General features: G+C 40.0%; 6 protein-coding genes across 7 annotated transcripts in view; 5 read left to right on the forward strand and 1 right to left on the reverse strand.

Annotated features, from left to right (window-relative positions):
- The first annotated feature begins 13291 nt into the window (after positions 1-13291).
- Positions 13292-27135, forward strand: LOC128743105 (cytochrome P450 4C1-like). The gene is made up of 8 exons (XM_053839627.1): positions 13292-13587; positions 15009-15206; positions 15635-15823; positions 16108-16177; positions 16353-16479; positions 24953-25153; positions 25888-26192; positions 26496-27135. Exons 1-8 carry the CDS (start codon positions 13413-13415, stop codon positions 26770-26772), a joined length of 1542 nt encoding a protein of 513 aa, XP_053695602.1. The 5' UTR covers positions 13292-13412; the 3' UTR covers positions 26773-27135.
- A 37341-nt stretch (positions 27136-64476) lies between these two features.
- LOC128740621 (uncharacterized) lies at positions 64477-153999 on the forward strand. The gene is made up of 11 exons (XM_053836183.1): positions 64477-64636; positions 67948-68543; positions 116297-116506; positions 124902-125856; positions 125959-126194; positions 135899-136010; positions 144299-144465; positions 144548-144667; positions 152132-152323; positions 152390-152525; positions 153214-153999. The coding sequence occupies exons 2-11, from the start codon at positions 68468-68470 to the stop codon at positions 153266-153268; spliced, it is 2259 nt and encodes a 752-aa protein (XP_053692158.1). The 5' UTR covers positions 64477-64636; positions 67948-68467; the 3' UTR covers positions 153269-153999.
- Positions 154000-170552: 16553 nt separating this feature from the next.
- On the forward strand, positions 170553-234430 carry LOC128741626 (CD109 antigen). Its single transcript, XM_053837577.1, has 8 exons — positions 170553-171120; positions 227017-231200; positions 231275-231461; positions 232084-232478; positions 232539-232732; positions 232801-232975; positions 233030-233135; positions 233201-234430. Exons 2-8 carry the CDS (start codon positions 227046-227048, stop codon positions 233413-233415), a joined length of 5427 nt encoding a protein of 1808 aa, XP_053693552.1. The 5' UTR covers positions 170553-171120; positions 227017-227045; the 3' UTR covers positions 233416-234430.
- A 17073-nt stretch (positions 234431-251503) lies between these two features.
- LOC128743072 (probable 39S ribosomal protein L24, mitochondrial) lies at positions 251504-252491 on the reverse strand. Its single transcript, XM_053839591.1, has 2 exons — positions 252263-252491; positions 251504-252203 (listed from the first exon to the last, which is right to left on the reverse strand). Exons 1-2 carry the CDS (start codon positions 252353-252355, stop codon positions 251541-251543), a joined length of 756 nt encoding a protein of 251 aa, XP_053695566.1. The 5' UTR covers positions 252356-252491; the 3' UTR covers positions 251504-251540.
- Positions 252492-255140: 2649 nt separating this feature from the next.
- LOC128742378 (geranylgeranyl transferase type-1 subunit beta) lies at positions 255141-257033 on the forward strand. 2 transcript variants are annotated; one of them, XR_008412257.1, is made up of 6 exons: positions 255141-255387; positions 255457-255652; positions 255708-255858; positions 255916-256233; positions 256293-256879; positions 256957-257006. XR_008412257.1 is itself a non-coding variant. In XM_053838721.1 (5 exons), exons 2-5 carry the CDS (start codon positions 255534-255536, stop codon positions 256800-256802), a joined length of 1098 nt encoding a protein of 365 aa, XP_053694696.1. In that variant the 5' UTR covers positions 255141-255387; positions 255457-255533; the 3' UTR covers positions 256803-257033. The 2 variants fall into 2 exon arrangements, 1 of the variants encoding a protein (XP_053694696.1); XM_053838721.1 differs by having other exon boundaries at positions 256293-257033.
- Positions 257034-273925: 16892 nt separating this feature from the next.
- LOC128741321 (thioester-containing protein 1 allele R1-like) overlaps positions 273926-288358 on the forward strand; it is a 19032-nt gene continuing 4599 nt past the window's right edge. Inside the window, exons 1-3 of the mRNA XM_053837053.1 lie at positions 273926-274045; positions 287990-288176; positions 288238-288358. The exon at positions 288238-288358 is cut by the window's right edge and continues 242 nt beyond it. Coding sequence (XP_053693028.1) covers positions 273984-274045; positions 287990-288176; positions 288238-288358 — 370 coding nt within the window. The 5' untranslated portion in view covers positions 273926-273983. The remainder of the gene's footprint in view (positions 274046-287989; positions 288177-288237) is intronic.

The following is a 288358-nucleotide window of genomic DNA, read 5'->3' on the forward strand; positions in this document are numbered from 1 at the left end:
AGTGAAGTTGGATTTTACGATCTCATTGCACTGTAAACGGGTGAACATGACTCGGCAGTCAAACAGAGTTTCTACTTACTACTACTAGGAGTAAGAGCTGTGTCAAAGGAAAATCTAGAGTACCAGTCATTCATTCACGCTCTGCTAGCGTTGTCGGTAATATCTGGCGGCAAAAAGGGTGCTCGGGTTAGTAGCAGAGGTTTTAAGTGGAGCATATTTAGTATGGAAACTGTTATGAAACTACATGCTATGAAATCAAAAACGAATCTCATATAAGGTATGTAAGAATTTGCTACTCTAAACGAAAGGCAGACGAGTTATTGCAAATGACAACACGCGTACTCGTTTCTGTCATCTCTGAAACTGGAAGCAGTGAAAGATGTGTAGGCAAAGACCATTTTATCGCTATATCGAGGATAAGATGTCGCACTGAAATAGTTGTAAACGATGTAGAGTGCCAATAAAAAGTTGAGTACATTTCTTGAGATAATTCTCAATAAAACAGTCTCAATTCATACAAACTAGAAAGACATCTTTAAGTACGCGGTTTGCTGGTTAACGCTGCTTTTAGAATCAGTAAAAAGAACGAGAAACAATTTTAAAAACGAAATAAACTTTACGAACAAACCAATATATGATCCACTCCAGTAAAGTAAATACCCTTATCTGCACTTAAAACATTTCACGCTGTTAATGAAATGAAAACATTGTTTGCGCTTTCCTCCATCAGCGTTCCTGCTCCTGCTGTTGCTGCTCTGCCTGCCGAACCTTTGAACTGTGCAGTTGCACATTTAAGCACAGCACAGCTTATATCAATATTATCACCGGCAAAATTTTGAACAGAAACTTCGGTAATGGGAATTCCCATCATCTTTTTTTTTTTGGCCTCTCCTTTCGTAACTTTCCCTGGAGTGAGGCTTTCGTTTTTCATCATTCCACACCACCCACACAGAAATCACAGTGTGTAACGGTTGGGTAAAATTTTGATTGTTATTATTGTGAATTGTGGACGAGAGAAACCCTGATTTTGGTTTAATTTTTAGAAGAATTTTCGCTTAAATGTCCAATAACGGGTGTCAACTAAAATTTTTGATTTTTTTTCTCAAGCTGTCAAAAAAGACAGAGATACATGAAGAATATCTGATTTACCGAAATTAAAGATATATTATCCATTGTTGAAAAAAAATTAGTGTACATTTGAAAACGATCCGCAATCGGCTGTTCGGCGAAGCTTCCGTTTGACGTCGAAACAGGAGCGTTGTACGGCCTTCATGTCAACTTTGCGAATGCATCTCTTGATTCTACCAATCAACTGTTGACAATTCGTGGTTCTCCAGTTATTTTTGTACACCAAGGAACTAAAAATCCTGAAGAAATCTTCGATTGGACGCACTGAGACAAATTTTTCGGGTCGTGGTTTTTGGGTAAAAATGGGATTGAATGGGTATTCAGGAATGATTGTGTTTTTTTGGCGTAATGCGATGATGTTCTATCCGGCCAAAACACGTATTGCCCATTTGCATGATGTTTGTATAGAAACGGGATCAAAATTGTGTTCAAACATTCGTCTGGTGTATCTTAATTGATAGCCAAACCAGAGTACTTGTTGTTGAAGAAACGAGAAAGAGAACGATATCCTTCTGCGTCCATAATTTTGGCTGGTCTTCCACTACTTTGCTTGCGAATAGTTGTTGGGCATCTTAGGACATGGTAAACAGTCGAAGCTGTAACATATTTGCTTTTTTAATATTGTACCGTTTACTTTTTGCCGAGATTTCTGTTGCAGTTCGTAGAAGTGTACAACGCGCTCCCGAAATGCTTCTTGTTTCGATTTTTAGCAAAACTGGGGAAGCAGAAACAAAACAAAAAATATTAACAGAAAAGAGAGAGAGAGAGAGAGAGAGAGAGAGAGAGAGAGAGAGAGAGAGAGAGAGAGAGAGAGAGAGCTAACACAACATACTCTCATTTCACTCTGAGCTCCTTTGTTGTTGAGCATAAGGGCCGCGAAAAAAGCATCAGTTTGTTTGGAAAACCATCTTCGTGCATTATCTGCTATAGCTGGTCTCGACTGTATCGTATGCTGCTTTAAAGTCAATAACAATTGGATGCATGAGCATGTTATACTCCCGACATTTCTGAGATATCAATCGCAGAAATAAAAAAAAAATCGTTCGTAGTTGCGCGAGCTTATACTATCAGTAAGAGCCGGCGTACCAAGATCTGGGAAAGTACTCTCTAGGCGGCGTTTACCAGTTGCAGCAGCCGAACACATGACCCTTTTTGTAGATGGGATAAGCAGCAGGAACATAGGTTCCATCGATTCTTCCGATAACTTCTCCTACTCACAAAATTGTAAATAGCACAGTATATGGACATAGTCAGTGTTTCTCGGTCAGATTTATAAAGGTCTGCTGGTAGACGCTCCTTACCGACGGCGGCGGTTTTGTTGGTCTTCAACAACTCGAATTCTCGTTTGACTTTCTGTATATGAAGTACAGGGATTTGACTATCTTACACGCACATTCCTAGCTGGTCCGCAGTACAGCTACAAAGTAGGAAAAACTTTTTTAAATCTTTAATATATTCAAACTCATGTACCAACTACTACCCTTCATGACCGTAATATGTACACTCCTAAAAACAGAACAAAAAACTAAATGATATTACCCCTTGAAAAAGACACCAACAAAGTGTCGAAACGTCGGGAAAACATCAAACTTCAGTCTTGATAAATTTCTCCGAAGACTGCCCTGCCAAATATTAACAGTTAAAAGAAAATATTACTTAGAAATTCTTTCACGACACTAACCTCTATAGTAGACTAACTGAAAGCGATGGCTTTTATGTATGACGGTGCTTTAAAAGATCAACTTCATTCGAAATTTAAAAAAACAGGCGACGGATATTGTCTCACTAGTAGAAATAATCAGCTCCAAACAAAAATTAGTTTCCACAAAAAATCCTATTGATAAATTAAGCAAAATAAGAGTCTAACAAAAACGAATTTCAGAATTCGTTTTAAGGAACCTGTTTCAGAAGTAACAAAAGCTAGGAGAGAACTTCTTGCTAATTATACTTCCGACAAGATCGTTCCTCTCATTTCGATGGCCGCTCGCCGGATCACACCTTCGATAGCGATATTGAATAACATACAAGAAAGTCCATCTCCTTGTCGCAACTCTCTGGGCGATTCGAAAGGACTCGAGAGTGTCCTCGAAACGCGCACGTATCACATCACTCACTCCAAGATAACTTTGATCAGCCGCGTCAGTTTATCCGGAAAACCGTTCTCATGCATTATCTACCATAGCTGTTCACGTTCAACTGTATCATATGCTGCCCTGAAATCCACGAACATATGATGCATGAGCATGTTGTAAAGCTTGCTTCAGATAGTATTGGAACAAAAACAATTGCGTGTATTTCAGTTATTTATAATTGAATTCAAGATCTTTTCATATACAAATGAAGCATTTTCTCAATACTTTTAAGAAGAAATACGGATGGGGTTAGTCCTGGTGTAGTGGTTAGCATTCACGCCTCTCACGCCGAGGACCCGGGTTCAAATCCCAACCCCGCAGAAGTCACGAACGACCCAAGCTGGTTGAAGTGACTATAATCTAACAAACAAAAAAAGGAACCTAAAAATAAAAAATAACTACTAAGACGCTCCAAAAAGTTCAGTCAAAAAAAGGAAGAAATACGGATAAAATTATTCGTCACTGTTTCGAAGAAATTCTCGAACTTTTCCTGTAATGGCTCATTAAGCGGCGCACACTTTCTTCGTCCATCGTTTTGGCTATCTTATTCCACCAAGTCTTCATCTGATTGATGTCTTTGACAACTTTTCCCTTTGCCTTGAGTCTCCTCTTCATGATTGTCCAGTATTTCTCAATAGGACGGAACTGGGGGCAATTGGGTGGGTTAAGGTCTTTCCGAACAAACTGCGCCCCTTTCTCTGCATACCATTCTTGAACGACTTTGCCATAATGACAGCTTTCCAAATCTGGCCAAAACATCACGGAATGGTAGTGGGATCGAATGAACGGCATAATTTAAACAAATTTAAATTTGCTTAGAACATCCCCCGAGCCGTTGCCAAGTAAAATTTTTGACCTGGCATCTGTCCGAAGTCAGCCTTGACATAGGTTTCATAGGCTTTCGAGCACGGATTTTGGACACACTATTCTGTTTTATGGTTCGGTTTGGTTGTTTGCTAGCTCGATACGACTCGATTCCTTCCCGGAGTCGAATTGTCCTCACGGTACTATGGGCAGCATCGAATTTTCTAGCCAAATCACTGTCCGACAGATTGGGATTCCTCTAGATGGTCTTCAAAATATCACCACGCAGTTTCCGGTCGACAGTTTCACTCCGATGATTAGCTTGAGGCTTCCGAATCGTTGTCAATGTTTCCTTATATCGTTTGATAACGCGCCGTACGGTGTTTCAAGGCAGTTTCAGATGTTTAGCTAGCCTAGATGCAGACCACAATGGATTTTTCAAATAACTGTGCACAATTTTTTCCTTCTTTAGACTTCCATGTTGTTTGTTTACAAAATATAGTCGTTTTGCGTCATGTCAAAAATACATAGGTGAAGCTAACAAAATTTCCGACACGTGGCCGCCAAGAACTTCCAAAACCGTCCACCAAGAGCGCCACAATATGAGCAAAAGTTTTTCCAATGAAGCAAGCTTTACCCCCGACATTTCTGGAGGATTTATCGAAGAGTAAAAATATGATCCGTAGTAGCAAGAGCCCCTATTAAGCCCATCCAATACTGCCCTTTGAAGTACATCCCATTACTTCCGTAAACATCAACATTCTCCGCCCTGTCAATGATACTTGCAAGTTGGATGATATCGAATCTCTGGAAGCTTTTAAATAATTAAGCGAGTGGTAATATTGTTCCACTTCAGTGACTAAAATTGTTTTTGGGACATTGCAACCAGTTTGATATTCTCTGATGTCTACTTTTGTTGTGTTTTAAATAGTAGACCAAGCTGCAATACCGTAAACAGTCTGAGTATTGATATAGAAAAAGAGCTAATATCATGCTGGTAGAATGAAAGAAATAGTGCTACAATCCGCTTTTGAAACTCGGCCTTCTGTTTTTATTCGACTGACTTTGGAGCCAGCTGTTAGAGTACATGACAGTTGCGGGGCTAGTGCTACGATTATATTGACTCCTCCTGCGTCTCCCAATATCTCGAGGCCAACTGGAAGGGCCAGGCTGTGGGGACTCCCTAGTACCGACAGCCGGTATTTCGGTACTGAGATCATCAGTATTCAGGTTTTTTCTTTCCTGTAGAGCCATAACACCACTGCGTCCATTGGTCAGGGATATACTGTACGCTGTACTTCGAAAAGTATTGCAGAGCTTGTTGAAATGTAGGTCTAATCGAACTCGTTGCAACTAGTGCTGCCTTTAGCCGCTGAAATATCCTTTCTAGTTTCTCTTCAAAGGGCCAGCTTGTCATCTTAACTTCCACAATCAACGCTCAATGAAAAGATATTTTTATTTTTCTTATTTTTGACGATTTATTTGAATTTGAATATTTTCGAAACACAGTCAGCAAAATTACTCGATGCTAAACAAGGTTGCTGACATAGATTTTAGTCACGAAAAATAGCATCCTACCGGGGGAATAATAGTACCAAACATCTTAGAAATTTTATGGTGCTTCAAAATAGCGTCTCACGAATTTTCGCTCCATTCGCACCTCGTACCGATACCAGTGTGCGGTGAGGCATATTTCAGCCGTGCTCTCCTACTGTAGCACCACAAAACCGATCCTGCATCGGCTGCTCCTCCTAGATATGCACCCCCGATGAGGGTATGCAGCTGCAGCATCGGCAGCAGCAACAGAGCGAAGTAGAAACGCTTAACTCGCCTGGTAGCGAGCGAGAATTTAATTTCAAGTGCTTCCATACATAAAGGCTCCATCAAAATGCAACGGCACGAGTGGGGAGACGTTTAATTAGCGCGCGCGCAAATTGCATTTATTAGATACGGATCGTGGCTGCTGCTGCTGCTGGTATAGCGGTTCATACGTGGCAGTTTCGTATTTTCCGAGTTTCATTTTCATTTCGGCACTATGGTTTTGTGAATAGGGCCCATTTCTCCATTTGGAATCAGTGCAGGTGGGCCGCGGGAGGTGTGCCAGAGACAAACCGAGTGCATTCTACTGGGAATGATTTCCTTCTGTATTTCCAACAAAGTTTCAGCCGCCGCTCAACGCGCAAACTAACCGTTTTGTATAAGCTCCAGGACCACGAGTACTTGTTACTGTAAATTACGTTTCATCGCTACCGGTCATCACGTCATTATTTATTTAAAAAATCGTGCTTTAGAATGATGGTGGGACCAGAAAAAAAAATGAAAAAAGCATAACTCAACTTTCCTTGATAAAGGGGTTTTATGTTGGCTTTAGCCTAATATAAAAAAAAATGTAATGGCGCCTGATCAAAGTAATTTCAAATGATAAACTGCGTCCATTCGGGGAACAAAAGAGCCATCGGACTTTAAGAGGATTCGCGCAGTGAACCGGAGTTGCTGCGGGGAAGAATTATCGTACGAAACCCGAATTATTCGCAACCTTCCGAAACAGATTGCTGGCGGGTCCGTCCGGTCGCGTCAGGAAGCCAACAAGCTCTCTTACAGAGAATGGCATGAAGGTTTGCGGTGTGTGGGCTGTGGGTACTGCCCGCTTATCGCCAAAGTTTCTGCCGAGATAGCCTTAAGTAGGGGGTTTATTAGCGATGAATATTTAACAGCATAACGTTTAAATCAGGTTAGTCTAATTTATGCTCCGATAGCACCGCAGTCCCAGCTGCAAATTTTACGTAGTTTATCAATCGAATACCGCTTTGGGCATTGCGGTTAGTGCGTATTGGACTTGCTCTTTTGGGATTGCCGTTCATTAGGACTAATTGATAGATAGCGGTAATTGCAGATGGCCCCTTTGAAATTGTTTCGATCGGTTTAGTATCATCATTGTGACACTAACTGGACAAGTTTAATCTACAGATGGAAAAAAATGGGAGAGACTAATTGAAAACATTACACAACACAAGTTGGTGGTATTAATTGAACATGACAACATGATAAAAAATAAATTTCATATCGAAGCACCACCTATTGCCACTGGCAATTCTCTTCACAAGGTACGGTTCCTTTTGAATCACACGACCAGCAATGCCAATGGCATATTGTGGACAGTGACAAACTGCCCACCAAAAATCGTCTGACGCGGATGCCACCGTAAAATGGTTTCTTTGCTTGAAAAATCGTTAAACTGTCAATCAATCTAGCCGGTGCGTCCATGCTTCGTTGAGCAGCCTAGCCTGAGGGATCGGACGGAGTGCAGCAATTTCGTTTACCAAGAAAATAGCTATTGACCTGCCGGCAAATGTCGGTCCTTTAGCGCATTGCAGCTACTCTCACACCACTTTGTGGACTTGTGGTCTGCACTTTAATATTCGTCGTGCTTTTGTAACCCAGATTTGATAAAACCTAACATTTCAGCACTAAGCAAATTTTCCTTTCAAAAGTACGAGCAGTTAATATCCATTCCTTTTTTAATTGCCGTGTATAAAATGTATGTGAAACAAACCATAAACTAGTACATAGGACATGGCATAGATAGAGCACATTCCTACGAACGTTAAAATTCCAACTCAGTCACTTTTTCATTCGCGTATATTTCTGTCTCTGGGATACTGAATATACTCTAAAACATGTTGGTTTTTTTTTATTTTTTATGATATTTATTTCTGTTGAAGAACGACTTGACTCATTGTGAGGTCAGCATTGTTTAGTGACTGATAATACATTTCTATCTCATGCACACTTTCCTATACAAATGAACACAAATTACACAAGCATGTCCGTGGCTTTGCTTCCTCTTGGGTTTGTTGTAAATGGTATAAAAATACTATCAACAAAGAGAAAATTTATACATCTTCAACAAACAGAACTCCACTGCTGCCATCGGAAAATAGAACAGACAAAAAGCGAACTAGAAAACCATGTCAGAATTCAATTTCCTGATCAAAGCCAAAGTCAAAGCCATTTACCAAAGCACACGCTGCTACTGATTGTATTAAATGACTATGGAGTGATAATGAGATGTGTAATTTATGGGATTAATAAAAAATCCTCTTTCCTGTGCCCTGATGGTTCGGTGGGTGAGCGACGAGGCACACAGTAGGGTAGTACATAGTTTGCTATTGGAGCCATTACGACAGATAGACGTTTGCTGCCATCATTTAGTAAGAGACGACAGGACAAGCCAGCAAAAAAGTGCAACTGCACAGAAGCTCGCTCTAGTTGTTGCTGTTGTTGGTGCTCCCGCTTCAGAAGATAATCTTTTTATCTGCCTGACTGGTGTATATAATAGCTTTGATATGGTGCTGAAGTTAATGGAATTACGAATTACCGAACTATAAAGAGTGCGTGCGTGCGTGCGTGACTTGGAGAAACGCAAAATGGGGCAAAAATATTCATTTCAAACGGGAACCAGCTTCAATTAAAGGATCCGTTGAGTAATGGCTTTACACTGTGTGAAATGTGGACGTTATCGCCGCCCGTAGATCAATTTAAATGGCTACGTTTTAGTGTATATTTATACTACGTTTATCAACCCGTTTTAAATTATCAAATGCGGGAATTAAAACTGCAATATATTTAAACATCCAACTGTAACAATGACTAACAAGCCCTAGCCTAGCCCTAGCCCTAGCCCTAGCCCTAGCCCTAGCCCTAGCCCTAGCCCTAGCCCTAGCCTTAGCCCTAGCCCTAGCCCTAGCCCTAGCCCTAGCCCTAGCCCTAGCCCTAGCCCTAGCCCTAGCCCTAGCCCTAGCCCTAGCCCTAGCCCTAGCCCTAGCCCTAGCCCTAGCCCTAGCCCTAGCCCTAGCCCTAGCCCTAGCCCTTGCCCTAGCCCTAGCCCTAGCCCTAGCCCTAGCCCTAGCCCTAGCCCTAGCCCTAGCCCTAGCCCTAGCCCTAGCCCTAGCCCTAGCCCTAGCCCTAGCCCTAGCCTTAGCCCTAGGTTTAGCCCTAGCCCTAGCCCTAGCCCTAGCCCTAGCCCTAGCCCTAGCCCTAGCCCTAGCCCTAGCCCTAGCCCTAGCCCTAGCCCTAGCCCTAGCCCTAGCCCTAGCCCTAGCCCTAGCCCTAGCCCTAGCCCTAGCCCTAGCCCTAGCCCTAGCCCTAGCCCTAGCCCTAGCCCTAGCCCTAGCCCTAGCCCTAGTCCTAGCCCTAGCCCTAGCCCTAGCCCTAGCCCTAGCCCTAGCCCTAGCCCTAGCCCTAGCCCTAGCCCTAGCCCTAGCCCTAGCCCTAGCCCTAGCCCTAGCCCTAGCCCTAGCCCTAGCCCTAGCCCTAGCCCTAGCCCTAGCCCTAGCCCTAGCCCTAGCCCTAGCCCTAGCCCTAGCCCTAGCCCTAGCCCTAGCCCTAGCCCTAGCCCTAGCCCTAGCCCTAGCCCTAGCCCTAGCCCTAGCCCTAGCCCTAGCCCTAGCCCTAGCCCTAGCCCTAGCCCTAGCCCTAGCCCTAGCCCTAGCCCTAGCCCTAGCCCTAGCCCTAGCCCTAGCCCTAGCCCTAGCCCTAGCCCTAGCCCTAGCCCTAGCCCTAGCCCTAGCCCTAGCCCTAGCCCTAGCCCTAGCCCTAGCCCTAGCCCTAGCCCTAGCCCTAATTATCAGGGAATCTAATCACAAACGAGCGCAAGCTGTTGGAAGCAGTTCTTCGATGAACGAGGTTTCATCCTAGATGTTATCCTAGGAGTGCCTTGGAAGATAATATTGTCCCAGCACCTGATCTCCCAGGAATCAAACGAAAAGTCGGACCGTTTACCGGCAGAGCTTTTTAAACATGGTCGAGAAACACTGATACTACACTGGGTTATTTCTAAAGCTGGGACGATGAGAAGCTACTAGAGGAAAGCATGGAAGGAGTGGTTTGTCTAATCTACAAAAAGGGCGATCGGCCGGACTGCTACAACTATTGCGACCTAAAGTTGGTAAATGCCGCCTACAAAGTACTTTTCCAGATCCTGTTACACCGGTTATCACCGATAGCAAATGGTAGGGAATTAACACGCAGGTGCCATGGCGGCTCACGCAACTACGGTCCATATTTTTACCACCCGACAGATCTTGCAGAAATACGATACAGTCGGTTGAGACCAGCTATGGGAGATAGTGCTGACAATGCTTATTTGCAGCTTGTTACCGACAAGAAGAATTTAAATAGAATTGTGGATGCCAATTTACAACAGCTATGCAGTCAGAAAGCTGATAAATAGCAACCTGCAGTATAAAACGCCAGGGATGCTAATAAACGATTGATTTAATGCTAATACTAATGCTTATTGGTTACCTGGATACCCTTAAAAAGTTATGACGCGTTTTTGACGCAATAGCGAATGATTGCATTTTTGCGATTCGGCACCACTGCGCAGTGTTGTAATAGTTACTTTATAGTGTATTTATAATTATTGGAACAATCTATACGTAATTCCTAAAATTTAAATGCATTTTTAGCTATTTCTAAGGATGAAAAAATGAATCTCTCGTAAAAAATGAATTCAAAAACAAAATAAATGCCACCTCTGGATATTAAAATCCAAATAAAATCCTATTCAAAAGTTAGTCACATGCTCCAGCGGACGAAAATTAAGAAATGTAAAGCTCAAATAGTTTTGGTAAAGTCCCCCAGTACCGGACACTTAAGGATTTTGACAAATATAAAATCACCACTCAGCATAACTTAAGTTATTATTCGCTCGAAGAGTAATTTAGAAGACTATTTTCCAATAAAAATAGGTTACACGTACTTGCATCACTAATGAACCATTTCAGAAGCCAAATGAGAAATCGATAAAAATCATTAGAGTAGGGCGGGGCATAAGTGCGATGTTTGAAGTTGTCATCAATTTTCGTGAGATAAAAAGAAGGACAGCAACATAATATATTTTATAGTGATGCAGTAACTCAATGTCTTCACATTCAATTATAAATCAACTGCGGTAATAGTGTTCTGCAAAATAAATTCTTCTTTCTTCTGATCCAGTGCCGATTCGCACTTTTACCCCACTAGCGAGGCAAAAGTGTGAATACCGCGGGGCAGACGTGCGAAGCTCGAATCCATGAAATTAGCACAACAGTAGCTAATAAAACCATGTCGTCTTCAATCTGCGTTATGTTTCGGTAAAGAATATTCTCAATTTGCACCTTTCCTATTTTGCGCTGGTGTATTGCAGCCTCCGTTAGATCGAAACTTTTCCAAATGTTTGTTTTTTGTTTCTTCAGCGGAAAAACATAGTTTTCCTTCGGCCAACATCTGTAGAGCACGCAGTTTTCTGCAGATCTTCCATTTCTACTATCTGTAATATAGTGCCTAAAGCTGTATATAATTAGCTATACATTTTTGCCTCGTCCATGAAAATCACACTTTTACCCCGCTAGGCGCTTGACGGCGTTAGATTAAATTACGGAAAAGCCAAATATATTTTGTAGATTCTTTTCATCGAGTTTTCAAAACAGATATGTGAATGATGTAAAACGCTGCCCCAAATTTTAAACAAGTAATATCCTACTGTTGATATCGTATTTGCCGTACAATGGAAAATTACATCAAAACCGCCCTAAAATAACATTTGCACATAACTCAGCAACTATGCTTCGTAAGCAACCAAAGTTTACGTTAGATTCAAGCTGTCAAAGTAGTCACCCATCCATGCCAATGTAGTCAATTTACTAGGAATCTGCACCGATAAATCATTGAATCGCACTTTTACCCGCATCGCACTTTTACCCCTCCTTACTCTACTTAAAAATTGTGCCTCCCAGTCTCCCATAACATAAACCAATTCAGGGCTTATAGTTCTGAAAAATACATATCAAAAGGATTATAAGAGATTTTAAGAGATTTTACTTGCATACTTGTTGACTAAAGAAAAATTGCTTTGCACAAAAATTAACAGTTTTTTATCCACTACCTCGAAGCCCTTCTGTTTTCTTCGAAAAATTGATCATCAACTGGTTTCTTTGTTGTTGTTTTTCATATGTAAGATAACCGGTTCAGTATAAGTGATGTTTTCATTCTTCTCGATCTCTTTTTTGCAATATCTTGACTTCATTCAAGAATTTGACTGAACCAATCAAAGCATTTTGAGCATTTTGCTGTCCGGTATTGGGGGATGGCTCGGTGCCGGTACTGGGTAACGGGAAACACTGAGAACAATTTATAGTTTTTGGCTAATTGAATATCTTTGTGGAAAGATGAACTATGGAGCTTGAAAACTATTTAATGAGAGATATTTTATACACGAAAAACGAAATTTTATACAACCGAATAGTATGTACTGTAATGCTGATCCGAAAATTAGCCGAAACATAACTATTCGATCGGCTACCACCGATAAAAACTATCAAATATCTGTTTTCATGAATGATTCTGACCTATAAAATCACACATGGTAATTTGTTGTGCTTTTTATTGATTTTATCATATTATCTACTAAGGTGCACCATTTGAACTGCGAAAGTCAGAAATTTCTGGTATTGGGAGCTGTCCGGCGCTGGGTGACTTCCCCCTACGGACTTTTATATAGTTACAACAGTTTAAATGAAATTCGATTTTGTAATTTATTCGGTCATTATTTTAAAAGCATGTCCGAAAAAAAATGTTCTTGGGGTTTGCAACCATTTACAGAACAGTTGGCCTTACAACAAAAACACGAGTGCTAAACAACCCAAGCATGACATGACAGATCCCTGGATTCAAAGTCGTGCCCACGATTCACTATCGACAAATAAACACAACGACCGTAACGACCAAGTAAAATGGCAAAAAAATGCAAACAGGTCAAACAGGTACTGACTAGAAGTGGTATGCGTGCGTATAAATCTTTCGGATGCTGAAAGTAAATCAAAACAAAGTCGCGGCGAACACTGATCAAATAAAGTGTGATAAGGGTCCGCAATTAAAACATTGACTAGCATAGGTGCATACTTAAACGGCTCAAAAATAACATGAAAGAATAAATACCTACCACTTTGTTTGATGTTTATTACTTAATATGCTGTTTCAATACTTCATTCATCATTCGATTCGAAAAACATTTGTTACTGACCATAGTCAAAGAAATTTTAGTTATAGGAGGTTCCCTTCGAATGAACACCACACACCTACTCTGGCAAGCATCGCGGTCACATATATGCGCAAAACGTTCACCGACGCGAGAGATCGAAGTGATCTCAAGTGTAAAGCAAAACTCACTTTTTAATGCCAGTCATCATACTTATCGGGAGTAATCCAACGCGTTGATAAGACGCAGTTAGTCAGTGCACTCTCGGAGATCGCCGCGAGTGGAGAAGCGTGCTTGATTAACTGTGCTGCAGCAGTACGCATAAAACCATGTCCGAGCTAAACACTATGCTGTACGGCATATTGACGTTTCTCGTCTTTGCCCCATTTCTGAAATGGCTCGTAAAACGGTTCCAGCTGGCACAAGTGATCGACAAAATTCCTGGACCGAGGGCCTATCCGCTGATCGGAACAACGTACTTGTTCTTTGGCAGGAAACGACATGGTAAGTTACATTTTTGTTATTACCGTGTTAAAATTTGTCGAGAAAAAATATACAATTTAAGTTGTGTCAAGTTTGGAAAAGTTGTTCGTAATCTCAGCACCTGCAAGGAGAAGGACAGAAATACTGCCGTAAAAAAATGTAATTAACTAAAGCTCCCGTAGACTACGGGCCGTAGTAGGTAACGAGTTACGAACTAAGAAGATGTGATGTAATATACATACCTACGCCTTTTATGCGTGGCATAAAAACTAGTGCTATGTAAAAATAGAACTTGCTGCTCAAGGAGTACTTTGGACTTTGCACTTACAGTACTGAAGGATGCGCTTGCATAATGTTTTGTGTGATATCAAGTGGATTCATATGCCTACCTACATACAAAAAAAACAAATCTTTTCATTCGCTCAACTTAACGGTGCTTTCACCCATCACTCTAATGCAGCCGGGCGGTGAAAATATGTTCCTTTCTCTCGTGGCGGCTACCCACGCGGTCTGGCGTCTGATATAAATATTAATAACTTACTTATTTTTGTTCACAATAAACTGGTGAAGAGAACATAACAATGGAAACAGTGTAGCATTCAAAATAAATTCAATGAAATTTGATAGAATCTGATCATTCCTACCTTACTTTACCTATATGCAATTGTTATTCAAATCTATACTATGGACGAACTGATATATAAGAACTAAAAGAATAAAAATAACGATATTATACTATTCATAATAGGGTACGGGAGGGTATTTTCAGCAGGTTTCCAAATTCGGCCTAATTACCTTTTCTTTCGCCAATAAATATACTTTGCCGACATACAATGTTAATATGTTATAACTGTTTTCACAAGACTGTAAGTAATCTACTATTTTTTATTCAAAGAATGTCAAAACCACCTGTTCTTCCACTAGAACTAGGCCATATGTCGAAAAAATATATGCCACCGCTTAATAGGCTGAATATACCCTCCCGTACTCTACTTGTTGGTCGAACAAGATGCATGAAAAATATTAATTTTGGAACGAAAATGACTTCTAGAATCTAAAAATCGATATGAGATGACATTTGGAAGTAGGTACAAAGTGGCGAAATAAATTGAACAAAATACTTCAAAAACCTTAAAATGCGAGAATTTTTGAAACAGGAATGACTTGTGGAATCCAAAACTCCATGTCAGTCACAAGTCTGAAATACTAAATATAGATATTCTTGGAACAATAGTGGCTTTCCAGGGCTGTCATATTCTTTGTGCTCTGATTTATCTTACTCGAATGTGTCCCCTCAGTTTTGTATGGAACACTTGGAGAGCTAAATATTGGCTACAATATTGTTAAATTGGGTATTGCTGCTATCGTTTTTATTTTATTTCTGATTTACAAATTTTATAAATTTCTTCAAAGTTTCTGTACTTTTTCTATCGATTGCGCAGAAATTTTCTACGTCATTGATGAACGTACGCGTCGCTACCCAAACATCCACCGTATCTGGACCGGATTGCAACCGGAGGTGCGAGTTACCAAGGCGGAATATGTGGAAACGATCATCGGCTCGAGCAAGCACATCGAGAAGTCCAACGGTTACAATTTCCTTATGCCCTGGCTTGGCGAAGGATTGTTAACGTCAAAAGGTAATTCGTTATCCTAATTTTAAGTAAATGTGTATTTGAATCCGGTGCAAAATGTGCGGTACAATTAGGAAGAATCTCCGTTGATTATTTCAGGGAATACAAACAAATTGTTTTGTTAAGATAAGCTTTTATTAACTAGAGCAACAACTAGAGATACTCTTTATCAACGAGCATTCAGATAGACAATCATAATTCTTAGGCTCGTGCCATTTGTCCGAAATTAAACAGCCCGAGACGAAATTTTGTGGATTGTTATCATCCGGTAAACGTCCAACAAATTTGTTTTTATGGCGCCAAACACTCTCAAACCGATAACGCCTTAGGTTAAAGTCGAATTGAATTCAGCAAACACCAACGCGCACCACCGCAATTTGCAACAAAATTCGTAGATTATTACCGAATCACTAATGAGAGTTTCCACTCAACAGGTGAACGGTGGTTCAAGCATCGTAAGCTCATAACACCCACCTTTCATTTCCACATTCTGGACAATTTCTGCGATGTGTTTGCGGAGCACGGATCCATCCTGGCCGAGTGCCTGGCACCGTACGCCGATACGGGAAAACCGTTCGATGTGTTTCCATTCATCACCAAGGCGGCACTGGACATCATATGCGGTAAGGCACATGGCAGAGTGCAGTGGAATGGGTGGCCGAACTGAATATGTCTGATGAATGGTGGGTAATTTGGCGGTCGGTTTCAATAAACCACCCCGTCGTCGTCGTCACAGGTGATGTTGTACACGGTGGTGGTGGAATGACGACCCGCCTCTAGCCGGTGACCGATCACACGTCTCGGCAGGGCAGATGGGATTTATGGAAATCGGAATGTTATTTTCCGGATCAGCTAAGTCAGCCCCAAAACTAATCGGATGTTTTCGTTATTTCTGCTTCGCAAACAGAAACCGCCATGGGAGTGAAGGTCAACGCGCAGACTGAAGGCGAAAACGAGTACATTCAGGCTATCTACGGGTAAGTATGGAAAGGCAAATAATAATGCCAAAAAAACGAGGATTGCAAAACTCACAAAACATGGTTAAACTTATCTTGCGAATTTAAAATGCCGGTAGATAACTACCGTAGACTTACTTTCAATCTCAAGAGTTTCAAAATACAGACGCATTATATCAGATACGTTTAATTCCAGCGTAAGCGAACTATTTCTTGTAAGGCTAATTCGACCATGGCTATATCCTAATTTTATCTTCGAACGGTCATCGTACGGACGGCAAAATAAAAAAGTTTTAGATACTATCCATGGATATACCAAAAAGGTGAGTTTATTAAAACTAAGTCAAATAAATAATCGAATATCGGGATACAAACTAAAACGCAGTCTATTAAAACTAGTTTAAAGTTTTTTATAGAATTAAAAAATCTAACCATAATAATCCAATGACTAAGGTTATTTTAAACATCGAAAGTCGGTACGATAATTGGTTGATTTCAATCGATCTAACACTGACAATTCTAATTCAAATAATTTAAAAAATTTAGAATAAGTCGTTCAGATTCTGCAGGAGACGAATTATCCCCTCATCCGGGATATCCGCGCCGTCTGAGAGCTAACTCAGGAACATGTAGACCTTCGGCAGAAACTTGATATCATTAACGAAAGTCAAGCTTGGCTTTATTCCACGGTTTGAGGATTATTGCCGGTTTTTTACCCATATGAGCGCATCGCGTCAGTATATTCAAAGATCAACCAAGATCATTGTTGAGATTGCAACTTTTGAACTTCGGTCTAATAGTTGATCCTCCGTAATCGACAACGTTTTATCAGATAGACTTAAGATGCTCCATTGAAAAGAAGGAAAATAAAAAACCATCAAAAATAGAGGTTGAAGGATGCTACCATAACCTATGGATAAATGGTAGCCATCAATGGTCGTTTGGGCGCATTAATGAACGCCAAATCCGATGACCTAAAGAAAGAACTCTACTCTATAATCTTCTTGGAAAGACGTATGAAGACTCTTCATTGAAGAGTATCATGATATTAAGGTCTTCGTCGGAGGGCTACCCACAGTAGCTATTTTGTATAATAGCTGGAGAGGCCTGCTCGCAGATTGACCTGTCTGAACGACGGTTGCCTCTTTTCAGAAGTCACAGACGTGCGGTATTTCTATGGCTCGAATCACTATCTAGTAGCATTTAAGATTCACGCCCGGCTGTCCAACGTATTCAAATTAAAACAAACTAGAAAGATCAAACTAAACATCCAGCGGTTATCCGCGGCGGGAGATACCACCGAGTACTCACGAAAATGAACGAATGGATGAACAGGTTGGAAAGAACCTGAACGTGTAGCCGAAACATATCCCCAATACCACAGTACCAAAACCATTGGAACCATTACACAAGCATTGGACTCATCTACTAAAGCCACGTCCAATGAGTGGTTTGATTCAAAGTGTCAATTTATTTATTTATAGGCTTAGCTCCTAAAACATAGCCTGGTGAACAAAATTTCTCCAATTAACTCGGCTGTGGATTGTCGTCGCTCTCCAATTTCTATAACACGCACACTAGCCATCGGATCTTGCTTCCCCTGGTTCAATAATCTTGCTTGCCGTGCACCTACGTCGACGTTTTCAATCGAATTTAAACCAAGCAAGCATTCTTGCACCATCTCGTCCATTCTTTTCGGCCGATGGGATCATATGCAGCTTTGAAGTCAACAGACCAATGGTGTCTACAAACGGTCTTTTTAGAGGCTCTGGCGCAACGTAAATATGTAATTTATCTTTTTTCAGACTCAATAAGCCTCCCTTCGATACCATCCTTCCCAGCCGATTTAATATCCTTTAACTGCTTAATGACCATCTTAACTTCGTCTATCAGCCGTGGGCCGCGGGGCTCTTCCACGTTTATTGCACGGTCGCTATTAGTTTCCCCGCTGTACAGTGGTCAAATTTTGAAAAATAGCGGACATTAGTAATTGGGTAAAAAATGCTTAATTTTTCAAGGGTAGTGTCTTCGGAGAAGTTAAATAATAAAATATAGCGCATCTTTCTGCACTATTTTGGTGACTGTGAATTCACCTATTAGGGCGATACGAACTATTATTTTTTTTAAATATTCTCAAAAAAAATTTCTTTGTTATTCAGTATGCTAAAATACACATTTTCACTGAAGACTGCTTGGCGCTAGGACGCATATTCAATAAGTTATAAAATAAATTTAAAAAAAAATTGCAATATTGAAAAAAAATAATTTTCAATTTCGGGCCGCTTCGCACAAACCAGACTCTTCGCATTAGGTGAAAGAACTATATTTTATCTATAAAAAAAATATTTCCATCAGTAGATCTCCAAAGGAATCTTAGAAAAATCAATTGAAAAATGTGTTATTTTTTGATAATTTCTTTTATAACTCATTAAATATGCTTACTTTACTTTAGTGGCAACGGTCCGTTACCGATCCTGCGCCGAACGAATTATGGTCCTCCAATACCGTCGGTCCTGGGCTGCCATTCTCCAATCCCCACGAAAACCAGCTGAACGTGCATCGTCTTCGACAGCACGCACCCACCGGGTGCGGGGTCTGCCTCGGAGTCTCCGGCCTCTTCCTGGTTCTCTGCTAAAAATAGTTTTGGATACTCTTTCGTCGGGCATTCTGGCCACGTGTCCAGCCCACCGCAGCCTGCCACATTGCACTACCTTCACTATATCAGCGTATTTGAATACTTGGTACAGCTCGTGATTCATGCGTCTGCGCCACACTCCATTTTCCATTTTGCCACCAAGTATAGATCGCAGAATTTTACGCTCAAAAACCCCAAGCACTCGCCGATCAGCTTCCTTTAGCGTCCATGATTCGTGTCCGTAAAGAGCCACCGGGAGGATTAGTGTTCTGTAGAGCGCCAGTTTTGTGCGAATTTGCAAACTACGGGACTTCAGCTGGCTACGTAATCCGTAGAAAGCCCGATTCGCGGCTGCAACTCGTCGTTTCACTTCGCGGCTTACATCGTTGTCACATGTCACGAGTGTACCAAGGTATATAAATTCCTCCACTACTTCATAACGTTCCCCATCTAACTCCACCTCGGCACCATCACCACTTGGGATCCCACGTTCCCTACCAGCAACCATGTACTTCGTTTTGGTGTTAATGGCAAGTCCCAATCTCGCCGCTTCCCTTTTAAAGGGCCTGAAGGCCTCTTCCATTGCTCTACGGTTGATTCCGATGATATCGACGTCATCCGCAAAACCAAGAAGCATGTGAGATTTCCTGATGATAGTTCCATTCCTTTCCACGTTTGCCCTTCGTAATGCACCTTCCAAGGCAATGTTGAATAGCAGGTTAGAGAGTGCATCTCCTTGCTTCAGTCCATCCAACGTCACGAAAGCAAATGAGGTCTCACCCGCTATTCTAACGCATGATTTGGATCCGTCCAGCGTTGTTAATTTCGTCGGAAAACCATGTTCTAGCATTATCTGCCACAGCTCATTTCGTTTAACTGAATCGTACGCCGCTTTAAAGTCCACAAACAGATGGTGTGTCTGCAAGTTGTACTCCCGGAACTTGTCTAGCAACTGACGCAGGGTAAACATCTGATCCGTCGTGGAGCGACCCTCACGAAAACCAGCTTGGTACTCGCTGACGAAGGACTCCCCTAATGGTCTCAGTCTGCAGAAGAGGATACGGGAAAGCACCTTGTAGGCAGAATTGAGCAATGTAAGTCCTCGATAGTTTTTACACTCCAGTCGATGTCCCTTTTTGAAAATTGGGCAAATGAGGCCATCCAACCACTCCTCCGGCATTTGTTCTTCCTCCCAGATCCTGACAATGATCTGGTGAATTGCTTCGTATAGCCGCTCGTTCCCCGCTTTTGGAAGTTCAGCCGGGGTACCGTTCTTCCCAGCAGCCTTACCGTTTTTCAGCTCACTGATTGCCTTTTTAACCTCCTCCTGTGTTGGTGGCTCCACAGCTTGACCATCGCTTACAATTCCTATCCTATCCCTGCTGATCTCCGCATTTACCTCTCCATTCAACAGTGTCTGCAAGTGCTCCTTCCACCTGGCTGCTACCGCCGTTTTGTCGGTAAGCAGGTTGCAAGCACTATTATTGCACATCACAGGCATGGCAAAATTCCTGCATCTCACCGTTTTATAGAAACTCCGTGTGTCGTTGCTGGCGTATCGCTCCTCTGCGCCGGCAGGAGCACGTGCTCCTCGTACTAGCGTTTCTTTAGACGATGGATTCTTTTTTCCGCAGCTCTAGTCTCTCTGTATCTCTCTCTGTTTTCGACGCGTTGCCGCAGTGAGCATGCGACTTCTGGCCTGGTTCTTTTCATCTGTCACTGTCTGGCATTCGGCATCAAACCAGCTGTTACGCTGTCCTCCACGCGTCGTGCCTACCACCTCTCTCGCTGCTGTTTGGATGGCACCATGGATGTTCCTCCACAGCCCATTTATATCTTCTTCTTCTACCTGCTGTTCTGCGATTCGCTGGTCAAGCTTCCTGGCGTACTCTACTGCTACGCCGTCTGTCGTTAACCGCTGGATGTTGAAACGCAGCGTCCTCTCAGTGCGAGCTTTCGCCGTGTTCGACAGCCTTGCGCGAATCTTACTTACTACGAGATAATGGTCATATATTTGGTCCCCGTCGATATTTGGTCCCCGAAAAGACCGTACATCGATAACAGCCGAAAAGTGTCGACCGTCATTCAAGACATGATCGATCTGAGAGCTAGAGTCTCCATTTGGATGCCTACAGGTGTGTTTCCGAATATTCAAACGTGGAAAGTAGGTGCTACAGATGGCCATTCCTCTGGCCGCGGCAAAATTTATGAGCCTCAGACCGTTATCGTTGGTCGACAGATGAAAGCTATGTCTTCCAATAACTGGTCGGAAGAATTCCTCCCTTCCGATCTGCGCGTTTGCATCTCCGATGATGATTTTCACGTCGTGTTTTGGGCACTCTCCATAGGTCCTCTCAAGCCTGTTGTAAAACTCGTGCTTAGAATCATCGGATTTATCATTTGTCGGTGCGTATAAGTTGATTAGGCTGTAGTTGAAGAATTTGCCCTTAATCCTCAACACGCATATACGGTCATCTACGGGCCTCCACCGGATAACTCGTTGCTTTTGTTTTCCCAACACTACGAAACCGACACCATGTTCTGCTTTTTTGCGGCCACTGTAGTAGATGTGGTACTTGAAAGAAGTGCCTGCAATAGGGTCTACTGCACGGAACTCCCTTTTTCCGGAACTTGGCCACCGAACTTCCTGAATAGCAGCGATCTCCACTCCGAGTTGATGCAGCTCTCGAGCAAGCAAGCCAGCCCGTGCCGGTTCATGGAGAGTTCGGACATTCCAGGTACATACCAAGTTTCCAATCGTTATCCCTTAATCGTTTTCTTGTTCCTTGCCGTGTCCTATACCGATTGTTCCGTTCTGAATTTCTGTGTTCGTTGTTCGTGGTAATTTAGTTTTCGGTATACTACCTCACCGGGGTCACGATACCTACATTCCGCTGATGGGTCTGCCATCTTAGGTATAGCTTGCGGGATACAGCATTTCATATTCAGCCGCCCGTTTCGAGACAAACGCTGTGTGAGCCGCCCCTCACCTGGAGAACAGGCGCTGTAGTTCGCACCTCCTAGCTTAGCTGCTTCAGTAAGTACATGAAGCATTTCCGGGTAAGGGCATCGACCGTCATCATTTGACTTAGATCTTCGTGGAGGCGCCAGGTGGGAGCTGACGCTGGCCAGAGAACCAGAATTATGTTTGACGCTCCTTCCAGGTAACTGTCTTCATTTCATACCCATTAAATATGCATCTTAGTGAAAAACAGTCTTTAGAGTAAATGTGTATTTTAGCATACTGAATAACTTTGTAGAACATTTGAAAGCAATAAAAAAATCGAATGCAAAGTTATTGAGCATAATTGATTTTTAAGTGCTCCTTTTTGGCACATCATTATATTTTGCAACCGGTAAGAGATACATAGTTACTATACTCAGCAAAATTTTAAAGAAAAATTACGCATTTTTTACCCAATTGCTAATGTCCGCTATTTTTCAAAATTTGACCACTGTGTGCCGCCATGGTTCTCCGCTTGGGCACCATCCAGAAGACCATCATCGTCCATCAAAGATATTGCAATTTTCATCGCGACACCTTTCGACTCGCGGCATAAATCCTTTTCAGGATGCGTTCAATTTCTGGTAGCAATCTCGCGTTTCCTGGAAAAGATGCAGTTGCTCCAACTCCGCATACTCTCACTCTTGCAGGTAGCGCTTTTCCTCTCGGAAGATTTGGGTTCGCAACATCTTGTTCCGGTTGTATCTTTTAACGTTCACAGCCCAGCCCTTCTACCCTCAGCTATTAGTCTGGCGTAGACCAGGGATGGTTCGATCACTTTGACTCCATTTTGATTTGACACTACCGTCTCAGCCGAGCAAAATTTGACAAAATTATGTATGAGAAACTTATAAAACTAGTTATTTTTAACATAAATAAAAACTTTATTGAGCTCTATTGTATTACACACAACTGAGCTGAGATTAGCAGCATATTTAAGTAAATTTGTATAAGAAATAGGTAAGGAAATTACAATTTTTAGTAACTACTATAAAACTAGTTATTATCTACAAAACTTTTTGGATGAAGTTTTGCTGCATCTTTTGTATTTACGGTGCTACAATGCAATGATGCTAGCTCATTAGCAGCTCAGTGAACGTTTACTCAAATGAATCAAAATTGAGCCAAAATGATCGATTTATTGTCGCAAAGGCAGTAATGATAATGTCGAAGTCATCCGTGACGCCGGAAAGTTGGCTCTTACTGAAAATCGAGTCATACTGGCAGGTACAGTCCAAGGACACACTACCAACGGTTTAGTTATAATATATGCCCGAACTACAACAAGGGTCATTAACACGAATGCTTCACGGATTAACACCATAACAGGAATCGTTTGTTGGCGAATACCAATGTGATATTCGAGTATCCATTACGAGTGATCCTCGACAAATTTCGAGAATTCACCTGCAAGACCCACTATATGTTTGTAGATTTGAAGACTGCGTACGATTCAGTAAAGCAACATAAGCTTTAGCGGATTTTGACTGATCATAAGATTTCTCCGAAGCTGCTTAGGCTAAAACGTGCCACCCTTGATGGTTTCATGTCAAGCGACAGGACATGCAGCTGAGATTTCGGATTCGCTTGTTACGACGCGTAGACACTGCAAGAGCGCCACTGAACAAAGTTAACGGGAAACTAACAGTCATCAACTTTTCGTCGTTCAGCCTAATTTCGTAGTTCGTTTCGCAGTTTTTGGGACCAAAAGCGGGGTTCTGTTTATACAAATGTAAATACTGCATTCTTCTTGTCAATCTGAACACAGCGAATATATTTCCATGAACAGAATTTTTGTTTAAAACAAAAAAACTGCTTTTGAAATTGGCAGAATCGATGACGACTAATTTCACCTTAAAGAAAGAAAAGTTGAGACTATTCTTCGGTTAAATTCTTTTGAAATTATTTCGATTTTTGTTTCTTCGGACAAGTAAAGCTTTACCAAACTTAAAATTAGGCAGATTTGTAGTTTTGTCTAATCACCAACAAACAGGCATGAATGAGATTCCATGTTAGCAGGTTCGAAGAGACTGAGCCATTCTACTGGATAAATTGATTTGCTTAAATGAATATGACAACTAAAATTGAAATGTTGTCCTTTAGCAAAAACAGATATCACAGATATTTAAATTTTTGTGGAAATAAAAAACGGCAAAATGGCCCTCATAACTTACAAAGATGTTTCTGCAGCCTCGGGTACAAGTTTTACAATAAACCAAACGAACAAAAACAACCGCACGTAGCGATCACAACTTTTTAGAGAAATCGTTCGTGAATAGTCAAGCAGTTTGATATAATCTCCGAACGAGTTGCGGATGGTGGCATCTAAATGCCACTGCTTCGACGAACGGACGGGACGAACGGTACGAAATCCGAAGCTCCTGCTCCTGCTCAACAGATAGCGCATCGCGGTTCGCAGTGCAGTGCAGTTCGCAAAGCACGAAATCCGTTTAACTTCGTCTGCAAATCGAAATCGACTGAACCGTGTCATTACTTTTCCGATAAGCCAAACCGGACGGTTTGTCGAGTCGAGTGGATTGCGCGCGATGGGAACAGAATGGAGGAGAAATCCGCTCCTTTCCTCTTTTAGTCCTCACAATTCCCCGGCGAGGCGAGGAAAGGAAATAGTTTCAATAAAAAAAATGAACTGTTTTTAATTAGGTGCAAAACATTGTTATTTGAGAAGGCTGAACAAAAGAGCCACTCGATTTGTTTTAGAGCTGTAGCAGTTTCAGCAATTTCAGTTACATTTCAAGCATAGTGCAGACTAGTTTTCAATTATTAAATACGGATTCGATTATTTTTTTAGTTTAAAAGTTATTCATTAAAATGTTTTAAATGGAGGTGCTTGGTACATAGTGGTATTATAAAGCAAAATTGAATTTAGGCTGGATTCACTTCTATTATCTCTTGGTTTGATTAAACGCAAAACTGGTTAAAACTATATTCCAATCCATCTAAAAGTAGAATCAAGCCTTTCTCATAGTCCAAAAAATGACACCGAAGTGACAGAAAAGCGTCCGATCACTATTATGTGAATCAAAAATGATTTCCTTTTTTACGATGCACTCAATAGTTGACACTTTTTTTCTCAATTCTTTCCTTTATCGTTATCGCTCCATGATTGCCACCGGGAACCACGCCGGGGACGAATCAGGTCATACGAGAGCGCAAGGAAGCGATGCAACGGGAGAGGAGTGCAACCGGAAACGGAACCGCACCGACGGAAAACATCGACGACAGCTACGGTGCGAAGAAACGGTTGGCCTTTCTGGATCTGCTGCTGCAGGGAAACGAAAAAAATAATCAACTCACGGATGACGATGTTCGCGAGGAGGTCGACACCTTCATGTTTGAGGTAAGTGAGAACTAAGTTTCGTTTGATGCTGCACATTGCTGCGCTAATAGCCAACATCGACAGGGAGGAATACATAAGCTAGGTGGTTTATGTGAGACAGCGGAAGTTTTGTGTTCACAAAGCAACTGTGCTTTTAAGCGAACTGTGTTTTTTTTGTCGAATGTGTATAACAGATGAGTAACCGAAAAGAATGTGACATTTCAATATTCCGGAAACTTTCCGAAAAGCTTAGTTGCATCTGTCACTAGAATTTAGATTTCAGTAAAGACATGAGAAGTTTTCTGTGCGAACTCGTCCGAATCAATGGGAAACAGCGGCGTGAACAGATTGTCGATGCAACTTATTTGGTTCGACTTACGGATTTGTAGAATTTACCTAAGCAAATTTCAGTTATTAAAATGTAAATGTTTGACATTTAGTTTATTTGATATTGATGAAATTAGGCCAAACAATATCAAGTCTTTTCCACTTAAAATTCCATTTTTTGCTATGAAAAAAAGTCCCAGACAGAATACGTTAGCAACAAACTCACCGAACACCAAAGCGGAACCCCGCATAATCTCGATTGTGTGTAGGTGCTTCGATGCACCGCAAACCGTTGTCCGTTGCCATATCAGATCCGAACGCATCGAATCGAATCGAACCGAGATTTGTCGTTTGTTGGCTGGAATCGTATCTCATGGCAGCATTTTTCCCGGCTTGGACACGCTCTATATCAACAATTCTCCTTACAGGGCCACGACACCACAACCGCCGGCATGAGCTGGGCTCTGTTTCTTCTCGGCTTGCATCCGGACGTGCAGGATAAAGTGCACCAGGAAATTGATTCGATTTTCTCGGGCTCGGACCGACCAGCCACTATGAATGACCTGGCCGAGATGAAACTGCTGGAGCGCTGCTTGAAGGAAACTCTTCGGCTCTATCCGTCCGTGTCGTTTTTCGGGCGCACGCTGAGCGAGGACGTTACGCTAGGTGGTTACCACATCCCGGCCCGGACCCTGGTCGGAATCCAAGCATATCACGTACATCGTGATGAAAGGTGAGCTATGTGCGTGTTTACAATAGAAGCAATGTTGCTTCGCAATCTGGTGTCGTTTCATTCCCTTCGTGTTGCTATCCTATTCCTGTTGATTGAGAATTTCACCCAAGACCTTCACTCCGGGGTGAAAAAAACGGCACTGGAAATGCTGTTATAATCCTTCTAGATAGTATTCCAAAGTGACAATGACACCGGTGGAATGAACCGACAACTGCTTCTTTTTGCTTCAATCCTTTCACGGTCACTCTCCCGCTGTTTACCAAGAGCTCGACTAAGACGTACCGTTGATCCCCTCTCGTGCAGGTTCTTTCCGGATCCGGAGAAATTTGATCCCGATCGCTTTTTGCCGGAAAACTCGGAAAATCGCCACCCGTTTGCGTACATCCCATTCAGTGCCGGACCGCGCAATTGCATCGGACAAAAGTTCGCCCTGCTGGAGGAGAAAAGTGTCATTTCGTCGGTGCTCCGGAAGTACCGGGTACGGTCGGCAAACACCCGCGACGAGCAGAAAATCAATCACGAACTCATCACCCGACCGAAGGACGGCATCCGGCTGTATCTGGAGAAGCGCCAGCAGTAGAAAAAAGCCGTCAGTTCATTATTATATATTGGGTTGTTTGTTTTTTCCGCTGGTTATAATTTTGGCGCTGCCATCCGATTGAGCAATATGATGTTAATGGCACAAAATTTAAACGAATTGTTTGGTAAACAACTATAAAATACTTATTGCTAACGATCATTCACCTATTATGTTTTTGGCTGTTTATCAACTATTTTCAATGCCACTTTCTACTTTAGATTTAACAAATTCTCAAATCGTTTACAAAATTAGTATTATTTTCGTTTTAAACATTTCCAAATAGTCTGGATATTACAAAATGGACGTGAAACTCTTTGGGAAGTCTGCCATATTCTAATTCTAACCTGAAATTACAATTTAATTATTAAAATACTTGCTACTTCTGAAATATGCAATTTACTCATTATCACATCCAAGCTACAAATATGTAAGTATATTATGCATGTCAATTTTTGACTGTGAACAAAAAAATTAGCTTCGCTACAGAATTAGATCTCAGCATAACAACTATGCTTTCATTTTATACAGCGAAGGTGTACTTTAATAACAGAACTCACACAAAACCGCGGCAATGAATGAGCTACTCTGAGAGAAGGCATTAATTGGATCACCGCTGAAAATTATCCTGCTAGCTGTAATAGAACAGTTCTACGAAAAACTGTTCGACAATGCGATTTCTGGTTGCCCCGGAACGAGGATGCCTCACGGCACGGGTTCACGGACTCGTTGCATGTGAGAGTTAACAATATGAGGTGCTTTTACTTTTCATGCGCATAACTTGCTAATTATAAATTTCATAGAGAAATCACAAATGTTACCTGTTGGCAGGTATCATCATCATCACCATCATCATCAGAATTATCAACCATGTGTACATCTGCCGGAAGGAACTTTTGCTAATGAGAGACTCAACAACCACCGCGTTGTTGTAGGTACTATAACTGATTCACACGTTCGCGCTCATAAAATATTACGTCCTGGCGTGTGGAACCGCACCAGAGGATGTGTGTATTTAATGGGATTGTTTTCGTGGTAATGTTTTCTGTGGTACGTTCGTCTCAGGTAGTTGTTTGAACTTCTCTTCACTACTGATGTTAATGTTAACTGCACGATGCATGTTTTATTGTTCCAAAATTGTAACATTGTTTACCATTAAATACATTTTCAAAACAAGTTTAAAACCGTTTCAACTTTCCCACCCTTTTAATAAGCTGTCGGACCAACGTTAAACAACAAGGTCGCCAGAGTCTAGTACTCGGTCGGTTGGCATCCAGATTTTACTCCATCTGGTTCTGCCATGTCCCTCACTGCGCCCCTTTTCATGTTGTTCCAAGCAGGTACGATGCAAAAACAAGATTTGCAGGATCATTGGCCGGCATTTTATTACGATGGTATCCCGGATAGAAATGCCTAACGAATATTAATGTAAAAACATTACGATTACTATGAATTTTACTGTTTACAACACTTTATGCTGTAACTTCACCACAGAACAGAAGTGGAAGTTCGAACGATTCGGCGATCAAAACTGGTAACAAAGTTTTGCTTTTATTTTTCGTTGGGAAGGTTTTCAAATAGAAGTGAATAACAGCAATATAAGCAGAACGCTCGCTGCCTATCGCATAGCAGCTTCACATGGTTTCGTGTACTTTCGTAAACGTTCAGGTGTTTTCGTGGAAAAAAAGTGACTCACCACGGCCAGGTTCGCTAGTATCTGTAGAAAGTAGCATGTACGTATTTGGATTTTCACCTGTATTTTAACTTTTAACTTCCACTTCTGTTCTGTGACTTCACTGTAAAAGTTTTTAAATTTTCTACAGGGTGTTCAATAAGTTCGTATACACTTTAAAAATGTGTGGAAGCACCCCCCCTTTGTGCTTTATGACGAGCTTGAGACGTTTATCAAAAGAATCGCGGCACGCACCTGGTCTATGGGCATCTCGTCCCTGATATTGGAAATGAGCTTCTTAAATTGGTCCATAGTGGTCTGCTTGGCCAGCATGTACGACCATACATAAAAGTCCAGGGGATTAAGAACCGGGGAGCTGGGAGGCCACAAAGTGTTATGGAGAAAATCAGTCAAATTCTCCCGACGCCACGTTCGGAAGATATTCGCCGTGTGGGCCGGTGCGCCGTCCTGTTGAAAGACGTAATGATCTTTCCTGTAGAGGTAACAAAGTGCTGGGGCCACAACCTTCTCCAGAACCGCGATCTTATAGTACGCGGCGTTGATTTTCACGTTTTTCTCAATAAATACCAATCACCGACATGGCGCTCTGGAACCGTGGGATGTTTATGTAGGACGAGGGGATGCTGGCCAACGACGGCGCCCACTGCCGATCATTTTGGACATTGTGCGGCTGTTGCAAGATGAAGAGTTTCTCATCAAAAAACACGAACTCCTGGCCACAGCGTGCAGAGTTTTTTCGCTGTAGATTTTTGTTCGGGTAGACAGCCTTCTTTGAGTATCAAACACTAACTCTAAGCACTGTCGCCATAAGCAAAGCATTTCCGGAAAGCCATCAATGAACAAGTCATTCATAGGAACTCGGAACCGTATGGTAAAGAGTTGATCCGTTATAGATCAGTTTTCCATGAAGCCAGCCTGACAGTTTGCCACGAATCTATTGTCTGGTAGGTGTCGACAGTCGATGGAAAATGTCTTAGTAAAATATTGTGTAGGCCATATTCAGTGTAGTGGTCGCTCACTGATTTTAGTTTGTCACCTTTCTTGTATATAACCCATCTTTCCACTCCTTCGGAAGTAATTCCCAATCACAAATCCGGATAACCAGCCTGTGCGATCATTCATCTCAATGATTACAATGATGCTTGTGAGTTGAGCTCAACTCCGCAGCTCTGGTAGATATGTAACTACATAACAACAAACTTGGAGCTTTTCACTTCTTCAAAAAGCACTCGAATGTTTACTTACTTCAATGGTGACGACCCGTTATCAATCATGTACCGAACAAATTACGGTCCTCCAGTATTGTCGGTCCTGAGCAACCATTCTCCAACCCCTCAAACACCAGTTGAACATGCAACGTCCTCGATACCGCACAGCTACCAGATGCAGGGTCTGCCCGATTTCTACGGCACCTTGCTGGTTCTCTAAAAATAGTTTTGGCTACTCTTTTTTTAGGCATTCCGACCACGTGCCCAACCCACCGCAGCCTGCCACATTCTACTACCACCACTACATCAGCGTAATTGGTATACTTGATCTTGGGTCACGCATCGCCAATACTTCAGGTGTCTCAGGAGTCACAAGACGCTTTTGATTTGGCTAAGTCATCTGTCCCTAATGCCGATGGGGTTTTTTGAAAAGGTCCATTTTCGTCGCATTGTGGTGGAAGTGTTTATCCCACCGTAGCCTATCGACTTTCGCCGAATGTACGAGGGCGATTTTCCCAAGCATTCAATACAATGGTTCATACGCCAACGCCACTCTCCGTTTTCAGTTTATATTCCGCCTAATAACGTCAGTAGCACCTTCCACTCAAACACAACAAGGGCGCGTGTATCCTCCGAAAGTAGCGTCACAATCTCAAGTCCATAAAGAACTATTTTTCTAACGAGAGTTCGTAACGTGATTTTCAGCTTTGTATGGCGGCGTACGCTTTTTGATCATAGCGTTTTGCGAAAGGCAATATAGGCCCGATTTTCTACTTGAATACGCTGCTGGATCTCCTTACTAGTGTTGTTATCCGCGGTCACCAGCATTCCCCAATACACGAATTCATCTACCACTTCTAGTTCATCGCCGTCAACGGTTATCGTACAGGGGAAGCGCGCGTTTGTCTCCTTTGAGCATCTTTCTTTCATCTACTGGATCTTCGACGGATTTCTTTTGTGCCCAATCCTCTTAAACTCCACGTTCAGTCTAGTGTAGATTATTTTCGTCGTCGAACAGTTCTTAGCTATGATATCAAAGTCCTCTGTGAAGCCGAGAAGTTGGTTACTTTTGCTGAAATACCTCTCGTTACGATGCCCACTCGTCAGACCAACCCTCGTCTCTTCTCGAAGGGACCCGAGAATGTCCCTCAGATGCGCACGAAACACAACCCTCGATTCAATGTAGTAACTCCATATATTTATGCAAGATCTACGGGATGGTAGAAATTTGGTCCGTGGCGGCACGGACCCCTTAGATAGAACGTGCTGCAGATTGATCACAACGGAAAACGCTGTTAAACATGCTTAGAGTTAAGCATTATTCATCACAAGCATACGTTGCAGAGCTGGAAGCATCGTTCCACCATGCTAGCCTCTGAACGCTTTACTGTTGTATCTCCTTGCTGGCCACAGAAAAGGTGTTTTCACTTACAACCTCCTCCAAGAATTTTGGCGATCCGCAATCGGATGGTATGAAGTAATCAGCAAAGTTTCTCATCAGTAAGTGGCAAACATGGCTCTAAATTCTCTCACAGGTTGAAGTGCTCAAAATACGAATCAGAGATGCAAACATTGGTAGATGGAAGTGAGAATGGAATGGTCCCAGCCTGTCAGCTCCTTTTTTTCCAGGATAGTACCATCGAACGCAGTTTGGTGGATGCTATAACCAGAGTGCTGTAGTATGAGAAACAGTGCGTCCAGATATTCTCTTGCCAAGTTAAAAAAAGTGGTACTGGCTCGAGGTGCGTAATAAAGCCTCTTGTCTATGGGCAAATTATAACTAGTCTTCGCACTTTCTAGCTCTAGAGAACGAGATAGGATGACAAGTGAAAACTTTTAAGCACGGATAACAAACAGTTTGCTCTATGACGATGCAGCAAAAAGAACGAAGTGCGGCATACAGAAAACCCCCCAGACGATATCATAATAGGTCGAAACCCTGGTCGTGTGATAATATCCAAGTGGAGAGCGAATCAGAGTCTTCCAAAATGCTTGCCAGCATATATCCTGGTGAAAGCTGATAAAAAGCGCAAGAGTTTTCGGTAGCAACTGACGAAAGGTGATCGATGTACTGGAGTACATAGGCTAAACAAATTCGGTGCGTCCTAGTGGTCCTAAAACGAAGAAGCCTTTTCAACGGATCGTGCCTCCAATAACCTTGGTGCAGCAATTAGCTATGCCATCAAGTTATGAAGGTTGAAGAGGTAATCAATTAGACTCGCTTTCAAACTCCCGGATACGCATTTTTCGACACCAATTTCACTCTTACTGTCGGCCCGATGAAGGCTTTCTGAATAACGTCATTACTATCTAGTGGGATAAATTTGGACAAGTAGATCCAAAATGATAGTGACGCAATTTCATCAGTCAACAGCCCACGGCTAATCCACCAATATTTGCATCCAGTTTGGTGTCACGGTATGATTCTCAGCTTGCTATTATTTTATAACATGTCAATACAACTTTTATTTTATTTTATCAATTTGGTAAGTACCTGAAAATACCTAGTATATCCTCCGAAAATGGCGTCACGGTTTCAAGTCCATAAAGAACTATTTTTCTAACGAGAGTTTGTAACGTGATATTCAGCTTCGTATGGTGGCGTACGCTTTTTGATCATAGCGTTTTGCGAAAGACAATATAGTCCCGATTTCCTACTTGAATACGCCGCTGTATCTCCTTATTAGTGTTGTTATCCACGGTCACCAGCATTCCCAAATACACCAATTCATCTACCACTTCTAGTTCATCGCCGTCAACGGTTACCGTACATGGGAGGCGCGCGTTTGTCTCCTTTGAGGCTCTTTCTGGATCTTCGACGGATTTCTTTTGTGCCCAATCCTCTTAAACTCCACGTTCAGTCTAGTGTAGATTGTTTTCGTCATCGAACTATGATATCAAAGTCTTTTGCGAAGCCGAGAAGTTGGTTACTTTTGCTGAAATACCACTCGTTATGATGCCCGCTCGTCAGATCAACCGTCGTCTCGTCTCTTCTCGAAGGGACCCGAGAATGTCCCTCAGATGCGCACGAAACGGATTACCTACGAATGGCCGAAACACAAATGGCCGTAATAACAAATGTTTCAAATTCGCGGAGAGAAATAGATGAAAAAATTTATTCAAAATGTGTAAGGTCTTACAACATGAGCAATAAAAATGTTGTTCATCTGGGCATTCCGGAAAAATTTGGCCTTTCGTGATTCGGCCTTACGCGATTCGGCCATTCGTGATTCGGCCTTTCGCGATTCGGCCTTTCGTGATTCGGCCTTCTGTGACTGTTGTTGGAATTCGGTCATTTAGATTTCGGCCATTCGTAATTCGGCCATTTGTGTTTCGGTCATTCGGTACCAAACCCACGAAACAGATATTTATGCAAGATCTGTCGGATGGTAAAAATTTGGTCCGTAGTGGCGCAAGCCCCCATTAAGCCAACCTGATAATACCCTACGAAATGCTATCGGTGACAGGTCAGAGGTGTCGGTGGCGTTTACTAGTGAATATGCCGCGACAGCTGCAGCAGTCGAGCCTTTTTGCAAATGAGACAAACACCTCTTTCCATCCATTCCTCCTTTCTCATCCACCCAAATCTTGAAAAAAGCCCAGTGTAGAGCCATTGCCAGCGTATTTAGGCCATGTTTATAAAGCTCTGCTGGTAAACGGTCTCTACTGGCGGCTTTGCTGGTCTTCAGCAACCCGATTTCTCGTTTAAAGATCTGATGCTGGAACATTACTATTTTCCATGGGAATTCCTAGGTTAAGATCCGCCTTCTTCTGCAACTTCGCCATTGAGGAGTTCATCGAAGGACTGCTTTCGCCAATCGACCACCTCCCATTCGCTTGTGGCCTTGGTTCGCCATTGACTGTGCCATCAGTGTGGGGAGAATATTACAGCGGATAACGACAACAAGTAAATCAAGTAAACAACAAGTAAAGTACAAAGTAGGTTACCGAGTCTGCTTAAACAAGCGAATGGTCGTGAGTTCGAATCTTAGTAGAATCAAGCCATTCGATGTCATGTGACTTTAGCATGGGTTTATGCTCAGGCCCCTCATTTACCCTTCCTTCTTTCCTGAATTCTACATTACCCGATGAAACCTCAAGACAGTGCAAAAGTCCCTCTTATAGTTAAGTGTACTGGCCAGAGGAACGCATATTCCTCGCCAGGGACGGCTATAATATGGGATAGTATTGGCAACGAGGAACGAGCAAGTAAAGTAGAGCAGGCCTCGAAGGAAGGGTAAACCCCATTACACACGAGCAGGCATAAAAATTTTATAATCATATCGCTCACTCAATAGCGAATATAGCAAAATAAATGGAAAAAAATTGTAAGCTTATTTGATATTAAGGTTATGGATGCAATCAATTGATTATGTGTTTTATGGCGATTGCTGCTCCCGTAGTGTGGAAGTACCATCTGGTGTTCCTCAAGGCTCAGTACTCGGCCCTCTACTATTCTGCTGCCATATCAATGATCCATTGACTGTGTTGAAGCACTGCTCAGTTGAGATTTACAACGATGATGTACAACTCCACGTCGGCCGACGTGGTCTGTGTGCACGTGAGTTAGTCAGAATGATAAATACTGATCTAGATAGAACGTGCTGCAGATTGATCACAACGAAAAACGCTGGTAATCATGCTAAGAGTTAAGCATTATTCATCACAAGCAGACGTTGCAGAGCTGCAAGCATCGTTCCATCATTCTAGCCTCTGAACGCTTTACTGTTGTATGTCCTTGCTGGCAACAGAAAAGTGTTTTCACTTACAACCTCCTCCAAGAATTTTGGCGATCCGCAATCGGATGGGATGAAGTAATCAGCAAAGTTCCTCATCAGTAAGTAGCAAGCATGGCTCCAAATTCTCCCACAGGTTGAAGTGCTAAAAATACGAATCAGAGATGCAAACATTAGTAGATGGAAGTGAGAATGGAATGGCCCCAGCCTGTCAGCTCCTTTTCTCCCAGGATAGTACCATCGAACGCAGTTTGGTGGCTGCTATAACCAGAGCGCTGTAGTATGAGAAACCGATATTCTCTTGCCAAGTTAAAAAAAATGGTACTGGCTCGAGGTACGTAATAAAGCCTCTTGTTCATGGGCAAATTATAATTAGCCTTCGCATTTTCTAGCTCTAGAGAACGAGTTAGGATGAAAAGTGAAAACTTAAAAGCACGGATAATAAACAGTTTGCTCTATGACGATGCAGCAAAAAGAACGAAGTGCGGAATACAGAAAAATCCCTAGACGATATCATAATAAGTCAAAACCCTGGTCGTAGTGATAATATCCAAGTGGAGAGGGAATCAGAGCTTTCCAAAATGCTTACCAGCATACATTCTGGTGGAAGCTAATAAAAGGCGCAAGATTTTTCAGTAACAACTGACGAAAGGTGGTCGATGTACTGGAGTACGTACTAACCATATTCGGTGCGTCCTAGTGGTCCTAAAACGAAGAAGCTTTTCCTTCGGATCGTTCCTCCAATGCCGTTGGTGCAGCAATTTGCTATGCCATCAAGCTATGAAGGATGAAGAGGTAATCAATTAGACTCGCTTTCAAACTCCACACGCTATGTCTGAAGTCACTTATTAGGCACAAATCTTCCACATGATTGTGAGGAACGTGCTGCTCGAGCCAAAGATGCTGATACTTATTATTTAACTTACATGCACCTCAGATTTCTCTTCACAGGATGTTAGTATTAATCAAAACAATTAATTTAGAGCAGGGCTTAAAATATTCTATCTTGGGTTTTTTGAAAAAATTAATTTTCAAGGTTATTTAGGGGTCATTCCCTCTCAAGTGATCATATCGGTTGTAGTTGACCACATCCGATTTCAACCAAATTTGGTATAATTGCTCATTCCGACCCCATCTTCATTTTCCCAAAGTTTTGTACGGGTTGATCAATCCCCCTTGCAGTGACGCTTCTCCATTTTCCCAGATTTTCGAAAATACTCATTTTTCACTGCATGTCACTGCAAGGGGGATTGTTCAATCCATACAAAACTTAGAGAAATTAAATGTGGGGTCGGAATAGGCAATTATACCGAATTTGATTGAAATCGGAGGTGGTCGATTACAACGAATATGATCTCTTGAGAGGGGATGACCCCTAAATAACCTTGAAAATTGAATTTTTCAAAAACCCAAGATAGAATATTTTAAGACCTTCTCTAAATTAATTGTTTTGATTATTACTAACATCCTGTGAATAAAAATCTGAGGTGCATGTGAGTTAACTAATAAGTACCTTCGGACATAGCGTGCTCCAGGATACGCATTTTTCGACACCAATTTCACTCTTACTGTCGGCCCGATCAAGGCTTTCTGAATAACGTCATTACTATCTAGTAGGATAAATTTGGACAAGTAGATCCAAAATGATAGTGACGCAATTTCATCAGTCAACAGCCCACGGCTAATCCACCAATATTTGTATCCGCTGCTTCCAGTTTGGTGTCACGGTATGATTCTCAGCTTGCTATTTTTTTATAACATGTCAATACAAATGCCTTTTATTTTATCAATTTGGTAAGTACCTGAAAATACCTAATTATTTATTTTACGACATTTTTGCCTCGTTCAACATGTTATGAGTCTTGATTATTAGAACTCAATTGCTCAAGGAGTGAGTACAATTTTATAGCTAAGCTTATTAAATATATTATTTATGTTAACTTCCTTTAATTTATTTGATGACTTTCACTCATGAAATAAATATGGATGAAATATGGCTAACAGACACCAAAATAAGCCCAATCCAACATTGAACGTTTCACTGACGCTATTAGATATTAACCGTGGCCATAAAACCGTACACATTTCGTCGTATCGGTCCATAAATCTGATAAATCTTTCGCGATCAATAAACATTCTGAATTTTACTTCCTTTACTTTTAACCTCTCACAATTGCGTAACAATCACATATCACTGCACTATTTATCGTTCCAAACGTGCTGGGTAAAGAATCGTGGAAACTAACGCTCTCTGTTGTCGTAACCTCCATCAGGATCGGATGTAGGGAAGCGCTCGGGTAGCATCTATAAAACGCCATTACATTGCTGGTTGTTACATTGCCCATGGACCCGTCGTCGGCAACTATATACGAACGCACGGCTCAAAGAGTCTTCTGTAATCACCAGCCGCACCGCTTCGCCGTCCGTCAAGCAAACCGGAGCACAAATGGCCGATAACGATGAAAATTTATGATCGATTTTCGTCGCCCGATCCCGCGTGGCCCCGCTTTTCCGCAATATTATTGCGCGTTGCATGGGTTTCGAAATTGCTTCAGCTTCTCAGACAGAGAAAACGTGTTCGGCTTTGTAAGGCTGCCTCAATATGTGGCATTAATATCCACGTGCTACCGATTTACGGTACACCGGGGCAAACGGAGGTGCGAGTGTGCCCGAGCAGGAGTTGTTATCCAGCCTTCCGAAGTTCAATGGAAAAGCATGCAATCAAAGTACTCCCTGTAAATTAAAACGTCGTGACAAATCATTGTTCAAGAAGACTTGGAGTACTCTCTTCTCGTAATCTCTTTCTTCGTGAAAAACTTTTTGTTCGCACCGCTTCAAAAGAAAAACTTTTGCCATGCTACTACTGTGCTACTGTACCTGATAAATTCCTTTCTTATATCATGATAACCTAGAAAAAACTTTGCTTGGACTTCGTGACAATAATGATTGTGTTTGTGAAGATGTTGAAGGTATTGTATACACTGAATACCAAAGGGGAGTAGCTTTAAGTTTCTACAATTTCATGTTAAGGTACGAAACTTTCTAACTGGACTAGATCTACCACTTTTGTTTTCAATCTACACCCGAGTTGCATAAATTCAAAAATATCTTTAAATGTAAAACACTAGTATTTATCAAAAAATAATCAAATACAATTCTCAAAAAGTGCAAATCACTGGACGACTCCTATATATTCATCTATTTAGCTGAAATTGGTAAAAGTTCTCACTTATTGACCCAGAATAAAAATATTAGTGAGTTTTTGAGAGTCTATTGCGTCATCAATTGTACTAATTATTATAGTTGATTTAAAACTGTGAATCAAATTCCCCAACATCTGCTTCAGGCAATTGAAATATGGTCATAACATTACACTAAAACGTTGTGGTCCACTTTGAACAAACCTTGAGGATGTTTAAGTTTTTCTATAGTAAATAGAATTACCTGTGTGTTCCCGATTTTCCAGGTTTCCCAAACAGCAAACACCCCATGGCGCTTATTTGCTATTTCGCTTGCCCGCCTCTCAACAGGTTGACTCGATAGGATAACGGTCGCTTGACAAAACAGGAAGGGTAAGATTCCTGTTCGTGAAAATTTGATAACTCTCTGCGCTGCATACTCATGCACACCTGATGTAATACTACCGTCACACAAAATAACGCCGGTACTAGAACTTTTCCGTTTTCGAAAATGTTCAATTTGTCTAGAAAGTTTATTAATCCAACTTTTGCCGTTTTTCAATTTTCTCTTCAAACTTACCCTGCAGCACCGTCAAACGGCAAACGGGTACTTTCGAATGCCGGAAGCAAAGTCTCTCGCAGGCAATCAAGACTGGCTCTGCCGGCTGATGCTGGGAAAACAATGTATGATTTAAAGTCGAAAAATTTTGTTCGCTTCATTTGCTTTAAACGTGGTCGTCGTCGTCGTCGCCATCGCCGCCATCGTCGGTTGCATTCGCGCAGAGGTCCGTTTCGTTTCACTGGCTGTTTACGATAGAGCTTTAAAATATGGTCTCATGCTTTATGGTATGCTGTGTGATGGAGGGCATTTTAATAGTCACAAATTAAAGTTTAATACACGAGGGGACAATCACTTGTTTTGGGTGGTGATAGGGGTAGAAGGCTTACTCCATCCGATATAGCTCTTTAAATGGCTTTAAAATGATTATTATTTTTTGCAGCGAGTCAATTAAAATATATTTATTGCTGGCAGAATAATATGGTACGAGGCGCATTTTTTTATTTTATGCCAACTTTCTATGAACTGTAAATTTTTTTTCTGTTCTAAATATATAATGGTGCTGAACTGATTATGAAAATTTCAAGCTAATCAAGTAGGACTCTGTGTCCCTACCGCCTTCGGCAGAATGATATATTTAGTCATCATATCTCTATATTCAGTCACGCCCCAAAATAGAAAGTATGACATAGCATTGTGTAGTTTAAACGCCCGTGTGTTTCATGGGCAATATATAGATCAGCTGAAATTGTACAAAGAATCCACAAAATGATGCCTGGAAAAGGCAAGTCATTGCATTTTCTAATGCTGGAATTCTTTATGATGATCAAAAATAAGGCTGGGCGTATGTAATGCACATCAGAAAAAAATATTGCTTCTCCTTTCTCCATCCTCCCTTCTCCAGTCTCCCGTCTCCCGTCTCCCGTCTCCCGTCTCCCGTCTCCCGTCTCCCGTCTCCCGTCTCCCGTCTCCCGTCTCCCGTCTCCCGTCTCCCGTCTCCCGTCTCCCGTCTCCCGTCTCCCGTCTCCCGTCTCCCGTCTCCCGTCTCCCGTCTCCAGTCACCCGTCTCCCGTCTCCCGTCTCCCATCTCCCATCTCCCATCTCCCGTCTCCCGTCTCCCGTCTCCCGTCTCCCGTCTCCCGTCTCCCGTCTCCCGTCTCCCGTCTCCCTTCTCCCTTCTCCCTTCTCCCTTCTCCCTTCTCCCTTCTCCCTTCTCCCTTCTCCCTTCTCCCTTCTCCCTTCTCCCTTCTCCCTTCTCCCTTCTCCCTTCTCCCTTCTCCCTTCTCCCTTCTCCCTTCTCCCTTCTCCCTTCTCCCTTCTCCCTTCTCCCTTCTCCCTTCTCCCTTCTCCCTTCTCCCTTCTCCCTTCTCCCTTCTCCCTTCTCCCTTCTCCCTTCTCCCTTCTCCCTTCTCCCTTCTCCCTTCTCCCTTCTCCCTTCTCCCTTCTCCCTTCTCCCTTCTCCCTTCTCCCTTCTCCCTTCTCCCTTCTCCCTTCTCCCTTCTCCCTTCTCCCTTCTCCCTTCTCCCTTCTCCCTTCTCCCTTCTCCCTTCTCCCTTCTCCCTTCTCCCTTCTCCCTTCTCCCTTCTCCCTTCTCCCTTCTCCCTTCTCCCTTCTCCCTTCTCCCTTCTCCCTTCTCCCTTCTCCCTTCTCCCTTCTCCCTTCTCCCTTCTCCCTTCTCCCTTCTCCCTTCTCCCTTCTCCCTTCTCCCTTCTCCCTTCTCCCTTCTCCCTTCTCCCTTCTCCCTTCTCCCTTCTCCCTTCTCCCTTCTCCCTTCTCACATTAAACAGTATTACAGCGGGCTCTCGAAAAAGTTATTCGAAATGGAATTTGGTCAATTAGCTTTTCCGAACTATTAACTTTTCTGAGTAGTCATTCAGAAAAGGATGAATACAGTGGTGATATAGCAAAGCAAAGTAAAGCCTAGGTGCTACATTCCGTCATCGAAACTTGACCTTCTGTTTTTATACGACAGACTGCTGTTAGAGTACAGGATAATTGCAGGGCCAGTTGCTACGATCCTATTGACTATAACAGTTTCTCCCAGCCAAGATTCCACAGTGGATATATATAGTTTTGCATTTATGATAAACATATTCTAATGCACAGTTTCAATGAATAGTTATAATAATAGGTTTAAGCAAGCATTTCAAAAATTTAGTAAATCAGCCGTCACTTGTAATGAACGAGTCGGGATAATTTTCAAGATAAAATTTCATGAATTGCATTTTAGCCCATTTTAGATTTCAACATCCGACCATTTATTGCACAGTTTCATAACGAAATTTATTTTATTTGTTTATTCACATTTATATTTACATACATTTACAACTCTAGAGTCAACTCTCAGAAAAGTTAAGTGAGAAATTAACTTTTTAGAGCATTACATGAGAGTTGCCAATTGCTTAACTTCTCCGATCAATCAGCTTTTCTGAGAGTGAACTTTTCTGAGAATCCACTTTACTTGAAGCAACAATCAAGGATTGTTTGATTAGAATGCATAATTACATTAGAAGAAAATTATTTTCTCCTTGTTTTATTATCACATAACTGCAATAACTAAACTTGTAGGGTATGTTTTTATAACGCTGTTTATTACCGTGCTTTCTTTTATTCTTTGACCTTCTGATGAAAGACTTGGTTCATACCCCTAATATAAAATCAAACGGTTCGATGCGACCATAGTTAAATAGAAAGATATGGTACGGTACGATCTTGAAAAACTAAAACATTCCTGGGTGATTATAACCTGACATGATTCGGTACGACCATTGCTGATGAAGCATATCGTTCGGTACGACCATCGATGAATTAAATGATTCGGTATGATCATCGTTGAATGATGTATATGATTTGGTACGTTGATTGCTGATAAAGCATATGGTTCGGTACGACCTTAGATGAATTTAATGATTCAGTACGATCATTGTTGATGAAGTATATGGTTCGAAACGACCATCGATGAATTAAATGATTTGGTACGATCATTGTTGAATGATGCATATGGTTCGGTACGACCATAAATGAGCTAAATGATTCGGTACCATCATTGCTGTTGCAGCATATGATGCGGTACGACCATAGATGAATTCAATGATTCAGTACGATCATTGTTGATGAAGTAAATGGTTCGGAACGACCATAGATGAATTAAATGATTCGATACGATTATTGTTGAATGATGTATATGGTTAGGAACGACCATGGCTGATCTATATGATTTGGTACGATCAATGCTGATAAAGCATCTGGTGCGGTGTAACCGTTGGTTACAATTTATATTTTAGCTCCGCCAAAATCCAAAATGTTGTCCCTAGTTGCTCAGTTTATTCCTATTTCCTAAGTCCACCTCTGAGCAAACTTTGACAGAAGGAGTGGTAGCTCTCTAAGTCTTTGGATGCAGAGGCCACTCACGGAGGAAAGTTTACTCAAAAGTAGATGTTTTGTAAAAGCATCCCTCTCCGGGAGAGCTGTCAACGAGGTGGGTGATAACCTTCCAAGTCTGCGGACGGATGGATGATTCACTTTGGAAAGCTTTATCGAGAGGCAGATGGCGGTTTGAGTGATAGCACGCCAAGCCTGGCGCGGTTTGCGTCCTGGGCGGAGTGGTCATTCTAACTAGTACGCTTTTACTGAATTCACCAATGCCACTCACAGCAATATAGCTGATATCACTCCAAGCCTGGCGCGGTTTGCGTCTTGGCGGAGTGGTCACCAATATTTGTACGCTCACAGATACAAAGGGAAAGACGAATCTGGCATTCAAAGCCGCGGTGCAAAATCACAAGAAGGGTTGCCATTACAATATGGCATTGTTGACGTTCGGGAAAATTTCGTTCCCGAACCTCAACTGACAGATCCTTTAAAAGGCTCAGCTGTTATGCTGAAAGAATTTTATTCTGTCGTAACAGCGAACGACAGTAAGTCGCGTAAAAAGTTTTTATTTTACTTAAAAATAATAATGGTGCAAAGTGAAGAATAGAGAACAAAAGTCTTTCTCAGTAAAAAGTAGTGTTCTGAAAGGTAAAGAAAGAAGAATTATGATACAATTGTGTCAGTCGTGTAAAAGAAGAAAAGTCAATAATTTAAAACCTATTGTTATGATAAAATGTGTATAAAACTTACGGCTAATTAAAACGTTTGTATTATAGTGCTAAGAAAAGTAAAAAGCGACGACACAACAGAAACTACAGTTAAAAGTTATAAAAAGATAAATGAAAAGGTAAATTCTATGTACAATGTAAATCTATGTATAAACTATGTATTGCTGGTGTGCTGGTGTTGTGTAGGCTTAAAATTAATACGGAAAGTGGCTAATATCCCTCGGCAGGTCCTAGAGGGACCTTTTTATCTTGGTTCCAGATACATTCTACCGAAGGCGACGTTTGAACCGGAAGGTTATTTCGGAGTGCTTGTTCCGGCGAACAATACGTCATCCGGTACCTCTGTTGAGGACAGTTCTGTTCCGGCCAACAATACGTCAGCCATTGCCTCGGTTGAGGATAGTTTTCGTTCCGGCTAACAATACGTCAGCCATTGCCTCTGTTGAGGATAGTCTTTGTTTTGGCCAACAATACGTCAGCCATAGCCTCTGTAGAGGACACCGTTTGTTCCAGTAATCATACATCCGCCATTGTGGCGATAGACCATAGATGCCATTGCTACGCGAGGCCAGCGTAGGCGGTGGTAGGCTGATCAGGGATCGGCATTTGCTGAAAAGAACCGTTCGTGAAACCAGCGCTACGCCGGCGAGCGTAGGAGATGATACGCCGATCAGGGATCGGCATTTGCTGAAAATTCAACGCTTCCTGGTCGTGAAACGACCTGTACAAAAATAGCCATCCGTAACACCAGCATGATAAGTAAATAGATTTAAGCCAAAACTTAGTAATTAAGAGGAAACTGACGAGTGTACGGGAGGGAAATAAACAGAAAAATTCTAATTCAATCTGTATTCCTCAAGACACAGAGATAGCTCCATTTTGCACCATTTCGTGAATCTGCTTAGTTCAACTCGAAAGGAGTTAGTTGTTTGTCGTTTTGCTAATCGTGGTTTAAGGTTCACTTTAGTATAGCGTTTTGAGCCAATAGCATGGATTGGCCTGTAATAATCCTTCTTCTGGTGTTGCATCGATTGAAGATTCGCATTTCTTTGTTACCTATCAGTGTACCGCGAGTCAGTGGTGAGTTGCAGTTTAGCCGGGGTTTGCCACCCAAACCTTCACTATCCCTCCTCCCTCACCACCACTCCGCTGAGCAGCTCTGGACAAGTTACCAGTTACCAAGTAACAAAGTAAGAGTAACAGCGGTGCGACCACAGATGAATTTAATGATTCAGTACGATCATTGTTGATGCAGTATATGGTTCGGCACGACCATAGATGAATTAAACGATTCGATGCGATCATTGTTGAATGATGTATACGGTTCGGTACGACCATAGATGAGCTGAATGATTCGGTACGATCATTGCTGATAAAGCATATGGTTCGGTACGACCAGAGATGAATTAAAAGATTCGAGTCGATCATTTGTTGAATGATTGTATATGGTTCGGTATGATCATCGATGAGTTGAATGATTCGGTACGATCATTGTTAATAAAGTATATGGTTCGCTACGACCACCGATAAATTAAATGATTCGGTACGATCATTGTTGAATATGGTTCGGTACGACCATAGATGAATTTATTGATTCAGTACGATCAATGTTGATGAAGTATATGAATCGTTTGTTTGAGAAACCCCACAGTTTGAGAGCCAATTTTCATGAGTTTTTGATAGTTTTGAATCCTCAGGGATTCCTACATCTTCTTTCAAATCCTAGGAAAAGGTTGCTTCCACAAACCCCTTTTTGTTGGCGTTGAAAATATTTCAAGAAAATCAGTTTTTCGTTGTTTTCCTACAATTGTGTCAAAAGCACTTTTGGGGTGTCTCAAACAAACGATTCATATGGTTCGGTACGATCATAGATGAGCTAAATGATTCGATTCCATCATTGTTGATGAAGTTCGGTACAACCATCGATGAATGAAATTGTTTGAAATACAACCATCGATAAAAATTAAATGGTTTTATACGATCATTGTCGAAAAAATGAGTTTATTTAGCGTAAATCAAATACCAGATTATATGCATAAGTAGTTATACAGGTTTAAGCTGTTGATAGAAGTTAGATTTTTTAAGCTGCATTAAGGTTGAAATAACATTAATTAAGCGACTGCAAGTGCAAGTGCTGCTATTTGCGCCAAACTGTTGTACCTTCTGAGCGATCAGTCATAGGCATTAACCTCCGCCACAAACTCACTTTCAATTTGGTTAGAAAGAGCTTTGAGGATTTTGTTAACATGGGAGATACCAGTAAAATGCATGACAAAAGCGGGCTTTCTCCACATAAATATAATAAATTCAATTTTGTCAATAAAAATAGTTTTGAAGTGTGCTAGTTAGACATATTTTTCTATGCCTTTATAATAAGTTGTTTTTTATCATATTTTATCTTGTGAGAGGAGGAGGATGTGGAGGTTCAATGTTTTTGGTACAGAATATCGTTTATCCCAGCATCAGAATATGCCTCGCGCAATATACCATCTCGGCAACGATACATTGTGCTACCGTCGCGACGCGATAAATGAGAATAGCCCCAGAGAAGTAGGTGCGTCATCGGATCGTTGTTAACTAGTGTTACCAATTAAAATTAGACCAAACCAATCTAACCAGACACAAATTAGTTTAAATCCGACCAAAATCGCATAAAACAAATCGAAATTGGGTCAAAGATTCTTCGGATCAGCGCAAATTCGTTCCAATTTAGTACTAATCCAATACAAATTAGTTTATGTCTGACCAAAATCATCTAATTTAAATAGAAATTAGTTCAAATCCAATCCAAATCTGTTCAAATTACATCCAAATTAGACCTAATCCGTCAAAATTAATCCCTATCTAAACCCCAATCCAAACCCAATCGAAAATTGTCAAAATTCAATCGAAATTTGTTCAAATCCAATGCAGATTAGTCCGAAATTATCGAATTAGTCCAAATTCAACAAAAATCAACGAAATATAATCTGAATTAGTCTAAATCCGCTCCAATTTAGTCCAAATCCCATCGAAATTAGTTAAAATCTGACTAAAATTTTCTAAATCAAATCGAAATTAGTCCATACCTGCTTCAAATCAGCGCAAATCTGACCAATCGGATAGAAATTAGTCTAAATCCAACCCAAATCAGTTCAAATCCTATCTAATTTAGTCCAAATCCCATTGTAAATAGTCCAAACCCGACCAAAATTATCCAATTCCAATCGAAATTAGCTCAAAAAGTTACTCCAAATTAGTGCAATTCCGAACAAAATTAGTCCAATATCGACCATATTAGTCAAAATCCAATCGAAATCTGTTTAAATTCGATTCAATTCGGTTCAAATTTGATCCTAATCAGTGCTAAACAAATCACAATTATGTTTAAATCTAATCTAATCCGGTCAGATTAGCCTAAAATCTTTCAAATTGATCCGACATAAGTCCAAAGCAACTGAAGATCAGTGCAATTTCATTCCAATTCAGTCGAAACCCAATCCAAATTAATTCGAATCCCATCTAAATTAGTTCAAATCCGACCAAAATCCAATCCGAATCAATTGATATCTTATTGGAATTAGTTCAAATTCAATTCAAATTAGTCCAAATCCATAACAAATCAGTCCGTATCCAATCAAAATTTGTCCAAATCCCCATTAATTCAAATTCGACTAAAATCATCCAAGTCCAATCGAAATTAAACTAAATCCGATCCATATCACCCAATTTTCAATCTAAATTTGTCCTAATCCCGTTCAAATTGATCCGATTCTAATCAAAAATTATACAAATCTGATCCAAATTAGTCCAAATTCCGACCAAATTAGTCGGAATCTAATTGAAAATTATCCAAATTTGTTCAAATTCAATCTGTCGTGGAACTTTCTTTCACGGCGAGGTTAGGAAAAACACAATCTTTTAGCATACCAATGTAAATTGCTTGAAACTGTAATAATCATTTCAATCATTTTAAATTGTACAATGTAATTAATTTTAACTCACATTTTAGTGTTCAAAGTGTTTCCGTACTTCGTAGCCGTACATATTTTAATTTTAACTAATTTTAACTCAGAACGAGATTTTAACTGTTGCTGCCACACGTTCAATTCGTTTTAATTTGTCGTGACGTTTTTCTGTGCTGTGAGCATGTTACGTTGTATGGTAGGTAGAAGCTGGTCCAATAGAAATGCCGAAGCTGATAGAGTGGGGAACACGATTACTGCATCCGCGAGCTGTCATGATTCTGAAGGGTACTCGGATCTTCTCCGTTGTCCCGACACAATCTAGTTCAAATTAGTTCGAATTCCATTGGATAGAAAGAACTTACTCCAAATTCATTCCAAATCGGTCTAAGTGCAAACCAAATCAATCCAAATCATATACAAATTAGTCCGAATCAGACCAAAATCCTCCAAATCTAATCGAAATTAATCCAAAGCTATTTAAAATCAGTGCAAACTCCATCGAAATCAGTCCAAATCCGACCGAATCAATCCGAATCCAATCCAAGCCAGTCCAAATCGAATCCAAGTTGTTCAAATCCAACCCAGAATTGTCCAAAACCAATCTAATCCGATCAAATGAATTTGAATCAGATCACATTAATCCAAATCCGATCAACCACATTTACAAGTTTAGTTAATTCCAATTTTATGTCAAATCAATCATCGGTTCGGTTGAATTCCGACCGCGTTCAAAGACCTGGTTACCAAGCCGAACCAGTCGTGTGCAGCTAAGTTAAACGAGGTTAAACGAGCAAGACTTGGGCGATTCTTCGTGGCAGTAATTTAGGCTTTCACAACGTGGTTGTGTGTGTGTCCCCTATCCCCCGATGGTTGTTATACCAGTGATGTTGTCATAGTGGGTTTTAGGATTTGGCTCTGGAATTTATTTTACAATCAAAATAATACCAAAATTGCTACTTGCGATTCCATTATTCACTTGCTCCAAGCTGTACACGGTGAGTAGCAATAACTGTCAGTGTTTTTAAACGTGATTAAATTGAAAATTGTAAATCACAACCGTGATGCATATTTTTCGTTCAGAGTGTATTCAAACGTCAACATAGTTTGCAAGTTTATCTTACATTTACATTCGTTTGAAACACGTGGTAATCATGAACGCAAAAGAGAACTTGTGATAAGATACATCTTTCGTACAATCAAGCGATACAAGGAAACCTGTTCTTGGAAAATACTCTCCAAACCTGGCCGTAAAGGCACTGTGAAGACATCGGAAGCCATCAAAGAAGTAAGAGAGCATATTCGACAGAAATCAGATCAGTCTGAACAAAAGATGGCCAAGCATTTCTCCTTCCGTTCGATGCTCAGAGTTTCGTAGTAACGTTTATTCACACGATTCACCGTTAACCGCACGATTCCTAGTTGTTTTCCGATGTCCCGATGAGAGTTGAGGATTTTCTAAGTGCTTGTGCAAAATCAATTCACGACGTTGCTTTTCGAGTGACGCCATTTTTTCCAATTTTCGAAAAACTGACAGCGATAAAAATACAATGTAAACAATACATTCCAAACTACTTCTACCCAAATGTACTAAAGAAAATACCCAGTGGGTAATTTTCTATAGCGTGATGCAACTTGATGTGGGACAACAAGGCGACGTATGATTTAGTTGAGTGAACCAAGTTATGCAAGGTTTTATGTGAACGTGACTTTTCAACAAAATTACCTAGACTACGTGCGCATTTTGATCGTTCCACATCAATCAAACATCTCGTTCGTCACATTAGATACTTTAAAGCCAGCATGCGGTAGTCAAATTTAGTTTTCAATATCACCTTGAGAGTTTTCATATTAAGGGCGGGTATACGAAGGAGTGGCACCATAATCACGAAAGCACACATTCTGCCAAGGCTTCGCGCGCTGCATTGAAATCATCGGTGTTAACCCTAGAACTGGAGAATAGAAAAAAATCCAAACAAAATTAAAACCATGCTAGTGCTGCTCGGTTAATTCAATTCGAGCACATGGCACTTGACATGAAGTATTGTAAAAACATGTTAACTAGCAAGCGACAACATATTTCTTCGGACTGCAACGGTCAGCTTGTACCGGAATGCCGGACGTAGAAAAGCCATAACCAAAAGCAAGATCCCGGTTGGTTGGCAATCCAATGTTATCACCTTCCTTCTTCTTCTACCTCTGGTGGCACTGCAATTTCGTACTTTTCGAAGTATTTAAGTTTGAATCTAGTTAAAAGCAATAAATTTACAATGTAAATTTCTCTTGTCACCTCGCGTTTACACAGTCTTTCATGGTCAGATGGCCAGATGGTGCGATACGAAACTGGCAATTTTCTCCCTGGCATTCCGACTGACGGAATTCACAGAAATAAACAGCCACGGTGGCACACGGTTCAACACCAGCAATGCACAAGCTGAACAGAACCATTTTGGGTTCATCAAGCACTGCGATATACCTACCTATGTGTAGTTTGCTAAAGTAAGAGTAAAAAATTTTGATTTCACAAGGATACTGCCACTCCATGCAGTTAAATTAAGTTCTGAAATTGTATAAGCCACCAAGAAAAGAATATTTGGAACCAAGAAGCGGCAATAATTATAAACATCACCTTAGAACTTTTCATTCCTGGTCGGTACGTAGTGCATAAATAGATCACACTACCAAACGTCCCTCCCTTCAGGAAATAGGTCGCTGTGTTGTGTGTGATGGTTGCCCTAGAAGCTTTCACGCTCGTGCTTGGTTCGACGCGGTGGTGGCGTGAGACTGTAAACGGTAACGAGTGTACTGCCGGCAGAAGAAATAGTTATTACACGCAATGTGAATTGAAGTAGAAACGTGAGTACTTTGAACAGGTTCAAATATTTGCTTTAGCATGACTGAATAAATTGGCGCATCCGGATTTGCCATGGCCGTTAGATGCATCTACATTCTAGCGCAAATGCGCTTATACGCTCGGTGGGTAGTTGGTTGGCCCTAATAAAAGGTACGGTGAAGATTAATAATTACACTGGTCTAACAATTCAAAGTTTTGAGACTGATTTTTGCGCAAAATAAATATAATATAAAGGGTGAGCATATCACATGATAATAATGGATTCATTCGAAATGAAGTTGCTTTCAAAACTTTCCAATCTACTTGAAGGACATCACTTTTAAATAATGAATAATGGATTGTTAGGCCATGTTTTTCATGCAATACAACATTGAGCTGTCCTATTAATAGCCGTGGGAATAACTTCCACTTTCCTTTCGACTGACTTGTCCTTTTCCAATATGTAGCAGAGTTCTACCAACTGACAATGAAAAGTACTCCGTCGAAACTAAGTAATGTTACATTTTCTTGGTCATGTCGAATACATGTAACTTGAGCGCCAGAAGAATTCCCTTTCTACCCGAATGTTCCCCAAATGCTGGCGCGGAAACGTTGCCCTCGTCGAACACAGTAACAGTTTTAAGGAATGCAGCATGTCTGTTGGTAGGGAAAGTTGACAATATCTTCGCATACAAATAAGCACCATTTCTTGTTTTATTTCGTTGTCGCTCCTGCAGGGGCAGAAGCAGGAAACGGAAACCGCACTGCTATCTAGTCTGTAATAGCACGCCACAGTCGTTTATGTTATATAAAGTAGTAAAACCGCTAACTTCGACACGGCTGTCGTTTTTGCCTGTCGAAAGTTTCCGAAACATACAAATAATAGCGGTTATGATGTTTCCGCTGTAGCGGAATGCATTTGCTTATGGTGGCATAGCGAGTAAAAACTTGCAACAACTTTTTATTCACGCATTCTTGCTGCAACTGGCTTTATCCGGCAGTTTATTTTATTGGGAGTGTATACATGACTGTTGACGCAAGTGTCATTCCCTGGGGGACGGATACAACCAACAGCGGGAGTGACCTTTGAATAATTCATACAGTTGAAGAAAGACCCACAGTGAAAATGGAAAACCATTCCCGCGAAACAATTGAGCGTGCTTGTAGAGGAAATTTGTTGGAAATTCTGGAGCATAAAATTAAACTTTTATAGAATAGTTGCACATATTTATGTGATAGAATCTTGCGAGTCGAGCTGGAATCGGCCGTTTCATTTTTTACTAATAAACTACATGTTCCCCAAGGAAGCAACATGGGGCCTTTATTCTTCAATCAATGAACCAATCAATGAAGTGTCTTCATTCTATTCTTCAACTACGTGACCATATTATTTGTAGCCGTATGCGTTCTTGTTTACACTGACGAGCTCAAACTATATCTTCAAACTATAGCGCTCTGTCGACTTGGATTTATTGTTAAAATTGGAAGTAATTTCAAGGACCCCAAATGATTAAAATCTTTGTATTGCGCATTAGTTTGCCCTATACTTGAAAATTTAATTATAATTTGGCTTCCTCATCACCTCCCCTGAAGCTTAATGCTCAAAAGCACCCATAGAAGGTAATTCGTATGGACCTTACTCGGGAGTCGGGACTACAAATTTATTAATACTATCAGATAGAGGTATTAAATAAATAAAGAATAATAATAATGCTATCATGTGAGGCGACCATCTGCCTACATCGAGTACAGATAGCGGCCCGGAGGGAAAACCCAACTCCAATGCTAAAAAACGAAGAATAAGATAATAAAATAGAAATCAAACAAAAAAATAAGGCATAAAGTATAAATTATAAAGTATAAATTATAAAGTAAAAAGTAAAAAGTAAAAGGTAAAAAGTAAAAAGTAAAAAGTAAAAAGTAAAAAGTAAAAAGTAAAAAGTAAAAAGTAAAAAGTAAAAAGTAAAAAGTAAAAAGTAAAAAGTTAAAAGTAAAAAGTAAAAAGTAAAATGTAAAAAGTAAAAAGTAAAAAGTAAAAAGTAAAAAGTAAAAAGTAAAAAGTTAAAAGTAAAAAGTAAAAAGTTAAAAGTTAAAAGTTAAAAGTAAAAAGTAAAAAGTAAAAATTAAAAAATAAAAAGTAAAAAGTAAAAAGTAAGTATAAAGTATAAAGTATAAAGTATAAAGTATAAAGTATAAAGTATAAAGTATAAAGTATAAAGTATAAAGTATAAAGTATAAAGTATAAAGTATAAAGTATAAAGTATAAAGTATAAAGTATAAAGTATAAAGTATAAAGTATAAAGTATAAAGTATAAAGTATAAAGTATAAAGTATAAAGTATAAAGTATAAAGTATAAAGTATAAAGTATAAAGTATAAAGTATAAAGTATAAAGTATAAAGTATAAAGTATAAAGTATAAAGTATAAAGTATAAAGTATAAAGTATAAAGTATAAAGTATAAAGTATAAAGTATAAAGTATAAAGTATAAAGTATAAAGTATAAAGTATAAAGTATAAAGTATAAAGTATAAAGTATAAAGTATAAAGTATAAAGTATAAAGTATAAATTATAAAGTAAAAAGTAAAAAGTAAAAAGTAAAAAGTAAAAAGTAAAAGGTAAAAAGTAAAAAGTAAAAAGTAAAAAGTAAAAAGTAAAAAGTAAAAAGTAAAAAGTAAAAAGTAAAAAGTAAAAAGTAAAAAGTAAAAAGTAAAATGTAAAAAGTAAAAAGTAAAAAGTAAAATGTAAAAAGTACAAAGTAAAAAGTAAAAAGTAAAAAGTAAAAAGTAAAAAGTAAAATGTAAAAAGTAAAAAGTAAAAAGTAAAAAGTAAAAAGTAAAAAGTAAAAAGTTAAAAGTTAAAAGTAAAAAGTAAAAAGTAAAAATTAAAAAATAAAAAGTAAAAAGTAAAAAGTAAAAAGTAAAAAGTAAAAAGTAAAAAGTAAAATGTAAAAAGTAAAAAGTAAAAAGTAAAAAGTAAAAAGTAAAAAGTTAAAAGTAAAAAGTAAAAAGTAAAAATTAAAAAATAAAAAGTAAAAAGTAAAAAGTAAAAAGTAAGTATAAAGTATAAAGTATAAAGTATAAAGTATAAAGTATAAAGTATAAAGTATAAAGTATAAAGTATAAAGTATAAAGTATAAAGTATAAAGTATAAAGTATAAAGTATAAAGTATAAAGTATAAAGTATAAAGTATAAAGTATAAAGTATAAAGTATAAAGTATAAAGTATAAAGTATAAAGTATAAAGTATAAAGTATAAAGTATAAAGTATAAAGTATAAAGTATAAAGTATAAAGTATAAAGTATAAAGTATAAATTATAAAGTAAAAAGTAAAAAGTAAAAAGTAAAAAGTAAAAAGTAAAAGGTAAAAAGTAAAAAGTAAAAAGTAAAAAGTAAAAAGTAAAAAGTAAAAAGTAAAAAGTAAAAAGTAAAAAGTAAAAAGTAAAAAGTAAAATGTAAAAAGTAAAAAGTAAAAAGTAAAATGTAAAAAGTACAAAGTAAAAAGTAAAAAGTAAAAAGTAAAAAGTAAAAAGTAAAATGTAAAAAGTAAAAAGTAAAAAGTAAAAAGTAAAAAGTAAAAAGTAAAAAGTTAAAAGTTAAAAGTAAAAAGTAAAAAGTAAAAATTAAAAAATAAAAAGTAAAAAGTAAAAAGTAAAAAGTAAAAAGTAAAAAGTAAAAAGTAAAAAGTAAAAAGTAAAAAGTAAAAGGTAAAAAGTAAAAAGTAAAAAGTAAAAAGTAAAAAGTAAAAAGTAAAAAGTAAAAAGTAAAAAGTAAAAAGTAAAAAGTAAAAAGTAAAATGTAAAAAGTAAAAAGTAAAAAGTAAAATGTAAAAAGTACAAAGTAAAAAGTAAAAAGTAAAAAGTAAAAAGTAAAAAGTAAAATGTAAAAAGTAAAAAGTAAAAAGTAAAAAGTAAAAAGTAAAAAGTAAAAAGTAAAAAGTTAAAAGTTAAAAGTAAAAAGTAAAAAGTAAAAATTAAAAAATAAAAAGTAAAAAGTAAAAAGTAAAAAGTAAAAAGTAAAAAGTAAAAAGTAAAATGTAAAAAGTAAAAAGTAAAAAGTAAAAAGTAAAAAGTTAAAAGTAAAAAGTAAAAAGTAAAAATTAAAAAATAAAAAGTAAAAAGTAAAAAGTAAAAAGTAAGTATAAAGTATAAAGTATAAAGTATAAAGTATAAAGTATAAAGTATAAAGTATAAAGTATAAAGTATAAAGTATAAAGTATAAAGTATAAAGTATAAAGTATAAAGTATAAAGTATAAAGTATAAAGTATAAAGTATAAAGTATAAAGTATAAAGTATAAAGTATAAAGTATAAAGTATAAAGTATAAAGTATAAAGTATAAAGTATAAAGTATTAAGTATTAAGTATAAAGTATTAAGTATAAAATATTATAAAATACAAATTATAAAGTTTTTGAAATAATCCCGATTGGATTGGTATTAGAGTAGGATTAAAATTGATATAAAATCGGCTACTTTGGTTGAGGGATTCGGAATAGGAGATAATCAATACAGTTCGGACTCGATTATCCGGGGATTCGATTATTCGGGCTGAAAATAAAAACGAACACGCGAGTCCGGGCTCTATTACGAACGTTCACGGTATTCTTTAAACGGCATAAAACCGCCCTCATACCATTCAACAATTATGTTCGAGCTTTAATTTCGCTTTGCAACGCATAAACGTTTGTCGATTTGTCACAAAACTATAAAAGAACATGTTAAAATGGCAATACATTCATAAATGCTCCCCTCTACATCTCCTCTAATGTTCAAGTGTAATTCCAGCGTGGTGTTTTCATCCGAAATAACACGACAGCAAGGAATACAAAATGTTCATATTCAGTAAAATTTCCCACACCGTTTTCCCACTGCAGTTGAATCGTCTCCGTCCAAACCTAAAACAATAAAACTAAACCAACAGGCCCCAGCAGAACGAACGATAAACACCTAAAAGAAAATTTATTCATTCGTTCTCACTGTGGCCCTTCTCTCCCACCACCCCCAGACCCCAAGCGCAACATTGCCTATCCTACCCTACCCCAGTAGCCTTCGCTCCACGTTTGTGGTTGATCACGGAAGTGGAACAGAAAGAGGAAACCAAAAACCACTTGATGCCAGAGCAGCCACCTTCGCGAAGCTTGAATAAGTAATCAGCAGCACCGATGCGGATGTAAAGTTACACAGTTAGCCACAGTGTAGCGTTGCTGTGCTGAAGGGAACGAAACTGTGCCACCGCAGTCCGCTTCGCTCGCTTGGTGAGCATTGTGTTCCCGACCTGGTGAAACTGATTCGGAGTTGTCATTCAGTCAGTCAGCTGACGGGAAACCTAGAAACAAACAAACCGCGCGTTGCCTTCGGTCAGAGAAGGACCCGAAAATATGACACCGAAATTCCAACACCACACAGGCATAATACAACAAGATGGTTCGTACTCGGAGAGGCGATCCTGTCCAGTTAGCTCTCGGAACGAAATGAATAAGTCCCCTGCAGCGGATGCGGACAGTGCGCATGTCATGGAAGTAATGAAGGAGAAAAGAGGAATTACTCAATGGAACATTTCACTAGAACTGACGTCTGGCGACTGCTAGCTGAAGCTTTTTCGGCATTTGACAGTAATTTTGAATCATAAATAATATCATTGAAATTTTAAAGTCTTCTCTTGCAAATTTTAGGCTTAGTTCGGAATCATTTTCTTTTTGGTTACGTTATTCGGCCGTTTTAAACTTAGAACTTGGAACTTTATCGTCTTATATGGTTTTAGACAGCTGTTTTGACCATTCTAAACTTAATTTGAGATTATTTTGTCGCTTTCCCCCTTTCGTTCAAACCTGATTTGGAATTATTTTATTTGTTGTTGTTTATGCTATTTTGCAATCTTAAGACACAGATTAAAAACGACGAAGTAGATGTTAATTTAATTACATTGTTTATTGATCATTTATCATGACATTGCTCTATGCGCTTAATAGCAAACAAGTTCTTCTTGTCAGATTCAGATGTGTAGGGTAACCAACGTATTTTGGACCCCCTCAGCAGCTTACACTTAAGGCCCAGACACAATGCATACGGATTTTACTACGTTGCGGAAATTTGACAGAAAACCCATGGAAAAACTGTCAATTTGCCGCAACGTAGTGATATCCGTATGCATTGTGTTTGGGGCTTTACAGCAAAATCAAATGCTAGTGTCCAAATTATGTACAGCTGCTGATGGGGTCCAAAATAGATTGGTTACCCTACTCATAGACATTGTCTGTCATTCATTCATTGTCTATTAGACAATGAACAAATAAACCCGCAAAGACGGTACTTCAATACTAAAAGCTTTAAACAAACTACGCAACAGCGTCATCTAGCGAGTTCTCTTAGCGTGCATTTAAGTTTCAAAAAGCTTGCGCTGGTTGCCATCTATCCCAAAATCGAGGAAGCTGATTTCACGTCCGCAAGAAGCGCAACCCTAAAAGCCCAGACACAATGCATACGGATTTTACTACGTTGCGGAAATTTGACAGAAAACTCATGTAAAAACTGTCAAATTGCCGCAACGTAGTAAAATCCGTATGCATTGTGTTTGGGGCTTAACCCTCCGATGGTGTGCGACTGCGAAGGGGTGGCTCGTTGTTGATGCTTGATTCCCAATAAAGTACACTGAAGTCGCTTTTTACGCGGTTTGTTTTTTTACGCGACAATTTGTACGCGAATTTTGGAATTTACGCGGTTTTCTTTAAGCGCATTTCAGAATTTACGCGGTTTTTTACGCGAATTTGGGATTTGAACCCGGGTCCTCGGCGTGAATGCTAACCACTACGCCGGGATTGACCCCTGGTTTTGATTTACGCGGGACGTATGTATCCTTCACGTAAAAAGCGACTTGAGTGTATGTACAATTAAAAACCAAATTCGCTACTTGCCTCATTCGTGCAATTAGTGAACAAGTGCTGTACTTAAATATGAAATTATTCTTGAAATTAGACTTGGAATTTTTCTTTATATTGAATAGTTCATTGCATTTTGTAAGCTTTTTAATTTTGTACCTAATGTCAATAGTTATCAGGCGTGATGTAAATTGAAATTAGGAAAAGAATTACGTAAAGAATGTATTGCCTCTCGGCTACTGGCTCTGGCACCCAACAAATAGCCTGCTCACCCTAAAGGCCCCCATACACGTACGCACATGTTGGCCGAAAATGTTGGTGAATTCATGCTCGTCCAACACGCTCGCCGGTGTGTGAGTGCCACGAACCAAGCTGACAGAAGAAAATGTTCGGCTCGCCGCTCGACCGGAATGAACCTCCAACATTTTGTTCATTTCCAACCCAACATATGCGTACGTGTATGGGGGCCTTAAAGCTATGTTAACTCGGGTAACAAAAATTGATGTGGGCTGTACCAAATGATGGCAGTTTGAGATTATTTCAGCAGTTTAATGATATTTGTCCAATATTATTACGGTTTTGTAATATATTATTCATCATATGATATTTTTCTGTAGAATAAATGAGAATACGACCTCAATTTATGCAGTTTTAGTGAAATCGGAATGAGAATAGATGTTCGTTACGCTGAAATTCTAGTGTGCCACCCCGTTGGTAGTGATAGCACAGAGAACAGACTACCAAGTAATTAACAAAAAGTGTGGAAAAGGTTTTTATGTAATCTACGAGTAATCCTTCAATAGAGCACCCCTCGAGCAGTAAGTGGCAAACCAAATCTTGATGTCGCTGCCATCGCTGCTATCAAATATATTATATTAACAATATAGTTCACTTCGCAAAATCTCATATATATCCCAAGAGACGCAAAAGTAACACACTCTAGCGGACAAAAAGGTGACTAAAAGCTTTTTGTTTTAAAAACTTTTAAGCGTGCAACCAATACATAAGAAAAAGGTGCGGTAGACAGAATGTGCTATTACTAAGGCTATGACGTCCTTCTTCGAGATTGTACCGCTAGGTATAAAAGTTAATTGAGTTATTGCCCTTTGCATTGAAAGTTGGATTTTGAGCACACTTGTTCAGTCACACATTTTGTAGGTGAGAAAAGTTGCCAAAATTTCGTGGTAAAAACCCATGAATCTTGGTTGATGCCTATTTGAATTCTAATGCTTACGTAGAGTTGTTATCGACGCTTCGAATAATATAAAAATAGTTTCTAAATACATAATTCCGCGCATAATTCATAATTTGAACAAATATGCAGCATATATGAAATAAATGAAAAATTAAATACTATTTGCTTTTCCTACAACTGGTACTGGCGCCACTGCTAAATCAAATGTCAGCTCAGATGGGAGAGTTGTAATGATGGGAAATGCCGATCAAAATCTATAACGATTATTAATAAAGTTTTCTTATCGTTAATAATTAATAACGATTATATGACAGTATAAGCAAAAATACGTAAGAAATAGAACAAAAATGTTAAAATAATAACAAGCCAAGAAGAAGATTTCATTTTAAACCCTCCAATTTTCGATACTTTTCCGTGACGATAAAGTTTGATGGTATTATCGATATAAGATTACTAGCGACATTATCAGTAGCACACTTTTCATCACAGTTTTGAAGGTTGCACTTTATAACTGTGCAGTCCAATTGAGTGCGAAGAGCGCAATACTATCCATACCATACTGGTTCCTTTGTTTACATAACAAACGACAGAATCCAGCATAGATTCAATTGTTCAAATCGCATGTTTGTTGTTTAAACAGCAGCATAACTGAATAAAAAAGCCGTTATACCTGTAAAACGTGCAACACACACGCTACATTGGATATAAATGAAAAAGAAAATAGTCCAAAATGTAAACAAAGGCGCCGCTATCTGTCAATTGGCGGCATAATGATTTAGTCTATTTCATGAGTGCAAAAGCGATAGAGCTTCTTAATCGTGAACTGAAGATAGAACCAACAAAAGCGCTAATGTCGCAAGCGCGAACAAACCGAGCGAGAGCTGATTTTGTTAAGCTGGTGCCTCTCCCGTTTTGTTTACATTTGCAACTTTCACCCTTTTGTTAATTCTATCCAGAATAGGCTAAACTCTATGCTGAAAGTTGAGTTGTTTCCGATAGACGTGTCGAATTTACGGTGTACATTGGTAACCTTTTATGCCGCTATGGCGCTAGTAGTCGTGTCTTCAGGATTATAGAAGAGTGAACTATATTGTTAATATAATATATTTGCTGTCATATAATCGTTATTAATTATTAACGATAAGAAAACTTTATTAATAATCGTTATAGATTTTGATCGGCATTTCCCATCATTACAACTCTCCCATCTGAGCTGACATTTGATTTAGCAGTGGCGCCAGTACCAGTTGTAGGAAAAGCAAATAGTATTTAATTTTTCATTTATTTCATATATGCTGCATATTTGTTCAAATTATGAATTATGCGCGGAATTATGTATTTAGAAACTATTTTTATATTATTCGAAGCGTCGATAACAACTCTACGTAAGCATTAGAATTCAAATAGGCATCAACCAAGATTCATGGGTTTTTACCACGAAATTTTGGCAACTTTTCTCACCTACAAAATGTGTGACTGAACAAGTGTGCTCAAAATCCAACTTTCAATGCAAAGGGCAATAACTCAATTAACTTTTATACCTAGCGGTACAATCTCGAAGAAGGACGTCATAGCCTTAGTAATAGCACATTCTGTCTACCGCACCTTTTTCTTATGTATTGGTTGCACGCTTAAAAGTTTTTAAAACAAAAAGCTTTTAGTCACCTTTTTGTCCGCTAGAGTGTGTTACTTTTGCGTCTCTTGGGATATATATGAGATTTTGCGAAGTGAACTATATTGTTAATATAATATATTTGATGACAGTATAAGCAAAAATACGTAAGAAATAGAACAAAAATGTTAAAATAATAACAAGCCAAGAAGAAGATTTCATTTTAAACCCTCCAATTTTCGATACTTTTCCGTGACGATAAAGTTTGATGGTATTATCGATATAAGATTACTAGCGACATTATCAGTAGCACACTTTTCATCACAGTTTTGAAGGTTGCACTTTATAACTGTGCAGTCCAATTGAGTGCGAAGAGCGCAATACTATCCATACCATACTGGTTCCTTTGTTTACATAACAAACGACAGAATCCAGCATAGATTCAATTGTTCAAATCGCATGTTTGTTGTTTAAACAGCAGCATAACTGAATAAAAAAGCCGTTATACCTGTAAAACGTGCAACACACACGCTACATTGGATATAAATGAAAAAGAAAATAGTCCAAAATGTAAACAAAGGCGCCGCTATCTGTCAATTGGCGGCATAATGATTTAGTCTATTTCATGAGTGCAAAAGCGATAGAGCTTCTTAATCGTGAACTGAAGATAGAACCAACAAAAGCGCTAATGTCGCAAGCGCGAACAAACCGAGCGAGAGCTGATTTTGTTAAGCTGGTGCCTCTCCCGTTTTGTTTACATTTGCAACTTTCACCCTTTTGTTAATTCTATCCAGAATAGGCTAAACTCTATGCTGAAAGTTGAGTTGTTTCCGATAGACGTGTCGAATTTACGGTGTACATTGGTAACCTTTTATGCCGCTATGGCGCTAGTAGTCGTGTCTTCAGGATTATAGAAGAGTGAACTATATTGTTAATATAATATATTTGCTGCTATGTAACTCCAGCACAAAGAAATATTGATAAAGCTACATGGATATTTTTTGATGCGTTTGGCAAACTATTTCTGGAGGGTGCCACCGACAGATTTTACACACAAAAAAAAATGATTACTTCCTTCGAGCCTGTTAATCTGTTCTCTGTGGTATTAGCTTAAACGAAATTTTAAATGATCGTTTTTATTGGCGGTGGAATGAGGCTTCAGTGTTACGTCTGTTAATCTGTGATGTAATAATCAATAATTGATAATTAATTAATTAATTATTAATTAATTTAAGATAATAATCAATAATTCTCGGGTAATCTTTCAAATAGACCTATAAGAGCATGCTTAACAAAAATAAAATTAGTAAATTAGAAAAATTAGTCATCGATTCAGCCAATTTCAAAAGCAGTTTTTTTGTTTGAAACAAAAATTCTGTTCATGAAAATATATTTGCTGTGTTCAGATCGGTAAGAAGAATGCAGTATTTACATTTTTATAAACAGAACCTCGCTTATGGGTCAAAAAACTGCTTCCGAAATTGGGCTTTCCGACGAAGAGTTAATGACTGCTAATTTCCCGTTAATCTCTGGACAGGACATGACATGTTGTATCGCAAAAGAGCCAATTTGCTGTCAAAAAAAGCCATCTTCCTGATTGGCTGGTTTCATACGTGCAACTGTAGAAACAAAAATTCAAAGGGAAGCGCAAAAGCACAGAACAGAAGTGGAAGTAGAAATCCAAACACGTACATGCTACTTTCTACAGATACTGGCGAACCTGGCGGTAGCGAGTCACTTTTTTGCACGAAAACACACGAACGCATACGAATGCACACGAATGCACACGAAAGCATGTGAAAGCTGCTATGCGATTGGCAGCGAGCGTTCTGCTTATACTGCTGTTATTCGCTTCTATTTGGAAACCTTCCCAAAGAAAAATAAAAACAAAATAGACTCTGTTACCAGTTTTAACTGCCGAATCGTTCGGGCTTCCACTTCTGTTCTGTGGCAAAAGTGTTGCTGGAAACCAATGCAAACACTGAAACCATTAAATTTTTAACGTAAGGCCATTGCAAATCATATTTAAAGTTTTTGTCACCCCCCCTTGGAAATTGGCTTGAAAAATCGGGGGGCAAAAAAATAATTTGTAGGATATGAGTCAAATTTCTTTTTATAAAATCAATTGTCTGTGGGCTCTACAGTCTGAAAACTCGAAAAATGAGTCTCCGAGTTGAATTAACGCTTCTAGCACGAAACAGGAATGGAAATTCGAACAATGGAATTTCCGAAAATCGTCCAAAAAAATTTTCCTTCGTTTTTGTCTTTTTTCGTATATTTTTGCATAGAAAATAATAACGTATATATTATAAGCAAGAATAGATTCGGTTTTCACGTTTAAACCTTAAATAAAAATTCTTAAAATCCATGTTTTTTTTGCTCGATTAAAAAATTCACTTTGTTTTTTTTCGCCCCCCCCCCTTTCGGTGGCCGAACACCGGAAGGACAAAAACTTTATAAAATATTTGTAATGGCCTTACTAGGATTTTAACAGTAGAATCCTTGGTAGAATCAATATATAGAGCTTGCTAAGCTCAATGCAAAAGGCTACAAAAACTTATCGTTTATCAAACGTATGTTTTTTTACCGGTGTCGTCGTCCTGAAAGTAAAAAGACGTTAGATTAAAACTTCTCGGTCGGTGGTTTCTACAATAGGTGGAGGAAGAGGCACAATTTGTGTGTCTAAAAATAGACCAACCCATGTCGCGCTATGGTTAATAAGGGGGGTTGTGCAGACTTCTTTTGTCCAGCGCCTCTGTGGTTCAAAGGTACACGGGTACCAGTGAGCGACACGCCCTGGCAGGTGTTGTGGGTTCGAATCCGGTTATAATCTCTGAATACAGCTTGGTTCGACCCATGCACCTTCCAGCATTGGACAAAAGATAGGAGTTACAACGACAACTTGTTAAGCATAGCTACCTATTACCCCCCCCCTTCCTTTCCACCCTTCCCCTTCATTCCCGAAAAAATCCTTCTTCATTACTTTCCCTTACCGTCCCTTCATCAATTGTAGAATCATCGTTTCAAAAAAAAAAAAATTTAAACTGGTTGTCAAAGTTTGACAATGAGATTCTCCTTTTGATGAATCTCAGGCACACACACATTTGCATATATAATGTAAATAGATTATCTGAACATGTGTGATGTTTACCACGCGCACTGCAGCGACACTGGCATTCTATATATATTGATTATACTATTTTAACAGTTTGTTTATCGTGGCATGTCAACATAAAACAAACTAAACTCATGTGAAAATATAATTCGGCCAAATTTAATCTGTTTTTGTGTAATTAGTGATCAACTAGGACAAGTGGCTTCTATCATAAACTGCAGCTGCATTCTTGGAAACACTTTTAGTTGCCGTGGTAAATTTTGAAAGGGTATCGCCAAAACAATAATGAAGAATAATAAGAAGTCACTCATGTCCTGTCCTACAGGGTTACCTGACTCATAACGAATATACGTTATATACGGGAGAGGGTCTCGTAACTCACACACTTTGTGGTTTTTCGTTTAATTGGGTCCTAAAATTTGAGATAAAAATAATATTTTTTTCAAAAGAACGATAAAGCTCCACGTTGTGACTAGGAGTGCACAGCTTTTTCTTTTGCAAAACACACAGTTCAATCAAAAATTCAAAAACAAAAAATAAGCTACAATTTCTTCCATGACATTACAGATCTATCTTGACATTAAGGAAAAAGTATATTTCTGGCAACAAGGATAACTATTTTTCCACTGGCAATCCTGGTTTGACATTAACTTTGACAGCAGTGAAACTGCCGATCATTTTGACAGTTCACCTTGTCTCGGTTAGTTTTGCAAAGTGAACTTTGCTGCTTATTTGTCGCGATCCGAGGGTAATGGCTTCAAGAAACTGCCAGTTGGCTGCTTTTCGCTAGCAATCGCTTGGTTTTAAGCCTAGTAAAGCGATCAATAGCTAGGACCAGGGGTGACATTGCGCATCTCGTTTCGAGTGATTTTCGTTCGAGACGCCCATTTGTTTAACGTGGTCGAAACGAACCAAAATCACTCGAAACGAGATGCGCAATGTCACCCCAGAGCGGCCCGCTTTCGTTGCTCCCCATCTATTTCTAGCTTTACGCCACTGATTGTATTCCCCTGCCGCTACAGCCGATTTCACTGCATCTTCACTGCAGCTGGTTGCTCCCGCTGCTGGTTTGTCTCCGCTGCTGCTGATTATCCTCCGGTGCTGCTGCTTACTCCTCGAGACTTATTGTCAAAAGAAATAACGAGAAATGCAAAGCAGCAGCTAGCGGATGTAAACACGCAGTTGCATTTCTGTTCTTCCTGTACGAGAAGTTTTCATCAACCTCTCCAACGGATACTAGTTGTTAATGGAAAGTTCCACAACTAGCGGCGTGTTGATCAAAATGTGGACAACATTGATATAAGCAAGTGTGCTGTAGCTGGTGCCAAAAGAAGAAATGCTGGAGTTTATGCTCAGAAATCCTATATCGTATTTTAAAAACTTTATGTGTTTTTTTAAAGGATTTAGGATAGACGCTTGTAATCAAAATGAAATAAACACAAGACGTAAACAAAACGGTTTTCGTGACATTTGAAGACAAACTATGGTTTCTTTTTATAATGCGTGTTGTCTTGGCACAACCACGCAGCGCACTATTGATAATTGGTTGCCCTATATAAGGTTGCCTAGAAAATTAATTTTTGTTTAAAATTTAAGAAAACAAAAAAAAACGCTTTTTGACGAAAATAAGCCAAAAATATAAAATTTAATATCGAAATATGTGTTTTTAGCCCTAACTTTATCGATACAGACTAAAAACGAGATAGGGCTTTAGGACCCAATTGATCATAAATTCGAATAGAGCATTCAAATATCAACTACATAACATAAGAAAGTACATGTTTACTCCAAAAATAAAATTTCTCATTTTAGAATTTCGGAAAAAGGGGTTCGTTATGAGGCAGGTAACACAGTAGCACAGAGAACAGACTACCAGGTAATTGACAAAAAGTGTGTAAAAGGTTTTTATGTAATCTACGAGTAATCCTTCAATAGAGCACCCCTCGAGCAGTAAGTGGCAAACCAAATCTTGATGTCGCTGCAAAGTATAATCAATATAGAATGCCAGTGTCGCTGGTGTTTCATGGATATTTTGGTGGCAAACATGTTGCTGGTTCGTGTCTTGGATACGGGAACTACATTGTCAAATTGCTCAATAGAAAATTTTCCTGCCGACGAAATACCTTAAAACGACCAAATCGGGTGATTTATCCTACGTGATTTACGAAAAAGCAGAAAGATTTTTTATTGGGTTGCCTTTTTAGTTTGACAATCAGATTCCCGTTTCGAATCTATCACTCACACATATGCGCATACAATGTAAATACATAATTTTCAAATGTGTGATGTTTACCACGAGCACTGCAGCGACACTGGCATTCTATATATTGATTCTACTCGCTGCAATCGCTGCAACTCCAGCACAAAGAAATGTTGATGAAGGTACATGGATATTTTTTTATGCGTTTGGCAAACTATTTCTGGAGGGCGCTACCGACAGATTTTACACACAAAAAATCGATTACTTCCTTCGAGACTGTTAATCTGTTCTCTGTGACAGTAGGTTAATCTGAGGAAATCAATAAAGTAATTAGAGGTGACTTATTTCAACAATTCGATGTAATCACAGCTGTAGGAAGCCCCTCGTTTTGTATTGATATTTCACTGGGCGTCGCGACGTTCCATCATGTTAGCTTTTTGGTTAGCTGTCAAAAATTATTGAAAAATTTTTTTTACTGCAAGTCGAGTTCGGTTCGATTTGAGTAAAAATTGCATCTGCATCGTATTCGTTTACGCTGTTACGCACGGTCGACGGTTTTGTGTTGTTTCCATTATTACCAGTAATAGTTAATAGTTATTCTCGCTTTTAATCAATTGTGGTAAGTTTTTGTGTTTGAAATTGCCTCGAACAGTTTGGTGAAGAAAAATATCCTCGGATTTACAATTTAGTGAAAATCGGAAATGCTGAATCGTTTTATGGGGGTGGAAGGATGTGAGTGATTCCGAGGATGAGTTATTCATCGCTCTGCAGCTAGTTGTATAGTTTACCTGGCCTTATCTTGTGAATTGAATATGACAGGTTATTCATCTTTAGGGCTTAGTGACGGATGTACCAAACATGTGTGATAAAATGTCAACTGCAGGTATCATTCGTATAGTGTACGGTGATAATGGTGCGTTAAGTGATAAGAAACAATCTCTCTCCTTGGAATGTACTTTATCGCTGCCGTTTAGCGTATTATAAACCATTCACGGGTGTCCTCTGCTACGTGGTGCAGTTTAAAGAAGATAAAATTGGCGAAACCTTAATAAGGAGTGAGCAAGTTTAACCAGATTATTCCGGACTAAAGAAGTCATCCGTCATGGCACGTAGGAATAGGTATGTTTGCTAGGTTCCGAAACACTTCGCCGCACACGCAGATGTCAGTCTGCGTTCAGTTGCCTAGGAGCAATGAGTGAATTGGAATCCCTTTCGTGATGAGTATTAGTCTACCAGAAGTTAATTATCAAAACATCAGGTGGGAAAATTCGGAAAAATCTCAATATAAAGTAGAAAAAAGCCTGTAGAGACCGTGTTGTTTGTGTTCAATTCATTGTTTCAATCCAGCAATCAATTTTAATTCGTCAGTGCTGGCGAGTGAGTGAAGAGATTGTTCGTAAGAGTCTACTCCTGCGGTAGACATGTGATGCAACAACTACAACGGTGATGATTGTTGATGACTAATGGAAAGAACCTTTACTGTGTGACCACTAGCCGGGGACTTGAAATAACGCAAAAGAAGTGCACATAATTGTTCGCCATTTTAAGTTCTTCAGTGTATTTTTGCTCTCTCTCTCTCAATAGCAACAACCATCACCAGCAGCCGCTGTTCTGTAGTATATCGCTCACATTGTTTTCTTGATTCTCCCCCGCCGCCCTTCGCCCGAAAGTTCCATCTATCGTGCAGAATGTGGCAAATGTGTCCGATCAGCATTCGGTACAGCACAGCTGAGTGCTGCGTTTGAATTGCTGGGATTAGAGGGTGGCCAGAATGACTCACTTTGAAAATTTTCAGTAGTTCAAATAAGATGCTGGACTTTTATACTGAAATTCCTATTTATCGTTCGTCCAAAAAAGAATAATTTAATCTCAGAGATATTTTCTTTAAGTTTGATGTTTTATAAATCTTGTTATCTAAATGTAGACAAATCTAATTATTTATAGCAATACCGTAGACTGTTCGAATCTCGGCTGGAAGAGGCTCTTAGCGTCAATAGGATCGCAAGACAGCTCTGCAATTGTCCTGTACAATTATAGTTGACAACGAATTCTATCCAATAAAAACAGAAGGTCGAGTTCCGAAAACGGGAAAACTTTGCTTCGTGCTGGTAACTATTTGAGAAGGTAAACATTGTCTCAAAATGATTAGTCAGTCGAACAATTACACCTGTCGAATCTGTGAATCTAATTACAGGGCATTAACACTACGATGAGAGTCTTCGGTTTAAGAATACTGCCGTTACTCGCATAACAGTCCCATTTATATAGGAAACTCTATAGAAAAGGGGCAGAATAATGAAAGGCGATTTCACAATCGTTTTTATTGACTTGTGGATCGTAACACTAGCCCCGCAGTTGCCTTGTTTTCAAACAGCTGGCTGAAAAATTTGTCAAATAAAAACAGAAGGTTAGGTTCCGAAAACGAGATAGCATCTAGACTCACCTGTTCTGCACTGGATTGGTCATCCACTGTTAGAGGCTGTTAGGGTAAATTAGACATGACCCTCGACTGGGAGAGGCTGTCAATAGGATCGTAGCAACTGGCCCTTCAATTGTCCTGCACTCTGACAGCTGGCTGCGAAGTGTGTCGTACAAAAACACAAAGTAGATTACAGAAGTTTTGATAACAGAATCTAGCACCTAGGCTTTGCTATTTTTTTAGACATGCCCCTTATAGACTTGGAAACTACGGAACCGATCGGTATGCAGGCGTTTTCGGGGCCGAGGCTAGCTCTTATGATGCTTCGAGACCCCTTCCTCCTCTCGAGGGAGGGTTCCCACACAAATGAAACAGGAATTTCTGCATAACTAAGGAACTAATCAAGACAATGGAACCAAATTAAGCACGTGGAGGCTTTTGAAGGCAAAAATGTATGGTTGTTCGAGGCCTCTCCCAATTCTGGAATATAATCAGTCACACATTAGCAAACGAAAATATTTTAACAAAACGCATTCCGGAAAACAACCATAAACGCGTTCTATTAACCCTTAAATGCGCACGCTGAAAAAAATCATTTGATTGTACTTATAAATTATTTTCAAGCATGTTAGTAGAAAATATAACTTTCGGACGATTGTTCCTAACAGAAATAAACCCAAGTCTGACAACCATTCCACTTCAGCAGGAGAAATTTCCCCCAAACAATCGCGAACTGAGCACTTTTATCTCTCCCATCCTTTCAGCACTATGTTGTACCTTGTACGTACACATGACCACCAACGAACGAACTATGAGAGGAGCATAGATTTTCCATTTTCCGAGAATGGCGAGTTCTCTCGCTCGTTGGTAGCTAACGAGGAAAAACTATTTTCTCGTCAAATCACACACGCTAGCTTTTCTTCTGCTGCTCTCTTTTTTTTCACACAAACCTACACAGACAAGGGTTGGTCACCGATGATGGGTGCCCTTTGGAGAACACCACACGACCACACTCAACCGGGTGTGTGTAAACCGTGGTAAGACGGGTTCGAGAGTGTCACCATCGGCCCAGCAGCAGCACCCGTCAGCAGGGAACCGATCGAATTTTTCTCAGTCCGCGAGTAGTTTTTCTTACGTTTGGTCTGGTTCTGCGTTTACCCTTCTAATCAATGGATTTAAATTTGAAGGGAAAATTTAATTAGTTGCAGCTTGCGATTTCTTAACGAGTGCTGGTGGTGGTTTTGGAATGGATGGCTCCAAATGAAGGAGCCATGTGGTATTTGTCCTAAGCATCGGTAATGAACTACCAAGTGCGAAGAGCAAGGGTTGATTTGAATCTTTCATGACTAGAGCGATGGTGGGACAGCGGTAGTGCAGAGGACACAGTAGCGGACGGAAGATGGATAGCAAAAGTGTTCTATCGAAAAGAGTGTCGTTTTTCGAATATTAATAAGCTCTCATTTTTCATTTTTTCTTCTCTAAACGGTATCATCAACGCGGCGGGAAAACAGATGAAAGTGGAGTGTAAAAGCTGTGTGTTCCTCAGTTTGGTTTTTTCTGTAAATACAAGCATTAATTTTTAAATAACGTGTGTGAAAAAGTTACCCCAAATCGTGTCAGAAGGGTAGAATAAATTGAGCCATTAAAATTATCAACAGAGGAAATCAGTGTCCAAAATACAGCAAATGCGAAAGCAAGAGTGAGAGAGCAAGGCGGCAAAGGCTAAAGGAAAAGTTTTTGTGCTGAAAACGGCAAGTGAGTGAGTGAACAGGATAATCGAGCAGCAGCAGCAGCAGCAGAGTACAGGCAGCGCGGAAAAGTGGAGCAGCAAAGTGGATCATTCCTAGACCGTCGCGTGGAGCAGTGCCAGCAGAAGAGGCCAGAATCAGCAGTGTCAGCCAAAGCTGGTCCCAGGTTTTTTTACACCAACAGCGAGTGATTTAATTGCTCCTGAATTCAGCCAGCGACGTCAGACGGACGGACCGTTCATCTGTTTTTTTTTTATATGAAATCGGGTCGATAATCGCCAGGATGGAGTGCAAATTGATTTCACGATATTCGCCACTACTCGTGCTATTCTTGGCATCACTAGTGAATGCACAAACAGGTACTTTTTTCTACCCTTCAATATATGCATACAGAACCGTATTTTTCTCAAGTTTTATTGCAGCTGGTACTGGCCTTCGGTCGATAGAATAACGAGTTCCGATGAAACGAACATATATTAACGATCAATTCCTATAGCTCAAACCCACCGGGTTGCAGTGTAGTGCACCCCTAGGCTATATCATGGAAGAAGTAAAGCTGACATGACATTCCATTGATAAAGAACGTACAAAAATCATCTCAGTAGTAGCAGTGAGGTTCATCATTGCAAACATTACCTTTCACGTAATGCCACCCACATTCATCCCATCATCGCAGCAATTCATTAGCACTCTACAACCACAGTATTGAAAGTCGTATTTTTCATCACAGGCAAACGCACGCATGGATATACCTTGGTTTGTGTGTGCGTGGCCGTGTATCTAACTAGAATAGCAATAGTGGCATATTTTACATCAATCCACATTTATATTTAACGCAGAAATAATCCATCTCGGGATTGTAAAGCTGACTAAGCGTTGAATTCTCTCCGGGCCGCGTGTCTGCTGCGGAATCTGTAAACGGTATAATAGACGTCGCAATCCCGCACCTGACAGCCGCACGCAACACCACATCGCCAGAGTGTCAGTTTAATCCATTTGAGCCGAGCGAGCTGCCATTCCGTACCGGTGTTGGTGTTGGCTTTGCATGACGCTTTAGTTCAAAATAAGCAGATTTCATTAAAATTAAAATAATGAAACTTCTAACATAAGATTCTTTTGGAATCGAAATAATTGAAATAATGAATAAACCAAAATTTCGCACTTTGACGTTTATAAGCTCAAAAAAATGTTAAGCTTGACTGAATTAGGCCATCTCACGGCAATGTATAGAGTAAGAATTGTGACATATTACCAAGCAATCAAAACGATGGAATTGTTTATAGTCTTTCGATCCGATCACCATTGTTCGATGTCGTCCTTTCGTATGGTGTTTGTATACAATATGTTTCGATGGAACAAATCAGTGCACCATTGCTGGTTTATTTTCGTATCGAGGGTAATTAGGATAAATTGATTGGAATGTATAATCGATCAACCTGGAATCGGTTACGAGCCCCATGCATGACCGTGCTGCGGACGACGTGGTGAGATTTGCGTGGTAATGAGTTGAAGTTGGAAATCTCCGTTTTCTTGCTGGATCGGTGAAAAACCTTTCCCTCATTTGCTAAATGCGTCGTTTGTTAAGGGGGCATAGTACTTTTTCAACTTAAAAAAATCGAAATTTTTTTTATTGATTATTTCGAAAGATTGACATTTTGACCATATGTGTTTCAAGTGATTTCGATGAATTCCAAAAATTGACAAAGTTACAGCTATTTGCACCGCGCATGTCTGGAGCGATTACACAGCGAATAAAAACTTCAACGTCGTTTTTCTCGAAACCAGGTTTTGGCAGTCGGTACCATAAATATCTCAAGAATGGCTCAAACAATTCTCATGATTCTTTTTTTGTTTCAAAGCCAACAAAATTATCTAGTGTTTGACCCATCCTTTTTTCAATATTTCAATTTTTGTATTTTTTAGAAATGTTTAAAGTCAATTTTTTCGACTAAAAACCTTACTTTTATGTTTGAGTGTCCGCCATTTTGTTATCCATTCGAATTTTAAAAAAAGGATGGGTCAAACACCAGATAATTTAATATACTTTCATGGCGTTTTGGAATTTTTCAATTCGGATAAGACCCCCAGCGCCAATCCATGGTACCGCAAATTATGTTTTTTTCGAATGATCATGTTCAAGGAGCCGTAGGGGAGAGGGGGAGACGTTTACATATACAAACAAAATTGTAAATATTAGTATAAAATGCAATGTTTAGAATGCAAAAAACCCGAATCGATTCGCTTTTCGCGTTATCGAGAAAAATTTTTTCGAAATAAGGCAAAAAATATGGTGTAAAAAGTACTATGCCCCCTTAACAGCTTGTATTGAATTAAACGTTTCTACTGTACGTCGTTAGAAATTGTGAGAAATTTCTAGCAATATTTCTGCTGGTATGCCAACTAGAATAATAAAAATTTGGTTAACTATCTGACAAAAACAAAATTTACGAGTTTAAGGCACCTGTCTCTATTTTTTTCTACAAATATTGTACTAAATGGGAGGAAGAGTTTCAGAATCTTGCAAGCAAATGCAAGCAAATTTTCTCAGCAATTCCGGAAAAAATATGTTTGGAGAAAGTGTTTTGTATATTTTTCGACGGAGGTGAAAAACTTCAAAAAAAGTCTTTACAAGTATGCTAAATTATAGCCGAAAAATTCGATTTTCTTCAACATTCGCATTGAAAATATCATATCTCAAGAACCAAGCATTCAAACCACTAATCTTCCACACGATTGTGAGGGACGTTCTACTAGATCCACAAATACAGATAGTCAAGCATCGTGGAGACAATGTTGCAAATCCTTCATTGGACATTCATAAAAAACATTCGCTGTTAGGATCATGGCCATGGGTCATTCGAAAACTCCGAGCACTCGCAGGTCCTCCCCGAGCATTGTCCATGTTTCATGCCCGTAGAGAACAACCGGTCTAATAAGCGTCTTGTACAGGGTGCACTTTGTACGGGGACTTACTCTGTTCGACCGCAATTGCTTGTGAAGCCCGTAGTAAGCACGACTTCCGCTTTTAATACACCTCCGAATCTCACGGCTGGTATCATTGTCCATTGTAAAAAATCCTAAGCTACGCCAAAAAGTTTTCGAAGCGAAATTTCGTCGAACATATAACATTCTAGGGAAAAACATCAATGCAAAGGAAGCAATAGTTTCACTGGTAATGGTATAATTGGATAAACAAAATCATTAAATATTTTGTGCTAATCCAACTGTTTATGGAAGATAACTTTAGGAGTAAATTTTATGAACAAACGAAAGGGGTTCCCAAGGGAAACCACCTGTTACCGTTTCTATGAAAGCTGTTCATAACAAATATAGAAAATAAATTGATTAAAAGGGATCTACCAAACTGCTGGTGGCATTCCTAGGTATTTACCTACACACCTCGGACAGACGGACAAGCAAGTATTTTATAAGTAGCTTCCTCTTCTTTCGTTAAAAAGGGCCAACTTGACGAATACGAATTTCCCGCCAACACCAAATATGAAATTATTACAATATTACAGCGTGCAAATAATGAGAAAATGAGTTTTATGTCTGGTTGTCTGTGATAGAGGTATGAGTAAAACAAAATTTCATTTAAGCTATTGCTAACTTTATCTTTATAAAATAAAGGTCCAGTTAGATTGCTGCGCTTAGTTTTGACAAAACGCCAAAAGAACGAAAAAATAGATTGTGAGGGGTCATTGAAGCAATAAAGGGTGTCCCACATCAAATTGCACCACGGAAAAAACGCTGTAGAAAATTACCCATTGGATATTTTCTCTTCAAAATTTGAGTAGAAGTAGTTCAAAGTGTATTATTTACACTCTATTTTTATCGCGGTCAGTTTTTTGAAAATTGGAGAAAATGGCGTCATCCGAAAAGCAACGTCCCGAATTTATTTTGCGCAAGCACCTAGAATATCCTCAACTCTCTCATCATGAATGATGAGAATTACGTCAAGGCGGACTTCCGGGGCTACTGGAGTTTACCGCCCAGTACAAGTTTGATATTCCGGAGGAAGTAAGAATGCAGTAACTTTCATAGTTTGCCAAGAAATACATGATTTGGCCAAGAAATACATCATGTGGCAAACGGAGTCCGCCGTTCGTGACTACCGGGACTGTAAACGGGCAGATTTACCTCAGGGAGTGTTCAAAAAGCATCTGCTTCCTCTGTCGAAGCAACACGAGGGCCTTACGATCTTCTGGCCGGATCTACCTTCGTGACAATATTCAAAGGATGTATTGGAGCGGTACGAAACCAACGGAGACCCTTTCGTATCCAAGTAAATGAACGCCACCAACGCACCGGAAGTAATGCCCATCGAAAAATACTAGGCTATTGTGAAGCAGGCACTACGAAAGCATCCCAAGGAGGTCAAGTCTGAGGAAGACATGCAGAACAAGTGGATTTCCGTACAGATGAAACTGCAGTAAGGTTGTACAAAACTTTTTGGGTGGAATTAAGCGTAAGATGCGAGCATACGGTTATGGTATTGAAGTTGAATGAAACAAATGTGCCAAAAGCTTACTAATGGGTTATATTTTGCTGTCTGAAAGTTTGAAAAGGATTGGTCAATTAGGTAATTTTCTACAGCGTTTCTTCCGTGATGCAATTTTATGTTGTAACCGTGACGAGATCGGGAGAAAGTTTTATGGTTAACTCGGTGGCTTTTGCGCCACTCCCGAATAGGGGAGACCACCGGTCGTGTGTTTGCCCGACTATTATTTTGAGAACTCTCCAGGGACGACTCGCACGGCTCAACTGCAGACTCAACGGACGACTTTCTGAACGGAAACGCACAAAGAGGATTTATCGATATTTGAATTCAAAAAACGTAGCTTCGGTGTGTGAGTTTATTCTATCGTTTAGAGTTAACTTATCGAATGCGATTTATAGTTCGTATGGCCGCTAAACGGAATTATGGCGGTATACCAGCAAAAGACAAATTTTCGTGACAAACTTTCAACTCAAGTTAACTTTAGCCTAGCTTTATTGTTCGTTCGAATTGCACATTACTCTTGTACAGGCAACACTATTCAGGGAGGGTTTCCACCTACCTACGCGCAGGGTTTTGTAGTAGTCGACGACGGCGGCCTGGTGTGATCCGAGTAGACCACCGAACCTTCTGTGGCGTTTGACGTTGCCAGTCGGCGCTGCTCGAGACGGTGGGCGTGTGGTCTGTTCGTGTGCTAAATGGTCGAACTAAAGTTGCGGAGGGCGGCGTGGTTGGACAGATAGCTATCGACTTGTATCAACGAGAGTGTTCACGACGACGCAATTGTCGCGTGATTCCCGGGCAGTCTTCCGCAAGGGCTGAACGTACTCGCTGACGGCCCTCGCGTACTAAGATTCCGCTGCCGACCGCCGCGAATGAAATGAACCCTTGCTTCGGACTCGGTACCTCGGTGCGCAATTGGCGACGCACGAAACGAGGACCGACTCTCGGACTTCGACCCACGAAAGGTTGTAACGTAAATGGTTGGGTCGGAAACCACGAGCGGCAATTGACGACCGCCGTGAAAATTTCGCAACGGATTGAGCGAACTTACCAACGCCTCCGTTTGGCTACCCCTCAGGGCGGACCTTTTATTAGCACACGAACTCAAACGAAGAAATGGCCGAACGTAGAAACCCAGAATAAAACGCCCGTTGGACGAGCGCTGTCCAAACCGAACGTACATACAATTACAATCGTATAATATAAAAAAGGAAAAACAAAAATTTACCTTATTCTGCTATAAACCGTATTAAGAATACGGACGCCAGTCGAAATTCTGCTTACGCACCACCAAACTATAAAATTTTTAAATAACACGTTAACAATTGAAAAACAATAGAACAAATTCACACAATTAATCTTTTACACACCTTTTTAAATAATTTGAATAGCACTAGCTCGATTCCTTTGAATCTATTCACTAAAAAATTGAACTTAAATATGCGTCTCTACGCAGTTAGATCCGTTGCGAAAATGTCCGCTTCCATCTCGCTCCCTTTCTTTTAAACGACTTTCCGTTCAATTGTTCTCAATTGAATTTCGGGTTTTAATTTAAATATGGCTACTTAAATCTACAGATCTAAATCGCGAGATTTTAACGTATTTTTTAGTACTCATCGGAATATATTTTCCGTATTTTTTAGTACTCATCGGAATATATTTTCCGTCTCTAGGAGTAGCCGGGACTCAAACCATTTGAGTGGCATTCTCATGCTAAGCCAAGACATGAACCTTTTATAAACCTTAGGTTTATAGCTAAATACTATCGATCTCATATTTTAAATAACTTAATTATCAACAAAAAAAACTTATTTTTTTCGGCACAACGTTACAATGTGGGACACCCTTTAGGTTCGTAGATCGTCTCTTTTTAACAAGCTGGCAGATTCGCGGATTGAACCATGCTATAATGGGAGCCAATTATAACTGAAATCGAACCCAGCTTATTTTCCAGACCCTGTGATTCGCAGATATATGTAATGTAACTATTGAACTTCGTTTAAGCCGCGGATCCCCTAGCACGAGTAAAGGGGAAGTTCTCGTTCTACGCAAGTTCTACGAGCCTAGTGAGCGTTGCATCAATGGCGCTCCCTTATCTAATTTTCCGCTCTTTTCTCTTTACATTTTATCCCACTCTGTTTGGATGTTATCACCACCTTTGATTCCATGACTATCTTCTACCGTTCCCTCCATCTATTGGAAAGACTAGAGTTATAAAAAATAATGAATACCTAACCTCATTGTAAAGGTCAAGAACATAAAACATCAGGTTGGGTCTAGGTTCATGCCGTTTTTTATGAAAATGCTTCTTTATTGTGAAAAATTTGTAACAAATAAATCATTCAAAATATTGTCTGTCGCTTGCTACAACTTTTTCGCATTTCCATTTTTCTTAGTATGAGCGGATCTGCTAATCAGTCAGTCGGACGGCGCAATATCTGGAGAATATGCCGGGTGGGTTGGGGCTTGTTGCACCCCATGGTGCTTCGAGCTACTTGAATAATTCTATTCTTCATACTGAATTCTGCTTTTACCTACAAATAATCCTCCAGGCTTGTCGGCGGGCTACTCGAGATGCATAATGAAGCCTCTTGTCCATGGGTAAATTGTAGCTAGTCTCTATACTTCATGGCTCTAGAAAGCGAGATTAGTTAAAAGTAGTTAAAACTATGAAAGAGAAAAATGGTGAAAAACACCGACACTGAAAAACGGATAATTGTAAAAGAAACGAAGGCCAAAATACAGAAAAATACACATGGACGAGATCACAGTAGAAATAACGGTCGCAATGATAATGTTTATACAAAAAAAATGGAAAGTGGGGTCGGTGTTACATGTTTGACAACGTGAGACCGAGCGTTGTCATGCAGTAGAATAATTTTGTTTGTACCTTTACTCATATTGTGGCCATTTCAATCGCGTCAATTGAATTCGATATTTTTCCCCAGTAATAACGGGTGACAACTGAAACTTTGGAATTTTTTTCTCAAGTTGTCAAAATAAAGACAAAGATACAAATAACGAAGAGGGACAGGCAGCAAATCAATTCCTCATTTGCGTTTTGCACTAAAACGCTAAGAATTAAGATTATTTCCAGAGCACGGCACGTGTGACAAGGGCATGACTAAAATCACGAGTTTGGTCAATTTCATAGGAACGGAGCCTTTCTCCGAAGACCCGCGCTGAGAAGACGCGGACTAACACGCTTCCGGACGAACAACATCACACGCAGTTCAAATCCGGTTATAATCTCTGATTATAGCTTGGTTCGACCCATGCACCTTCCAGCATTGGACAAAAGATAGGAGTCACAACGACAACTTGTTAAGCGTAGCTACCTATTACCCCCATTTCCACTCTTCTCCTCCATTCTCAAAAAATTCTTCTTCATTTACTTTCCCTTACCGTCCCTTCATCAATTGCAGAATCATCGTTTCAAAAAATATTAATATATGCCTGATCGCATTTCAAGGTCATGACTAAAATCACGAGTTTGGTCAATGGTAACCTGTTTTGTTTTAATTTTGTTTAGTTATGTGTACATTTATTGGCTTCAGCAAACAAAATTTCAGGCAGATCCCACAAATTATTCGTATTGTTTGGTTGCCCAGTTAGCATTTTTATATGTATATAAAAGATAAAAATCAGCATTACGTACATACATGCTAATAAATCGTATTTGATGCGCGAAATTGGTATATCCGTGCTATTTTGGAGGCGATATACGTGATGAGAAATAAACATACGCATTTCATCAATATAAGTAATTATTTACGACAATATGCGATTAAGCCCGACCCGATTCGTACTGCTATACGATTCTGTGCTGAATATAGTATGTATGTCAGCCAGTATCATTATATACGACTGAAAATCAACTTGGGCGGACGTTATTAAGCTTTAGTTACGATTCAGAATTTGTAAAGAGCTATTTACGATAACTTTTGGTTATTGATGTACGATTTGGTGCTAGCTGGGTTGTCATCATATATACTAATAGTATAAAGAAATAACGTATTTTACTTGTAATTTACGGAATAATACGCAAAACTTGCATCCGTTTTTGGAATATCTAGTTAATCCTGTAACATGAATCACTCGATTGGATAACTTCTACTTTAGCGAACACCAGTCAGTGCACTGTTAAACATCGCCATTATCCATCGTAGTAGATATAGGCACCACACAGATATGGCTCCGTTTTTCTACCCGCCAACTGGTTCACGCCGGAATGAATCGCCAAAAGCGTACTTTTGTTCTGCTCCTCGCTCCTCCCATAGGGGAAAGGAAAACAATACCCTCGCCATCCGTTTACCCGGTTCATACCGGATTGAAGCTGGCTCGGGCCGAAGACTTTGGCAATAACCTTATAGCTTCAAACCCCGCAAGATGCCATTGATGTGCACATGCTTTATTGAACGTTATCGACGTTTTTATTTTCGCCCGTACTACGGACACTGTGGATAGTCCTGCTTTGCGTCTGACATAGCTAACTATCTAGTCGCTGCTGGTTGTGCTACCTTCATCGCAAGGACAGTGATTGGCATACCGGCAAGTGGAACCGATTTTAGAACGAAAGAGAGTCCCAAGCGATTTATAATCAACCACTTGGGAGTTCGCTAAGCGGCTGGATGGGAAATATTAAACGGCTGAAAATGGACCGGTGTGGGTGGTTTTTTATAACTTAGGTAGTTATAGTAATGAAATGGCTACTGTACATTTCTACTGCAGTTTTTTTTCTGTTGTATTCGGTCGATTTAAAACGTGCGTTCAATATCGTCTGAAAAAAATGGAAACTATTAAAAAGAACAATTAAACACAATTAGAATTTCAAATAAATCAACATATTTTCAATGAATTCTGCTCATTTTGTGTGAAATCAGAATTACTGAGTGCTCGATAAATCAGAGTATTGCTATGAAATTTCCATTCAGTTCAGAATACATTAAAACATTTTATTGAAGTCCGCAACTGGAACACAGATATTTCGAATTATCTGAATCTGCACAATAGTTTTTAAAAAAATCTGGTCTATTATTAAAGAAAAATTGGAAAAAAATTGTCATGAAAAACTCGCGTAGAAAAACCGATAGGGAATTTTCCATGGGTGCTCTTTAGGTTTGTTTATAAAAGCTGCAATTTCTAAGAGTTCCAATCCCAGTAAAGGTAGACTGTGTGCGAAAACGAGGTTTTTAGTAAAATAAGTAATAAAAATCCATCTGTATCTGGAAGAGTCACAAGCGAACCCTGAAACAATATGTTTAGGTCAGTCTCAAACGGCTAAAATCGGTAAAATTGATTTGAAGGTTTGTATTCCTCCTCAACGAGAAAACCAAACCAGGACGTATCGCAGTAATCCCATATGAAACCGGCCGATTTATCCGGAAAATGTTGTACAACAAACTACGTGGTGACCTCCAGAGCACCGTGTTTACCCAAACAAAAATCAAAACTGACGTTCTGTTTATAACACAAAAAATAGCTTCAGTTCAGCCGCTATTGTTTAGACGACGAACCACGGGTAGTTAATATCGTATGAACAGGGGATAAATGACAAACTATTTATAGGATAAAATTAGTGGGAGTGTTCGTCGTTGAAAGATTTGGAAAAATATTGCTTGTTGGTTCCCAAATTTAGATTCTAAATACTTTTACATCTACTTTGAAACCAATTTTATAATAATCTGATCAAACGAAGAGGTGGTTCATGAAGCACACTAGATGCGACGATATTCGTACACCTTTTTTAGGGAAAATTCTCACAAATTTCTAAATGTTAAAATATGCTTTTCCCTTGCAGGGTTAAAAACAACATGTTTGTTTAAAAAAATCTCCGTTTTGCGCTCATCAATTCAATTCAGACTGTGACTACAGTCGTTTATTAGTTTAAAACTAAGCCTCTACTAGGTTAAAGTACTGATAACTTGGTTTACATAGCAACAGGTCTGCAACAATTTAGTTTAGTTACACGATAAAATCTGTTATTACTGTGCCCGTACGTGACCATGGCGTCGCTCAACGTGAAAATGTTTTGCGCAAACTTTGATGTGTGAATGATTCTCTATTGCGCTCACAGCATTCAAGATGAAAATAGTAAACAAGCGTATACAGCGGGTACTGCCGTACTATCAGTACTTTCCAGCACAGCTCAGGTATCTTATCTTCTATGTATATTGCAGTCATTGTATAAAGTACCTGAGTGCGCAATGCGACGTTGGCAATAGCCTAATCGTCAAGGTCCGGTTGATATTTTCTTACAACTTATCTCCGTAACTGACGTGGTTTGAATTCACCACAAAATCTCGCGCGGTACAATCCGGATTTCTTAGCTAGTTACTAAACTAAAAACTTCGTCATTGAACTAGAATTCACTATGTGCTGAAGTTTCGAATGAATTTTACATTTGTTGTTTACATCCCCGCCATTTCGGGTGGATTTATATCCCCACCCACGCTGCAGACCATTGTTATTGGCCAGATGGTTCATCGCCTATCACAGACTTTATAATTGAATCATTATCTATTACCATTAGCCATGATGATACTGCTATCTTCTCTAATGAACTAGCAGGGAGCTGGCGAACTCAAAGGTATCATTTGCAAAATAGTCAACATAAAACGATAATGTTATCAGCTGTTCACTAGGATGCATTTGTTGTGAAGGATCTCACGCATTCGATGACTTTTAGTTGCGCGTTATTCGATGGTGTTTTATAGATTCGATTCGAAACAAAACATCACCAATGACGACCAATAGTAATAACGCAGAAACCGAAGAATCCTCGTACAGCTCGACGTTCGCCCATTTCGCTACAGTTTGTTCTAAAAATATTCCCCACACTTTTGTACAGTACAGTGTGCCTTTGGCCGAGTCATTCACCCGACCGACCGGTAGCGGTGACTTTCGGTGGAGAGGTGTGCCGTTGTGTCTGTTCGTATAGAAAAAGATAAACCAGTCAGTCAGTGGTGTCCATGAACTATCCCCTTTCACCAGGAAGACGATACGGCGTTGGTTGGTTGGTTTCTGTAGCCTTCGGGTAAAATTATTACCATTCACTGTCAACGGAAAAGAGTGCGCCTATAATAATAGTGTGCACCCAACCCTTTTTCCGACTGAAAGCTCGTAACGTTCAAGCTGTTTCCGAACTCGTTACTTCTTCGCTTCATGTCGGCGAACCTAAACGAATTCAATCCACAGGTTCAACACATAAACTTGTTATCGAACGGTGCAACCCATCTCTAAACTACATGGTGCTAGCGACGACCGTTCGACGACGTACACGGGAAGTGTAGAACAGTTTGTCAGGCATCCTCGACGCTCGCTGTAAAGTCACCGCGTACCGCCCGCCATTTGAAGTCTTTTCAGGTCAAAACTGTTGCGTAAGATATTCCTTCCAGTCAGTGCAGCAGCAGCGTTTGGTGTGAGTTGGGTGACACAATGCCACCCACGGCAGTTGATATGTATGTTTTGTAAACAGCATTTGCTCCTGCCAGCGGCGCTAGTGCTGGGTAATATTTTCCGGTGCACAAATATGTATCCTATCACGTTAGTAAATGAGGCACTCCATCAACTGAAAGCAATAAAAGTGCACAAGGCCCCGAAGTCGAAACCGTTTTGGGTTCAAAAATAACATATGCCAAAAAGGGAAGCTCTCTGAATCTGAAAGAAGCCCGGAATGTAAAGAACATGGAATGAACTAGAAACATCTTGATGCGTTAATGAAAGGTGCAGGTCGCAAACTGTGTACAGATATCGCACCTAACATAAAACAGACAATGGATTTTCTTGTCACACAGTTGGCCTCAGGCAACAGTCTAACAAACCAGTCATTGTATATTCGAATCTCGGCTGAGAAAGCGAAGTTTGTTCAGTAAAAACCGAGACTCGAGTTTTGAAAATGGAATATAATACCTAGATTTTGTTTTTTTAGAACATATTAGGATTTATCTGGTCAATTAATAGAATCCCAATAATATTAGAAACGCTGTGGTTATCGGCTCTAAAAGCCACACCTAGTCGAGCTTCGAACCTACACCAATTGGCTTGTTAGACCAGTTCCGCACCAAGAGGCAAACTGGTGACGCCTTTATTTCGGTTTTATTGTACGAAAATATTTACGAAAGTTTGGTTAAGCAGTTAATAAACAATGGTTTTTACCTTTGTTATACTATAACAAAGGTTTAAAAGTTGGTCGAAAAACACGAAATTGATCCGAGTCACATATACCAATCGATAGGGTTCGACGATTTGAGCAATGTCTGTGTGTGTGTGTGTGTGTATGTATGTAATGATTTTTTCTATCGCCTGTTTCTCAGAGATGGCTGAACCGAATGGTTCGCTATTACTTTTGTTTGAAAGGTGTTATTGTCTAGTAGATCACTATTGTTTCGTGACACGACGTTTCGTTTAAAAGTTATAAGCAAAAATGTGAAAAATACGTGACACGGGTTTCTTCAAAACTACATGACCGATTTCAACGATCTTAGTATCAAATGAAAGCCCTTATGAAAGCTAAATTGTTCAGGAATTTTTAATTGAAAACAATCAAGTAGTTTAAAAGTTATGCTTAAAAAACCTGTTTTGACAAGGTAATAATTATCGCCTGTTTCTTAGAGATGGCCAAACCGATTTATGCGCTATTAGTCTCATTTGAAAGATAATATATCCTAATAGATCACTATTGAATGGTTTTTTGATTGGACGTTTAATTTGAAAGTTATGAGCAACCGTATACACCACACCAAAATTTGCAATAATTTATAATGATTTTAACCAAGATAATTTACCTAATTTCAATTATTTTAATATCAAACGAGAGGTTTTGAGACTACGAATATATATGCAAAATTTCATAAGAATTGGTTTTACCGATTAAAATATATTAACCGTCGAACACTCGCGCCATCTTTTGTAACACAGTTACTCGCGCGCACAATAGCCCCAAACCAAAGAAAATGTGCGCACTAGAGTTTTAGCTAGGAAAACTTGGTTTTAAGTTTATCGAAGCTTTGGAAGAGTCTATAGTCTAGTGGAATTTAAATTTTGATTAATCCCCCTAAAAGTGAAATAAAAAAATTATTTTTCTTCAGTGTCAATATAACACATTGATGTGTTCTGCAAAGTTATAGAGCATATTATTACAAGAAATTTTGCTAAAGACAGGAACCTTCTATCTCTGCAGCGAAGATAGAAAAATCTTATTTATTGTATATGAATTTGTAAAATCAGTTTTTCTATTATTGCTCTTTTGGTAATTGTTGCATGACTTTTTCATGTACTACAAAATTGTACAAATAGTAAAAATGCACAACTTTTCTGAAAATAGTATACCTGTATGTTTGCTTGTTTAGGAACTGTAGAACTTTGATTATAAAGAATACCCTAATTTTGACTCCGAATTACTCGACTATCAGCAGACGGATACATTTTAAACATTTTACATTTGCTGATAGTTTTGCTGCATAAATTTTCCCAACAATTTAAATTATTAATGAATTGAATAATTATGATATTTTGCTCACAATAAGTTTGTTGAAGAATATACGTTAGTTAAACAACGATTTGTAACTTTATAACAATATGGCGTTGAAAAACCTACACGTGTTGTATAAAATACAACAGCGTGAGTTAACAAAAATTGATGAAAATTATTCAAGAAAACTCTATTGATGTGATTCAAATAGAATGGCATTACAGGAAACTATGCCTAGTTCAAAAACCTATAAACTAGACCTTTACTAGACAATGTATATGCTAAAGGATAAGATTTCCTCTTACAACTTACTTTTATTTGCACTTACTCAGATTAATAACAACTTACTTATCCTTACTCAGCAATTTCATGATCCTTTTTTCATTAAAATTTAAAAGTGTTCCTATTTTGTTCAAATTTTGTAAACTTATTCAATTTTCAAAAATATTATGTAAACCCACGCACTACGCAACTACAACCAATAGATGAATTATTTTCCGAAGACGTGTCGATTTCTATCTCAAATAGCAAGTAAGACCGTATAACAAAGGTTCCTTTCACCACTAGGTGGATTAAATCGGGTTTTATACATGGTTATAAATTGGAAACCGTAACACTAATCGGATAGAGTTGAATAGATGTAGCCTGGAAATAGATTCAACCTCAAATCGGCTGAAAAATGACAGCCCGATTAAACTAGAATTCAATTGTCCTCGATATTCTACTTTCACTTTAAGATATTGGCATCGAGTGTGCAGTTTACCTGCTAGTTGACCTCTAGGTCTGGCACTGGTTTGCGTATGGCACTGGTCACCGTATGTTTAAATCGCGACTGAGAGAGTCTCAAAATAACGCTGAGCTAGCTACGTGTGGGTATTTACGGCCTATTAAGCGGTAACCTGAACAATATTCATGAATTACGTAGAAACTATATTTATTCGAAACAAGATTTCCATACCAATTAGTTCGATAACATTTACTGAATATTTGAGTGCATTTTTGGTATTAACGCTTTTAAATTTGAGTTATGGTAGCGAGAAAGGATAAGTTTACTGCGGCTTATTTCGGCATTTTGTGGAGTCTGTGTTGTTTATATTTCCGGCAGGCCGAATGCGCCTGTATGGTACAATCCATAACAGTTGCAAGGCAATCAAATGGTTAGTACAGCGCGTACGTCCACTGTAATTTTTGAAATATTATTGGGGCTTATCAAAGGCATCGTCTACCAAAAACCAGCTATAACTATTTGAAGAAGCCTGAGAAATTTCAATGAGCAAACAGCACAACCCAAGGGCCTATTCGGTGGATTGTTGTACGTCAACAGCAGACCAAAAGGGAGCGAGATGGTTTATGTGTCCGCGTTGTCTACATACCGGCTCATTGAAGATGACTAATTTTGCAGAGACAACAGCTTGATTCTGGCGCTAGCGTATATTTAATCAGTGGTGGCCAATCTGCGGCCCTTCAAGATGTTTTGTGCGGCCCGCGAACTGATTTGAACATGGTGCACTTATGAGTAACTTTTTTGATGACACAGGAGTCACTCAAATCAGCCGTAATGCCTCGTGCATTTTGTAGTTCCGAATGCTTTCCGGTTTAAATCTTGTGGTAATTCCCAGAAAATGGTTTTTGTTGCCACATGTTTTGCATTTGGTTATGCGCAGGAATGGCCAGAGGAATTTGCGGCCCGCGACATTCATCGGGCGATCTCGTTGGGCCAGCTCCGTGCCTATGCCTGGGCACCACTGCATTTAATCGTCCATATATACTAGCGCCAGAACTGATTGTCACTCAAAAACTAGCTCTTTCAGCATGCTAGAAGCATTCCAAGTGCATCTGTCTCGCATATTTGTAGAATGATGACCTTAGGATGGAAATTAAAACAAGATGAATTTTTCGTTGGTCAACGAAAATTGCTTTATATTTTCATGTCAGTGTAAAATTTTTGCTTTCCTTCGTAATAAAAAGAAGAAAAATTGTTATATGATACCATATTAATAGCTGTTTTATTTCTGAAACGTGAACATAATTGTGAGTTTTTCAACCCATCATCGAGAGCGGATACACGTAAGCGTTTGCTTCTATTTTTTCGGTCTAATTACGCGAAGAAATAGTGGTTTTGATGTTTATTGAAGAAAAATTAACAAATTACTTCCATTTTAGCTATTGTTCTAACTAAAATGTAAGTATGTAATTTGTTATATAGCGGCAAGGTTTTTGTTTGAAAAAAGCGCAGCAAAAGAAAAGGCATGTAGTCTGAATTTAGTAGCATGCCTAAAATATTCTCCGCTACCGTATAATCTTTTGGTGTCAAACGAAAAATATTTTCGTAAGGATTCCAATGGTGCAGTGCTTGTTCACGACGTTCTTTTTCTAGCAATCCTGCTGCGTTTGAAAATACGAAAAAAGAGAAATGCCCACTGTGCACTGATTCTAATGAGTAGCAAAGCTGAAGGACGATTCATAAGCCAGTGGAAATTATTTTCTACACGTGGTGCATGGGAACACCATTCATTGGCTAATACACAAGTCCATATTGTAAGTTTGAATGTTCAACAGATGCATGTGAGTTAACTCACGAAAATTGTAGCTTTTATGAGCAAACTAACGGCGCACCCATGGGAAGCCTTCTATTGTTTTTTTTCCTGTATGGACTCATCACTGCGACCAGTATCGTTGATCTTGTGATATCGCCCGGGTGTTTGCTATATAACCCGCACTGCATTTATTTTTGCTATAATCGCTATTGATTGAGCGATATGCTTATTGAATTTTATGCGTGGTTGTGTGTAATTGGGTCCTTCCTTCGATGCTTTTCTCTACTTTATCCATCGCTATTGATTGAGCGATACCCAGCTAGCATTTTCATGTGTAAAAAAAAGGTAAAAATCAGCATTATGTACAGATATACATGCTAAATAAATCGTATTTCATGAGCAAAATTGGCATATCCGTACTATTTTGGAGGCGATATACGTGATTACGAAAAATTTTGAGCATTACGACTATATAAGTATTTATATACGATAATATCCGATTAAACGCGAGTCGCTCCGTACTACTCTACGATTTTGTGCTGAAAATCGTATGTATGTCAGTCATTATCATTATATTCGACAAAAAATCAACTTGATCCCACTTTATCCAGCTTTAGTTACGATTTCGAGTTTGTTAGGAGATATTTACGACAGTTTTCGTACATTGATATACGAATTGGTGCTAGCTGGGTATGCTTATTGAATTTTATGCGTGCTTGTGTGTAATTGGGCACCCTTCCTTCAATGCTTTTCTCTACTTTACCCACCTTGTTCCACATGACAGCGCGCTGTTCCCAATTATAGCCATCCCTGGCGCAGCTAAACCGGTGCATTTTACTATAAGAGTCATTTTTGCACTGTCAATAGGCCACATCGGGATAATATAGAGCAGTTCCACGCCAAACCGTCCAACAAAAGGCTGAAATCTTAAATGAACCTCTTTGATTTGGATGAAACTTTCAAACGTGTTTTTTAGGAGGAAATATGCACCTTCCACAGGTTTTGGCGCCATTTTGATTCAAGACTCATTTTTAAAAAGGGCGTATTTCTTTTCATGTGTATGTGTTGTTCATGTGTTTGAAAGATTGTATTGCGAAAACTATTGATTTTACAAAAAATATATCTAAACAAAAGTTGTAGAAAATTGATTTCTGAACATGAAAAAAATATGCACTGAAAAAATATTTTACCAATTTTTCAAAAATTTGAAAATTAAACTTAAAATCAAGATATTAAATATATACCATTTCGGAAAATTTTAAAAAATTTTTTGGAGAAAATAAAGGTAATTTGCAACCTTTTAAAAGTTATCTTGGGATGGAGCAACTTTCATGGACGGACTTCGTAGAACAACGACTTTCGATGTTTTTTTTCCAACTTGGGATTTTTCAAGTAATATATAATTTTTAATACAAATAATAATTCTTTATGTCATTTATAACAAAATTGGCCATAATAATTATTTTTCTAAATGCAGCCGTTTTCGAGATATTCAGAGAAAAAGTTGAATTTACTTTAATTTTTTATGTTAAACACGTCTTTTTCATATGTTACTCCAGTTGCTCCACTGTTTCTATAAAATTTCGAATAACTACATTTAATTTCCTACAATTTATCCGAAAACACCTTATTGATCCAACCTTTTGCTTTTGAGTTGTGGGTATTTTCAAAACTGTATTCGAAAAACTGGACACACTGATTAGTTAGTAACTTTTTGCCGCGTGACTAAACATAACAGAAATTTTGACTAAAAATAGTTAAAAGTGTGTTGTTTATATCGGTTTTACCAAAATAGATTAAGACATTACGGTGATATCTTTGGAACAAGTGAAAGTACGCAAAAAACTTTGGGTACTTTCTTCGAAAAGTCAAATGCTTCTCATCGACGGAGCAGTAAACAGCTCAGAATCGAACACGCAATCGACCATATACCTACTATATCAAGGAAGGTAAAAATGTAATGAACGGCTGATTCATTTTACGTCATTCACAGATCGTTTGCGAGACAACGAATTTTACACGACGTATTCTTCTTTCGTACATTCTCAGGAATTGAAAATTTAGAGGTGGCAACATAGTATTCCTGTTCCAGCATTGTCTGGTAGCTCTTCATTCATCATAATACAGTACAATTTTGTGAACAGCTTCCTTCCGCGAGTTTTAACCACCGTGTTCTGTTTGTCACTCCAGTTCGGTGCAATCCGAACTTTGTACACGTGCAATCCACAACGTGTCATTGTTTTTTGCACAAAATAAATCGAAAATTTAACCTCTTTTGGCCACATCCTGAATCGAAATATTGGGTTGTGCTTGTATGCGCATTGCGCATGCTGGCATTCGTCGGGTCTGTGGTGCCACGTTTCCTACCGCTGTCATCATTCCGTTTGGTAATCTGATGCATCTTGAACGTCTGATTACTTGGGATACGATTGCGTGTTCGATTCTGAGCTGTTTACTGCTCCGTCGATGAGAAGTATGGTACGGAAGGGTATTTTCAGCAGGTTTCTAAATTCAGCCTATTTGCCTTTTCTTTCGCCAATAAAAATACTTTGCCGACATACAATTTTAATATGTTATAACTATTTTCTCAAGACTGTAAGTAATCTACTATTTTTGATTCAAAGAACGTCAAAACCACCATTCTTCCGTTAGAACTAGGCCATGGGCCGAAAAACTAGATGCCATAGCTTAATGAGCTGAAAATACCCTCCTGTACCCTATTTGGCTTTTCAAAGAAAGTACCCAAAGTTTTTTGCGTACTTTCACTTGTTCCAAAGATATCTCTGTAATATCTCAATCTATTTTGGTAAAACTCTACCGGTATAAACAACATACTTTTAACTACTTTTAGTCAAAATTTCTGTTATTTTTAGTCACGCGGCAAAAAGTTACTAACTAATCAGTCTGTCCAACTTTTTCGAATACAGTTTTCAAAATACCCACAACTCAAAAGCAAAAGGTTGGATAAATAAGGTGTTCTCGGGTAAATTGTAGGAAATTAAATGTAGTTATTAGAAATTTTATAGAAATAGTGGAGTAACTGGAGTAACATATGAAAAAGACGTGTTCAACATAAAAAATTAAAATAAATCTAATTTTTTCTCCGAATATCTCGAAAACGGCTGCATTTAGAAAAATTATTATTATGGTAAATTTTGTTGTAAATGACATAAAGAATTGTTATTTGTATTACAAGTTCATATACAGCCCGGACTCGATTATCCGGGTGCACATTTTTATTTTCAGCCCGGATAATCGAATCATCATTTTTGGTACAAATTTTTTTTTGGAATGTCAAGTTTTTTGACTTTTAAGTATCAGAAATGTTTTATTTATTATTGATCTATCTTCCCAAAAGTCAGAAAAATCCTTTCTTATGATTTTTTCCACTGATGATAATATTGTACCAAAAAATATTTTTTGTATGTTATGTTTTTCAATATTTAGATATTATGAATGTTTTTTTTATTATTGATCAATCTCCCCTAAAGTCATAAAATTCCTTTTTTGATTTTTTTACTGATGATTACGATGATGATGATAATGATGATAATGATGATGGTGATGCTGATTTTTAAGTAAAAAAATTGATTTCATCATCGCAGGGTTTATTTTTGTTTTGTTCGCCGGTAAAAGGGATATAAGAAAAGAATTTTGTAGCTTTAGGGAGGTGAATCAATGCTTGTCTAGTTGGAATCATCATATAGCATGAAAACTATAGCATTTGGGTTTAAAATAAATCAGTGAAAAAAAAATTTTTTTTTCACCCGGATAATCGAGTCTAAAAACTCGGATAATCGAATCCCCAGATAATCGAATCCCCGGTTAATCGAATCCCCGGATAATCGAGTCTGGCCTGTATTACTTGAAAAATTCCAAACTGGAAAAATATCATAAAAGTCGTTCTACGAAGTCCGTCCATGAAAGTTGCTCCATCTCAGGATAACTTTTAAAAGGGAAGTAATTCTATTTTCTACAAAAAAAAATTGAAATTTTCCAAAATGGTATATTTTTGATATCTTAATTTTAAGTTTAATTTTACAATTTTTGAAAAATTGGTAAAATATTTTTTTTCAGTGCATATTTTTTTCATGATCAGAAATCAATTTTCTGCAACTTTTGTTTAGACATAATTTTTGTAAAATCGATAGTTTTCGAGATACAATCTTTCAAACATAATACACATGAAAATAAATACGCCCTTTTTAAAAATGAATCTTGAATCAAAATGGCGCCAAAACCTGTGGAAGGTGCATATTTCCTCCTATCAAACACGTTTGTAAAGTTTCATCTAAATCAGAAAGGTTCAAATTTTGTCATTTACCTATTTCACGTGGATATGGGTCTAAAATATTTCGACTAGAAACAGACACACAAAATTTGTACAAAATCGGAGCAATTTAAAATAGCTCCTTTTAAGGATGATTCCTCCTCAGAATAAAAAAAGGAAAAAGAAAAATTCACACTTGACTCAGTCGCAGCGCCTTATCGTCATTTTTGCGCGTAGGGTCCATCACCAATCGATTTCTCGTGATTTTTTACATAAGAAAAGTCACTTTGTACTCCTTAGAAACAGCGGCAAAAAAACAAAAGTTCCGTTTTATCGGTCGATTCTGCCCACTGTACGTTGCTTGAAAGCATCCACAGTCAATCCTTTGGTGCTCCCTAGTTGGCCTAGCATGTAAACTCATGCATAGAAGTCGAGAGGATTCAAATCAGTCGAAGAAATAAATTCCAGAAAGTTGTCGTCACACCAAGCCTGTGATAGCTTTCGCCTGGTGAGACGGTGCAGAATCTTGTTGGAAACAGTCAAGTGCATTGTTGTAGTATTTTTGACGATGGGAAGTCAAGGGTTCTTCAAAACATTATTGATGTAATATTTAGTGATTTTAAAACCATGTTCAATGGCTGGAACTTTCAAATTTTTGGAGAAACATCCCCACACCTTCACCCTGGAAACTTTGAACAGCCAGTTTGTCTCGAGGAATAGCAAAAAGATATGCTGCATATATCCAATCATGTTGTTAATTGTGGTGTTCCTGTAGCAGAAACATTTCTTCGTCCGAAAGATGGAATTTCACTATCACCGGTTTGAGTAACTGCCGACATCTTGTGACTGTTGCAACCTTCCGTTTTTCATTCAAACCGTGTACCCATTGTTGTTTGTATGGAATAAATCGAAGATCATCTTTCAAAATATTTTTCATGGTTGACTGCGAAATTCCTTCATGATTGACCTGCGAAAATTTCGAATTGTAATAGATTTAAACACTTTCGTTTTTCTCCTCGTAAATTCAGAAATTCCTCTAAGATGCTCAAAATAAACTTTAATATAACCGACATTAATCAATTGAAAGTGTCAATACTTAACATTGAAATATTCAATCCACCAGTAGACTCGCTGAATTGTTCATGAAGCAATTAAAATTCTCATGCGCAACGCTAACCTTCGGCAAAATACTTGGAACAGACGCACCACCACCGACCGACCAACCGTTCCGTAGCAAGTATGTCACTCGGAATGACGTCAGCACACGATCCTATGACGCTATCTCAGCGTTGATCCAAACCGGTTGGTGACTGCAAAATCCGTCATCACATCGCATTGCGCATGATCAATGTTTGCTTTGCAACCGACGACGACAACGACGCCGACGACTAAAAATGATGTGACGGGTTTATCTTTTGTTTTGCTGTTGGTTCCAAACCAGCTCGCAGCTAGTTTAAGGTGGAAGAAAGCTGAAAAATGTCGCTAAACCTAGCCATAACCGCTCTCGATGTACTGTGCTATTTCATCGCGATATTTCCACGAAACAGAAACTGTCCAAATTTGCAATCACACGATTTTTTTCTCTCTTTTGGACGGGTGTTTTTCCTCTTTTGAGAATGTCACACGCGTTTTCTGTTTTTGTTTTTTAAAGGTCCTCGAATCAGGCTGTGCGAACTGGTTTTTGCCAGTTTGTTCACCCAAAAATGACCTATTTTTCGTACGCCAATTAAGAAATTTAATGACCATGATACTGTAGTATTCATTACTAAGATTTTTATTACTTTTACTAGAATGACTTTAGTGTATTTACTAATTCGGTTGTCTAGTAACTTACTGACGATAAATACATATTAGAAGTGGCAATCCTGCTTAATTTTAAAACTACCTTGTTGTTAATAACCAGTTGTATTTTGTTCAAAAATTATCTAAAAATCTAACGCATCGCTTTTGAGGCAAACATTCTAGAATCATTTCCACACTTTCACTCGACCTTCGGAATCTCCATTCAAAGCAAAGTGACATCGTTTACAATAAATAAGCCGATATAATACCTTCTTAAACACTCTATATTGTCTGAAAGGTGTGATACTAACTACACTGAAGAAGCATGTTGTCTGTGAATAGAATATGTTGCTGTTTGATGTTTATAATCGCATACTCGAACATTAATCTCCATGAACAAGCGAAAAGTTGTATTCTATATTCAATGTTTCCTGTTCAGTTTCACCATTTGACACCCAACAAGCGTTGTACATTTGCAGAAAATAATCATTCAACACATGAGTTTCTATTTTTTTTTAAACTGTTCGGCTGCTAGACCGTTCTAAAATTGTATCAAACGAACCTTGGAGGACATAGGTAAACAGATTCTTCAATGGCAACCATCGTGGGAAGCACTTGGCGGTGGCAAGAAGAAAGTACACATCCGATTCAGTCGCTAAAGACACGATTAGTGCTTGTGCGCCCGCATTCTCAAGTTCAACCATTACCGATTCAGGCCGAACACCATGGCCGAAGAAGATAAGGCATTTTTCTCGCTTCTTGAGTTGAAGTGCAAACCACTGCACTGCTGATGCTGGCCTGGCTGCGCTATGGATGGTTTTCACTTACAGGAGCTAGGCAGAACGTATCCTCCAAAGTGATGGCGTTATAATATAGGCCACGTGTCCGGAAGATGATTAAAACTGCCATGCAGGACACTTTTCATTGCATTTTATATATGCTTAACTACTGGCAACAACTGGCAGCGCTCTTGCCTCTCGAGTTGAATACGTGACCGGCAGTAATCAGAACCGTTTTCAAACTGTTAACATTAACAGCATCCTATAGAAGCAGCAGTGATGCACGGGCATAAATTTTTCACTTGTTGAAGGTCTCTCAATCACGCATCCGTTTCGCAATAGAATTATTACCTACAGACTGCTACTGGCTTAGGGTGGTAAAAAGTAACCCCAAACAATATTTATCTGAGTCGAGCAACAAAATTTCCGTTCGTTTCCTGAAAGCATGCCGTTGAAGCTCTGGAAAGTAGACGCGAAAGCGAGCTGTAAAAGTTAAAAGGAATTTAGCCGTAATAAAGTGGCTTCCGGCTCCGATAAAATTTTCAGGATTTAGAGCATGAAAATTATCTCTGTGCGCGCGCTGACTGCCGGGAAGTTAACGGTGCCTGTGTATGATGCCACTTCCGACCGATGATGTTGTATACCTACACATAGCCCACCAGAGTGGGTGGTTCGGTGGCAAGAGTAAAGAAAGCGGATGCGCCGCCTTCCAGCCTGAATGTTATCTTTTAATGAAGATACATCCCGAAGGGGAGTGGAGATGTTTGTAAATTTTGTCGAAACTTTATATTAAAATTAGTGCGAGCATGTAAGTGTTCACATTTTCTGTTTTATATTATCGCCTTCAAATCTCTGAGTAATTAAACGATTCACCGATTTTTGCTACTGTGAGTGTTGGCACAGTTGCATTGAGAAACTTAACGGAAATATTGAGGTTTGGTTTAATTGTCAGCTGTTTTTAACTAAAGTTAAAAATAAATAGAAGTAACGTTTCAAAGGTACTTACGTTTAAAAAAATCCTTTAAAATTCTGTAGCTTGCTTCGGAAGCCTATAGAGTTAAGAAATTAAACTCGCTAAAGTATTATCTAAAGGCTTGGTTGAAAATTTTTGGTGAAATAACGAATCTTATGATATATTGCGTAACGTTTCTGCCTACTACTTTTCAGGTATCATCTAACGCATTCTTATACTATTTACGCCACATTAACATAGTAGGGGTATTCACGTAGTGCTTGCTATGTTGCGTATACGACATATTACGTATTTATACTGCCGCTACTCGCATAACAGTTCCATCTCCATAGAAACCGGAACTGTAATGCGAATAGCGGCAGTATATACACGTAATGCTCCGTTTACGCAACATAGCAAGCACTACGTGAATACCCCTAGTATTTTTTCCAGTGGGTCGGCTTTATTCTGACCTATTGTACAAATGGAAACTACCAAAAAAAAAATAGGAGAAATTAAATTCTTCACAACGCAATATTATTGCCAATAATAAAAGTCGTCGCTTGATTAGGCTTTTCCAAAATTCAAACAACTCTGCATTAAAAGTACGTTTGTCCATCCTAGGAACTATAAAATACCCTTCAGAAAATTTCAAGTAAATCATCAAGAAAACTCAAAGAACTCTTCATTAAATCACATTTGTCTGCACAGTGCACTGATAACGATCTTAAAATTAATGTTTGATGCGATGCAATTCTGTTCCGTCCTATCCAAATTTGTATCGGACGGAGGAAGTGTACTTCCTTGTTCTCAAGGTGTAGCCGCATCCAAGGCATTCCACGTACGACAGCAAGTAAGACGCGTCATCATGTTGATGTTGTCCCATCCTGTTCCTGTACCGAGTTCTGTTTTGTATACTTCTTTCCATGCAACACTATGCCACCTACAAAATTTTCTTTAAAAATCAGATGTGTTGTGATATACTACACGACCGCCTGCTTGACGCAGGACTATGTTAGTCTTGGTGTCCCGATTATAATAGAAACAGCTAACGTTCGACCAACTCATGCATGTCCAACGCTCCAAAGAAACTATTTTACTTGACCATGCTTAATATTTTACAGTTGCCCAGAAGCTTGTAATGAAAGTTTACAATTTACTGTATTGCATAAAATTCAATCAGAAACGTACAAAAATGGTTCTCTTCATTTATCAGATGAATTTTCGTATCTAAAAGGTGCCCTCTGTGATTTTCCAATTCGATAATGTCGATTTAACTCTTCAAAGGTATTTTAGCAACCCCCATACTGACTGATTGATCTTAAAATACTTAGCGACGGTAGTAAAGTTTGCATGCACTTAATTTTCGACGATCTAGTCAACCCAAATGTGTGCTTCTAAATGTAGGAATTTAAATTCAACTCTTCCATGATAAATTTTGATAGCCGCAATAAAGAATAATTGACTTTGAACATACATTGCGATGGCGACTGAACTTTCATTAACTTAGTTTTCGTCGATCGAGTAAGCTTAATTGTGCATTACTATTATTACAAAACTTACTTGAGGCCAGAAGATTAAAAGGACTGCACACTTAAAATGTTCGGTAAAATTTTACCATACTCTGAGCAAGCGTTCGGTAAAAATTTCGATGGTGCCAATTGTTATTATAAGTATCATTCTGTGCACCATTATGGCTACGACCGTCACCATTTTTACCTTTGTTATTTTAAATTTTAATGGATAAATTTATTCGTCCTGAAATGGGTAGTTTTTGTTAATTGATGAGCTTTTTAGAAATCTAGGCTTTCTTCACAGTTTTCTTTGGCAATTGAACAGCTTGAATGTTCGGCACTGCTCCAGCTTGGGCAATCGCATCGCAATCGCAGACGAAAATTTGTTCAATTGTTCGTCGATTGTTTGTCGTTACGGATGACCAGCTGCAAATGGTGTGGGATTATTCTGGTCTTCTTGTTGTCACCAGCGGTATAGCGTGTCATTTCCAAAAATTCACATCCTCTATCACGGCTTTTTAATAGACGAGTACAGCAAACGGTAAATACAGCACAAATTGAACGGGACTTTTCCATACCCTTTTTGCGCGTCCAGATATGGAACGACTTTTAATTTTGATCTACTGCGAAAGAAATAGCGCTAAACTGATGCCGTCCACCGACTTACCTCTCGTTATGCGCCAGAGCAACAATCGATCAAAAGGTTCAGTTACATAAGTATTGAAATGATAAAAATGGGGTGCACTTAAATTGTACCTCATTACTTAATTTACTTTATTGGCGACGGTCCGTCATCAATCCTGCGCCGAACGGATTATGGTCGTTCAATACTGTCGGTCTTGTGCTACCGTTCTCCAATCCCCTCGAACACCAGCAGAACGTGCAAGGTCCTGTGCATATCAATCGGGTGCGGGGTCTGCCCCAAAGTCGACGGCCTCTTCTTCTTTCTCCATTGAAAATAGTTTAGGCTACTTTTTCGTCGGGCATTCTCGCCTCGTGCCCAGCCCACCGTCTGCCACATTGTACTACCTTTACTATATCAGCATATTTGTAGACTTGATACAGCTCGTGGTTCATGCGTCTGCGCCACACTTTGTTTTCCATTTTGCCACCAAGTATTGATCGCAGAATTTTACGCTCAAAAATCCCAATCACTCGTCGGTCAGCTTCCTTTAGTGTCGTTACACGGTTGTTACAAAGTAGGTGTGGTAACCGAATTATGACTAATTTCAGTCGTAATCCGGTTGCTTCAACTAAATGAACCTAAAGTGTGCTACTTGGGCAGTGCCACCGGGCGGATTAGTGTTCTGTAAAGCGCAAGTTTTGTGCGAATTTGCAAACTACAGGACTTCAACTGGCTATGTGACCCGTAGAAAGCCCGATTCGCGGCTGCGATTTGTCATTTCATTTCGTGGTTTACATCGTTATGACATGTTATGAGCGTACCAAAGTATATGAATTCCTAAACTACTTCATATCGTTCCCCATTCAGCTCCACCTCGGCACCAATACCGTTGAAACATCCGCGATCCCTGTCAGCAATCGGGTACTTCATTTTAGCGGTTTTAATGGTAAGTCGTTGCTTCCCTTATAAAAGGCCTAAAGGCCTCTTCTACTGCTCTATGGTTGATTCCGATGATATCGACGTCATATTCAAAACTAAGCAGCATTTGAGACTTCGTATTGATAGTCCCGTTCCTTACCACGTTCGCTCTTCGTATTGCACCTTCCAAGGCAATGTTGAATATCAGGTTAGAGAGTGCATCCCCTTGCTTCAGTCCATCCAACGCACTAGGAGCAAAAACCGAGAGAAAAACGGCAAGCAATAGGTAAGGTAGGAATGATAAGAAGCATTTAAATAGATCTCAGCTCACTTTGATTGATCGCGTATGATAGACAAAAAACTAAAATATTAGGGAATAACTACTTTTGCATTGTGTCATAAAAATGCTGATATTTTGACGTAGGACTACGTCTTACGGCAAGTTTTGAGATAGGGTGTCATTCCAAAAAATCGAAAAATGCGAGCGTCACGAAAAATGAAAGGTTTTGAGCGCTAATAACTCAGCGGTTTTCCGATCGATTTTCAATATTCTTACACCAATCGATCGGAAAATCTTCTAAGAATTGACCCAAATGAAGAAAAGTATGGATTCTTGATGCTGAACTATTGAAAAATTGAAAATAATGAACTTATGTTTTACCAGAATTCTCGCTTCGTGATTGGTTGGAAGATTCTTTGCGATAATCTAAACCTATACCAATTTGATATCTGTGCTTGGGAAGTAAGCCAAAACAAGTGACCAAGTTTCCTCATTTCAACAAGATTTCTTTGCACCGCGGTTAAACCTAGACCATTTTGATGTCCTTGCTTGGGAAGTACGTCAGAAAGAGTGACAAAGCCCTCTAGTGCCAACAGATTTCTTACGAACGCGATTAAACTTAGTCCAATTTGATGTCTGTGTTAGGGAAGTGTGCCAGAAAAAATGACACAAGTTCGTTGTTTCAACAGATCGCTAATTCTTTACTGCGAGACGATTAAACCTCGGCGAATTTGATATCTGTTTTGAAAAAATGTGCTACAGCTGTAGTGTTCGGTTAAAATACGACTCTGTCGAATACGCATGCTTGCCGTTTCATTAGAAGTGTGGTGAAAAGATGTGCTGTTGATAAAATAGGATTGAATTGGTAAAATCCCTTCAACGTGGGAAACCATGGATAATAAAAACAATCTTTAATTTCAGTAAGGTAGCAGGAAAGCAATAGTTTGTGTTCTTGATTTTGTTAAATTGTTTTCAAATGCACAATCTTTTGAGAATTGAACGTATGCAATGTTACTACTTTGATAAATGTTACATACAACGCATGTAGCATGTATATATGAAGAATCGAATGATTACAAGCATGAATACATGCCACTATCCCTACAAAGAGACTTACGTAGTCCTGCGCCACCTATATATGCGGTCGTGTCTTGTACACAACCTCTCTGATTTTTTTTTAATAATTTGTGTTGGATAGGACGGGAATAGGCAATTACGACGAAGCAGCAACATACTAGAGATGGTCGGGTAGCGGAAAATTTGCCCGAAACCCGCACCCGTACCCGTACCCGCCGGGTTCGGGTCGGGTTCGGGTATTGAAAAAAAAAAAATTTGCGGGTTCGGGTCGGGTACGGGTTCTTAATTTTGGTTTTTGAAACCGGGTACGTGTCGGGTCGGGTATCTCTATTGACCACATTTAACACTAAAGATGGTCGGGTACCCGGGCCCGTCCCGTACCCGTCGGGTTGCGGTCAGGTTCGGGTACCAAAAATAATAAACTTGCGGGTTCGGGTTGGGTACGGGTTTTCAATTTTTTTCTTGATCGGGTACGGGTCGGGTTCGGGTATTCAAATTTTCATACCCGACCATCTCTACAACATACCCTATAGTAGAATTAAACAAAATTTTCTTATAACTTTCGATGATTCGTGAATTGTAGTAAATCGTTTCAAAATAGCTTTAAATTAGCAAAGCTTATTCTGACTAATCAAGCAGCGAGAATTTCTAGTTTGACATTGCTCAATTATTTGAACAGTTGGTTAACAAATTTATAAGTTTTCATCATTGGCGAATTTCAATAAACCATTCTGAGGTCAACGCGTTCATAGGGATCCTGTGATGCGGTTGTTTATCAACAGCTTTCCAATTTCTTTAACTTTTTATTCTACTTTTAGATAAAATATAAATATAATCAAATTTTTGGACTAGAGCAAGGTGCAATTGATGCATCTGGAGGTGACGAAAAACGGATCTTGGGGATCGTAAACTGGTACCTCAACATGCATCGCAACTTTTACGTTCACGTGATGCGTATACGAGAGTAATAGAATTATTGGGAGAATAAAACATAATAAGGTATTACCTACGAATAGGGGTTGAGGTAGTTTAGGTAGTAAAACACTCGGGTATCAACCAAGTGAGCGAGAAGTGGATGCGAACCACACCTAGTGGCGTGTAGTTTGCCAGACTGGCCCCCGCCAAAGTCGCTAGCTCTAGAGGGCGCCAAATTTGGCCTGAACCTAACTAAGGCACTCTCGAGTGTTGCAAAGTATTAGATACAGGGAGTTGTACATATCATGTATGACAGTCTGATTCTAAAAAACAATTAACTTTGAAGGAAAGCTGATTTAAGAAACGAGGGGCCGTCAAATCGGGCCTTTGCCAAGGCCGCCACAATATAACGCTAGGACGCTCTGGAACTAGGTCTAGACTGTTGGTGCAAAAATGAAGGTTTTGTGCCAACGGAAGAAGGAGCGTCGAACACTGCTCCACTTCCGCGGGCTTTTCTCTTCTCGAAAATAAAAAATCAGAGAGGTTGTGTACAATACACGACCGCATATATAGGTGGCGCAGGACTACGTAAGTCTCTTTGTAGGGATAGTGGCATGTATTCATGCTTGTAATCATTCGATTCTTCATATATACATGCTACATGCGTTGTATGTAACATTTATCAAAGTAGTAACATTGCATACGTTCAATTCTCAAAAGATTGTGCATTTGAAAACAATTTAACAAAATCAAGAACACAAACTATTGCTTTCCTGCTACCTTACTGAAATTAAAGATTGTTTTTATTATCCATGGTTTCCCACGTTGAAGGGATTTTACCAATTCAATCCTATTTTATCAACAGCACATCTTTTCACCACACTTCTAATGAAACGGCAAGCATGCGTATTCGACAGAGTCGTATTTTAACCGAACACTACAGCTGTAGCACATTTTTTCAAAACAGATTTCAAATTCGCCGAGGTTTAATCGTCTCGCAGTAAAGAATTAGCGATCTGTTGAAACAACGAACTTGTGTCATTTTTTCTGGCACACTTCCCTAACACAGACATCAAATTGGACTAAGTTTAATCGCGTTCGTAAGAAATCTGTTGGCACGAGAGGGCTTTGTCGCTCTTTCTGACGTACTTCCCAAGCAAGGACATCAAAATGGTCTAGGTTGAACCGCGGTGTTAAGAAATCTTGTTGAAATGAAGAAACTTTGTCACTTGTTTTGGCTTACTTCCCAAGCACAGATATCAAATTGGTATAGGTTTAGATTATCGCAAAGAATCTTCCAACCAATCACGAAGCGAGAATTCTGGTAAAACATAAGTTCATTATTTTCAATTTTTCAATAGTTCAGCATCAAGAATCCATACTTTTCTTCATTTGGGTCAATTCTTAGAAGATTTTCCGATCGATTGGTGTAAGAATATTGAAAATCGATCGGAAAACCGCTGAGTTATTAGCGCTCAAAACCTTTCATTTTTCGTGACGCTCGCATTTTTCGATTTTTTGGAATGACACCCTATCTCAAAACTTGCCGTAAGACGTAGTCCTACGTCAAAAAAAAATAGAAATAAAATAAAATAGAATCTGACCCAAAACATTAAAAAATGTATCTTTCCAAGTAAATCTAAAACACAGTCCACGATCTAGCCCAAATCTGAAACAAAATTTGATAAAAAATGTGGTCCACGATATAGTCCTGGTTCAATATATGGTGCAGGTTCAGAATCTTGTTCAGAACCTAGTTGCTGGCTTAAAATCTAAACAAAAATGTGGTCCAAAATCTGATAAAATATGTGCTCCAGAATCTAGTCTAGGCTCAAAATCTGGTTTTGGTTCAATATGTGGTTCAAAGTCTGGTTCCGCAATATGATCCACAATCTGATTAAATATGTGGTCTAAAATATTATCTAAAACCTCCCAGGTAACCAATAAGAATTTCCAATGCAATTTAAATGCAAGCCAATAAGCATTTAAGTTGCCTTAAATGCCATTTTGGCAAAATATGCGGCTACTTAACTGCTAGCCCTCTTATAGTGCTGACAATGCTAATTTGCAGCTAGTTACCAACAAGAAGAATTTAAATAGAATTGTGAATGCCAACTTATAACAGTTATGCAGTCAAAATGCTGATAAACAGCAACCTGCAGTATAAAACGCCAGGGATGCAAATAAACGATTGATTTACTGCTTATAGGGGTATTAGGGGCATAATGAGCACCCTAACTTGTTGGCTGATTTAAGCACCCAAAATGACTGAATTTTTAAAGTGTCGTCATTGCAAAACATACATTCACTATCGATAATCAAAGACATACTGTTAACAAATTGAAAAATAATTGACATGATGACGAAAATTGCAATTTAAATTCATGCTTCAAAAACTAAAAATCGGTCAGTGTGTGGGGCACAATGAGCACCCCCTGGGGCATAATGAGCACCCTTATAAACACATGGTTGAAGGGTGTATATAAGTACAACAACCACACACACATACACACACACACTCACACGCATGCATATACACATACATACACACATACATACACATATGCACATACACATACACTCCCATACATACACAAACATAAAACGTGTAAAAACGTCGAAAAAACTATTGACCGCTAGCCGGTTAAAGCCAATTGAGCCGCGGAGGTTGCCTCTGGAGCACACAAGGAATGTTTCAGATGACGCTTAAGCTAGCTGTGTTTTAGTGTTGAAGACATAGGCTTTTCCGTTTCCCTCTGTCAGGTGGCCCTCTGCCGGGTAGTAATACCGTAGCATCGAATCTCCATATACAAAATATGGACCACCAGCTCTTGTTCTGCAGCGGGAATGAAAACTGTTTTGAAGGCTAGTTTGAAGGAATCAATTTGGTCCACCTCCTGCCCCGAGATTGCCCTTTCGTATGGCCCCACATATCGAGCTAACGTCTACCGCAGAATGCCGTGGTACTTGGCGACTCGTTTTGTGGATATTGCGTCTCACCTTATAGTGGTCACGCCGCTTGCAAGGCATTTTTTGACCAATTATGTCTTCCGGATTCCCTTGGCATATTCATACCATCACTGTAAACAAGCATTGATGCGATAAACAAAGAAACTGACAGGTTAGTTAATGCGGCTTAGTGCTCTTTTCACCCCACCTAAGGGTGCCCATTTCGCCCCCAGTCAAGTAGTTAAAGTAAAAATAGGTTTTTACAGTAATTATAGTATAAAATCAAAACTTCAATGAAGGTGAAATTTGAGATACAATGTATACATCCTGTTGCAGTGTGCACTTGATAGATTAAGATATTCAAATGATCGTAAAAGCTTATTTGGTAGTGCACCAAAATTATAATTTTTTCAGCGTCTGAGATCCAAGTTGAGTTTTTTAATATAACTCCGTGTTTTAAAAGACGAGATCACTCATTTTTTGATAAATAGATACTGTAGTACCTACAGCAGTGTTTCGCATGCCATATGATGTTACAAAATGCGTACTTTCGTAGAAAAGAGGGGTGCCCATTTCGCCCCGTGTGCTCATTATGCCCTTAATCCCCCTACTAATGCTTATTGGTTACCTGGGCTGGTCCAAATCTGATAAATATGTGGTTCAGGTCCAGAATTTACTCCAAAATATGCCCAAAATTTAATTAAAATATAGTTTGAAATCTGGTCCAAGGTCTAGTTAAAATCTGTTCCAAAATTTATTATATAATCTGGAACAAAATTAGAAAACAAATCTTGTCCGGAATCTAGTCCAGGTCCAAATGCGGTTAAGGTCAAGAATCCAAACCTGATCCGAAATCTGGTTGTAGGTTGGGGGGTTACGGTTCGAAATCTAGTCCGTGGTTCAAAACCTGATCGAAAATCTGGTTGGTGGTTTAAAAATTCGTCAGAAATGTGGCCCAAAATCTGGTTTATATTCCGGCCCATTTTCCGAATCTGGACCCAAATTTGATGCAAAATCTGATCCAAAACCTGATAAAAAAATGTGGTCCATCATCGGGGCAAAGTCCACAATCTGGTCCAGGTCCAGAGTCTGGTCTAAAATATGGTCCAGAATCTAGTCCAAATCTGTTCCAAAATTTGTTACAAACGTCCCTCCAATAGTGAACGTAAAACGAGACGAATGTACCTTGCATCAAAAATCTGTTTTTTAAAACCAGGAAGTGGAACAAAATTCTAATTTGCTTTTGAACAAGAGACATCATTACACTCTTCTAGCCAGTACCTCTCTCATAACTTGCCCTGGCAAGAAGCTTCAAAGAAGAAGAAGAAGATTGTTGGTAATGCAAAATTCGATACGAAAGAAGAAAAGAATCGACCCATGTTATTGTCATTTGACATCAAATTGGATGATTCTACTGCGATTCGAACACGCGACCACTCACTTATCAGACACGGTTACTTTGGGGTTCTCCCTCCGTGCAGAGGTTTAACAATAACTCATGAGAATGAAAATGGCTTGTGGCATGAATGACTGTGACAAATATTATTTATTACTCTTTTTGTATGATGAATAGTCGTAATATTAAAAACAGTAACAAAGTACTACTCGAATCCCCCTCACCTATCAGTTAAAGTGTACAATTTCACAACACGTATTCGTAATTCGTAACACTGCTAGCTATGCAGTAAAATTTCGAGAAGCATTAAAAGTTGCCCGATTACACCTACGTAAAATTCTCATGTGTCTCGTTTTAGACCACACTTTTTGTTTTCTTCATTCATCCGACGCTATCAGCCTAGCTATACATGGTGGGGGCGCCCCCAGTAGACGGAATGTGTACTGAAGTGGAAAATTGACAGTAAGGCCCCGCGCGACCGACCGGTGCTGACCGGTAAACACGGCAACGAACAAGCTGTGATCGTAGACTGTTTTGAACGTTTGCCAATCCGAGCATCCGAGGGGGTTACACTCTGTTAAATGGATCGGCGCTGGAGCACTGCCAGACGCCAAGATGCTGCTCGATCGGCTCACTATACGGCAGCAGCAGCAGCTGGTTCGAATGGCAGGAAAACCGAAACCGAGGGATATTTTCGGACGATTGTTTCTCCCCTTGCTGCTGGTTGCTGGGCGCAGTAATGGGTGACTCGAGTCGAATGAAGAAATCAAACGTTGCCAACAACGGCGGGGCCACATGGTTGCGTGTATGAATTATCGATTTCCATGTTTTGTAGGTAGGGTGGGGGTTGTGCGGAAATGGTTCCGCAGGGTGCGGAAATTATGACGAGCAGCAATTGCTCTATAACCGAATTGATTGCCAAAAATCTGTTCATAATTGAAAATCGAAAAACGTACAAAGAATATTTAATTTTAGCTTTGCTAGGAATAGATTTGATCTTACGTAGCGTAGCTTGAATTGAGCAATTTCAAAATTATTTTACTACCTACTATAACTGGTATGTACAACAACGAATTGGCAGTTGGCATTTATTCGCATCCTCGCTGTCTGTAGCCTTATACCAATGCAATGTGAAAACACTGGAAGCTTACTTATTTGATTTTTCTTTTGCATTGCCAGCCTGTTCAGCTAACAGGGTGCCACGATGCGGGATGACGCCTTTTGGTCTGGCACTCGAGCATTTGTCATTTATCCTTCAGCTTTGCGGCCATGTTCGTCGATTATCCGCAGCTGCTGGGCAATGAAGTTGCTACAGTCGTCGGGGGGGACATTTTACCGAGTAGATGAATTCAGTTCTTCACTCTTGTGTTTTAGTCCGAATGAATGTGTTTTTTCCTTTGATGCTTCGATTGAAAAGGCACTATTTCCCGTCAGTGAATTTCTACAAGCATAACTTTAAACAACCGAATGGTGCTTTCGTCTTTGCTTGCGTAACCAACATTAATAAAGAAGTTTATTCCTTCTGAAGAGAACAAGGTATTGATGAAAAAAATCAAGGATAAGTAAATTTGATTGATTTTGCCAAAAAAAACCTTAAGTTAATTAGTTGTTAACTAATACTTAAAAAAACTATTAAATCAAGTATCGTTTCTAATTAACCGTTTATTTCGAACCAACAGTGGCATTTTTTTTACTCTCAAAATGATCCACATTTCTAAGCATTTGTCACTAGAGGCAACCCGATGCTCTGTGTACAAGAATGACGTCATTGATTATGAACTCATGCTCATATCAAGAGCATGAGTGGTAAATAGAACATTTTGGTTACACTCGTGAGTTGTACTAAGCACGCAAGCGCGGGAATATTTTCTTCTCCACAGAGAAATCTCTCAGTTACTCAGGTGGAGAGCCGAGCCGCGTGATGTAATAGTTGGGAAAGCTAGCTAATACGAATACTACGCCAACTTGAGCGCTTCTGTTGCTATATTTATATTCGCGTCCAGCAGCAGACAGACATTGAAGTCTGCCCTTACTACGGAAACTATTAGTTTTTTAGCCCTAAAGGCACGTCCCACTGTGCTCGTGAAGCTGGCCTAAACGCGCACAAAACAGTCGAGCGACGTCACCGTTCTACGAAATGTCAGCAGATCTGTTCGCCACGCGTCGGTCTCGTGCACCTGTCGCTAAATGACAAAAAAAAAACGAACTGATACAGCCCAACCTTACTTGCTGTATGACATTTCAGGAACGCCGACCACACGGGTTGGTCAACCTTGGGTTGACAGACGAATGGACACGTTTGATTCTATTCTGTTGCCTCAGATTTTAGAAACAAATTATAATGATTGATTGTACGAAATTCGCTGTTTCTTGGGACTCCCATCCCAAGCCCGGCTTGGGGAAGACAGCGAATTATGCAACCCGTTTGCAATGTTGTTGTACTCTGTGGCGCCCCTCGCTTGCAACACCATCAGGTGGGATCAAATGAGCGAATTCCACATGTGATGGGTGTAGATGTATTTTTATGCTCAGCAAGGTTCACATTCACACACACACACATACAGAACTTTGGGGTTTCCCTTTTTCTTTCTAAAATTTTCTTTGTTCTTTGTTCTGATTAGACCAGTATATGAGCGATAGCAAATGTTACAAACCCCTAGTACATAACTGTACGTTGAAAATGTTTTATAAAAAATTTAGAAACTTTTACAATGCTTGGCTTGGTACAAAATTGTTTATTTTCGGATTTTCAACAACATCAACAACCACGGTTTTCAAGAACAGTTGAACAACACGCAACTTCGTCGCTGTCAAAATTGTTACTTCAATCAACTGTGTCTCTTTTTTTTGTTATTTCCACTGAGAGCCGCTTGGATGAAAAACTTTTGCTGGCTCATGTTTTTCAAGACACCGTAAATAGCACGCTAAATTTCAACTGAAGCACAGATTGCGCAGATTAAATAATTTTAAATTTGCCGTTCGGTAATTACCCGCATCATTTTTCTCAACAACAGTGTTGATTAATATTAATATTAAACTGTTAAAGACTATTCCTCTACGTTCAATTGTGATTTTTTGGCGATGATTCAGCGATGATTTCAATGATTTGATTGAATACTTAGAAATATTTTATAAATTAAGCTTGCTTTCGAAAGCAGTTTGTTCGAAAAAAATGCATAAGTCCGCTCTACCAAAAAATGTCTAGAAAATGATATCTTAAAAATAAAATATTAGTGCTTTAATGAAGTAGTCAGATTGTGTACAAGTGCAAGTCTAGGTGCTTGAGACGTGAGAAATCGTGTAGAAATGACTTCAAAGATTGAACTTAAAGGGCGAGAAAAATCAATCTACTCTTCATCAAGCACGCGTTAGTCTATCAGGGACGCCAACAATGGTCGAAATTCTATCTACTTGCTATCAATCCAATTTCGGTCCGATCCGTTGTCCTGTTTCTTGATCTGCAACCGTCAAGTTACTAAAAACTGATGTCTGTGCTAGTGAAATGCTTTATTTTCTTAGCAAATATACTGAAGATGTAAAAAATAACAAATGCATTTGGCAATTTTTCAATAGTGCATACCGAAAAATGCGAAAAAACTTGTGCAAAGAAATCAATGCTTGGAAAATTTTCCGATCGATTGGTGTAATGCGAAACCTTGGATATAAACGACTTTCAGACTTGACCCTTCTTTATCAACACAAACTTCACAGTCGATTTTTTTTGTTTATAGGAGACTAGACCACTGCGACCAGCATTTAGATCTATTGTGGTAACAGTCGATTATTAGGCTACAGGACAATTACGGAGCTAGTGCAACGATCCTATTGACTCAAGATGCACCGCACAACCGAGGTTCGAACATACGACGACTGGTTCGTTAGTAGCTAAGCTGGCGGACTCGATAAATGCAAAAATATTAAAAATCGATCCGTAAATCCCTGAGTTGTTAGCGCTCGAAGCCTTACAAATTTTGCCTAACGTTCGCGGTTTTAGATTTTTTGGAATAATTTCCTAACTTCTCGCAAGAGATAGTCCTGCGGGTCGTTGCTTGTACCGTGACCGCTCCTAATTCTGCAGATATCAAGATGGCTTGACAATATAATTTTTTTTAAAACTTTTATCACCAATATTTAGTGGTTAATTTGTGGCTTCGAAATCCAATTTGTGGTAATTTGTGGTTACGTACTTTCTGAGATTTTTTCATAAAATTAAGTCAAGCCATCTTTGAAATTGATTTCGCGATAAACACATCGGATTACGATGTTTTATATCTTAATCGAAAGCTTTTTATTTGTGGTTCACGAATATATGATTTTTAATGTTGTTATTGTAAGTATAATCGCAAAAATCCGTTTTTTAAAATTTACAATAAAACGTAAACATATCTGCTGTTGATGACGTTACTTGAGCTATTAGTAATGCTGCTATCTGTCGATAATGGCGCTAGCTGTATGTGACGCTCAGTAAAGCCCTTTAAATGTAAATTTTGAGTTTGAACGACTGCCATCAAATAGTAGTTCAAATCGAACTATTAAAATTCGTTCCAATCGAAATGGGACAATGTTTAACGTTTCTTAAAAGCTCACCCAACAAAAAGTATCGTTACTTATTGTATAAAATATGAAAATTTACATTTTAAACACTAAATATCGCTTACGGTGATGATTTTCAGCATGTGCGAAGCCTATTAAAACGAAATTAAGGGCTGAAAGAAAAATTAAGTCAAGCCAGCTTTGACAATTTTTTTTGTAAAACTTTTTCACCGATATTTAATGGTTAATTTGTGGCTTCGAAATCCAGTTTCTGGTGACGTACTTTCCGAGATTTTTCCAAAAAATCTAAGTTAAGCCATCTTTGAAATTGATTTCGCGATAAACACATCGGATTTACTCATTTGCAGCCGTAATGTGCCTTATTTTTTGGCTTGACTTAGTTTTTCGGAAAAATCTCGGAAAGTACGTAACCACAAATTACCACAAATTAGATTTCGAAGCCACAAATGAACCACTAAATATTGGTGAAAAAGATTTACAAAAAAATATTGTCAAAGCTGGCTTGACTTAATTTTTCTTTGGAAAACTTGGCTTGACTTAGTTTTTTTGGAAAAATCTCGGAAAGTACGTAACCACAAATTACCACAAATTGGATTTCGAAGCCACAAATTAACCACTAAATATTGGTGAAAAAGATTTACAAAAAAATATTGTCAAAATATTGGCTTGACTTAATTTTTCTTTGGAAAACTTGGCTTGACTTAGTTTTGTTGCAAAAATCTCGGAAAGTACGTAACCACAAATTACCACAAAATTGGATTTCGAAGCCACACATTAACCACTAAATATTGGTGAAAAAGTTTTACAAAAAAATATTGTCAGAGCTAGCTTTACTTAATTTTTCTTTGGAAAATTTGCCTTGACTTAGTTTTATGGAAAAATCTCGGAAAGTACGTAACCACAAATTACCACAAAATTGGATTTCGAAGCCACAAATTAATCACTAAATATTGGTGAAAAAGTTCTACAGTCCTATCGCTAGCAGGAAATTTTCAGCCCTTAATTTCATTTTAATTGGCTTCGCACATGCTGCAAATCATCACCGTAAGCGATATTTAGTTTTTAGAATGTAAATTTTCATATTTTATACAATAAGTAACGATACTTTTTGTTGGGTGAGCTTTTCAGAAACGTTTAACATTGTCCCATTTCGATTGGAACGAATTTTAATAGTTCGATTTGAACTAATATTTGATGGCAGTCGTTCAAACTCAAAATTTACATTTAAAGGGCTTTACTGAGCGTCACATACAGCTAGCGCCATTATCGACAGATAGCAGCATTACTAATAGCTCAAGTAACGTCATCAACAGCAGATATGTTTACGTTTTATTGTAAATTTTAAAAAACGGATTTTTGCGCTTATACTTACAATAACAACATTAAAAACTATATATTCGTGAACCACAAATAAAAAGCTTTCGATTAAGATATAAAACATCGTAATCCGATGTGTTTATCGCGAAATCAATTTCAAAGATGGCTTGACTTAGTTTTTTGGAAAAATCTCAGAAAGTACGTAACCACAAATTACCACAAATTGGATTTCGAAGTCACAAATTAACCACTAAATATTGGTGATAAAAGTTTTAAAAAAAATTATATTGTCAAGCCATCTTGATATCTGCCCTAATTCTGCGCATTTTTCTTTATATAAGTATTTTTTAACATTGTGCATAACTATGATCATTGCGTTATTTTTTTATAAATGTCTGTTGAATATTACGCCATTATTGACAAACGGGCCATAATATTTGAGAGCGAAACAATTTAACGTGAAATTGAAAGTATTTTGTATGGCAGAAAACATCGTCGTTAGCACCAACGCTAAGATTGTCCGTCTAGAAAATTAACAAATTTATGATCGAAATTCTTTGCAATGATCAAATTACCCAACATAATTAGAAAGAATAATTAGTTTTAGTCATGTTTTAGACAAAAAGAGTGGTTGCATGCATTACTTTCCTTAGAAAAATGCGATGCAATAATGCGCAGATTTAGGCACAGATTTTTTATTCATGTTCCAAATTCTGCGCAGTAATGTATCCTACGAAGAAATCGCGAAAGAATACGCAACCTCACCCAAATGGCTGAGGTATAGAGGCATGAAAAATGAAGTAGAATAGTAGAATTGAAATTGGAATCCTGTGCTGTGTCTCGGGGTCCAAACCTACGAGTGCATATTCGTGAAACCATGTCTTTTTTTATGTCCAACCTCATGGAGCTGTCAGAGAGTGGGGTAGTGGTTTCTATAAGAAAGCACAATTTTTAGTATTAGTCTATAGTGTTATGTTCAGTATGCAGAAAACCCGAATCAATTCGCCCTTCACGCTATCGAGAATAAAATATTTAAAATGAAGCAATCAAAATGCTAACAATATTCCTTTGCCACCCGGATAGTACAAGAAGGCCTGACCATGGATTTAATTATGGTAATGGCTAATGCCGAATTTTTCGGTGTGCTCTCAGCGTATAAAGACATAAACAGCATGGCAGGAGTATTTATTTTCCCTTTTTGGGTGCGCAGAATTAGGAGCAAACATGCGCAGAATTAGGAACATGGGCAAGAAAGTGCGCAGAATTAGGCACCATGGATACGTTTACAAAACGAAAAATATACTCAATTGTTGGTCGACCTATAAATCCCATATTTTTTACCAGATATTATAGACCGTAGCACGTTGCTGCTATCCACATTTGTAATTTAAATCTAGAATACTTAGATTAGCGGAAGAATCATAAAAATGTCTTAACTGCGCAGAATATGGTACGTTCACGGTACTAGCCACGCATTTGCCCTGTTTTCTAAATTCCGACTGCGACGTGTGTCGATCAGGAAGCACCATGTCTTAAAGACGTTTAAGCCAAATGATCGGGAAAATAATTTTTATTTTATAGATCTGTCATGTTTTGCTACTTGAGAGTATCAGTGCAGGCCACAAATCTTTCATAGTCCTACGTGAACCATGCGGTTATTTTTTTCACTGTATTTTGCTGTTTTTTAATGAAAAAGAATTGTTCAACATTATCCCACAGGTTAGCGGTGAAGATCTTTACAACTTTCCTGAAATTTTAAACACGGACGTAGTTTGTTGGGTCATACACAAACTCGAAATCACCATTTTTTTCTAGAAAACTGCAATGAAAGTTTTCCGATTTTCTCTTATTTTTAAAATTCGTAACTTTTGAGCTGATCATTACTTATTTACTTATGTGTTCATGTCCGCCGGTCCGGCAGGACAAAGGGATGAAATCAGAGATCTCCACTGTTGACGGTTATCCGCCATAGCTTTTACCCGCCCGGAACCAGGACAGGTTCTCGTCCACAGCTTGGATGTCGTTGGCTAAGCTTGCTCGCCATGAGCCTCTGGATGTGCCTCTTTTACGCTGTCTTTGCGGATTCCATTTGAATGTTTCTCTGCAGATCTCGTTCGCTCTTTTCCTCAAGGTGTGACCGCTTCACATGACATTGACGATGGAGCTCCTGGATTGGATATCCAGTTGTCAGGCCACCAGACACGAATGATATATCGTAGGCACCGATTAATAAATACCTGCAGTTTTTGCGTTGTCTCCACTGAGACGCGCCACGTTATGCAGACTTACAGCAGTACGGATTTAACGTTTGAATTGAAAATTCGGGTTTTCGTATGTAGAGTGATCTGGTTTGAGCGCCAAATGTTTCGCAGACCTGCAAAGGCACCCCTGACCTTCCTGATCCGTGTGGCTATATCAGTCTTGGGGCGTTTTCTGACTACCAAGATATTGAAGGCGTCTACCTGCCCAACTTGTTGTCTGGCTACTGTGAAGTTGCCGGGATTTTCAGTGTTAACTACCATAGACTTAGTTTTTGCTACATTGATTGTGAGACCTGCTGCCTGGGAGCCCTCGGATAGGTCATCTAACTTGCTCTGCACATCGTTTCGGCGTTGTGCGAGCACGACATTGTCGTCGGCTAGGTCGAGATAATTTAGCTGCTCCATCGTCATTCGTGTGGATTCCAAGACAATCCTCGATTTGGTCTACTGCCAATTGCTCCAACTAATATCTCATCCATCTCAACCCTGTCTCACGCTAGCAGTAACCCTTATATGGTCGGTCGGACAAGACGCCGTTGTAAAAAACCTTGCACGAGAACACCTTGTACTAAGCCTCGATGAGATGGACTAGCTTATCTGGAACTCCTCTACGCCTAAGTGCGTCCCAGATATATTCGTAGTTAAGAGGGTCGAACGCCTTTTCGAAATCAACGAACACCAGCAGAAGAGCAAGAGAGTCCTGGAATTCGTTAATCTGCTCCAATATGCGGAGCATTGTGATATTGTCTACACATGATCGGCCAGCACGAAATCCAGCTTGCTGCCGCCGGAGAGTAGCGTCGATCTTCTCCTGGATCCGGTTGAGGATTACCTTACAGAGTAAATTCAGAGTAATACAGAGCAACATGATGCCACATTCCGTTAGGTCTGCTTTCTTAGGGACTTTGACCAATATGCCCTGCATCCAGTCCACCGGAAAAGTTGCGGTTTCCCATATATTGCTGAAAAGCTGATGCATCCATCATCTGGGCTGACAAAGATGGGTCTGCTTTGAGCATCTCGGCTGAAATACAATATATTCTTGGCGCTCTATTGGATTTCATACTCTTGATGGCTGCTTCAATTGCTCCTACGAGTTGACGCGATTAATTCGACGATCTATTCGCGTCATACGCTGCTGGTTTTGTTGGTTTCTGACATTTGAATCTCGGGAGAGTTGTTCAAAATGTTCAGTCCGTTGCTTAACCCTACTAGCGCAGTTGTTACACAGCAGTGCTGATAACTGATTTACGACTAATTTCAGTCATAAACAAGTTGCTGCAACAAAGAAATCCCTAAAGTGTGTTGCTTGGGAAGCTGTTCTGTACGGTCAGGCAGTAGCTGATCAGCTCAGTCCTTCAGCGGTATCTTTGTATTCATCCTGGCACCACTAAGGTGGCGAGAAATATCGTACAACCTACGGGATTGGCGGCGGCGGTTTCCCCTTTTCTCACTTACAAGCACGTTTAACAGCCCTCTCCAGTTCGGCGTAGCGTTAACGGGCAGATGTCTTAGCTGATCTGGCTCGCGCTCGCTCGCTTGAGCTCAACATCGTAGAATAAATTGTCCAATTCTATGAAACTGTAATGTTTTACAATCATCAGAGGGAACGGTAGAAGAATGTAATCAAACAAAGCAGTTAATAGGCATCTTAAGCGTGACAAGGCGTGAAGGTGAAAGTACGGAAAATTAGGTAAGGGAAGGTCATTAAGGCAACACTTGTTAAGTTTGTATAACGTTCATCTTTACTCAAGTTGGATGATCCGCGGAATCATGCTGCAATGGAAGTCAATAACCGGACTCGAAACCAACCTTTCCCCTAGCCAAATTTTCTTAATATTCCAGGATGCGTATTATCTAACAAAATTCAAAAATTAATCTCTTAAATCATCGTAGAACAGATATTTTCGTGTAAAAATAGACGCAAATTAATTTAACAATCTAGTAGGTAATGTTTTCCTCAAAAATTTTCACGGTGATAAATAGCTTCAATTCATACAAAACACAGATAAACTATATTCCAACAACAATTTCGTTAATTAAAGGTCTATAGAAATACTACAGTGCTCCGATGTTGTTCAAATTATGTATACTGGCTCCTTTTCGGAAAAGTTTAGACCCATATTTTTGAGTCCATTGTAGTCCCAAATATCTCCAGTTTTGTCCAGTTTAGCTTTTAGATGTTTTTAAGAATTTTAATTCATTACTTTTGAACCGGTGGCCAATGGGCAAAAACGAGCTCGTAATCCCAATAACTAGAATTTTTTTAAAAGAAACAGCTGATTCTACAAAAGGCGCAATTTGAATCTATTGTGTGTACAGACATGACGATCGCCTTTTTTCTATTAGGCCGTATGAATAAAAGAGTTGGAACAAATGCTCCCATGCGATTTAAACGGGAAAAGCAAAGCAAACTGTTTTATTCATACGGCCAATTGTAGAAATTCAGGAGAGGTTTAGTGCTGCTGCTCACACTGTAATACCGCAAGGCGGTCATCTAGGACCACTTTTATTAATCCTACTAATGAAGAACGGCCCACCGTAATTGACAATGGCTTTGCGAATTTTTTCTCGTGAATGAATGCTTTTGTATTACTTTACGCTAACAATCTGTTTTGTTACAGAATTCTTTTATTAAATTGACTGTGAGAAACTCACGATGGAGAGAAAAGCAGTGCAGAGCGCTGCACTGTAGTTAGGAGAGCTCAGCTTTCCATCTTAGATAATAATTAAGTTAACCACGCCAGCTTATCGATACAAGCGGGGATATAATTGATGTCTATATGTAAACCAAAACCTTAGACAATTTTGAAGAGGCCAATCACATTAAATTTAAATTAGATCACGAGTGAACTCTTTAACTATATTGAATATTTAAAAATAAAATCAAACCTACAACTTTGTCGAAGACTGCATTTGAGTTCTCTAAGACGTCTCGCACGTGCTAATTTCATGAAATTGTGAAGTTTTTTATTCTAAATACTTCATACAACCCTAGCAACGAGATAAACCAGCCTACGGCTGAAAATCTCGATAATAAAGAGAAAAAAAAACCCTTGCAAGCTTAAACCAAGATGACATACTAGCAGTTTGAAGCACCATACTTAGGCACAGAGAATATTGCGCGCGAGTATCGCATCGTCGTATCTACTCGTGTCGTAGAGATCGACCGTGTTATCACCGAACCAGGTTTGATAGTCAAGAACTTGTTGGACAATGCGGTTGGTCCTTTTAACGACTGCAATGTGCGATCAGTAAAGATACTGTATTATAAGTAAATGCATACTGTATCGTTCGACAAGGGAAATAAAAAGTATATCCTATGTTTCTCTCCGACCCGCTTCTCGAGTGACATTCGCCGGCTCTGCTTTGCCTTGCTATATTTGTTCGTCAAACTTCGACAGGACAATTACAGGGCTAGTGCTAGTATCGAGACTCGACCATACGTACCTCGAGGCCTGTTTGGAGCCTGAAGGAGCACATTTAATTGACATCTATTGAGAATTATTCAAAACCATGTTAGAGCTGTTAACAGGTTGAAGGTCATCTGGCGGTGTTGACATTCAAGAACAATATTTGGAATGACTAGTAAACACAGGAGCACTTAGCTTATTGGGAAAATTCCTTCCGGATGGATTCGCGAATTTACGTAGAATACCTCTACAACGGAATAGAATAAATTCATCTGGTAGCTAAACAACCGTAATTTATTGTAAACCAAATTCTTCTTGTTAAAATTTTCCTTGTCACTAGACTTGCAAAATAGTTAGAAAATGCCTAAAAATAAACGTAAAGTACAAGAGAAAGTCTAACCACCTATCTAGGCATGTTAACTGAATGGCACTGAAAACGAATATGCTATATACAAGAAGAATGGTAAAAGAAACTTTTTCGTTCCGGAAGGTGGTTGTGGTTTTGTTGTGTACCGAAAGTAGTAGGTTCTGAGAAAAGGATATTAAGCTGAGAAGAGGCCGATTTACGACAGTATTTTATATCCGGAAAAAAATGGTTCCATGGAAATGTCGTTCGAGTAAACGATAGATTTAGAGCAGTGTTTGCCGGAAAGGGTTTAAACTTATGCCTAAGTACATTTTCCCATATAAAATGGTGACATGTGACAGACACTCGACTAGAAAAACTAAATCTCAGGATGAATATCTATGCTTGAAGCACACGAAAAACGCCGCTTTTCCAGTAAGGTTTCCTTAATTCCATCTGTACTAAAACTGCCTTCCTACAAAAACTTCTTCCCAGACTAATGAAGTATTTCACAATGAGCTTCCAGCTTCGAAGTTTATTATTTTATGTATTTGCTTCGAGGGAATTTCAAATATACAACCGGGGCATCTGGTTTCACCCGGTAAAACAGTTCCATGGACGGGCGGAGTCGTGAAAATGCATGATTCTCAAATGCTTACCAATTTATTTCGCTTTGGAATTTATTTTTATTTTCGAAATCCATCAGAAAAATCAATCACAATATTCAGAATCTGTGTGTAAAACCGTCCAGGTCTACTCACCTTCCGTCTGGTTTATTCTAATGTTTACCTCCCTTACCGTCGAAAGACTATAATTTAGCTTCAAAAAATAGGGTACAAGTTGAGTTTCAAATTAGGCACGGCTGGAAACAATTCAGCCGGTGAACCGAAAGCGGCCTTCAGTTTTTTTTTTTTGCTTCAGCCATTCCGCTTGCCACATAAAAAGTGCATTCAGGCTCGTCGTTCGCTCGTTGGGGCTAAAAATAACAGAGTCAAATTGATTGACTATTTTTAGCTTCCATCGCCGGCGGTATTTGTTGTTGCCAAATCGACCAAAATAAGCCAATTATAAACTCGTCAGTCGTTGCTGGTTGGTTGAAGAAGGTTCTTTCCAACACAGGACTCCAGCTTGTCACTCGTCGAATCAAGAAATAATGCAAAAAAGCTATCTCTTCATCCATGAAATGTGCTATCCCTACGGTGCTGTGGGATGAATAGTGACGAATGCATACTGGGGTGGATGGGGGGCGTCATTGTTGGCAGGTTTATTCTCTTTCCGATGCTCACGAAAGGATTTTTGCGAGATAAAAAAAAACTGTTTGAAAGGGGCTTCGATGCCTTTTCACACATATTTCATATGCTGATCGATCGTGAGATGTTTTCGCTTCAACTATATTATTTACACATTCTTACGTTACGTTTGTTATAAAATCCCAACATTTTAGAATTAGTTGCCAGAATGATATTTGCCGCTGAAGGCACAAACTTTGAGGTATATTGCAGATAACTTCTACATTATTCAACGCTCAAAAGAATCAATATCAATTCATCGCATTTCACGCCGCTAGCTACTTCATCACAGTAATTTCATAAATATTCACAGTTACAATCGTCATTTCTTAGAAAACAGCATATTGCAACGAGTAGGTAGTTGATTTACAATTATACGGAAAGTTTTCATGACGTGATATGCCATACTACATACTTTCCTTCATCGTTTTAGCTAGCAACCCGGTGTGTCATTACACCTGAAGCCATACAACGGTTACACCGATTAATAAAGATTCTTAAATTTTAATCCGATTTGGAAAAACGAAAGATTATGATTTTCGACTACCGCCCGGTTCTACTGCGAGTTCTTAAAGCAGCCTCTACCGATTCAAATGAAAAAGGAGACGTTTGTTTTTTGACTTGCTGAAACGGGTGTTCGAAATATTTTCATTATTAGAACAAAACTGCACAAAATCGAGGCGTAATTGAACACAAAAAATATTTAGAAACCATAATCTTTCATTTCTACATTATTAATTCCAGTTTACGGAATACTTTCGATTTTGTTGACTAGTGTTATGTAAACAAACCTTTCTTGCCATACTCTATTTTAATCCTCACTCGAACGGAAACTAACTATTGTATATTCTGCGTTCTATTCCCCACTCGCCAACCACATGCGTTCATATCACACCATACACACCACACACATTGACAAACACTAACGCAAATGCGAACGCGCGCGCGTTTGGACCAAACCGAAGGTCGCAAGCGTGACATTAACAATCTGTACCAAGTGATCTATTACGGTGACTCCCAGGTCGAGGTCGGCAAACCGTTCACGATATCGTGCATCATCTCGATCGCCGATCCGGTCGAGTGGCACAAGGATGGTGAACCGATCCGAAAGCACAGCAACATTCGCCACGGCAAGGACGAACATTCCTACATCGAGAGCGAGATGGGAATCGCAGGTAACGCTCCGTCAAGGGACCGGAGCGATTGCGTTCGCTGCCGCTACGCAACCACCCGTTGGTTGCTGGTTGGCACGGCTTTTAGTTGAGCAAATGCTGCCGCTGCTGGCCGTAGTAGGACTTTTCGTTTTATTGGCGATCCCGTTCAATGCAATAGATATTTTCGCTTAGCATCATCGCGCTCGCATAGGTATAGGCTCTTTCACTGCGTAGAAGAATCATAGTACTGCGTGACAATTCCCTTGACGTTATCTGTATATTTTTGTATTTGTTGAAAATTAATAGCCTTGCTTTCCCCAAAAACGTATTCATTCGAATAGCTCATACCGAAATGTTCGAGGCTCCTTCTCGCAATAATTTGTTCCGTTACACGTTCAGTATGGAAAAGATTCATAGCATCTGAAGAAATGAATTCTATTTTGGAATCAAGCTTCACATTTGGAATAACTGTGGACATTATGTTTTTTTTTTCATGTATAACAATAGATTTCTTCATTACTCTCATCAAATTTAGAATTGCAATTTTTATTTTTGGGAGTTTCATAAATCTCTAACCACATCGGAAAATATCGATACAAATATATGCCCTATTTTTGTTTTTTACTATTAAACGCCTTTACGCCTTGATAATATAATTATAGATTACGCTTAAAATTAGATAGAGATTTTGCCACTTGGTAAATCCAACGCGCTGCAAAATTATGTTATTAATTTTGACCTACATACCCAGAATGCAGGAAATATTTTTAAGGTATTGTTTATTACCAATAATTTTTTATTGATCCATGCATTTTATCTTAATTTTGTTTTTTGTTTTCAAGCTATTCTTAAAAATTTGCCCTATTATGGAATTGTTTGGGTCTGCTTTTTGAATAGCATATCTCTAAATATGCATAATCTAAGAAACCATGCACTTGTACATAAATAAATCAGGTTGCCTCATCATTATTCCACTCATTTATTGCCCATAAACGGCAATTATTAATACAATATCGCAATGCAAAATTTGTAGATCTCTTTTTAACCGTTATGTGTACGGGAAATTTAACACCCATAAGTGTTCGGATGGGTACCCGGGTACCCACCGAAATGAAATGCTTCTAACTTTATCAATTCTTGACCGATTTTGGATCTTGAACCGTCAAAAGATTGGAAAATTTGTTTATTTTTAGAGCATGAGACTTACCAAGCATGGGACCACGTCTGGTTCCCGTAAATCCGGATCTCCGGGACCATGTTCCGGATCCAAAACAAATGTGTACAATTGTCAATAAAACCACACAATATTGGTATCAAAATTCATGAAATCACTCCAGAAGTTGATGTTTATCTATTTTGAGTCCATTTAACGAGTTATCTTCGGAATGGCCATTCCGGAGCAGGTTGCTGTGGGGCTCTATGAGACCAGTAACATGTTTGGTTAGAACCCCCAGCAATATATATGTCAAAATTCGGCGGAATGGCCATTCCAAGGACATGTCATCAACTGAACTCAAAAAGGATAAATTTCAATTCCTGGAGTGATTTCACGAATTTTCGTTACATATTGCTAGGGTTTCTATCCAAACATGTTACTGGTCTCATAGAGCCCCACAGGAACCTGCTCCGGAGTGGCCATTCTAGGGACAGCTTATCAAATGAACTCAAAATGGATAAAACTCAACTCCTGGAGTGATTTCGTGAATTTTGATATACATATTGCTAGGGTTTTCTATCCAAATATGTTAGCGGTCCCGTAAGGCCCCACAGTAATTTGCTCCGGTGTGGCCATTCCAAAGACTATAAGTTGAATGGACTCAAAATGGATAAACATCAACTCCTGGAGTGATTTCATGAATTTTGATACCAATATTGTATGGTTTTATTGACAATTGTACACATTTGTTTTGGATCCGGAACATGGTCCCGGAGATCCGGATTTACGGGAACCAGTCGTAGTCCCAGGCTTGGTAAGTCTCATGCTCTAAAAATAGACAAATTTTCCAATCTTTTGACGGTTCAAGATCCAAAATCGGTCAAGAATTGATAAAGTTAGAAGCATTTCATTTCGGTGGGTACCCGGGTACCCATGCGAACACTTATGGGGTAAAAAAATTCGAAGGCCCCCCCTTCGACCCCCCCTGCTGCTACAGGCAATCTGTTGATGACAAATGGTTTATTCTCACTAGTTAGAAGCATTCTACGAGTTTTAGCTGGCTGAGTTGTCGTAAACCTTGTTTTTCGAGGCTATAAAGTCTCAAAAGGTACCCGGGTACCCAGCCGTACACATAACGGTTAATAACCTAACTGTGATATCAATTTGAACGAATTGATTAAACGGAATTGATTAAACAGAGATGATTTATCTCGCCTCGTTGATTTTCATAAAGGAATTTCATTAGGTAAACCGAAATATGCACGAAGATACGAAAGTGAAACCATCTATCTTTATCTATATTTATTTAATAAAATCTTTATTTAATAAAATTGCTGTTAGAAGATATGGAAGAAGAATATCGTTGTCTTCAACAAAGTTATTCGCAAAAATCTTTTAAAACTTTTCTTAAGACAGCAATGCAAATTTGTAATTATTGCAAAAGGTAGGACCACAAAAGCCATCAACTACAGAAGAAAGAATAGGTGCCACCCATTTGGCATAACGCCATCAGGCATCATTTGGCATAACGATTATTTGGCATAATTCCTCAAACATGGTCGTTTTCCTAGATGATTGAGGCTGAGACGGCCGCAGATCGTGAGTGTTTTTTGGTAACCCGCCTTCGGAAGCGCAACCGAAATTTTCTGGAAATCTCCTCTTACTTTACCTTACTTTTTATGGAATCAGTGCCGAACTCAAAAGTCATCTCCACGTTTGGTAGTCTTTGGCTGCCAGTCTCCAATTGCCCCTGACACCCACTGTTCTTGCCTCCTCATCAACAGCGCCTATACAACGGGTAAAGGGCCTGCCCGGAAGTCGTCTACCTCTATCGGGTTCTCTACAGAAGATTATTTTTGCTGGTCTCTTATTCGGCATCTTTGATACGTGCCCAGCCCACTGAAGCTAGCCGTAATTTAGTTGCTTCACAATACCCGCATCTTTGTATACCTGATTTACTGCGTGATTCATGCGCCTGTGCCATACTCCTTTTTCAAATATGCCGCCATGAATTGATCGCAGGGTTTTATGCCTCAAAAAACACCTGGAGCTCGTCCGTCGCTTTCCTTCAACGACCATGCTTCGTGGCCGTAGACTACCACCGGGTGGATTAGCATTTTATAAAGCACGGATTTCGTAACGAGTTGCAGGCTACGAGTGCTCCACTGTCTACGCAATTCATAGAAGGCTCTGTTGGCAGCCACTACCCGCCTTTTTACTTTATGGATCACATCGTTGTCAAATGCCACTAGTGTATCAAGGTGAACAAATTCGTCGATCTTTTCAAAAATATCTCCACCGCACTTACAACACCCGAAAAGCTATACCGCGCTCTCCACCAGCCTTCATACACTTTATTTCGGAAGAATTTATGATAAGCCTCGCAGTTTTCCCCTCAAGATTCATGTACGTCTCTTCCACAGCTCTACGTTTTTTTTCTTGAATGCCAAAAGGGCATTGAATTCAAAATGCCACTGCGCCAATTCAAATAATCTCTACGTTTAACTATGTTTAATCAAAGATATCGATATTCTCGAACCGTAGGAGCATGTGGGATTTCGCGATGCACGCTTCGAGTGGCGCCTTCCAATGCAATAATGAACAGCGAATTCCAAATTCCAAAGCCCGTCACCTTGCTTCAAACCGTCTCACTCGCTATTTTGACGGGGAGCACGTATCAGCCCAATCAGTTTTGTTGGAACACCATATTCGAGCATAATGCGCCACAACTCATTTCGTGCAACTGACTAGTACACCGCCTTAAAATCTATAGACAAATGGTGAGTCTATGAAAAAAAAATTCCGGAATTTATCGAGAAATTGTCGGTGATGGTAAGCTGAAAATGAAACAGGGTATAGTAGAGTATGTTGTATGTAGAATCGAGGAGAGTAGTGCCCCGTTAATTGCTGTATTCGAGTTGATAGCCCTTTTTGTGATTAGGGCATACGAGACCGCCTACGAGTTATTTTTCGTTAGTCCTCATATGGATTTGTCCCTTGTAAACAACAATGTGGCGCAGCCGTCTTTATATTAAATGGCCATTATGCCAAATTGCATGTCAAAATGCGTTATGCCAAATAACTGTATGCTGTACAGGGCAGCCCTGAAAGAATTGCCATTTATAAAGGAAAGTTTTGCGATTATGTTTGATTAAAAACGCTTTTTTATGTGGGTGACGAGTATCCGAGTTCCCGTTTCAATAGTCCGGCTCCGTAAGCGACCGACGTGACTTATGTCCATCCTATGATCGTAGAACAGACAACCGCAAAAGCGAGAATGGGCTTGTGACCGTTTCTAATTTCAATAAGAAATGTAACTTTTATAACTCAAAACACCAGCTACTAAGAGAGAAAAAAAGAGAGAGAGAGAGAGAGAGAGGGGGGGGGGGGATGGAGAGTACAAGGAAGAAAGAGAAAAATGAGAAGAGATAATGAGAGAATTGGAGACACAGAATAAAAAGATAGAGATGACAGGAGTAGAGGTTTGGACAAAATGGATAGAAAGGGAGATAGAAGAGAGAGATGAAGAAGAAGAAGAAGAAGAGAAGAAAGAGAGGAGGGAGAGAGAAATGAAGGGAGAGATAAAGAGAAGGAAGAGAGATTAAGAGAAAAAAGAAAAGAAGAAATAGAGAAGAGCGAGAGAAGAAGAAGAAAAGAAGAAAGATAGAAGAGAAAAATAGATAGACAGAGAGAAGATCGAGTCTTCTAAGTAGCATAATTGATACACTCCGTGTAACTCAGAAACCTATTTTCGGATCTCCGGAATCTGTTTCAGGACAATTAGGTGGACGAATCTCAAATTTATTGACACGTTCACAAAATGCTAAAAAATTTTATATGCCATATGATTAGTTTTTTGTTGAAATCAAAGATTTGCTACTTTCCCGGGATAACAGAAGGTCGATTCACAAATTTATGCTTCTATAACTTTGCTAAACATTAGTTGGTTCCTTTTTTTTGTGTTGCTTGTCTCTGACTCTGCCGCGGTCAAACGTAAACTTTTTTGTAAAATGAAGAGCGTTTCGTGGTATGAAAAGGAACAATTTTTCATCAAAAAACTCATAAATCCTGCATGAAACTTCAAGATATCATTATGACATATTCTACAAAATGGTGTGTTTTCAAAATATAAGCAACTATCAAGAACATAGTGGGCCTTCAAAATGCCATTGAAAAGAGTAAAACGGATTGTTTTAGTTTTCAGGTGTTGTTCATACAAAATATATTGTATTTCGTTTGTTTGAAGAAATATAGCCAAAGTATCTTCAACAAAGTTTCTCTAAATTTTATTTTCTACAAGTTTGTCGAAGAACATATTTGGTTTTTCGAATAATTAAAAAAAAAATTTTATCTCCCTTTAAGGTGGATTAAACAAAAATTTATTCCTGTCAAAAGTTGGCATTAATAACATAGGGTTTATTTCTAATTCCCTTCGAAGTCAGTAAAGCCACTCTAATTTTCATCATTTCTTAGGTGGATTCAATGAATACTCCAAAAGTTCTTGTGCTGATTTGACTCAAACACACTTACCTTCCGTTCCGTGCACTTGAAACGATTAACGGATGGCAACTAAAATTTTGGAATTTTTTTCTCAACCTGTCAAAAAAAGACAAAGATACATGAAGAAGATCTGATTTACCGAAATTGAAGATACATTATCCATTGTTGAAAAAAAATTAGAGTGCATTTGAAAACAGTCCGTAATCGGCTGTTCAGCGAAGCTTTCGTTTGACGTCGAAACAGGAGCTGGTTTTGTACACCAGGGAACTCAAAACCCCGAAGAAATCTTCGATTAGGGGCACTGAGACAGATTTTTCGGGTCGTGGTTTTTGGGTAAAAATGGGATCGAATGGGTATTCAGGAACGATTGTACTTTTTTGGCGTAATGCGATGATGCTCTATCCCGCCAAAACACGTATTGTTCATCTGCATGATGTTTGTATAGAAACGGGATCAAAATTTTGTTCAAACATTCGTCTGGTGCATCTTAATTGATAGCCAAACCAGAGGGCTTGTTGTTGAAGAAACGAGAAAGAGAACGATGTTCTTCTGCGTCCATAATTTTGGCTGGTCTTCCACTATCTTGCTTGCGAATAGTTCTTGGGCATCTTTGGATATGGTATACAGTCGAAGCCGCAACATATTTGCTTTTTAAATGTTGTACCGTACACTTTTTGCTGAGATTTCTGTTGCAGCGCTCCCGAAATGCTTCTTGTTTCGACGCCATTTTTAGCAAAACTGGGTAAGCATAAAAAATAAAAAATAGCAAAAAGAGGAGAGGAGAGAGCTATCACATATATACTCTCATTTCTCTCTGAGGTCGTTTGTTGTTGAACAAAACGGTCGCGAAAAAATTCCAAAATTTTAGTTGCCACCCGTTAGTCGACATTTTCTTCTTCGTCGCACAAAAAACATGTGGAATTTGGCTGCTAGGAATAAATGAAAAAAAAAGCAGTTAATTAGATCTCTGCTCAATTTTATTGATCGCGTATGACAGTCAACAATATTTTAGTTTGGTTTAGTTTAGTTAGGAAATAACTAATTTTGCATTGTGTGCCGTAAAAAACGCTGATATTTTTAATAATTTGTGTTGGATAGGACGGGAATGGGCAATTACGATGTAACAGTAACATACTCTACAACAACTTTGCTAATAACACTGTAGCTTTTTATCACGTTTTCTCTTTGAAAATGCTGAGGTTCGCGTATTTTGCATTTTAAACTACTGTGCAGTGTTTTGATCTACTGTGCCCAAGTAACAATTTGGGTTTTATTACACTCTTATGATGGCATTTAAGACCAAAATTGTAAGAGTACAATAAAACTTACATTCTTGCTTGGGTGTGGTATCGCCCAGATGGTGGTTCTTTACATATTCCACACTTCCTTCTTTTACAGTATCGCTACAAATTCAGCGAACTGCTTACTAACCGTGCTCAAGTATCAGTTTTTTGCGGAAATGTAGAGACTAGTTAGAATATGTCCTTGATACAAGAGTTTTGGAGGGGTCTGAGATTCGAGCACACGACAAAACTCAAATATAAACAAAAACAAGACTTAAAAAAAGGAACAAACCGATCAAGGGGAGGTCCAATCGGCATCAAATCTGGGATTTTTTCTGTTTGACCTGAGATATCCTCAAAATTTGGTGTAATCTTGAGAAGTTTGATTACACGTGAATCGGATTCTTCCCGTGGAATGACTTATAAATAAATTATATTTTGTTGCTATCAATTTCCTACAACATACCGTGTGCCTCCATTAAAATACATTTTCTTGCATAACTTTTGAGCCGCAAGCAAGATCTTAACTGCATTTAAAAAATTTCCTGTATTATAACATCTTCTATGTGCAACTAAAATCTAAAAAATATAAACTCTAAAACGGCGCGTAAAACTGTCATGTTAGATCACTTTTTTTTAAGCCAATTAATCATCGGTCACGTCTACGTCCACTAAATAGCGTCTAAAAAGTTAAAATTTTGTGCTGAAGGTTTATTGTGGAAACGATCATTTTGAGCGGGTTCTTGTCGCGAAACTCAATTAATTAATCCATCACCCATTTTGTATTTTGAAAAATGTAGAAATAGTTCGACATTTTCTAGTCTATAAACCGAAAAAAACTACTTTCAATGGTCTTTGCTTTTCAGAATGAAATCAGTTTGTTTTCAAAATATAGTAAAATGTTGTTATAGGTTAAAGAACAGCATCATTCATTCTTTAGCAGTATTATTACTAGGATACAATTTGCATGTATTACTATTCCCTTTGTTTATGTTATTTGGACACGATGTTATGATTATGCAAATGTTCCGGAACCGCTTTGTTCCGCATCATTCCCCGTTTCGTTGTACCCACATTGCTTAGTTCCGAACAAATCGAAATTTATGCATTTTATTAGTAGCAACAACAGCAGCAAACAGCAGCAGCGGCAGAAATCGTTATAAGCTCAAGCGAGTAGCACGCTTTATACAAGTAGTTTCAATTATAGGTTTGTTTCCTGCCTATTATTTTAGAAAAGAGCCATTGACGCAAGCATGCAGGGTTTTAATACCCACAAATTCGAAGAAATTTAAAAAAAAACAACAACAATTGGAAAAATAAACCTATGAGTTCCCGTCAATGGTTCGTGCTCTAGGCTCACAGATCAGCAATGGCATAGCAGCTTCCATGCATCATCTCTAGTTGTGCACACTTTGTTATCCGCTCTGTGGCCATTTTGATTGATACTGACGCATTACAATCCCCTTTCTATCCGAAGGCAATCGGGACAAGATCGAAGCCACGATTAGCGTTCAACGTGCCCTGCCGAAGCACCAGGGTCGCTATCAATGCAATTCGCTGTACAAAAACTATCACATGCTTTACGTGCATCGCAATGGATCCTCCAGCGGGGGAGGAAGCACTGCCATCGGCAGCAGCCATGACAAAACTGTTACCTTACTAGACAAACTGGACGAGCCTGTGGTGGGCCCACTGCTGCTGACAACGATTAAACCAACCTTGATTACCTCAATCGCAGCATCGCGTCACCCGGTGACCACCCCCAGCTCGCTGCTGCCCCTCGACGTGCACACAATTGGTCTGGAATCAGAACACGCCCCGCACCATCACCGTCAAGCATCGCAATCGCACCATCACCATCTTGCTGCAGGCGATAAATCTACAAAATCTAACGACAAACAGAAAATTTCGCATGTTTTTAGTGAAAATCAAAACCAACCGGAAGACATCGAAATTCGCCCGAATGCCCTTGGAGGCATTAAGGGAGATGACTATTCAGAATCGGCAAGAATCAGCAAGGACAGAAACGGTGATGCGAGTACTAATAAAAATAATAACAAGAACGCCGTTACTATTCCCATGGAAGATGTGGATATTGCTTCCGGGGCATTCTCCATACCTTTGGAAGATAAGGAAGATAAATCTAACACCATGCTAAAGCACAGTCACGTGCCGATAGCCCTACCGGAGGATGACCGTGGCGACCGAGACGAGAGCGACGATTATGATACGTCCATCGTAATCGAGAGCAAAGATGTCTCGATCGAGGACAGCATCGACAAATTGATAATGAACAAAAGTGAGATTAACGGTGTCATTCGGGTTGATAGCGAGGAAGAACTACCCCGCCGACATCACATCGGTCCTGTGCAGCCACCTCGCAAGTTGGATCGCATCCAGGATGAGAAAATGATGATCGTTGAAGCTGTTGTGCCAACAACTGGCACCAGTGGTGCCAGCAGCAGCGGCAGCGGCAGCGGCGGCGGCACCAGCAGCATAAGCATTGAACCCACTAGCAGCATTATCGTCGTTAGTAGCACTACTACAACTGCCCTAATAGTGCTGCCCAGCAGTTCGGTAACGACGGTGTCAGGCAGCGGCGGCTCAACCACTATTAGCGGATCAACAACAAAACAACACTCCTCTGTTGACCCTATGCGGGGACATGGCAGCGAAGGTGGAGCGGGAGGAGGAGGAGGAGGACATCACCATCACCATCATCATCAGGAGCACGAACAAGAACACCGTCAGCATGTGGCCGCCAGTGCGGGTGAGGATCGTTCAATGGAAGCTTTTGCTTGACTTTACCTCTTAAATAATCTAGCTAGAAGTCTGTTGATTTCGTAAAACCGCGCCAGGTGCCGCCTACGTACGTGCGCGCAGTACGGTGTTATGTTGTGTTGTTATCCTTCTAGATTGGTTTATTTTCAATTTTTATTCGGAGATTTTTCTCTGTTTATATATTTCCCTTGCTTGTTACTTTTTTTCTGTATTTTCCACCCATTTTTAGCAGCCATTTTTTCTCAATTTTACGCTCAAACACATTTACACGCTCGTATAAAATATTTCCTAGAATGATAATTAAAACTTTACTAGACTTTTGCAGTTTTTCAGTATTTAGCACTAGCAAACATAGGTCATAATTATGTGTGTTTTTTCCTAGAATAGGATTAGATTTCTACTGTTTCAGAATCAGCAACCTAAATTGGCATATTCGAGTGCAAGTTAACTTTCACAGGTTTTATCATACGCTTTAAACACGTATTCGAAGGAATGAATGAATTTATGAATGACTAAGTATGTTAAATATTTTACTGTTAATGACATTCGTCTTTCGACACATATGAAGTAAATTGGGGTAAAAGCAATTACAATCTAACTCAGTTTCCGACATCTTGAAATTCAAACTGGGATTGCCACTAAATAAATTGCTTTCAATGGAGCTATAAAGCCCAATCTCAAGAAAAACGAAGCTTCATGAGAAAACGCGAAAAGTTTTAATTGCGTTACCTCTTAGCAAACGTCAATCAATAAACAAATACTTTTCAAATATAAATATATTTTTTTGAACTATAAAGTATTTATAAATATTTTAAAAACGAAACGTTTGATGAGTTTTTATTGCATTTCCATGCTTTGAACACAACTTTGATGAAGACACAAACTAACTTTAAAACTAATACAATTGACTCCAATCAAAAAGCTATTTGTATCAACCTGGTTGGACATCGCTTTTACTTTTCGAAAAAAAGTATTTATAAAAGAGGCCATTTCTGGGCAATATCTAAAAAGACGTACTGTGCTGAAATTTTGCAAAAATACTAACATTTTACGGGCATGAATTATTTTTAGGACAAAAAAGTAAAACTTTAATAGACCTTTTTTTTAATATAAAGCACTTTGATGTTTCACAACTCGTTCGCTTCGAAAACTTTTAATTTAAAACTTTAATGAAGACAATATTTAAATCCACATATTCAAGATTTACACACATATTTGATCTTTTTTTTTATTTTCAATTTTGAATATATTTGTCTATTTAAAAACAAGTCGTGACTCAAACTAGTGAAACAAGATATCTAGTCTCAGAGAACCTGATAATATAAGAACCCTATTCGGTCTCTAACGGAAGCCCTAGTTGAAATTTTTGGCGCCCCAGCGCCAACTAGCAAATAACCTATAGTTGCAACTCATGCATGCTCGCTAGATGCAACTCAAAATTGCGAGCAAGTTTAGTATTGCCTAAAAGCAAAGCCGTGGGTTAAACGTCGTTAAGAACTTGATCCTTCTTTATCGACAGACATCGCAGCCGGTTATTAGAGTACAGGAAAACTACGGGGCTAGTGTCAAAATCCTGTTGACTCAATAGCGGCACCGCCCAGTTGAAATTCGAATCGACGACGACTGGCTTGTTAAATCAGTATCGTACCCCGGAGCTTACTGGGCGCGCATTGCGTGCAAGACTCAAAAACTGTTTTTCTTTTCAGCAAAACTATATTGACATGACAAAAATGGTCTTCCATAAAGATTTCACAATTTTTGAGAAATTTAATTCGATTAAGACACTCATTTTTTGTCAATCTTCTAAATAATCAGTAACGAAACCCATACTAAATTAACATATGCGATTAAGAATAGAAATCAATACAAAGCTTTAGCTACTAAAACTTGTTCAACCCCATTTTAAAAGCTACTACTGTTCGTTTTCCCTTGGACATAAAGCGATCACGTGACATAAACGTTATTCACCTTACTACTAATATATAATTTATAACATTTAAGACACAAAAATTCCACTGAATCAATTAAAAAACACTTATTTACTATTGCCGACGTCTCGGCCTATGGCATTTGAGCTGTTTTTGAAGGTAATTTTTATCTATCAAAAATTGGTGTTTTTGGTGCGTTGATTCTTTGAAATATTTTATCGCTTTTGTCCAATGTTCTGTACTAAATCGGTCGTACAACTTTACCAAAATGTTCAAATTTACTTTGAAAGATTTGGTTCAGCTCGCAAGACATAACATCCCAGGTAACCAATAAGCATTGCCAAAAGCAGTAAATCAGCCGCTTATTAGTATATCTAACATTTTATACTGCACGTTGCTGTTTATTAGCTTTTTCACTGCCTAACTTCATTAAATCGACATCCAAAATTCTATTCAAATTTTGCCTGTCAGTAATCAGCCGCAATTAAGCATTATCAGCACTATAAGAGAGTTAGCAGTAAGGTATACTATAGCTATGGCTATAGCTGTATATTTTGCCAAAGTAGTTTTTAAGTGGCATTTAAAGTAACTTAAATGCTTATTGTCTTGCATTAGGATGGCATTGGTAATGCTTATTAGTTACCTAGGATTTTTCACCGTGAAATTGTATTCAGCAACGGGGATCATTTGTAGTTTGAACGATTTCTGAAGCAATTGCAAACATTACAACGTTGATTTTAGAGGTATCAGCATCTTTGGCTCAAGCAGCACGTTCCTCACAAATGATTTTAGAGGACCATAGATCATTTGATTGTACGCTGCTTAAATCTTACGTCTAATTTTTGATCTATTTGGACAATAATTGTTGGAATTGATTTTTTAAAAGCTGACATTTTGCGTGTCAAGTCGAAATATTGAAAAAAAATCCTATTTTAAACTTAGCATGTCGACCGAACCAAACGGAGTTGCATTTATCACACTCAACATCGTTAGAGAATGCTAGAACGGATGCATATTTTTCTATGAATTCTTAAATTTAAGCTTTGGAGCTAAAAATAGGTCAAGTTTTTAATAAATTTCAAAAAGTGCATTAACATGGTCAATTAACAAACTTAATCATCCATGCTATTTCACAAAGTTTACTACACCGTTTCCGTTTAGCCGGCATCCATTTCGGCTTTTGTACAGACGCATGCAGAAAAAATAAATACATTGGAATTAATAGTATACCGAAATTACCATCTCTTACAGCATGTAATATGTTATTTTCATTCCACACATTCACATTTCGCATTTTTAAAAGGCTACCTCTCAAAGCTTGTTGACGAATTGGATAACTCTCTGCTCTGAAAAGATAAAAATCTAAATTCTCTGCTGCTATTCTAACAATGTTTCCATTGTTTTTCATATTAAAACATCATTCATGCTGCAAATGCAACGGAAAATCTTTTGAGAAAAAATGGCTTCTTTTAAGTTGTTAAATATTGTTGTTTTAATTGTCATGCAAAATTCAATCTTCAGTTAGTACCCCGAATGCTGCTCCTATTCCGCCCGATTGCCAGTTTTGTAAGCCCACCATAGACTACTATTGCTACGTATTGTATAAAAGGCTATACTTGATAATAAACAGATTTTTTTGTCACTATTTTATACTCTGCCTTTTTTCTTTTGTCAACATGAAGCCCATAATGTAATGTAAAACTAAAAGCAGCGTTCTTTTTTGGTTAGGCTTTTGCGTCAAACAACAAACACATACATGGTGTTGCTCCCAGCATCGATTCGCCAGCAAGCTTTCTGAATGAGAGTGCTATTTCTTTTTCTATTTGATTCCTTACGCATGGTTCAGCAGAAATTCTTCAGCACGTAAGTGCCATTTCAGGTCACTAGGCTCAGTAAGTAAGCAAACTTGGTTTCCAATATTGTAACAGAAAACATGCGAACATAATTGCGGTGCGAGTGAATTTATCACAATTTTTTTTAACGTGTAAAACTATAAAACTTTCTTCATGCTCTATAGTGCCACTTTGACAATGAATATATAAAAACTCTTTTGAAGACAGCTGTGCCACAATGCCACAATTAGCAAAAACAAAGACAACATTGATACGGAAAAATCCTGCAATGTGGCATCTTCAACGAAAAAACCTGCAGTTTGGCATTTCGGAAAAAATCATCACATTCTTGTGTGTAAGCAAATCAAATATGACTACAGAACTGGAAATGTAAAATGGAAAATGAGCGCTTGCAAGAAACAATCGTTTGAAAAAAAGGATATATTGGGAAACTTAAGTCTGCACCCTCTACCGCAGTAGATGTTCTTAATACATCAAATGTTGACCGGGTAGATGTTCTACTCGGTCACACACAAAACGTTAAAAAGTTGAGCTAAGAGACTATTACAGATAGACTAAAGATCAAATTGAGCTGCGAATTTAAATCCAAGATATTTTCGAGTTATCAAAACCAAATGCAAGGCAAGGTGGAAACAAATCGGGAACCTGGAGTCGTTTTCGGTGAGATATCTGTACCTGTTTCAGGCTGATTCCTATGACATACCAAAAAATCCTCGTGCGACCAATTCACGAACAAGTGGCGCTACAATTTCGTTTACACTCAGAATTGCGCATATGTTAAAGTGCCCTGTTAAAGTGATAGCCCTTGTCCTTCGCACGGTTGTATCGTTCGAATGTATTCTAAGCTAAAGACTTTTATGAAATTTTTGTCTTTCTCTCAAAATAATACTTAATGACTAATGATATGGGCGTTTCATCTACCTCTTTGCAGTGATAAAATAGCACAATCAGCCAATAAAATAGGCTAAGTTGTACAACAGGTCGTACGTTTTCATTACATATTAACATATATTCTACATGAAGCATGGATAATAAACAGTTCGCTCAATCTACAGCGAGACAGCAAAGAGTACGCACTGCGGAATACAGAAAAACACACCCGTGAAACAAAAAGCTGATCGCAGTGATAATGTCTACAAAGAGTTAAATAATTTTGAGGTGAGAAACATCAAATGAATCGTTAAAAACTGCTTCTCTAAAACTTATACAGTCAGTCCACAATCATGGGTCAAACACAATTATGAATCATTTTAGGTTTATCTACCGATTAATGCGTGAATATTATACTAATTGATTGATAAAATTGTTATTTATAAGTAGCACTAACAATGTGATCAATCATTAGGTGAAAGTCAAACGGAAATTAGCAGCTAAAGCTAAAATGACCCACAATTGAGTGTGACCCATGATTGTATATGTTTTAGAGAAGCAGTTTTCAACGATTGATTTGGTGTTTCCCACCTCAAAGTTATTTAACTTTTGACGTAGGACTACGTCTTACGGCAAGTTTTGAGATATAGGGTGTCATTCCAAAAAATCGAAAAATGCGAGCGTCACGAAAAATGAAAGGTTTTGAGCGCTAATAGCTCAGCGGTTTTCCGATCGATTTTCAATATTCTTACACCAATCGATCGAAAAATCTTCTAAGAATTGACCCAAATGAAGAAAAGCATGGGTTCTTGATGTTGAACTATTGAAAAATTGAAAATAATGAACCTATGTTTTACCAGAATTCTCGCTTCGTGATTGGTTGGAAGATTCTTTACGATGATCTAAACCTATACCAATTTGATATCTGTGCTTGGGAAGTACGCCAGAAAGAGTGACAAAACCACCTCGTGCCAACAGATTTCATACGAACGCGATTAAACCTAGTCCAATTTGATGTCTGTGTAAGGGAAGTGTGCCAGAAAAATGACACAAGTTCGTTGTCCCAACAGATCGTAAATTCTTTACTGCGAGACGATTAAACCTCGGCGAATTTGATATCTGTGTTGGAAAAATGTGCTACAGCTGAAGTATCCGGTTATAATACGACTCTGTATGAATGCGCATGCTTGCCGATGCCGTTTCATTAGAAGTGTAGTGAAAAGATGTGCTGTTGATAAAATAGGATTGAATTGGTAAAATCCCTTCAACGTGGGAAACCATGGATAATAAAAACAATCTTTAATAAGGTAGCAGGAAAGCAATAGTTTGTGTTCTTGATTTTGTTAAATAGTTTTCAAATGCACAATCTTTTGAGATTTGAACTTATGCAATGTTACTACTTTGATAAATGTTACATACAACGCATGTAGCATGTATATATGTTGCATATAGCATGTATACATGAAGAATCGAATGATTACGAGCATGAATACATGCTACTATCACTACAAAGAGACTTACGTAGTCCTGCGTCACCTATATATGCGGCCGTGTCTTGTACACAACCCCTCTGATTTTTTGTGGACATTATCACTGCGATCAGCATTTTGTTTCACGGGTGTGTTTTTCTGTATTGCGCAGTGCGTACTCTTTGCAGTCTCGCTGTAGATTGATCGAACTGTTTATTATCCGTGCTTAAGTATCGGTGTTATTCGACCTTTTTCTTCTCCATATTTTTTACTACTTTTCAATTAATCTCGCACTCTAGAGTCAGGATTAATTATAATTTGCCAACGGACAAAAGGCTTCTCGAGCAAATGCTACTTGCCCTGGTAAGAGGCTTCATTGTGTTGATAAATACGAAATTTAATATAGAAGAATTTATCTAAATTTACAATCAGATGAAATCCCGTATTTTGGCAACAAATAGTATACTTGATCTGCAGGCTGCTTGTATCCACAGCATCCCAATCTTTGATTTCTCTGACTAGTATCTGTCTGTCTATTTCTGAAGAAAAGATTTGTCTATGCTCTATGCAGAAATCCCTACCACTCATTCGGGAAACTGCAATTTCCCAACTTGCGTCTGCTTCTTCATTTTGCGCCGTTTATGTCTCTTTTCTGTCTGTGTTCTCTGTTTTCTGGACACAAAACTGCCATACAGGGACGTTAAATGTACTGGTTGGTGACAAAAATTAGAAGACATTTAACATTTTTTGTTGCTAACAGTCTTGCGATATTCGCGACTATACGCGATATTCGCGACTATATATGCGACTTGTACCCAAGGACCGAAAAGAAATGCAAGAACAACTAAAACATCTTTTGTTCTACGTGTCGTACACTTGTACACGGTACGGTGGAGAAAATGTCATGAGTGTTGGATACACTTTTCTATATTCTCTTTTGCTGTTGCGCACGTAAGCCAAATATACGGCTTTCATCCAAACAACACGGTTTTACACCTTATTCTCTATCACTTATCTTCCTTTTCCAACTTATCACTTTTCCAACTATAACTGTAGGCAAAAAACTGCAAATGCATGCCATTTCTACACGACATTTTGATGAATCGTCAGCTCACGTACGAAAACGTACATATTCGAGCTAGTCTTGACACTTACAAGAGATAGGCACTGTCGATACAGAAACAGTACTGAGCGATGGTATTGGTTAAGAGTGTGCATGCTGGTAAATGTATAGAAAAAGTGTAACCGTTTCGGTCCCTGCTGCCACATAGAAACGAAAAATATTCATATTCATAGCGAACAATGCTATAATTTCGACAGCATAGAGTTATTACAACTACTCAATAAACAATTTGAGTTTTATTGCACTCTTATGATAGCTTTTATAACCAAATCTGGCCTTAAAAACCGTTGTAAGTGTGCGATAAAACTTACAACGTTACTGGGATAACGTTCTTATTTGAGTTTTATCGTCAGTTTCTTCAATGTAGACGAAATTTTCAGCTACTTAAACACGTTTCTAACCATTTTACCTGTGCCCTGCACCGTACCAAACAAATGTTGATTTCGTTGTATCTTTAGCTATGTTTTGTTACCGTTACGAGAATATGAAAGATTTATAATGCTAACAGCTCTGCAAATTCTGAAAGGATTTTTGTAATTTGCATACCAGTCGATTCCTAATGAATGTAGCCATCGTATCGATTTTATTAAAAGGTGATTTTTCAATTGCCAAATAATGAAAATTAATCGACAGTTTTAAGATCAAATTTCCCCAACCATTTTCTTCATGATCATCCTTCCTTCAAGGACGTTTTAAGTTCCATATGTTTACAATTATCATGAAATGCCTATAATCTATTTATCTTTCAAAAAAACAAGGCACAAAGTGTCCTTGTCCCAACAGGTCATGGATGTTTATTTCATCTGAACGTAGACCAGGTTGATGTTCCGAAAGTAAAGCGTTTCGTCAAATTACGCAACGATCTCTTCCTTTCGGCCGATTGTATCGATAGGTTGTTAGAATGTGCACAGAATTGAAAAACTTAGGGATAGAATGTGACATTTCATATATTTTAACGCAGTTATTATTAAAGTGAAGACTAGGAATCACATACACGATGGTTTCATCACAAAATAGGTTTTTGGTCTTCCATTTGCACCACTTAGGCGGGGCAAAATACGTTTAAAATTGTTAAGAGAATCTACAAATTGGAAAGAATTTTTAACTGGTGGTGAAAAGAAAATGAAAAAAAAAACGCACCTGTCAACATTAATAATTAAAGAAACACAAATTCTAATAAACTGATAAAATATTCATACATGGCTCTTCGTCACCCTCTCGTATAGCCCATTTCGATGTACACATTTTTGTTTGTTCAAGTTGATTTATTTCGGATTGGAATACAGCAGTTCATTTTATTGAACTACACGTTTTGAGCAAGGTCAATATCCGAAAAATATCCAATATGACTAACTAACCTCAAAACCTCCAAGAGATAAAGGCTGTGCGAAATTTTGTGTTTACTGAAGCTGCACCTGAAGTAAAGGAAGCAGAGCGAAGCTGTGGGCTTAAACCATCTTTCAAAGTCTTGACCCTTCTTTATCGAAAGACCTCCCAGACGGCTTTTAAAGTACAGGAAAATTACGGGGCTAGTGCAACGATCGTTCTGACTCTATCTAACAGTATCACCCAGCCGAGATTCAAACATACTTGTGGCAGGCTCGTGAGAATAGTAACGGTAATGCTTAATTATTCTTTTTTATCCGATATGCGATTTTTAATCTTGGAGATTTATTCTTGCTATGCTTTCAAGCTATAAAGAAAGCTAGTTAAAATGACAAACAAATAAAAGAATGTAAATAAACGATCTTTTCTGATACACAACCGCGCAATTGACGTACTGCGTAGACGTGGAGACACGTCACAAAAGTAAAGAAATCAATTCTTAATTTATTTTAAACTTTTAACCATACTAAAGCCAACCTATCTGGTTGGCTTACTCTCTGTGGTACTACTGGCACGATACCGGATGAAGGAAACATTCTGTATTGCTCGATTATGACTGCTTATGACTGAAGTTTCCCGTGAAAATTTGATGAAAACAATGCAGGGAGTGTTATCCCAGCCAGTGCCTTCTCGTTAGAAATCTAATCACCCTATTGCATTGATATTTGTTTTAAAAAGAGTAATATATAGGATGGATGCAATTAGAGTTTATTTATTCTCGGTTTTACATATTTAGTATATGTAACAGCTTCTGTGGTACTCATGTAAAATATTTTCCTGTATGTATTCAAATAGCCTTCGCTAACTTTAGCATTGCTAATGCTATCAAAATTAGGGTCCATCGTGATTACCACTTACCACTGAGTATAAAAAAAACTAGAGAGCTAATTGTTTAGTTATACCTAATGCAATAATTCAATAAATTTTTTATACTAGCTACCTACATCCAGTAAATATTATTATATTTCTAGTTAATTCAATTCGCTTTTGAATATTCGCAGCACAAAACATTGACTAGATTGATGAGTAATGGAATATTCTGTTTATTGTTTCCGTTTTTTCAGAAATCCTACAGCCTAACTACGATGATCCCAGTTCTAGTTCGAAGTTTTATGATATTGGAAAAGCAATAACGCTCGGTTGTAACGTAACCAAAGAGGGTTATGATTTAAGTTGGTAAGTACAAGTCAATACAGATAGATATTAAAAGCTAAATTGCAAAACTAGGTGCGATCAAATTTGTAACTGTATTGCTTATTAGCTCAGGTTTCTAGTGAAATTCCCTAAACATTGGTGATTCATTCACAGTTTAGAGGTAAACTTGAACAGCATCGTTTGCTATTTTCAAGAAAAACAATAATGATACAAATGGGATTAGTTAAACAATGTGGATGAGTCACTTGTCACGTGCCGGGCTAAAAAAGCAAAGCCATGGCCCTTCTTTATCGACAGACTTCGCAACCGGTTGTTCGAGTACAGGACAATTACGGAGCTAGTGCAACGATCCTACTGACCCTATAGCAGCACCGCCAAACCGAGTTTCGAACATACGACGACTGGCTTGTTAGGCCAACATCGTACCCCAACTGGTCGGTTCACGTGCTAAACTATGCCTCACGGGTACTTGGTGCTGAATCAATGATTTTACTAATGGAGTAAAAGATTTAGAATTGCGCTGAGAATGCCTTCGATACAATCTATACCTAACCAAAACCTTCGTCATCTTCAGTTAGTTCATAATTGATTAGATTACTTTAGGTATAAACGTTGCGATATGCAAAATAATTCACTAGACTTCTAGGGCAGGTGTCGCGAAAATGTATTAAACGAATAAACCGATTGGCATGTGGTCACTTATCCATTCCATTAGCATGTTTTAACCGTCCTGCGGAACTGGTCACTGCTTATAAGGTTTACGAAGAACAGGGCATACGGCACACAGGACGATTTAATTCATTAACCAGCAATCGCCTGTGTGGGTACATATTTACATACATTATACCGTCACCGTACGCGTGCACGATGGTGTAGTATAATACGTGAGCCAATACCATCAAGCAGAGTAAGCAAAAGGAAATCTCGTTAAACAATTTCCGCATTCTTCCGAACATTAACATCCTATTAAATAGCATCATATCCGATGTGAAAATTTACTATCTGCTATACGTTTGCGAAGCTACTATTGTGTATTAAAATACGGAAAAAAATCTAAATTCTTGATTTTTTTATTGATTCAAATAAAAAGAAACAGAATATTAAGCTTGGTGAAGAACTTGCATTGACAAAAATTTGAATTTCTCTACCTGCAGCACAGTCAAGCCATTTTAACATAAGCACTTTTTATATCATCACAATGCATATATATAAATAGTCTTTGATGGTTGAGAGCACTTCAAAACTTATTAAATACATAAAAATCCCTTAACCGTTTCTTGGAGGAAAACAAAAATGCCTCGAAAAAGTTTCCAATAATTTTTTTTGCTATTTTTTTATGACCCACTCGGCTTACAAAGAAAATATGCATCTAGTTTCTTCTAAATCAACTTGAATATAAGGGAAGGCTTAGATATGATGTTTCGAGTAAGCTATTTACATGCTTTTAAAAATAATCTAATTTTCTCAACCTGCGGCAGTCTACACTATTATTATATAAATAATCAAACTTGATTACATTTCAATGCTCCATGGCTAAAAATACTGAAAAATTATTTTATTAGGCTTCCGATTTTCCGAATACCTCGGGTCTTACGATTCTTTTCTCTTTCATCAGATTTTGTACCGCGGCTGTACTCTCCTTTTTGATGCAGAACGTCAATTTGCTTTAAACTGTTCCTCATTTTTGAAGAGTAAGGAAGCGTCTGGTGTAAAGAATGATAAACTAGATGAACTAGAAAATGTCGATATATAGGTCAAAGATATGATGGGTCGTTCAATTGCAGGTGCGATTCGCATCCACGCTCTTTCAGTTGGTACCCGAATGTTTAACTCAATGTTTAACGTCTGCCGCACTCTTATATTAGGTACCGTCATCCGGGGATACTTGCAACACCGGGGTTACTTGCAACACTACTGTGCATCACGCTTTTGACAGCTCTAACGCATTGGTTTGTTAACAACCATTTGTCGCCAACGCTTTTTTAAAGAAACGTTTACCTATTTTTTAGTTTAGTTTAATCCATTATATCATTGTTTTGCTTGTTTTTATACGATTGGAAAGTAATTTCACTTTCAGAGGAGGAAAAATGGATGTGTAAAGTTGCGTCAGTTGATTGACATGAAATTATTATTTTTTTTTTTCGTTTGGTTCCTGTACACTGTACATATAGTCCTGTACATATAAGCTAACAAATAGCAACTTTGAGCTTTCTTTATATTTTGCACTTAGAGAAGAAACGATGAATTCTTGTTATTACTTCCAATATGGCGCGGCTTGCAGCACTTGCAAAATAGATGATTATCGTAATAGACAGTATGTACAAAGTAAGTTTGCATCTGTACGATGTTATTTTGTCTACTGCCATCTCCAGAAAAAAAATGAAATTGTGAAAAATTCCACGTGCCTTGAAACGGCAATTTGGAGTTCGCCGACATGCTGAATTTTCACCGAATATCTTTAAAAAAGCGTTAGACGAAATTGGGAAACAAAACATGCCTCCAGTTTTACTACAAATACACTCAAAAAATCTAAAAACAGTCATTCGCGGTTTGAAATCAAATTTAAATTCATAAGAAACGCAAAATCAGAAAAGTGTGTTGCAAGTAACCCCGTTTACTGGTTTTTTCGGTTCGGATTTAGTTGATATTTTTTCTCATAATTATAAATCAAAAGTACTGACCACTATACAAGCTTTGGCTACTTACACTTGGCCCGAAACGGTACACTTCGAAAGTTATACCAAATCAAAGTTCAATCAATGTGTTGCAAGTATCCCCGGATGTCGGTCCGCCTAATATCCAATTTTATTTTATTCTCGCAGTTCTATCACTCTACGCACGACTCCACGACGCCATTATTTTTTGTATGATTGCTCTTTGTTCAGATAACAGTCTATCTTCTCGGTCGGTGCGATATAAACATGCATTCTGTAGCCGGACGTCGATACTGCAAGTCAAGTGTAATTTACCACCACCGGGTGTTTCTTTTTGTTTTTGGTTGTATATTACTCTATACGTGGTTATGACATAAATTCTTGGAGAGTGAGGAAGTGTCTGGTGCGTAAAATGACAAACTTGATGAACTATAAAATTTCGAATATATTAGGACTCCTGCTTCTCATTTCCAACTATATTTCAAGTTTTCTTCAAATTCCGCTTAACGATTGTCCAATATTTTTCAATTGGGCGCAGCTCCACCGCGCTTGAGCCTGCATATTGTTGGCAGCATATCAATCCTGAGCTATTTTACCGTAAGGACAGAAAGAAAACGAAATCTAGCCAAAGCAGTACGAAGTAACTGGGAGTCTATAAAAATAGCAACCAGCGTTTTTTTGAATAGTCCTTTACATAAAGGCTGTTCCTAAAAGTGTAAACGAATCAAGTTTTTAGTAAAAATAAAACAAAAATGTAAGAAATTCATTTTTTTAGATACACCTACTATTGAAAGCTGGCAAACCTTCTTGCGAACATTTTTCATGTGAATCTGCACAGACGTCCTAGCGATTAGTTTTGACACTTTTTCCAATTCCTTTTCAAAGTTCTGCTGGAGAGACATGCTTCCTAAGATGTGCTTTCGTCAATGTCCAAAACTCTTCAATTGGTCAAATTTACGAGCAATTAGGGGGATTCATGGCTGAAATGGTTTTTGTAAACACTGCGGTTGCGAAACTTCAAGTAGCCCAACCATTGCTTTTTAGACTAATCTCAGGTTTTTAGTCTTGACCTTGGAATGAGGTCATACATATATTAATATTTTTTTGAAACGATGGTTCTACAATTGATGAAGGGACGGTAGGGGAAAGAAATGGAAAATTTTTTAGTGAAGGAGGAGGGGGAAGAGCGGAAAGGAAAGGGGGGGGGGGGTATTGGTAGCTATGCTTGACAAGTAGTCATTTTGACTCCTACCTTTTGTCCAATGCTGGAAATATTAATATATGTATGACCTCATTCCAAGGTCAAGACTAAAAACCTGAGATTAGTCTATTACATAGGAACGGGGCCTTCCCTCGAAAAACCGCGCCGAGAAACGCGGCTAACATACGCTGACAGACGAACAGCGTCACGTGCAGTACCTTGCAAGTCGTAAGGGCCGGCATAGTGTCGTCGTCCTGAAAGTAAATAGTAGTTAGATTAAAACTTCTCGCTCGGTGGTAATCTGCAATTGATGCAGGAAGCGGCACAATATGTGTCGATAACCCAACCAAAACGCGTCGCTATCCTTGAGAAGTGGATTTTGCGGTCTCCTTTTGTCCAGCGCCTGTATGGTTCAAAGGTACAAGTACCAGCGAACCACATGCCCTGGAGGGTGTTGTGAGTTCGAATCCGGTTGTAATCTCAGATTACAGCTTGATTCGACTCATGCACCTTCCAGCATTGGACAAAAGGTAGGAGTCAAAATGACTACTTGTCAAGCATAGCTACCAATACCCCCCCCCCCCCCCCCTTTCCTTTCCGCTCTTCCCCCTCCTCCTTCACTAAAAAATTTTCCATTTCTTTCCCCTACCGTCCCTTCATCAATTGTAGAACCATCGTTTCAAAAAAACATTGCTTTTTACCAAATTTTTCGACATGAATGGATGTCTAATTCTTGTGTATCCTTGACACGGATTTAGACTGGAATTTCAGGTATGTTTCGTCGTCGTCCTAAGTGCACTTAGGATTCTCAGCCAGCATAGTACCGTACAACTGTCGCACTCTGGACTTGATCGATGGCTCTTGGTTTAGGTTTCGTGTTTGCTGCTTCTGGTTCTTATAGGTTTGCAGATTCAAACGTTCGTTTACGCGATAAACGTTTGATTTCTACGTGCCAACTTTTCTGATCACTTTCGCTACAACCTTCCCTTTTCGATAACTGTCTTAGTGCCAATAAGGGTTCTGTACACCATTTGTGCACAGTTTTTCGACGTTGTACTGCCAAAATTCATGACCTGGAAGTTGCTTGAAATCCGTCTCGTTCCATGTTTCATTATCCATTATGACACAATCAAAGTTGGTCATCAAAATGGCACGTAACTTGAATGCTCCTGCGTTGCTCGTCTTGTTTTGCTTTTCATCTCGATGAAATACCACTACAACCTTGTATGTTGACAATCCGACATTGTTATGCAGTGGTTAGAAATTTCATATTAAATTTATGCAACACGCCTGAATTGATGCAATAAACTGCTCATTTGCAATATACTGCTCATACAGATGAAATGATCACAGCATTGCCAACCTGAAACCAACAATTCGAGCGAATCACTTGCGTTCATGTTCGTGTTGTTCCCTACATTCATTCATTCTCGAAAATAGTGAATAATAAATGTAAATCGTTCATTCATTTTAAACTGCGGACAACGGCAAACGAAACTACGTTAAACGGAGGCATTGCTCCGAAGTTTTAGTTAATTTTCTTCAACCAGGTTTTGGTTGATTTTAAAAAGCAGGCAGCTTAAAAAACTAAACTTTGAAACCTAAAATATCAGCCAAAAGCAAGAAAATTGACTGATAGGTTAGACGAGCAATCATTCCGTGCTACAATTCATGAATGAATTGTATTGAGTAGCTGAGAAAGGTAAACACTGTCAGCAGCTCAGTAGTCAAGTCCATGGGCTGATAGACAAAAGAGTACCAGGGTGAAATTGTATGCGCTGAATGCGTTTAATATTCGCCCTCATGCGGGGCTGTTAATTTCTTTGAAAACAAAAAGGGTCCAAGATTACTCCTCTGGGTAACGTAAATACTTCAAAATGAGAAGCTCAGACTTTAGCGCAAAGCGATTGGTATGTTAGATCGACGAACCATAGAATTTCGTAGTCTACTCAAATACTATCCATTGTGCGATCGCATAGCGACACAAATCTAGTCAAATTCATCACAACTCCTTCTTCTAATGGTTAGGACATTAGATGCAATATTTACAGAAACTAAAAAGTGCCTCATTGACTATATGTTAAAAATATATATCACTAGCTGATAGCCCAGTCTTACTTGTGAGTTCTACTGTTAATCAGTCGGCCATTCCACAAGCGTACATTGTATAATACGCTCACTAACTTTTTTTAACCTAACTATTAATCCATGCACTCACACGAGGTTTACTAATTGTAAACTGTGCACCGCGAGACGCTTGTGTTCCCTGGGTAAATCATGGCATACTCACAAATTTTGGCATGCTACGCGCATACAGTTACATCAGTTATGCAAGTTAGCTGTAGGGTGACAATCATAATGATAATATGGTAAGGCACACGCCACACACATTTGTCTCAGTCAGTTGTATATCTGTTATAATGCAATAAACAAAATCTTCTTTTGAATGCGTCTACTCCTTTTATAAGTTCCCTTCATGTTGTCCCCCGACGACTTGTAAATCTGTCTTCTCGGTAATCCCTACACGGAGCGAAAAAGCTCTAGTTTGTTTCAAACATAATGATTGTTGTTTTAAGCCTCAATAAAATATTTTTATAACAACCTGAAAATATTGTTGTTTCCAAAGAAGATTCTGTTTGAATCAAGTAAATAACAGTTTTGAATTAAAAGTAAAGTATTTTCAAATTTGAAGTTGACATTGATGTAACAATAAATATTTTCATTTCAATCATACATTTCAGTTTGAAACAAAACGAAATTTTTGTTTGTGCGTAAAACAACCATAAATATGGTTGAAACTACATTTTTATTCTCCGTGTATATATCGACACAAAGCCTTTTTACGTTTTTGAACCTCTCCCTTGTTATTGGCCACCCTATTCCCCCTTTCAGAAATCCAGCAACTTGTACAACTGCTATCATTCCAAATGCAAAAAATGCACCTCTTTACCCACTTGAATCGTTTCCTCCCCTTGTAAGAGACCGTCTCCCTCTTTTGTCAACCCCTCAGTGGTGATTCCCTTAGGTCAAGAAACATGTGTGCCAAGTTCCATGAACAACCGTCCAGGCATTTCGGGGTTGTGGCCTCGCCCTGTTATGAAACCTGTCCAATTGTTTTGAAAAAAGATCAGGAAATTTCAAAATCTCGTGGTTCATATTTACGTGGGCGCAAAATCGTCCAATAGTAGAGCAGAAGTTTCAGCCTTGTGACGCAATTGAACAGAAGGAAGAGGAGGCTTAAGGGGTTATATACAGCAAGAATTTTCGAAAAATCGATTTTCTGTTTATATAATTTTCAATAGTGCACATATATTTAAGTATGCACATAAAAAATTTCATACCAATCCGGCAAATATTAACGAAGTTAAACGCATATTTGTAACGACGTGTCAGAGCGATCGTAGAAGGAACGCAAAACTTTGAACGCGCGTTTCTTAAAACCGTGTTTTAAAAGTCGGTTAGCAAGTGATTTGCGACTTTTGAGACACTGGGAAGATTTTTAATTTTTTAAAAATTCCCCTCTATCTTGCCCTAAGATATATTCCTCGGTCTAAGCGTTTAATATTTCAGCTTACAAAAATGTTTGACTTGCAATCGCCCGGGCCAAGAACACGGGTGAATTAGAATCAGAATTTAAATCAAAAAAACATTGGAACAAATTATCACTAGGGTAGACGCACCATTAGTGGTGGTAGTACCAGTAGTGGTGGAAACTCGAATTATTCCATTTTTTTTGCAGATTTTGGTACAAATTTGATACTTATTAAATAATACTGTTACTGGTAGTTCGATACTTATCAAACTTGTACCAAAATCGGCAAAAAAAATAAAATAATTCAAGTTTCCACCACTACTGGTACTACCACTACTACTGGTGCGTCAACCCTATCGCCTTTTGCAAAATGAGTTTTAATCTTTTGAAATAAAAAGTTTTTATATCTTAAGTCAAAGATTGACATTTTGGAATCCAAGATGGCGTAGGGTTAGTCAATATTTTGCATAAAAACTCTCACAATATGGAGTTATTTTTAGAATAGAAACTCAATGTATGATTGTTTGATAGCATTTTGAAAATCAAAATGGCGTTTTTAGGAGTAGGGATGATTACAATAGGCATTTCTTGGAACGGCGGTGACTGTTAGATATCGTAGCCCATTTTAAAATTCAAGATAGCGGATATATATTAGTTTTTCAATGTATAATTTTATATTTAATAAGTATATTTTTGGAAAGTAGAGTTTTCTTTTACTTTTATCGCACCTTTTGCTGAAAACTGCCAGTATGAATTTCGTCGTAGCCAATTTTCAATCTAATCGAGAAAAAAATTCTGGACCGACTCACATGGATCTTTACTGTTTTGTTTAGAATATTATATCGTCATTATTGTAATTTCATCCATGCACTGTTTTCGCTATAGTATTTTTCATTCGTAATTTTTTTTCTCTTTTTCTCAGGTTTAAGGACGGCAAAAATGTTAGCGACATCGTTTCGCTGAAAGATCGCTACCGAATACTGAACGAGGAGCGCAAGTTTATAATCAGCCGGTCGCTGGAAAGCGACGCCGGCACCTACACATGCGCCGTACTAGCGCTGAATGCATCTAGGACTTTTAATGTAGTAGGTTAGTACGAACCAACCAACCTACTAACCAAACGGAAACAAGGGTATATTTATTCTAAGCTCTCCTGTTTTTCTACCCACAGCAAATGTTTTCGTTAAATTTGAAAGTACAGAAATAGGAAAAACAAACATGGTGGAGGGTGAGCAATTGTCGCTTCACTGTATAGCGTTCGGAACGAATCCCAGGATCAACTGGATAATCGGTAAGCGTGAATCATTTTGAAAAATACATTATTTTTGTGAAAAGAACTGCTGAACATTAGAATGTTTTAAACAAATCGTTCTCTATAGTTAGAGCCAATTTATCAAAATTGCTTCATTATATCAGCTCGGTGCAAATCCAACTGCGGCATCTCTTCACTGCTATTCTGTCATTGAGGTGCATAATGTAGGAATGATCTATAATCATCTGTTGCGATTCCCGTTGGTTTATGGCCTCGTTGAGTTATTTAGAATCACAAACAAAAAACTTTTACGCCAGTGTAATCTTTGCTGTTTTATTAAATTAACTGAACGTAGCACATTGCCAACAATCGATAAACATCGCTAAGCTCAACCTCCTTTCACTGTTTCTTTGCGTTCACTACCATCTTCCGCCGCGTTGTTTACACGAATTGGACACCCGGTTCCTTGCCTGCTGACCACAGACTACTGCCGCCACGGCCGCTCTACTACGCTGACTGGTGCCAAGTTTTTTTTCATTCCGCAATTATAGATTTAGGTGAATCAACTTAACAATAAACAAAATGCTTGTTGTGTAAATATTTGCCTATGAAGCTTCCTCGCCCATCATCATCTGGACGAGCTCTAGCAGCGAACCAATTTTTTTTTCAACCACCAGCCAATCAGCTACTCAATCAAACGTCGATAACTTCTGTTCAGAATAGGTAAATGGTCACTCGACCACCGACTTGGTTCACATGATTTTCTTTTACGTCACCTTGTAAATAACAATGTCAATGGCCTGTTAATTGTCGCAGCATGTCAATGGCATTTCTTTGCCACGCACCTTTTGTGCGTAAGAAAAAAAACTTCATACGTACGACAGTCGGCAATTAATTTTTTTCGTGTTTATTTTTTCTCCCATTTATTATTTAATAACTTCCGAAAAATTATGTTAACGCAAACTAGAATCTACCAATATTTTATTTAACGTCGTTGAGGTTTCTGTTGACCTCGCCTATATGGTAATCTGAAAACGTATTCTCTAGCGTTACATCAGTATTTCTGCGGTTAAAATCAGGGGCTGTTGTTCCTACGTAGAAAAAAAAGCAGGCTTTCATTTAGTGTTTTCTCGCAGTCACGCGATTTCCGCGATATATAGTACCTTATATAGGTATTCCAACACAAAGTTTCCTGTCCGTTTTCCGGCTGATTTGTGCTGTGTAATACCGGAGTAACAGAAGCAAGCAAGAATTTACCCATGTGCGTGTAAAAAACCGTACTGAATTGATTTTCATTGCACGAAAAATTCGCTATCGTTTCTCAAACAATTCAGTCTGGGCCCCACTTCTAGTGGAGACGCATGGTGTGCATTTTCGCGCGAAGTAATGCTCTGCATCTGAACAAACTTGTCACAAACAAGCGATTTTGATGAAGCAAACTTATTCCAGAGATAGCATCTAAACCGCGTTATTTACGGCGATACCGCAATTGTTTTCCCAGGGCTAGCCCGCAAGCTCAGTGACATAGAAGTTAACACCTAGCACCTCCACTACCAGAGTGATTCAGTGGATTTTCCTTATTCACTACCCCCGCACAGGGTGGCAATGATGTGGGGGATGTCTCACACAAATTAGTGTACATTCACCTGGAGGTTTCCTTCCAGCAGTGGCAACCATTTCACTCGTTATCGCGGTGCCACAAATCAATGGAGAATAAAGGTGGCAAAGTCTGTCATTGTATGCCATCTTGATCTGCGCCAGTCACGCCATCTGACGCCCTGACGTGTGCGGGCGGGCAAATATTACTGTTAGGTGGTTTTGTGGTTCAGCTGTAATTGTCTTTGTGGCTGGAATCGTACCCAACGACACAGCTGCTGCTGCTGCTGCTACTGCACTAGGGTAGGGTTTTCTACGACGCACAACTTTTCAGGCCGGATAGAACTGGTTCGATCGGGAGGTCAAATTATGTGACATAATTGACCGTTTTCTTTTGCGGGTTGTGATTAGATTTCTTTTTGTGCCCGTCAGAGAATCTGATTTTGGTGACTTACAATCTGAATTAGAACTGACAAAATTAAAGGAAATAATCTCCTATTCTCTACTTAGGATAGGTACGATCCATCTCCACCCACGTTTTTGAATCTCGCTTTTTTGACGTAGGACTACGTCTTACGGCAAGTTTTGAGATAGGGTGTCATTCCAAAAAATCGAAGAATGCGAGCGTCACGAAAAATGATAGGTTTTGAGCGCTAATAGCTCAGCGGTTTTTCGATAGATTTTCAATATTCTTACACCAATCGATCAGAAAATCTTCTAAGAATTGACCCAAATGAAGAAAAGTAGGGATTCTTGATGTTGAACTATTGAAAAATTGAAAATAATGGACCTATGTTTTACCAGAATTCTCGCTTCGTGATTGGTTGGAAGATTCTTTGCGATGATTTAAACCTATACCAATTTGATATCTGTGCTTGGGAAGTAAGCCAGAACAAGTGACAAAGTTTCCTCATTTCAGTAAGATTTCTTACCACTGCGGCTAAACCTAGACCATTTTGATGTCCTTGCTTGGGAAGTACGCCAGAAAGAGTGACAAAGCCCCCTCGTGCCAACAGATTTCTTACGAACGCGATTAAACCTAGTCCAATTTGATGTCTGTGTTAGGGAAGAGTGCCAGAAAAAATGACACTAGTTCGTTGTCCCAACAGATCGCAAATTCTTTACTGCGAGACGATTAAACCTCGGCGAATTTGATATCTGTGTTGGAAAAATGTGCTACAGCTGTAGTGTTCGGTCTTATAATACGACTAGGTATGAATACGCATGTTTGCCGTTTCATTAGAAGTGTAGTGAAAAGATGTGCTGTTGATAAAATAGGATTGAATTGGTAAAATCCCTTCAACGTGGGGAACCATGGATAATAAAAACAATCTTTAATTTCAGTAAGGTAGCAGGAAAGCAATAGTTTGTGTTCTTGATTTTGTTAAATTGTTTTCAAATGCACAAATGTTCTTTTTTTGGGAATTGAACGTATGCAATGTTACTACACTTTGATAAATGTTACATACAACGCATGTAGCATGTATATGTATATGTTGCTTATAGCATGTATAGGTACATGAAGAAACGAATGATTGCAAACATGAATACATGCTACTATCACTACAATGAGACTTACGTAGTCCTGCGTCACCTATATATGCGATCGTGTCTTGTACACAACCCCTCTGATTTTTATCGAACGCTGTTGGCATCGACGGTACAGCTCGGCGTTGGAGATCCAGTTGTGAGGCGGCCAGTACGTTAGATATGATTTGAACACCAAGCATTTCAAAGATCTACAAAAGCTTCCTGGCCTTCCTAATCCGTGTATCTATATCAGTCTTGGCCATCTGGTGTTGTCTGACTGTCAAAATATTGTAAGATTTGCACATCCACAATCTGTTGCTTCACCATTGTATAGAATTGAAGGGATTGTTAGTGTTTACTCCCAATGACTTTGTCTTTGCGACATTGACGTCCGCTGCATGGGGGCTGTCGGATCACTTTGACGTTGGGAGAGCAAGACGAGATCGTCGTCCAGATCATTTAATTGTTCAATTCTTAATGGATTTCAGCGTAATCCTCGCTTTGGTCTATTATCAATAGCTCCAACTAAAATCTCGTCAAAATTGATCAATCCAAATATCCATGCGCTGTTGTCTGAAGCGTAGCTGCGAGCACACGTCCCTTAGTTACACACCTTCGTCTGTAAACCTAGGTAAGAGTCCAAATCCTGTGGATTACCGAGTTCTGGTTTGCAATCCATATTTCACGGCTGGTCTGTACAGAATCTCCGACCATGTCTAAACCAACGCCTGGTATTACATGCTCAGTCCTTCTCTAGAGCTACTGGTTCCTTGTCTTTCTGTCAACTGCCAGCGCCAAGTCGCCAAACTCTAAATCCTCCACGTCCTTCATGCATCCTACATCTTCATGTGATCATAGGGAGGTATTACTTAACCCTCTCTGTCCCATGGTAGCACAGGTGCTCCATGACTTGCGATACTAAAACTGACCGATAAAATTTTTGAGGCATTCAAATATGAATATTTTGATTTTATAACGTACTAAAAACATTGTTTTACAAGCTGTATAGTTGCGTTTGACGAATTGCTAATTAATAGCTTTTTACATGACCAAAAACTGTAAACCACCAAAACACTCCTGGGACAGAGAGGGTTAATCCACCACCGCCTGCAATTATCGGTGATGTACACTTCCAACTGCCTCCTTTTGGCGTCGTGGTATGATGCTGGTCTGCCTCCCTTCTCTGTTGGGTACTCTTACCACTACGTCCAGTATTTTGAACTACTGTGGTATGCCCCGTTTTATTATTTTACTGTACGCTTCAAGCTTACCTTTCACTTATCGAGGAAGTGACAGGCTGGTAGCTGGAGCGAGACATGTGCCAATCAAGGATGACAAGGTATGAACCTAGTATCCTGATCAGCGACGCCAACCAAATCTCCCCTTTTTGAGATACTGCAGTCTGCGTACTATTTGTGCTCCACGATTGCAGAGCAAGTGTTCCGAGGTTAAATATCATCTTGTACGAAACTGAGATTCCAAAGATGATTCCAAAGTAACCCAGGGGTGGATACTCGACGTTATATATTTTTAGATTGTTGCTGGTCGAATAAGCCAGTCGTCGTATGTTCGAATCTCGACTGGGAGAGGCTGTTGGAATCAATAGGATCGTAGCAACTGGCCCTGCAATTGTCCTATATTCTAACAGCTAACTGCGAAGCCTATCGTATGAAAACAGAAAGTCAAGTTTCGATAACGGGATTTAGCACGTAGGTTTTGCTTTACTTTTACACTTCCAACTGTTTCGAAGTGTTGTGCGAATGTCCATCTGTGCTCAGTGGGTATGAATTTTCTCCGGAAGAGTTTCCTAGCAAGAAGTGGTTAGACGTCTCTCGAAATCTAAACTCCAGCGGGTAAAACGGAAGTGGTCTGGAGAATGATCAATCTTGGCTTTTAAGACGATAGTCCTGAGTGTTACACCTTCAGGTTTTGCGTGGGATATTTAGAATTGCTTCAATCGCCACTTTTACTGAACGGACAAATCTCTCCCACGCACCTCCCGTATGGGGCGCCACTGCTCTGTAGAGCTAAATCGCAAAAACACGATAATTTGCAATTGCGAAAAAAAAGTTTAATCTGGTGGTTTTGAGTGGTGTCTTTTGAAAAGGCTATCAATAAAATATAGCGCATTTGTAGCACACCGTGAATCCACCTATTAGGGTGATTACTGTGTCAAGATTCAGATTTACGAACAAAATTGAGGTCAAAATAAAATTTGGTAAATGGCTACCTAAATGTGGTTTGTTTTTTGTTTGATTGTAGTCACTTTAACAGTTTGGGTCATTCGTGACTTCTGCGGAGTTGGAGTTTCGAACCCGGGTCCTCGGCGTGAGGGGCGTGAATGCTAGCCACTACACCGGGATTGACCCCTAAATGTGGAATTTGTTCCGCACGATACAAAAGGAAATTATTTTATTCATTACTGGGAATACAGAGTGTGTTTACTTTCAAAATTATAAGCGCAAACATTGATCGTAAAACCGAGTTGTTTTGAAGAAAAATAATGTGCTTGGATTGAACTCGGAGGATATTTAAAGTCTGATAACATGGTTGGATACCCAACTTTACCGACAATGTCGATTGAGTGTGCGCCGCTTGAACAACGAACAACTTATCAAACGAGGTAACTCGTCGCCGCCAGAAGCCTTGAGCCGGGGTGGCTCGTGCTGTTTCAAACAGTCGTCTTCATTCAACTCGATTTTGGGTCACTCGTCGGCAATTTTCCAGTCGTCTCAAAAGTTGTAAATCAATTTCTACCTGGTTGAGCCATCCGGTACGTTGAGCCCTCCTATTCTTGGTGCCGGTAGGGTTATTGAAGAGAACGCATTCGTCGCATTGTCGACCGGCATTCTAAAGACGCGTCCGGCCCACCGTAGCCTACCGACTGTCGCCAGATGTACGATGAGAATCTCTCCAAGCAGTGCATGTAACTCCGGATCCATATGCCTCCGCCACTCTCCACTTTCAGTTTGTACTCCGTCAAGTATCGTCCGCCGTACCTTGCGCTCGAATACGCCAAGGGCGCGTATGGCATCCGTGAGCAGCGTCGCGGCTTCTAATCCATAAACAACAACTACGTACGGTGGCGTATGCTTCTTGATCGTAACGTTTTGCGAAGGGCAAAATAGGTCCGATTTCCCGCTTGAATACAACGCTGAATCTCCTTACCAGTGTTGTTGTCCGCGGTTACCAAGAACTCATCTACCACTTCTGATATGTCACCGTCAACGATTGCCGTCCGCAGGAGGCACGTGTTTGTTTCCTTTCAGCCTCGTCCTTTCATGTATTTGGTGTTCGACGCATTTATTTTTGAACCAATCCTCCTATACTCCGCTTTCAGTCTGGTGTAAATTGCCTCCGCCGTCGCAAAGTTCCTAGCTATAATATCAAGCTCATCTACCTTTCATTTCGATACCCGCTCGTCGGATCACCCTCTAAAGAGCGATGTTGAACAGCATGCAGGATAAGCCGTCACCTTATCCCAATTGGGTTAACCCTTGTCGCGTCTCAAATGGTCTCGAGAGCATCCCTGAGATTCACATAAAACACATCACTCTATCCAATGCAGGTCTGATCAGTCGCGTTACTTTATCCGAAAAACCACATTATCTGCCATAACTAGTCTCGATCGACTGTATCGTATCCTGCTTTGAAATCAATAAAGATGTATTGCGTGAGCCACGTTACATCACGTTTTACTCCCAACATTTCTGCAACATCTATCGGATAGTAAAAACCAGGTCCGTAGTTGGACGAACCCTAAGAAACTCACCTGGCAATTCCCTACGAAATCCTATACTATCGGTGACAGCGGGCGTAACAGGATCTGGGAGAGTACCTTGTAGGCGGCGTTTACCAGCGTTATACTGCGATAGTTACAGTAGTCGAGCCGACCACCCTTTTTGTAGATGAGACAAACTACTCCTTCCATCCATTCTTCCGATAACTTCTGCTCCTCCCAATTCTTGGAAATAACTCAATGTAAAGCCGTTACCAGCGTGTCTGGGCCATGTTTATGCCGGTAGGCGGTTCCTACCAGCGACTTTGTTGGTCGGCCTTCAGCAACCCGATTTCTCGTTTGGCTTTTTGGATATCAAATGCTGGGACTAACTCACACATCATATTATGATTCTTCACCAGGAAAAATTAAACCAAACCTTTAAATACAATTGTACAGGGATTCCAACAGTCAATATAACAACATCATTTTTGTTCATGACAATGCTCCCTCACGTATGGTAAATCATGTATGCGATATATTGAAAGTACATATTATATTTTTTGGCTCGTTAAAACCTTTCCAGATACAATATATCCTACTTCCTGTGGATACTTTACGAAATTTCATTTTGTTCTCCGGTTCTTTTTCAACAACAGGCAACAAAACCTACACCACGGGGACGGACCACATCCACCTGGACGAGGACGATAAGGGCATCGAGAATGCCCGACTAACGATCGAAGCCGTCGCGATGAGCGACTATCTGGATTACACCTGTGAGGCTCGAAATAATGCCACGGATTTCACGGGTCGCCTGGCGCATGCCACGATAACCGTTAGGATTAGAGGTACGTCTCTAACTAGAAACATTTCAAACGATACCTAAATCACCACTAATGTTTCTTTCTTTTTAGGAAAATACGCCGCGCTTTACGTTTTCTTGGGTATTATAGCCGAAGTTGTTGTATTATGTGCGATTATTTTAATATGCGAAAGAAGACGCAACAAAACGGAAGTCGAAGAAAGTGACACCGACCAGAGTCCAGACCAGTAAGTAACAGCGATTTCGTGTTTGCCTAGTATGGATACCATTTGGTTGATTATTCATGAAATTATAAATTCAGTTCATTACCGATCATATCGTTTTCAATCGTATCAAATGAGTGTGATTTAGTTGTCTACTCCATTCATGGTTCTCTTCCATTTTTAGTCGTGCCCAATTTTTTTTTGAGTTTTCATCCACATACACATTCGCATATTTACAGTCGAAACGGATCACTTCTCACAATGTGTGATTCACTGAAACTGCCATCTCTCTAGTTAACGACGTTTATGACATAGGTCGTCCTCTAGTTACGCTGTACCGTTTTACTCTAAAATTTTCGTCTGAGTCTGTGTTTTGGGCATTTAACTCCTATGTATATTTTTTGACACTAACAACTGCCTGAAAAAAAAGTATATTTTTAACACTTGCCTGTCGTTCCTAATTGCCTACTGACAAATTAACAGTTTGCATGCGATTTATCAATAATTACAAAATACTCTCTCTAACCTCACTTCTTCTCACGTTCCAATTAACACACTGTACTACCGAACTAACTAATTTTAATTTTTCGTGCTCGTGTAAACGTGGTGTTTCATTGCCTAACGAAACAAAACGAAAAGCATCGCATCGAAAAGCACAGTACCGTTCTTATCCGGAGCATTTTTCTTCTCTTTTCTTCAATTCACTTTTCAGACACAAAAATGGTCACAACGGAAACGCTTCCGAGTTACGTCAAAGAAAATCCTAAAATTGGATCACCACCGGTTTTGTTTTCCCGTGCGAATCAAAGACACTTAACTGAAATGCTAGAAAGAGTAGAAATTTTCTAATACACTTATTAAACTGTGTAACGCATTTACGTCACAATTTTCGCAGGAGGTTTTTTTAAGCTGACATGTGTGAACAAAACCGCCGGAGTCAGTAGACAGCGTCTACTGTTTTGAAAAAAAAATCGTTTGAATTGAATGCATTACACGGGCTGAATACTGACCGCCACTAATCCCGATTTTTATGCTAGGATGTAAATTTACCACTTTCGATTGTTCAATTGCTAACCCTTATTACTGCACGTTACCCAGTAGTAATCCCGATCGAACGGTGGACCTTGTTAGGGATCAACCTTACACAGTCTAAAAACCCCGCACCAAAAATTTCTCGGTAGATCTTTCAAATTCATATATTTATAAACTATGCAAATAATAATCTTAGAAATGTAGCTAGACTGTAATCATACACATTTGAGAGCTGTGCCTTTAGGTGCCCCCATCTTGTATCTGTTGATTGAAAAAAAAAAGCCGAAAACATTGTTAAAATTTTGCACAAAGTAGTTTTGCTTTTTCAGGTTTCGTTCGAAACTCCTACGTTAAACGTACATGCGCTAATGCAAGCTGTAGTTCTAGCTTCACTGTTCATTATATATCTTTCAAGCTAACAATAATAATTGGTAATTAATTTTATTGACGAAATAGAAACAAATTTCAAAACAAAAGCAAACCAGTAGTTTGATTAATTTTTGCATGATTTTGTTTACTCTGTTGAATTCTTTTTTCTGTCAAGAAATGCCCAAAAACAGCGACAAATAAACTCAATCTTCGTAATTGCGTGAAAAACTTTTTTCCTCTGGCAAATATGGCAATTATTCGTCGGATTGCTTCATTTGGTTCAGCTGACTTTTAGTTCCATGGCAATTAAAATAAAAAATTTTCAAAATTTGGTTATCATCGAGGGAACGGTTATCGCCAGTTCGTTTGCAGGTTTCGCAGCGTCTTTTGCAATTAGTTACGATTATTAGCCATGATTTTTTATTGGATTGCTCATAACGACGGAGCAAAACAGCTTACTCACCCGTAAACAATTCCAGAGGCCGCAGGAGTAAAATGTCTCCGGAGACCCAGGAGGTGTCTACCCCTTCTTGCGGTTACCTGGATGTGTTTTCTGCTCTCCAGCTTTAACACATTACTTCCGTTGGGATGATTTTAGCCACTTTTTTCGCTTTCTCAGAATTTCTTCGCCGATATGCATTGGTCAGGGCTCCAAAATATCCGATTATTCTTGCCTCACGTCAAAAAGTATAATTTTTTTACTGCTAGCTAAAATCCATTGGTTTTGTCTTAGGCTATCCTGTTCTTTCAGTATTGACTGATACTAAATCCGGCCAAAACAGCACTATACCGTCATTTTCTCGGACCCGATTGTTTCAGCGACTTGTTTAATAGCCAAATTTCATTTTCGCTTGGATTCTTCGTCGCTTGAAGTTCTCGTCGCTTGCAGATTCAGCCTTTTTTCCGTTTACTTTTCACAATCGATCAGTATTCCTCAGGATGTTGGCCGGATTCCACTACTTCACAACCACAGTGACACCATTGTCGTTGTACCAATCACTGGCACTGTTTAGTCCAATTTGAATAGTGATAGCTGGCCAGGTTAAGCCAGTAAAGGCAATCAACCTCCGACTGTTCCAAAAGGGTAGCCTCTTCTTTTGGTACATTGCCTGCTTCGTGGTTCCGAAAGTTATGAAAGCATCACTTTACAGTCCACGTAGTTGTAAAATGCTTACAATACAACGAACTTTTTCGGAAACTTTAATTTCTCTTTAATTTAGGTTCATTCATAACGGTGCAATCGTATTTCGTTAGCAAATTTTCTCAGAATTTCTTGCCTCCAGAGTAATTTCGCATTACGGTCAGGCGTCAGGTACATTTTGAGCCTAGAAACTTGAAACAAACTACTAGTCCCAACGGGTTATAAACAAATCCGAAGACTCAACTCAATTTGATTAAACTAACAGTCGATTATAACATCAACCAGCCAGTTTATTATCTGGGAGTCTGATATTCAGTTTTCTTTCCGCTCCTCCAATTCGTTCGTTCTTCACAAAAAAACATTCACTCCTCCCATAAGAAAGATTATTACTGTTGTTAGAAATGGCCTTTTGAGGGAACCAATCCGGGGGTTCCAGTGTCCCCAGATGCCGTGTACCATGGCTCTTAACCAGGGATGGAAGATCAGTGATTTTGATAAAATCTATGAGTTATCGCTTCACGCACAGATCACGATCCGTACAGATCATGACAAACAGTGAATCTTTAGCGTTGATCACAAGATTTTGTTCTCTAAACAGTCTCAGTAGTCGATCACAGTGTTACGTCTTACCTAGCTGCGAGAAAAAAGGTCACACATGTTGTTTGTATTGTGATTCATACGATGCACACAACCAATCGTCTGTATCTGTTATATTTTTTAACGCAATCATGCAATGAACATGATCTGGCATGAGGTTTGTCATAATCTGTACGGATCGCGATAAAGTGTTTGTCGCTTACAAGTAGTGATGTCAATGAATCTGAACCTGATCGCTTCTATGATCTTGATCGCTAGAAGCGATTTTTTTCCATCCCTGCTCTTAACTGCATCAAACTAACTGATATGACCATAGTCGACGATTAGTTTGAAAAAGACAATTATCTCGAAAAGTTATGTCGAGGTCCCCAAAGAACATCGATATAACGACGGAAAACAAAGCTCCTTTTTATCATTTGTGTCTGCGTTGATTATTTTATGTCAAAAATCATGTGTTTGACAGACGACGTTTGATGAAGAACTGTCCAGACGTTCTGGAGTTATGGCGGAACATACATTCATACTACCGTTCCTCGTGACCCCTGCTATGAAAATCTATAATGGAAACGAAACAAAAGTTTTTTTCTCGTATATCCCTCCTCGGTGGAACCCCCTGGTTTCTCACAGTCACTTGAACAACTGCTATCGGTCTAAATGTAAGAGAAACGCATCTCCTTTTACTTATTCGGATCTCTCCTCCTTGTTAGGGACCCCCTCCCCCTTTTGTCGACCACCCAGTGCTGATTACCATATGTCAAGGAACATGTGTGCCAAGTTTGGTGGGGAACGGTTTATGCGTTCTGGTGTTATAACCTCCTCCCATGTTAGATATCTCCACCCCTTTTGTCCACACCCAGTGCCGAATCCCATATGTCAAGGAGCATGTGTGCCAAGTTTGGTGGGGAACGATCAAGGCATTCTGGGGATATGACCTCGCCCCCCATTTTGTCAATTTCCCAGTGCTGATTCTCTTATGTGTAACTGACGGGGTCGTAACTACCCAGCATTTACAAGACCCCCGAAACAAACCTCAAGGACGGCAAACGTTCGCGACTTACTGTCAAGAAAACACTTGAAAACCTTCTGCTCAACTATTCCCGTTTATTCATGATTTTTCCCTCCGGTAACTCCTACCTTTTGGCTTCGGGGTCTCACTTCCGGGTTCGATGCTGACCGGGATCGAATTGCGGACAGGTCGGCGACGTTGGAACGGGGTTCGACGACTAACCTCCGGCGTTCCGACTGCGGGCTCACTTAGGGCTTCTGTCAAGCGCGATGGCCACGACGCGACGTTACTGCGATGGCGTCGATGGCAGGGACGCTCTCTCAGCTTCGGGGTTGACGATCGTGGAGGCAGCGGCGGACGTGAGGACCAAATTCGGTACACTCAGATACAGCTCCGGGTCACGTTGGTAACGTCAGGTAATCGGGGTAAATACAGGGTAAGCACAGGGGTCCTAAGAGCGAGAGGGTTTTTTTTAGCATCCGGTTCGAGGCGGTCAAGGTCGGGACTATGGTAGAAGAATCTCTGACTAGCCATACCTGTTGTTTGCTTTGTTATACGCGGTTTTCCTTTCCTCCTTCGAGTATTTCTGTCTTTCACTTCTGTCTCCCTTTAGAACCTTTTGATCTTATTTCGTCTTTCTGTTTCACTGCTATGATTAGCTTTTAACGGTTTGGCTTCAGACAAGGTAATGGGTAATGGGTAATTCCTCTTATCAAAGCGTGGAAGTTATATAATGATGATATGTCGTTACTAGTGGTGCTTTACTATGTTTAAAGGGTTCTGCCGGGAGTCACTCTCCGTAACAGAATACCCACGCCATAGACTTACTTACTTAGGTGGCTTGCCGTCCTAAGACAAACAAAAGCCTGTTGAACAAAGTTTCTCCATGTAACTCGGTTGAGGGCTACCGCTCTCCAATTCTTCGGACACCGAGTACTCTCCGCCAGATCTCGCTCCACCTGGTCTAACCATCTTGCTCGCTGCGCTCCTGGTCGTCTTGTTCCTACCGGATTTGAGGCGAACATCATCTTTGCAGGGTAGTTGTCCGGCATTTTTGCAGCATGCCCTGCCCATCGTATCCCTCCAGTTTTAGTCACCTTTTGGATACTGGGTTCGCCATAAAGCTGTGCAAGTTCCCGCCTCCATACTCCGTTCTCCTGTAGTACGTCGCCGTTGATACTGCATGTAAATTGACCAAACTCATGATTTTACTCTTTGACCTTGAAATGCGGTCAGGTATTAATATCAATATTTTTGTTTAAACGACTGCATAGAAACGGAGCCTTTCTCCGAAAACCCGCGCTGAGAATCGCGGCCTAACACGCTGACAGACGAACAACGTCACACGCAGTACCTTGCAAGTCGTAAGGGCCTGCATAGTGTCGTCGTCCTGAAAGTAAAAACAAGTTAGATTAAAACTTCTCGGTCGATGGTTTCTACAGTAGACGGAGGAAGAGGCACAATTTGTGTCTAAAAATAACCCAATCCAGATATGTCACTGCATTAATAAGGGGGGTTGCGCAGTCTCCTTTTGTCCAGCGCCTCTATGGTTCAAAGGTACACGATTACCAGCGAGCCACACGCCCTGGCGGGTGTTGTGAGTTCGAATCCGGTTATAATCTCTGATTATAGCTTGGATCGACCCATGCACCTTCCAGCATTGGACAAAAGGTAGGAGTCACAACGACAACTTGTTAAGCGTAGCTATCTATTTATCCCCCCCCCCCTTCGTTTCCACTCTTTCCCTTTCATTACCAAAAAATTTTCATTACTTTCCCCTACCGTCCTTCATCAATTGTAGAACTATCGTTTCAAAAAAATATTAACTGCACATAAAATTTAGGCGTTGATGGGACCGACTTTTTTGTTACGTTTACCCATTGTTTACCTCCCAGATGACCTCGAGGTAAGATACTGGTCTAGCTAGCCAGTTGTATATTCGAATATCGGCTGAGAGAGGCTGCAAGAGTTAATAGGATCTTAGCACTCTCTCCACAATTGCCCTGTACTGTAACAGCTAGCTGCGAAGTCTGTCGAATAAAAACAGAAGGTCGAGCACCGAAAGCAGTGTGTAGCATTAAGGCTTTGCTTTGCTTTTATCCACTATTTCTACAAAGTCAGCTTGTTATTCGACACTAGGTGTTTTACAAAATCTGGCCTCCATGATGATGACCCAAAATTTCCTAATTGAGCGAAGTTCCGGCGAGTTCGGTGAGTTGACGTCTTTTGGTACAAAAACAACATTACTGTATCTCTGTACCAGTCTAACATTAGGCGCGGGTAGTGGCAAGATGTCAAATCCGCAGTCCGTGAAACCGCAGAAAGAGCAGTAGGTGCTTTTGTCCCGGTAGGTTTATCCATCACCGGTATCCGTTGAGGTGTACGGTTGGCTTATCGTGCCGCTCCCAAAAGATAGGTTGCTGAACCGAGAACGATTTGCCGAATTTGTCACCTTCTTCCTCAGGAACGACCAACCGATGTGATACCGGTGAAACTCCTGCCCCAAACTGCTCTGTATCCGGATCCGCCTTGATGTAAGTCTCGTCGTCTATCACGACGCAACTCGGTTTTATCACTTCCAGTACATCTTCCTGGTGCCGGTTTTAGCAATCGTGTTTTGTTTGTCGTTGCGGTTCGATGGCTTGAAGGAGTGGAGGCACGTTTGATAGTTGTTGGACAAACTGGATTGCAACATCCGCCTTCTTCGCTACAACGCGAATCGAAAATTTAGGTCAACGCTTGAATAGGCTCAATGCCTTCCTGGCCTTCGCCAAGTTGGCTGTCTTCGATTCGCCATTGGATCTTCGGGGTGGTCTTGAGTGACTTCGCCACCCAGGACCCAGGACACCGTCGATTAATAGATTCCCAGAGGTTTTCTGATCCTTCTGAATTTTCCACAACAGCTTTTTTTATTTTTTGCGGATCTGCTCTTGCTCCGTACCACTTAGCTGGTTTCGAGATACGATGCTGGTCTAACAAGCCGTCGTCTGTGAAGTCGGTCGATAAAGAAGGTTCAAGTCTTAGAAAAGTCGTTCAAGCCCAATGTTTTGCTTTTTTTGCTTTTGCTCCATCTCGCTAATCTTTCAGCAAAGTATGAGGTAATTTTGTCAAATTCTTGAACATTAGTTTCAGCCAAAATTTCAGTCAATTTTTTCCCGCACACTAAAATGTTACAAACTAATTAACGTGTTACTCTTTTTCGAATACCTGCAATCTACAGACTGCACACGAGAAACCATGAGTGAGCTTGAGACAGAGTTGTCAGTGTTTTTGATGGGGTCGGTTGATTGTTTGCCTTGCGATTTTTCTCTGCTTCTTCAAAGGTGGTCGGTGTTTTGGATAGATAACTATAAATACAATTTAGGGATTTTTTACAACTCTGATATTCTATGGTTTAATTCTTCCACATGATAAATTCTTCTAATGTATGTATTATTTTGAGTATAGTGAGGACTGATGAGGGAGGGGTGAAGGGAGGAGGGAGGAGTGAAATCAGTTGTCATAGAGTGGCAACACTGTCAAAGTTGAAACAACGATCCACTGATCAGTGTCACCCACTATGACAATTGCTTTCAAAAAAGTATGGAAAAGCAAGGGAATTGTCATTATTTGGGACAGTTTATCATTTCACTATTACAAACAGATATTATATTTCCGTAAGAGCAACCTCACGAAAATGACCTACATAAAATTTCAACTACACTTATGGTTAAACTAACACATCTTTCATACTAACACAATGATTATGACTACTGTACTGTGAATCCACAGAGAAGTGAGTGATTTTTAGCGTTATAAATATTATTCGCAACCATTTCCGACGGTCCGATCGGTAGTTAGTTTTAAATACACCATTTTTTTTTAGTTTAGTCAATAAACAGTTTCATGAAAATATACAACACCATCAGTACATTTTTCAATTAGTTCAGCTTTTCGTTGGTCAAACATTAGCATTAGAAGATTATTTTCGTAGTAATCCATCAAGTAGAGTAGTTGCGCAAATTTTATTTTTGATTTCAACGAGAATATTATTTGAACACTTATCAAAAAAACAGATAGCTAAACATTGTACCTTCTTACCTTTATTTCTTCACATCCCGTGCTATCGATCTCCAGGAGAAGGCGAAAAAGTTCTCGAAACTATAATTAATAACAAAATCTATTGTGCTGCTAAATAAATTCTTTAAGAAGTTGTTGAATAAAGCTTAGGTATAACGTAGCATTAGTTGAATTAAGAAAAAAAGGAGAGATTATTATAATTAATAGACTATGATGGAAATGCCGGTAAAAACATTAGAGTAATTAACAAAACAGCAAGTAAGTTTCGAATTTCAAGCAGTTGCTATCTTGAATAAAGCGAACGTTTAAGGTACTCTACTTAAAAAGAAAATTCCAATTACATCCAAATAATCCCTCTGGCATCCGAGGTAGAAAATAAAACTAAATGGCTAGCTTGGCTGACGGAGCCATGCTCGGCTTCCCGAGCATCGTGATCATCGGTCAATGTAGCTTACAACCCACCAGAGAATTTATCGTAGCCGACAACCATAACGAACTTTCGTTCCTTGTAACCGATAAGCGAATAATTTCAATTGTAACGCTCGAAAAATTGCAAATTGCAGAGATAGAACGATAAAATTATATACTTACATAAGCCATAGTTACCCTCAACTGACGAAAGAAACCTCTCGCCCCCGGTACGCAGGCCCTGGTGCTGCTGACTTCGCCCAGCCCCATCCTGATTCGGTAGAAATGCTCTAGCTAAAATGTTTGAAAGCTTTAAATAATTTAAGTCACAATTTCTGTGATCAACATCGATTGCTTTGAAAAGAGTTTGTACTTCCACGATACCAAACGAAAGTAGATAAATCTCGAACCGGTCAATCGGCTGGGACCGGCGTTCATTCGGCCCGGGATCGCTTTTGGATCGACTTTTCAGCATACAGGAACCAATCCAAAGTGTGTAGACACTGGTTTTACGATCAAAAAATGTGTAGTTCTAGGAAAAAAAACAACAAGATAAAATTTCATCAATTTAGTCATAAGTATTTGGTATCATCAGCGCGAAATATCTAAACAAATGCCGATGTGGTATGGTAACTGAGGAAAAGAATAACTCTTTTTTATTAACATCGTAAGAAGCATACATGCTAAGCTAGTTGCAAGAACTAGATAAAACAAAGACTTATTATGGTTACATGTAGAAGGATGCGGAGCAAAAGCTCAGCAAACATACAAGCCTACATACACTGAGCGATCGATCAGTCTCGATCGAACTCACTTTGTTCAAATGGCAGAAGAAAATCTTTTATGAATGTTTGGAAATGATCACAGATTCGATGGTCCTTCGAAAAACATAGCTCGAAACTTCAATACTGCCGTCCGTCCATTTCCAAATATTGGTAAAAGAAATTGGCTTATTGCTAACCGAAACCATAAGTGCTGATACCTGCACACAAACAAATACCGGAAAACATCGCAAAATGCATTCAAAGTGCAAGATAGCTAATCTTCTATGACAAAAAAAATCACAGTCAAGTCAGTTTTAGGCATGATTGCATAAAGCAAAAACGATACATCATAAATAACGAATAGCTCCGTAATTGCGAAAGACATACACAACACCGCTTTGATCGAACTCATTCATGAATTTGACATGACGACGGACACAATTTCACTACATTTCGAAAAGAATAAAGATAACGTTATGAGAAGCAATCCAGTGGCTGTATATAGTGTAAAAACAATATTGAATAAGGATGTAATTAAGCAAATTAGCAAACGAAAAACAACGGCGCGATAAAATCAATTCTGAATCATAAGTTTGTTTCGTGTGGTTCAACAACGTTCCGTACGTTGGTTGGGACGATTACTTAGGATACTTTTTGCTTTAAACTAACTAAAAGAGCTATAGTGTAAAAGGCGTCACTGATAACCTTTCGTTAATAGACCATTTAACAGAATTGACACACTAACGTGAACAGTAGTAGGTGATTTAGTTAGACTTGCTCACTGCTTGAAAAAAAATTCAATAGTAGTGCAGGATTAAACTATTGCAACCAACAAAAAAACCAAAAAAATATCATATTTTCTCTGATACACAATTTTGTCATGTTTTTCCTGTTTTGTTTTGGAGAAAAATCTATTGAGAACTGGCATAAAATACTCGTTATTTGAAGTGTCCACAGGACTCATGTGGTTTGCTTAAAAATAAATTACGAAGAAACAAAAATGAAGTAATGTTAAAAAGTTTTGTTAAATTTTAGTTTATCCATGATTTTTAACAAGACGTGCACACTGTGAGCAAATTAAAAAAAAGGACTCCATACATAGAATATTGTATTGATTTTACAATACTTTGGAATACCAAATCTAAAAAACAAGTTTATATGATTTCCAGTTCCAAATATATCTGTCGGTCACATTTGCTAGCCACAGTCTATAACAACACATCGTATAGTAGTGTAAATAAATCATCGAGTAAACGCCACATCATTTCACGGTAGATGCAAGCCAAAACTGCAAACACATCCTGCAAAATATCTCACTAATCCACTTTACAAGCAAATGATACTCATGGAACGACATGTTGCATATGCAGAACCACAACCGAAAAAAAGTAAAATGTTCCAATCAAAATAAACACGTTCTATATAGTCGTAAACATATTTGCATTCGAAATCCATTGAAAGAAAAACTTACAACATGAAACTATTGCACTTCTCAAAACGTAGCTAATAAAGAAAACGCAGTCGAAAAGAGCAAAAATTACTCGAAAACCCTACGCTAACGCTGGCCACCAGGAAGGGATTGGTGAACCGAAAGCGTTAATAGACGAGTCTAAAAGTTTAAGATGCACGCGGCTAATGATATAAGCAAAAGTATAAATAAAACAAAATTACAAACGACTCATGAAATAACAGGAACTCAGACACGTATTTGGTTGTTCGATTAATTATAAATTATAAAATCAAAGTTGTTGCATTACTACCTAAACATCATATTACATTTTGCTACTCGAAATATGCACATCATTGGAGGAGTTGAATAAAATTTGATTGAATCAATAAGCGAAGCAACAAAAACAAATGCTAGAAGCATCTGAAAAATTATTCGAACAAGCAATCGCATAGAATAACGACCTATCAAGTGGTTAAGTGGAAAAGTCGTCGATTGTTTTGTGGGACGTAAAAAACAATAACATTTTGTTTTTACGATTGTCTGTTGGTCTGATTCGCGTCTAGCCAAAAAGGAATACACATTTTTAGCAGTTGTTTCTCGCTTGGATGAAAATTAGAAACTGAAGGACATGCGATTGCTTTCATTTGATAGATTGAAACGTTAGTTTATATTTTCGCTATTTTAGCCAATGCAAAATAACATTCATTGATTGAATTTTGCGGTCATTGTTCGTTAGTTTTATGTTCAAAGTTTAAACAACATTAATAAAAAAGGAAAAAGTCCTGAGAATTCTAACCGCTCGAGTAAAACATGCCGAACGGAACATACATCTTAAGAACAACCAAACAAAACCTAAATGACGAAAGTGAAAATTGTAGCATATTTAAACAGAGCAAAAAAAAATGAAATGAGAAACTAAAGATATTGTTATTATGTATAATGTTTGACCAATAAAAAGAGAACAGTTGATTTAACAAAACTAAAATGGCTTATCCTATCCATAGCAGTTTGAACCAGTCGAGTTTTACTGATAATCTTCCACTTTCTTTTACAGAGAAAAGCTGAAAAAGTGATGCTTTAGGCAGCAAATCGGTGACACCACATGTAAATAGATCATAAGACTACTACGCTGACATTCAAAATGTAACACACCTACAACAAATAATTCACTCTCCAAATAATTCGTTCCTGTGCATCTGAAACAAAGGACCTGTTTCTTTTCCTCTTCGAGATACAACTAGGCACATTCATTAGCTTAGTGTTTGTTTTCAGGCGAATTTTCTAGCACTCCGTTTCTTAAAACTTACCATAGTTCCCATGTGCTTTGTGATGAATATCACCGAATATCGCGGCGTTCGTATTAAAATTCACTGCGGATTCTTTCCTTCCCCGGAAGGGGGGGGGGGGGGGGGGAAATGATTTCCGGTAGTGAAAGATTCGATTTCTCTTAAAGACCACACTCGTATTAAGAAAGTTAGATTTTACGATCAACAGTTATTCATCTTTTACCGACACTTTATTGTAGTCATAAGGCATCCATTTTTGTTTTGTTCAGCTGCGTTCCAACAAGATACAATAGATAGCACGTTGTGCCTTTATTCGTAACTTTGTCCTAATATTGATAACGATTAATTTTTCCTTGCAATTGTATGCATATGTCTATTATTTTGAAAAGCTTAATTTGGAACTGTTGCGTCGGTACCAGCTTCTGATTCAAATAAACATGTTTTGAAATTTCCAAACCGTGCGATGAATTTAAAAGAAATTCCATGAATTAGGAGCATTTTCAAAAACCGTTCGTTGGACAAGTCCTTTTGCGATGATCCACGAGAAATCAGTCTTGAAGAAACTTATTATGAATATTTCAAGATGCTTTTTATTGACCTTTAGTTTTTAAAATAAATTAAAACAATCAAGTCTAAGGTACTAGGTAACTATGTTATTAGATGACGCGAAGTTTTAGGGCTATTACTTTTTTTCAGTTTAGCTCTCCACTCTTATAATTTGGCGTCTATTAAACCGTGACTGCTTTTAAGACAACTGAAATTGGTCTAGGTTGCAACTTAGGGATATAAATATTGTAAAAATTTGTCTCATACTGTAAGAATTTGTTCGCACCTGAAGTCTTGTATGAAAACGTTGTAGACGGAATATTCGAGCATGTTACGTACAACAGCAGTTTTCAGAGTGGAGAACTGCAATCAAAAACCAGCAATCGGTCATAATAAATGGAACCTTCAAGGCAGTGGTGGCCACGGTATAAGCATAATGCGGGCTAAACCAGATCTCCCCAATGACGATTTATTCCTCCTTAACTATTTTCGAAGTTGTTGCAAATGATAACCCAAACAATTGATTATTTTCTGTTTAACCCAAAGTTGTGCTTGTAATGTCAAACATTGTTTGTTCTAATTCTTATTCGATTAGAAGAGGAGTGCCACAAGGCTCTGTTTTAGGCCCGTTTTTATTTTTGACATATATAAACGACTTTCCAATCATACTAATTGAATTGATTTGTTCAAAGGTACACGGGTACCAGCGAGCCACACGCCCTGGCAGGTGTTGTGGCTTGTGGGTTCAAATCCGGTTATAATCTCTGATTATAGCTTGGTTCGACCCATGCACCTTCCAGCATTGGACAAAAGATAGGAGTCACAACGACAACTTGTTAAGCGTAGCTACCTATTACCCCCCTTCCTTTCCACTCTTTCCCCTTCATTCTCAAAAAATCCTTCTTCATTACTTTCCCTTACCGTCCCTTCATCAATTGTAGAATCATCGTTTCAAAAAAAATATTAATCATACTAAAATATTTCCTGATCCACCGTTACGCAGATAACGTTCAGTTGTATTATAGGTGTAATAAAGGGTGTCCCACATCAAATTGCTTCACGGAAAAAACGGTGTAGAAAGTTACCCATTGGGTATTTTCTCTTGAAAATTTGGGTAAAAGTAGTTTCGAGTGTATTGTTTACACTGTCTTTTTATCGCTGTCAGTTTTTTGAAAATTGGAAAACAAAATTTGGAAATTGCAATTTTCAACACTCACCGGGACATCGGAAACCAACTCGGAAGCGTGCAATCATCGGTGAGTCGTGAGATTAAACGTTACTATTAAACTCTGAGCATCGAACGGAAGGAGAAATGCGGCCAGAATGCATGTTCTATTAGTGATCACGATCACAAGCGTTTAAGCGGAATCCCAATGCGTCGGTCAGGGATGTGACAAAAAAGTTGAATCTGTCCAAGTCTTTCGTTCAAAGAGCCAAGGACTGCATACGTACAAAGTGCAGCAGGCTCCAAACCGTGACGAACGGCAAAATACGGTGGGAAAGTCACGGGTCCGGAAACTGTACACCCAGATGCTGACGAAAGGATGATGAGACTTACGTCAGGGTGGACTTCCGGCAGCTTCCGTGGCTACTGTTCTTCACTGCCCAGCACAAGTTTGATGTTCCGAAGGAAGTAAGGAAGCAGAAACTTTCAAAGCTTGCCAAGAAATACATGATTTGGCAAGCGATCTGTTCATGTGACAAACGGAGTGCGCCGTTCGTGACAACCGGGACTGTAAACGGGCAGATCTACCTCAAGGAGTGTCTACAGAAGCGTCTGCTTCATCTGTTGAAGCAGCAAGAGGGCCCTATGGTCTTCTGGTCGGATCTAGCTTCGTGCCACTATTCAAAAGATGTCCCGGAGTTGTACGAAGCCAACGGGGTTACTGTCGAACCCAAGGACTTCAACACTCTCCCCTCCCAACGCACCGGAACTAAAGCCCATTGAAAAATACTGGACTATTATGAAGCAGGCACTACTGAAGCATCCCAAGGAGGTCAAATCTGCGGAAAGCATGAAGTCCCCGTACAGAAGAAGCTGCAGCCAGATGTTGTACAAGAACTTATGAGTGGAGTTAAGCGTGCGAGCATACGGTTATGGTATTGAAGGTGAATAAAATAAATGTGCCAAAAGCTTCCCATAGGGTTATATTTTATTGTCTGAAAGTTTGAAAAGGATCAGCCAACTAAGTAATTTTCTACAGCGTTTTTTTTTCGCGATGCAATTTGATATGGGACACCCTTTATTCTAGACAAAAATGTAATCGTTTCGCAATTGAATAAGGATTTGGCTCGTATACCTGAGTGGTCCTTGAGAAACAATTTGCCCATCCATAAATCGCACACAATGTTCTTTGGTGATATTAGAAATAACGTGGATAAACCATCTTTGAGGCTGAAAGGCACTTCTTTGCCAGTGAATTCCTGTCTCAAAATTTTGGCTTGCTTATATTTCGATTAATAAAATTCAAAGAACCGCACTATTTGTTTAGAAAACTGAGACGTTTACGGAGCTGTCAAAAATTTGTAAAATACTCAAATCTCGGTTTACGTCCACTATTGGGGGACGTAAAAAATTGGTCGTAAAAAAGAGGACATCAATTCAAATTTTGGACGTAAAAAAGAGGACATCAATTCAAATTTTGGATGTAAAAAAAGATGACGTTAATACAAATTTCGGTCGTGAAAAAAAGAGACGTTATTTCGAATTTCCTGAGATTACCTCATGCGATTTGACGAAGACGGTAATTCAAATTTCGAACGTAAAAAGAAAAGACGGTAATTTAAATTTTGGACGTAAAAAAGCGGGCCAAAAACCATGCCAAATATCGAACCGATGCTGTATTTGATTGTAGAAAAATAAACTTGATAAGGCCCTTACAAATATTTTTTAAAGTTTTTTTAAAGCCAAAAAAATGTGGGTTTTAAGCATCTTTACTTACACCCGTATTCTGTATTTCGAACGTATTGGTATTTCGAACGAAAGTGGATGGCATGGTATTCTTCATTCCGCTAGCAAAATCAAATGGGCAAAACAACTCGTTCGAAACAAGTCGAACGAAATAAAACTCGTTCGAAATACAGAAGAAAGGTGTTAAACTTTGAACGTGAAAACCAAATCTATTCCTTCTTTTAATATACAGTCAGTTCAGTATCAAGGGTCACGCACAATTGTGGGTCATTTTAGCATTAGCTGCTAATTTTCGCCTATATCACCTAATGTTTGATCAAATTGTTAGTGCTACTTATGAGTAACAATTTTATCAATCATTTAGCATAATATTCACGCATTAATCGCCAGATAAAGCTAAAATGACCCATAATTGTTACAGAGACTATAGATTACAGAGGCGCCGAGACACTCAAAAATCGCTAAATTTTGAACGAAAGCGAGAGAGTTACCTTTATTTATGATGGTACTCTCCGTTTTGTTTCAAAATTGAGCGGATTTTGAGTGTCTCGACGCCTCTGTAATTTATTGTCTCTGTAATAATTGTGTGTGACCCATGATTGTAGACTGACTGTATAAGTGATTATTTTCCATGCAAAAATCTATGAAAAATAGCCAAAAATGAAAGAAAATTTTTTTGGCCGATTTTCGGAAATTCCATTGTTCGAATTTCCACTTGTTTCGTGATAGAAGCGTTAACTCAACCCGCACCCACAGGCAATTATTTTGTAAAAAAAAAATTAACTCATACCTGTAAATTATTTTTTTGCCCCCACCCCCCCCGATTTTTCAAGCCAATTTCCAGGGGGGGTGACAAAAACTTTAAAAACAATTTGCAATGACCTTACGCAAAAAAATTTGATTTTTAGGAATTTTTAATTGAAGTTTCATCGTGAAACCCGAATTCATTCTTGCTTTTGATATATACGTTATTATTTTCCATGCAAAATCTTCCAAAATAAAGTCAAAGTCGACAAAAAAATTTTTGCCGATTTTCGGAAATTACATTTAAATAGAAAAAAAATTGCTGCGGGTTGGGAAATTTTTCGTCTTTACAATAATGAATGCAAAATTCATATTATTTGTACATATGGTATTTTTCAAACATCAAACATTTAATTTAGATCCATTTGTTTCAAAAATAATGGACAAGACAAGACAGCGACAGGAGCGAACGGTTGTGGCGCCAATGTTTATTTGACCGTCAACTCAGTATGTAGGGTAACCAACCTATTTTGGACCCCATCAGCAGCTGTACATAATTTGGACACTTCCATTTGATTCTGCTGTAAGTGTCCAAATAATGTACAGCTGCTGAAGGGGTCCAAAATACGTTGGTTACCCTACATACCTATATGTATACATATGTAGATAATCTTTGATGTTGATAAGTACTTTACAACTTATAAATACAAAAATAGACCACCAATTTATTGTTGGAGAAGAACAAATAATATTGGCTCGAAAAGGATTCCAATTTTTTTCATCATATTTTTACTTTTTTTACGATCCACTCGTTAACAAACAAAGTTTAGAGTAAGATTTGAGGCGCTATTCACGTTCATTGAAAAATAACCCAATTTTCTTAACCTTCGGTTAGTCGCAACCTGCAGCAAACTCCCCTATTTATTTGCAAAAATTAAATGGCTTTTCCATTTCCGAAAAAAAATCAACTTTTATTAAAATAGTGATAAAAATGTGGCAACACTGATGACAGCGATATTCACCGTTCACGTTCACTTCACATATCTCACTACTCACCTTAAAGTACAGTGTTGTTAATTTATTTTTCAATTCCCAAATGTATGTATCGTTGAACATACTGAAATCATTTGATTTTTTCAACAGACAACCTATTAATATTTATCAAGTAAGCAAATATTAAATGTTAGGACTTTATTTTAATATGTTGTAAATAGTTATAAATACCGTAAAAAATATACCTACTCAGAATCTGTACTCCGCTTAAATAAAATATAATATTTATTGTTTTCAGAAACCGGTTCTAGTTGATTTCTCTTAATTACAGTTGCCTTTATATTAGATAAATTAGGGTTTTTAGTTAGTTATTAGTTATTAATGTACCGAAATCTTGTAATTAAAATTGTAAAAATTTTTCTTGGGGCGAACCAACCAACGGTTGAAAGCCTTATCAAATAGTAAATAAATAAATAAAACTAGCGTTTTACCAGAGTTTTGGTAAATGCGTTTTAGAAATCTCATTTCAATAGAAAAAATTTACCTCTGTATCTAAATAGCAAAACCCAATGAGTGACTCCTACAAACTATCCCTTTCTTAGATTGTGAATGATTATCAAATTTTAGGGAAAACCTTTTGGCAACCCTGCCTCTAACCGACGACGTGCTCACGTTCCGTTCCGTTCCGTTTGAGTTTAGCTTTAGTTCTTCACTCACTTCAGTTTGCCACCGGATCTCGTTCGTAACGGTTGTTTGATTTGTTTTGTCCCGCGTTGATGCACAGTCACAGTGTTTGCCATTGTTATGCGTGACTCAAGCGAGTGCGAGCGTATATTGTATCCAGTTCTCTCGCGTTCGCGTTACACACACTTTTATTGTAGCTGAAAGGTGTGCTCGTTTGTTCCCCGTGTAGGCTCCCGTGCGATACATATTTGTGTGGTGTTATGGTGTTGTGCAGCCAAAAATTCGAATCTGCCGCCACCTTTTCGGCTCGGCCAAGTTTACATGCCTCCGAAAGCATAGATCTGTGTTGAGTGAGAGCAGCGCAGTGCGTGTGGCTTAGCCAAGTAGCTTAATATTGCATTATTTGCTACGTTCAGTGATAGATGTTAATGCAGTGATCAGTTTGGTGCATTATGAAGTTAAACACTTCATCGAAAAGTGTACGTCGTTAACCTCACGGTTAATTAGTGCTGAATTTAAATACAAAAAGTTGGATTAATTAGGATTGATACCGAAAGGGAGTTTCCCTCAGAGGCCTGGTGAAGCGAGGATTATTTGGCTCTACGGGCGATTCACACCAATACAGACAGGTGGGTGTTAAACATAAGAAAACAACTTAGATGCGGCGATCGCCACGACCCCAAAATTGTCCGATCGGTTTGGGCGTTAACCATGTACGGCGAACAATTTGTTGTTTGTTTTTAGATTATAAATGAATATTTCTTTGCTAAAAAACTAATTATTTTAGTTGCAATCTACGCGATACACTAGAACCTTATTTTGACACCTGTGGAATATACAATCTACCTAGTACTAAAGAATTTCAACAAAAAGGGCGTGGATCTCCCTCTCATTCCAGTATGAATACTGGTTTGGTGTCTTCAAATAGATAATAATTACTGGTAATGTTTAAGTCCCTTGATACAGTGATATCCAGAAGAAGTTCTATATCCGGTTCCTTGGTGGTAACGTAAATTCTGGTGATGGCTATTTAATAATCCAGGTGAGGCTAGATTTTTGAGAGCTTCATTACTCACATTTTAGTGATAGAGCTGCTAGCATTGCTGCTGTATGAGTGCGATTTGTTTTGCACAACCACCTTCAGCGATCACTTGTCATTTGACTGAGCCACACCAACCAATGTGATGATCATACAAACACAGCCACCAAAGTGGGTTCGTCAACGACGGCAGGCGAGGCGAAGCCGATATCCAAAGGTACCTACATACTTACTTCGGTAATGATCACTAAGTGTCTTGTCTATTCGGCGCTTGGTGTATTCGATATAATTGTTGTGGACTAATCATAACACAGCATAAACTGTGCAAGGTGAAATTGATAATGGATTACTTGTGATTCATAAGTAAATAACATTGTGACCTGTCGTTCACTCTTTGTAGCTTTCTTTTTGCAAATCCTCTAATTCGTTCGGTTTTAAACAATGCCAAATCCATTGTTTTTGGCGAAAGACTACGTTTTACTGAACAGTAGGATGTCATTTCATAAAATCTAAAAATGCGAACATGACGAATAGTTGATGAGCTATACCAATTCGTATTTCTATCAGTCGGCTAGATTTTTTTTCTGCGAAACAAATAGTATACTAAAAACTCCACATAAGTAGTGATAATTCAACACTAGCGTGCTCAGACATAAATAAAAGTTAGGACACCCGACCCGACAGAAGAATGTTTTGGCCCTGAAAAACGGAGCAATCGTAGGATGGTGAATCTGCTATATTACTTGTCACAAAAATACAAACCGATCATGTTGAAAACTCCCGACTTTTGGGTGCAACTGGATTCAATATCGAAGTTGAAATTGAACTAGAAATCGGACTTGACACCGGGAATTTAAGCAGACTTGAATTTAGACTGATTTGGGCTTGAAGTTTAGTTCAAATTGAACCGGAAAATGAACCTAAAATGGAATTTGAAACTAGACTTAAATGTGAAATAGTTTGGACAGGAAATTTTACTGCAGTTGTACTTGGAGTTAGACATGAAATCGAATCTAAACCAGAATAGGATTTGGATTTGAAATTTGACCTAAAATTAGTTTTGAAATTAAGATTGAATTGAAGAAATTGAAGAACTTAAAATTAGAATTGAAACAGTACTTTTAAATAGATATAAATTGGATTTGAGATTGGACCTGAAGTTACATTTGAAATTATACTTGAAATTGGAATTCCAATGGTATTCGAAATTAACTTAAAATTTAAACGAAAATTGGAATTTGATTATACTTGAAATTGGGCTTAAAATTGGACATGCAATTGAACTTGAAATTGAGCGCGACATTGGACATTAAATTTGATATGCTCGCACCTTACGCTTACTCCACTCATAAAGTTCTGTACAACCTCTGGCTGCAGCTTCTTCTGTACGAAACTCCACTTTTTCTTCATGCATTCGTTCGATTTTATCTCCTTGTGATGCTTCCATAGTGCCTGCTTCATAATAGTTCAGTATTTTTCAGTAGACCTTAGTTCCGGTGCGTTGGAGGAATTCATGTCCTTGGGTACGAAAGTGACCCCGTTGACTTCGTGCCACTCAAGGACATCCATTGAATAGTGGCACGAAGCTAGATCTAACCAGAAATTCGTAAGGCCCTCGTGTTGCTTCAACATCGGAAGCAGACGCTTCTGTAGACACTCCTTGAGGTTACTTACTTTCTTAGGTGGCTTGCCGCCTTAAAACAAACCCTGTTGAACAAAGTTTGTCCATGTAACTCGGTTGAGGGTTACCGCTCTCCAACTCTTCGGACATCGAGTACTCTCCGCCAGATCTCGCTCCACCTGGTCTAATAATCTTTGTCTAACCATTTTGCAGGGTAGTTGTTCGGCATTCTTGCAACATGCCCTGCCCATCGTATCCGTCTAGCTTTAATCACCTTCTGGATACTGGGTTCGCCATAGAGCTGTGCGAGTTCATGGTTCATCCTCCGCCTCCATACTCCGTTCTCGTGTACGCCGCCGAAGATCGTTCTTAGCACTCGTCGTTCGAAAACTCCGAGCACTCGCAGGTCCTCCTCGAGCATTGTCTATGTTTCATGCCCGTAGAGAACAACCGGTCTAATAAGCGTCTTGTACAGAGTGCACTTTGTACGGAGACTTAGTCTGCTCGACCGCAATTGCTTGTGAAGCCCATAATAAGCACGACTTTCACTGATAATACGCCTCCGAATCTCACGGCTGGTATCATTGTCCGCCATTACCAGTGAGCCAAGGTAGACAAATTCGTCGACTACCTCCTCCTTGAGGTAGATCTGTCCATTTACAGTCCCGGTAGTCACGAACGGCGCACTCCGTTTGCCACATGAGCAGATCGCTTACCAAATCATGTATTTCTTGGCAAACTGAAAGTTTCTGCTTCCTTAGAACATTCATTCTAACCGCATTTCTCCTTTTATTCGAGAGTTTCGTAGTAACGTTTAAGAGGGCATAGTACTTTTTCAATTAAAAAAAATCGAAATTTTTTTTATTGATTATTTCGAAAGATTAACATTTTGACCATATGTGTTTCAAGTCATTTCGATGAATTCCAAAAATTGACAAAGTTACAGCTATTTGTACCGCACATGTCTGGAGCGATTACACAGCGAATAAAAACTTCAACGTTGTTTTTCTCGAAACCAGGTTTTGAAAGTCGGTACCATAAATATCTCAAGAACGGCTGAAGCAATTCTCATGATTCTTTTTTTGTTTCAAAGCTAACAAAATTATCTAGTGTTTGACCCATCCTTTTTTCGATATTACAATTTTTGTATTTTTAAGAAATGATTAAAGTCAATTTTTTCGGCTAAAAACCTTACTTTTATATTTGAATGTCCGCCATTTTGTTATGCGCTCGAATTTTAAAAAAAGGATGGGTCAAACACGAGATAATTTAATATTCTTTCATGTCGTTTTGGAATTTTTCAATTCGGATAAGCCCCCCAGCGCTAATCCATGGTACCGCAAATCATATTTTTTTCGAATGATCATGTTCAAGGAGCCGTAGGGGAGAGGGGAAGAGGTTCACATATGCAAACAAAACTGCAAATATTAGTATAAAGTGCAATGTTTAGCAAGCAATAAACCCGAATCGATTCGCTTTTCGCGTTATCGAGAAAAAAATATTTGAAATAAGGCAAAAAATATGGTGTAAAAAGTACTATGCCCCCTTAATCACACGACTCACCGTTGACTGCACGATTCCGAGTTGTTTTCCAATGTCACGATGAGAGAGTTGAGGATTACGGGTAATTTTCTACAGCGTTTTTCCGTGAATTCGATGTGGTACCTCTTCTATGTTCCGTTTTCTCTTTTTTCGGTCTCGTTTCTCGTCCTCATTTGTTCAGTTTTCCTTTTTTGGATGCCCCGCTTTTTTGTCTTTTCTATCTTTTTACTGTTTTCGGCTCCCATTTTTCCGTATTCTCTCCGTATTTCTATGTTTTGTTTCCTGCGATTTCTTCTCTCTGTTCATTTTCTCTTTCCCTGCCTCGTTTTTCACCCTTTTCCTGAGTCCTAAATTTCGTCTGTTTGTCCCCATTTTCAGGCCCGTTTCTCCTCTTTTCTAGTCTCATTCTTTATCATTTTGTACCCCTTTTCATGGTTTTTGGTCCCAGTTGTCCTTTTTTTTCTCTCTTTAACTCTTTTTCAACTCTATCTATCCCTCTCTCCCTCTATCCCTCTTTCTATCTTTAACTCTTTCTATCCCGTTTTTCATTTCTTGGTCGTTCGTTTTTTGCGTTCGTCTGTTCCGTCATTCCTCTTGTTAAATCATGCTTTTCTTCCGTTACTGTCACGTTCTGGTTTTCTTTTCTGTCTTATTCTCATTTTTCCTCCCATTTTACTTTCTTTCCAATCCTCTTTCTGTTTCTCTATTCTCAAACTCCCGTATTTTCCCCTTTCTTTTCCTTATTTTCTATCCCCTTTTTCTCCTTTTTCATTTTCTGTCCAGTATTGTTACCGGTCATTTTTAAATGAAACGGTACCAATGCCATGGCGTCAAAGTTTTGTTTTTTTGTAGTGTGTAAGTCTAGTTATTAAGTGTAGTTTGTAAGAAAATTCGTAAATTAATTTTGTTTGTTCAACTAACTGGCTCTTTTTGATTGTTGTTAGTTTGATTTGTTTTGCCTTTTGATAATATTTTTGTATTTTTGTTTAACATAGAATAAGTATGTACTAACCCTTCTTAAATTCACCAACCGATAATCAGGCTACGAAAATTTTGCGGAAAAATAATCGATGTGAATGTTACCATTTAGTGAAGTGAGGAGACACTGTCTGATTGATGACTTAGGACCATAAAAGAGACCTTCGGCGTCCACTCCGGAACATCCAGACCAGGTGTTGGGGTTTAGTACGGAGGCTCTTAAAGGCTCCGTAAGAAATAACCTAAGTCAGAGACAGCCTCACTCATTAAATGGTAACATCCTTTTAAAACCCTCTGTAACGGAAAAACCGCAACGAAAAAGACGGCAAAAAGTCCGCACTAAATGAATAACCCCTTAAACGTTCCTGATCATCAACAGCTAAAATTATACCACTCTCGTCTGCACGAAAAAGTGGTATCCGGTGGTGATAACAGAGGGAGAGGGAGGCAGGGAGATTGGCGACAAGAGGAAAGGAGGGGAGTTTGTTCGGGTTGATCACAGGCAGGAGAGGCAGGAGAGGCAGTTCAATAATCTTTAACAAGCTCGGACGGACATCCATTTTCCCCGTCGCGAGTCTTGATGAACCGGACAAAGTTTTAGGCAGCGTCGCCTAGTGAACCTTTGCTGCATACTGGCATACCATCCTGATTAGCACCGGTGCGAAAACCCGGTAGTGACCCGTTTAATAGATGCGGAGATAAAAGCGCGTAGTGGCCTGAAGATCGGCCAAAGAAGGCCGAATGCTACGTGAGTGGTGATACGAGAATAGAGCTGGATTCCTCCCGGTTTACCGGAGTTCCCTAATACGCTGGTTCGGGGAGCAGATCCGGTGTAGCACAAGGCGCGTAGAATCTACCACGTGGGTGGCGTGATCACCGCATCCATGGTTGGCTCCACTTTACGCAGTGAAGATCCCGTTCCAGCACACACACACACGTCCCGATCCCGTACGCATTTCGATCCTGTACGGATTCCCATCCAGGAAAAGAGCCACGGTCATCCAAGTCCGTCTCCTCTCCCTCCGTCGTTCGTCGTTCATCAAGGGTCCCAACATGTGATGTCCAGCGCTGCATCGATGAGTCGGTAAAATAAAGTTTGCATGCATGTAAGATTCTATCTTTTATATTCAAAATAGAGCCAGTATTCCATTCTTCTCCGTTCTTTGACGCCTTCTGGTGGTTCCGCTTCGTTTCGGGTAAGTTTCGGGTTGCATGAGTCCTCCGAAGGCCGACCCTGAGATAAAATTGAATTGAGCTAGCTGGGCTGAGTGTTCGAACCGACACTTATAGTATGTCCTAGTATATTGTCTTTTCCGTTTTCTTTAGAGTAATTTCTTCTTTTCTCTCACTTTTCTTCTTTTGTTCTTCTGACCAGTTTTCGTGTTAGCCTCGTTTTCCCACTTTTCCCTCTCCGTTTTCTTCGTTTTGTTTGCTTGTCTAACAAGCCATTCGTCGTATGTTCGAATCTCGGCTAGGCGAGGTGCTGCTGCTAGATATAGTCAGTAGGGTTTCCCCGTAACTGTCTTGTAGTCTAACAGTCGGCCGCGAAGTCTGTCGATAAAGAAGGGTGAAGTCTTAGAAAGTCGTTTAAGCCCAGTTAAGGCTTTTTGTTTTGGTTTTTACTTGCACTTGGAATTGGATTTGAAAACGGACTTGAAATCGGACTTGAAATTATACTTGAAGTTGGCCCTAAACTTAAAATAAGAATTGAAGTTGAGTATAAATTGGATTTAAATTGCATCTTAAATTGTGAAGTTCGGCACGTAATTAGAATTGCATTTAAACTTAAAATTAAGCTTGGATTAGGCTTGAAACTAAACTTGAATTTTAATTTATATAACTGCAATTGAAATTAGACTTGAGACCGGAACTATTTTCTACGCAATTAATTGACTTATCGCGAAAATAATGGCCAATTAAACTACCACTAAACGAACGATCGACAACAGTTGACATGACCAATGAATAATTAGATATTAATATTGATTACACGCAGCGAATGCCGGTGAGGTAGTTCTGGAAACTTTGTCGAACCGCCAACGGTCATTCTGCTTGAACCCAGAAATGTTCCACTCTTGACCCACAGAATTCTATAACTTTTCCATTCTTCTATTTAGATAATTTTTGCATAAGGATAATTGCAAACCATAACCAGTATCTATGTGGAAATGCAATCCATTTTATTATAGAGAATGCAAAACCGTTTGATACCTGTGTGTTTTCCGGTCAGCTAACCGCAACGAAATTCCCCTCAGCCAGTCCCCTGAAAACCAAAACGTGTGCAGTATAAAATAATATTAATAAATGCTGCAGGGAAAACTTTTCCTTTAGGAACGTATCTCATGTATTTAGCTGCTTTGCAAATTTGATAGGGATTGTAAAAATTTGGAATAAATCTAACTTATTTTCTATTCGTTTCAACATCGGAGTTTAGTTCTTAATCGTTCGAAAACGGAAAGTTCTACTGGTTGGGTTTTCTCCAGTATGCTCCTGCACAAATCCCTACCGAAAAGAGAAAAAGCATAAAACAGTATCTAAAATATGCTTATCATGCATGCCGTGCAAGCGGTTTGTTTCATATTCGAATTTAATAGCAGTGCATTTCGTACCGTGCAGAAAGGGGACCGACCGGGGTGGACATGAATTTCATTAGCCATCATCCCTTCTCAACCAAAACTTAGTTTCATTCTTTTCCGTTATTTCCATACCAGTGGATACGTTAATTTAGAAGTTGAATGCTAAGCGAAATTTCAGGAAGTAAGCTGATTGAACACATTCATGCCGGCCACAATCGTTCGTCCGCAATCAATCCGAATCAATGATTTGGATAAGATAGCATCCAAAACCATTGCCTGACTGATGGACATTAATCAACTTTACACCATTATCGATTGGTCGATTAGAGCCTTCTGTTTCCGTTCACGTTGGTAGTATTATTAAGAAGCTGGTTATGCAGAATTCTAGCTTGAAAGAAAGACAGGATTTGTGAATAAATAATCCACCTGGGAAATTAAATGAGATATCTTCAGGATAATGAGTAAAGTTTTCAAAAATAATGATCAAACCAAATTGTTGTTTCTGTAAGCTAGAAGCAAGAGTAATTCTAAATTAAATGCACCCTTAAAGCTGTTCTGAATACATTATCCAAGCTGAAAATGTTTACTCCGTGCTTCTCGAGAACGGTGACCGGTGTATAGATAGATACCTATAGGTATTTGAATTGTTAGGTAGATGTGAAAAGCGCAGAATCTAAATTATTCCTGCCGGTCTCGTTGCCATGGAAAATCATGAATGAATAACAAAATGAATGAATTTGTCATTCAACAGCGAAAACTTTGATTTTGCTTCTATCACGTGAAAATTATGTGCACGCATATTGGTATTATTGGGAAAGGACCGATCCGAATGAAATTTTGCAATGGGTTTAAAAAACAAATATTTGATTTTTACCGTGCTGATAAGCGCAATTACTTTCAGCTATAATTTACACATCTTTTAGATAAAACGTAATACCTGTTCATGAAGCCTTCGTTTGCCATTGTTCTTCGGATTTGCTGGGACTCTTTAACTACTAAGATCAATATTCAATGTATACATTCAATACAATAAATTTTTTGTATTTATTTAATCAAATTTCATCTAAACTTCACTTACTTATTGATTTTGAATACAAATTACAAGTATTTTGTAAAGTGTATGTAGTGTAGAGCAAAACAAAACAGTCAACAGTCAGTCAGTTTTTAAGAAAAGTATGTATATGTATGTATATAATGTTAATATTACAGTTTCACATAATTTTTTTGAACCACGCATTTGTTATTTTAAACACATTTTACCTATTTTATTTGGAGTCTACGATATTTTTAACAATAGACCGCAGAGGTAGTGCGCTTAACGTAAAAAGATTCCTATGTGAGTAAAATTATAATTTTGTATGTTACATGTTGTCAATAAAACAAATATTTGCTAGATTTCCTTTGAAAAAGGCCGAAACCGACGGCCAAAACGTTGGATATACAACAAATATCCTTTTAAAATCATTTACGTAAACTGCAAAAGCCGTATATCTAAACCAAATAAGGGACTAAGAATTCACAGTCGAAACCAGTACAATACTATTTTGCAATTTTGTATAAAGTTTTTCTGGCTACTTTCGACGTTGTATTTTGTGTATTTTTCAAATTTTTACCGTTACACTAGCTGACCCGACAAACTTCGTATTGCCACAAATTAAACTGTGTAATACATAAATCGTGAATCTCGGATGACCTTTGTCATAATCTCGAGTTTTGCAAGTATCTGGGGAGTTCATGGGTATTTTAATATACAAATTTTCCTCACAGTAAAGTAGAAAACAACTCCCCCCAACTCCCAGCCTGATAAAATAAAGCGGATAGCATTTAAATATTCGCCATCATTACAAACCATTTCGCCGAATACCATTTTGCGGAACACCAATTCTCGGTTGACCATAACGCGGAATATAGAATTTCGCAGAATACCATTTCGCGAAAAACCTTACGCAGGATGTACCATTTCACGGAAAATCTTTTCGTATAAAGTACCATTTCGCAGGGGTGACCCAACTGAAGGAAAGTAATAGAGGTCAATAGATCTAGGAAAATAAATAAACCTAGATAGAGGTGATCTTTACGAAGGGCTGCCCCTCGCAGTGGCCGGCGCTTCCGACGGCAGGTCGCTGGCAACACTTGCGGCCTGTGGCCGTCTCGCGCTGAATTATTTAATGTTACTATTGATAGTTTTTGGTGGTCTTGTTATTGATTAATGTTTTATGAACTCAAAACTCAGTTCTCTCAGAACGAACAAACAGCCAACCTCTGACCAGCCGATTGATATTTAATGATAGTGCAGTCACGCTCCGACGACGTAGGATTTTTGACCCACCTTTTAGGTCTAGAAACTACACACAGCACGAACTGACTTCCCGATTCATGGACGCCTTCAATGCATTGTAACATGTTATAACCATTGGCATGAGCTCGGATGTAATAAGACATAGACTCAGTTTATACTTTAGAGGACAATTACGAAAATTCGTATACTTTTAATTTTAAGACCATAGTAATTTTGTGCGGGTTGAAATTAATTTATTTGTAATCCTATGTTGTAGTGTAGATTTAAGAATGGGTAAAGGGCTTAAAGCCTATATTCGAAATACAAATCAAAATCAAACAAAAAAAAAACAAATGAAAAAGTCTAAAATTTCTCGAGTTCGATTAGTTTTTGAGTTACGCAAAAATTTCTGTTTTACTTGTATGATAGTCCTATCCCCCTACCACAGGGGTGAGGGGTCTCAAACCATCATTTAAAAAAATCCTACCTCCAAAACCCCCCACATGCCAAATTTGGTTCCATTTGCTTGATTACTTTTCAAGTTATGAGGAAATTTGTATTTCATTTCTATGGAAGCCCTCCCTCCTAAAAAGGTAAGGGGTCCTAATTCATCATAGAAAAAATTCATGCCTCGAAAAACACACACATGCCAAATATGGTTCCATTTGATTAATTAGTTTTCGAGTTATGAGGAAATTTGTATTTCATTTGTATAGGAGCCCCCCCCCCCCCCTCCTAAAGTCTCAATTCACCATAGAAAAAATTCTTGTCTCCAAACACACCCACATGTAAAATTTTGTTCCATTTGCTTGATTAGTTCTCGCGTAATGCAGAAATTTGTGTTTCATTTGTATGGGAGCCCCCCCTCTTAGTGGGAGGAGGGGTCTCTAACCATCATAAGAACCTTCCATGGCCCCAAAAATTCCTACATGCAAATTTTCACCCCGATCCGCTCAATAGTTTTCGATTCTATAAGGAACATAGAGCAGACAGACAGTCATTTTTGTAGGCATAGATTTGTATGGGAGCCCCCCCCCCCCCTTTTAGTGGGGGGAGGGGTCTTTTGCCATCGAGAGAACCTTCCGTAGCCCCAAAAACCCCTACATTCAAATTTTCACGCCGATCGGTCCAGTAGTTTTTGATTCTAAAAGGAACATAGGGACAGACAGACAGAAATCCTTTTTTATAGGTATAGATTATCACGTCATTATTAAGTCACTCATATGTCCTTTTGTTCGTAATTAGGCACTGCTTCTTATGAAAATTTGAAGTTCTTTTTTCCATTATTCCAGACAAACTACTATCGGACTAAAAAACACAGAAGATTCGTCCAAAATTTTGGTCTGAAATCGGACCGAACATTGAATGATGTACGATAACCTTAGTAGTTTTTATTAAAATAAAAATTGTTTTGATTCATTATTCCCGTCAAAAGACGAAGGCTTCTTCCGGTGCGGAAATTATTTTCCACTAAAAAGATGAGGAAAATAGCCAGCGTTAGACGTGCCACTAAAAAAACGGCATCTAATATGTAAAATTGCACTTCATTATTCTAATATTCACCAGAGCAAACCGCATTTATTCGTTTCAGCCAAGCTTGTAATAACAAAACTGTAAATTGTGGGCTCCCCTCGAGTCAGCTCGTTTGGTTGCCACCTAGAAAGGGAAGGGTCAGTTCTTTTTTCGCATTCTACCTTTTTTCGTGTAATTTCAGTTTCGTGCTGCTTTCAACCGATCATACATCGAGATATTTCATTAGCACAGCGACACCAACCAACCGTGCCCAGGATTCATAAAAGAAGGTAGCCGATTTGGCTGGGTATGGCTGAATTACAGTACCTACAAACGTACAGACCTACAAAATAGGACGGCGGTGCAGTGTGTCCTGCTCGTTTGCCGTTGGTCCGTCACACAGGACCCGGTTGCATGTCGCTGATTAGGGATCGTAATTTATGGAACGCTCGACGTTTTTCAAACAGTGAATGAATAAGCAATTTAGCTAAACATACTCGCCTGTGTGGTTCTAATGTCTGGCTGATGTTAGCCGTCAGATAATTTTTTCCTTTCATTATTATTTAATCACTACGTTTTATGTTTTACACAACTTTCCCTCAGTCATTCCCTAGCGGAGAGTTATGAACAATATTATTTCATTTGGTTATAATCAAATTGGCAATGGTCAATTTCCTATGCAAATTTTCAAACACAAAAAACGTCCTTTTAATTTAAATTCATTTTACACAACTGCTCCCCGACCGGAACTCATTAATCACTCGTTTGCAATCGACCAGAAATGTATAGCTTCTTAAATTACCGCCTTTCAGAGCTACCATATGGGATACCTCCGTCGTCGCGTCACCAGAGCAGAAGGAGGGAATCCATTCAAGAAACCTAATTACGGTGTGCCATTGGCCCATATCCCATAACGCTGGTAGTCTTGAATTTCCAACTTCAAACCTACCATCCTTACATAGTCCCAAGCTCGAATTATCATTATCATTAAACGCTAAATAGAGCAACATTTTTACGGAGTGCCAACGATTTTTACACTACCGACCGACTAATGTGAGTGTCGTATATCACATCGGTATTTTTTACCTTTTGCGCTTAGAATTTGGCCTTTTAATTGTTTGTCCCTCCGTAGGGTTTGCCCAGACTTGGTTCTCAAAAGAACAAAAAAAAAAGAGGGTGGAAAATGATTTTTCGAGCTGCCGCCACTTCGAATGCACACGGTTTGTGTTGTGTCTTGTCAGTCTTTCGGCATGTTTGACATGCTTCTTTTTGTCGCGGAAACTTAATTCTGTCAGTTCGAGGGTGTTTGTTTTCGCTGCCGGTTATTTTTCTTTGGAGTTTTCCTTCCTCTTTCGCATACACAGCTTAGAATGAGATCATTTAGCCGATCTGTGTTACGAGCTGCTATAACAATCAAACAAATGTATCGTATGAAAACCAATATACCGGTCATGTGAAATTGATATGCCTAGCTGAAGACTAGTATTGTGAACCCTAGCATAGCATGTCTGAAGGTTCGTTGACATCCATTCAACTACTTTACCATTCACAAACTTAAGAGGAGGCTACCATTGATTGTCGTCACACGTTGACCCTATTAGAACTTATCAATCGTCAACTCGTGACGATGAAAAGGATTCCACCGGCTACTTGTACTTAGGAAACTGAACAGTTTCGCTTATGGTATCCCGTCTATGCACAAAAAAAAACAACTGATCCTTCTCTGACAGTGGCGAACAATTCAAAAAATTTGTTTCGAAGATCACGAACCTAACAGAGCAGGAAGGAACGTTTTCACATTTCAAGCACACTTCTGTTTCGAATCGGAATAAAACCGCGCTTCGGAAAAACAACAATAAAGTAACGATTAACTGGTTGGAAAACACTGTCGACTGCCGAACGGCGTTCGACATTATCGAGAAAAGTTTGTGTTTTTCTTTTTAACCGCTTATTGCTAGAGAGAAACACGTCAGCGATTTCTTCACACCCCACCGACCGGCCAAATCGTTCGACTGAGTAAAGGCAGGCGATCCGTGCCAGCTATAGCTTCTTGAGATTTTTTTTCCTTGACTTTTAATGCTTATTGGATATGGCACGCGTCTGTTCTGAATTAAAAAATACCGCCCCGATTAGGTTGGTTTATCTGTTCAATTAGTTTTGCATTTTGCTATGATTTTGTTTTTCTGAAAGGAGGTAGGGGTCAATACTTAACATGTTCGAGATGTAGCAAAGTACAAACTCGCGTAAAGCCACTGTCCAGAAGATTGAAGTGAATGATGGATGGGTGGATAGATAGATGATTGCTGTAAAAACAGAAGCTGTGAAATATCTTAGTCCATTTTTACTGGCTTGAAGAGTTCGATCGGTCAGAATGTTACACCAGTTACTTTCCGCCGTTTTCCTCCTCCCACTAAAACTGAACTGCGAAGGAAGGAAATCGTTTGCTTTCCGATATTTAAATTTGTCTAGACTCTAGGACTGAATTGTCTGCTGCCGATAGATTCTGAACGTGCCTAGCTCATTTGTGGGTAGAAACGCCGATGACATTTTGTTCTGGTTGTATTTTTAGAAATTCACATTCTTAAGATGCCGATTAGTGGATGAGCCACAAGCAGCAGAAATTCTTAGAAATTTTCTTTTGTTTTGTTATATGGAATAGCCGACCGTGTCGACAGACGTTTAGCAAAGTTGTACGTATTATTTATATTCGATTTCTATTTATTCAAAAAATACTAACTGTATTTGGAATAAATTTATGTTTCCAGAGCTTAAGATTATCTACATCAGGATTATTAAATGGCTTTACGTTGTCCTTCATCTGTCTTTTCCATTAATCTGCCTTGTCCATCGATCTGTCTTGTCAACCAGATTATCTTGTCCATCGATCTGTCTTGTCCACCGGTCTGTTTTGTCCATCGCTCTGTCTTCTCCATCACTCTGTCTTGTGTTTTAATCGATCGATCTGTCTATCTTGTCCCTACATTGATCGTGACCACCTCTGTTATCGATCATCACAAACAATTGGATCACCAACAACTTTCAACCGAAAGGAATCATTCACCTCTTATAGTGTCTGATATGGCTTCTACAGTGCGTAAATTCTTTACTACTGCCATGCTGATAATGATGTTCTTTATAACCAAGTAGCTAGAATTCTTGTCCTGTTTGCATTTAGTAGCTTTACTTTTTTTTATGTGATAATTAAAAACTGTTGAACAGATGCCTGGGACATGCAGAGAGTTACCTGAAAGGAGCGTCAAATATAGCTCTGGCTCTCTAAAGCTCCAACCTAGCGCCTCCACGCATTTCTAAGTCAAATGATGACGGTCGATGGCCTTACCTGAAAATGCTTCATGTACTTACTGGAGCAGTTAAGCTAGGAGGTGCGAACTAGCTTGTTCTCCAGGTGAGGGGCGGCTCACACAGCGTTTGTCTCGGAACGGGCGGCTGAGTATGAAATGCTGTATCCCGCAAGCTATAAGTAGAAAGCAGACCCATCAGCGGGATGTAGGTATCGCGACCCCGGTGAGGTAGTAGAAAGAAATTTAGGACGGAACGATCGGTATAGGAAACGGCAAGGAATATGGAAACGATTAAGGGATAACGATTGGAAAATTGGTACCTGGTATGTTCGAACTCTCCAAGAACTGGTACGGGCTGGCTTGCTTGCTCGAGAGCTGCATCAACTCGGAGTGGAGATCGCTGCTATTCAGGAAGTTCAGTGGCCAAATTCCGGAGAAAGGGAGTTCCGTGCAGTAGACCCTATTGCAGGCACTTCTTTTAAGTACCACATCTACTACAGTGGCGGCAAGAAAGCAGAACATAGAGTCGGTTTCGTAGTGTTGGGAAAACAAAAGCAACGAGTTATCTTGTAGTGAGTAAGATTCGCGCAAGGCTGTCGAACACGGCGAAAGCCCGCACTGAGAGGACGCTGCGTTTCAACATCCAGCGGTTAACGGCAGACGGCGTGGCAGTGGAGTACGCCAGAAAGCTTGACCAACGAATCGCAGAACAGTAGGTAGAAGAAGGTGATATAAATGGGCTGTGGAGGAACATCCATGGTGCCATCGAAACAGTTGCGAGAGAGTGACAGATGAAAAGAACCAGGCCAGGAGTCGCATGCTTACTGCGGAAACGCGTCAAAATAGAGAGAGGTACAGAGAGACTAGAGCTGCGGAAAAAAATCCATCGTCTAAAGAAACGCGAGTATGAGGAGCACGTGCTCTCCGGCGCAGAGGAGCGATACGCCAGCAACAACACACGGAGTTTCTATAAAACGGTGAGATGCAGGAATTTTGCCATACCTGTGATGTGCTATGATAGTGCTGGCAACCTGCTTACCAACAAAACGACGGTAGCAGCCAGGTGGAAGGAGCACCTCCAGACACTGTTGAATGGAGAGGTAAACGCGGAGATCAGCAGGGACAGGATAGGAATTGTAAGCGATGGCCAAGCTGTGGAGCCACCAACACAGGAGGAGGTTAAGAAGGCAATCAATGAGCCGAAAAACGGTAAGGCTGCTGGGAAGGACGGTATCCCGGCTGAACTTCTAAAAGCGGGGAGCGAGCGACTGTACGAAGCAATCCACCGGATCATTGTAGGGATCTGGGCGGAAGAACAAATGCCGGAGGAGTGGTTGGATGGCCTCATTTGCCAAATTATCAAAAAGGGACATCGACTGGAGTGTAAAAACTATCGAGGAAGTACATTGCTCAATTCTGCCTACAGAGTCCTTCGTTGGCGACTACCGAGCTGGTTTTCGTGAGGGTCGCTCCACGACGGATCAGATGTTTATCCTGCGTCAGTTGCTAGACAAGTTCCGGGAGTACAACTTGCAGACACACCATCTGTTTGTGGACTTTAAAGCGGCGTACGATTCAGTCAAACGAAATGAGCTGTGGCAGATAATGCTAGAACATGGTTTTCCGACGAAGCTAGTTACGCTGATTCGTGCGACGCTGGACGGATCAAAATCATGTGTTAGAATAGCGAGTGAGACCTCAGCTGCTTTCGTGACGCTGGATGGACTAAAGCAAGGGGATGCACTCTTTAATCTGCTATTCAACATTGCCTTGGAAGGTGCATTACGAAGGGCAAACGTGGAAAGGAATGGAATGGATCATCACGAAATCTCACATGCTTCTTGGTTTTGCGGATGACGTCGATATCATCGGAATCAACCGTAGAGCAGTGGAAGAAGCCTTCAGGCCCTTTAGAAGGAAAGCGGCGAGATTGGGACTTACCATTAACACCGCCAAAACGAAGTACATGATTGCTGGTAGGGAAAGTGGGAGACCAAGTGGTGTTGGTGTCGAAGTGGAGTTAGATAGGAAGTAGTGGAGGAATGTTGGTGCACTCGTGACATATGACAACGATGTAAGCCGCGAATTGAAACGACGAGTTGTAGCCGCGAATCGGGCTTTCAACGGTTTACGTAGCCAGCTGAAGTCCCGTAGTTTGCAAATTCGCACAAAACTGGCGCTCTACAGAACACTAATCCTCCCAGTGGCTCTTTAGGGACACGAATCATGGACGCTAAAGGAAGCTGATCGACGAGTGCTTGGGGGTTTTGAGCGTAAAATTCTGCGATCTATACTTGGTGGCAAAATGGAAAATAGAGTGTGGCGCAGACGCATGAATCACAAGCTGTACTAAGTATACAAATATGCTGATATAGTGAAGGTAGTGCAATGTGGTAGGATGCAGTGGGCTGAACACGTGGCCAGAATGCCCGACGAAAGAGTAACCAAAACCATTTTCAACAGAGAACCAGGAAGAGGCCGTATACTCCGAGGCAGACCCCGCACCCGGTGAGTGTGTGCTGTCGAAGTCGATGCACGCTCAGCTAGTGCTCGTGGGGATTGGAGAACGGCAGCCCAGGACTGACGGTACTGGAGGACTATAATTGCCACTAAATTAAAGTAAGTAAGTAAGTGAATAGATGCTTTCAGAAAACGCAACATAACGTAAATATGATCAGAAAATGATGAAAAAATAGGGAAAATAAGGTGAAAACTTGACAAAAAAATGACAAGAGAACGCCGTAACACGATGACACGGGCAAGATTGGCAAGGCACAAATCTAACACATGATTGTGAGGAGCGTGCTGCTCGAGCCACAAGTGCTGATACCTATTACGCTAAATCAGCACCAAAAAAAACAAAAAAAAAGAAAAATATTTTTTTTGGATGGGGAGTAAATGTATAATGCGAAAAATGTGTAATTGGATGAACTGGAAAATTTCAATATAGGTATAGACAAATATATAATAGAAAAATATTGAATTTTATGGCATGTGGAACCCGAACCCACATCTCTCGATTGCCGGTCAAGTGTGATACCCTTACTCCACTGCCGTAATCTTCTATTAGGTAGTCTATAATTTAGTTTTGTTGCGCTCTTCCTATTTTAATGTGGATTCAAAAAAGTACGCCATGACCACGAAGGAGTCTTACACAAGAAAAATACTAATATTTTTTTGAAATGATGATTCTACAATTGATGAAGGGACGGTAAGGGAAAGTAATGAAGAAGGATTTTTTCGGGAATGAAGGGGAAGGGTGGAAAGGAAGGGGGGGTAATAGGTAGCTATGCTTAACAAGTTGTCGTTGTGACTCCTATCTTTTGTCCAATGCTGGAAGGTGCATGGGTCGAACCAAGCTGTAATCAGAGATTATAACCGGATTTGAACCCACAACACCTGCCAGGGCGTGTCGCTCACTGGTACCCGTGTACCTTTGAACCACAGAGGCGCTGGACAAAAGAAGTCTGCACAACCCCCCTTATTAACCATAGCGCGACCACCGACCGAGAAGTTTTTAATCTAACGTCTTTTTACTTTCAGGACGACGACACGGTGGTTTCTACAATAGGTAGAGGAAGAGGCACAATTTGTGTGTCTAAAAATAGACCAACCCATGTCCGCTATGGTTAATAAGGGGGGTTGTGCAGACTTCTTTTGTCCAGCGCCTCTGTGGTTCAAAGGTACACGGGTACCAGTGAGCGACACGCCCTGGCAGGTGTTGTGGGTTCAAATCCGGTTATAATCTCTGATTACAGCTTGGTTCGACCCATGCACCTTCCAGCATTGGACAAAAGATAGGAGTCACAACGACAACTTGTTAAGCATAGCTACCTATTACCCTCCCCCCCTTCCTTTCCACCCTTCCCCTTCATTCCCGAAAAAATCCTTCTTCATTACTTTCCCTTACCGTCCCTTCATCAATTGTAGAATCATCGTTTCAAAAAAATATTAATATATGCCTGACCGCATTTCAAGGTCATGACTAAAGTCACGAGTTTGGTCAAGAAAAATACACAACAGTTAAAGATAAAAATATAGCGAATATACGGCAGAATGACGACGAAAGGATGCCAAAACCACAACAAAAAACGGGACATGGCAGAAAGCCTCCGAAAAAATGATAAAAAAAAATCAAGAGTAGATGTCAAGAACGACGAACAAACGACGAAAACGCGATAAAGAGATGGCAAAAAGTCATTGAAAAGACAAAAAATACGATAGAGAGATGACAACAACACGACGAATACGAAGAAAATATAACAAGCATGACGAAAAAGCGATAAAAAGAAAGCAAATAGACGACAAAAAGACAACAGAGAGGTGGTTAAAAAAAATGAAACGATCATGGAAAGATAACGAAAAAGTGGGAACAAGTAGGCGAAAATACGATGGAAAAAAGACAACACAAATACAATGAAAGCGACCAAAAAGTGCCAAAAAAGATACTAAAAACAACGAAAAAGTTATAAATTAATGCAGCAAAAGCTCTAAAGAGACAATGAAAGGATGGCAAAACAACGACAGAAGTACCAAAAAAGACTACAAGTCAAGAGCAACCAGAAACGCCACAAAACACGATAAAAAATGAATGCCGGGTCAGTCCCGGCGTAGTGGTTAGCATTCACGCCTCTCACGCCGAGGACCCGGGTTCAAATCCATACCCCGCAGAAGTCACGAATGACCCAAGCTGTTAAAGTGACTGTTAATCTAACAAAAAAAGACAAAAAATGACACTCGCTGAAAAGCCATATGTTAGCCAAAATGCCATATGTTAGAAAGAGTGAAAACGACTAGCAGACGTTAAAAAGACATTAAAAATAACGAGACAAAAGACGAAGAAACCAAACAAAGAAAAATGAAAGACGAAATGCGAATTGAGTTTCTATAACGGAATGCATCACCTACGCTTGGCTTTAGATTTAAACACCGAAATTATTTTTCACTTTTCAGCAAAACTAACAAACACTTAATTCCCCTACAAAGCTTGGCTACGTCCTGTCTTATCCATCAATCTTCCTTGTTTGTTTATGGGTGTATGTTGTGCCTGAATCTGTCTTGTCTTTCGAATCTCTCTTCTCTCCATCAATCCGTCTTGTTTACCTTGTGCATCAGTCGGTCTGCTCCATCAGTCTGTTTTGTCCTTCGGCTTGTCTTGTCCATCGACCTGACTGGTTAATCAGTTTGTCTTGTCCATCGATCTGTGTTGTCCACTGTTCTGTTTTATCGGCTTGTGTTCTCCACCGCTCTGTCTCGTCCATCGGTTTTGTCAATCAACTTGTCTTGTCCATAATTCAGTCTTGTTCACCGGTCTATCTTGCTCATCGCTGTGTCTTGTCCATCAGTCTTGTTTTATGTTCTACTTTGTCCTTCAGTCTATCTTGTTCATCGATCTGTCTTATCAATCAGTTTGTCTTGTCCAACGATCTGTCTTGTCCACCGGTCTATCTTGTCCATCGCTTTGTCTTGTCCATTGGTTTTTTCTGTTGACCTGCCTTGTTCTTCGATCAGCCTTCTTCATCACCCCGTCTCATACATCGGTCTATCTTATCCATCACTTTGTCTTGTCCATCGATCTTGTTTTTGATCTGCCTTGTCCTTCGGTCTGTCAAGCCAGCGTTTTGTCTTGTCCACTGGTCTTTTCTCCATCACTCTGTCTTGTTCGTCAGTCCTGTCAATCATTATTCTATCTTGTCCACTGGTCTATCTTGTCTATCGCTGTTTGAGATGGTCGGGTAGGAAAAGTTGAATACCCGAATCCGACCCGTACCTGACTATGAAAAAAAAATTAAAAACACGTACCCGACCCGACCCCGCAAGCTTATTTTTTTTGATACCCAAGCCCGACAGGAACCCGTCGGATACGGGCACGGGCCCGGGTACCCGACCATCTTTAGTGTTAAATGTGGTCAATAGAGATACCCGACCCGACCCGATCCCGCAAATTAATTTTTTTAATACCCGAACCAGACCCGAACACGGCGGGTACGGGCTCTGGTGCGGATTTCGGGTAAGTTTTCCGCTACCCGACTGTCTCTCATCGCTGTGCCTTGTTCATCAGCCTAGTTTTTTGTTTCTGCCTTGTCCTTCGATCTAACATACCAGGATTCCTGCTTTAAGAATCCAGAGGATTCTTATTTCATAATGCAAGCGATTCCCTTACCAAGCTATAAGTATCTCGGGGATTCAACCCTTGGATTGTCGTATATGAATCCTGATTCTATAGGCAAAGCATTCTGTGCGAATCCTCTGCACGATTCCAATGTGAGGAATCTCAGACACTGTGCGAATATTTTTGGTTTGTCCGTGTTGTCCATCGATCTGTCCTTTCAAACAGTTTGTCTTGCCCACCAGTCTGTTTTGTACATCGATCTGTCTTGTCTATCATTCTTCCTTGTCCATCGTTCTGTCTTGGTCATAGATCTGCCTTATCCTTCAGTCTGTGTTATTCATCAGTATATCTTGTTTGTCGGTCTGACTTTTTCCACCGGTGCGTCTTGCCGTTCTTTGTAGTAGATACAAATATTTCACTCGTTCTTGTTAGAAGATAGATTGTTTCGTAATATTACATTATCGGTAACATCGTATGTTAAACATGTCATTTTTTGGATTTTGCGAACATAATTATAAGTAATGTTACCCGAAAAGTTTTCAATTTGCAATGTAAAATTTAACAGCTGCTCTTACGCTTATTTTCACCGTAGGATTCAGCACACCCAAGAGCCATCTGTTTTGAAAAAAGACAGACCAACATCAAATTCTAATTTTCAAACACGCAAGCACCCCTGCGCTCTCTGCATCAGTCCCGTCATACAATGATGTGTGCCGTAACGAATAATTTGCGGATCAAAATTTTCTCCACTTCCCTTCATCGTGGTACATACCGCGAGGGAATGAATAAATCCGTGCGTAGAATTTCCCATACGAGAGGGGGTGACGGGCTGTATGTTTTATCCAATTGTTTTCAAGTGATTTATGCCTCCGGGGGCTCGAACCGAGCTGCTCGCGTGTCTTCTGCCTATTCCGTGATAATCCCATTTCCCATTTCTCTCCGACCTGTTAGTGAGTGCTACTTCGAACCTTTTTATCTACGGTGCCAAACGGTCACGGAAATAAATTCAATTCATCCTCTAAATGCTGTACCCTTTCAGTCAGTGTGCTGGCCGAGGTTGATTCTACCCTCCTAGCTAGACTGTGCTTAGTGCTGCATCTCTCGGTTGCTCTATGCTCGGTCGGATGACGATTTTTCCATCAAACATTTAAACTCTATGATACGAGCGGGATTTTCGTCCGGATAAATAACGTCGAAAGGCAGAACCGAGAAAAAAAACTTTATCAGGAAATAGAAAACGCAGCATTATTTGCTTTCATATCTAATTCAATAACAGGGTTGCAGAGTTGTACGTTCGTTGGTAAACACAGATACGATAAGTGGTTAGGTTATTGCATTCTACCTACTCAGGTCAGGTCAGGACACAGCTGAAAGTTACAGATGCACGTTTGTAGGGAATCCGAAAGGCTTGTCAAGGGGTGGTTATTTGTGTGCATTTGCCGGTATCAGCTAGTGGTACCGTAAGGGTTCAAAAGCAAGCTGTTTGCTTATCTGAAACATGCAATGTGATCACTTAAGATAAGACGCCTAAAGTCTTCGGCAAGTAAATGTTTAACCGATTAGCAGGGAAATGATCCAGTTCAGAACATAAGTCTAGATTTTGCCACACGTGCCTTCGATAATTATGTGCATACAAAAGCAGATGAGTGAACATATTGCAGATAAGCCGCATCTGTCTGTATCGTATAACGAACGTTTCCTCATCCCTACATACAAACATGCATTTTTGACTGGTGACATTCGATCATGCTCCTTTGTGCTTGACATTCGTACAGTGAATGATGCATGGCTGCAATAAAGGGATCTTATGTCCGGGATTGTTATTGAGTTTTACTTTTATTCCTGCTTAAGCTAATGGGATTTGCTTGATTTGATTGAATGCTTTTTCACTGCACTTGGTGCGAAAGCAATTGTTTGTAATCCAGTACAGGATATAATGCAGGATTTTGTTTCTGCTTTGATTTTTGCACCAATATGTTATCGCTTCATGCAATTATACCAGATTTGTCTTAATTTCCTACATGGATTAAATTGAGATTTTAAATTTATAGTATATTAACTTCCATTTCTACATGTGTTTTGACTTTTTCAATCAAATTAGACGGTTAACAAGAATTCTCTACACTGTTAAGTGAGCTAGAAGCTTTTTTTATTTCATACGATCGTGTCGCATTCGTTTAGTAAGTCAACTTTATTCGAGGGTCCCACAACCCTCAATTGGGAAATCGACTTTAATAAAATTGTGTGAGCACTCTTCGTTCAATAATGAATTTCTGCAACACATTGTATGGCTGCTGCAAGCGCCGTAGAAGGAGTGCTCAAAACAGAATGAAATCCTATAGTAATTTGATACGCCAAACATCTACCAGGTTTTGTTCCATTCAAACAAAAAAAATCCAGTTGATGACAGACTTGTGCTGCACACGCAAGCTGCACGGACCACAACAAGAGCTCGTCAAAAACACATCCATCTGTGTTTATTCCTAATTTGTTTTCCTCTCATCGCACACACTTTTAACACATTCGGAAAATGTGCATCATCAACGACTTGACTCTCCCTCCGTTCGAACGTGCTAACCCAAACGAAACGCTATACCAAAATTTTAAGAGGCGACTTCAGTTTGGAGGATTTCTCATGATGGAAAACTGATCAGTTTCTTTCGATTTCTTTCCGGATCGTTGCTCAGTTTGTTAATCATAAAACTGTTTACTGTTGAACATAATTGAACATAAAATATTAAGAGGGTTGAACAATATATATTACCACCTGCTGATAATATTGATTCTATCTATGCTGGTTTCAGCTTAGACAGTTTCAATAACCCCAGGCAGCCGCCTGTTAACTTATTCACTGTCGACGGTAATTATCCGTGTGTTCTTTATTGAATATACACTCCAAAGAGAAAGGTTTTTCGTGAAATTTGTGAAACTGGCGAGCCGCAACTGACTAAAAACAAATAAATCAATTAATTTTGAAGTTCGTTTCCAAAAATAACAGTCTAAGATTCAAAGTTTTCGTTTTCTACTTGAAGTGTGCGCTTTCACAAAAAATCCATAAATTTTTTCAAACACCTGACCTAGGTCTGTCATTTCGGGAGTAGAGTGCTGCTGTCGGGCCGTCGGTGATTGATTAATGGCCCAACAATCAAAAACCAATAGATAACTACTTGAACTCTGAATTTCTCCCCCAGAAAATAAAAAAAAAACATAATTCATTCTAGCCAAGAAAAACTGATCGCGTCTGGGTAATACCTAGTAGAGAAAATAAAAACACAAACAATTAGCTTTGCTGCACGCACACGGCTTGTGAGCATAAATCACACGGAAAAAGCACTTTGTTTGGGTTCCGGCATCTTCTGGATTTCAACATTCTTGGTTGCTCCCTTCGGAAGTGTGCGTCCAGAAAATAGTTCTGAGAAACCTTTGCCCTATGCCGATTGCAAGTCAAAAGTCAAAACCTAAATTAATTGTAATAAAATGTGTTTTAAGGTGTACAATGAATGTAAATTCTTCACTTCGAATTTTCTTACAGAAAGTTTGGTGCAGTTAAATTTGTCACAAAGAAAACATGTTTTGTCCAATTTTTCTTTATACGGTTCAGTGAAGCGAGAAGGTGAATGTCACTGGAAATTCTTCCCAGTTATTTCCAACTAACCAGACTAATTGTTATTCGCCATATATCGTTTGTCTTTTTCTAGTACATTATCAATTTCTACCCATTCTTTCATCAGTTTTCGTTGAGCGCGTTGAATAAGGCTGCTTTCGGTTTCTTGGCGCACTGTCGAAAGTTGTAGCATTCGTTCCGCTTATGGAACATGGTCTTCGGTTTAATCTAAGCAGACTTGTATTTATATTATTATCATTTATTGCAAAATTTGCTAGGCCGAAAAGCAAAGCAAAGCCATGAGTATAAACGTCCTTGACCCTTCTTTATCGACAGACTTCGCAGCCGGCTATTAGAGTACAGGACAATTACGGGGCTAGTGCAACGATCCTACTGACTCTATAGCAGCACCTCCCAGCCGAGATTCGAACATACGACGACTGGCTTGTTAGGTCAGCATCGTACCCCGAAACTAACTGGGCGGAGAACATGAAAGTGCTAACAAAATTTTGAAGTTATCTCATAACCTTCAGATTACTCCAGATATAAAACCGCGTTCCTGAGTTTTAAAGAATGTTTCAGAATAACAATAAAACTGTTCTTTAAATCTTTTCACAATTGCACAATCTGCGTAACCCGATCTCGTTGATAATGATGCCAGACAATAACCGTGCATCAAACGCGTTTAGTGCAAAATGTGCTACGAATGTGTTCTCGAACCGAATACGAACCGTTCGTAATATACTAGGTTATTTTTTTTCGATCATTCATTTTACGTGAATTCTTTTTGCGTCCACTTTTTTACGTCCGAAATTTGAATGACCATCAAATACCATGAGGTAATTTCAGGAAAATCGAAATAACTTCTTTTATCGTACAAAATTTGAATTAACATCTTCTCTTGCTACGTTCAAAATTTGAGTTAACGTCCTCTCGTTTTACGTCCAAAATTTGACTTAACGTTCCCTTGAATCCACGGAATTTGAATCCTATTTTTTACGATTGGGGGTCTTCGAAAAAACCCAAGAGTATTTTTTAATCGACCAAAAAAATATGGATTTTAGACATTTTTACTTCAAGTTTAAACATGAAAACCAAATCGAAAAAAGACACGAAAGAATTTTTTTTGCCGATTTTCGAGAATTATACTCTGAATTTCCATTTCTATTTCGTGCTAGAAGCGTTAACTCAACTCTTACATTTATTTTTAAGTTTTTCAGGCTGCAGAGCCCACAGATAATTGATTTTACAAAAAAAATTAGCCCATATCCTACAAATTATTGCCCCCAGATTTTTCAAGCTAATTTGCAAGGGGGGGGGGGGTGACAAAAACTTTAAAAATAATTTTCAATGGCCTAATGGACGTAAATCGAGACTTGAGTGTAACGACATTTGTGGTAGAAAATAAGCCTAGGAATGTGTGACTGTTTAAATGATATGAATATTTTTATTAGCTGCGAATGTAATTTTACGAATACATTTTCTAAAAATAATGCGAAAATATGTTCGATGTAGAGAAGGATTGATAGAGATAGAGCGGGGAATAGATAGAGGTAGAGAGAGGGATAAATAGAGATAGAGTGAGGAATGGATAGATATTTGTTTTGTTCTATTGTTCTCTTTTTCTCCGCTGCAATTGATATTTTTTCTGTTAATTTGGAGTTTCACGTTGAGACAAATCTGCGAACCGACGTGCATGCTATCGCTAGAGTCCCAGTGTTTTTGTTGACTGTGCCAAACGGCCATCTCGCTGTAGGCATTGTCCTATATGAGTTGCAAGTGGATATTAGGCCGCATGAATAAAACAATCTACTTTGCTTTTTCCATATTAATCTTATGGGAGAAGTAAACCAAACTCTTTTATTCATACGGCGTATTGGCAATCGAAGTAACCGGAATAACCGGAATAAGACCTACCAGATTTCCGCAGAGATGTTTATGGCACAATAGGACACCGCTTCTGGTTTCTGATAATAAAGAACAAAAGTTGGCGCTAGTGTATGTGCTTCTTGAAACTATCAATGTTTCCCGGTTGAATACAGCAGATGTCGTTATTTTGTAACGTATATTGTACATATTGGAAACAGCCCAATTTTGCGCGACATAAATTTACTCCGCGCAGCAATAGTACTCTCATGCATCTCAGTTTCTTTTGTATTTATAGCTAATCGCAATATAACGTTTGACATCTGAACCAATCAATAATTGGTAAACATTGTTTTTATTTATCGCGTACACGATGGAAGAACTGCTAACGATAAACGGAAGTTCTACGAGAAGTTAAACCGTTCGCGCAAAGGCTATGTGCCGCAGGCTGATATGTGTCGGGACTCAGACGGTAATCTTCTCACGAACGAACGTGAGATAATCGAGAGGTGGAAGCAGTATTATGACGAGCACCTTAACAGCGATGTAGCTGAACATGAAGATGACGATATAGTAATAGATCTTGGAGCACGTGCAGAAGACCACAGAATACCAATCCCCAACTTCCAGGAGGTAGCAGAAGAGATCGGTCGGCTGAAGAACAATAGAACAGCTGGGGCTAATCAGCTACCCGGCGAACTACTGAAATACGGTGGTGACGCACTGGCTAGAGCGATGCAATGGGTCATTGTCAAGATTTGGGAGGAGGAGCTACTACCGGAGAAGTGGATGGAAGGCATCGTGTATCTGATCTACAAAAAGGGCGACAAGTTGGATTGTTGTAATTACCGCGCAATCACACTGTTGAACGCGGCATACAAGGTACTCTCCCAAATTTTATGCCGTCGATTATCATCACCATTTGCAAAGCAGTTCGTGGGGGAGCGGGATTCATGGGTACCCGTGCCACCACGGACCAGATTTTCGCACTTCGGCAAGTGTTGCAGAAATGTCGCGAATACAACGTGCCCACGCATCATTTATTCATCGACTTCAAATCGGCGTACGACACGATCGATCGAGATCAGCTACGGCAGATTATGCACTACTACGGATTTCCGGATAAACTAACGCGATTGGTCAAGGCGACGATGGATCGAGTAATGTGTGTTGTTCGAATATCAGGGGCAGTCTCGAGTCCCTTTGAATCTCGAAGAGGGTTTCGGCAAGGGGATGTGCTTTCATTAGCTATTCAACATCGCTTTGGAGGGTGTGCCAAGAAGAGCGGGGAAAGACACGAGTGGCACGTTATTCAAGAAGTCCCTCCAGCTTCTTGGCTTCGCTGACAACGTTGACATTATTTTATTTATTTATTTATTTACTGGTCTTCGACTATGTCGCACAGACAGTTCTTAATATAGACTTATTCTAAGTTTAAAGGTACTTCTGGTTACATTAAAATCATAACAATCAGACACAATATTAAATTCACGAGAACACATGTCAATTGGATTACTCCGGGCGAAGGGAGTACGATGTAACGGCAGTCTAAAGAAATCCGCTCATCGGGTATGCCTAAGTGGTACGTTAAACCGAACTTGGCCTAGCAGCTTAGGAGACCTTATAGTTGAGCATAAATCGTTTACAAAAAGAACAAATAACAGCTGCCCCAGGTGGCTTCCTTGAGGTAGTCCAGAGAGTATTTCAAATGGAATAGAGCTAGTTCCATTTACGCGAACAAATGCAGTACGACCGGTAAGGTATGATAGTATCCATCGTATCAGCCATTCAGGAAATCCGATTTTATCAAGCTTCGCTATCATCAAATTGTGTGGTACTCTATCGAAGGCTTTAGCAAAATCAACATACGCGGCGTCGAATTGTTGACGCTTCTCAAGTGCGCTTTTCAGTGAAGAGACATATGCCATCATATTGGTGATCATCGAGCGCTTTTTCGCAAAACCATTCAGAAATGATGTGATGAACCTTCAGGTAGAGTGAGTCGTGGATAAGGCTTTTCAATACTTTGGACAGGCAGCTCAGGATTGAAATACCACGGTAGTTCGCGACATCATGGGCATTACCTGCTTTTCCTAGTAGCACAGTTGTTACAAAACAGTTGTGACAACCGATATGTAACTAATTTTAGTTAGTCATAAATGAGTTGCGGCAACTAAAAGTGCCAAATGTGTGCTGCTTGGGTTATGGACAGGTGCAATTGCAGCAGTCTTCCACACACGCGGGAAAATTCCTTCCGCCATGGACAAATTACACGTACCTTTGAGAGGATGGCGGAAACGTACTGAAAGCTAAAGCCAAAGGGATTGGATTTGTCATTAATGTATCGAAAACAAAATACATGAAAGAAAGAGGTTCTAGAGAAGTGAATGCTGACCTCCCTCCCCGAATTCATTTAGACGGTGATGAAATCGAGGTGATAGAAGAGTTCGTGTATCGTGGCTCACTGGTTACCGCAGACAACGACACCAGCAGAAAATACAAAGACGCATTATGGAAGGAAATCGTGCCTACTTTGGACTCCGTCGAATGTGACCGAACAAAATTCGCCACCGCACGAAGTTAACAATCTACAAGATTAAACCGGTAGTCCTTTATGGCCATGAGGCATGAACTATGCTCGTGGAAGACCTACGCGCCCTTAGTGTTTTCGAACGGAACGGCGGAGTGCAGATGGAAGACGGAACGTGGAGGAGTCTAACGAACCATGAAATGTCATGGTCGCCTGCGATGGGCTGGGCACCTCGTGAGGATGTTGGACGACAGCCCGGTTAAAAAAGTTCTCAATAATGATCCGACTGGAACGAGACGCCGGCGCAAGCAAGATGGATGGATCAAGTGGACGGTGACCTGCGGACCCTACGCAGACTACGTGGCTGGCGAATTGCGGCCAAGGACCGAGTGGAATGGAGATGACTTCTTCGTACAGCAGAGGTAACTACGGCCTGGAGCTGATTGAGTAAAGTAAGTAAGTATGCTGTGGAGAGGTATAGGAAAAGTGTTTTTATCAAAATTAGACATAAGTTATGAAAATTAAGCATGATAGAGTAACTGTACCACAAATAAAATGTGATTAGTGATTGTTTTTTAGGTGGGCAAAACATAGATAAGTGAGAAATTTCGATTTTACTACCACTAGAAAAGCGGCATCTCTTGAAAAGCAACGGTTCGTGTGGTGTCCTATTGACGTTATACTCATTTCAATAAATTAACATTTTTCAAATCTATTGTCGAATGGTGATGTCGTATGTCGCATATAATTTAACATATGTTTGTGGTTTACAGTTATCAACACAAGTGTTCTAGTGCTGAAGTAGTGCCAATATAGGACCGATAGATTTTTAACGCAACTGATAGTGCAAACCAGCTCTAACATTTCTAATATATGTCTACTCACCATTAGAGTGCTGAAATGATGCCAATACAAAGCCTATAGATTTTTGACGTAACCTATAGTGCAAATTGGCATTAGAATTTCTGATAAATGACTAATCAGAATGCGGATATGTGACTAATAGAAAGTTTTGCGTAGTGCTGTATGGTACCTGAGTAGAGAGAGGTATAAATAGAGATAGAGAAAGGGAGAGAGACAGAGATATCTTTGTGAAACTAATCTATTAACGCAGCAAATGCTAAAAAGCATCATGGAAAATAAAGATTACATCAATTCTCAATTAAGATTACTATCATTATTCTTGTCGACGGCCGCATGCACCGCAGAGAGAATGCCAAGGAATCCAATGGAAACTTTGAAATTAAGTGGGAGCAAGAAAGCGTGGACCTCCCGTAGCAAACGCTTCCTATACAATATATTATTAGTCGTTGGAGGTATATTTGCTAATAAAGATTTTGTGATGCTCCGGACCCTCGAAGATGAGTTGATTGCATTTAGACTAGAAGCCAGGCTATAATAGGCCAGGATATAGCACCTTATTATAATATAATTAAATGGAAAAATCTCTCTTGCTCATGTTATTCTATGTTGTTACACCAATGTGATTATTTTGGTTGTTCTTGACTTTTGAACTCTACACACTTAAATTCTTTTACCGAACTCTGAGCAGCCGAACGTTCGGTAAAATTCGATGGTGCCAATCGACGTTTACGGATCATTAGTAATGTTTGGCATCATAAAATTTTTTTACCGAACGTTCTGCTGCTCAGAGTTCGGTAAAATTTACGATATTTTACCGAACTCGGTACTTTTTTTAAGTGTGTATACGATTATATCGTTCAAAAATCATGCATCATCACTCTTGGTATGATAGTGATCATAATCACGCATTACTCGTTACCATCGAGAGTTCGCAAACGAATTTGTTCCATTCTAATTCAAAATAAATTTTACATTCGCAATTATTGAAGCAAACTTAGGGCCACCTACTTGCAATTCCGAAATATTACCGAACAAACCCAACCCTCCCGCCTGAATCCCCCGATGCCCGATACATTAGCTTAGCCCCTCGCCAAATTTTTTTCAAATCATCCGAACGAAAAGTATCGAAACGCCGCACCGCCTGCACTACTGAGGAGAAGCACCAATTGTTCATAGAACTGAACTGTTGCGCAATCAATCATGCGTGTTATTAGTTCAACTCATCTCCACTTCATGCTCTATGTGATGCATTGTTTCTCCCTACCTACATTTCCATCACACTGCGCTGCCTAGGAAAGACGCCATCCCCGCCGCAGCCGCAAATGTTTTCTTTGCCAAATTGTTTCTTCCCCTCGGATATCGACGATGTCGAACGAGTCGTCTTATTGAGATATCCAAAAAGTGTCGATTTTATAATGGATTCCGGATTATTTATTGAACTGACAAGTCACGTTAGCAGCGACGACTCAGACGATAGGTTCTATCGGATAGGGGATAATACCACACGGCTGTCGGCAGACGATGGATGAGCTCTTTCAATCCGTCAGTTTTGGGGTCTCCTTCCTAATGATTTATTTACCTACCTACGTTCACTCCAGGTGAGTCGTCTAATTACATGCAAATGGGCAAAAGACAAAACCGGCTGTGTGCTGCAGCAAATGCAGCGTTCATTGGCAGTCGATGTCGATTAGCACGGGTAAACAACCCCTATCCCAGGGGCTAAGGTTAGCTTGGGTAACTAGTGGAGAAAGAGAGAAAGAAAGCAAAATTGTACTTGATAAGTGCACAGGCATTACATGGCGGCGACAAGTGGAAATGGTAAAAATGGTTAAAGGACAAGGCCTGCATTTGACGGTTATCCTATCGGTGGGTTCATTGTTTCTAAACCATGCTGGTTGATTGGAAACGGCTAGAAAAGAAAACAGCTAATTTATATTTGTACAGCTCTTACGTATGTATAAAAATTAAAGTCAGGTTCTGAAAGTCAAACGTTCAAGGAATTAATTATGTATTAATTTTGTAATTTTAATTACATTCAACAGCGTTGGACAACGCGCGGCTGATTCTTTTAATCCCCTCTTCAGTAGTGACCCAAATGGATAATGTTTGATTTATGTTTTTTACGAAACGTGAAGACAATTTCTTAACGACTCCCATCAGCAAACATTTTCACTTTCCGCTCGAACATGCGTAAACGTCACATTCTATAGTTTAGAATGCGTTGAAAGGAAAGTCAGTGAACGATCAAATTACATATTTTTGCCTCATTTGCACAGAGACGCCGGTCGTTTACTGTTTGCATTCCTTGCTTGGTTTTTAAGATTGTTATGCTCAAGCCCAAGTGTGCTGGCTTCTGGTGGTGTCGAAATGGTTAAACAAAGGACTAATTCAATATGCGATGCTTATGTAAAAATTCTTTAGCATGCATCATAAGCGTCGGAAAATCGAAGCGCTTCAATGTGATCCCACACACCGACTCGACGCGAACAACGAGATCTTATCCTGAAGGGGGGAGGGAACCGATTCCGTACTAAAAAAGAATCACTGGTAGCGTCCTACCCGGTGCTGTGCTGCAGCTGACCCAACCACAACAACACATGGCCACGCGTGCCGCGTGCCAACCAGACGCTGCTTGATGTTCTATGAAACTTTGCACTTTCGACCGTAGCAGGGCAGCGCAACTGCAACTGAGTGGTCGGATCGTTCGTTTGACTTCGTGCTTCTGTTTTTTAAACACTGAAAGTTAATTGCCCCCCGAAATATGGGATGAAATAATCGGTGTTTGGGGAAGCGCACGCTAATGCTGCATTTGCTTTAGCAATTGATTGCAGCTCGTAGATGTGAGACGGGATGCCCCCGGTCAAGGCTGCCTGGCTGTATAGTCACGTACTTTCCTGCGGCGAATCATGGCTGGATTGTGGTTAGGAAATATTTTAAAATATATTACGAACCGGCAAAAATGTAAAGTATGCGTTGATTCTGTAAATAAAAATACAGCTCAGAAATTATGATTTTTTAAAGTTAAGAAGGTAAACATTTCGCTTTTATAATACCCTAACTAAGAAAGAGCCACTCTAGGGTCCAGGGATGGTTCGATCACTTTGACTCATATTTGATTCATTTGATTGTACTGTCTCAGTCGAGCCAAATTTGACAAAGAACGTTCATTTAGTCACTAATAAGTCACTAGCTTTGTAGCATCGTAACTACAAAAGATACAGCAAAACTCTATTTAGCAAAATTGTAGATAATAACTAGTTCTACAAATGTCCACCTGAAAAAACTACGGATCTAATCATTCTTAAAAAGAAATATATACATACGGCGTGTTTGTTGAATATGAATATATAAATAATTAATGTTATTTTTATCTGGAAAAAATAGCTTTGCTGGAAAGAAGCGCACTTGAACAGGGTGCTCCACCTTTTATGTCGGTATGAACACATTGAATAACTTTAAGAAAAAATAACCGATTTCTATTAGCAATGCATTTTTATTAAGTTTGGTTCCTTAAATTTTTGTTGGTTTAGTTTTTGAAAACAATATCAATTAAGTGCCCACCTTTATTAGAAATTACAAATTGCCTTCTTTTTTCCGCATTTTCCATTACCTTTTTGAGCATTATGGGTGTTATAGCGTCGATTTCCGTACGAATATTTACCTTGAGCTCGTCAATAGTTTGTGCCTGGTTGGCGTAAACCTTGCTTTTCAGATAACCCCACAAAAAGAAAGCCGGGGGGGGGTTAAATCAGGTGATCTGGGTGGCCAGTCAATATCGCCTCTTTTTGACATTAGACGTCCCGGAAATTTTCGTTGCAGAAATTGAATTGTTGAATTCGCAGTGTGGCATGGTGCACCGTCCTGTTGAAACCAGTAACCTTCCAGATCTTTTTCGCGCATTCGTGGGCAGACATAATGAGCCAACATCCCCCGATATCGATTTCCATCGACAGTTTCATTTTCTTTGAAAAAATATGGACCAATGATGGTTTTGGCGCAAGTCCCGGCCCTCACAGTTATTTTCCGCTCATGCAAGGGCATTTCGTGAATCTCGTGAGGATTCTCCATTCCCCAAATGTGGCAATTTTGCTTATTAACACCGCCAGAGCGGTTGAAATTGGCCTCGTCAGTCATCAAAATTGTATTCCAAAAATTGGGCTCTGCGTCAACTATTCGAGCGACTGTTTGGCCGTATTCTAAGCGACGTGGACGGTCTGTCGGAAAATTGTACTGGAATGGCGTTTCCAAAACATATCTAATGAAAGAAATCGGTTGGTAAATGTGAAAATTATACAGCGTTTACATACCGACATAAAAGGTGGAGCACCCTGTAGTTTAAATGAATTGACGCTACAATAATATTGAAAAAGTTGTCTGCAGACGGAAAAATTAAGCATCATCATTATCATAAATATAAGAGTCGTCAAAACGAGGGGCGCGATATGTATTTTCGTGGTAATAATCGCCCACATTCAGCAAAGACTCAAACGAATCATACCAGATTACATTCAAGACGAGCTAAAGTAACGTACTTGCATCTCATAGAGTTACATAGCGTTAGCGTTACATAGCGCACCTCCAATTTGCTCTCAATTAGATGCGAGGCGACGCGCGGGGTTACAGCTAGTCTATGATAAGCGCGTAATATTTTAGTAACAAAAAATAGTGATCCAACGAGACTGCCTTGAGGAACACCCGAAGGCTTCATAATAGGGTATGAATTTTTGCGATAAATAAATTAATTGTGTAAAAATAGTTCCAGTTACAAGTCCTGTTATAAAATAAATTTCAAATTTAGTTTTTAGCCTAATTTGAGTTCAATTTTAATCCTAATTTCGTGCCCGATTTCAACACCCATTTCAAGTCCAATTTTAAGTCTAGTTTCAAGTCCATTTCCAATACAATTGAGTGCAATTCAAATCCAATTCCTACTTTAAGTTCACTTTCACGTCTAATTTCATGTCCATTCCCAAAGCTAATTTGAACTTTGATTGTAAGTCAATTCAAATTCAATTTCAAGTTCAATTCAAAACCAATTTATTTTCATTGTTAAATCCAATTTCGAATTGTGTGATGGTAGAAAACTCCAAAGAAAAAACGGAAAGTTATGTTCTATCACACGGAAATTATTTGATTTTTTTTTTCAATTTCTAACCATTAACCAAATTTTATTGACATTTTTTGTTGTTCCTAAGTTAGGCCATTGCAAATCATATTAAAAGTTTTTGTCCCCCCCCCCTTGGAAATTGGCTTGAAAAATCGGGGGGCAAAACAATACTTTGTAGGATATGAGTTAATTTTTTTTATAAAATCAATTTTCTGTGGGCTCTACAACCTGAAAAACTTTTGAAAAATGAGTGTACGAGTTGAGTTAACGCTTCTAGCATGAAATAGAAATGGAAATTCAAACAGCGGAATTTCCGAAAATCGGCCAAAAAAAATTTCTTTCGTTTTTGTCTTTTTTCGTAGATTTTTGCATAAAAATTAACAACGTATATATTAAAAGCAAGAATAGATTTTGCTTTCACGTTTAAACTTAAAATCCATATTGTTTTGCTCGATTAAAAAATTCTCTTTGTTTTTTTTCGCCCCCCGCCTTCAGTGGCCCAACACCGGAGGGACAAAAACTTTTTTTTAAATATTTGAAATGGCCTTATGACTGAAAAACTCGGTTTTACCTAACCTATTTCAAAAATTCATATCTCATGAACCAAACAACGTAGAGCACACCAAACAGTTTCTTATGCAAATGCGAGAAAATTTTTCATATTCACAGTAATTCATCCGATGGAATTAGAGGTAGCCTGTCTCCTGCAGTTCTATAAAAAAAATCAAAGGAAGAAAAATGAGACAGATGCAGAAAACCCGAAAAACAGCACGAAGGAAAACGTGACAAAAGTTGGACAAACGGAAGCGAAAAAAAAACGGAACATAAAACGAACAAAAAAGAGGAAAAGAATAAAACAGGAAAGAAAATGAGGGTAAACGATATAACAACGAAGGGACTGGAAGAAAAAAACGGAAAATGAGAGAACAGAAAGCGGGAATCGCAATAAACGATAAAGCGAGAAAGAAAATGAGGATAAACTGGCAAGAAAAGGTGAAACAACGGGACAAAACAGGAAAAACAACAGGGCAAAAAAGAAGAAAATAAGGAAGCAGGAGAATGGAGAAACGAGAACAGAAAAAAAAAGAAAAATGGAATCGAAAACGAATAAAAATGGAGAGATTAAAATAAAATGAAATATGAGATAGAAAAGGAGTTTTACAAAAAATGCGATAAAAAACAAACATCGGCATCGAAAAAAGACGGACAGGAAGTGACAAAAATGAGAAAAATAAGAACGGAGCAGAGGAAAATCAGGACTTAGGAAAAGGGGTGAAAAACAGGACAGAACAGGAGGGACATAAAAGCAAGGGAAAAGGAACAAAGAAAGAGGAGGCAACGAACAGAAATTAAAATAAAATAGATTGACATTCAAATACAGAAAAATAAAAAAAAACGTGACAGAACGAGAGGAAAAACTAGACATAAAAGGAGAAAAAAGTGGAAGAGAAGAAAACGAGGGTAAAAGAGGAAACACGAAACAAAAAGGGAATACTAAGCATAACAAAAACAAGAGAAACCAAAAGGGGAAAAAATAGCGACAAAGAAAAATGGAAGCCAAAAGCAGAATAAATGTGACAGAAAGACGAAACAACGGTGCATCAAAATAGGAAAAAACATAACAGATTAACATGAAAAACAAGAAGGGAAGGGGATAAAGCTTTAGAAAAAGACGAAAACTGGAAAGCGAAAAAAAGAAGAGAAAAGGCGGAAAATAGAAAAGAAAATAATGAAAAATGAGTGAAAACCCTGAATGAAAACAGGTCTGACAAAAAAAGGACAGGCAACAAAAAAAAACAACAAAATGATACACCACACATAAAAAACAAACAAGAGAAAAAGACGTAAAACGAGATGGAAAGGAGATGAAAAGAATTAAAAAAAAAGAAAGCTGGACACGAAAAATAGGGAAAAAGAAAAGAGAACAGACGGAATACTGGAAAGGAAATAATAAAAAACGAGTGAAAAATATGAAGGAAAACAGGACTGAAAATAAAAAAATAGGGTAGGAAACGAAAAAAATCCAAACAATGAAATACGGAACATAACAAAGGAAAATAAGAAAAAAGAAAACAAAAATGGAAGAAACGTGAGAGCACAAACTAAGAAAATGATACACAAAAGGACAAAAAACGGAACAAAAAGTGCCAAAAAGGGACTAAACAAGTGAAAAAAGCAGAAAAGCGGTAAAATGTGTGAGAAAATAAGACCAATGTCAAGTCTAATTTCAATTAAAACTTCACGCTTAATTTCATGTCCATATTCGGTTTGAAGGTGAGCTTCAAGTGTAAGTTAGTCTAAATTCAAGTCTGATTTAATGTCCAATTTCAAATCCAATTTATGTCCAATTTCAAGTGCAATTTTCATCTTTAATTTTAAATCCAAGACCATAGGAGATGTCTTAAGGCGTGTCTAATAAATCTCCGTTGCACGGCTTCGATTCTTGTTAACCAAATATTAGTGAATGGACCAAATAGTACTGCATCCTATCCTGAAATCTGAAACATGTCATATAAAGCTGACCATGAGAAAAACATGGTGTTTTCAGATCAACTCTACACTGTTTGAATGATTGCCCCTGTAACTCAAATAGAGTCGGCCAACAACACTTTGCACTAATGATCGAACACTTTTTATACGGGTCACTTTAATTTGGTGCATAATTACACTTGACAAACCTAGAGCTGTGAGCCTTGCAGTTTTTAGTGTTTCGGATTGTGATTTTTTCTGTGGTACGGACAAATTGTTACAGTCATGTGGGCGTTACTCCCCCTTCCTGCCAGCAACCTTCGGTCATCAACTCCCCCTTTTGTCCCACCGTCACTTATGGGAGAACCGTGCAGACATTTCGGAGCCTCACCCTTCCCCCCTTTTGTAAACTCCTTCAGTTCTGATTCCCTTATGTCAAGGCATACACGTTATGCCAAGTTTGATAGAGAACGGTTAAGGCGTTTCGGAGTTATCGTCTTCTCCCCTATTAGTCCCACCCCCCTTTGTCAACCCCCGATGTTGATTCCCTGATGTCAAGGAACATGTGTGCCAAGTTTAACAAAGAACGGTCGAGGTGTTTCGGAGTTATGGCTTCTCCTCCCTATTAGGAACCCTCCTCCGTTCCTATTAGGGAACCTACCCTCTCCTTTTAGTTACCCCCTCTCTTCTTCTGCTTCTCTTTTGTCAAGGAACATGTGTGCCAAGTTTGATGCAGAACCGTCCAGGCATTTCGGAGTTATGCCCCCCCCCCCCCCCCAGTTTCGACCGCCCCCTCTTATCAACCCCCCAGTGCTAATTCCCGTATATCAAGGAATATGTGTGCCAAGTTTGGTAGCGAAAGGTCAAGGCGTACTGGAGTTATGGTGCAACCTACATACTCACGCTCACTTTTATTTATATAGAAGAATAACAATAGGTGTTTTGCTTTGAGTGAACGTGATGACATTTGGAAATACAGATGGTCAAGTTATTTAAGCGACACCACTTAGTAAGTAGCTTTCAGTCCTCAACTGCAACTGCAGCTAGAAATATAATTAGATCATCATCGTAGCGTGCAGCCGGGAGGTATCACAGAACAAACGTCATTAAAAATATAGTAAATAGTAATGATCCTAGGTTGCTTCCTTGTGGCACTCCAGATTGATTGCAAAAGCAGTACGACTCAGTAGAGCCTAATTTAACTGAGAGTTGTCGGTTTGTTAGGTAAGTTTGAAGCCAGCAAAGCAAGTCATTGGAAGTTCGTAAACGGTTCAGTTCCCGAAGCAGAACTTGGTGTGGCCAATGCGGTCAAGAGTTGCTTTAAGATCTGTATATACTGTGTCTTCTTGCGCTTCGTTTACCATTTGGCGAATGCGGCAGGTTAACCTTTAGGGAAAAAAGCCATGTTGTTCCGTCGAGACATATTAATGTTCTATGTCAAATTCGATTTCAAGTCAAATTTAGTCTAGTCAAGTCTAATTTCTTGTCCAATTTCAACTTTGTTTTAAAATCTAATTGCACCCAAAAGTCCGAAGTGTTGCGATAAGTAAGAAGAGATTCGCCATCGTACGATTACTATATTTTTCCAGACCAAAACATTTTTCCGAAAAGTCGAGTGCCCAACCTTTTGCTTATGACGGGGCACGCCAGTGATTTCCACATAATATTGAGCTCCCCTAGATTCGGACGTCTTCAGTGGCCCATAATCGTTTAAAAGTCACAACAATAAATCATCCCTTTTTATTGCGTTGTTTGTTCACACCAATCCACGCCGAAAGCGTCATCAGTTTTTGGTCTTTCTTAAGAAACTCAAACTTTTTTTTACTATCTTGTACCACACTTTGGCGAAAGAAGACTATAAGTTTGTTTTCCCCTTAGCAATTTAGCGCGGAATACGGAAAATGTAATCAAAATTGTTTGATGTAAAACAAACTTATGGCAAAAATTGCCAGAGTGCAAAAATCTTTTACCGTGTTTGGTTTCGAATTATGATTCAACTTGTGACAATACTTATGTTGCTAAAAATAATTAAATTTTAATATAGGTATTGATTTTTATATTTTCTTTGTATTCCTTTAGGTAAGACGCGCGAAACATTCACCGGCACTGGCATTCGGCAGAAGAGACCAAATTTTATCGATTTCACAGCCGTGGTGGTGCTCTCTCTTTCTCTCGTTAGTTCGCAGGTATGTAAAACCCAAATTGAAACTCAACTCACGTCAATGCGTAACTCAATTAAAATTTCCATCACCACACCAGCGCACGTGAGTTAATTCATTCAGGTTCCGCCCACCCGAACAGATTATTTCTCACATCCATTCTGGTTACAAATTAAATTTTTCACAATCACAACGAATATAAACGCACCCAGCCCTCCAGCCAGCCCTCCAACCGCTTCGGTGTTAGAAAATTGATGAGCGTGCTGAAGGATTTTGCATTCCGGTAGCGAAGTAATATAAACAGACACGCTCCTGGCTGCCGGTGCCACACGCTACTGCTGCTATCGACAGCTCTCGCTCTGACTTCGACTTGACGTCGCGCCGGTTGTCTACGGGCTGCGTTAAGATCTAATTCAAAAATATTTTCATTTCCCCTTCCTGCCGATCCGCAAAGTAGAAAAAAGTAAACCCCGAAGGGACGTCCGTCCGCTTCTTCCGGTCGAATGCCACTCTCGGGTGTTTCGAGAGAAATTAAACACTCTGTTTGTGGCCCCATGGTCGCTGGCAAACTAAACGCATTAAAATCAACCATTTTGCAAACATTACATAGAAGTGTTACTAATTCGAACACTACTCGGCGTAGCGTAAGTTGAACCCCAAATGCCAGCTGTTATGCGGAAATTAGAGGGATCGAATCGTTAGTGCTTACCGTCTACTGAAGGGGCTTTAATATTTGGTTTCTGAAATATTAAGGCTAATCGACTGGATCACTTTTTTGGTCATACTCTTTTTGAGTCGTTAATTTTTTCCTACAATTTTAATTTTTATGGGGAAATCTGTTTTGTACGTAAACAATCTACAATAAGTTGGGGGCATAAATTCATAACTCTCGACTGCCAGTCGAGTGCTTTTCCAATTACACCACCGTGCAGTTTACCAGCAGAGAGTCTAACATGAAGTTTTGTTCGTTCTGCCAATTTTCTCGTTCTCGTGAGAGATGGAAAATTAGATGAACTGAAAAGTTTGATCGGCTATACATATTAACTAAGCGTAGATGAGACTAGAGCCTACAACTCCCAATCTCCGGCCGAACGTGTTATCCGATTACGCCACCAAACCGTCCATTCTATAATTCTATCATTCTCCACACATTCACTCAACAAGAGAAATTTTGTTCGATTATTTCTGTTTCTATTCACAGATTGACAACATTATTGAGATTTGCAGTTCAGGGTTGGAGTCCTACCTTTGCTTAGCCAATATTTTTAGCTTAATACCAAATGAAGCATTTACTCTTCCTAAATCAAAGCAGAAGATTAGCCGCGTGTTGATAAACAAAATGAAAAATTCTTCCCTATTTTACTCAGCGAAGAGTATTGTTTAAGAGATTATATTGTTTCTGTAGCACAGCTGGTAGATGTATACATTCCGTCCCAAAGCAGCCTCCATCGACAGTAAAATTTTTACCGGCGCAATGATTTCCTTTTCTCACACCTCCAAATTTATCTTGTTTCCGAGAGCAGGCCATAAAATCGGTTAGTCCTGTGTGATTAAGTAGGTTTTCGCTTGCACTGCCGTCCCCCCAATGACAGCAGCAATTGCTCATACTGCATAATCGCCTCACAAATCTTATAAGAATTAGATTATATATATAGAATTTAAAGAGGGGTGGTGATAGGGAAGTTGTGCAGCTACCGCATCGGGTGGTACGGAGGGTGATTTTCCCCTTTTACCCCGGGGTATCGACGGTAAAGTCTCTCACCGTACGCAAGGGGCGAATGGCAAATGATGCGTTCTCTTGCGTAAGACAATTGCGAAACTTTGTGTAGAAAAAGGCAATCATGCTCATGCACAGTTTTATTATCCCTCAATAGTTGGAATATTTATGTAGGCCATCAGTATTCTTTGCACTTGCTTCGGTGAAATTACAGCTGAAGATGATCACACCATATGGACCAAACGAACTTCCTTCTCCATAGTGCGCTCGATGGGCTTTTGCACGTCCCCTCTGTTATGATTATATGCATTTTTCTGGCTAGGGCAACACCGATATTCTATTATGTTTTCACTTTAAGCATACCACCTAATGGATGGACCTATGGTTGGATGGTCTCAGAAGGCAGTGCCACACTGTGGAAGTGAAAACTAACGAAAATCCTTCAGTAATAATAATAAAATTTTATAACCTATTTTGCGCCATCGAATGGCTCAAAGTTTTAATTGAACCATTCTACGGAACGATATGGAACAAACTTCTGGAGCCCACAGGATCTGATCGGTATGGAGTAAAAGTTACGATTCTATCTTTGTGTGTTTTGATTCGCTTGGAACTTAGTCATTTTGAATTGAATGCTGAGTTGATTTCAAAGTTAAAAAAACGAACGTTTATCGACAACATAAGTTCGGTCGTTAGTTAAATACAGTTCGTCGTTAGTTAATTTTGCTCTAACAAATTGGAAAATGTTTGCATAATTTTATTTAACTTGCCTACGAAATAACTCTACATCTTTAATACACCCGCTCTACGGGTTTCTTACCCTAAATCATAATGAAGACTAAAGTTGCCAAAAAGGGTTATCTATTTCATCAAAGTTTTGTCACTGCGGTGGTATGCATCTTATTTATGATACTGTAAAGGGACCAACGCATCTGTTTGTTGTGTTTATCAATCTTCATCATTTCTTTATTATCGTCTATCAAGCCTTGCTTAGAACAACGTCTGAGAAAGTTTCGAAATAATAAATAAAATATTCATCAAAATGTTTTGCTCATCCTTGAGGGTTAAAATTAAGCAAATATCGTCCCTCTACCAGTGAAAGTCGGCTGATACATTAAAAATTAGAGCATAGTAGCCTATTCTAGTCTATCTTGTGTTTATTCTAGCGAAACTCGAACTACGTGCACACACAGAAGGCATAATTTTAACTGACCTATGGCTTATGCTTGTTGTTCGTCTCATCAAGACCGCGCCGCGCCGCTTGATGATTCATTTATTCACTCGTTCATTCATTTACTACTCGACTAACTGACTGACTGACGGACTGAATCACCACCACGACGGCAATCCCGGGTAATATGTTATAGGTTGTTGTACGGAGTACAATTCGCAGTACTAACAGCACCGGTTACGGTCGGTTTACTCACTGATGACGGTAAAGTACATATCATTGCAGTGCGAGTGAAATACAGCAGCATGAAAACATGAAATTGGCTACAAAACTTTCAACAACTAATGAGCACAGTAAAAATGTGAGTAAGAGACGGTATAGTAAAAACTTCTTGAAAATGTATTTGATACATACTTTTTGGTAGCAACTGATTCAGAAAATTGGTAGAAAAGTTGGGTTCGAAATGTGCACCAGTTGGCGAAATTATCCAGCTGCGCTTGTAAAAACTCAGTGTCTATGTTATATCTGATAATGGCAAAAGTTTGAAATCGTTCATGTAGAGAAGGAACATCTACGGGTCTAATTGACTGCCCCAACCAAACGTGACGGGGAATGGCGAAGAGATGATGCTACCTACTTTGAAAATGAAGTGAAATTGGAGGGATTGTTGCTGTTTTTTTAATGTTATAGTAGAGTAGGGCAGGGCATAAGTGCGATGTTTGAAGTTGTCATGAATTTTCTTGAGATTTAAAGAAGGACAACAACAAAATATATTTTAAAGTGATGCAGTAACTCAATGTCTTCACATTCAACTATAACTCGTCTGCAATAATAGTGTTATGCAAAATAAATTTTTCATTCTTCTGATCAAGTGCCGATTCGCACTTTTACCCCACTAGCGGGGCAAAAGTTCGATTACCGCGGGGCAAAAGTGCGAAGCTCGAATTCATGAAATTGGCACAGCAGTATCTAACAAAACCATAATATCTTCAATCTGCGATGTGTTTTGGTAAGGAATATTCTCAATTTGCATATTTCCCATTTTACGCTGGTGTGTTGCAGCCCCTGTCAGATCGAAACTTTTCCAAACGTTTGTTTTTTGTTTCATCAGCGGAAAAACATTGTTTTCCTTCGGCCAATATCTGTAGAGCACGCAGTTTCCTGCAAATCTTCATTTCTAGTATCTGTAATTTAGTGCCTAAAGCTGTATATAATTAGCTATACATTTTTGCCTCGTCCATGAATCGTACTTTTGCCCCGTCCGTGAATCGCACTTTTACCCCGCCAAGCGCTTGACGAGGTTTGAATAAATTGTAGAAAAGCGAAATATATTTTGTAAATTCTTTTCACCGTATTTTCAAAACAGATATGCGAGTGATGTAAGGCGCAGCTACAAATTTTTAACGAGTAATATCCTCCTGTTGATATCGTATTTGCCGAATAATGAAAAATTACATCGAAACAGCCCTAAAATAACATTTGTACATAACTCAGCAACTATGCTTCGTAGGCTTTCAAAATTTATGTTAGATTCAAGCTGTCAAAGTAGCCACCCATCCATGCCAATGTAGTTAGTGATGTCCGATTTTTTCAGTTAATCGATTAGTTAACAATCGATTACTTTTTAGGTGGCCAATAATCGACATCGATTAATCGGCGCTGCATAATCGAAAAATCGAAATAATCGATTGGTTATAACCTTTACGTCCTGTAACGGGGCGGGATGGGTTTTGGGGCAGGGAGCAGTGACAACCTTCACTTAAGCGCCAGGCAAGGATAAACTTGCCGTGAAGGAGCGTGTTTAGCGATACAATCCCGGTCCGGCTAGAATACCTCAGGGTAGGTCCATCAAACGCTCAACTATAAACTTACGAACGAAATGCCGAATAACCTTACATCGGTTGAATCCGTTCGGCCGACTCAACAGGGGGACAAGTGCAACCATCGGCTAGTGCAGTGTCCCGTAGGCATCCTACACTAAGCTACCGGAGGCTAACTCGCGAACCGATCTGGGGGGGGGGGTCACATTCGGGGACTCACACTTTCCGAGGACACATTTCGTAGCAAACACCATTTCGAGGGTTAACAGATCTTCATTTACACGTTTCGCTTAATCTAGTGGTTAGTTTTCTTCAGTTTTTCTTACGGCCTGCTGCTTTTTGTCGACGAAGGGTCTCTGATGTTCCGATGAACAGGTGACTGTGCTAGACTAGCGGTTTCGTAGACCGCTTACAGATAGCCCGTACCAAATACGTGGTGGGTGGCAAATGGTGAATCGAATGTTTTAGTTCGACAGGGTCCGACATCCGGTAGCCGGTACGAACGGTGATGAATCCACGGACAGTAACAATTGGTTATGTGATGGGTATAGCATACGGTTGGCTCTTCGGCGATCGGTTCTTATCGATGGTGCATAGGGCCACGGATGGTAGCAACTGTCTGCTCGCTCGGTGTGTTGCTCGGAGAATCGGATCTCGCACTCATGGTCGACACGTGTTGAGGCCGACTGACGATGGTCGCGCTCTCAAGCCCTAAGGGAAGACCTCCGTTTGAAGGAGGGTGCTGGTGGTCTTTTGCTTCGTTCGACTAGGTAATCTAACCTCGCTTTAGCGCTTATATTTTCTACCCGTGTTTTTTTCCACTTTACTTCTACTTATTGTATCTTTTCCGAATACTAGTTTACTTCGCTTTTCGTCTTCTCATGTATCACTTTGCGTCTTCTAACTTCTAGCCCTTTCCAATCTTGCGTGTCGTCTCTTAGGTAATTATCTTTAAAATCGCTCATTCCCCAGACTGATTTGCCTGTCCTGTCAAGCACAGGACTTTACGACGGGACCGGCGATTCAGCTTCGGCTAGTTTCGCCAGGTTCCATCCGGTGGGCATTAGCAGGGTTTGTTTACTGTCGCAGTACCCTAACCTTTTTTCGGGGATAACGGCAGGTAACGCGAACAGGCTTTTAGTGACGGTTGTGTGTGTGGGATTGGGCAATAGGGTTTGTTACCATATTTATTTTGTAACCTCGTTACAATCTCCGACACCAAAAAATTGTTTTGCGTCCCGTAGTACTGTCCACGAGTGTTTTGGAATGTGCAGTCAGACTTAGGCTAGTTAGATAGAAATCGAGGAGACCGCATTTTTTGGTTTTTGTATAGAAAAAGACGAAGGGTATTACCCAGTTTTCTAAAAATTCCTTACACAATTCCGTGTCTGACAGACTGACAAATTTTCGAATTATCTTTTGACGGTGGCACAGTTAGTATCTAGATAAAGTTTAGTTTGGTTTTTAGGCTTCAGCGTGGTATTTAAACCGGCCTACTGCGTGCAAACTGGATGATTAAAAGCAAAGCCGTGGGGTTAAAACATCCTTTCTAAGATTTGACCCATCTTTATCGACAGACTTCACAGCCAGATATTAGAGTACAAGACAGTTACGGGGCTATTGCAACAATCCTACTGACTCTATCTAGGAGCACTGCCTAGCTGAGATTTGAACGTATGACTACTGGTTTCTTAGATCAGCATCGTAGCTCGAAACCAACGAACTGGCTGATTGCGTGTGGTTAATTTAGAAGGTAAGCGCCAGTCACTGTAATAATTAAATTTGTTAGAAATTGTCAAAGAATAAAATTTTAAATAATCCGGCATAATCGATCGGGCAGTTAATCGATTATCTAATAATCGGAACATAAAGCAATCGAATAAAAATTAATCGATTATTTTGGCGGATAATCGATTAGTTCGATTAATCGAGAAGTAATCGGACATCACTAAATGTAGTCAATTCACTGGGAATCTGCACCGATAAATAATCGAATCGCACTTTTACCCGCATCGCACTTTTACCCCTCCTTACTCTATATTTCGTTTATTCTTACAATGTTATGTTCAAGTTCAAACCTTAATCTATTTAAATCTATTACACTCCCTTCACTGAGTTAATGTTTGCGACATTGATTATGAGACCTGTTGCCTTAAAGTTATCGCAGAGACCATCAGGTTTTCCCTGCACATCATATTGCATTTAAGAGAGCGAAATAATGTTGTCGGCCAAATCGAGGTCAATTAATTGCTCATTTGTCACAGGGTTCCAGGGCAATCCTCGGTTAAGTTTACTGTCAATGGCTCAGTTGCGGTGAAAGTATGTAACTCTGCCTCACTCCTGCAGCAACCCGCAGGAGGCCTCATAATGAGCGTCGATAAGATAGACTAGCTTACCAGGAACTCCTCTACGCCTTAGTGTGCCCCAGATATTTTCGTGATTTAGTCAGTCGAATGCTTTTTTTGAAATCAACAAGCACTAGAAGAAGACAGCCTTGGATTTCGATGATTTACTCGAATATTATATTCACCGTCGTGATCCGATCCACACATGATCGGCCGGCACAGAATCCAGCTTGCTTAAATGAGTTTACCCGTAAATTGGTTGGTAGCTAAAACTTGGTTAAAACTACTTAAAATGCCCTTAAAGTGTACAAACTCAGATTTTGAGTAGTTCTTCAACCAAAAAATTGGTAGTAGGAACTTAAAAGTGCGTTATTTATCACAGAGGAGATTGGTAGCAAGTAGCCAAAATTGGTTCAATTTTTACCCAAAGTTTGAGTTTGTACACTTTAAGGGCATTTTGAGTAGTTTCAACTAAGTTTTAGCTAAATCCGACCTATTTACAGGTAGTATCATTTTAGAGTGCACTATCGAAGAGTAGTATCGTTTTTTTCTGGATTGGATTGAGGATCACCTTGCAGAGTACTTTATGAGTGATACAGAGCACCATGATACCGCCCTAGTTCCCTCATTCATATAGGTTCCATCAGAGTCGGCGTTTAGACTGGCAAAGCCTTGCGGTAGCGCTTCGGAGAGGCCTTACGCTTGGTGATGACTGGAGAAAAACGGTAAAAAACATCTCAATCCTTGGCTGTATACAACACAATTATTGGCAACACAACACAAATAGAATATATGTGCATGATTTCCATTGTTTTCTTTCCTCTTTTATTTAAATGCAGAGTGTAGTGCCAAGAAAACATCGATGAAAGTGCCATACGACTCGGCTCAGCTTGTGCGCCGATTGTTTACGGAGGTTTCGATCAAATGGGCATTTAGATCTTTTGAACCAATGAAATCTTCAGGTCCGGATGGCATTCTACCCATTTTTCCCATTTTTCACAGCAAATCACTTAAATATCAGGAGACGGCACTTTGTGCTTTCCTTGATATTGAAGGAGCTTTCGATTACACGTCGTTCATTTCAATTATTACGGCACTTTTTCAAGACGCAATTCACCACACTCTATGAGCTGGATTCAAGCAATGCTTCCAAGCAGAGAAATCACAACATCATTGGAAGATACGTCGGTCACGATTTCGGCGATCAAAGGATGTCCAGGAGGAGTTCTCTCCCTGATAGCCAAACTGTTATGAGATTATTGCTTAAGCCAGTGATGGCCAGACTGCGGCCCGCATGTGGCCCTTCATACTGATTCGTGCGGCCCGCGGACTAATTTGAGAGATGGCGGACTTATGAATAATTTTTTTGATGACACAGGGGTCACTCAGTTCAATCGTAATGCCTCGTGCATATTGTAGATCTGATTGCTTTCCAGTTTGAATCTTGTGGTGATTCCTAAAAATCGGTTTTTGCTGCTGCCTATTCTACATTTTGTTATGCGCAAGAATGGCCAGAGGTTATTGCGGCCCGCGGACTCATCGGGCGATAGGATTTGGCCCGCACCACGCCTATGCCTGGGCGCCACTGGCTTAAGCCATCAACGTAGAACTTATCGTCAAAGAAAAGTTTAATGCAGTACTGTCAAGTTGTTTGTTAGGAGCTCTAAACACCACCATGTTATAATGCTTACAAGACGGGCACAATATAAACTCCACAAAAACAGTGGCTATATCATTCACTAGGTGAAACATGCTGGTGCTGGTGATTGGTGTCTAGCTGAGCTTCAGTAACCGGCTAGACTATGCTGTTAAGAAAGCATTCCGTTGAAATCAATTACAGGGTTGTAGACTAAACAGTTAAGCAGTTTATCTACCCAAATCCTGCAGTAGCTAAAAAACTACTCAACTTAACTCGTAATGAATTACGCACAATCGTGGGACTCCTTACTGGATACTATCCCGCTTTTGATCGTTAAGAGAATATCGGATGATTCCGGAACCTGCCGCTTTTGTAACTCTGAATTTGAAAGTTCAGCGCATCTGCCCTGCAATTACGGGGCACTTGCTTTATCTAGGCATAACTTCTCTAGGCAAAATTTCCTTCCTAGAGCCCAAATCCTTAAAGTACGATTTTAATAACCATGTAGTACCGACTTGAGGTACAAGATTTCAACTATCTAGCTCAACTCTATCAATGGGCATAAGCAGTCCGTAAACTGTGATAGAGTAGTCGGTGCCTACCTCAAATGATGATCATTATGACTGTTACAGTGGCCTTTTAATCCAAAAAAAGTCTCACTGTCGAATCTGCACAGGGCCTCGCGCGTTGTAACGCCGGTTCCCTTCTTGGTGATTTGTCAACATGCCTTGCAGCCTTCTTCTTCTTCTTCAGCAGCATAGAGCCTCGTGCTGTTTCAAGCACTCGTCTCCATTCAACTCGGTCTTGGGCCACTCGTCGCCAATTTCCTAGTCGTCTCAGAAGTCGCAAATCGCTCTCGACCTGGTCGAGCCATCGTGCACGTTGGGCCCCCCTGTTCCTGGTGCCGGTGGGGTTGTTGAAGAGGACTATTTTCGTCGCACAGTCGTCCGGCATCCTTACGACGTGTCCGGCCCACCGTAGCCTGCTAACTTTCGCTAGATGTACGATGGGAGTCTCCCCAAGCAGTGCCTGTAGCTCGTGATTCATACGCCTCCGCCACTCTCCGCTTTCAGTTTGTACTCCGCCAAATATCGTCCGCAGCACTTTCCGCTCAAACACGGCAAGGGCGCGTATGTCCTCCGTAAGCAGCGTCACGGCTTCAAGTCCATAAAGAACTACTGGTCTAATAATGGTTTTGTACATTGTTAGCTTCGTGCGGCGGCGTATGCTTCCTGATCGTAGCGTTTTACGAAGGGCAAAGTAGGCCCGATTTCCCGCTTGGATGCGCCGCTGGATCTCCTTACTAGTGTTGTTGTCCGCGGTCACCAGCGATCCCAAATACACGAACTCTTCTACCACTTCTTGTTCGTCGCCGTCTACGGTTACCGTCCGTGGGAGGCGCACATTTGTTTCCTTTGAGCCTCTTCCTTTCATGTATTTGGTCTTCGACGCATTTATTTTTAGCCCAATTCTCTTAGACTCCGCTTTCAGTCTGGCGTAGATTGCCTCCGCCGTCGCAAAGTTCCTGGCAATGATATCGAAGTCATCTGCAAAGCCTAGAAGTTGGCTACTCTTGGTAAAAATCGTGCCTCTCGTTTCGATGCCCGCTCGTCGGATCACCCCCTCAAGAGCGATGTTGAACAGCATGCAGGATAGACCGTCACCCTGTCTCAACCCTCGTCGCGTCTCGAAGGGACTCGAGAGTGTCCCAGAGATGCGTACGAAACACATCACTCGATCCAATGTAGCTCTGATCAGTCGCGTCAGTTTGTCCGGAAAACCGTATTCGTGCATTATCTGCCATAGCTTGTCTCGATCGACTGTATCGTATGCTGCTTTGAAATCAATAAAGATGTGATGCGTGGGCACGTTGTACTCCCGACATTTCTGCAAGATCTGTCGGATAGTAAAAATTTGGTCCGTAGTTGCGCGAGCCCCCATGAAACCCGGCTGATAATTCCCTACGAAACCTTGTGCTATCGGTGACAGCCGGCGTAACAGGATCTGGGAGAGTACCTTGTAGGCGGCATTTACCAGCGTAATACCGCGATAGTTGCAGCAGTCTAGCCGATCACCCTTTTTGTAGATGGGACAAACCACTCCTTCCATCCATTCCTCCGGTAGCTTTTCCTCCTCCCAAATCCTCGAAATAACCCAGTGTAGAGCCTTTGCTAGCGTTTCTCCGCCATGTTTATAAAGCTCTGCCGGTAAGCGGTCCTTCCCAGCGGCTTTATTGGTCTTCAGCAACCTGATTTCTCGTTTGATTTCTTGGAGATCAGGTGCTAGGACATCACTATCTTCCATGGGCGCTCCTAGGTTAATTTCCGTTCCGCCTCCTTCTGCGACTTCGCCATTGAGGTGTTCATCGAAGAACTGCTTCCACCTGTCGACCACCTCGCGCTCGTTTGTAATTAGATTCCCTCCCTCGTCCCTACACATGTCAGGTTTCGGTGTGTAGCCCTTCCGAGTTTGGTTCACCTTCTCATAAAACTTGCGCGTGTCATTAGCTCGGAATAGTTGCTCCAATTCTTCACGATCTCTGTCCTCCTTTTGGCGCTTTTTTCTCCTCAGGATCGTGGTCAACTTGTTCCTAGCTCGTCGGTACTTGGCCAGGTTCTCTCTAGTGGCAATACTTAGATAATTTTTCCAAGCATTTTTTTTCTCCTCCACCGCTTGTTGGCATTCCCCATCAAACCAATCATTTTGTGTACTCCGAGGCTCAATACCTAGTGCCGCGGTAGCGGCCTCTCCGATGGCCGAGCGTATTCTGCCCCAACCGTCTTCGAGGTTTGAAGCACCTAACTCCTCGGAAGAAGGCAGTGCCTCATTCAGTACTCGCGCGTAGTTCTCGGCAGCTTGTGGGTTATCTAGCTGCCTGATGTTCAGCCGAGGAGGGCGGCTTTGACGTGTCCGGTATACGGTGGACAGCTTTGAGCGCACATGTACTGCTACTAGGTAATGGTCAGAATCGATATCCGCACCCCGACGGGAGCGTACGTTCGTGATGTTAGAGAAGAACCGGCCCTCTATGAGAACGTGGTCAATTTGGTTCATTGTACGTTGGTCAGGTGATCTCCAGGTGGCTTTGTGGATATCCTTGCGCGGGAAAAAGGTGCTTCGGATCACTAGGCCTCGGGAAGCTGCGAAGTTTATACATCGTTGGCCGTTATCGTTTGTGTCGGTGTGCAGGCTATGGGGTCCTACCACCGGTCTATACATTTCTTCCCTACCGACCTGGGCGTTCATATCCCCGATGACGATCTTGATGTCTCGTGACGAGCAGCTGTCGTACGTTGCCTCCAGCCTCGCGTAGAACGCTTCTTTCTCATCGTCGGGTCTACCTTCGTGCGGGCAGTGCACGTTAATGATGCTCTAATTGAAGAAACGACCCTTTATCCCCAATACACACATTCTCTCGTTGATCGCCTTCCAATCTATCACGCGATCCTGCATTCCGCCCAGCACTACAAAGCCCGTTCCCAGTTCGTTGGTAGCGCCACCGCTCTGGTAAAACTGGGCCTTTCCGCCACGTATCTTCCATACCTTCTCTCCTTTGCGACAGATTTCCTGCAGAGCAACGATATCGAGTTTGCGGGGTTCCAGCTGTTCAATCAGCACCCGCTCGCAACCTGCGAAATTTAGCGATCTGCAGTTCCAAGTCCCGAGTCTCCATTCGTCGTCCTTATTCCGTCGCCTAGGTCGATGCCGAATATTCCGCTCCGAATATGCTTGAATGTTGTTAGTTTAAGTTTATTTAGGTGTGTAGCCGTACTGGGGCAACACTACCGAGTCTCGTGATGGGGCTGCCATCTTATAGTGCCGAGACTCACTACCTCCTTCCCGGTTAGTATACGACCTTAGTTTCCACCGGGGTTGGTTACCCGATCTCCGCTAAGGTTGCTCGTATTCCGGCTGGTACCACGAGGAGGTCGGGATCGGAGTTGCTAGATAAGAGGCTAACGACCACTATGGGGTCTATATTCCGCATTATCCGGCCGTTTACCAACCACCTTGGCCTTGCAGCCACTCCACAGAAAAATCTAGATATTGCTGAAGAGCTGATGCAACATTGGCGGTAACAATACTGGGTAAGCTTTCAGCATCTCGGTTGACATGCAGAATTTTCCTGGTGCTCTGCAAGACTTTATATATTTGAGTGCTGCTTCAATTTGAACTAACACCAGCGCCTAGGAGCTGACAAGGTCGATGCCACGTAATGGGCGTCATGCGCTGCTGATTTTGTTGACCTGCGATATTTGAGACGCAGAATAGTTATTTAAATGTACAGTTCAACGGTTAAGCTTGTCTGTACGGTCGATTAGTTATTGGCCAGCTCTTCTCGTGAGCGACATTCTCGCATTGGTGCACACCACTAAGGCGGTAAAAACTTTCTACATGTCCACTTTTATTAAGTGGATATGTCTATTGGCGGTGGCCCTTTCTTCCTCCTTAACTAGATAGTTTACCCTGGCCGTTTTGTCCCGTTAACAAAACTTCTTAACAGCCCTCTTCAGCATGGCACATCGTTGATAGGTTGCTGACTTAGTCGCCCTGGTTCGTGCACGCTCAATTCTGGATTTCGGCGTGTTTGGAATCGGGCATCGGTTGTTTCCATTGTGTATGCCTTTCCATCTCATCAAGGCCGCGTGAGCTCCTTGGACTTCGAATAGTTACAGTATTTGGAGCTACAGGCGGCTATGCCAATTGAGTCAACTGGCAATTTACTTCGCTGGGCAAGGGTATTTAAAATAATCTGTGGCCACATTCCACAATTTTGAATTTTACCAAATTGAATAGAAAGTTCGAGCTACAGAATGATCTGAGTAGTTTTAAATCGAAGTGGGAAATTTCTTTTTAAATGAGTTAATCGTACTAGATTAAAGTAACTTATAAATGAAACGGGTGATTCCAAGCCTTTTCAGTGCAGCAAATATAAATTTCTATTTTTACTCTTTCGTAAACAGCTAAATCGATAAACTTTCCAGCATAATATTCCACACAAAAAAAAACTTTTTTATTCTTGTAGCTAATTTTAAGCTGTATTCACCAACCAGAAATTTTTCCAAAATCGTCCAGGAAAACCGGGAAAAAACCAGGAATTTGAAATCACCAATTGAGTTGCCACCCTGCATATGTCCGAAGCATTGTGGATGCTTCGACATCACCAAGAGTCATGGTGGTGGGTAAGCCTGGTTCATTTCTTTGCTCGTTGACATAATGCCAAACTTTTTGAGGTTATTGTGTCGACATAGTTGCATTGATGGTTTTGATACGAATGAAATGGTTTCTGCTTCAGCCGCCAATAACGGTTATTGAGGAGGAAATTCATCCGTTTTGCAGATTTATAACTTTTCAAAGTGTTGGTAGACCATGGAGGATGTAAGGGTTCGCAGATATGTCTCTTTGGAGTAAATGGTTCAATCGATGTTTGAGTAATTTTGAGCCGCTAAATTAGTATCCGCATTCTCTAGTGTTGTGCATTAGTTGACGTCTAACAAAAATTGGTTAAATTTAGCTAAATCGGTCTTGCAAAAATCATACGAGAAAGGTTCGTTAGGTTCACCAAATGAGCAGGGAATACCATTGTATTGTAGAAAAAGACGTGAAGCGCTGGATGGTGACGATTTAACTTCACAATTGGGCTGGATGCTTGAGCTTGCCATGAGCTATCGTACGCCTCTTTTCGAGGGCTTCGAGTCTCAGCAATTTGCACCGAGTATTATAAGCAGGCAAGTCCAACGGGTTACTCCAGGGTAACATCCAACCCAGTTAACCAATAAACATTAACATAAGCCGCAAATCAACCGCTTATTGGCATATCTGGCATTTTATACTGCACGTTGTTTTATATTAGCTTTTTGACTGCGTATGTGTTGTAAATTGGCATCCGAAATTCTATTCAAATTTAAGTCAGTAATCAGCTACAAATAAACATTATCAGCAATATAAGAAAGTTGGCAGTAAAGCAGCTGTAAATTTTGCCAAAATAGCATTTAAGGTGACTTAAATGCTTGTTGGCCTGCATTTTAGTAGCATTGGTGATGTTTATTGGTTACCTGGGAAGAGAAGAGCATAACAAACGAACTTTTATTGTTCTGCTTCGATCCTCGTAGCTAGCTTGAAACAGATACCAGATTATTGAGCAGAACTAATGAGCGCACCAAAGTGCAGTATTGCGAACGAAGACAAAACCGAACTCATTAGCAATTTCGAAGATGAATCCGAATTCCCTGTTAGCCCTTTAGATGATCTCTTCAAAGTGTAATCTAAAGGTGACCGCACAGTTTATCTCCCAGGTTACGGTAATGATTAACCCTTTACGGTGCATGACTCAGAATAGAGTAATTGAAATTAGGCTACATGAGAGTATTTTCGGCCTGTTTCTAAATTCAGTCTGTTGTCCCTTTCTTTCGCTAAAAAATACTTTGCCGAAATACAATTTTAATATGTTCTTACTATTTTCTTATCACTGTAGGTAATCTACTGTTTTTTTATCAAAAGAATATCAAAACCACCTGTTCTCCCAGTAGAAATAGGCCTGGGCCGAAAAAATAGAAGCAATCGCTTAATGGGCCGAAAATACCCTCCCGTGGGTTTAGTTTGCGGCGCAACGAGATAACTTGGCATTTCTCGGGTAATTTTTCAAATAGACCTATGTGACAATGAGAGATTCTCTTCACGTCTCCTCTCTTCCGCTGTTTACTGCGATACTAATGCATTTAAACACACCAGCCTGACATGAATCGGTTGCAGGAGTCACTAATTAGCTAAATGCTTTGAAAATTTTCTTTTCTATGCATTTATGTAACTGTAAAAAGCGGAAGAGAGGAGACGCTCTGAATCTCTCTTTGTCACATACGTCTATTTGAAAAATTACCCGAGATTTAGAGACACTGATTGCCAACAAATTACAGTCTCGAACAGTCAAGTTTGGTTTTTATGGCCAGGAATATCTCATATATCATCCGCGTGAAACAGACGGCTGGCAGCAGTATAGAAAGCTCGGGCCAAGCGAGAGAGCAAATGGCCGAGGTTACTTCCTTGAGGAACCCCTGATAGATCACAAAACAGTTCCCATTCGACACACCTATTGTAAAAACTGTCGTTTTAAAAAAATATTAAAATTTCTGTCATCATTAATAAGTCAATACCGAAACATAAGGTTGATCTAACTTGTTTAATTCAAAAATTGCAAAATTGTTGACTTGACCAAGTCTACCGTTTGCAGTGTTCTGGAACATTTCCGTGAACGAAATACAGTAGGATTTCGCATTTGGCAACAAATGCGTGTCGCCTATGCTGCCAAAATCGAAACCGTGGCAAAATCGAGACCCATTTTTAATATTAAAAAATTAAATGTAAATGCGTTAGAAATTGACTAAATGTTATTAATCAACAATTGCAACCTTTTTATGTTTACAAAATCCGCCAAGAGCTATCGGTGCGGTGCAAGTATAAAGGCCCAGACACAATGCATACGGATTTTACTACGTTGCGGCAATTTGACAGGTTTTCCATGGGTTTTCTGTTAAATTTCCGTAACGTAGTAAAATCCGTATCCATTATGTCTGGGCCTTAAGGTTTTGGCGACCTGCGGTAAGACGTAATCCTACGGCAATAAATACATTATTGTTCGAAACATTCTATAACCGCAAACTTTTTTTTCTGAACATACTCAAGGGATCATTTTTGCGTCATTTAAAGTATGTATGCGAAAACTGATTGAAATTTAAGCATATTTTTGGAAGTAAAATATTTTGTGTTGCCAAAAACGGATACTTTTGTTGCCAAAATCGAGGCATGCCAAAATCGAACCATCCCAAGTAACAATTCTAAAGCCGCTAGGTTTTACTTGAATTTTATAAAGGTTTTATTACGGTATTAATCATTACCTCTGGGTTTATTGTGGTATTGCGCGATGTGGATACGAGTCCAAACACACATATAGCTAGCTAGAAAACCATAATAAAACTGTTAAAAAAGCAAATTTATAGTGGTTGCTTATATTACCACGTTAAAATTTGTTGGCTGCACCACGTCTCTTATAAACTTACCATAAGTGTGGCGTGGCAATACAAAATGGCGCACCAATCAAAATTGATCTTATCGCGGTTACTTCTTAAACCGCAATAAATCTATTAGTTTTATAGAGCTATTGAAACGGTAACACCCTAACCAAACTTTGTTTATTTCTTTTTCATAATATCGTCAATTTTAAAGATTTATTCTTTTTAAATTCCATCTAATGTTTTGCTTTTCTTTTTACAATTCCAGATCGCTGGCCTGATCGGCACCGCATCATCATGGCCGACCAGCGGCGGTGTCCGACGACCTGGTCGGGTGTGCTATCGCTGTTACTGCTATACGTCGGGTTGTTTTCCCTGACCGCCGCACAAGCACAGCAGACCAACCCAACTGATCAAACCCGCTACAACCCGCTGGACCCATTCAACCGACAGCGCTTCAACCCTCAGGCTACCTCAGGCAACGTACAACCTCAAGGAGGCACCGCGCCATCCAACTTCCCTGTAGATCCCCGGAATCCCAACTACAACCGTGACTACTACGGAACGGGAAATGTTGACACGAACAGTATTGACAATCGGTTCGATGCGAACCGGGAACGGGACCGAGACCGGGATCGCAATGTACAGTTTCAAAGCAGCACGCCGCGTGATTTCAACATTAATCGGTTTCCCACGACAACTCGACCACGTACCAGTTTCAATTCTGGTGCCAGTAGAAACTCGTTCCTGGACATGGTATCCAACGTACTGAATAAAGAAATCACCTACTTTGTGGTAGCTTCCCGAATGGTTCGCCCTGGCCAAATCTACAAGGTATCGGTAACACTACTAGAAACGCAGCATCCGCTCACAGTTCGGGCTAGTATTTCCCGAGATGGCGTTGAGCTTAGCAGCGAGTTGAAATCGGTACGCGTTGGAACACCGGAAACGTTACTGATGCGAGTTCCACCGACGAGTGTTGTTGGCGATTACAAACTACGAGTGGAAGGATCGTACGAGAACACATTCGGCGGATATGTGTTTGTGAATGAAACGAAACTGACGTTTTCACAACGATCGATGACCATTTTCGTACAGATGGACAAGCCGGTTTACATGCAGGGTGAAATGGTTCGATTCCGAACGATTCCAATCACTACCGAGCTGAAAGGATTTGACAATGCTGTTGATGTTTACATGCTGGATCCGACCGGGCACATAATGCGACGTTGGTTATCCCGCCAGTCCAATCTCGGATCGGTAAGTTTGGAGTATAAATTGTCCGATCAACCCATCTTCGGTGAGTGGAAAATTCGAGTTATCGCTCAAGGTCAGACCGAGGAGGCGACCTTTACCGTTGAGGAATACTATCAAACACGTTTTGAAGTAAATGTTACAATGCCCGCTTTCTTCTTCCAAACCGATCCGTTCATCTACGGTAAAATTATGGCGAATTTCACCAATGGAACTCCCGTCAGAGGAAATCTGACACTGAAAGCCACGATTAGACCAATTGGGTGGATGAATCCGAAGGCAATCAACCACATGAGCCGTGTTTGGAATACGGGAAATCGCAGGGAGCTGGATCCGAATGTGCCCTACTATTTGCAAAACAGCGATCCCGATTTGTATAATGCACAGACCTCGTACACCAGTCAGCTGGGGCAGGACAGTCAGACCTACGATCAGAGATATCAACAAAATCCCACTTTCCAAGATTCGTATGTTGTCGAAAGACACTACAACTTTGACGAAGAGTGGCCATTTTGGTTGAAGAAGCCCGTCGATACGGATGCACAGTGGGATTCTTGGACGAATACATACCGAGAAAGTCTTCCCTATCTGCGATACTTCAATGGAACGTACAACTTCCGCTATCCGATGTCTGAACTAGCTCAACTGTTTCCGAGCAATATGGCCGGCATGGAAGTACTGATTACGGCAAGGGTCGGTGAGCGTTTCTATGACGAAATTATTGAAGGTTACGCCATGGCACGTATCTACAATTCCTCAATTAGGATTGCCTTTCTAGGAAGCTCTCCCCAAGTATTTAAACCATCAATGCCATTCACGCTGTATCTGATCGCCGAGTACCACGACGGTTCACCGCTTCCGATCAATCCACTCTATCCAGGACGAATGGAAGTTTCCGGCTCGATTGATAGCCGCAGCGGCGGTGGGCGAGGTTCTTTCGATTCCCGGCTGCTTCAGATGTCCGACAAACCCGGCGTTTGGGAGTTGAAAATCGATTTGCGAAATGATCTGAACTTGGAAACCAACAAACAGACGAATGATTTTTTGAACGAAATTCAATCGATGCGTCTGACGGCGAACTACCTAGATCCCTCAGGAGATCGGGCCTCTACAGAGCTGCTTCTGTTGTCACATTTTTCGCCGAACAATCATAACATCAAGGTTTCCACGAGTACCGTGGATGCTAAAGTTGGCGAGTATATTATTTTCCACATTCAGAGTAACTTCTACATCAAGGACTTCCACTACATTGTCATGTCGAAGGGAATCGTTTTGATAACCGGTCAGGAGATTCTGTCCGGAGGCGTTCGAACGATGTCGGTAACGTTGAGCGCAGAAATGGCTCCGGCGGCAACGATCGTGGTTTGGCATATTGGCCGGTACGGAAAGGTGATTGCTGACAGTTTGACCTTCCCAGTGAATGGAATTTCGCGAAATAATTTCACTGTCTTCATCAACAACCGAAAGGCACGAACGGGTGAGAAAGTTGAGGTGGCCATTTACGGTGAGGCTGGATCGTACGTTGGATTGTCCGGTATCGATTCGGCTTTCTACACGATGCAGGCAGGAAATGAACTTACCTATGCGAATGTCATTACCAAAATGGCAACCTACGACGAGCAAACGAACGGAACATTCAAGCAGACTTGGATTTCGCACGAAGGTGATCCCGATGAGCTGGTGTACTATCCTAGCTCGACGTTCGGAATCGATGCGAATAGGACATTTGAGTTTGCAGGATTGGTCGTTTTCACGGATGGGGTCATTCCGATGCGTCCTTTGACGTGTGATCCTTCACTGAACTACAGCGAATGTTTGAATGGCAGATGTTACCGCACCGATAAACGGTGCGATGGATATTTCGACTGCGAAGACGGTACCGATGAAGCCGGTTGCGACGCACGGAACACTACGGCTTTGACGGAGTTCCGAAAGTATCGTTTTAACAGAATTCTTCGACACTATCAGAACGTTTGGTTGTGGAAAGATATTAATATTGGACCGCACGGTCGATATATCTTTAACCTGAAAGTTCCGCAGATTCCGGCTCTCTGGATGGTTTCTGCTTTTGGTGTTAGTGCTACACGTGGATTTGGTATGGTCAAGAAACCGATAGAATACGTTGGAGTACAGCCGTTCTTTATTAACATCGAAATGCCTACCGTCTGCCGGCAAGGCGAACAAGTCGGAATTCGTGTTGCCGTGTTCAACTATCAAACAGTCGACATCGAAGCCACTGTGTTTTTGCACAATTCATCCGACTATCGGTTCGTGCATGTTGAGGAGAATGGAATAGTAAGATCCTACAATCCAAGAACATCGTTCGGAGAACAACAATCCTATGTCTATCTTCGGGCTCAGGATTCGGTCAACATTTACTTGCCAATCGTACCCACTCGACTGGGTGTAATTGAAGTAACGATCCACGCATCGACTCTACTTGGAGCGTACCAACTAAGCCGGAAGATCCGAGTAGAAGCGGATGGTCTGCCACAGTACCGTCATCAGTCTACTTTGCTCGATCTGAGTAATCGTGCCTACTTCTTCCAGTACATGCATGTTAACGTCACCGAAACACCGATCATTCCGTATGAAATCGAACGTTACTATGTGTTCGGTTCCAACAAAGCTCAGATTTCGATCGTAGGTGATCTGGTCGGTGCCATTTTCCCAACTATGCCTATTAATGCAACGTCCCTGTTGTCTCTGCCAGTGGATTCCGCTGAACAAAACATGTTCAGTTTCGCAGCAAACTTCTACACGATTCAATACATGCGTGCCATCAAACAACGTAACAAGAAAACCGAGAAACTCGCCTTCTACTATATGAACATTGGCTACCAGAAGCAGCTAAGCTACATGATGCCAGACGGATCATTCTCTCTGTTCCGTTCCGATTGGAACCAGTCGGCTTCCTCGGTGTGGCTTACCGCATACTGTGCCCGCGTGTTTGCCGAAGCATCCTTCTACGAGTACGAAAACTTCATCTACATCGATCCGATCGTTGTTCAGAAAAACATTCACTACTTGCTCAAGCATCAGAAAGAGGACGGATCTTTCTGGGAAGTCACCTGGTTGCCGGATCGAAAAGTCAACCAGTCGTCGGAAAATCCACAGAACGAAGTCGTCCGGTCGAAAAACATCACCCTTACGGCGCAGGTGCTGATAACGTTAACGTCCGTGAAGGATCTTTCGGGGGTAAGACGTTGAACGTTTATATCCGGTAGTGTGTGGGAAAATACTAATTTTGCTTGCTGTTTTGACACTTTCAGGTACTAGGTTCGAGAGTGGCATTAGCAGAGCAAAAGGCTTCCCGTTATATCGAACGAAATCTCGGACTGATCAAGGACTACGGTTCACCGTACGAGATCGCCGTCATCAGCTACGCGCTTGCGAAGGCAAAAGCACCACAGGCAGAACACGCCTTCAAAATCCTAGCCAGTCGGATGAGAACCATAGGTAATTCTTTGACTTTTAATGGTATAACTTCGGAGAACGTAATTAGGTTTAGGTGCATACAGTTTCTTAGGTATTGACTGACTAGTAAGGAACAAGTAAGGACGGCAAATACTCAACATTTAAACAGGTCGAAGACCGCAAATATTTTCTATGACATTTGGCCATTTGTGATTCGACCATCCGTGTTTCGACCATTAGATCTATTATGCCATTTGTGTTTCGGCCATTCGTAGCTAATCTATAAAATAGTAAAAGCATGAAAAAAAATGTGAAAACACCGACACTTAAGCATGGATAATAACGACAACTCGCTTACTGTTAAAACAAGCAAGTGTGGAATACAGAAAAAAAACTGGTCACAGTGATAATGTCCCTATAGAAAAAGACGAATTAACTATGTAAAAACACACTTACTTAACTTACTCGCTATCCAATTACTTTAAAAACTGAATATATTTGGTGAAAAATTTGTTTTTAAGTTTATAATCTTTATTGGACTAATAGGCTTGTCTATATTGTTTGCATATAATTGTATATAGTATTCTCAGAGGACTATGGTGATAGTATTAGGGTGGTCTAATTATTTATTTCTAATACCAATTAAACAATTTCCCTATTTCAGCCGATCTCGCTTACTGGGGTAACGACGAGGTGCCGCAGCCACCTAGCAAGCTGGAGAATCAAAAGTATTTCAATCTACCCAGGCTACCGTACAAGTATGACGCTATGAATATCGAAACAACGGCGTACGCTCTGCTGACGTACGTCTCTCGACAAGAAACGTTCACCGTACTGCCGATCGTACGGTGGCTTAACTCCCAACGTCTCACCGACGGTGGTTGGGCTTCCAGTCAGGATACCGGAATCGCTATGAAAGCCCTGGGCGAATACAGTACCCGGAATCGTGTAGCCGACGTAACTTCACTTTCGCTTACCGTCGAAGCCACCTCACTGCCGGAACAGTCAAAGGTGCTACACATCGGAAGACACAATCTTGCCGCCATCCAGAGCATTGAGGTAACCTCTAAGTGTTTTCAAATAACATACATTTCGGCTTACATTTATCAATTTTTGCAGATTCCAAACGCCTGGGGTACCGTGAAGGTCCAAGCAAAGGGTGTTGGCTACGCCATTCTTCAAATGCATGTGGAATATTCCGTTGATTCGCCAAAATACCAAACCAGACCTCCAGTGCCAGCATTTGATCTGACAACTAGAACCATTTTCCACGGCAGGAATCAGTCTCATATCAGCTATGTTATCTGTCAGAGGTTAGTTCGGTTGAACGATCGCTGAGGCTGCCCTTGATATGAACAGTCGTTTCATCCTTTATTTTCAGATGGACCAACAGCAAAGAATCCATCCGATCCGGAATGGCTGTACTGGACGTAGCAGTTCCCACCGGCTACATGATTCAACAGCAAAAACTTGACCGATACATTCTCAGCAAGAGAGTGCGCAATCTTCAGCGTGCGCGATATGAAGAGCGTAAAGTGCTTTTCTACTTTGATTACGTGAGTATTCGTCACGTTTTTCCATTTCAAATCTAACTGAATTGTTTTTTTTAGCTGGACCATGATTACGTGTGCGTCAACTTCACCCTGGAACGTTGGATGCCGGTGGCAAATATGTCCCGTTACTTACCGATTCGAGTCTACGACTATCACGCACCTGGTAAAATAAGCGACACTGATTCCTCCCACCATGAACGAAACTCTCTAATCCGATCTCTCCCACAGAACGTTTCAACGAAACCATTTTCGACTCACTGCAAACCTACCTCTTGAACATCTGCGAAGTCTGCGGCAGCTATCAGTGTCCGTACTGTTCGATTTACAACAACGCCTTCCGGATTCCGGTTTCGATTGGACTGCTGCTGGCAGTCGGTACACTGGCGGTAGCGCGACACTATCGAATAGCGAATCCCAACAGTTGGATCTTCTGGAATGATTAATCGACGGCCGTTTCGGCTGCGTTACCCCGACAGCAATCCCCCTGCCACGTGATACTTTCGACGTGTAAATAATAATTTGAAATTTGCGGAATCGAGAATCTCCCCAAACAAGAGAGAAAGAGAAAGAGCAGCATGTGACGACGAGTAAAATGTGCGATTCAGTTTTTGTTTTATCTAAGACTCGTGGAACGTTTTTATAGTATTATAACGTAACGTAGCACTTAGATCCCGCATGATCCCATCCAAAGTAATTTCGTTGTCCTAAGTTGGGACAACCGAACCGAAAAGCATTTTTGTTTGCTTTGGAAATGCAGTATGCTGCCTGCCGCGTATAGAAAAGAAACACATCAGTAAAAAAGTAATCGAATCGTTAACTGCTAGGAGCAAACAAACAGAGAGAACTATGATAGTAATAGTTATTGTTTTATCTTTTTTTGTACTCTTCCGTTTAGTGCGAAATGTATTCGTTCCGTAGTTTTTATAGATTTAATCTCATGCAACAGAAATCTTCAGGCCGTCCAAATTATCTGGTCATAAGTTTGTATAATTTTAAGTACCTTTTTTATAATTTTAAAATAGATCGACGAACGAAGCCCATCCATGAATGAAACTTAACTTTACAAAATAATTCTAACGGCAATCTCTAGTGTTTAGTATGAGTCAATTGAGTCATAACGCATCATCATTATTTCGTACTGTAGACTCTAACCAACCTTGTTTGTGATCAGATATCTAGCCTACCCGGGAGTCGGCATTTAGGCAAATTAGTGACACAAAAATGGACGATACAAATTGCCTTAAGTGCCTTAGCATGATCAACAAGCGAACCTCAGTTTGAGTGCCGTTTACTAAAAACAATGCGTTCAATTTCAAGAAATAGAAAATTTGTATTTTTTGATGATAATAATAATAATGATAAAATTGCCGTAGGAAAGAATGATACAACACAGCAAAAGGTGGCATTACAGCCTCAAAAGGGTTGTTACCGTAGAAAGTGAAATATTTCTAAAAAAATATTAAAAAGAACCAACAAACGTGTGCAAAATATGAAGTGAAAATTCCTTGTTTGTTAGGCTAACCATGCGCCTCCACAATAATTTGGCGAAAATCTGTATTTGTTTATTTGTTTATTTGTATAAAAAATATCAACAGGCCTACTGGCCCTAGTGATACACTTAACCTAGAATCTACGTGCTAGTGCCAGGAAACGAGTTTTCAGTACCTCGCGGCTGATGTTTAAGTCGAAGCTATGTGTGAATCGATTGAAATGGCGTTGCAGACCGATGATTGTGCTAAATGTGCTATAGTTGGTTCGCCGATGCGGTACACGCAGAAATGGACCGTTGCGTAGAACACGACTTTGGGCGTATATGTTGAGGTTCGCGAGTAGACATGGGCAATCCACTCTCGAGGTCAGCATGTCGGCGACTGCCATTGCTCTGATCACGTCGCGACGAGTGTTCAACGGGTCAAGATCGATGAGTCTGCAGCGTTGTTCATAGCAGGGCAGCTGAAAGGGGTCGTTCCAGGGCAATCTTCGAAGTGCAAAACGTATGAATCGGCGCTGCACTGACTCGATTCGGTCAACTCCATTTTGGTAGTACGGACTCCACACAGGAGCACAGTACTCAAGGTTGGACCGGACAAGAGCACAGTAGAGAGCTTTGAGGCAGTAGATGTCGTTGAAGTTCTTGGCGATCCGCATGATAAATCCCAGATTCCTGCAGGCCTTATCGACAATATATGCGATGTGCTGTTTGAAGTCGAGCTTAGAGTCAAGCAGTATTCCCAAGTCCTTAACACAATTTTCGCGGCGTAGATGCACGTCTGATAGAATGTAGTCGAAAACGAGAGGGTTCAATTTCCTTGAGAATGTAATTATTTCACATTTGTCAGAATTTAGCAGCATGCGGTTGTCTGTGCACCATTTTGCAAAAATCAGCAGCTGCTCTTGCAGGAACGCGGCGTCGGACGGACTATCGACTTTAGCATACAGCTTCAGATCGTCGGCAAAAGAGAGTCGCGGGCATTTAAGCAGGAAGTTGACATCGTTGAAGTAGATGAGGAAGACCAAAGGTCCGAGATGGCTACCTTGTGGAATTCCAGAACTAGCAGTGAAAGGTCTGGAGGTGAACCCGTCGATACTAACTTCTAGGTGGCGATCGGAGAGGTAGGAATTAAACCATCGTAGCAACGAGCCTCCGATTCCGAGTTTGTCCAGTTTGGCGATGGCGATTCGATGGTTCAATTTGTCGAAAGCAGCGGAAAGGTCCGTGTAAATAACGTCCGTCTGCGACCGGTCGTCGAAACTTTTTATCACGTCGGACGTAAGAGTTAGAAGATTGGTTGTCGTGGACCGCTGGGGCATAAAGCCGTGTTGATCGTCTACGACATATTGCTTAAAGAATGCAAATACAGGTGCATACACAACAAGCTCGAACAGTTTTGATATTGAGTTTAGTGCAGAGATGCCGCGATAGTTAATAACTGGAGTTATAATAACTGGAGATAATGCGTCCCCATAATGCTATTCAAGATCCTCCCCTTCACTGGCGGTGTGGTGGATTATCCTGTAGGTATGTTGTTTATGGAATTTAGCAATTGAATGAAAATGCTCTATGTAGGAGTTGAAAACAAACCAAACCAGTCCAAACAAAACTCTTTATCTACGATTTTCACCCTCGTTTTTCCACTGTACAAAGCCTTCGATTTTCACCCGCTCTGAGCGTCACGAAAAAATGATAGATTTTGAACGTCAATGACTTAGCGGTTTCCTGATCGATTTTCAGTATTTTTGGGTCGATCTATCGGAAAATCTACGCATCGACTCCAACAAAGAAATTGTTAAGCATAGGATGCCGCCCGTGTGCTGCAACTCCGTTATTGACCAGGACCGATGAAAATTGCCAAATGATGGTTGGAAAAAGCATACTTGGGACAGCACGCTATTCTTCGTTGTGCGACCTAACCAGGTCCCATGCCGATCAATATCAACGCCGGTCACGTCAGAGTGCCGCTCCTGATGGGATGGAAAGGAATGTTAGTGCAATACTTGTTACTACTAAAGACCAGGGAATCCTCTGCATCTTAACAAGCATTTAGGGAAGAGAATTGTTAGTAGACGGGGGAGTTAGATAAAGATCCATTTTAAAGGACAATATAATCTGGTGAAAACTACGCGTGGTTTCGGTATGGTTTCATTAAAAGGCCGGCGAAGTCTCTTAGTATCGCCTAACTCGAATATTCGATTATTTCAATCGAGTAAAATCTACAAATATCGTTAACTGCTTCTTCTATTCCGGTAACTGAGTCACTAATTCATGTCGGCACACGATGTGTTGTCTTAAAATGTCATCGAGACATGTTGGAATACGTGATATGTCTTTCTTTCATAAACCCAATATATTGGAAGCGAGAACGAATTCGAAGACCGCCCGCCCAAAATAACACGACTTCTATCAAAGAACCGAATGCATGGTGACAAAAGCAAAAACTCTCCTTCCCCGATCATACCACGCAGCTACCAAAAACTATATGAATACTAGCTGACCCGACAAACATCGTATTGCCACAAATTAAACGTGTTGTACATAGATCGTGAATGTCGGATGACCTTTGTCACAATCTTGAGTTTTGCCAGTTTCTGGGGAGTTCATGGTTGTTTTAATATACAAATTTTCCTCACAGTAAAGTAGAAAACAACTCCTCCCCATTGCATAGACTGATAAAATAAAGCGGATAGCATTTAAATATTCGCCATCATGAAAAACCATTTCGCCGAATACCATTTTGCGGAACACCAATTCTCGGTTAACCATAACGCGGAATATAGGGTTTCACAGAATACCATTTCGCGAAAAACCTTACGCGGGATGTACCATTTCACGGAAAATCTATTCGTAGAAAGTACCATTTCGCAGGGGTGACCCAACTGAAGAAAAGTCATAGAGGTCAGTAGATCTAGAAAAATAAATAAACCTAGATAGAGGTGATCTCTATGGGGGTTAATTAGTTCTCGAGTTATGCAGAAATTTGTGTTTCATTTGTATGGGAGCCCCCCCTCTCTTAGTGGGAGGAGGGGTCTCTAACCATCATAAGAACCTTCCCTGGCCCAAGGGGTCGGTCACTCGGCACAGCCGTTTTTATGTTAGGCGACTTGAAACGAGCCGAACTATGCCGATGCTGTACCGAAAGTGCCGAACTACAAGATTTGTTAAATTTGTTGTAATCTGATAGATCTGGCAACCTTGCGCGATATTTTGACAACTGGCAGTGCTCCCATTTCATATATGTAAAATTGAACCGGAGGTGTGTAAAGCCCTATAAATGTTATTTTTATAAGGCTTTAGAGGTGTGCCGCTTGATATCTCTGGAGTGCCGCGGCATAATGTGCTGAGTGTCCGACCCATTGCCCTGGCCCCATTTTTATAGACATAGATTTGTATGGGAGCCCCCCTCTTAGTGGGGGAAGGGGTCTTTTGCCATCGAGAGAACCTTCCCTGGCCCCAAAACCCCCGATATGCAAATTTTCACGCCGATCGATTCAGTATAGTTTTGGATTCTATAAGGAACATAGGGACAGACAGGGCTGGTAAACGGCTTGGTAATGCGTACCATCGGTGCCTTGTGCACTGGGCATAAAATAGACCCCACAGTGGTTCCACAGCCTCTTGCCTGGCAACTCCTACCCCTACCTCCTCGTGGTACCAGCCGGGATACGATCAACCTCGGTGGAGATCGGGTAACCAACCCACTATGAGATATCAGGCGGACAAAAATCAGAAAACTGACTTTCACTAATCCGCTTAATGAATTTTTCTATTTATGGTAAACACTTCAATTAAGAAAAATCCAAAATAGCAAGACTCTATTCGATGTTGTTTCTGAGATAGAGGCTGTCAAAGTTGAAAAACGGTATGATATATACGCTTTTTGCCATTAAAACACGCTTAGTTTTAAATCAGTTTTTGAACACTATTTTCAAAATTAAATCTTATGTATCATATATCATTAGAAAGGTAATGAAATGAGTTTTCCGAAAAACCAATGGTTTAGATAGCTAGAGGAAGTATAATAAAATTTAAAAGAATGAGAAGAAGAAAAACATGGAAAAATAGTAGAATTTTCTGCTTTCTTAGTCGAGAACTTTTTTTCTCCAGATATCTCCAGGTTAATTCCACATTCTGGGTTCAGTCTCAGGTATATACTACCAAATTATGAAAGAATTACGTGCCACCATGCGCCACTCTGCGAAATATAATGATTTGAAAATTTCTAGTCACTATGGCAGATTTCAAGACTAAATGTATTTCCAGCGAATAACACACACACACACACACACACACACACACACACACACACACACACACACACACACACACACACACACACACACACACACACACGCACACACACGCACGCACACACACACACGCACGCACACACGCACACACACGCACGCACACACGCGCACACACACACACACACACACACACACAGGCGCGCGCTCAGCTAACATGATCAACGTGAAATGATGTCAACAGAAGCAACGTTTAGTGTAATCATATTTAGAGCAGATTTCAATATGAAGTAATTCATGGGGAGTCATCATCGAGATTTCCTCGTAACAACGTTATTGGAACTATGAAGAAAACATACGCTCCTCCTACTAAGTTCATCGAAGAAACGTCTTCGAAAATTTAAAATTGCAATCCATATTGTGTGGGGTGAATTCTTAGACCTATGGCCTATTTCAAGATCTATCTTCTAGATCTGCTGAACTTATGGACCAATTTCGGTAAATCTTACAAAGCTTATATGGGACGAGAGCATCTTGCAAATGAAACATATTGTGTGAAATTTGTTTGCACCATCTCCGAGAAAACGTTGGTAGAAAATTAAGAAACTCATACGTGTATATAAAAATTCATACATACATACATACATACATACATACATACATACATACATACCAACATACATACATACATACATACATACATACATATATACAATCAGACATATGTCGATCTCATCGACCTGAGTTGAACAATGAATGACACTCAGCCCTTTGGGCTTTGCTAAAAAGTCAGGTCTTTTACCGTGCAACAATTTTTCAATTTTTCTTCTGTTCTGGCTTCCTTTTATGATTTGTTGATGAGATTCAACTTAAAACTAAATTTTTTTGAGTTTGGCCGCTGGGAAAAAAAATTAAGTCGAAAGGCCGATTTTGAAATTTTAAGAAATAAGGGATTTTTAACGTTTTATAACCGCCATCTTGTCCAATATAAAAAAAAACATTTATACATTTGTAGACAGGATTTACAAACCTAATGCAAAAAACATATCGAAAATCGGTTAAGAATTTATCCTAAAACGGCGATTTTACAAAGTCATATATTAGTTTTTCTCATATGACAAAGGCAAAAAGGTAAACCCGTTTCAAAATATGTTCGTGAAATGTTTGCAAATGTACTCTAAGAACATATTTTAATCATACCAACTAGGAAAACATGAAAACTCCTAAAAAGAATTCGAAAATATTTTTGTCCGCCAGCTTGTATGGAAATCCCCCATAGTGCAACCCCCGTGGAAACCAAGGTCGTATGCTGACATGGGAGGAGGCCCTTCGAGCTACGTTGACCCTCCGGCGATACTGTGGGATTGGCTGCGGGCTTTGCATGCCTGAACCACTTAAAAAACCAAAGCAATGGACTCCGTAAGTAATAATAATAACTCTAATTGGAACAATCGGCAAAGACCCAGGCGACGAAAACGGACTAACGATTGGAAATTGGGAACTTGGAACTGTCGGTCTCTAAATTTCCTCGGAAGTACCCACGTGCTTTCTAAAGAAGTGAAAAGCCGCAAGTTCGACATCGTAGCGCTGCAGGAGGTATGCTGGAAAGGAACGATGGTACGTACGTATAGAGATGGTCATACCATCTACCAGAGCTGCGGCAATACACACGAGCTGACCACAGCTTTTATAGTGATGGGCGAGATGGCCGATCAACCCCCGAATGTGCGGATTAAGAATCACGGGCCGATTCTTCAATATAAGCATAATTAACGTGCGCAGCCCTCACCTCGGAAGTACCGATGATGACAAAGACGAATTCTACGCGCAGTTGGAGCGTGAATACGACCGCTGCCCAAGACATGATGTCAAAATTATCATCGAGGACTGTAATGCTCAGGTTGGTCAGGAGGAGGAATTCAAACCGGTGATTGGACGGTTCAGCGCCCACCCGCAAACGAACGAAAACGGCCTAAGACTTGTCGACTTCGCCGCCTCCAAGAACATGGCCATACGTAGTACCTTCTTCCAGCATAACCTCTACCATCGGTATACCTGAAGATCACCCAACCAGACAGAATCACAAATCGACCACGTTCTGATAGATGGTCGGCACTTTTCAGACATTATCGACGTCAGAACCTACCTAGTGATGGTGATGGTAAGGATACGTCAAAAACTATCTGTTGTGAACAACATACGATATCGCCGCCCGCCACGGTATAATCAAGCGCGACTGAAGCAACCGGAGGTCGCCGAAAACTACGCGTTATCTCTCGAAACCGCGCTGCCGGAAGAGGGTGAGCTGGATGAAGCCCCTCTGGAGGACTGTTGGAATGCCGTGAAAACAGCCATTAACAGCGTAGCGGAGAACGTCCTAGGCAGTGTGGCACCGAATCGACGTAACGTATGGTTTGACGAGGAATGCCAGCAGATATTGGCAAAGAAGAAAGCAGCGCGGGAACAAATGCTGCGTAGAGCCACCCGTCAGAATGTGGAGCGATACAAACAGAAGCTGAGGCAGCAAACCCGACTCTTCAAGGAAAAGAAGCGCCACCAAGAGGAGAAGGAGTGCGAAGAACTCGAACAGCTGTACCGCTTTCGCGACACACGGAAGTTCTATCAGAGACTCAACGGATCACAGAGATAAAGATGGAGGTATCCTGACGGACGACTGCGGTGATCGGAAGGTGAGCACTAAGATGAGCACCTGAATGGTGTGCAGGCGGAAGACCATGATAGCGGAGGAAGTGACCACATTGGTGCAGCAAGCGACGAAGATGTGCCACCCCCATCGATAAGGGAAGTTAAAGAAGCCATCCAGCGGCTGAAGAACAACAAAGCAGCGGGAAAGGATGGCATTGGAGCGAAACTTATTAAAATGGGCCCGGACAAGTTGGCCGGCTGTCTTTATCAACTGATTGTCAAGATTTGGGATACGGAACGACTACCGAGGAGTGGAAAGACGGTGTTATCTGTCCTATCTACAAGAAAGGTGATAAGCTGGATTGTGAGAACTACCGAGCCATCACTATCCTGAATGCCGCCTATAAAGTGCTGTCCCAAGTCCTCTTTCATCGACTATCGCCAATAGCTAATAGATATGTGGGAAGTTACCAGGCCGGCTTCATGGAGGGTCGGTCTACAACAGACCAAATCTTCACCCTGCGGCAGATCCTCCAGAAGTGCCGCGAATTCCGCGAGGTGGCAAGACCAGGTGGAGCGAGATCTGGCGAGCACTGGGTGCCCGCGGAACTGGATATCAGTTGCCATGGACCGAAACAGATGGAGAAATTATACTGCGCAGGCTTTGTCGTAAGACGTTAGGCCAATTAAGTAAGTAAGGGACAGACAGAAATCCATTTTTATAGGTATAGACAGGGATGGCACCTCCTCAGAAGAAAAAAAGAGAAGAGAAAAATTCAAACTGTGCTCAGTCTTCAACGCGATTTATTCTGCTCCGTTTCATTTTAACTGTGCTCTTTCTTGCTGAACGCAGTTGTATGAGCAACCACACACTGTGCTACTCATTGAGGAGAATGTTTTGAACTTTGAATACGTTGATGCGATGCGCTGACGTATGACAACTACGGGTAGTTTTAACATGGGTAGTGCGTTGAGAAAAAACAGAGGGGTTGTGTACAAGACACGACCGCATATATAGGTGACGCAGGACTACGTAAGTCTCTTTGTAGTGATAGTGGCATGTATTCATGCTTGTAATCATTCGATTCATCATGTATACATGCTATATGCAACATATATACATGCTACATGCGTTGTATGTAACATTTATCAAAGTAGTAACATTGCATACGTTCAATTCTCAAAAGATTGTGCATTTGAAAACAATTTAACAAAATCAAGAACACAAACTATTGCTTTCCTGCTACCTTACCGAAATTAAAGATTGTTTTTATTATCCATGGTTTCCCACGGTGAAGGGATTTTACCAATTCAATCCTTCTTTTCTTTTCACTACACTTCTAATGAAACGGCAAGCATGCGTATTCATACAGAGTCGTATTATAACCGAACAGTACAGCTGTAGCACATTTTTCCAACACAGATATCAAGTTCGCCGAGGTTTAATCGTCTCGCAGTAAAGAATTTGCGATCTGATGGGACAACGAACTTGTGTCATTTTTTCTGGCACACTTCCCTAACACAGACATCAAATTGGACTAGGTTTAATAGCGTTCGCAAGAAATCTGCTGGCACGGAGGGCTTTGTTACTCTCTCTGGCGCACTTCTCAAGCAAGGACATCAAAATGGTCTAGGTTGAACCGTGGTGTTAAGAAATCTTGTTGAAATGAGGGAACTTTGTCACTTGTTTTGGCTTACTTCCCAAGCACAGATATCAAATTGGTATAGGTTTAGATCATCGTTAAGAATCTTCCAACCAATCACGAAGCGAGAATTCTGGTAAAACATAGGTTCATTATTTTCAATTTTTCAATAGTTCAACATCAAGAATCCATACTTTTCTTAATTTGGGTCAATTCTTCGAAGATTTTCCGATCGATTGGTGTAAGAATATTGAAAATCGATTGGAAAACCGCTGAGCTATTAGCGCTCAAAACCTTTCATTTTTCGTGACGCTCGCATTTTTCGATTTTTTGGAATGACACCCTATCTCAAAACTTGCCGTAAGACGTAGTCCTACGTCAAAAACGACGATTGTCAGTAGCGGTCATTGCCATCAGAAAAATATTAATCCATTAATGCAGTTGAATCATGATTCTTACATTTAGTATATTCAGTTGAGTTTGGCTGCCCGTGAACGCAACTGCATCATATGAAGTATTCCACCACGCACATGTAGTAGATAAGCGAGGTATTAATAAAAGTTGGCATCCGCAAAATATGTATGCCCGCTATATACTTCGAGTCACAGGTCTCAAGCGCACACACGCACACAGGCAGACGGCAGCCTTTCCAGATAGGAAAGAGTGGAAACCCATCAAATATGATACGCGAGAATAAATTGCGTGAGTCGTAGCATTCGCGTTGGCGGTCTTGAGCGAACTCTTGTCTACTTATAGAGCTGCGCATGTGTGAGTGTGACTGAGGATTTGCGCAAGTTGGTTTTGCCTCGAGCGCTCTTTGGCGGGAGCCGATCCCGACTTCACACATACAATATCGGTTGAAGCCAGTAACGTATTGCCATCAATAAAGATGGCTAACCCGATTACTGAATATTCTCTAACGATGTTATTGGCGGGAGAGAAATTGTATGAGCGGAAGAGAATCGGTCGGTATCGTTGATTCTTTTGAGCTTTCGGGGATCGGGTGATAAAGAGAAGCAATTCGGCTCTGAGTTAGAACAACAGCTAAAGGTTGCTAACAATTAAAAAGGGAGATGATTCTCATTCTGTTGGCGAAGTTTGCATTGAATGCACGTATTTGTCGATAGCACCGTTCGCGAGTGAAATTAATTTGAAAATGGCTACGAAACGGGTTGATAAGCACGACAGCACACATATAAAGATTTTTTGACATTAGCTGAGGCCCTCGCAGAGGCTGTTTGCAGTAGGAGTAATATCAACAACATCAAATTCCAAACTCCCGGATCCCCTCCTCCACTCTTTGCTCCCCTCTCACTCCTACATAAGCGATCCTCAGCAAATGTCATTCTCGTTGGTGACGAAACCGCAAATTACTTCATGGTTAGGCATGTCACAACGGCAACAGTGCGAAAAATGTTATTTAGATATGGCAACATTTGAATTCCCATACATTTGCTTCTTGACGCGTACCAACAGGAAAGTCCCATTATAAACAAAGGCAATTCTCCGCTAAGATTCAAAATTTAACGACTTTTGATTGTCTTGACGCCTCTGAGTCTATAGCTGCCATTCTTCGTTGACAGCTCAAAGCGAGAACACGAGTTTTTTCAAAGCGGAAAGTTCTAGAAGTTTCGGGATTTTTATTTAAAGTGGATATAAGAGTTAAAGCGTCGGAAAAGATTTTTTTTTTTCTTTTGTGGTTCCGGAAGGTGTAAAAAATGGCGGATCCTAGGGATCCAGGTGGAGGAACAGTGATGAATAAAGGAGAAACAGGAGGAGTCTTTATGAACTACGAATACACTACGGAGGATGCAGCGCCATATAGGTTGCTGGTCGAACTGATCAATTCTGAGAATAACACGAAGCTGATTAACAAATTGTCTTTCGGAAAGATAATGTCGAAAATTGCTGACTACAGAGACAATATTATCAACATGAAACCGCTCGGAAGGAACAAGCTGCTAATCATCGTAAAGACCGGACAGATTGCCAATAGAATTCAAGCGGACAAGTCTCTCAACAGACTCAACTACAAAGCGTACATTCCCAAACACTTTATTGCTGTTTCGGGGGTTGTGTCCGGAGTTCCGGTAGATATGACCCCAGAGGAAATCATGGAAAACATAACCTGTACAGTACCGATCCTTGGAGTAACAAGATTATATCGCTACGTTGATGGGAACAAAGTCCCAGCAACAAGAATTGGAATTACTTTCAGGAGCAACTGCCGCCTCCCCGCTGAAGTTCGACTATTTTGCTGCAATAATTATGTCAAACCGTTCGCTAATAAGGCGGTATTTTGTACAAACTGTTTGCGATATAACCACAAAACCATAAACTGCAGAGCCCGTCAAAGATGTGAACATTGTGGTCAAACACAAGAGGATGGCAACCATCAAGATTGTAAGGAAACAATCAAGTGTCTACACTGTCATACGGAAGGACACCATAAAACCGGGGACTTTGGATGCCCAGAAAGAAAAAGGCAAAATAACCTTAAAACTATTATGGCGAAGACAAATCTGACGGTGGTGGAAATTAGGGAACAATTCCCTATTTACACGGAAAACCAATACAGCCTGTTGGACAACATCAAAGAACATCCCACAATAGTTGAATCTTTTGCAAACGTCGCGAAAACGAGGATAAATGGCGGCCCAGCTAAACCACGAAACCAGCAGACAAAACGCGGATCTGAAGAGAACACCTTTACAACTGAATCTCAAAGTATCAACGAAAAAAAACGCAAAACCACACAGGAACCAGTGAAAGACGGTGTAGCATTGTTTAACCGATACAAAGTGGATGAACGGGAAAAACTACAATGGAAGATGGAACTACAAGAGGCTGCTCGACAGCGAGTACTACGAAAGAAGCAACAACGAAGAGACGAGATGGACCTCGATGAAGATTCGGAGGAAGAAATGGCGAACGAGCAAAGAACACAAAGGGATGAAGATTGTAATAGCCAAGTAAGTCAAGCGTCAGGGAGTAGCAAAATAAGATATAACTACCAGAAATCGTAGAGTACAAAACAAAACATCAATTTTAAAAGATAATGACTAATTTCTTGCAGTGTAACATTCAAAGTATTGACAAACACAAGGACGAATTGAGCAGAGTTCTGATCAAAGAGAACTTCAAAATTGCAATAATCTCAGAAAGTTGGACAAAGAAGAACCATGAAGCTACTAAATATAAAATCCCATACTTTCAAAACTACTACAGCTCACGAGAAGATGGCTACGGAGGATCAATGATATTGGCACACGAATCTCTAACCAGTAAAAATCTAAACACCTTCAATACAGCAAACATCCAGTGTGTCGGAAGATATTTCACATCCCTAGACCTGGTTATCGTTTCAATTTACGTAGCACCGACTACCACGCTAGCTGAGTTTAAAAGTTGCATAACCGAAGTGTTCCGAGATATCAGACCATTTAAAAGATACATAATAGGAGGTGACTTCAACGCTCATCACTCGGCTTGGGATGAAAACCACGTTGATGGTAGGGGGATAGCTCTCTACGATATTTTAAACGAAGAAAACGCAATCTTACTGAACAACAAAACCCCAACCTACATCCCCGTGGAGCTGGCTAAAAAACCCTCTACTCTAGATCTAGTTATCTGTTCTGTATCGCAGTTTCGAGAGACTGAGATGACAATCCTGGACTACGGAATTGGTAGTAGACATCTTGCATTGAGCATCACAATCCAAAAAGAAACATTCGCAAAACAAAAGTGGTTCGTGAATAAGCGAAAGGTACTAGAGGGAATAAAGGCGATGAAAGCTGAGGAAATAACGAATATAAATGACCTGCAAAGAAGAGCCAAAAGGATAGTTAAAGAAGCCAAGCAAAAATGTAAATATGAGCCAAAATGTTGGTGGACCGAGGAGATAGAAGCAGCATGGAAAGCAAAGAACATAGCAAGAGGGACATTTAATAAAGTAAGTAACTTAGAAAATCTATTACAGCTTAAAAAAACAGAATGCATCTTCCACCGGATTAAAAAAGAAGCAAAAATCAAGAAATTCAGAGAATTTGCGGAAGAAATAGATCCCAAAACAAGTAATAAAGAATTATGGAAAAAGATTAATAACCTAACAGGAAAAAAAAAGAAATCAAAACAAACCGTAGTGCATCAGGAAATAGACAAAGCCTTTGACTTTTTAGATCTTCACTTTCCCGTAGGAGAACTATATTCCGAACCTCAAAATGAAAGGACACGCTATGACATTCTAACAGCAGAATCTTGGGATAAAACTCTCAACAAGAAAAAAAAGGCAACGGCACCTGGGACAGACGAAGTAAGTTATCACATGCTAAGAAATCTGAACCCACAAGTGGCCGATAATATAAGAAAAAACTTAAATGAAATGTGGAAAACAGGAAAAATTGACACCAGATTAAAAAAAATTAAAGTCATCGCGATACCCAAACCTGGACGAGATTCGGAAATTGTGTCAAACCTAAGACCGATAGCCCTAATCAACTGTGCACTGAAAGTGCTGAATACCGCGGTACTGCAAGAATTAGAACAGTTTCTGACACGAAAATCAATACTCCCTGACAAATCTTTTGGTTTTAGGAAGCACAGGTCTACCGTAATGTGTGCCAACTTTGTGGTTAACAAGATTACAGCAATAAAAAGAGACAATAAGGTGGCTGCAGCAATATTTATTGATTTAACAAACGCTTACAACTCAGTCAATACTCGAAAACTTGATGAACTACTACAACAACTTGGCACCCCCCAAGAATTTATAAACTATATTGCTGCATTCCTTATCAACAGAATAGTACAAATTAAAGTAGGAGCAGAACTAGTAGAACGAATTACAAATGACGGGCTACCTCAGGGCGACGTGCTGTCACCTACACTGTTTAATATATACACAACCCCTTTACACGACATAGAAGGAAATGGAGTAACACTAGTTCAATTTGCGGATGATTTTGCCGCTATTGTGGAAGGAGGGTCTTTCGAAGTAGTGCAAAATAGAGCACAAAGTTTCCTGCGGAAATTTGCGGAAAAAGCCGCTGAATTTAACCTTCGTATAAACGTAACAAAAACTAAATCGATGCTTTTTAAAAGAAACTCAAAACTCTTGAATTTAAAACTACATAACGAGACAATAGAAACGGTAAACGCGCACAATTACCTGGGAATTATGTTTGATAGAGAATTGAGATTCGGATCATACACGAGACAAATCAAAAGTAACATAATGGATCGAATAAATATGATTAAAATAATAGCAGGAAACAAATACGGTGGACACCCTCAAACCATGGGACTAATCTACAACGGAATCATTAGAGGCTATCTAGACTACGGAGCTTCAATCTATGACAATGCATGTAAAAGCAATCTGGAATCCATAACTGTAGCCAATAACGCGTGTCTTAGAAAAATTACAGGATGCTCCAAAACAACTCCAGTCAACACACTATATGCCATAGCGAGCCAACACCCCCTTGGAAGTAGAAGGGAATTAAGTATATACAAAGAACTGATTAGACATGCGCAGTTTAAATCACCCGTTTACCAACAACTGGAAAGATTGAGTGAGGCAAATTCCGAATCCCCGATACAAACCAATCTTGAAAAAGCATACTGGATGAACAAAAACATTCTGAACAACATATCTCAAACTATTCGAACACCACCGAATTCACCGACAATTGAGATAGATACGGAGTTAGGCAATAATTGGAATAAGACTAATACATCTACTCGTGTACTAAAACAACTGACATTAGGCTTACTGAACGGAAAATATAAGAGTTATACTCATATCTACACGGATGCATCGAAAATAGACGATACCTGTGGAATTGGTATATACGACGATAGACACAAAGTAAGAATCAGCATGCGCCTTGAATACCCAGTATGTTCAATGTCCGCTGAGATTGAAGCGATCCTCGTAGCACTACAGTACATAGAGAAACACCAAATCAGAGATGCTGTCATCTTGACAGACTCAAAGTCTGGATGTGAATTCATTCGTACACAGGGCATTAGCAGCGAACGAGATGAAATTATCCACGAGATAATTACAAAAGCAGCAAGGACTAATACACGAATTCAATGGATCCCTGGACACACTGACATCTTAGGTAATGATCTGGCAGATAGGCTCGCAAAAAATGGACTGCAACAATCGGAGATGGTCTCTAACAAAATATTGCCGCATGATGCCTTTAATTTGTTTGAAAATCTCGTAACAATTAAAACTCAAAACTGGTACGTTGATTACACACAGGAGTTAGGCAAAGGAAGAAAATTTTTCAACTTCCAAACGTGTATTAAAAAGAAGTCATGGTTCCACAATCTACCACTATCAAACACGGATGTCCGAACCCTAAACAGATTGATCTCTGGACATGATTACTCTCCGTACTGGCTCAGCAAAATGAAGATAGACGATAAAGCATACTGTACAACATGCGGAAAACTCAATACATCCGAGCACATAATTCTACATTGCCCTGAAAACCAAACGAAGAGAAACCAGTTAGGTCTGCAAAAATACACAACGATTCGAGAAGTATTCGAAAGCAAACATATTGACAACTTAAAAAACATGCTCACCCTACTCAGAGAAATCAATCTGCAAGTGTAACATCCAGTATAATGAAGTTTAAACTAGCCAATCATTTATGTAGGCAAACCCTAGGGTAAACCTCATATCACACATCGAAAATATAACCGTTCAAACGGTAAAAACGGTATAAACAAATTCATGGTATAAATTGACAGAAACTTACTGGCGTTATAGCGAACAGCTGTGCCATAACACCGTTCGTGTGTGGAAATGTCATCCGCACATAACAGAAAAGAGAAGAAGAAGAAGAAGAAGTCTATAGCTGCTGTACGCGCACCGGTTGTTTTGTTTCCACGTTTACTGCTGTAGCTACCGAGAGGACCGGGAGCAAAACCGAAAGTTGCTCATCTAAAGAGCGCATTAAGAATTTTTTCTGCACGTCAGTTTTTCTCATTGTGTTTAGTCTGTTTCTCATTGTGTGGATTTACTTCTCATTTCTGAAAGCAGTTCTGCTCATTGTGTGGAACAAAAAAAGTTGCACTTTTTGCACAATGAGTGAGGAAATAACAAGCCTGGGTATAGATAATCAAATATCGTGATTTTAGTGCTAAAATCTAGTGTCAGCTCACCAAGAAGAATGCGTTAGTTCGTGTATGTGAGAGCGCAGTCGCTTGAAGCGCTGTTTCGCACTATTTGTGTTTCATTCTTGGACGAAGAGGAATTGAAAACCCAATTTCGCGAAGTACCAACTGACCTGACACCAGTGCACTGCAGTGTTGAAATCTATTAGGAGCCTAAGATTTGGTTTCCGTTGAAAATAATGAAGCATTGCCCAACTTGAAATCCTCGCTTCGTGATTGGTTGGAAAAGACGTTATCAAAGTTTTAACGTGTTTCTATTTATAAAAAGCTGACACCCTTCGCTATAACTTTTGAGGATATAAACAGATATAGTCAATTGACACTTGATCTTAAAGGTTTTTTGTTGTACTTTTAAGTAGGTGTTGTTTGGTCTGCCACCTTGGGAAATATTTAAGCTCAAAGTATACTATAGTACTATAGTACTATTTTTCATCAAAAATGCTCAATATCTCCGAAACTTCAGAAATTCACGTATAATAATGTTCTAGAAAAACGTTGATTTTAGCAAGATAAACAACTTTCTAGAACACTATGAACACGTAAAAGTTGACCAGAATAAGTCAGGGTTTAAAAACTGTTTTGAAGGGTCTGTCCATGAATAACGCTTCATAGACAATTTCCATGAAGAGATACAAGTATGGTGTCTTTGACAAAGTTGTTTGTATTGATATTTACTACAACTTTGCTGGAACTACTAAACCTGTATCTCGAATATACGAGAAAATAAATTTCGTATCTCACTTTAAAGGGAATTAATCACCCAAAGATTTCTCTCACAAGAGGACTTGTTATACCAAGAAATGTACCTAAAGACACTATATGCGAAAAACTCACGTTTCGGCGCTATATCAAACGATCACGTATTTCGCTATTTGGACCACTGTGCGTGGCCGTAAAATTATAGCCATCCATGTGTTCCCCGACGCCCTTTCTCTTCAGGAAATCGAAACTATCATCGGACGTGTAAAATCCAACAAAGCCCACGGGATTGATTTCATATTAGCAGAAATGCCCAAAGCCGATGTTATCCACTCAAATGTTGCATCAAATATTATTTGATTGTGACATTGTGCATCTTTCTGAAGTAGTTTAACCCTTTATAAGGCAGTGGCAATTATATTGCCACGATTGCCACCAACGGAAAATATTTGTTTTGCGTCTATAATGACATCAATATAATTAGAAGCAAAATAAAAAAATTTTGCTGTTGGCAATATAGTTGCCACTGCCTTATAAAGGGTTGGATCCAACATCTAAGAGTAAATTGGAACTCATCAAAAATCAACTCTTTTCAGTTACAATTATATATTTGACCTATAATTACTACAACCAACCGACTAGTACCAGTACGTTTTCGTCGGTATCCTGTCCTCTTCGAGACCCATCTCCTTCATGATATCCATCTCGAACGTTTGCAGTGACGGCGAGAATGTTATCTCCTTCACAACGTCCGCCGGTGTATCCTTCGGTCGCTCCACATACACAGCCCGCGCTTTATAGTCATGCGTTTCCTCGTTGCTTTTCGGCATCGGAATGATGCGTCCGGTTCGGGTCGATACACGCACCTTCTCTCCATCCTCCGTGAAGCGCCACTCGATTTCGGTACCCTGCAGATCCGATGGATCCACCAGGCGCACCTGATTCGTGACCAACAATGGAGCTTCCGATTTGATCATTATACCGGGGTAGTCCTTCTCGTCGGCCACCTTGCGGAGGTGACAGTTTAAACCACCAACAATTACCCAGTTACGCTCCTGGAAGACTTGACTGACGATGCCTTGTTTGCCTTTGTCTTTTCCGACCAGCACCTCGACGCGATCGCCTTTGAAAAATGACCAGTTCGCTATCGGTTCGATGAACACCTTTTTACGGATGGTGCCCGGCATATTTTGCTGCCGGAATTGACCCGTCCACGGGCGATTCGTTGTGAAGCGAAACCTTTTGCGTTCGATCGTTCGTGGCAGGTATTGCGGTTTCCCTCGGGGAGTTTTCCAATAAACCTAGAAAAGTTCGAAAAAGATTGCAGCTGTTTTATTCATATTTTCTATTATGTACTTACTTGCTCCATGCTTCGTTTTATATACGAGTCGGGCAGGTTAGAGAACTTTTTTGACACATCGCCAATTTTGTTAAATACACTGGTTATTCGCATTGCTGAATGATTTTTTCGTTTTATTTAAACTCAAGAGTAAGTTACCGGCAAATTTGCTGATCAAAACTGTACAGACAACTTTAATAAAATTGAAAAATATTAGCGACTAGTTTTGTGTCCTATAGGTTTTGTTATGAAACCATCATCAGCGTGACAGACAGGAGACAGCAGAAGCACTGCCAAACCAAGCACAGGGTGACGAATAACACGCTCATCGAAAAGCATCGAAAGTATGCTTAAGATAGGTAAGATTTAACTCTATTGAATAAGATTAAACTCTTGATTAAACATTAAAAATGAATTGAGGAGATGAGTAAAAACCACTTATTTCCGAGTAAACACACTAAACTTTTAATCTGAACCCCGGTCATATGAATGAGTTCACGAACAGCCCAAATATTTGAGTAATTTGGCAATTACTGATTTCATAGTAGTTTAGGCCGACCTCATAACTGAGTTATAATTCTTACGTAATTTTTCAAAAGGACCTAAGTAACAATGCAAGATTCTCTTTGTGTCTCTTCTCTTTCGCCTACCACCAGTTTTGCTTGCCATCAAAGCAATCGTCGCATTTTCACTAAAACATGTCCTAGTTGCCACAGTAACCTGCATATTGTTTGTTCATTCTGCTTCTAATACCAAACTAAAAACAAAAACAATCTTTAGGAAACGACAGATAACAGGTTTTTCAGAAGGCGCTCAAAAGGTTAATTCTAGTGGCGCAATGGTGAAGTCAATCGCTGTTTAAATAATAAAAGGACCGAAAGTGGCATCAAAAACGATGGCCATAGGAAAAAGAAAAACCTTGCCATTGCTGTTGACAAGTTCAATCTTTCAATGAAGTTGTGGAATTTGGTGTCCTGGTAACGTAGAAGCAGCAATCCGCCCTGTGTACTTTCCGTATGTTTGTTAATATCAAGGTTAATATAGTACCTGGAAGTACCACTTGATAGATTTTTCAAGTTTTAATTTAAAATGTAGCTCAGTACATACCTCAACCGAATAATTCAATGTATATTCCTTGCCTAAAAATATTTGAGACGCGCAGTCGAATGTTTTTAATCGTCGTTGCATGTTATTGAAATTCAATAAACAACATAATCGAGCCACAGTCGTTGCTACGGTAATTGGATTATGGTTGCCAGTAAATCAAATATGTGAAACATAGCAGAAAAACATATTGATTATGGCAACATTGAGGTAGTTTATTTAGCGCACCTTAAGAGAGATGTCGCTAGTGTGTTATTTAAAACTGTACATATCATTTGAAAGATATTTTGTATGCACATAAATGTCTGTTCTCTGTATGTATATATACATGATATGTGCCTCATTTTGGGGAAGAGCTGATGCCTGTTTGCCTCATTTTCAAGCACCAACTCACACATAAATGGAAAGGTCTATAAGGTGATTTTTGGCGAAGGTTTAACGTGGTTTAACCCACATTCCTGGCACGAACGTCATTCTCATACATTTTTCTTGAAGCAAGGCCGTTTGAGCAAGGCTTGCTGGCTCGATTTTACGTCAAATTTGACAGAAGCTGTGAGAATTACGCAATCATACACTTAAAATAAATTTCACGTCGAAATTACGGGAAAAGTTATGTGAATATTTTCCATCCAACTTTTTCCGTACTAATTACGTGAATTTCACGTAGTTTGCATTGGTATGCGTGCGTTTACGTGGAAATCAGATAGCTGTTATTGTATTTTCCAATAATGTTCAACTGAAAGTCAGGTAACTCCCTGTAGAGAAATTTACGTGATTTTTCACATGGAAAGGACGTGTGGATCATTTTGCGTGTACGGTTATATGCTTCAGAAAATTTGTTGCATGTGGGATGTAGATAGTGAAAGATGTTCGTTATTTTCTGTTATCGGCAACGTAAGATAGGAAAAATTCTCGGAAAAATTCTGACTTTCGGTAGTGTTTTTTTTTATGATAAACAAAAGGCGAGAAACAACACGCTGCATTCGTCATACTACTCAGCATTAAATACATGCGTTGTCACGTATAAATTTGGTTTAAAAATTTGCTGTCTACCTCTATTACCACCACTACCGGAGGCCGGTTTTGTACCGATTCAGCTTTCCCTCCTTTTTTGGAGGGTAGCAGCAGCGGACTATAGCTGCAAGAAGCGTGCAATAAACAGGTTAACAATTAAATTATACCTGATTTAGTTATGTTCCATATTATTCTCTTATCTTTTGCCCGAAACTGCAAAACTGATGAACCACTTTTCTCCTGCCTCAAAGTGTCACATTTGACATAAAGAGAATCGAGCGAAAAATGAAGACTGATTCTGTTCGATTTCTGCCAGGCATCCGACTTTCGTAAGCGGGTTGGTTTACATTGACTGGCCAGATGGTGACCTGAGGAGAATCGTGACATGCTTGGAAAAGCTCTCTATTTAACCTGAATTTTGTTATTTCAATATTAGCGTGTAAGTAACAAAACCGACAAAACGTTCAGGGTTTCCAGGGATACCAGATACGAAGACATTTTAGCATTCTGTAATTTAAATAAATAGGTATGCTTCATCATTTTTCAACTTTTTGTTTAAATTTTGTTTAATCTAGAGATGTTCCTGCAAATTGTGCTCAAAGAGCGATTAGGTCTTTGCTTGTGCTCGATAACGTTTATAACTAATAAGTTTTAATGACCTTTTATAATTTTTGGCATCCCTGATCATACTTGGGTTTTGGTTGACATTTAATGAAATAAACAATAAATAAATAAAATAATAATTAAGTGTTTATTGTAAGTTTCGATGGTTTTAGTTCATTAAGTTACAAATGTGAACTTGAATAATCTGATGTTGTTGTTTTCCCTGTTAATAAATTTTATCTCGTCGCCCAAACGGCATTTCCTTCGTCTCATCTGTGCTGAGTGTTTATAACGCGATATCTTATCTCATTACCCTCTACAACGTAATCTCGGGAGTAGACGTCGCGCTGGATGCTGTAAAATTGACGCAGAATAATCGCCATAGGAAACAGCTACGTGCCAACACACCATAAGCGAAAAGAATAGTTTGTTCAAGATACAACATTTCCACAAGGCTGTTCGTGTTATTACCTACTGCTGTTTCTTTCCAACAGGAGCCCTTAAATTTACTGATACAGCCGAGGCCTCGGCCACTTAGTTCGAAAACCTGGGTGCTTTAGTAAGCCTCGTCATGGACAACGGTGCTGGTACAGCCGAAAATGAAGAAATAGCCGTTCTACGTCACGCTAAGTACTTCGTGCGATTTTTGAACATTCTACCGGCAAGATTGGCTTCTCATGATTCTACCAGGTAATACATTCACGATTGCGTATATCGAAACATGCTTAATTTGTTTCTATTCTAGAGTAACGATTGCATTTTTCGCCGTAAGTGGATTAGATGTTCTGGACGCTCTGTACCTTTTATCAGATTCGTTCAAAAAGGACATCATTAATTGGATCTACAAACTTCAAGTGATTCCGAAACCTGGTTCAAGGCCTTGCGGAGGAATACAGGTAATTCCTAACATCGACTGTCCTTCATGGTAATAATCCTTTCAATTGCCATTCCAGGGATCAAACACTTTAAATATAGCAAATCCGCCGGATTGTTGCGGGCTTGACGCCTACCGTTGGGGTCATCTTGCAATAACATACACAGGTATCGCGGTTTTGGCGGCATTGGAGGACGACTTTTCTCGGCTCGATCGGAAAGCAATAATCGCCGGGGTTGCTGCTGTCCAGCGGGATGATGGCAGCTTTAGTGCCACTATCGACGGCAGCGAGCACGACATGCGGTTTGTGTACTGTGCTGCTGCCATTTGTGCCATGCTGAATGATTGGGGCAAGGTGGACAAGCAGAAAATGGCTGACTATATCGTGAAAAGCATTGTAACTATTTGTGGGCCTGTGTAATGAAGAAAAATGAAAACATTTTTTTTTATTTGAAGCGTTACGACTACGGCATAAGTCAGCACTATGAAATGGAATCCCATGGAGGAACGACGTTCTGCGCCATAGCCGCCCTCCAGTTGAGTGACCAGTTGGATGTTCTTACACCGTCGGTGAAAGAGAAAATTATCCGGTGGTTGATGTTTCGTCAGGAAGGTGGCTTTCAAGGTCGTCCTAATAAGCCAGTAGATACCTGCTACTCTTTCTGGATTGGGGCAACACTGAAAATTCTCGGCGCTTTTGAGTTGACCAGCTACAAGGACAATCGCCAGTACGTGTTTTCGACACAGGATAAAACTGTGGGAGGGTTTTCCAAATGGCCCGGTTCACATACTGACCCCTTTCATACGTACTTTGGCCTCTGCGGGTTGAGTTTCCTGCAGGAGCCCGGCCTACAGCCGGTTGTACCCAGTTTAAACATATCTCAGCGAGCGTTCGAAAGACTGAAACAATTACATGCTGCTTGGGAGCTTGAAGCGCAGTCCGACGTGAGAGTTAACATAGAGTAGAGCAAGCGAAGACCGAACGGGGAGACAAACAATAGCTCGTAGATCACTCGCACACTAAATTGATGTTAATATAAGATGTATAGTTTTACCAATCTTTTCTATCGAGCAATTCCATAGTTTGCTTACGATTTTTTTTTTGTATTTTCATTTGCAGCTACGGCATGCGAAAATATGTTAATATGGATGTACGATGAATGTGGAATGCATATTGCCGAAATAGAAATGATTTTAATACCAAAAAGGTACCTTTATTATTGAATGTGACCATTGACCAGTTGGTTGTAACTAGACTGCCGTTTACCAGCTACGTGTATTGCCAGTCCTTCACATATAAAAAGGCTGGTAAACGGCTGAATAATGGTGCCTTGTGCACGTGTAGGCATAAAATAGACCCTACAGTGGTTCATAGCCTCTTATTCAGCAACTCCTATTCCTACCGCCTCGTGGTACCAGCCGGGATACGAGCAACTTTGGTGGAGATCGGGTAACCAACCCCGGTGGAAGCCAAGGTCGTATGCTGACAGGAAAGGAGGGCTCTTTCGAGCTTCGTTGGCCCTCCTGTTGCCGTTGGCCTGTAGCAGGCTTTGCAAGCCGTCACCACGAAAAATACTAAAGCATGGAACGAAGAACAAATATATTCTTACTGGAACAATCGGAATAGACCCACGCGACGAAAAAGGACTATGGATTGGAAACTCGGGACGTGGAACTGCCGATCTCTCAACTTCCAAGGGAGCACTCGAGTGCTCTCCGACGTATTGAAGAGCCGCAAGTTCGACGTCGTAGCGCTGCAGGAGGTGTGCTGGAATAGGTCAACGGTACGTACGTTCAGAGATGGACATACCATCTACCAGAGCTGCGGCAACACACACGAGCTGGGTACAGCTTTCATAGTGATGGGCGAGATGCGGAAACGGGTGATTGGGTGGTGGCCAATCAATCCTCGAATGTGCAGGTTGAGAATCAAGGGCCGATTCTTCAACATAAGCATCATCAACGTGCACAGCCCTCACCTCAGAAGTACCGATGACGACAAGGATGAATTCTACGCGCAGTTGGAGAGTGAATACGACCGCTGCCCAAAACATGATATCAAGATCGTCATCGGGGATTTCAATGCTCAGGTCGGCCAGGAGGAGGAATACAAACTGGTGATTGGAAGGTTCAGTGCACACCAGCGAACCAATGAAATGGGCCTAAGACTTATCGACTTTGCCGCCTCCAAGAATATGGCCGTACGTAGTACCTTTTTCCAGCACAGAATCCACCATAAGTACATCTGGAGGTCACCAAATCAGACAGAATCACAGATCGACCACGTTTTGATCGACAGTCGGCACTTCTCAGACATTATCGACGTCAGATCCTATCGAAGCGCTAACGTTGACTCGGACCACTACCTAGTGATGGTTAAGATGCGCCCAAGACTCCGTTGTGAACAACATTCGGTACCGACGCCAGCCTCGGTTAGATCTCGCGCGGCTGAAGCAGCCAGACATCGCCGCAAACTACGCGCATTCACTCGAAGCTGCACTGCCGGAAGAGGACGAGCTGGACGAAGCCCCTCTCGAGGACTGTTGGAACACTATCAAAACAGCCATCAGCAGTGTAGCGGAGAGCTCCATCGGGCATGTGGCCCGGAATCAGCGGAACGATTGGTTTGACGATGAATGTAGGAGGGTGATGGATGAGGAGAACGCTGCGCGGGCGGCCAAGATGCGCAGTGCCACACGTCAGAACGTGGAAAGACACAAACAGAAGAAGATGCAGCGAAACCAAATCTTTCGGGAGAAAAAGCGCAACCTGGAAGAGCAGGAATATGCAGAGTTGGAGCGGCTGCATCGTTCTCAGGAAACGCGGAAGTTCTACCAGAAACTGAACGGATCCCGCAAAGGCTTTGTGCCGCGAGCCGAAATGTGTCGGGATAAGACTGGCAGTATTCTGACGGACGATCGTGAGGTGACGGATAGGTGGAAGCAGCACTTCGACGAACACCTGAATGGCGCCCAGGCGGAAAACCATGGCGGCGGGGAAAGCGATTTCGACGGTGCAACAAACGGGGAAGAGGTGCCAACCCCAACGATAGGCGAAGTTAAGGAGGCCATCATGCAGCTAAGGAACAACAAGTCAGCTGGAAAAGATGGCATCGGAGCGGAGCTTATTAAAATGGGACCAGAAAAGCTGACCGTTTGCACCGACTAATTGTTAGAATTTGGGATACGGAACAGCTACCGGAGGAGTGGAAAGATGGGGTTATCTGCCCGATCTATAAAAAGGGCGACAAGTTGGACTGTGAGAACTATCGAGCGATCACCGTTCTCAATGCCGCTTATAAAGTGCTGTCCCAAATCATTTTCCGCCGTCTATCACCAATTGCGAATAGATTTGTGGGAACTTATCAAGCCGGCTTCGTCGAAGGTCGGTCTACAACGGATCAAATATATACACTGCGGCAAATCCCCCAAAAGGGCCGTGAATACACAGTTCCCACGCATCATTTATTCGTTGACTTCAAAGCCGCATATGATACCATCGACCGGAAAGAGCTATGGAAAATCATGGACGAGAACAGCTTCCCCAGGAAGCTCATCAAACTGATTAAATCTACGATGGATGGTACGCAGTGCTGTGTTCGGATTTCGGGTGGATTGTCAAGTTCATTCGAATCACACAGAGGGCTTCGTCAAGGTGATGGTCTTTCATGCCTGCTGTTCAACATAGCGCTACAAGGTGTAATGAACCGAGCGGATATCAACACGCGGGGCACGATATTCAACAAATCTAGTCAATTCGTCTGCTTTGCCGATGACATGGATATTATCGGCAGAACATCTGTGGCGGTGGCTGAACAGTACACCAGACTAAAGCGCGAAGCAGAAAAGATTGGGTTAAAGGTAAATACGTCTAAAACAAAGTACATGCTGGCCAGCGGAGCCAAGGCCGAACGACACCGCTTGGGCAGTAGTATATTGATCGACGGCGATGAGTTTGAGGTAGTCGATGAATTTGTCTACCTTGGCTCACTGGTAACGGCGGACAATGATACCAGCCGTGAGATTCGGAGGCGTATTATCAACGGAAGTCGTGCTTACTATGGGCTCCACAAGCAATTGCGGTCGAGCAGACTAAGTCCCCGTACAAAGTGCACCCTGTACAAGACGCTTATTAGACCGGTTGTTCTCTACGGGCATGAAACATGGACAATGCTCGAGGAGGACCTGCGAGTGCTCGGAGTTTTCGAACGACGAGTGCTAAGAACGATCTTCGGCGGCGTACAGGAGAACGGAGTATGGAGGCGGAGGATGAACCATGAACTCGCACAGCTCTATGGCGAACCCAATATCCAGAAGGTGGCTAAAGCTGGACGGATGCGATGGGCAGGGCATGTTGCAAGAATGCCGGACAACTACCCTGCAAAGATGGTGTTCGCCTCAAATCCGGTAGGAACAAGACGACCAGGAGCGCAGCGAGCAAGATGGTTAGACCAGGTGGAGCGAGATCTGGCGGAGAGTACTCGGTGTCCGAGGAATTGGAGAGCGGTAGCCCTCAACCGAGTTACATGGAGAAATTTTGTTCAACAGGCTTTGTCTTAGGACGGCAAGCCACCTAAGTAAGTAAAGTCACATATACAAAATAGACCCCACATTGCAAATCCTTCCTTGTAGTATAAACAAACTAGACATTCAACAGTAGTGTTTTTTGGTGAAATGAAGAAGAGAATTCATAATGTTCATTGTGATACTATTTAGCAACAGCGAATGAATCGTAAAAAGCGGTGAAATAGTGTTCTCTCATATGTATGGCTTCCAATGAAAATGGAGTGGAGTAGGAAATGTCAGCAAAGTTGTTGTCTAAATTAGTTATTTGATGCGTGCAGGGATTAGTTGTAAGCATTGTCATATTAACAAATATGTGAAATGTTCATAAAAATTATGTAGCCACGGCATTTGTTTCTGTAGGCACTAATGGACAAACGCTCGCCTCGGATGTCTAAGGGTGTCGGTGTAAGGCAAGCTACGTTCTCTGCCCCTGATGGCTTGCAGACGTTGGACGACCACGACAGGTTTTTTTCTTGTTCTCATTTACATGAAAAACGCGAAAAGCGCATTCAATTTGGTATATACAGGTGCAGCGATGTTAGTAAAGTGATGTTAGTGCAACTAGGAAATTTCATTATGGTGTAAGCGGAATCGTAAATCGATCGTGAATAACGCGGACCTAGAACACCATGGCCTAGGAGAGATGAGCGAAAACTGGGAGCTGTTTACAGAATTTAGTGGTAATAACAACGTGGTCATTGGTGAATCGCCCTTCCCCCATAGATCAGTACATACAGTCACGTGGGTTTCCCGCGACGGCCGAACAGAAAACCAAATCGACCACAGCTGCATCAGCCGCAAATGGCAATGGAGCCTTCTTGATGTACGCAACAAACGCTGCGCTGATATTGCATCCGACCATCATCTTACCGCTGAGATACGTTAGCGTGTCGCTCGTGTCCAACGACGGGAGGAGAAAGCTGGGTGCTGTTATGACGTCCATCGATTGGAGAATCCTGAGGCGAAAAGGGCCTTTGTCGAACAACTTGAATCCCGAGCCTCGAAGTTGCCCCCTGGTGGAACCGTCGAAGAGCAATGGACCGGCATCAAGAACGTCTTCATCACGACCAGTGACGTAACCCTTGATAATCGAATCCCCGGTTAATTGAATCCCCGGATAATCGAGTCCGGCCTGTATATGGAAAACCGCAACTTTTTCGGTGGATATTGGTCAAAATCCCTAAAAAAGTTGCTCTGTATTACTCTCAAAGTACTCTATAAGGTAATCCTCAACCGGATCCAGGAGAAGATTGACGCTACTCTCCGGCGGCAGCAAGCTGGACTCCGTGCTGGCCGATCATGTGTAAACCATATGACAACGCTCCGCATTATATTGGAGCAGATCAACGAATTCTAGGACTCCCTGCTGCCTGGTGACCTGACAACTGGTTATCCAATGATGAACTCCATCGTGGACAGCGTTGCCAACCGGTTTTTACGAAAATCTGGAAAACGAGAATAAAAGTGTCTGGAAAAGTCTGGCTACCATTTGCTCCAATGGAAGACAATGTTTGGAAAACGTCTTTTTTTGTCTGATTAGGCATCAAAAAGTCTGGAAAATCCAGACAAATCTGGAAGGTTGGAACGCTGATCGTGGATGTCATGTTATCAACGATCGATAGCAACAGGAGCGAACGAGATCTGCAGAGAAGCACTCGACTGGAATCCACAAGAACAGCGTAGAAGAGGTAGACCCAGAGGCTCGCAGCTTAGCCGACGCAGCTTAGCCAACGACATCCAGGCTATAGACGAAAACCTGTCCTTGCGGAAGGCAAAAGCCTTGGCAGGTAACCGTCAACAGTGGAGATCTCTGAATTCATCCCTTTGCTTTACCGGATAAGGAAGTAAATATATTAGTGACACCCAGTATAAGTATTGGATAACCTGAATCCATCGTATTAATAACATAAAGTTGCTGATTTGTTATGTATTTCAATACTGTGACCGGCGAAGTTCTTCAAATAAGATTTAATAGCAACATGGAAGATGTTGCAAGTGCTGCTTGGGGGGTGACGTAGGACTATATCAGATCACTAGATCAAAGACTAATGTAAACTGAATTTCTGGCATATGTATGTTTATAAGAATCTGTGAGTGCCATTGTTTAAGTGAATATGAAGTGCGAAATATTCAGATTCAATTCTTCAATGCGATGCAATGGTGGTTTTGAAACGCCTACAGCCTTTGAGACAAAGAGATTTCTTTTAAAAATTATTTGTGTCCATCATAAAGGATGAAATAGTAATGAATGACCAATGATGATCGGTTTTGAAGTTTCATTTTTACTTTCCTATCAAACATTCAGTAGAAGGTCAGTGACTTTTAACGTAAATGAATTGAATTTGTGTAACATTCCCTACAATATAAGGCATGTAATATTTAACCTAGTCACCATTGACAAATCGTCTTCGTTCCTGACTTTCAGTTGTCGTCACTTGAAACAGTCACCAACTTCAGCTGGCGCTTGCTGGAAACATTCTGTTCAGCAGATGATGCCGGTCTCTTCATGTATGATGCGAAGGTAAGAGAAAGTCAGCGTCTTTTATTTGTTTCGACTATGCCGGGTCGTGGTTTAAAACACAAGAAAACTTGCGGGGCTGGTTGTACGATCTTCGTCGTCGTCGTTAGCAGCTTAGAGCCGGGGTGGTTCGTGCTATTGCTTCATTCAACTCGATCTTGGGTTATTCGTCGCCCATTTCCAGGTGTTTCTGAAGTTGTAGCCCACCGTCCACGAGGATGCGTATGTCCTCAGTGCGCATTGTCAAATCCCTAAAAACTATCGGTCCAGAAGGGGGTTTATACATTGTCAGCTTCGTACGGCGGCTTATGCCTCTTGATCGCGCCGTTTTACGTAGTAGGCTTGATGTCCTGCTTGAATACGTTGCTGGATCTCCTCATTTGTGTTGCTGTCTGTGGCCAACAGTGATCCCACATACACGAGCTCATCTGCTACTTCTGGTTCGTCGCTGCCAACAATTGCTGTCCGCGAAAAACGCACATTGCTCTCGTTTGAGCCTCTACCATAAATGTATTTGGTCTTCGACGCATTTATTTTCAACCCAATCCTCCTAGTCTCTGCTTTCAGTCTAGCGCAAATAGCCTCCGCCGTGACAAAGTTTCTGGTTTTAATACCAAAACGCGTAGCCTGCGTTGTTTGCTACATTTATTGAAAATCAAACTTCTTTTTACGATATTCGCTTGTCGAATTACCGCCTCAAGAGCGATCTTGAAAAGCATGTAGGCTAAATTGTTAGCTTGTTTCGACCCTGGCCGCGTCTCGAACAGGCTCAATCCTATGGAGCCTCTCCCAGCCGAGATTCGAATGTACAACATACCTCGATGCCAACTGAGAGGCAAAATTTAAACATTTGTCTGATTTTATTTCAATTCGATTTTTTGTCAAATGAAGAACACTCAATTTCAACCTAAATGGTTTTTAACTGAAAATAATTTCCCATTTCTTGAATACATTGCTTAAGGTTAGGCTGCGTCCGATTTTTTTGGTAACACCCCCCAGAAAACTTTTCTGGCTACACCCCTGGTATATGACCTATATGACAAAGCAATAACGTTCGTATTCGAAAGCAATTTTTTTAAACGTTTTTGTATGATTAGCACAAAGTCATGATCAAGTTGATTGTGAAACTAAACTAAACATTGGATTTTTTGTTAGATTGTAGTCACTTTAACAGCTTGGGTCACTCGTGACTTCTGCGGGGTTGGGATTTGAATGAATGAATTGGCGTGAATGCTAACCAATACACCTAAATTGGACATGGACTTTAAAAGAACCGGCCAGATTGCTTCGAGGTACGATGCAGGTCTAACAAATCAGTCGTCGTATGTTTGATTCTCGGCTTGAGCGGTGCTACCAGAGTCAGTAGGGTTCTTGCATCATTAGCCCCGTAATTGTTATGTACTCTAATAAGGTTTTGCAAGGTGACGTCACGAATGAAGCGGAATGAACGCAATTCACCCATCTGACATCCACTCGTGGTTTGTTTACTATTTGTTAGACGAACGCGATATGCATAAATTGGAGTTAAACGTTTTAAAAGCGTATTATCCAGCAGTGTCGCCCTCCAAACTACCCGGAATGGCAGTTTTTGTGCTTTTCTGACTGCCGTTAAGGCCTTTAAGCAATATTCAGTTTCAACATGTTAACCCATGTTCTAAGTCCACGTAAACAAACCACTGATAGACGTCAAATAAGTGAGGTTATGCTCGCCCGTGCAAAACCTTATAACCGGCCGCGATGTTTGTCGATAAAGAAGGGTCAAGCCTTAAAAGACGTTTATAACCCAAGGTTTTCACTTGATTTTGATCTTTGAAATTGAACTTGAAATTTGGTTAGAAATTAGACTGGGAATTGGAAGGGAAGTGGAGCTAGAAATTGGACATGAATTAGATTAGAAATTGGTTTTAAAATGGAACAATGAAATTGGACTTGAAATTGAACTTAAAGTTAAATTCCAAATCATAGTTGAAAATTGACTTGTGTCGAATTTGTTTATAAGGTTTTTCACGGGCGAGCATAACCTCACTTATTTGACGTCTATCAGTGGTTTGTTTACGTGGACTTAGAACATGGGTTAACATGTTGAAACTGAATATTGCTTAAAGGCCTTAACGGCAGTCAGAAAAGCACAAAAACTGCCATTCCGGGTAGTTTGGAGGGCGACACTGCTGGATAATACGCTTTTAAAACGTTTAACTCCAATTTATGCATATCGCGTTCGTCTAACAAATAGTAAACAAACCACGAGTGGATGTCAGATGAGTGAATTGCGTTCATTCCGCTTCATTCGTGACGTCACCTTGCAAAACCTTATTCAATCCGGGTTGAAACTGGATGAATTTTATCTGTCAGATAGGAGCAAATGAACACAAAAAGTTCATCCAGTTCCAATCCGGATTGAATAAACAAATTCGACATCGGATTCAAAACTAAAGTTAAAATTGAATTTGAAGCAGACCCATCAAATACCGAAGCTGAATTAAAATGCTACTGATTTGGTAACAGCTGATTAAACTCTGAATACAGGTGGTAAACGCTGAATAAATTTAAGCAAAGCTCTATAAGTACTCATTCTATAAGTGTTTAAGTAGCCAATGAACGCGCTGTAAATCAGATGCTTCACATAATAGTGTCACAAGCGGGTTAGGCGCATCTTCAATCTCTCCACAACCCGTCAATATTTTCAATAATTGTGCTATACCAGCTGAATAAACGATTTGTCATCTTATTAAAAAAGCCCTCCCAAGAAACATTTATGCGCTGATATAACATTTTAGCAGCCATTATTATTCAGCCATAGCTGAATATGCATCGAATAAAATTTACGCAAACAATTCTACAATACTTATTCAGCCGAAATTGGAGATCTTATACAACCTATTCGTTTGCAAGCTTCAGGCTTGCTAACAGCTGCTTTCGAAGCTGCAATGGAGTTTTTAAATAACCAATTTGCCCAAAACTGGAAACAAGGTGCACAGAGGTTATATAAGGGGCGATATAATTGATAACCAGCGTCGTAGCGTGCGGTTGGCCAGATTGGCGCTAAAAAGGGCTTGTATTCAGTAATGTATTAGCAATAACATATGCCACTAAAAGACTGGACGGATTTTAACAATTTTTAATGCCACGTTATCAGTTGATTTGCATGCGTCAGTCATGGCAAAAACAATCAAACAACTGAGCTTGATGCTTTGTTCATACTGCCAGCTCCACCCCGTAGCGAAGAAGTTGGACATGGTGAAGCATTTCGTACCAACTGAATAGAACCAATCCAGCATTTACAACATCCTCCCCCGCGAGGAAGCCGAAAGCGTTGAACGGAAGCCTGGTTTCAGACGCCTGACAGTATTGCGCGACCATAACGTACAGCAGAAGCTGAAAATGAAGACTGAGCGCAAGGTGGTCTCATCGTTTCGCACCTTAGACCGGGAGGTTTTAGCAAACGGGTAACCGTTGAAGAAGTACTTGGCCAAAATTTTCATTTTTATGCGGATGCGCCAATCCAGGCTGACTATGTCTGAGTAGCAGTCAATCGCCAAGAGAACGGGTGAAAGTGCTGGTGAAAAAAATCTTTTCGGCGAAGCGCGATGTAGTCATTCGTAGTGATAATGGACGACGAAAACTACTTGACGCTGGATGGCGATGACTGGCAGAAGACCGAGCACCTTGCGACTTTTCCAAAGACACACCATCTGGAAAATTACGCATTTTTACGTTAGAGCCAATGATCGCGTTTTTGATTCATAGCTGTGAAGTTTTCTTAAGTAATTTTATCAATGTTTTATTTATTATCTTTTGACTCGTAATCGTATTCTGAGCCATAAGGTCTCTCGTTTGATACTAAAATAATTGAAATCTGATGAATTATCTGGTTGAAATCGTTTCAAATAATTGTAAATTTTATTATATTGTTCACGATTGCTTAAAACTTTCCAATTAAACATCCAATCAAAGAACAAATCAATAGTGATCTATGAGGCTATATTACCTGCCAAATGAGACTAATAGCACATTAATCGGTTTAGTCATCTCTGAGAAACGTTCGACTAAGCGAGACCTAGTCAAAACATATTTTTAAGCATAACTTTTGAACTACTTATTCTTTTCTAATGAAACTTTGCACAAGATGTGGAAGTAAAAAGACCTTTCATTTGATACTAGTTATTGAAATCGGTTCTAGAGATAATCGAGTTTTGTAGTTTTTACATTTTCGCTTATAACTTTTAAACGGAACGTCAGATCGAAAAACAATTCAATACCGTGGACCCCCGTTCGTTTGACCGTTTTTAATCTGAACACTTTTTAATTTGAACCCCGTTGGTTTGCACGACGTGCAAATCAAAAATGGTTCAAACGTCATACTCAATATGACATCATTTGCTTATGCAGACAATGCACATAAACACGATTTGTTTGTGCTGATCTAGCGTGTTTAATCTGTTTCACATTGCGTTTTCCCAACGATTATAGTAGAAATCCGATCAGAGAATGAATATTCGCTGCTTGCAACTGCCAACTGAATCAAACCACCAAAACAATAACATAGAGTAGGGCAGCCAGTTCACACAAGTTCCAGCATATTTAGGGTTACCAGTTGTTCAAATTAAAAACTAACCCCGTTAGTTTGCATGAGGAATCGTTCAAACGAACGGGGGTCCACTGTAGTGATCTACTAGGTAGTGACACTTTTCAAATGAGAGTAATAGTGTATTTATTGGTTCAACCATCTTCGATAAACAGGCAACTAAAAACAGTGTTACACACATTCACACATCCACACACACACGCGCACACACACACACACACACACACACACACACACACACACACACACACACACACACACACACACACACACACACACGCACACACACACACACATACACACATACACACACACACACACACGCACACACACACACACGCACACACACACACACGCACACACACATACACACACATACACACATACACACACATACACACACACACACATACACACACACACACATACACACACACACACACACATTGCTCAGTTCGTCGAGCCTTATCGATTCATCATCAATCAATTTCGTGTTTTTCGACCAATTCCTAAACCTTTGTTATAGTATAACAAAGGTAAAAATATTTACAAAAAGAGAAGATGGAGAGCTAACACATACATTAGAGTTCTGAATTGAGAGACTGATGGCCATGGCAACTCAGTTGCTCGTGAGAACTTGTCATCATTAAACCAGCGACACACGCAGGGATGCCAGATATTTTTTTGACAGGTCTGTATAATAATTTGTAAAAGTCTGTATAAGTCTGTGGTCCATTGAAAACCCATCATTCGCTGCGCAATATCTGTCAATCCATTAGATTAGGTTGTTTTGCGTTAATGCGGCTCTTTTGCACAAAATCAAATTTTGGCAAAGTAGCAGATTTGTTTGAGAAAACCAACTCTAAGAATATCGAAACGCAAGAGAACTTCATTGAAACATTTACTAAATAGAACTTACTTATTAATGTGTCCTTGTCCGCTGGTCCGGCAGAGCAAAATCAGTGATCTCCACTGCCGACGATTACCCGCCATGGCTTTAACCTATCGCCAGGACAGGTTCTCGTCTACAGCCTGGATGCAGTTGACTATGCTACGTCGCCATGAGCCCATGAGTCTGCCACTTTTACGCTGTCCTTGCGGATTCCAATCGAGCGGTTCTCTGCTCTGCGCGCTCTGCTCTGCGCGGTTGCACCACAGCTAGCGCTGTTCAAGGCGTTTTTGACATCGATTGTGACTATGGCACAATACCTGTCGCCTCGTCTTTTCCGTCTCATAGGCTTCTCGGCCCTCTCTACCACGGACTTTCTACGGTGGACTTCCCCTTACGGAAGCCAAGCTGCGAACTTGCCAGCCCGACATCGCTCTCCGCCACAGGCGTCAACCTGTTTAAGATTACCCACTCTAGCTATTTGCCTAACGTGTCCAATAGGCTAATTGGCCTGAGTGATCACCCGCTGGTTTCCCCGGCTTCGGCAGCAGTACCAATCTTTGGACTTTCCATTTGTCTGGAAATTCGCATACCTCTAGGCAGTTCTGAAGCGTCTTACTAAACATATCGGGATATGCTTGGATCGCCGTTTTGAGTGCCTCGTTCGGAATCCCGTCAGGACCGGGCGCTTTCTTCGTTTTTAAACCTCTGGCAATTACAATGAGTTCCTCATTCGTGACCGAAATGAGGACATCATTCGATTGACTGTACGGGGTCGGAGGCCACTAAACTGGATCGTGTTGCGGGAAGAGCCCTTTCACGATGACTTTCAGCTTTTGGGGGCAAGTTTCCTGCGGAGCGGATGCACCCGTCATCTTTTTCATCACCACCTGGTATGCATTACCCCAGCGGTTCGTGTCCGCATCGCGGCAAAGCTCCTGAAAACAGGATTTCTTGCTACGCCTAACCTCCTTGTTGAGCGCCAGCCTGGCCGCTCTAAGTTCGACCCCCCGAGCTTCATCATCTGCATCGGTCCGGGCCCACTGCGCTTGCATTCTCTGTGGTATCTGGAGCGGAGCTGAACAATGGTGTCGCTCCACCAGTATACCGAGCGACGACGGTTCGTTGGCTGTCCCGTCCTGTGTATAGTGGTATCACATGCCTGTATTAGGACGTTGGTCAGCTCACGGGCGCTGAGTGCTTCAATGAACAGGTCTTTATCGAAGGCCTTCACTTTCCACCTCCTCCCAGGCGACCTAAACCAGCGTGACCATGCTATCCGTCGTTCAATTGTGTACCGTATAGCTTGGTGATCGCTATGCGTGTACTCTGGCCTTCCTGATCCATATTGCTATATCAGTCTTGGTACCACCAACGGACGTTGTCTGGCTAGATATTGAGGCTTCCGCCCGCTCAATTTGTCCCGCTGCTACGAAGTTGAGGGGATTGTCAGTGTTCACTACCATAGACTTAGTCTTAGCTACATTGACTGTGAGACCAGCTGCCTGGGAACTCTCGTAGAGTAGAAAACCTCTAACTTGCTCCGCATATCGTTTCGGCGTTGTGCGAGGTCGTCGGCTAGGACGAGGTCATTTAGTTGCTCCATCGTTAGAGGATCCCAAGGCAAATCTCGATTTGATCTATTGTCAATTGCTCCAACAATGAGAAACGATGAATAAAATGCAGCCATATCTCACGCTAGCAGTAACCCTTATAGGGTCGGACAAGACGCCATTGTGCTAAATCTTGCACTATCTGGAACTCCTCTACGCCTAAGTGCGCCCCAGATGTTTTCGTGGTTGAGTCGACCAAACGCTTTTTCGAAGCCAACGAACACTAGAAGAAGAGTCTTGGAAATCGCGAATTTGCTCCAACATAATGCGGAGCGTTTTGATATGGTCTATACATGATCGGCTGGTGTGGAATCCAGCTTGCTGCCGCCAGAGAGTAGCGTTGAGCTTCTCCTGGATCCGGTAGAGGATTACCTAACAGAGCACTTTGAGAGTAATACAGAGCAATGTGATGCCACGCCCGCATTCGGTTAGGTCGCCTTTATTTCTGGCGCTCTATAGCATTTTATGGCTGCTTCAATTTCATCCAATAATGACGCCTTCGACTTGACGCGGTCAATACAACGAACTCTTTCGTCGACTCGGGAGTCAGTCCAGGCTCTCTTGCCCCACATACAAACTCAGCCCTCTCCAGTTCGGCATATCGTAAGCGGACAGCTGTCTTAGTCGCTTTGGTTCGCCCTCGCCTATGCCAGCTTTTGCCTTTCTCTATTTATCGATCTTTCTCGGAGTTTCATCCGTAATCCACTCTCTCCGCCCGCTGCGCACTTTGCCGACGGTTTCATCACTGGTCGTAATGAAGGCATTCTTGAGGCTGGTCCATTACTCTTGGACTGTTCCACCAGGTAGCAGTTCCTAGGCTCGGAATTCAAGTTGTTAGATAAAAACCCTTTTTGCCTTGGGATTTCCAATCGGCGGACATCGAAACGATACCTAGCTTTCTCCCCCAGTCGTTGAGTACCTATTTCAGCGATAACAAGCTGATGGTCGGATGCAATATCGGCACTGCGCTTGTTCAGTGACGAAAGTCTTTCTCCTTATGAGGATTGATAGTCGCTTACGAGATATTGTTTTGAGGTTTCAGTGCGAGTTAAAATCGAAATATACTTTTACCTTGACAAAAGTAAAACTATATTTTGCGAAATTTTTATCGCATGTCTGTATAAAATCTGTAGTCAAAAACATGTCTGTATCAGAAAACGAAAAGTCTGTATAATACAGATTTGTCTGTATATCTGGCATCCCTGGACACACGTTTCACGTAATCAGTGAGTGTCGTTGGTTTAATGATGCGAGTTTTTGAGTGACATGGCCAGTCTCTCTATTCAGAACTCTAACATAGGGTACGGGAGGGTATTCAAATCACGCTACTAATTTTGGCATACATTACCTCTTTTGGTAACACTTTCCCAAATAAAAACTTTGCCGCTATATAACAATACTGAAACGAATGTAGCACTCGTAGGCTTTAATGTGTTATAACTATTTTCATAAAAATGTAAGTAATTTGCTTAATTTTATTCAATAAACATCAAAACCACTGTTTTTCCACTAGCACGTAACCAGACTGAAAAAACCAGCAGCAATCGCTTACGCGTATCCGCTCTTGATGTTGGTTTGGAAAACACACAATTAGAAACTAAACAGTTTCTAGACCGCCAGCAGTAAGCTGTTGTCACTGCAAAACTAATTATCTTTAATGAGCCTGGAATGTAGGCAATAGCGAGAAGTTATCCATCGGTCTCTCTTTTCTTGTCTCTTTTGATCTGTTTTTGAAATGCATTTAATCGCTGTGTTGGCTATTTCGGTCTGTCGGATTTAAAAAACACAGACACCACTATAGAAAATGGGCTCAATTTAGCCGCAGCGACTTCATCATTTCTCGCGACTATAACTCAAATTCAGTAGCGTTTAATCAAAAACATCCCATCAAGAAAACTGGCATCTTTTCCTCGCGCATATAAATGACAAGCAATAGAAGCAACAGCGCAACCCTCCTGACAAAAGTTGAAGCTGTGTGTACATGTATAGGTGGGAAACGATGTGTGCGAGCGTGTCAATGCATTGCATACGTGTTCGTGTACATCCATATTTTGATTTACACACACTAGTATGTGCTAGTTCAACTTTAACTCGGCAGATAGCATTGCTGTTACTGTCGCTCGAATTTTGACAGAGTTGCCAGTCTTCTTGATGGAATGTTTTTGGTTTTATTAAGACCAAAATACACGCCGATATTCAGTAAATATTATTCTATCAACTGGTATAAAAATCTTGTCTCGAATAAATATAGTTTCAACGTAGTTCCTGTCCTGAATATTCTTCAGGCTACCGCTTAATGGGCTGGAAATACCCACCCGTACCCTATATACTCTCATTTCTCTCTAAGATCGTTTGTTGTGGAGTATAGGGGCTTCAAAAAAATTCAAAAATTGTAGTTGTCACCCGTTAGGTCGCACTTGCCCCAAGTGCTTTGAAGTGTCGCCCTTATTTCGACACATATGTTTAGTGCCGTTTGTCAAATTATACAGTTTTCAGGTGTAACTTGTTAATACATTCATTATGCACACCTACTGTCAAAAAACATGTACTTTTACGAAAGTACTGCGACCAAACTATCATTTATCGAAAGGTGCGTCCAACTTGCAACGCAAATTGAAAATGACGCCCAAATTAAAAGTTCAATTTTGGAGTTTTGAAAGCCAATTATATTAAAACTATAATTTTAATGTATGCGCTGGAGTTGTATCTTGTTCTAGAGTTGTATCATTTCTAGAAAGGTTCAGTTGGAGAAAATGAGATTGAAGAGAGATGAAGAGTTATGAGACGTTCCCACTTACCCCGTATTCCCACTTGCCCCGGGGTACCTTATATTAAGCTTTTTCATCAAATTTGAATACAGTATCCCCCCGCTAATCCGACACCCAATAATCCGACGACTCAATAGTCCGGATCTCGCTAATCCGGAAAATAGCGAATTAAAAAGTATTGTACTTAACTTCTTTCAATCGAACACTACTTCGTTTGGCGTCAACGTTAGAGTCAGAATGGTACTCTTTCTAATTAAATGGAAATGATACATGGTGCTGCTTCTACCTGCGTTCACTTTTGCCGTGGCCATAATGTTTTCATTGCTATTCTCAATAGACTGATGTGCTTACGCTTATTTCGACACTAACTAAGAATTTCAAAGCATTTTGTAGACGAAATTGAGCATTACTGAGTACAAAACATAATTATTGCGTACTTACGACAAATATTTTCAAAAATTTCCGATGTAAACAAAACCACATTTCAAACTCACACTGACGTCAGTTTGACTGTCGGATTATCAAGTCAAAATTCGCTAATCCGGCTATAAATTTGTCGGATTAGCGGGGCGGTGCTGTATAGGTCTCACTTGGCCCATTTACCGGAGCAAGTTGGATCTATCGCCATGATTTTGAAAAATTCTATTTGGATTCATTTTATGTGAATCGATAGTCCTTCTTTGTGATTAAACCTTCGAAGTGATACCATTGAAGAGTTTCTGTGCCGCTAGAATTTTAAAATTATCATAGGTGTTGATTACACGGTCGAATAAACTCTAACTATGCAATTTTTAGGCCCCACTTGCCCACTTGCCCCGGGGTACCTTATAATGTTTAAATATTTTATGTTTTAGTTAAATGAAAGACTATAGTGAGTATCATAAAAACTGAAACTTTTTATTTAAGTGTACACATGTAATCTTTTCATAATTCTTTAACTACCAATTAAAATAAAACCAGGCAATCGTAATACTTCCAAGGAACATGACATTATTTTAGTACAAGAAATTACAAATCGTAGAATGTGATCATTCCCGGTTGTATTATTCGCAGAAATTGCCATTAAATTGATAAGACCGCGAAATATATATTCGCTTCTGGTCGCCTGCAGCGGATCATATCGGTAGTGATCGTCGTGCGGATCGGACGTGAGAATAGCTCGGCAGACTTAAAAGTGGTGCAAAGTGCATAAGCGTAATCAGAAGGAGCATGTGGTTATTCCGAATTTTGCTCGGCTGCGGTTTGCTCGCGACGCTCGCCAAAAGCCAAGGGTTAGTAGTGATTGTGTCTCTTTATCTCATTAGAAAAAGAAAACATGAACCGGGTGCTCTGGGAAATCCCCGAAGCACCGAGAGTCCCCGCAGCAGTGAGTTAGTGTGTGGGAAGTTTATGCGTTCCGTCAGCGATTTATGATCGATCCGTTCTTAAATGTTAGAAAGCGAAACATTTGTGACCAGCATGACAGGTGTCGTATCCATGCAAATTAGGCATTTGCAACAGCGACGTGCAATAAAATGAGTTTATTTCATAATGGTACACCATAATATGGACTAAAAGTGATAATGTGTGTTTAATTTTCTTCAACAAAATTGAGGTTTTTTGAAAAACGTAACTACCAGATTTCGTTATTCTGAGATTTATTGGCATCATAGGATACTATCAGTGTTCGTCTTAGTTATCATCTATATAGTGATAGTAATGAGTGTTGCAGTGCTATACATAAAAAGAGAAATAACCAGAGCAGAACATAAATAATTGGGTGATAAGGATTTTCTGTTAAACATGCGCTTTGTAGCTCTTGACTAACGTGAAAAATCAGAATATTTTGCTCTTTTGCACAATTGCCTACAAGATAGCAGTTCAAAAACTTAGATGATAAAAAATGGATTTTCGCTGTGTTTGGAAATAATAATGAAAGTTTTTTTTAAAAAATGGAATCGTTTGAAGTCAAGTGAAACGTAATAGTGATTTTTGGCATAAGCGAAGTTTCAAATGAATGTTCGTGTAGATTGCAGCCGAGTAACTGAATGCTGCGGGATTCCCCGAGAAATAAAATGCCTGATCAAGAATGAATAAGAAGCGAGATGTGACTACTTCATCGAAGAAGCTGTAAGATGCCGGCAGTCTGTGCAGAATGAATAACTTTAATCGAAAATTGCTTCATTACTTAAGTTGCTAATGGTTTGAAACTCAAAGCTATATTCTTGTTTTCTTTAGCTCTAGACATGTCGCTTGTGGAAATGTTAAAAATAGGTTTTGAATCCACCGTAATGCTCATAAGTGACCTCAATGGCTCAAATGCAACTTTTACGGTTGTCTCTACTGCAACACGATTTGCTGCATTTTCCGTTACATACTTGTTACCTTTTGCTGCTTAAAGTTGCAGATAAAGGCAGATAAAAAATTGTGGAACTTACATTTCTTACATTTTTTTATGTTTCAGCGGGACTTCGTCGTACAGAAACTGCACTTCGTCTTATGCAAGATTTCTTTCGCCTTTCATGGACAGACAGACATCGTTTACAAAAAATACTTCATGTATTCGTTGAGTCGTGTACACGAGCTATCCAACTTCCACAAACAAAGTGGAAGAAACTTGAATCAAAGCTCAAAATTTCAACTAGTTATTCTGAGCGATCAGCAAATACTCCCTTCGTCGTACCTTAGTTTGTGAAAAACAGTGAAAAATAGTAGCTTTCTTGCATTATCTTTTCGTGGATAACAAAGAGACAATGCATAAATATTAATTGCCAAGTAAGTTCGAGTGTAATTCGCATCAAAGTTGGTTGTAATGCAGGTTTCTTGTCTCTATGTCGAGAAGGTAGACGAAGACCCACCGTAGACGAAACCATCCAACACCCTTTGTAAATCACATGCGACATGATTTTGCCGAGTAACTCGACTGAATTGACCGCTAGAAAGCTGGTGACTCAGGTGTTAGCATATGACGAGTGAGTTTGTTTTGTTTTGGTCTCGCATCGAGCCACTATGCTGCCCGTTCTCTTCGTACTCGACTCTTGATAATGACTAATTTTATTCTTTTATAAGCGGATTTTTAACGAAAAACTACGTTTCTGTTTCTTATAGTGGTCAACTTTAGAAATTCGAGAAATGAACATGTAACGAAAAGTGGTTTCGTTTTGCACGCATATAACGCAACCATTTTCAATGGATTTTAGAGATATTTGCATCAATAGGTCAGAAATTTTGCTATGCATTTATTGATGTAGAGAATTTAAGAGGAATTTGTCAAATCACTATTGAAATGAGCATAAATAACACGTAAATACACGTCCTGTACGTAAATAATTTTATACAAATGTCAAAACTATCCCACCTCTTTGATAATTTATACTCGATCATATCGTTTGATCACCACGCTTTCTGTCACCCCAGGTTGAGATATTCGATATCAATCTGTGGGTCCATATGCCCTTTTCCGCATTGTCCCATTCTTGCAACAATCTGGCCATTGAAGCAATTCGAGCTCTCTTACGTATTCCCCTGACGCGTTTTGACGTAGGACTACATCTTTGATTACTATACTGGGACTGGGTAGCACTTTGTAAAAACGAAAAATAGAAGTGTAACGTTTGAATGAAATATTTCAAACGCTAATAGCTACTATACTACTGAACGAAACATAACAGTTAATATGTCGTTGGATAGATAAAATGTCCAGCAATTTTATCGTAACTTATTAATAATAATTTTTTATACGCTAAATAGTGAAAATGTGTGTAAAGTTTTAAGGTCGAATTTTCCCATACATTTCCCTTGTGATCGCCTAGCTTCACAGGCACGGACGACAATTAGATACACCAAAGGATTTGGATCCAAATGATAACCTTTGAGACCACTTTGTAAGCCACACCCCTTTTCCAATCCAATTGGCAACATCGATGGCTATTGACGGCAACACCGACCCCGAAGACAAGCGGAATCAGCGGGTAATGGCCAACGTGAATCCCACACGATGCACTTTACGTTACATTTTGCATTATCCCCATCGCAGACATGCGAAATTGTTCGATAGCTTGCTCAATCAGTGTCGGACAATCATTTAAGCAGCAGCAGCCAATATGGTTTCCCCCACCACCTACACTAGCTTACAAGTAGCAGCGGCAGTGCCAGTGACTATAAAATGGTACACTTGGTTCGCCGCCTGCTCATTTATCGCACGATCGCACTGACGGACCGGACGGTCAGTATTTATCATCAATGGCTATTGGTGGCGAAACCAACGGCATTTGGCGGCAACACCGACAGCAATTGGAGGTAAAAACGATAGCATTTTGGCGGCAACACCGGCAATTGGATGCAAATCCAAGGACTTTTGCGGCAATTAATGGCAATTCGAGGCATACCCGATGGCATTTTGGCGGCAACTTCGATCGCAATTATCGTAAACCAACACTGATGGCAAACGGAAACGGAACGACTGACTGGCAGTAAATTCAGCAGCAGGCCGTTGTGGTCTTAAACAGTTCTTATAAGACCTATAGTAATTGGAGAATGGAAAGATTTTTCTACACTTTCTAAATGGTTAACGTTCCATTCGGATAATTATTTGAGCAGCAGCAGCAGCCGATCTGGTTTCTCCCACACCTACACTAGCTTACAAGTAGCAACGGCAGTGCCAGTGACTATAAAATAGCACACTAGGTTCGCCGTCTGCTCATTTATCGCACGATCGGACTGACGGACGGTCAGTATTTTGATAAAACTAATCCATTTCCACTTTACAGTGATTTGGTATTTCCTATCACTCCTGTATTAGCGGGCAACCATCATCCTAGAGTCTAAAAGACCGAATAGCGACATCCATCTATATATTGGCAACAGTAATTATAGTACTAATTTTTAAGAAGTGCTATCAGCTCAAACATAGTTCTTTTCAGGGCCACCAAACAATTTCAAACGGTTTTTTTCAAAACCACCATTGATTCAATGAAGAATTAAATCAGAATATTTCGCTCTTCTTTCACAAATAAACACTCAAACAATGATACTCACAGATACTCAAATATGCATAGGCCATAAATGCAGTTTGCATTAGTCTTTGATCTAATGATCAGACATAAAGTTATACTTCATCGATTAAAACATGTTATCAATGTAATGAGTATTATATGACACAGTCCTACGTCACCTTTTCGTACAACCCTTAGGGCTGTATACCTTGTAGTTTTTTCTTGTGACACTCGCTGTTTTCAGCCACTGTACTGCCGATAGGGGTCATCCCGGATATAACGTTAACTGCCTCCAAGGATATGGTTCTGTAGGCACTAGTCACTCGCATTGCCATAAGCCTTAACGTTCCATCAGCTTCTATCCAAAAGGGTCCTTCGTACCGGAGAATCGATATGGATAGACTTGCTAACAGCCGTCTCTTACTGCTGGTTATGGTAGAATTGTTAGGTATGATCTTGGACAATGCAATGATCGCCTTCGCAGCCTTCTCGCAGATATAGTCGACGTGGCTATTGAAATTTAGTCTAACGTCGACCATGACTCCGAAGTGCTTCACTTCGCGTTTCGGCAGTACACTGTACTCTCCAACTGTAATGTGTGCCTGCTGCACCGCTTTACAGTTGCTGATAGGTACCATCTCAATTTCCACGAGTCTTATCGCCTCCGAAGCCAACATTTCAAGCTCCACATGACTCGCCTTCCACAACAAGTACGATGTTGTCAACAAAGCCAACAACCTCCGTCGACTTGGGCATCTTTAGTGTTGGCAAACATTTTACATTGTCTATTAGACCCAAGATAGAACCCTGGGGAACGCAAGCTGTAATCGGGACTGTCTTTCTCCCGCTGTTTGTGTAGTAAACCAGTAGCCGGTCCTGAAAGTAGTTTTTCAGGATTTTACAGAGGTATTCCAGAACCATCATTTTATGTGGCACTCGAGCGATCGCTTCGGTGTTTCTTCCCGCTCTGAACCCAAACTGTACCCAGGAAACCAATAAGCATTTTGAATGCAATTTAAATACAAGCCAATAAGCATTTAAGCCGGCTTAAATGTTACTTAAATGCTATTTTGGCAAAATATGCGGCTACTTTACTACTAGCCATCTTATAGCGTTCACTCCGATCTGCTGCCCAGTTGCGATTGCTGAGTGGAACTCGGTACGATTCTGCTGTGTGTGTGTGTGTGTGTGTGTGTGTGTGTGTGTGTGTGTGTGTGTGTGTGTGTGTGTGTGTGTGTGTGTGTGTGTGTGTGTGTGTGTGTGTGTGTGTGTGTGTGTGTGTGTGTGTGTGTGTGTGTGTGTGTGTGTGTGTGTGTGTGTGTGTGTGTGTGTGTGTGTGTGTGTGTGTGTGTGTGTGTGTGTGTGTGTGTGTGTGTGTGTGTGTGTGTGTGTGTGTGTGTGTGTGTGTGTGTGTGTGTGTGTGTGTGTGTGTGTGTGTGTGTGTGTGTGTGTGTGTGTGTGTGTGTGTGTGTGTATGTGTGTGTGTATATGTGTGTGTGTGTGTGTGTATGTGTGTGTGTATATGTGTGTGTGTGTGTGTATGTGTGTGTGTGTGTGTGCGCGCGCGTGTGTGTGTGTGTGTGTGTTCAGGTGTGTTCAGGTGTGTTCAGGTGTGTGTGGTCGCAAAACATGAAATTGATCCGAGGCCCGGAAGGCCAAGTCATGTATACCAATCGACAGGGTCAGCCTTTAAATTTTGTTTAACTTTTGTTTAGAAGCACAAACATGATTTATAAAAAATTTCAGTCTGCATGAAACTATTCTGATTCCCTGGGGAGAGTTTTTGAGTAAAATGATGGCTTTTTGCGAGTAATTCGGAATTTTTATATTAAAAGTTTTACAGTTTCTAAACAAGCAAAGATAGAGGTATACTATATTCAGCAATATTGTGTATCTGTACTATTTGTACAACGTTGTAAAACAAGAAAAAGCCATACAACTATAAAAACAGCTAAAATAGAAAAACTGATTTCAACGATTTTTCATATATGAGAAATAGGAGTTTTCCACCTTTGCTGAAGAGATAGAAGGTTACTGTCTTCAGCAAAATTTCTTGTAATTATATGCTTTAAAACTTTACGGAACACATCAAAGCGTTATATCAAAATTGAAGAAAAATAAATTTTTTATTGCACTTTTACGGGGATTAATCAAAATTTGAATTTCGCTGAACGGTGGAACTTTTAATTTTAAGAAACTCTTCCAAAAGTTTCATAAATTTAAAACCACGTTTTCCCGCTCAAAACTCTAATGCGCACCAAAAAAGGTTCTGGGCCCGGTTGATTAGATTGCGTTGAGCTTTCGGTTGGGTTGGTAAACGGCTGAATAATGAGTACCCTCGGTGTCTTGTGCACCTGTAGGCATAAAATAGACCCTACAGTGGTTAATAGCCTCTTATTCAGTAACTCGTATCCCTAGCTCCTAGTGGTGCCAGCCGGGATACGAGCAACTTTGGTGGATATCGGGTAACCAACCTCGGTGGAAGCGAAGGTCGTATGCCGACAGGGAAGGAGGGCTCTTGCGAGCTTTGTTGGCTCTCCGGCAAAACAGGATGTTGGTGTAGCAGGCTTTGTAAGCCGTCACCATGAAAAATACTAAAGCACGGAACGAAGAACAAGGAAATTCTTACTGGAACAATCGGAATAGACCCACGCAACAAAAAACGACTATGGATTGGAAACTCGGGACGTGGAACTGCCGATCTCTCAAGTTCCAAGGGAGCATTCGAGTGCTCTCCGGCGTATTGAAGAGCAGCAAGTTCGACGTCGTAGCGCTGCAGGAGGTGTGCTGGAATAGCTCAACGGTACGTACGTTTAGAGATCAATCAATTAGGTGGCTTGCCATCATAGTACCAAGCCTGTTACACAAAGTTTGTCCATGTAACTCTGTTGAGGGCTACCGCTCTCCGATTCCTCGGACAGCGAGTACTCTCCGCCAGATCTCGCTCCACCTGGTCGTCTTGTTCCTACCGGATTTGAGGCGAACACCATCTTTGCAGGGTAGTTGTCCGGCATTCTTGCAACATGCCCTGCCCATCGTATCCGAACAGCTTTAGCCACCTTCTGGATACTGGGTTCGCGATAGAGCTGTGCGAGCTCATGATTCATCCTCCGCCTTCATACTCCGTTCTCCTGTACGCCGCCGAAGATCGTTCTTGGCACTTGTCGTTCGAAAACTCCGAGCAGTCGCAGGTCCTCCTCGAACATTGTTTATGTTTTATGCCTGTAGAGAACAACCGGTCTAATAAGCGTCTTGTACTGGGTGCACTTTGTACGTTCAGAGATGGACATACCACCTACCAAAGCTGCGACAACATACATGAGCTGGGTACAGCTTTCATAGTGATGGGCGAGATGCGGAAACGGGTGATTGGGTGGTGGCCAATCAATCCTCGAATGTGCAGGTTGAGAATCAAGGGCCGATTCTTCAATATAAGCATCATCAACGTGCACAGCCCTCACCTCAGAAGTACCGACGACGACAAGGATGAATTCTACGCGCAGTTGGAGAGTGAATACGACCGCTGCCGCCTAAAACATGATATCAGGATCGTCATCGGGGATTGCAATGCTCAGGTCGGTCAGGAAGAGGAATACAAACCGGTGATTGGAAGGTTCAGCGCACACCAGCGGGCCAATGAAATGGGCACAGCACAGAATTTATCACAAGTACACCTGGAGGTTATCAAATCAGACAGAATCCCAGATTGACCACGTTTTGATCGACAGTCGGCATTTCTCAGACATTATTGACGTCAGATACTAGGACTCTCCGTTGTGAACGGCTGAAGCAGCCAGACGTCGCCGGAGACTTCGCGCATTCACTCGAAGCTGCGCTGCCGGAAGAGGACGAGCTGGATGAAGTTCCTCTCGAGGACTGTTGGAACACTATCAAAACAGCCATCAGCAGTGTAGTGGAGAGCTCTATCGGGTATGTGACCCGTAATCAGCGGAACGCGAATGTAGGAGGGTGATAGATGAGGAGAACGGCCAAGTTGCGTAGTGCCACACGTCAGAACGTGGAAAAACACAAACAGAAGAAGATCCAACGAAACCAAATCTTTCGGGAGAAAAAGCACAACCTGGAAGAGCAGGAATATGCAGAGTTGGAGCGGCTGCATCGTTCTCAGGAAACGCGGAAGTTCTACCAGAAACTGAACGGATCTCGCAAAGGCTTTGTGCCGCGAGCCGAAATGTGTCGGGATAAGACTAGCAGTATTCTGACGGACGATCGTGAGGTGACCGATCGGAGGTGGAAGCAGCACTTCGACGAACACCTAAATGGCGCCCAGGCGGAGAACCATGGCGGTAGGGAAAACGATTTCGACGGTGCAACAAACAGGGAAGAGGTACCAGCCCCAACGACAGGCGATGTTAAGGAGGCCATCATGCAGCTAAAGAACAACAAGACAGCTGGGAAAGATGGCATCGATTGATTAATGTAAACATTTCCATGTTTTGGAAGAAAACCATATGCGATGGAGAAACAATGGAGAATACTATTTTAAAGTAGATTTGGTGCGCTGAAAAACACCCACTTGTGCTCAGACTGTATTGCCCCTTATATAAGCAAATTCAATTTAATTCATGTAAGAAACATTTGTAGAGCTGAATGCAATCTACAATCTCTCTGAATTAAGTACTCAATTACTTATGTATTTACGTGGTAATAGTATTGCAACTTTATCCCTAGCTCAAACAAACATTCTATTTATAGAACAAGGTTTAAGTACCGTCTTCAATATAAATGGAAAAATGCACTAATCTATTCAGCGAAATTGGAGATTACATTCAGCTTTACAAATCCTCCTTACACGGTTTTTACAGATTTTCCTTCTGTGATGCACAGCAGTTGAATTTGCGTAAGTGAGCATAACTGAGTACATTAACCCTGTGTTGAAGTGAAATAAAATAGTATAGATAAAAATTTCAGTCCAGTAGTATTTTTCCTGTATCTATTAAGTAAAAATTTACTAAAATAATAAAAAAAGATCTTATTTAGGTTTTGTTACGAATCGGTGATAATAATTTTTCCATCTAATTCGTGACTTTTCCATATAAAAAGCATGCTTTGCAAAAAATCTGTACGGAAATCAGTTTTGGATTCAGCACCCCAAAAAATGTTTAATTCACTTAAAATATCTCATGCGTCTGAAAATTTTTTGATTTTTGCAAAACCTGTGTAATTTATAATGATATAAACTAAGATATATTATCTAGTTTCGACTATTTTATTATTGTATTGCCATCCTACACCTTTGAGCCAATTTAAAAAATACGTCGGACAAATTTTTGAGCTACGTGTTTTAGAAGTGTTAAAAGGCAGATTTCCCATATAAAGTAACTTAAAATCATCAATACCACTTCCAAAATGATTTATTTATTTATTATACTAGCTGACCCGACAAACTTCGTATTGGCACAAATTAACCTGTGTTGTACATAAATCATGAATCTCGGATGATCTTTGTCACAATCTCGAGTTTTGCAAGCCCCCCAGTGGGCGGCGCTTCCGACGGCGGGTCACGGGCAACACTCGCGACCGTCTCGTCCTGAATGATCTAGTGTTACTATAGATAGTTTTTGTGGTCTTGTATTGACTAATGTTTCATGGAAGAGTCTCGAATTTCTCGAGTTCGATTAGTTTTTGAGTTTCGCAAAAATTTCTGTTTTATTTGTATGAGAGTCCATATCCCCCTACCACAGGGGTAAGAGGTCTCTAACTATCGTAAAATAAATTCATGACTCCAAAATCTCCCACATGCCAAATTTGGTTCTATTTGCTTGATTAGTTCTCAAGTTATAAGGAAATTTGAATTTCATTTGTATGGGAGCTACCCTCTTAAAAGGGGAAGGGGTCGTAATTCACCATAGAAAAAATTTCTGTCATCTAAAACTCCCACATGCCAAATTTGGTTCCATTTGATTGATTAGTTCTCGAGCTAAGAGGAAATTTGCATTTCATTTGTATGGAAGCCCACCCTCTTAAAGGGGAGATGGGCCATAACTCGCTTTCTAAAGAAGAGAGGGGTCTCAATTCACCATAGAAAAAAATCTTGCGTCCAAAACCACTTACATGTCAAATTTGGTTCCATTTGCTTGATTAGTTCTCGAGTTGTGAGGAAATTTGTTTTTCATTTGTATAGGAGCACCCCCCCCCTCTTAAAGTGGGGAAATTCATAGAAAATATACCATAGAAAATATTCTTGCCTACAAAAACACCCACATGATAAATTTGGTTCCATTTGCTTGATTAGTTCTAGAGTTATGAGGAAATTTGTATTTCGTTTGTATGAGAGCCCCCCCTCTTAAAAAGGTAAGGGGTCCTAATTCATCATAGAAAAAATGGTTGCCTCCAAAAACACCCACATGCCAAATATGGTTCCATTTGCTTGATTAGTTTTCGAATTATGAGGAAATTTGTATTTCACTTGTGTAGAAGCACCCCCTCTTAAAGTTGGGAGGGGTCCTAATTCACCATAGAAAATATTTTTGCCTCCAGAAACCTCCACATGCCAAATTTGGTTCTATTTGCTTGATTAGTTCTCGAGTTATGAGGAAATTTGAATTTCATTTGTATAAGAGCCCCCCCTCCTAAAGTGAGTAGGGGTCCTAATTCATCATAGAAAAAATTTTTGTCTCCAAAAACACCCACGTGCCAAATTTAGTTCCATTTGCTTGATTAGTTCTCGAGTTATGAGGAAATTTGTATTTCGTTTGTTTAGGAGCCCCCCTCTTAAAGTTGGGAGGGGTCTCAATTCACCATAGAAAATATTCTTGCCCTCGAAAACTTTCACATGCCAAATTTGGTTTCATTTGCTTGATTAGCTCTCGAGTTATGAGGAAATTTGTATTTCATTTGTATAGGAGCCCCCCCTCCTAAAGTGAGGAGGGGTCCCAGTTCATCATAGAAAAAATTTTTGTCTCCAAAAACACCAACGTGTCAAATTTGGTTCCATTTGCTTGATTAGTTCTCGAGTTATGAGGAAATTTGTATTTCGTTTCTATAGGAGCCCCCCTCCTCTTAAAGTGGGGAGGGGTCCTTATTTACTATAGAAAATTTTCTTGCTCTCGAAAACTTTCACATGCCAAATTTTGTTCCATTTGCTTGATTAGTTCTTCAGTTATGAGGAAAATTGTGTTTCTTTGGTACAGGAGCCCCCCCTCTTAAAGTGAGGAGGGGTCCTAATTTACTATAGAAAATATTCTTGCCCTCGAAAACCTTCACATGCCAAATTTGGTTCCATTTGCTTGATTAGTTCTCGAGTTATGAGGAAATTTGTATGGAAGCCCCCCCTTTTAAAGAGGAGAGGAGTTATAATTTCCCTTATAAAGAGGGGAGGGGTCTCAATTTACCATAGAATAAATTCTTGTCACCGAAAACACCCACATGCCAAATTTTGTTCTATTTGCTTGATTAGTTGTCGAGTTATGCAGAAATTTGTGTTTCATTTGTATGGAAGCCTCCCCTCTTAGTGGGGGGAGGGGTTTCTAACCATCACTAAAACCTTTCCTGGCCCCAAAAACGTCTACATGCATATGTTCATGCCGATTGGTTTAGTAGTTTTCGATTCTATAAGGAACATACGGACAGACAGACAGACAGAAATCCTTCTTTATAGGTATAGATTATTATTATCAACAGGCTATCACTATGCCCTAGTGATATTTGAATTAAATACAATTGTCTTAATAAAAAGGCAAATTAAGATTCCAAATTTGGCAGCAATACTCGAGAGATGAGTGCACCAGCAATTTTACAGTTTTACCTTTGTTATACTATAACAAAGGTTTAAAAATTGGTCGAAAAACACGAAATTGATCCGAGGCCCGGAGGGCCAAGTCACATATACCAATCGATAGGGTTCGACGATTTGAGCAATGTCTGTGTGTGTGTGTGTGTGTGTATGTATGTAATGATTTTTTCTATCGCCTGTTTCTCAAAGATGGCTGAACCGAATCGTACGCTATTACTTTTGTTTGAAAGGTATTATTGTCTAGTAGATCACTATTGAGTTGCTTCGTGACACGACGTTTCGTTTAAAAGTTATAAGCAAAAATGTGAAAAATACGTGACACGGGTTTCTCTAGAACTACATGACCGATTTCAACGATCTTAGTATCAAATGAAAGCCCTTATTAAAGCTAAATTATTCAAAAAATTTTAATTGAAAACAAACAAGTAGTTTAAAAGTTATGCTTAATAAACCTGTTTTGACAAGGAAATAATTATCGCCTGTTTCTTAGAGATGGCCAAACCGATTTATGCGCTATTAGTCTCATTTGAAAGATAATATATGCTAATAGATCACTATTGAATGGTTTTTTGATTGGACGTTTAATTTGAAAGTTATGAGCAACCGTATACACCACACCAAAATTAACAATAATTTATAATGATTTTAACCAAGATAATTTACCTAATTTCAATTATTTTAATATCAAACGAGAGGTTTTGACACTACGAATATATATGCAAAATTTCATAAGAATTGGTTGTACCGGTCAAAAGATATTAACCCTCGAACACTCGCGCCAACTTTTGCAACACAGTTACTCGCGCGCACTATAATCCCAAACCAAAGAAAACGTGCGCACTAGAGGTTTGACTGGGAAAACTTGGTTTTAGGTTTATCGAACCTTTAGAATAGTTTCTTGAAATTAAAAGCTCTATCGTCTGGTGGAATCTAAATTTTGATTAATCCCCCTAAAAGTGAAATAAAAAAAAATATTTTTCTTCAGTGTCAATATAACACATTGATGTGCTCTGCAAAGTTATAGAGCATATTATTACAAGAAATTTTGCTAGAGACAGTAACCTTCCATCTCTGCAGCTAAGATAGAAAAATCTTATTTATTGTATATGAATTTGTAAACTCAGTTTTTATATTTTTGCTCTTTTTGTAATTGTTGTATGACTTTTTCTTGTATTACAAAATTGTACAAATGATAAAAATACGCAACTTTGCTGAGTATACCTCCATGTTTGCTTGTTTAGGAACTGTAGAACTTTGATTATAAAAAATACCTTAATTTTGATTACGAATTACTCGACTACCAGCAGACGGATACATTTTAAACATTTTACATTTGCTGATAGTTTTGCTGCATACAGACACCATTTTTCCATATGAAGAAACGAAAGAAAATTCCACTTGGGGTCAATTGCGGTACACCTCGCATGCTGATTGTTTCGTTTCTGTGATGACGGTTTATGCTTATCTATTTTTCCAACAATTTAAATTATTAATGCATTGAATAATTATGACATTTTGCTCAGAATAAGTTTATTGAAGAATATTCGTTAGTTAAACAACGATTTGTAACTTTATAACAATATGGCGTTGAAAAACCTACACGTGTTGTACAAAATACAACAGCGTGAGTAACCGAAGGTTAATAAAAATTGATTAAAATTATTCAAGTAAACTCTATTGATGTGAATCAAATAGAATGGCATTACAGGAAATTATGCATAGTTCAAAAACCTATAAACTAGACCTTTACTAGGCAATGTATATGTTAAAGAATAAGATTTCCTCTTACAACTTACTTTTATTTGCACTTACTCAAATTAATAACAACTTACTTATCCTTACTCAGCAATTACATGAAAATAGGATCTATCAAAATTTAAAAGTGTTCCTATTTTGTTCAAAATTTGTAAACTTATTCAATTTTCAAAAATTTTATGTAAACCAACGCATTACGCAACGTCAACCAATACATGAATTATGTTCCGAAAACGTATCGATTTCTATCTCAAATACCAAGTAAGACCGTATAACAAAGGTTCCTTTCACCACCAGGTAGATTAAATCGGGTTTTTCATGTGGTGTTTGGGGTATAGGGCCCATGATATAGGGTTGGCCCAAAAATTGTCTTTTGGCCAAACTTTATCTACCGGATTCACTTATCTCGGCATCGTACCTCGTAGCTTCGCTGCTCATTTTCAATCAATACCGGGTATGACCACGTGGAGGCGCTAGGTAGGAACTTGCGATGACCAGAGCTATGTTTGACGCTTCTTCTCGGTTGCCTTCCCCATGCCGTAACCAGTATTTTCCTTCTGAGTTCTGGACGGATTCTTTCTCTATGGCAGTTCCGATATTTCATATAAAAATAATGCGAGCTTTGCGGTAAATAATTGTCTGCTGCATCAGTGTCCCGCTTAATATAGTGAGAGTGGAATACCATGCCTGGAACACGTAATAATGTAACATTTCAATTATTTACCTTCCAGGCTGTCAGTTATTGGACCGAAATTCATACGGGCGAACAATGTATACAGTATAGCGTTTAGTAATACCTTGTCAAATAACGTCCGATTGAGACTGGATTTGGAAGGCACAAGCGAAGGGATTAACGTTCTGAATGCAACGAATGAAATAAAACTCTCGAGAAGAACGGGTCGAACTGTAAGTTTCCAGGTGAGTTTTGCATTCCTGAAATAGATTCGGCTGATGCATACAACAGCAATTATCTTTGTAGGTGGGACTTATTCCAGAGGGTTTATACAGTTTATCGATACAAAGCCTAGATGCTAGTTTTGGGTTTAGTGAAACCATTGAGTTACTGTATGATGGGAAAATCTCATCAATATTCATCCAAA

This window comes from Sabethes cyaneus, chromosome 3 (genome assembly GCF_943734655.1).
Source record: "Sabethes cyaneus chromosome 3, idSabCyanKW18_F2, whole genome shotgun sequence".
In the NCBI taxonomy this organism is placed as follows: Eukaryota; Metazoa; Arthropoda; class Insecta; order Diptera; family Culicidae; genus Sabethes; species Sabethes cyaneus.

Coding starts and splice junctions, on each gene's coding strand:
- LOC128743105 (XM_053839627.1), top strand. CDS start 13,413: ATGTCCGAGCTAAACACTATGCTGTACGGCATATTGACGTTTCTCGTC. Junction 15,207..15,634: donor AGGATTGTTAACGTCAAAAG/GTAATTCGTTAT, acceptor TCCACTCAACAG/GTGAACGGTGGTTCAAGCAT. Junction 16,480..24,952: donor TCCATGGATATACCAAAAAG/GTGAGTTTATTA, acceptor GGGACGAATCAG/GTCATACGAGAGCGCAAGGA.
- LOC128740621 (XM_053836183.1), top strand. CDS start 68,468: ATGGAGTGCAAATTGATTTCACGATATTCGCCACTACTCGTGCTATTC. Junction 125,857..125,958: donor ATGATCGTTGAAGCTGTTGT/GCCAACAACTGG, acceptor TATCGTCGTTAG/TAGCACTACTACAACTGCCC. Junction 144,466..144,547: donor TAGGACTTTTAATGTAGTAG/GTTAGTACGAAC, acceptor TTCTACCCACAG/CAAATGTTTTCGTTAAATTT.
- LOC128741626 (XM_053837577.1), top strand. CDS start 227,046: ATGGCCGACCAGCGGCGGTGTCCGACGACCTGGTCGGGTGTGCTATCG. Junction 231,201..231,274: donor CCGTGAAGGATCTTTCGGGG/GTAAGACGTTGA, acceptor TGACACTTTCAG/GTACTAGGTTCGAGAGTGGC. Junction 232,733..232,800: donor AGCTATGTTATCTGTCAGAG/GTTAGTTCGGTT, acceptor CTTTATTTTCAG/ATGGACCAACAGCAAAGAAT.
- LOC128743072 (XM_053839591.1), bottom strand. CDS start 252,355: ATGCGAATAACCAGTGTATTTAACAAAATTGGCGATGTGTCAAAAAAG. Junction 252,204..252,262: donor TAAAACGAAGCATGGAGCAA/GTAAGTACATAA, acceptor GAACTTTTCTAG/GTTTATTGGAAAACTCCCCG.
- LOC128742378 (XM_053838721.1), top strand. CDS start 255,534: ATGGACAACGGTGCTGGTACAGCCGAAAATGAAGAAATAGCCGTTCTA. Junction 255,653..255,707: donor GCTTCTCATGATTCTACCAG/GTAATACATTCA, acceptor TTTCTATTCTAG/AGTAACGATTGCATTTTTCG. Junction 255,859..255,915: donor GGCCTTGCGGAGGAATACAG/GTAATTCCTAAC, acceptor TTGCCATTCCAG/GGATCAAACACTTTAAATAT.